Raw genomic sequence first — 288358 nt, 5'->3', positions numbered from 1 at the left:
GAATCTTCACTCTTCACTTCTACTGACCCATTACATTCATATCATTCGCTACCAAAAACTACCTTACACTCTTCTAAGACTTTCCTTTTTATACAATCCCATGGTCCACAGACCATAGGTAGGTCTTTTAAGGCCGACACATCTTACATAAAAGAAGGGTAAAAACCCTTTATTACACTTTACATCTACACGCTTTGTGACCACATCTTGCGAGACTTTACTCTTTATATACAAAAACTTGGGTTTTCAGCCCCAAAACTTGGGCTTTTGCCCCAAAATTGACCTTAGGGGACCCTGTCCCAACACTTGTACAAAGTTGGCCACCCACCCGACTCCTCCCACTTTTAATAGATCTACCCACTACAATTCTTAAAAGTATTTACATCCTAAAGGGATTGAAGGAAGCACTGACTCTAGGAATAATTTTTTGATTAAAGGGTTAGAGGGGTCAATTAAGAGAAAATTTGAGTTATATTAGCATGAAGTGGTATCAGAGTAGGCCTTGTGTCTTCTTCATGAATAGGTGGAATCATGCCACCCATAGTTGATCAAGGTGTTGGGCGAGGCACAAGAGGAGAAATACAAAGGCCAATTTCTAATAGAGAAGTATTGTTGGCGATGCAACGATTAGAGGCAAGGATGGTTGCAATGGAGATTGGTTTGTAGAGAGAACCAGAAGTAGGAGATGTGAGTCCTAAGGAGGAAGAATCTCCAACAGAAGAAGAAGAAATAGAATAACTTGTATAATATAAAGTATTGAAAACAGTTTTAGGATCTGTTATGAAACCCAAACCAGAATTGTCTCCTTATACAAGCAGTATGAATCCAATGGATCTTATCGACTGAATCATATAGATGGATGAATTCTTTGAATATGAAGAAATGGATGAGGAGAAGAAGGTCAAGTTTGTTGTAATTAAGCTAAAGGGTAATTCAACTCCCTAGTGGGATGGCGTACATGTAGAGAGAAGGATAAAAAACAAGTAGAAGATTAAAAGATGAGACAGGATGGTGGTGAAACTCAAAGGTAAAGTTTTGCTTAAATTTATTCATCTTACCTTATTTTAGAGTATGAAAAATCATAGGTAGAGAAAAATAACAGCCAAAGAGTACAAAAAAGAATTTAGAAGGTGAACATCATAGCACGATATGTAGAGGAGTCTACAGAGAAGAAAAAAAAAATATATATATATATGGGCTTAGACTGGACATACAATATGAAATTAGTTTACTGTCACCCAAGACTATAGACACTTTCAAGGCTGAAGAGAAACTTGTAGGGAAGCAAGCTAACAGACTTAAGAGTGATGCTAAAGGAAAAGGGGAAAAAATAAAAAGAGGGAGATCTACTACACCAAGAGATGGAGTTAGTAGGTCAAGCCCACAACGAAAGCAAGAGGGAGAATATAGAGGCTGAAGATCCTTTTCCATAGGATGAGGAAGAGGCAGAGGAAGAGAGGTTCCTTGCTATTTATTTGGAAATCTTGAAAAAATGACATATGATTTCCAAGATAACAAAGAGATAGGCGAAATGAAGGTTGTTCCTACTCCAGTAGAGGAGGAAAAAGTAGAGTTGTAGGAAGTTGAGAATGTGTCAGACACAAGAGAGGCCTTGATGATGATGAAGGTGTTGACTAAGTAGGAGAAAGAAGTTGTTGAGCCAATCCAAAGGAGAGACTTATTCTAAACTATTTATAAAGTTCAAGGGAATTGTTGTAAAGTGGTGATTAACAGTGGAACAATTAACGACCTGATGTCTACAAAGGATGTAGAAAAATTGAATTTGAAGAAGAAAAATCATCCAACACCCTATAAGGTGTCTTGGATGTAGAAAGGGCATCAAATTTTGGTGAATGATCACTGTGATATAGAACTTCAGGTTGGAAGAGACAAGGATAAGATTTTATGTCATGTGATGCCGATGGACATGTGTCATATTTTAATGGCAAACCATGGCAGTTTGAAAGGGGTGTTGTACATTATGGTAAAAGGAATACCTATAAGTTTCAGAAGGATGGAGTTAGTCATAGTTTCCTTCCATTACAAGAAGAAGGGACTTATAAAACCAATGATCCAAAGTCTTTTGTGCTGAGTGACAAATAGTTTTTATAATGGTTGAAGACAAACGAGGTAAATTTTTCTATTATTTGTAAACCTAGAGTAGTTCTTATGTCCACTATTATTTCGGATCTATCTTTAGTGATTTAAGAATTGTTGGAGGAACACCATGGCATTGTGGTGGATTATTTTCCAAGTTAGATACCACCAACAAGAAGTATCATCCATAATATCTATTTGATACCAAGAGCCAACTTTCCAAAAAATGATGCTTATCGTATGACCCCTAGAAGAATGTGAAAGTCAGGAAACGAGTGCAGGAGATATTAGATAAAGGCCTAATTCGGGAAAGTCCCAGTCAATTTTCAGTGCCTACAGTGTTGAGTCCATATAAGGATGGTGGAGGATACATGTGTATAGACACCAAATATTTAAATAAAATAACAATCAAGTATTGTTTTCCTTTACCACGCGTTGATGATTTGCTAGATTACTTAAGTGTTTCCCGTTGGTTTTCAAAAATTAATTTGCAAAGTGGCTACCATCATATCATAATTAATGAGGGAGATGAGTGGAAAACTACCTTTAAAACTAGTGATGGACTGTATGAATGAATGGTTATGCCATTTGGATTGTCCAATGCACCCAATACATTCATGAGTTTTATGAATGAAGTTTTAAAATAATTCATAGGGAATTTTGTAATTTTTTACCTGGATGACATCATAGTTTACAATTAGTCAAAGGAGGAACATATGAGACATTTAAGGTATGCGTTGGAGATACTACATTAGGAAAAACTACTTATAAACTTGAAGAAATCTTACTTTTTAAAGTCAGATCTTGTATATTTATCATTTGTCATTACCAGAGAAGGGTTGAAGATGGATCCAAGAAAGGTAAAGGACATTGTAAAATGGCCCTCCCAAAAATATTTTTGAAGTCAAAACTTTTCATGGTTTGGCAAGTTTTTATAGGAAATTCATCAAGAACTTTAGCAAAATGAGCGCACAAATTATGGAGACAATTAATAAGAATACAAAACCATTTTGGTGCACTTCCATATTTTAATAAGCCTTTCCAAGTGAAAATTGATGCCAGTAATGATAAGATTGGAGCAATACTTAGTCAGTAGGACAAGCCCATTTCTTATTACAGTGAGAAACTAAATGAGGCCAGGAGGAAGTATATAACCTATGACAAGGATTTATATGCAATGGTTCAAGATCTTAGAAATGGAAGCATTATTTGTTGTCTAGGGAATTTATTTTATATACTGATAATCATACCTAGTCTAATATATCACACAAAAACCAAACTGAACCATAAATATGTTAAGTGGGCCAAGTACTTGAATAGTTTTACATTTGTTTTAAAGCACATCGGTGGAAAATCTAATAAAATTGCATATTCTTTGAGAAAGAGACATTTATTATTGTAGGAAAGTCAAATTTAGGTGTTGTGATTTGATTTTATGAAGGAGTTGAATGAGAAGGATGCATATTTGAAGGAATATTTTGAAGCTTGTAAGAACCCAACTCCTCAAAATAAAAGCCCATGGTTTGAATATATGATCCAATATGGTCTTCTCTTTAAGAAAAACCATTTGTGTATTCCCAAGTGTTCCACGAGGGAGAATTTGATTAAGGAAAAATACAATGTAGGCCTTAGGGGACATTCTGGGAAAGATAAGACTTATGATCTGCTGCAAAGACATTATTATTGGCCAAATTTGATTATTATTGTGCAGAAGTTTATAAAGAGATGAATAACTTGTCAATATGCAAAAGGAAGAAGCCAAAAGATTGGATTGTATACCCCATTACCAATCCTAGAAAGGCCTTGGAATTCATGAGTACGGAGTTTGCTTTAGGATTTCCAATAACTCATAAAGGTAATGATTATATCTTTGTGGTTGTAGGTAGATTTTCAAAAATGGGTCATTTTATTCCTTGTGCTAAGACTATTGATGCTAGACACATTACTAATTTTCTCTTTAATTAAGTGGAAAGACTACATGGAATTCCCAAGAGTATTGTTTCATATTAAGATACTAGGTTCTGGTGACATTTCTGGATGACCTTGTGGAAGAAATTTGGCACAAAATTATAGTTTAGCTCAACATATCACCTAAAAACGGATGGCCAGACTGAAGTGGTGAATATAAGTTTGGGAAATATTCTACGTAGTTTGATTGGAGATCACCCTAAACAATGGGATCAAGTTTTTGTTGGAAATAATACTGAGAGTGGGGGTGAATCAGTATTATCAAATTCTTTTCAATATATCTTCCAGATTTATACTTTAATTTATTCTTCAGATATTGATCATTAGTTTGTATGTCATTACCATATAATAATGAGCAAGAATAGGAAAAACAGATAATCACACCAAAGAACACCAGATATAAGGTGGAAACCCAATGTGGGTGAAAACCACTTGCTGCAATATGTCTCTATCTTCTTTCAATTAGAAGCTTCTTTTACAATGATTTTGTACTGGTGCAGTCCTTTACCAGTATGCAGGCTGCAACTTGCTGAGAGCTACAACCCTCTCTCATTTTCCAGTCTCTCCTGGAAGGGAGCTACAACCCCCTTAGCTCTTGTACTAGCTAATCTACTAGTACGTAGGTGCTGACCTACTTCTTTTCTTCCAAGGACCACTTTTCATAAATTTTCAAACTGGATCCATAAACATCAAATAATCATCAAGTACATGTGAATCAACCAATCTCCTTTTACAATCACCCAATAAATTCTCAAAATGCAGTAACCATAACATAAATACTAGTAATCTAAACCCAGAACTCTTCAGCAATAGATGAAAGGCAGCCAACAAATATTTCAAGAAAGGTCCGCAACTTCACCAATAGAAAACTGTGAATATCTGCAGCTCTTCTGTGTCTAAACTGCACAGATCCGCACATGGTCCTTCTTCTGCTCTGCGTACCTCCGCACCTACTCCTTCTGCTACACTGCATACCTCTGCGCAGATCCGCACCTGCACTGTCTGCCTGACAGCGTACCTCCGCACCTGGTCCTTCTGTTCCTCTACGTACCTCCGCACTGTGCCTTTTGCTGCACTGCGTACCTTACACCAGCGCCTTCTGCTTCACTGCGGACCCCCGCACCTGCACCTTCTGCTGCGCTGTGGACCCCCGCACCTGCGATGTGGATCACCTGCGGACCTCTGAATAGAGCCAAATTAACAGTCCTCCAATGTGCCACAGACAGTGAGATCCACAGATCTGATCATGCGCCCGAGAGATCATGACCTATCAATAGATTCACCTTAAATTTCAGCTTGATTTAGATCTAGCTTTTCAAATTGATCACCCAAAATTTCAGATCTTAAGATATTCAAATTTCACAAGTGACTAGCCATGTGATCTCCTTTCCATTTTATAGTCAAGCCCTTATTCACACCATGGGACAAAACCATCGAAAACCAATACAAGGGATCCAAATCAGGGTTCAATAATTTAGATCCTATACCAGGGGCCAAAACCATAGGATCATGAACGTCGGGCTAAAATACCATGGGCCAGACATAAGAATTCCCACATGTGCGCGCTTTCTCTGCATTGGAGTGAGTGGACTGGGGTCCGCACCTTTTTTTCGGATAACCTACGGACATGACCGCACTTGGTGAACGGCGTGCCTACGGGCCCGCACCTTTTGAACGGTGTACCTGCGAACCCCTTATTTTCCATCATTTTGAGAGCCAGAACAGAGATTTGCCACTTGAGTGAGTTGCCATCAAGTACAACACCTGTGCCATAGCACCAAACCTGAATCATAATGCCAACAATCTCCCCCTTTGGACTTGATGGCAACCCCAAGATCCTCAAATTCATTCTCCCCCTTTGACATCAAGGGAAAAGGGTGGACCAAGATATTCTCTTCCTTTGCTGTCCATACTCCCCCTGAGTGCCTGCTGAAATTTCTGAATGAGCTCCCCCTGACTATAGACCAAATCTGCAAAAGAAAAATTCTTCAAGAAGAACCATAATCTACTATACACCATACATGACCTTGACAAGAGAGATAGGGACATATTAGCAGCAATATTCAGATCAGAATCCATGTTTTCCTTTTGTACTTTCTCCTCCAAGATCTTCTACCGTAATGCCAACAATGCATTATTATAAGAATATATGCTCCCCATGAACCTGTGCCATTCGATCTTCGACCAATCCATAACCTAACAAATGTACGCGTATACCCCATATGAAACTCACGTACAACCAACAATCTCTGAAGCAGATGAGATTCAACAACAAGATGATGCATCAACTACCCCCAAATTTTGCCTGAGGTATTCAAAGGTCTCCCTGGGCAATGGTTTGGTGAGTATATCAGCAACTTGTTCCTTAGAAGGAACATACTCCAAGTTGACCTTTTGTTCAAGCACTTGTTCCCGATGAAAATGATATTTGATAGGTATATGCTTGGTCTTTGAATGCATGACTGGGTTCTTTGAAATGCTGATAGCACTTGTATTATCACATAGGATGGAGATAGGTGGTGTACAAGTGATTTGAAAATCTTGCAAGGTCTGCATCATCCAAAGGAGTTGAGTGCAGCAAGATGCAGCAGCCACATATTCCACTTCAGCTATAGATAAAGCAATCGAACTCTGTTTCTTGCTGAACCAAGATACTAATTCGGAACCCATAAAGAATGCACCACCACTTGTGCTCTTCCTATCATCCACGCTTCCGGCCCAATCTGCATTTGTATAAGCATGAAGTGTGAGATCTGTATCTCTTGGATACCATAAGCCATATTTTTGAGTTCCTTGAAGGTACTTGAAGATTCTCTTAACTGCCTGAAGATGAGTTTCCTTGGGATTTGCTTGAAATCTTCCAACTATTCCCACTGCATGCATGATGTCTGGTCAGGTACTTGTCAAATAAAGTAGACTTCCAATCATGGATCTATAGGTTGGTTGATGCACTGCTACTGATTCATCATTTGCACTGAGGCTACATCCTGTAACCATAGGGGTACATACTGGTTTTGAATATTCCATGCCATACTTCTTCAAGATCTGCTTGAGGTATTTGGTTTGAGACAAAAGGATACCGCCTTCATTTTGTTAGATTTGTAGACCAAGAAAATATGTCAGCTCTCCAAGTAATGACATTTCAAATTCTTTCTGCATCACCAAGGCAAAGCTTTGACTCATAGTTTCTTCATTGCTGCCAAATATAATATCATCTACATACACAACAAGTATTAGCAATTTGTCATTTTCAATTTTTATATAAAGATTTCTATCTGTTGATCCCTTTGAAAAGCCTTGTTGATGAAGATATTTGTCCAAACGATAATACCAAGCCCTTGGAGCCTGTTTAAGACCATAAAGAGCCTTTTCTAGTCTGCATACAAGATTTGGATCATTCCCAAGAATGAAACCATCTGGTTGCTTAATGTACCCCTCTTCTTCTAAGTCTCCATTCAGAAAGGCTGATTTCACGTCCATTTGAAATACTTTGAACTTCTGAAAGCTTGAGAGAGCAAGGAACATTCGGATGGCCTCAAGTCTAGCAATGGGAGAAAAAGTTTCTTCAAAGTCTATTCCTTCTTGTTGAGCATACCATTTACAAACAAGTTTGGCCTTGTTTCTAATTACTTCCCCATTTTCATTCAACTTATTTTTGAAGATCCATTTTGTCCCTATGACATTCTTATCTTTTGGTCTAGGAACCAACTCCCAAGTGTTGTTTTTTTCGATCTGCTCAAGTTCTTCATCCATTTCCTTGACCCAACATTCATCTTTGCATGCCTCTCTTACATTTTGTGGTTCAGTGGAGGAGAGTAATGCCAAATAGGTTGAAGCTTCTGCAATTGTTCTTCTTGTTTGTACGCCTGCCTCCTTTTGCCCCAATATTTGAGATTTTGGATGATTCTTTTGAACATACCTGGATGGAGTCTTCTGTTCTATCCTTATCTGTTCCTCTGGTGCCTCTTGAGGTTCTTCTTCATCATCAGTCTGATTTTAAGGATGATCTTCATCCTCTTCGATATTTTCATAATTTACTTGCCTAGGAATGTTTCTTTCTTCATCAACCACTACATAATGCTGTCAACTATTCTTCAAAGTCTTTTGTTGTAACACTTATATGCTTTGCTGTGAGGAGAATAACCAAGGAGAATCCCTTCATCTGCTCTAGGTTCAAACTTGCCAAGATGTTCATCATTATTCTTAATATAACATTTGCTTCCAAAGATTTTGAAATGTTTTACCGAAGGAGTCTCACCATACCAGAGCTCATGAGGAGTTTGAGTGTTGTTCACTCGGACATTTGCTTTGTTGAGAATAACGACCTCAATTAATGATTTAATTCTTAAATAAAAAGAAATGAATTTGAAGTTAATCTTATGTATAAAAATCAAATGATTAATAATAATCCAAAATTTATTAATTTTAATTATATTCAAATATCAAAATCTTTTAATCAATATAAATTAATAAATTAATTTAATTTAATTTGATTTAATCTATTAAATAAAAAGTTTTTAATGAAATTAAAATTTTTAATGAAATTAAAAATTAAATATAAATTTAATGAAATTAAAATTTTTTTTATTGAAATAATAATTTTAATCAAATAAAAATAAAAATTCAATTGGTATGAAAAAATTTAAATAATTTTAGAAATAATAATTTTAATCAAAAAATTTTAATTAAATTTTAATAAAATTTTAAAAGAAATAAGAATTGGAGCTTTGATATTATTAATTAATTTCTTAATCGGATTTTAAAAATTTTAATGAAATTTAATAGAGTCTTATTAATTGATTAAAAACCAAATTTATTTTATTAATTAAAAACAAATTTATTTTATTAATTAAAAAATAAAAAACAAATTTATTTTAATTAAAACAAAAATTTATTAACTAACCAATTTATTAATCAAATAAAAAATAAAAAATAAAATAAATTAATTTAATTAATTAAATAAAAAGAATTAATCAATTAAGATTTATATAGATAAAATTAAAATAAAATTATTATCATTAAGTGTTAGGAATCATGTGTCGGCCAATATAAAATTAGGGTTCTTAGTTTATTTATATCCAGGTTGCTGGCTCTCTTCTCTCAATAATTTCTCATTCATATTCTTTCTGTTTTGTCTTGATGATGGACCCCCTTTGGGGTTTGAAACATTGGCAGAATGAACAAGAAACTGTGGATAATCTGGATCATGAAGCTACAAGTTCCAGATTCATCAAGCATTGCATGAGCCATTTGTTTAACCGTTCTATTCATCCTTTCCACTACTCCATTTTGCTGAGGGGTCCTAGCTGTAGAGAATTCCCTTCTTATTCCATGTTCTTCACAAAAATTGAAAAATTCATTAGAGGTAAATTCCCCACCTCTATCAGACCTGAGGCACTTAATTTTTTGATCTGATTCGTTTTCAACCAAGGCTTTGAAAGATTTGAATTTTTCGAAGGCTTCGCCTTTGTGCTTCATAAGTCCTATCCAAACAATCCTGGAGAAGTCGTCAATGAATAATACAAAGTATTCTTCTCGTCGAGGTGACCTTTTCCTAGATGGTCCACATACATCTGTATGGACTAGTTCAAGAGGCCTGCTAGCTGATCCTTCCTTCTCAGGGAAGTTAGTTCTGGTTTGCTTACCAAACTGACATGATTTGCATATTGTATTGTCTGGAATTCTGATGTCTGGAAGACCACGAACTGCCTGGTATTTGCATGCTTTCCTTATTTGTGAAAAGCTTAGATGCCCCAACCTCCGGTGCCATAACTAGTGTTCATCATTCTTGCTCAAATAGAATTGTTGTTGTCCTTCTTCAAATATGTATAAATTATTTGGAGTTCTTATGCCTTTGATCACTGTTTTTCCTGTATCAAGATCACGAACACTACATCCATTTGATCGAAATATTACCTCAGTTCCTTGATTTCACATCTGACTGACACTCAGTAGATTATGCTTCAAGCCATCAACATACAAAACATTTCCAGCCTTGACTTTCTCTTTCAACTGAACAGTGCCTTTTCCTTTTATGATTGCAGGGGTATCATTTCCAAAGGAAACTTTCTTTCCTTTTTCTAAAGCACTATATGATTGAAGATTTTCTTTATCACCTGTCATATGCTTCAAACATCTGTTGTCGATGTACCATTGATTTTCTTGTCCTTCTGCATATAAAGCTATCCCACATCTTTCTGGTTACGGTTCCTTCATTCTCCATGTTTTGGCATTTGAGGGTTGTTCCTTCTGAGTTGTCTTCTGAAACCTGCTCTTGCATTCAGACTCTTCATGACCGAAGTTATTACAAATAGAACATTCAATTTAACTTTCAAGGGCGGAAAAGTTGTTATAGGTCCTTTTCGTGATTTCAATCATATTTCTTTGTTTTTGAGCTTCTCTAGTCATGATTGTCTTATAGGTAACACATTGAGCTGCTTTGTGACCAAAGTTATGGCAAGAGAAACATTGGCCATTGAAGAAACTCCTATGATTATCAAATCTATCACCCAACCGATTGTAGTTTCTACTGACATCCATTCTTGAGGCAAATTGGGAAGATTTTACTTGTGGCTGGTTGTAGCTTCTGTTTGTCCTTAAGGTAGCTTGCCCTCGATTTTCTTGATAGTCTTTGTTTGTTCTTGAGGTAAACTGTCCCTGATTTACCTGATGATTTCTACTAGGCCTTTGCTCGCTCCTCCTTGCTACATCAAGATAACTTTTGGAGGTGGATGCTTGAGATGCTTCCCCATTATATCCCAGACCTGTCTTGATTAGTGGAGAACACTGCACATTGATAATCTCATCCAGAGTTTCAGACCCTTTAACAAATTTAAGATTAAGAGCTTTTGTTTTCTCAATGTCTTTTCTAAGACTAACAATTTCACATTCCAATTTTTCGTGATGTTTTTCCCTTTCAGCTAGTTGACATTGCAGAGAATCAATAATCACATTTTTCTCTTCTAAACAAATTTTGAGATTAGAAATCTCTTCATAAAGACCTTCTTCATCTATAGCATCCATATAATCATCATCTTCAAAAGCCATTAAAAGTTTATAATTATTACCTCGTTCATCTTCGTCACTATTTGAAAGTCCATCACTATCTTCATGAGTGTAATAGTTTTTCTTATTTGCATTCTGTTTCTTGTTCCATATAACAGGTTCCTTCCCCTTGTCAATCTTATCCTTATGAGGAAATTTGGTAGCATAGTGACCGACTCTTCCACAAGCAAAGCATTTGAAAGGTATCTTACCTCGAAATCGTCCAGCACCCCGTTGAAGGTTTTTGACAAAATTTGATTCTTCTTCTTCTTCTGACACGTGTCCTGACTCATAGTAATCTCCTTTTCCGGAAGCCTTGAAGGCAGCTTCTCTCCTGTCTGATGGTCCTCCTTTCCTCATTTCATAAGCAGTCAGAATTCCGTGCAGCTGTGACATGGTAAGGTTTCGTAGATTCTCCTTTTCTTCTATTGCAGAAACTTTAGACTCAAACCTAGGGGACAAAGATCTTAGAACCTTTTCAACCACAATAGCCTCTTTATTTCTTCACCCAAATTTTTCATACAATTAACAATCTCATCTACACGAAGGAAATAGTTAGCCACACTTTCATCGTTGTGCATTCTGAGATTTTCATACTGAATTCTGAGGGTTTGAAGTTTTGCTCGTTTTACCTGTTCATCTCCTTCATAGCTCAGAACAATCTTGTCCGATATTTCTTTTGCAGATTTATACTGCATAACCTTCACGAATTCTGATTTAGATAGACATCCTAGTAGAGTATTGACAACCTTTGCATTTGTTTCATATTTCTTCTTCTCAGCCGGATCGGTAGGAGTTGCTGATGGAAAAGTGTACCCTGTATCTATGATATCCCAGACTTCTGTACCAAGAGATTGAAGATAGGCAGTAACTCTTACCTTCCAATATATGAAGTTTGTCCCATCAAAAATTGGTGGCATGATAGATGCTTCTCTCTTGTAGTTGCTCATCATGATGGATCTTCCTTCAAGCGATCAAGCTTCTTTAGAAGGACCTGCTCTGATACCAATTGTGGAAATAATACTGAGAGGGGGGGTGAATCAGTATTATCAAATTCTTTTCAACATATGTTCCAGATTTATACTTTAATTTATTCTTCAGATATTGATCATTAGTTTGTATGTCAGTACCATATAATAATGAGAAAGAACAGGAAAAACAGATAATCACAACAAAGAACACCAGATATAAGGTGGAAACCCAATGTGGGTGAAAACCACCCGCTGCAATATGTCTCTACCTTGTTTCAATTATAAACTTCTTTTACAATGATTTTGTACTAGTGCAGTCCTTTACCAGTACGCAGGCTGCAACCTGTTGAGAGCTGCAACCCTCTCTCGTTTTCCAGTCTCTCTTGGAAGGGAGCTACATCCCCCTTAGCGCTTGTACTAGCTAATGTACTAGTACGTAGGTGCTGACCTACTTCTTTTCTTCCAAGGACCACTTTTCATAAATATTCAAACTGGATCCATAAACATCAAATAATCATCAAGTACATGTGAATCAACCAATCTCCTTTTACAATCACCCAATAACTTCTCAGAATACAGTAACCAGAATGGCAATACCAGTAATCTAAACCCAGAACTCTTCAGCAATAGATAAAAGGCAGCCAACAAATATTTCAAGAAAAGTCTGCAACTTCACCAATAGAAAACTGCGAATATCCGCAGCTCTTCTGTGTCTAAACTGCGCAGATCCACACCTGGTCCTTCTTTTGCTCTGCTTACCTCTGCACCTACTCCTTCTGCTGCACTACGTACCTCTGCGCAGATCTTCACCTACACTATCTGCCTGACAGCGTACCTCCACACCTGGTCCTTCTGTTCCTCTGCGTACCACCACACTGTGCCTTCTGTTGCGCTGCGTACCTCGCACTAGCGCCTTCTGCTTCACTGCAGACCCCCGCACCTGTGCCTTCTGTTGCGCTGCAGACCCCCGCACCTACGATGTGGATCGCCTGCAGACCTTTGAATAGAGCCAAATTAATAGTCCTCAAATGTGCCACAGACAGTTAGATCCACAGATCTGATCATGCGCCCGAGAGATCACGACCTATCAATAGGTTCACCTTAAATTTCACCTTGATTTAGATCTAGCTTTTCAAACTGATCACCCAAAATTTCAAATCTTAAGATATTCAAATTTCACAAGTGACTAGCCAAGTGATCTCCTTTCCTTTTTATATTCAAGCCCTTATTCACACCATGGGACAAAACCATCGAAAACCAATACAAGGGATCCAAACTGGGGTTCAATAATTTAGATCCTATACCACGGGCCAGAACCATAGGATCATGAACGTTGGGCTAAAATACCATGGGCCAGACATAAGGATTCCCACGTGTGTGCGCTTTCTCTGCATTAGAGTGAGAGGACTGGGGTCTGCACCTTCTGTTCGGATAACCTGCGGACATGACCGCACTTGGTGAACGGCGTGCTTGCAGGCCCGCACCTTTTGAATGGTCTACCTGCGAACCCCTTATTTTCCATCATTTTGAGAGCCAGAATAGAGATTTGGCACTTGAGTGAGTTGCCATCAAGTACAACACCTGTGCCATAGCGCCAAACCTTAATCATAATGCCAACAGTTAGCCCAAGATGAATATGAATACAATGACACTCCTAATAGAAGCATTGGAAAAATCCCTTTCCAAATTATGTATGGGATAAACCCAAGAGAAGTACATGAGCTTAGAAATTAGGAAGGACAGAATAAAGAAGTGTAGCAGGAGAAGATTTTGCTATAACCATACACTAAATCCATGACCATGTAAAGCATAAACTTCTTGACAATAATATTGAATTTAAAAGTAGAGAAGATCTTAGTAGAAGGGAGAAGAATCTTGAAGTGGAGATTTGGTAATTTCACACTTGAGAATGGAGAGATTCCCGAAGGGAAAGTACAAGAAATTAAATCTTAAGAATATAACACCTTGCAGGATCTTGAAGAAATTCTCTACTAATGCATATGAACTTGAATTGTCACCTGGAGTTGGAATTTCACCAATATTTAATGTAGCATATTTATATAAGTATGAGCCTAAGACAGAACAATGAACAATCAAAGAAACAACCAGTAAATTAGGAAAAGAAGTTTCCAATAGATGAACCTTTGCAGCCTGAAAGGATTTTGGGCAAGAGACTGATCATGAAGACTGGGGACAATGAGTATTTTGAATACTTGGTTAAGTGGAAAAACCTTCCAGTTTCAAATGAAACCTGGATGTCTTCCACACTCATACAAAATAGTGGAAAATATGTTGAAGAACTCATGGATAGGAGTCCATGAAATCATTGTTACTTGGTGTTGGATTAAGGTGGTCCTGACCTAGGTTCAGAGTTAGTTGCACCAACCAACAAATCCCTACACTACTGACCCTTTTGGAATAAACCCGTGTAGCATAGGCTGTAATCTCACCTGAAGCAGTATTGGGGGATACAAGAACCAATTTTCTACATCCAGAGACTAGTGTGATGTCTTTCAGCACCTTAGAGTTTCCTCCACGCAGATCGATAGAATTCTAGGGGTTGTGGCTGTAACTAAGTTAAAGCTGCCTTCATAAATTTGTAAAGGTCCACGATCAGTCTTTTTGGACCTTAAACAGTAAATTTACCTACTTTCGCGCATCAACAAGTAACCCTAGATCGGAGTTCACATAGATCTACTTAATTTGTTAGAAAGCATAAGAGAAATAGATTGCAACTTCACAGAAATAGCTAAGAATTCATTTCGTACATTATTAAGATAGATTCAGTGAATTCATGTAGCATTCAATCATAGTTTCATAAAACATATCATTAATCAGCAACATATAACATAAACAAATGCAATGGAAATACACAGTAATTCTTCAAAAAGATGTCTTTATTAATCTTTCACTAACAGGTTATAGACTCTCTAACCTGCGCACACAACTGCAGGGGTTTGCACATTCAGTTGTGGGCTCTACCCAAGCCTCCTGCGCACTTAGCTGTAGGAGCCTCCCTTTCTCTGTCTAAGCATAGGAAGTAGAGCCTTCCTACCTTAACTCTCACTCAAGACACAAAAACTGTTCAATGTACACCAATCTCCATCCAAAGTTGTTTCTAAGACTCACTAAAAATCAATTATTTATAGCTTCTATAATACAATACCATGGCCCTCGACTCATGGGTGAGTCTTCAAACCAAACAAAAACAAGGGGCTAAATCCCCTTTGACTCTATCCATTGGCATGCTCCACATCCACATTTCATGGGGACTTTAGATATTTTACGAAATTCCTTACAAAAAATTACTAGTTTATTCAATTCTACCCTTGGGGACCCCATCCCAACAATTGGGATTATGATGCAGGGGCATCCATAATTTTCATTGACCAAGTCATCAAAATCATTTACTAAAGGAGTTGGTTCATTAATGAGTGGTTTGTTAGGACAGGTTTTGTTTGGAACATGAGTTGAGTGTCACTATGATATAACTTGACCTGCGAGTGTAATTGTGGAAGTGAGGCCTACAAAGAAGAAGTAAATTGACATCCCTAAGAGACTACAAATCACTTAGAAACCTATCAACCACCCTAGGTGATCATTCCCTGAGCTAGAACTCTTTTTTACTAGGCTTACTTCCTAGCCACACCCTTGGCACACTGTGCATGTGGTTATGAGGCTCCAACAACACCCATAAACCTTCCTACATGTAGTTATGACTGAAAATCCCCTATTCTGGGCATGCAATTGAGAGATCTATGCTAATTTTTTAGGCCAGCCTCCAGACCACTACCCAAAAATACCTGTAACTTTCTAAAATCATAATAATGATGATAACAATTCTAAACAATCAAAGATTGAGCAATATCTTGACCAATACATGCTTAATGAAAGATAAACATCTCGTCAAACATATAGTAAACATGGAAGATACATTTCATGAATGTATATCTGATCATAAACTTCTGAACTTCATCTGAGAATCACCAAGAAGGCTCTATGCCCTCTCTAGCTAGCTGCAACAACACATGTAAGTCCATGCATTCATAAACCATCCAGTAAATTATCAAATCATGAATAATAGACATAGTTATAACACATCATAAAACCATGCATGTAATGAAAATAGAAACTATGAAAAATCAACCATAAGATCACCATAACAATTAGTACAAGTTCTCATAGATCACAATAGGAAAATAAATCATATTAACATATGAAAACACCAACCAAGTCAGGGACTTCCATGTACCACCAAACCATAGATTGGTTGAACCAAAATCTCTCTTTTAGCTAGTCACCCCGCACCATATTCCAAGCATGAATGTGGGATCATATGGGTTAAACCAAAATACAACCAACTAGGGCTTCCGAAGGGAAAACCACCTTAGCCCTAAACCATAGTGATCTCACCTATATGGTCCAGAAATCAGTAACATCAACCAGATTGGTCTCTTCCCAAGCTGTCCAGGGCTCCAAGGATTCCATCTCAACCCATAGCCTCTAGGGACCCAAGCTATTACAGGGATCCAGATAACTACCATCTCAACCCAGAGCCTCTAGGGACCTAACCTGTTCCATGGATTTAGAGATGCTATCCCAACCCACAACCATATGGAATCTAAGAACCATTCAGAAAAATCGAAATGGGGAACCCACTACATCATGACTATCTAGGAAACAGTAAGGCAAGGCTAAAACCACTATCGATCTAGACAAATCTCCATGCCAATAACACCAAGAATAAATAATAAACTAATGCATGTACCATGCATTCAAATCCAGGCAAGCTAAATCACACATTTACATTATTACCTACAATCCACAACTAATTTATGTCCTTACTTGATGTTGTCCAAACTTTCTCTTGCGCTCCCTTGTTTTCCATTACTTGCTTGTCCAAGTTCTTGTTCTCTCTCCTTTGCTACACTTGATAAAAAATTGGGCAAAAGTTGTCAACTATTTCTCATGTGCCTTTTTATCATTGATGTCTCATTTTTCTTCATTTTCCTTCATTTTTCCTCTAACTTCCCTTGGCATGCAAATTTGTGTCTCTTCACCTTCCTCTTCTTCTATTTTCCTTTATTTTCATAATTAAATGCCATTTATTTCCTCTTTGCCTTTTCCAATGCCTTTTCCAATTTCCATAGCCATTATTAAACCATAAGTGATGTTTTCTATAATGTTTTCCCACCATTCAGCTTGGAATACATTTCCCATAACCTTGGTCTTATTTTCTTTACATGGGAAATCAAATAGGGGTTGTTACAGTGTTGATGGTGAACAATTTTCCATCTTTGACGAGTTGTCAGTAGTTTAATATCCACATGAATATTGAATCTTGAATGTACATGTAAGGACTTCCAAGCACCACTCTGCATATGTTAGGGGGAACCACATATAGTTCTACTTTATCAATAAAATCAATATTAAAAGCAAATGCAATTGTGTATTGATTTGTTACCTTCAACTCTGCATCCTTATTTACCCATCCCAATGGATATGGTCTTGGATGATTATGAACTTCCAATGCCAATTTCTTGACCAGCTCTACTACAATGATATTTTCCTGTGATCTTCAGTCAAACAGACCATCAATCCTTATCTTCTTAACCTATATCTTTATATGGAAGGGTTGGTAATTTGTTTCTCTTCCTGTTGCTAAAGGATATATTCAGCTCCTTTTGCACTGAAGAAAAAATAATCTTCTCATCCACATCTGAGTTGCTTTTAACCTAGTTGCTTGAATTGATGGCCATGATATTTTTCTTCTTATTGTCTTTATTTTTGTTCTTTGGGTTTAGTTTTGGATGAAAATTCCGACACTTCTCCTTCGTATGACTATCAATGTTGTAGTAGTTGTAGTGGATGTTAGGATCTTTACACTGGTGTGTTGTGGCTACTATTATTTTATCTTATCCCCCCTTCCCACTTCTTCTTCCCCCTTTATAAAATTCATGTTTCTCCTTTTTCTTTGATATACTTGACTTCCCTTTCTTCGGGCTTATGTTCTCCAGGAATTGTGCATATACACAAGCCTCGTCCACCAATCTCAGCTTAAACAACATCACTTTATTTTGCAGATGGTTGCAGAAACCCCCAAGATACTTAAGGAGTACATCTTTGGGGAGTATGGCCATCTTTCTAAATTTTTGGTGTTCTTCTGTACATTATGTCCCTAATTTTTCCTGAAGTAGTTCCATTGTATCCACTGGTCCTCTACATACCCAATAGGCTAAAAATGAGACTTTATGAGGGTTTTTATGTACTCCCACTTAGTCATTGAATTATATCCCTCCAAACTCAAGGTTTCTGTGTGGATTTCCCACTAGGTTAGGACATGGCCCTCTAAGTTTAGCCACACAAATGAAATCTTTTGTTCCTCCTCTATATGATGAACACTAAAATACACTTCTAGTTGCTACAACCAATGATTTAGCTTCATAGTTTCGACGTCACCTTGGTACGACTTTGATCAGGTGGATATTGGTGGCCACCCGCCTATTCCACCTGGATGCTCGCCATTGCTTCTTTCAATTTTTTAGCTTCCTTAATTGTAGCACAATTTACTATTTTTGGCATTTTTTAAGTACTAAACTTTTGGAGTCGGTTTGAGGCCCTAAACAACATTTTTTTGGAAAATGGGAGAAAATGAGGCTTTAACTTATGTTTGTAACTAAAGTTTGTAGTCCTCTGATAGATCTTTCTAATGAGGCATTGTGCACATCAAACGAAGATCGTATGCCAAAGTCACGACCCTGGGAAGTTGATGTTTAGGGTTTTCCATTGTTTCTTAATAATAAATAGGCCTTTGGGCCTCATTGTAACAGAGTTCAGAGGCATGTAGCCACCACATATGTTCTTAGAGATAAGCTACCATTGCCTGATCTAGTTTATTTCCATTCCATGTGTAAGCATATTTAGTTTAAAGATATTAATGAAATGAAGTGTTATTTCTGCTACAATTATGTATTTATGGTTATATCTGTATTTTGTTGCATTCTTGTTTAAGTTCAGATCAGTGGTATCAGAGTGGTATGATATTTCTCTATTTTTCTATGTATGTTCCCAAAGAGGTTAAGGTATAAGGAGTTAGGGCTCAAATTGGTTGAACCTTTGCAAGGCCAACCTTGCAAACCCTAACGACCTTCCATGTCGGAAGAAAAGAAAGACGAGGAGGCATGAGATCATTTCAAAATATTTCTTGAAGAAGCCCTTAAGCGACAAAGGAACGCAATGATTAACAACTTTTCCCAGATCCTTTGGCGACTACCCATAGGTGAAACTTCTCCTTCCAGCAACCACTATGGAATTGCCACACCATTTAAGGTACAAGTTAACTTTTATATCCGCATATTTGAAGGTCAAATAGATGAATATGTCATGGCTAAATGGTTAAATCTACTAGAAAGATATTTTTTGGTTCATGATTTTTTCAACTGGGAAAAAGATCTTTTTTCACTCCTCAAATCTGACCCCACATCAAGGATTGGTGGGAAACCTACTGTGAGAGTAGGGATGAGAGTGCACCTTCACTATTCTCAACTACACCCACTTGGAATTATTTCTAAGAGGCCATCAAGGAGAAATATTACCCTATCAGGAGCTACAAGGATAAATACATAAAGTGGACCATGCTACGGTAAGGAAGGGACCAAGATGTGTCGAAGTTCACAAATATTTTTCATACGCTTCACACGAAGTTGGGTATCAAGTATTCTAAGCGACATTTTGTACTCAAGTATGATGACTGTCTATACAAGCAGATCCAGGATGAGATGGAGTTTCTGGACATCTCCTCGCTCGATACGGCCTAGTGATACGCTATTAAGACGAGCAGAAATTTAAACAGAAGCAGCGAGGCTTTGCATCTATGAATCTGAAGCAAGGGAAGGGTTCCCCCAAACTGCAAGAAAAGAACAACACTACGAAGATAAAAAAGGACGTCGGAAAATGGTGTGAGTTCCATAAGAGCCACATTCACAAAAAAAGTGAGTGTCAGGCCAAGGAGTTACTGGTGGCCGAGATAAAGGCTTCTGAATCATATGCATGTTCCAACTTTGAGTCAAAACTTGACAAGGGGCATGACAAAGGGAAGCATATTATTCATGCAGAGCCCAGTGCCACCCTTTCCACCACCAAAATCTAGAAGAATGAGCCTGAAGATCTAGAAGAGTGGGAGTACCTCTTCCACTCACAGATGTGGGTGAAGGGTTCTCCACTGCAATTCATTGCCGACAACAGGAGCCAAAAGAGCCTCATTTTGGTAGAGGCCATGAAGCAGTTGGGCCTACCAACCACAAAACACCCACAACCATACACCATCAGGTGGATTCACCAAGGACGAGATCTCTGTGTTAGCCAATAGTGTCCTGAACTTCCAAAGATGTTTTTAGGCCCTAAACAATGTATTTTTTGAAAACAACCAAACTTGAGTGTTTAATTGATGTTTGTAGTTGAAAGTTGTAGCCCTCGGATATATATTTATAATGAGGTATTGTGTGCATCAAACATAGATCATATGACAAATTTGTGACCCCAGGAAGTTGATGTACCAATTTACCTAAACGAGGCCCCAATTTTGGAGCTTCATCTCCCAAGATTAGGTTTTTGGATGTTTAGGGTTTTCCATTGTTTCTCAATAATAAATAGGCCTTTGAGCCTCATTGTAACATAGTTCAGAGACATGTAGCCACCACATCTCTTGTCAGAGATAAGCTACCATTTCTTGAGCTAGTTTATTTCCATTCTCTATGTAATCATATTTCAATTTTTTGATATTAATGAAATGAAGTGTTATCTCTGCTGCAACTCTATATTTATGGTTATATCTATATTTTGTTGCATTTTTTTTAATTTTAGATAATACTTGCTATTGACCTTCACTTCCATTTTGAATAGGGATTGTGAATGACTCATGTCACTAAAACTGGGTTGATATTTTTCAGGTTCTTTCTTTGGCTGATTCTCTGGATCTTCCAATATCCCCTCTAATCTATCCTTTATGTTAGATCCCCCATCTCTCTAAGTATCCTGAACTTATTATTCAGGGCCAACATGAGGAGATTCAAATTATAGCTTACATATGAAACTTGTGCTTCCAACCATGAAAACCTCTCCTTGATAAGGTCTTAATGGTTATTCACAATTAATTGGCCATGATTAGGGTTTTATGACTTTTGGCCCATTCAATCTATATCACTTGAAAATATCCTCAATATACCCAAAGAAACCTTCTCTGATACCAATATGATCAGTAAACTTCCATGGATATTCCACTAGATAGTTTGTCACAACAGATATGATAAAAATATATTTAAAAATATGAAATATACACTATGATTAACACAATATATGACTCGGGAAACCATTTCGAGAGAAAACCTAGCTGGAAGGTGGGGTCACTCTGCTCTCTTTCTTTGAATAGAAAATGGCTATAATTACAAAGAAGTATGGCTTGTGGCCCATGGGATACTACAATGCATAAATCATTTTTGTTTTCTCTATATCCTATTCTTCTCAACTATTTTTTTTCATGTATGGAACAAATGCACTAAAAAAGAATGGAACCTCTTTTCGTCCCAGTGGCTCAATTATAACATAGCCTTATAGCCTACTAGTGGTTAGGTTTGACTATCTCAACTATTAACTAGAGTTATAATATGGAATATGCTAGAGTAGCCCTCATCGTAATCAAATGGCTAATCCCTTTTCCATTAATAATAGGGGTTGATGTGGCATCCTCTCAAATCATGGTGGTGAAAATAGGAAGGTCAACTTCTGAGTGGCATAACTTTTGCATACAGACTCTGATGGAGGCAATTCTTGCGTCTTTGGAAAGGTATATATATGTAGAATATTAAAAAAAATTGCAGTTCTAAAGAAACAAATTTTTACCTCTCCAAAATTCATTTTATGCCTCAAAAGGCTCCTAGAAGGTTTCAAACCCCATTTTGCCAAACTAGGTCCTACTGGTAAAAATGTTCTTGTCAGTTGATTCCTCCACTTTTTCCACTCTAAAATACTAGATATGGATGAAAAATAATATAATGATCCAATTTTGATAAAAACGACATAATTTAAATTTGAAAAGATATTTTTTTACTCTCGCGGAGAGCTCCCTTTCTTGAAAGAAATTCATTTGTGATTTTGAGACTTATTTTAAAGTAGTATGAATCTCATGGATGTTTTCATATGCCATTTAGAATTTGATCAATGAAATTATTTTATAAATTTCTAAATGTCTAGACCATTATGCCTTTATCTTTGTGTATTTTCTTGCTTCAATGATGAATAAAATGGTCATGATTAATTGAAATTAATATATTTATTTTTGTTATGAATTCCTTTCTACCACACTTGGTCCACTCATAGGTGCATGATATCAAGGTATATTATTTATTAGGATATATTGACAATATGGGTGTGGATTGAAATAGGAGTACCACCTCTTTAAAAATGTAGGAGGACCTATATCCAGGCCCTAAGAGGTTGACATTTTTCTTAACAGGACGAAAGATCAACATGTTTGGCAACCATATTGGGGACTCGAATAATATAATTTTCATTTTCTAGGAAATTAATTGTATATACATAGTTCAACCTCATTTTTGCATTGGGTTGAATGAGAAAAGAAGTATCTTGCATTATTTATATCGTTTTTCTTACAAACAACCAGAACAAGAGAAGAGATGGAAATATCTTGGAATATTATACTTTAACAAGAAGAACCTACACCAAAAAATCCATATAAATGACTCTAATAAAGTAAAAGTTAAACTTAAGTGATTCGGGACCTTTCAAGGCCCAATATTAAGAATCCAAATCAGAAAATTATAGATGAGGTTAATACTTCGTCGTATAAACGAGTGTTTATTTTCTCTACCCCTAGGGACAATGAGATGGAAGAAATAAGAGAAGAGAGAAGAAAGGAAAGAAGAGAATGAAAAGAAGTAAGAAACTAGAGGAGAAGAGTTAGAGTAAATCCACTCACCTTGCAAGGCAACAACCCTCACTACGTTTCCAGGTAGTGTTTTCCCCGTGTTTAATGGAGATGATATCATGAATCAGGATAAACACATGGACCAATTTTTGGTGATTTATGATATCCATGGAATTATGCTTGAAGATGTAACGGTAAGAGTGTTTCTTCAAACTTTGGTTAGACCCAGCTATGATTGGTACTTATCCTTACTTGTTGGTTCCATTACTTATTTTGATGATATATAAAATGTCTTCATTGGATGGTATGATAGACCTATAGGATACCATACATTGCTTATCAATTCACACAAATCCATCTTCAAAGAGATGAAAAGATTAGGGACTTTAACCTTAGGTTTTTCAAAACCTACAGGTAATGCCCCAAGAATCTCATTTGAATGAGCCTGTGATTTTTGGAAGTTATATGAATTCCATGCCTTCTAATTTCAAATATATTATAAAATATACCCATATAGAAACTTTGGATGGAGATAAAGCCCAGGAAATGGAAGAAGATATGTTACAAAGAAATGTTGACCCTAAAATTATTATAGGAAAGGACCAAAGGGAGATGTCTTCCCTAAATATTTTAGAAGAAAAAAATCCACTTCCTATTGAAAATTCCAAAGATACCACACTTGGGAGAGGAATTTTTCATGGTCTTCCTCCACATATAAGAAATGATTAGACACTTGAAGAAGCATCTACTTCAAAGGTTAATTCTAAGATTTTCCAATTAAATAGAACAATGAAATAGATGAAGAATGAGATGCTTAGACTTGGAAAAGCCGACGAATAAATGGAATAATAAAAACAACAAGAAACTAGATCATATAAATACGGTCTCAAGAATAAAAATGTTTGTAATACACCATCAAGGGGACCTACACCCCCAAGATACAAGAATCCTAGTGCCCTTACCATAGAAGATCAATAATTTGAGGTAGACCCTCCTTAGACACTAGAAACTATTACTCAACAGAGTACGTATATTCTTAAATCGATGGAAATGGGAGATAATATAATATTATATTTTGAAGAGGAAGAATAACCACAATAAGATGAAGAATTTCTGCAACAAGAGAACATAGTTCAAACTAGAGAAGAATTGAATAAAGAAAAATGTAAGGTTACGATATGTCATCTTGTTAAATATAAAAGGGAAACAATAGTACAAAGGAACATGCCTCAAGGCAAGATCCTTCCATCTCAAGACAAAACTCATGGTGCCATGAGGATGACTTACATTATAATGATGAATTGTATCAACTTAAGAAGTTTTCAATATTCCTCGAAAAAACTAAATTCTTATCAAAGCTCTTAAAAATGAAGAATCCTCTAGTGAAAGAATAAAAGTTGTTGTTACTAATCATCCAAAAGAGAATCCTCTAGTCCAAACCAAGCCACATGGAAAGGTCCCTCCTTTCAATATATTTCTTGAGACTCCATAATTCATGATGCATAATTGTTTGATTGATAGTGGTGCTACCAATGAAATTATACCACTGCATATCATGAACACTGTAGGATTGGATTTCATGAGGAACTTTGAAATAGGTGAAATCATTTGTGCAAGAGAGTCAAGAAAGGTATCTTCTTATGGAGAGATCGTTGATAAACCATAATGCATGTAGATTATGGTAGATTTATGTTCCTCAATAATTACTTGTGAATGTTTGTTGGATTCTTATTAAATTTTATGTTCTTCTTCGTCAAGCAATTTCCAAAATATAAAACATGAAGAACATAAGAAATAAAGAACACAAGAAATCAGGCTCCAAACAAAATAAAATCCTCTTCTTATAGAATTAGATCAAAGTGAGATATCCAAGACCCAGGACCAAGATACAAACTACCACAGAGATCCAAGTCTACCCTCTAATCCATTTTCAAAAAATCAAAGTCAAGAAAAGTCAACTATGGTCAACTTTCTCAATTTTGGTCAATCCCTGAAATATCGCACCCTAAAATTTTGGCCCTATAACAACTCTAAAAAATCATAGTAGATACATGTCAACAGATCATGAAAAAGGTAAGAATTTTTCTATCCTTTGACTTCGCCCTCTTCCTCCTGTGATTTCACTAAATTTTTTTCTTCTTTCTTGCACATAAATCGAATTGGTTGGAAAATTGTGAAGCACAGTCACCAATATATAGTTGTTCGACCATATGAAGAGACACAACTTATGGACTGGCCAACTTGTCCATCGGGAGGGCTGACTTGGTCTTGTGGTGACAAAATTAACTCTTTTGACTCATTTTTTTTCCTCTTCTTTTCTTACAAGTAGTCCAAATGGGACTTTGACTCATGGAAAATTTTCTTATTGACCCAATAAACCTTAAAATCATGAAGAGCATGATTTGAAAAGAAAATAATAATAATAATAATTTCATTTTCTTTTTTTTTTTGTTTTTACATGAAATACATATTGATACAAGTATAATGATAATTATGAAGACTGAACCTAGTTACATTTTTCAACACTCCCTCTTAACTAGGGAGGTATTCATAATGACTCAACAAGATACTAGGATACTCTCAAACTGAAATATTATCATAACAAGAGTTCAGATTGAGAAGCATCATCAAGCATCATCATAACCAACATTGTCAATTAAAAAATAGCAAGGCCTTGACTGACAAGCTCTATATCTCCACTAGATCAAAGCACAATGCTGGGAGGCATACATTTTGACACCAACACTGCCTCCTATTGGCTTGTGGGGACCTAACCCAGGTTCAATGTTAGTTAGCCAAACAAATCCCTACACTATTGGCCCTTTTGGCATCAGCCCATAGATCACAGACCGAAGTCTCGACCAAAGTAGTATGGGGGGATGTTGGAACCAGTTTCCGCACCCTGGGATGGTTGTGATGTTGGTTTATTCCTTCTATCACTGCCTTTGCACATGTCACTTAGTTCTAGGGCTCTTTCTACCTAATCACTTATTCCTCCCTTTGATACCTTCACGAAAGGGTACGACTGACCTTCGCACAGCCCTAACCCTTGATCTAGACACTTTCACACTACTAAGGCAGCGTATTGCATAGATTGTCAAGCTGTATTAAGAATTTTATTGGTCTTCTTAGATACTCACAGTTAGCACTGCGTAAACAGATATTCTTAATTGCGTTTAGTGATCCAACATAATTATATTCATTTGTGCATCACATAAGAATTATAAAGGAAATTCATATATAACATGAAAATATTCATTAATTGGAACAAGACTCAGAAATTGCAGAATACTTCTCTTTATTGATTTCTTCCAGTGATTACAGACTCTATCCACCCTGTGCACACAACTGCAAGGGTCCGCATACTTAGCTGCGGACTTCCACCCTAAGCCTCTGTGCACTCAGTTGCAGAGTCTCTACCTACGCTATGACCCAAAACTTAGACTTCTACTTCAGAGCTACAACTCTCTTACATGATTGATTACTCTAACTACTTAGAGCTTAGCTCTTTTTATACAATCCCATGGTCCACGGACCATGGGTAGATCTCTTACAACTAACTTTACTTTACAAAACTAAGGGTGGACAACTCTTTATGACTTATGACACCTTCACGCTCCGTGACCACAAAATGTGGAGTCTTTACAAGTTTATTACAAAATTTGACCAAAACATGGGATTTTAGCCGCGAAACTGTCCTTTGGGGGATCCCATTCCTAACAGCCACTGAACATAAACATCGTGACTCACCCTCGAGTAACTCGATAGGCATGGAGAACTTTGAGTGAAGCCCTTCTAGCTCAACCCGTATGACCGCAACCTCAGCCATGCACTGAGCTACCACCTACTTCATGTCTTCCACTATCTGCTCGGTCACACCTCCTACGCTGTCAACCTAAAGCTTTTGTTGTGTTGCCTGCAGAGCTGCAAGCTTGCCTTCGATATTTCCTGTCACTGCATAAGCCTCATCTAACCAGGGCTTTAGTCTCGCCTTGATAACTTCTTCCTTGTGCAGCACTACATCCACCTATTCGTTCAGCTGCTTGGCCTCCTGCAGTTTGGCTAGTCTCTGTGTTAGCGCGACAGTTCACGTTGTGCCCTTAACCTCATCGTAGCGATGTTGTAGCTCGCACGCTTCCATCTCTAGCCTCTGTACATTGTGGTCCTCCTGCAAGCTGGTCAAGACCTCAAATGATTGCTTGAACAATTGCGTATAGTCTGCTACTGCATTGTCCACCGCTGCCACTACTTTTGTGACAATGATTGCCCATTGTTCCTTTACTTTCGGTGGAGTTGAAGGCTGGGCCCTCAATTGTAACTCTATATTTTGTAGGTTCAACTCCAACTGAACCCACGGCATCACAGTCTGAGTGTCGTGCACCCCTATGGCCAACTTGTGGATGCGTACCTTGACTGGCTTCTCCTTTGAAATGGCCAACTCTGGGACCATTCAGCATGCCTCCTCAATGACATGCATTATCCGCTTGCCCTTTTTATCCTTCACGGTTTCTTTAGTTGGTGTTATCTTCGGTTTCGGAATTCGCGGTGATTTAGGGACTTCAGAGAGCACCTCGGTAACCTCTGGAGTAGCTGCTTATGCCTCCATCTCAATTTCCAATACTGACTCCTCTCCTTCGGTATCTCCAACTTATGCGGGTGCCGACATGATTTTATGCAAGAACTCTTGTGTTTCCATCAGCAAAGTCTCAAATATTTTAGTAGTGATTAGAAGTTCATAGTGCTCACAATTCATGTGCGCTTGAGAGCTCAAACAACTCAATTCTCAAAATGCCAAGTGTTTTCCACTAGGTAGCCACTTGTAATTTATAGGGCATTTTGAATTCAAATCCAACCATTCCTGCAAAATTCGGTTCATTAATGCCGGATTGGCGGCATATTTTCAAGGATCTGAGCCATAAATTTCATCTTAAATGCCACCCTCCCTGCTCCATTTGGTCATATTTCAACCATCAAATCATGAACAGTGATCTTAACGGTCACTTTCTGGCCAACCTGCACAATTTCTCCCTAGGTAACGCAACTCCCTCCACACTGCCGCGGACCCTGTGACACTTCCTTGCTTCACACCAACCTCCATTCATGTAGCTTCCACATCCAGGTAGTGTAGTTTGTAGTCCCATGCCTACTTTCAGCTGCCTAGAGTGCTAAGACTATGCTACCTTCATATAGTCACATGGTTGTACCACCGTTGTATGGCTTCAACCGACTGCCATTCACCTTTCTTGGCAAGGGATCTCGTTCAACTTGACCGCTATACCGCTCCTCTATCACTAAGATCCTTAATGAAATAAGGCCCTAACCAATGCATCTTGAACTTCCTTGGAAATTTATCAAACTTACTATCATATAACAAAATCAGGTCGTTTACCTTAAAGGTGTGCAGCTTAATATGTCGATCATGCCATTCTTTTTCGCACTGCTTTTGGACCTATTGGTGAAATCTTGCTAGAAATATCTCTTCCTCTAGCTCATCTAGTTGTGCAAGCCTTTCCTCTAGGGCTCCGCGATCCATCATACCATGAGTACCGCTATGCGTAGACTAGGCACAATAGATTCCATAGGCATTACTGCTTCAACACCATAGACAAGCCTAAAGGGGGTTTGTCCAGTCAACTTCTTGCATGTCGTTCGATAAGCCCATAGTACTACAGGTATGCGTAGGTCCCAATCACTTTGCTAAGCATTGCAAACCTTGGTCAGCACATTTTCGAGCACTTTATTGAATGCTTCCACCATGTCGTTAGCCTGCGAGTAATAAGGCGTGCTCTTCTGGTGATACACCTGAAATTCCTCCATTAGCGCACTAATTGTCTCATTCAGAAAGTGCGTACTGCGATCACTCATCAAGACCTTTGGACATCCAAATCATGTCAGTACATACTCAAAGAGAAACTTTGCGGTAGTCACGTTTGTGCAATCATTCACATGTTGTGCCTCTGCCCAACGAGTCAAATACTTTGCTGTAGTGATAATGTACCTTGTTCCCATCTTTCCTTGGGGCTGAATGGCTCCCACAAAATCTATCGCCCATTTCTCAAAGGGTTGCAACATCATTTGTGGAGTCAAAGGCATCTCATCCCTCCGTGATGGCCTGCCATTTCTTTGACACACATCACACACCTTGCAGTACACTTTTGAATCCTGATGGAGGGTTGGCCAACACAACCCTACGCGTAGAATCTTCTGTGCAGTTGCTTTTCCTACTTAATGTCCTCGCGAGGTGACCCCATGAGAATCCGTAAGGATGATGCTTCTTTCAAACTTGGGTACATATCTTTGGAATATCTCATTAGACCCCATTTTGTATATGTGCCTAGCAATGACAGAAAAATCTATCGCGCGCACCACCAATTCCTTCTTCTGTTGGACAATGTATCCTTTTGGGGCAGTTCCCGTCATTAGGAATTATATTATATCCTCAAAATGACCATCCATGATGTGCACTGCAAATAGCTATGTGTCAGGAAATCCCTCCTCCAAATTAGTGGGCTCTTCCCTTGTTTTGATGCGCGACAGATGTTCTGGTCCTGCATTCAGTCATCCAGGCTTCACAATAACCTCAAAATCATATTCCTGGAACAATAAGAGCCACCTACAGATTCTCCTCCCCAACACAGGCTTATTGACCAGGTACTTTAGTGCGGAATGATCTGTTTACATCTTAAAATGGCCTCCCAGCAAGTAGTGTCTAAACTTCTGGAGCACATATACCATAGCTAACCCTTCACGTTTGGTGGTGGAATAGTTCTTCTCTGCCTTAGATAACCTTCTACTTGCAAAATCTATAGGATGGTCCAAGTCTTCTCCACCAGCCTATGTGAGTACTACTCCCAGTGCTATACACGATGCATCAACATGTACATGAAACTCCTCTTCCAGTTCGGGAAGACTAGGATCGGCGCAGTGACCATATTTTATTTCAATACATCCAGGCTCTTTTTACAGTTCTCATTCCAACAGAATGTTACATCCTTCTTCAACAACTTCTCCATGGGCACGTGATTTTGGCATAGCCTTTGATGAACTTTCTGTAATATCCTGTATCTTCTAGGGTGGCATGCAGCCATTTCACACTCCTCGTTGCTTCTAAGTTTAGTATCACCACGATCTTCGCGGGGTCTACCATCAACCCTTGTTTGCAAACCACATGACCCAGCAAGGTCCCAAGGGAACACAAAACAAGCACTTCTTCAGATTGAGTGTGATCTGGTATCTTTGATAGGTATCTAGCATCAGGCGGAGGCTTGCTACATGGCGTTTTACCAGCCCAAACATAGTCCAGTCATCAAAGTATACCTCCAAGAACTTATGAATAAATTCCTTGAACACAGCAACGAATACATGCAACAAAATCATAGGCACATTCTTCAATCCAAACGACATTAGAGTGTACTAGAAACAACCCCACTCATTCGCGAAGTTTATCTTACTCCTATCCTCTGGCGCGATTTTGATCCGGTGGTACCCCGAGAACCCATCAGTGAAGGAATATGCTTCTTGGCCACCTATATTGTCCAACACTTCATCAGTGAATGGAGTCAGGAAAGGATCATGTATGCAAGCATCATTCATCTTTCTGAGATCCACGCATATCCTTATTTCATCCTTTTGCTTCATCTCTTGTACCACCATTGGGCTTACCCAGTCACATTCTTCCACAGGCTCAATAATGCTTACCACGAGCATCTTTTCTAGCTCTAAGCAGACCTTTTCCTTATACTTAGGATTGAGACGGTAAGGCCTTTGCTTAACTGGCTTCGCGTCGGGCTTCAATGTGATCTTCATAACACCTAGATCCTCGATTATCCCTTTTAGATCTATAAACTTGGTAGGGAATAAATCTTGGTATTTGTGGAGAAATTCAGCAACCTTATCCACCATCGTGTCATCCCAGCAATCTCCAATCTTCACAAATTTGGGCTCTACCTCCATACCAATGTTTACCTGTTTCGTTTTCAATGGTGGGGTTATATTAGGGTTCTCAATCTGTAGTCCTTCAACCTCGTGGTGACCTTCTGTTTTAGGGATGTTGATCTTTCACAGATCCTCATCCTCTTCTTCAGTGGTTACATTATAGCATTCTAGTGCATGACTCAGCTGAGTAGCCCATCCAGGATGAATCAGGTCTAAAGGATCCTGCGGTATCCTAAAGATTGTTTCTTTCACCTCTTGTAGCGCCTCATCAATACTGTCAAACCCATCTTCAAAAATGAATTTCATTATGAATCCTTCGTACAGAATATCCCATTCACCTATACCATGGTGAAGCTCTGTTTCCACATACCAGTTCCCCGGAACGACATCCAGGGTGTGACAGAACAAGTGCACCCATTCAAGTTGAGGCTTTTCTCCATAAGCCTGAGCCCATTTGGCTAAGTGCGTGCATGGGTCATCCTGCCAATCATAGTTGTCTATCATTCACACCTTTGGCTTCCGAAAGCAAGTTCTCATCATCTTCGTACATTCACGCCAATCATCAAAGCTTCCCTTATGCATACCCCATCATCTTGCGGGAGTAGCGCACAGTGCCCAGTCCAGTGCCTGGAAGCGCTACTTTTCTGGTACCTCCCTTTCAAATGCATCCAAAAAGAGATCTACATCATTTAGGCCATCATAAGTGGGTATATTCCTTACCTTTGATGATACACAACATAGCGACCTGGTCATCATGTTACAAATTAGTGTAGTTACTTCATGTAACTGATTCTGCTAGCACTCTAATTCTTCATCAGAGTCTGATGTGCAAGAACTCTCATGATCCCATGTAATTCATCCATCCACAGTGGGATTCACCCAATCTTGGTATCGTGGTGTTATATTGTAGATACAATACAAGTCATCATTACTCTCATAATCGCGGACCAGTTCAGTATAGTGTGATCCTTCAGCAAGATTTAGGGGTACTATTACGTGGAGCGATTTCTTCTCAAATATCTTTCGTTTCTTTAGATTGATTACCCCATTCATATCAGTAGCCTAATCAATTCCCAGGAGTGCAAGATAGGGGTTTCTATCATCCACAATTTCTATCACTTCAAAATCAGTCAGCGTGCTTGCACCTTCAATGTCCATAGTCACCCCATGTAGCCACCCCATGGGGATGATATTCTGCTGATTCGCCATTCTTAGCTAAATCGGAGACCATTGCAGTGCGGGTCTCCCCATCCATTCCCAAGTCTTCTTTGGTAGGACATTCACATCTAACCCCAGGTCCAAAATAACCTGATCCATCTCATACTTTCCTATCTGCATGGTTAGTCTCGTATCCCATCCCATCCTAGTTTTATGCTTACCAAGCTTTCGTACTACGCACAGCTCAGCCGAAGTGTTTCTGATGCATCTATTTATGAGCTCCTGTAGCCCCTTCACAACCTTGCTATCATGCAGCAGCTTCATGCAAGTTTCAAAGAGGGTTGTAAGCATAGAAGGATCCATCTCCTGATCAGGTTTATCCTTGCTTCCTGAGGTGGATGCCTTAGCGAAGCTCTTCTTCACCTCCATGAATGTTTCACATGCGCACTCTAAATCGAATTGAGCCTCCTTCACTTTGCGAACCCATGTACTATCTTCTGGTTGTCTCCCCTTATCATCTCCTATTTCTATTCCACTTTTGAGCACTATATTTACGTTTGGATCCTCTTCACATGGCTCAGACCTCATCATTTGTAGGTTCTGAGTCGGCGAAGGTGGTAGCACCCCTTTGTGACATATCCTTTCTATCAGTGTAGGACATTCTTCCATTTCATGATTAAACAAAGTGTAGTACTTGCATCATGGACGTGTTACGTTAGTGCAATCGTGGGAATAGTGTCCTGGTCCTCCGTAATTGTAGCATATCAACTTTCCTCGACCTCTTCCAGGTCCTCCTCTGCCTCGGCCTCATCCACACCCATGAAAGCCTATTTGCACCATCCTCGCGCTCTCATCAGGGGGGCTGCCTTTCAGCCTGAACCCTATAGGCAGGAGTTCTATCCATCATCAATTCATAACTCCTGTAATTACACTCATCATGCCCTACCGACCTACAAAAGTTACAGAATAGTTGTTGTGGTGTCTGTACAAACTTCTGCAACATATGACAATTATTCGTGGCATGTTTTCCTACTACCTGACATATAGCGCACCACAATATAGGCCCCACACTTGGTCTTGCTTGAGCTTCTGGCCTAGGTTTAGAGTTATTTAGTGAAACAAATCCCTACACTACTGGCCCTTTAGGCATCAGCCCGCAGAGTGCGGACTGAAGTCTCACCCGAAGCAGTATGGGGCGATGTTGGAACCAAGTTTCCGCACCCTTGAGATGGATGTGATGTCGGTTTATTCCAACTAGACGTAGCTTCGTGTAGGTCACCTCGTGATCTATTCTAACCTTCCGTACCTCCACGATTTGTTATAATCAGCCTTCGTGCAGCCCTAACCAGGGGTTAAGATGATTCCGCGTTGTTATGGCAGTGAATTGTGCTATTTCCCAAACTACACCGAGTATCTTACTTATCTTATTATCAGAGCTTAGTTATCTTTGTGTAACAGATATTCTTACTTGTGTTCACTTAACCAATACAATTATATACATTCATGCATCATATAAGCATTTAGAAGTGAAATTCATACCCAATATAACAGATGCATAAAACAGGAAATAAAGTTGTGGAATTGATAGAAACTTCTCTTTATTAATACTTCCAACTGATTACAGACTCAACTCACCCTGCGCACTTAGCTGCAGGGGTCTGTGCACTTAGTTGCAGACTACTAGGCCTCTACGCACTCAGTTGCAAAGCCTCTTCCTACACTATGACCCAAAACTAGACTTTACACTTCAGATCTATCTTACATACATCATCATTCCTTAGACATTCTGTGATGCCATAACTGCTTAGAGCTTTGCTCTATTTATACAATCCCACAGTCTATGGACCATGGGTAGATCTTCTACAACCGACATTATGTTATCAAAATAAGGGCGGAAAACACTATGACTCTTTTATAACTATGCACTTTGCGCCCACAAAATGTGGAGTCTTCATTGGAATTACAAACTTGGACCAAAATCTAGGCTCTAAGCCCCAAAACTGCTCTTGCGAGATCCCGCACCTAACATATCTCAAGGGAAAGATTTTTCAACTGCGTATGGATTTGTTGAACCCCCGGATTTGGATCTTGCATCGAGGTTTCATGCAGTGTCATTGCAATCTCCAAGGCCTCCGTTTGAGTCGTTATCTTATGTTGTGACAGTGCAACCCTTAAGTGTGGCAGTAATGAAGCCACAAACCATTCACGATGTTGTCCGTTTGTTATATTCATGTTATCTACACGGATGGTACACTTCAACCTCTGATCGAGTTCCCATGGTGTCTCACCTGGCTGCAACGCAATTTCTTTGAACCCCACAATCGATTGTGCTTTAGATTTAGGCCTATTGAATTATCTATTTAGTGTTGTCCGGATGTCTACTACTCTAGCATTTGGGTTATCATTAGCGTACTTGATATACCAAGTTAGCGCGCGATCCTGCAAAGCACTAACCATTATTGCCTTCTTCATGTTATCATCTCTAACGCCCTAAGCTTCCCATACAACTTTTACAACAAACCAGAATTGGTCCGGGTCCTCATTCCCCAAGCCTTTGAACAAAGACAGCTTCACTGAATTTGCCATACTGAATTGCAGTGGAGGCGGAGGTGGTACAGGTGAAGTCGCAGGTGATGATGGTGAAGTTGGAGGTGGTGTGGGTGGGGGTGGTATTCACGGGAATCCTCGCCTTATTAACTGAATAGCACTTCGTAGCGAAACCTATGCTATTCCCTCTTCGTCACCTCACAGAGGTGAAACCAATGGACTATATTCAAGACCCTTTTTTCCTTCATTTCTGTAAGTTTTTCTGCTTCGTGTAGATCTGAACATCAAGGTAGCTACATAACTCGTTTTTCACACAATATCATTTTAATCTAGGTATTCAAAGATTTCACGTACTTACCTCACGGTCCTTTGAAAAAGTGCCGCTTCGCCTCGCTGTAGCTGACTGAGGTGTGAACTGCAAATTCAGTTACAAATCCTCTTATGACAAAATCGAGCCAATGATCAACAGCACGGACGATATTATCCTTTGATGCTTCCAACCTTCACACTAGCTCTGGGTTCCACACAATAGGACCGTTAAGTTTCCACCTTCCTTGGCTATCTACTAGCTTCGCGACCCACTCGTATAGCTCAATCGAAAAGGAGCAAAAAAAGATCCCGTGGATCTTTGTATATAGGTACCTATCCAACCACTGTTCCTTGGTTAGTCGCAGGTTTCAGTTCTCCTATGCCGCGAATTTGTGGATCTTCCTATCCAAACATTCTCTGATCTCTTTATTAGTTGGATTTTAGTGATACGACATCACACATCTCTTATGCAGATTCCAGTCCTGGCAACAGAACCATTTGTTGTCTTATGGGGGCCTGACCCACGTTCGGCGTTAGTTAGCCAAACAAATCCCTACATTACTGGCCCTTTTGACATTATTTTAGCCTGCAGAGCATGGACTGAAGTCTCACGCGAAGCAGTATGGGGGGATGTTGGAACCAATTTTCTGCACCCTAAGATGGTTGTGATGTCAGTTTATTCCTTCTATCCCTGCCTTAGCACAGGTCACATAGTTCTAGGGCTCTGTCTACCTAACCCCTTATTCCTCCCTTCAATACCTCCGCGAAAGGGTACGGTTGACCTTTGTGCAACCCTAACCCTTGATCTAGACACTTTCGTGCTGCTAAGGCAGCGTATTGCACAGATTGTGAAGTTGTCTTTAAGAATCTTACTGGTCTTCTTAGATACTCATAGTTAGCACCACGTAAATATATATTCTTAATTGCGTTCAGTGATCCAACATAATTATATTCATTCGTGCATCACATAAGCATTATAAAGGAAATTCATACATAACATGACAAGATGCATTAATCAAATCAAGACACAGAAATTGCAGAATACTTCTCTTTATTGATGTCTTCCAGTGATTAGAAACTCTATCCACCTTGCGCACATAGCTGCAGGGGTCTGTGCACTTAGCTGCGGACTTCCACCCTAAGCCTCTATGTACTCAGCTGCAAAGCCTCTGCCTATGCTACAACCCAAAACTTAGACTTCTACTTAAGAGCTACGACTCTTTTACATGATTGATTACTCTAACTACTTAGAGCTTAGCTCTTTTTATACAATCCCATGGTCCATAGACCATGGGTAGATCTCTTACAGCTGACTTTACTTTACAAAACTAAGGGTGGACAACCCTTTATGATGTATGACACCTTCGTGCTTCGTGACCACAAAATGCAGAGTCTTTACAATTTTATTACAAAATTTTACCAAAACATGTTTTTTAGCCCCAAAACTATCCTTTGGGGGATCCCATTCCCAACGCCTCCCAAGGAAAATACCCCCTCTGAATTTCCACTAGGTATGTACTTACAGGACTATTCTTATCTTGGATATCACCCCATCCTCAAAGAATATCGGTCCTTAGGACAAATCATATATTGGATTCCAAATCCTCAAAGAGTATTGGTCCTCAAGGCTACTCTAATCTTTGATACCATTCCTCAAGGAGTATCGGTCCCATACGATTATCCAATCCTCCATTCTCCCTACCGGTGCCTTCAATAGGCTTACAATTATTATTCTTGGTCATAGTGCATGACACATGGAGAATGCGATGTCCTTTGTCACTCCCTCTCAACCAAGGAGGAAATCTTCACTCCCTCTCAAATAGGGAGGAACAACAACAAGCCTAATCTTGTCTCAAAAATACTCATCAAATCATTGACCACCTGTTCTTTCGTGGAGATCTTGTTGTAGTTTCTAGGCTCTGGGATTCAGCCTTCTTGGACCTTTCTTAACTTAGATTTAGCATGTCATTAATTATTTTGTTAAATATCTTATGGAGCTAAAATTCTTCACAGTTGATTGCACAAGCATTCAAATTTTCTTCCTTTGTAACAAGATTCTACTTTCACTCTTTCTAATTATATCAACCTCCAATCATCAATTTTCAATCAATGTGTTCCTCGATCAAATCAATTAGTTATTGCTACAACGATGATCTAAATTGGATCCTAGAAGACTCTCTAAGTTTTCATGAACTCTTTTAAAATATTAAAAGTCTTACAAAGGTCAAGCTTATCGGAGATATCTTCGTAACAATTGCAATTTGTGATCAGTCCAGAGCAACGAGGACCGTCGGTCAAGCGCGCAGACCATCGGCCCATGGTAACGTGTGCTATCGCAAATCAGCAGATGTAGAGGCCATTTCGAGAAACAGGGGTAGTTTCTGATATGCGATTAGCGACAAGTCGCTATATGTGTTGCTAATCGCATGTCGCAGGGCAAACCCCTCAAAGAAGGAAAGGTCGCAAGCCCCCAGACCCAAAAAATTATAAAATGCAACAGATATCATTCTGATTCCGTGAAAGTGGGATTCCACAAAACCATCAAAATATCGGAGAGGCTACGAATAGTAAGTGGTTTCAACCGAGTTTTGCCTGATGCCATACAATGAGTGTCACGCATCTGGTGGGAGAGAGAGAAAACCATTCACATCGGAATGGTAAACATCATGCTACTTAGTCGCCTGATATGAATGCTGACCGTAGGATTTGGAGCCCCTAGATCAACGGTGAAGATGGGTTCTGATGGATGACCAGATTTGACGGGGTCAATAGGTAGAGTTGTATAGGATTTGAAGTCCGATATGGATGATGCATTGGCAGAAGGTCGTGTTTCGCAAGTATTCTTGGAGTTAAATGAAAAAAAAAATTATCGTTTCAAATATGTCCAAGAGAACTGACACTCATTTGTTATGAAATAGGTGGCCACCTCCCTGTGAAGCGTTATACAGTGACTGATTATGCAGGACAGAGGGATTCAAATGGACAGAGGCAGAGGAACCGGAAAGTCGGGAAGTGGAAATGAATAGCCAGGAAGTAGATTGGCTTAAAAGCCACCAACTGACAGGAGCAAGAGGAAGAGAGAGAGCAGTAGGCAGTAAGCTGAAAGTAGAGAGAAGAAGCCGAGTTGACCCACAGAAGCAAAGGCAGCATCGAGCCAGGATTAAGATAGAGACAGAGAGAGTCAAAGAGTCTATGCACTCCAGAGAAGGCTTGAGAGTTTCAAGTACACTCTTCTATAATGCCTGTCATGTATGAGTCTCAGATTGGGCTCATACTACTATGACCAATAGAGGTCGAGAGTTAGTAAGGGGAGTCTATGTACTTCAGAGACTTGGGGGATCCAAGTACAGTCTTCCTGATTTATATCTGTTGTGAGAGACTCAAATTGACCTCACTATTGTAAAATCCCTGCTTTGAAAACATAATAGAGAGGACACCACTGAAGGCTGGACTGGGAGACGTAGCCCAGGAGTATTGGGTGAACACCTTATTAAACTTGTTGTGTTTATATGTGTTTCCTATTATGTTTTCTTTAACTGCTTCATTGCCTGTGTATTTCACAATCATATCGATCCGTTACACAAAATAACATAGGCACATCCATGCACATGAATCTGTAATACTTTATTGTTTGTCTTAGATCAATTACAGATCAAGTGGTATGAGAGATTTAGGTTGCTAAGGTTAGACAGACTTGTGCTGGACTGTTGGTGAATGATAACTAGATCAAAGCTTAAACTAGGAGGAGGAGAATTGGCCAAATTTAATCCAGAAATTGGTAGAGTCTATACTAGGAGGAAAATGTAAGAAGAGATTCCCTTGGAATCAGACCCTCAGTTCATGGACAGTTTCTTGACTATGAGAGCCATGGTAGAGGAAATGTATAGAGGATTTAAGAAAGGTCGAAGTGAAGATTCTTCAACTTCCCAGCATAACAAAGGAGCAGAAGAATCTCTCCTCAATGACCATTCTAAAGGCAAAGGGAAAGAAGAAAAGCTTCCCACACCTCCTAATAGCCCTGAAAATAAAAATAAAACATCTTTGATTAAATTAGATGTTATATTTGATTTGCCAATATATGATGGAGAGTTGAATGCAAAGAAGCTGGATAATTGGATTAGATAGATTGATGTGTATTGCAGGGTGCAAAGCATTGATTCAGACAAAAGTAAGATTCAGCTGGCCAACCTACGCCTTGGAGGAACTTCCTTGGTATGGTGGGAAGGCAGGACACAATCTAACATGAAGAAGCATGGTAAAATTGTTTCTGTCTAGAGTGAAATTGTTTCTGCAATTAAAAAACAATTCTATCCACTAGCTTATATGCAGCAAGCTATGATAAGTTGGCAAACTCTTCGCCAATTGAAAGGGCAAAGTGTACAAAGTTACACCCAAGAATTTAGAAAAAGAGCTTTGATTCTAGGCATTTCTTTATACTCACATGAAACTCTGTTGAAGTATATAGGTGGTCTACATAGTTATTTGAGACATACCATTCTCATGTTTAATCCTACTAGCATAGATGAGGTATATGTTCAGGCTACACATCTAGAGGCTAGGCGCAAGAATGTGAACCCAGAAGTCAGGGGATCATCAAAACCCACTGCAAGCAAGAACAAGGAAAAGAGAAAGCAGAAATGGAAAGAGAGGAAGGAAAATGTTGTACAAAATACCAAACCTTCGTGCACTCACTGCAAGAAGGATGGGCATGATGATGAACACTACTGGATTCTGTATCCAGAGCTGAAACCCAAGAAGTACGATGGCAAAAAGAAGAAGACTGCTACAGCTATTCAAAAGGATTTGGGGTCAGACTCAGGGGATGAAACAACAATCACAGCCACAGGTATAAAAGATAAAAATTCTAAAGCATCTACTAGTAATTTTGCACAAACTATTGATAGTGAAGAAAATGAGAGAAGAAGACATGAGCTTTTTCATATTAGAGTTATTTCCAAGCATCAAAAGATTGATATTTTATTTGATAGTGGTTCACAAGTAAACTTAATTTCTAAAGCAATTGTAAAGAAATTGGGATTACTAACCACACCTCACAAGAAGCCATATCCATTGGGTTGGTTATGTGATAAAACAAAGCTACATGTACTAGACAATGTAAACTTAGGTTTGCCATTGGTTCATCATTTGTAGATGAGGTTGAGTTAGATGTAATTCCCTTGGATATATATGGAATTGTTTTGGGAAGTACTTACTTGTATGATAGAAAAGCAATTTTCTATAGGGCTGAAAACAAGTATCAACTCGTTAAAGATGGAATTGAATATATTGTAAGAGCTCATAAACTCAAGAATAATTATACTCTCATAAACTCAGGGCAGATGAAAAGAATTGTAAAATCATGAAAAAAAAAATTACTGATGGTTGTAAAGGAAAAGAAACCTGATAAAACAAATGTATTTGAAGGCTGTGATGCTAAAAAGCAAGCTGATTTAGAAAAATTTGTTTTAGAATATGATATGATATTTCAAGAACCTAAAGGTCTGCCACCCAAAAAGGAAATAGTACATGATATTAATTTGTAGCAAGATGCTCCATTGCCTAACATCAGAATGTACAGGTTATCTGCTTTAGAGAATGCAGAAATCAAGAAGCAAGTATAGGAGCTGCTCAAGAAAGGGTTCATAAGACCTAGCACATCACCATGTGGGTCTCCAATTGTCTTGGTGAGAAAGAAAGATGGCTCATGGAGAATGTGCATTGATTACCGAGCACTGAATAAGATAACGATCAAAAACCGTTATCCCCTTCTTCGCATAGATGATCTATTAGATCAGTTGAAAGAAGCTATTTACTTTTCCAAGTTGGACTTGCATGGTGGCTATCATCAGGTCATAGTCATAGAGCAAGATGCATGGAACACTGCTTTCAAAACAAAGTAGGGACTCTATGAGTGGTTAGTTATGCCTTTTGGATTAACTAATTCTCCTACTACTTTCATGAGAGTAATGAATGATGTACTAAAGCCTTTTATTGATGATTTTGTCATTGTATATCTAGATGACGTTCTTGTATTTAGTAAGACATGGGAAGAACATTTGAAGCATGTAAAGTAGACTCTAGATGTTTTGAAAAAAGAAAATCTTTATGTTAAGCTATCAAAATGTGAATTTGGAAAAACATCTTTGAATTATTTGGGTCATATTGTAGGGGGTGGTGAATTGAAGATAGATCCCTCTAAAGTTGCAGTCATTGTAAACTGGCTTAAACCCAAATCTGCTACGGAAGTTAGAAGCTTCCTAGGAGTAGCACAGTATTGGAGAAAGTTTATTTCTAACTTTTCCTTGATTGTAGCTCCCTTACATGATTTAACAGGATTCAACAAGGTGTTTCAGTGGGGAGGAAAACAGCAGAAAGCCTTCAACTCCTTAAAACAAAAGATTAGTACAGCACCAGTACTAGCACTGCCCGATCTTCAAAGACCCTTTTAGAATGAAATGGATGCCAGTGACTATGCCAAGGGAGCAGTGTTGATGTAGCATGGTAAACCCATATGTTATCATTATGAGACATTTAATTCTGCAGTAGTTAATTATCCCACATATGATAAAGAATTGTATGCATTAGTACAGAGTGTGAAAAAGTGGAAACATTATCTAATAGGCAAAGAAACAATTATACATACTGATCATCAACCACTTCAATATTTACACTCACAAACTAAGTTGAAGCAATCAAGACACTATAGGTGGATGGGTTTTCTACAACAGCTTCATCTTGTCATCAGATATAAAAAGGGGATACACAATAAAGTTGCAGATATGTTGTCCAGACAAATCATAAATGCATCTACTATACTTAAGCATAATTCAGTATTGCATGAAAGCTACATTGAACAATATGCTCAAGATATAGATTTCAAAGATGTATATGCAACTTTAAGTCATGGCAAACAAGTAGAAGAATTGGATTATCATGTTAAGGACCAACTCTTGCATCATTTTGGAAAGTTATGCATTCCTCAAACTGAAAGAGTAAAGATAATTCGAGAAGCACACACTTCTCTAATATCAGGTCACTTTAGTGTAAGTAAAACAGTTACACAGCTGCAAAGATTTTGTTATTGGCCAAAAATGCATGAAATAGTTTCTAGATATGTAAGAGGGTGTACCATGTGTGCTAAAAGCAAGCCCAACAATAGAAAACTAGGCTTGTACACTCCACTACCAATTCCTTCTCATCCATGGGAAAGTATTGCCATGGGCTTTGTTGGGGGACTGCCTAAATCTAGAAAAGGTCATGACTATTTATATGTCATTGTGGATAGGTTTAGCAAAATGTGTATTTTAATACCTTGTAACAAATAGATTACAGGTGAACAAACAACGAAGTTGCTCTTTCAGCATGTATGGGTTTATTTTGGATTACCCACTTCCAGTGTATCTGATTGAGATTCCTGATTTGTTGGAAAGTTTTGGTCAAGTCTGTGGGAATTGATGGACACCAGACTAAATAAGAGCACAACCTTTCATCCACAAACAGATGGCCAAACAGAGGTGGTCAACAGGACAATGATCCAGTTGCTCAGAGGATATTGCAGCAAGCATCCCAAGCTTTGGGATGAACATTTGTGTTATATGCAACATGCTTACAACCGGGCTAAACATTCTTCTACATAAAGATCTCTTTTTGAGACTTGTTTTGGTTTCATACCAAGGTCTCCCTTGGATTTTGTCTTTAGTAAAGACATAGCAGTTGATGGACACAGTGATGTGGACAAAGCAACCAAGTTCATTAAACAAATATAAGAGATTCACCAGGCAGTACAGGAACAACTGGAAAAGAGCCAAGCCAAGTATAAGGCAAGGCATGATAAGCATCGGACTAAGCATAGTTTCCAAGTTGGTGATCAAGTCTTGCTGTATATCAGCAAAGACAGAATGCAAGGTGAAGGTAAGAAGTTGAAGCCAATAAGGTATGGACCTTTTAGGATGCTTGAGAAAATTGGTGAGAATGCTTTTCGCCTTAATTTTCCAGCTTACATGCACATCTATTTAGTAGTTAATGCAGAAAGCTTGAGACTATTCAAACCTTCATTGATTGAAGATCCCTAAAAGCAAAGTCAATTTCCTTCTATTGATGATCTGTTGCCTGAATATCCTAATGAATTGCAGGAAGACATAGTTCTAGACAAGAAGGTGAGAACTACACGTAGAGGGGATGTTGAGTACCTTAGGATTAGACTCAAAGGTTCAAAACCAAGCAGTGTAAGATGGATAGAATTTGGGCAAGCGAGGAATCTATATCCTCACTTGATTGATGCTTGAAAAAACCAACTTTTGGTGGTCCAAAAGATTTTTCAGTGGGAAGTTTGTGATCCAAATTGGATCCTAGAAGACTCTCTAAGTTTTCATGAACTCTTTAAAAATCATGTCAAGGATTAAAAGTCTTACAAAGGTCAAGCTTATCGGAGATATCCTAGTAATAGTTGCAATTTGTGATTAGTGCGGAGCAACGAGGACCGTCGGTCAAGCGCGTAGACTGTTGGCCCATGGTAACATGTGCTATCACAAATTACCAAATGTAGAGGCCATTTCGAGAAACGGGGGTAGTTTTGATATGCGATTAGCGACAACTCGCTATATGTCTCGCTAATCGCATATCGCAGGGCAAACCCCCCAAAGAAGGAAAGGCCACAAGAACCCAAACCCAAAAAATTATAAAATGCAATAGATATCATTCTGATTCTGTGAAAGCGCGATTCCACAGAATCGAAAGAATATCAGAGGGGCTACGAGCAGTAAGCAGTTTCAACCGAGTTCCACTTGATGCCATACAGCGAGTGCATCGATTCAAATATGTCCAAGAGAACTGACACTCATCCACTATGAAATAGGTGGACACCTTACTGTGAAGTGTTATACAGTGACTAATTATGTAGGACAGAGGGATTCAAACAGATAGAGGCAGGGGAACCGGAAAGCCGAGAAGCGGAAATGAATAGCCACAAAGCAAATTGTCTTAAAAGCCACCAACCGACAAGAGAAAGAGGCAGAGAGAGAGCAGTGGGCAGTAGGCCAAAAGCAGAGAGAAGAAGTTGAGCTGACCTACAGAAACAAAGGCAGCATTGAGCCAAGACTAAGACAGAGACAGAGAGAGTCAGAGAGTCTGTGCACTCTAGAGAAGGCTTCAGAGGTTCAAGCACACTCTTCTATAATGCCTGTCATGTATGAGTCTCATATTGGGCTCATACTACTGTGACCAATAGAGGTCAAGAGTCAGTAAGGAGAGTGAGTCAGTAAGGAGAGTCTGTGTACTCCAGATACTTGGGGGATCCAAGTACATTCTTGCTGATTTATATTTGTTGTGTGAGACTCAAATTGAGCTCACTGTTGTAAAAACTCTACTTTGAAAACATAATAGAGAGGCCACCACTGAAGGCTGGACCAGGAGACGTAGCCCAGGAGTATTGGGTGAACTCCTTATTAAACTTGTTGTGTTTATATGTGTTGCTTGTTATGTTTTCTTTAACTGCTTCATTACCTGTGTATTTCGCAATCTTATCAATCCATTGCACAAAATAACATAGGCACATCCATGCACATGAATATGTAATACCTTATTGTTTGTCTTAGATCAATTACAGATCAAACAATATCAGTACTATTCATATTCATTCTCAAGGATATAGTACTAGGTTAGTCATGTTATCTTTTGGATCAAAAGCTTCTCTAGGTTTTCTACCAATATTCAATTATTATTGTATTCAAACAAGATCTTATAGAGTCAATTTATACCTTTGGCTCCCTATGAAGTCGATATTACTTCTCATTGTCTAGCTTCACATCATATTAGCTCCCAAGCATCAGTAGTATTTACAGTAGCATTAGTACCTATCAATCAAACCAATCAGATTTCCCTCTTTCTAGCTAAGGTAGGTGAACTTCTTACCATTTAACTGACTTTTATTCTTCCTTCTTAATCTTCATGCTTTTCCACATTCTCTCAATTCTTCCATCTACTGATCAAGCATAGATATATCTTGACTTGACCTACAACCTTTATTATAAAAATAAAAAAAGTTAAAGTTCAAAGATAAAATAACAATAATAATAATCAAGCAAATGTAGGGAACTTATCTTTTTGAAGAGAGATATATCCCTCTTAATATTAGATCTGTTCACCAACCTTGTCTCCATATAACCATGATGATATTCTTGTCAAAATCAAGAACTAGGTTATTATTTTTACATAAGAAACAATTAGTAAGGGTTTCTATTCCTACAGTTTTTCCTCTTATTTTAAAATATTTCTATGGTTTACAAACCCTAGATGCCAAAGTCTTCAAGACCTATCACTTACAAACTGCAAAGTTCTATAACCACATTGGAGAATTAGTTGTAAGAACTTAGATTCTTTTAGGTATTTAAGATCTGTCATGTTAGGAAATTTAAATTCCACAAATGTGTAAATAGGTTGGATACAAAACCCTAATGATCCCATTGACAAGCCTTTTTATTCATTTTAATTACAAGACCTAGTATTTACCTCCAATGAACTACTTGGTGTGCTTAACATGTTAGCAACCTCTTGTATGTCATGATATATAATATATATTTATGCAAATTCTTTTACTATATATTAAATGATCACTGCCATGATCTAGAAGACTTAATATTATAAGAAATTGGCATAGATCATGGAATGCACAAAAATTATACTTACCTTTTCCACCTTACCTATGCAATAGAGATATGATCCCTTTTCGAGAGATTGTCATCTTCTTTTAATAGAGGTGTGCTTCAAATATTCAGTCATTTAATACAAACCATATAAATTTATTTCATCCATTTGTAGTGTCCTTCATATTTAGGCTTCAATGAATAAGGAGGCTTCAAGGTTTCATTTATTCTTATATTATGTATAAGAGTCAAGACTTCTTCATGTACAAATGCTTCATAAGACTTCAAATTTCTTGATATGGCCCTTGCTTCTATATGTATTGGTGTATCAAAGATAAGATTGAAAGTTCTTAAATATATATCCAACGTCTCAGTCTATAGATGATGTACATGGTTTTATGTTTCTTTCATATTCAAAAATATTGTCCTCAGAGTAAATTTATTTATGTCTATCACTTACAAGTTTGTTTTAATAATTTAAGTTTAGACTAATGATGGAATTTGTCTTTCTTTTATAAATGAGAAGGATTCTTATGCCACATACTCCCTATACTTTTGAAATCCACCTTATGAAGAGATATACTCACTGCTTCATATACAAATATAGTATACTTTCATATACATTCGTGTCACAAAGTATCATTCCTTAGGTTTTCGCACAGATTTCCACCAAACTCAAATTATTAATAACTCAAAAATTTCAGACGTCTTTGTATCTGGTTGTCATACATTGTCATAGTTCTATTTGTTGTAGTTACATACTCTTCGATGATGCTCGATCTAGGATCACACCTTGTAGACTTGTATTGTAGCTCTTCATAACTCGAACCTTGATCCATTGACCTTTCTACTAAATTCACTAGGATCATAACCACATAGGTGTCATCTGCCATCTTGATTTGTTTCTTCATTTCATATTATGCCACAAGAATCTTAGAGATATGTTTCCAAAGGTGATTATAAGTGCCACAAGATCTGATCCATGTTGGAGAAGTAGTAACAATCATTTTTAGGCCTCTTCATAATTTCTTAGATTGACAACAAGTTTGGGTGCCTTCTACTGATCTCATATGAGTGCCATAGTGAGCACAAGTGTCATATAAGAGTACACAGATTTCATATTGACCAAAAGATGATGACATGAGTGTTTCATAGGAGAAGGTGCCTCTTGATTGAAGATAGAAATAGGCTTCAAGAATTCTTGTTTTCCATAAAATATGCAGACTATCAATCCTCAACCTCCACATACTTGTTTCCTTGTTTTATTGATATGTTTTGAGAAATATTTTCTCTTAACTTGTATAATGAAATTTCCTTAGAAGAGTATCATAGATCTCGGTCTAGGTTGCAAAAGAATAATGTTATATCGTGATAGGAGTTTTCATAAATATTGATGTAGCAAAGTCTTGGGTAGCTTGAATTTAGATACGAAACCTAAATACGTGCCTCTTATAATTTGTATTTATGTTTTAGAATGGTTCATACAACTACATCACAGAGATAAAGTACGCCATAGGAAATTTTGATAGTACCTTTCATAGGATGCCATAGTGATAAACTTCATATACCTTTAATAAGTTTTGATCCTCTAACTGATGAGAATGTCTGCAAGCTTCCAGGAATGTCCTTGAGTGATGACTGCTACAGGGAAAATATTCTTCAGGTCCTTTTCTATAGCCTTTTTTAGAAATAGATATAACCGTTTCATGGAAACAAGAAGAGATATTCATATTTTCTTTCCTTCACCTTAGCTCTGAAATGATGTTGAGAAATCATAACGCATGTAGATTAGGGTATATTTCTCTTCCTTGATAATTACTTGTGAATGTTTGTTGCCTTCTTATTAAAATTTATGTTCTTCTTCATCAAGAAATTACCAAAATACAAAAAATAAAGATCACAAGAAATAAAGAACATAAGAAATTAGCCTCCAAGCTAGGGCAAAAACCCACAAATGGTAAAACCCAAGAAAATCCTCTTCTTATAGAATCAAATCAAAGTGATATATCAAAGACCCAATACCAAGACCAAAAATGCCACAAATTTCAAAGTCAACCCTCCTTTAATCCATTTTCAACAAATCAAAGTCAACAAAAGTTAATGCCAGTCAACTTTCTCAATTTTGGTTAACCCCTGAAATCTCATGCCCCTAAAATTTTGGCCCTATAATAACTTTGAAAAAATGCAGAGATACTCGTACATGTGAAAATATTAGGGAAGAAAAATAATACTTTTTTTTCCTTTGACTTCGCTCTCTTCCTCCTTTGACTTCACTAATTTCTTCTTCTTGCTTGCACATAAATCGAATTTGTTTCCAAAATGTGGAGCACAGTTCCCTATATATAGTTGTTCGACCATATGAAGAGACAACTTATGGGATGGATGACATGTCCAAGAGGAGGGCAGAATTGGTCTTATTGTGACAAAATTGACTCTTTTGACTCAGAATAAAAAAAAAATAATAATAAAAAAAAATTCTTACAAATGGGACTTTGACTCATGAATTTTTTTCTTATTGACTTAATAAACTTGAGAAGCATGAAGAACATGCTTTGAATAGATAATAATAATAATAATAAGTTTATGTTTCTTTCTTTTTTGTTTTTACATGAAAAACATATTGATACAAGTACAATGATAATTATGAAGACCAAACCTAGTTACGTTTTTCAACAGAGATTAAGAATTTTTGCAATGATATAGTGAACTGCTCATATTACAATAGTATTTGCAATTTTGGTGGTTGATTTACCTATTGCATATGGATTTCTTTCATGGAGGGAATGGAGCTTCACTCTTGGGGGATATTTTAGAATGATGGTAGTTGCATGCTGCTCCCAAATCAATACGATCAATTAACAAGAATACCAAGAGAACCCAAGAAACTCGTTTTCTTTGAAAAGATGAAAATTAATGATGGGGTTGAATATATTGACATAGGCCTTGGAAGTTATTCCATTCTCTATTGGCATTATGACACAGGTTTGGATCTATGACACAGGTGTTGTCCTTGATGGCAACTCACTCAGATGACAGATCATAGTTCAGGCTCACAGAATGAAGGAAAAAGAGATATACGTAGGTTCCCCTTGACCAAGCCGCGTATACACGTGGGTTAGCCAACCAAAAGGCGTGTATGCATATACACACACTTTCACGCAAGGAAATGCGCATACATGTTGGAGAATTTGGTTTCGGTCCATGCTATTTGGACCATGGTATTTCGACCCATGGTATTGGTCAAGGTATCCTTTCCAAAGTGTTCACCCCAGGTAATTGGTCCAAGGCATTGCTTCTAAGTGGTTTTGGACCATGGTATTGAGTAAGGCCTAAGACTATAAAAGGAGGAGGAGATCATTATGCAATTACACTCAAGTATTGAATATCTAATGAAGAGCAATATCTAGAATACTGGTCATTGGGTTACGGTGCATAGCTAGATCTGAATCAAGGAGGAACTTGAGCGCTTGAGGAAGGATAAGTTTTATTGATGGGTCAAGATCTTAAGGCTTGAAGAGAAGTATCTTTGTGTGGTTTTGATATTTTATAATTGGTGCATGTCATAATCTGTAAATCTGATGATCTAGGTATAACTGATGTCTGAATAGTTGTAAAGGTTAAATCATCTTTTACAGATCTATACGCAAGTTCAATATAGCAAAGGCGTGTATACACGCTGATTCGGCATTTCAAAACAGCTCATACGCAGGTCTGCCTTTAGATAACAGCATATGAACGCAGGTTTGACACTTTGAAGTAGTGTACGTTTCATAAAAATATGTTTTAGCTACTTCTGGATGTTGTTGCAGTGTTCTGGGTTCTTGATTGGGTTTTGGTTACTGTTATTGTATTCTGGTTACAACATTTAGAAAAGTGATTGTTTGATTCAGTTTTGTTTGGTAAGGAGATTGGTTGATGCAGATATATTTGATGTTTGATTGATGTTATTGATGGATCCAGTCTTAAAATTTATGAAACGTGGTCCTTGGAAGAAAAGAGAAGGTTGTAGCCTTCTGTAGGTTAGCACCTACGTACTAGTAAACACATCAGCTAGTACAAGAGCTAAGGGGGTTGTAGCTCCCTTCCAAGAAAAGTTGGAGAATGAGAGAAGGTTGTAGCCTTTTGTAGGTAGAAGCATGCGTACTGGTATAAGGTTGCACTAGTACAAACTTTGTAAAAAGAAGTTTCTTATTAAAGAAATATAGAGACAATTGCAGCAGGTGGTTTTCACCCACATTGGGTTTCCACCTTATATCTTGTGTTCATTTGTGTGATTGCCTATTCTGTTTGTTGCACCTGATTACTGGTTATATGGTTCTGATACACAGATTAAAGATCAACTAACTAAATTATAAGTTTGCAAGGTATACGCTGGTTGCTCTAAACACAGTTTCGTATACACGCAAGTTTCATTAACAGAAGTAGCATATATAAATTTGTTTATGGAAATGAAAAATTGTTCAATTGCTAATTCGGATTCACCCCCCCCCCCCCCCCCCCAGTATTATTTCCAACAATTGGTATCAGAGCAGGTCCTTCAGAAGAAGCTTGATCGCTTGAAGGAAGATCTATCATCATGGGCAACTACAAAAGAGAGGGATCCATTAGACCACCAATCTTTGATGGGAGCAACTTCGTCTATTGCCAGGTAAGAACCACAGCTTATCTTCAATCTCTTGGAACAGATGTTTTTGAAATCGTGGAAGGAGGATATACTTTTCCATCAGCAATTCCTACAGATACGGCAAGTAAAAAGCAGTATGAAACAAATGCCAAGGCTATCAATACACTATTGGGGAGTCTGTCACAATCAGAATTTGTCAAGGTTGTGCAGCTCAAAATTGCCAAACAAATATGGGACAAGATCGTTCTAAGCTATGAAGGAGACAATCAGGTAAAACGTGCAAAACTACAATCTCTCGGAATTCAATATGAAACTCTCAAAATGCACAATGATGAAAGTATAGCTCATTACTTCCTACGTATAGATGAGATTGTTAATCACATAAAAAACTTGGGTGAAGAGATAAAAGAAGTTACTTTAGTTGAAAAGGTTTTAAGATCCTTATCTTCTAAGTTTGAATCAAAAGTTTCTGCCATAGAAGAAAAGCAGGATCTTCAAAGTATGACTATGACACAGTTGTATGAAATCCTAACTGCTATTGAAATGAGAAAAGGAGGTACATCAGATATGAGAGAAGCTGCATTCAAGGCTTCAGGAAGAGAAGATTGCAATGAATCGGGACACATTTCAGAAGGAGAGGAAGAAGCAAACTTTGTCAAAAACCTTCAACAAGGTTCTGGAAGATTTAGAGGTAAACTACCTTTCAAATGCTTTTCTTATGGAAGAGTCAGTCATTATGCAGCCAAATGTACTCATAAAGATAAGCTTGATAAAGGTAAGGAACCAGCAAAATGGAATAGAAAACAGAATGTAAGTAAGAAGAGCTACTATACACATGAAGATAGTGATGGTTTATCAAATAGTGATGAAGATGAACATGGTAATGACTATAGAATTTTGATGGCTTTTGAAGATGATGATTTCTTGGATGCTTTAGATGAAGATGGTCTCTATGAAGAAATTTCTAAACTTAAAATCTGTTTAGAAGAAAAGAGTATGATTATAGATACTCTAACATTCCAACTTGCTGAAAGGGAAAAACACAATGAAAAATTAGAATGTGAAATTATGGGTCTAAGAAAGGATATTGAGAAAACAAAAGCTCTCAATCTTAGGTTTGCTAAAGGATCAGAAACTTTAGATGAAATTATCAAAGTGCAGCATTCTCCTATGATAAAGATAGGTCTTGGATATACTGAAGAAGCATCTCAAGTACAGAAGCCATCAACCTCTGAAAGTTATCTTGAGGCAACAAGGAGAAGTGAACAGGTTGACAATAGTCAGCAAAGGCATAAAGCAGATCACCAGGTAAATCGGGTTCAATCTACTTCAAGAATGAACTGAAGCTATAACCGACCATAGGTAAATCATTCTTAATTTGCTTCAAGAATGAATGTCAATGGAAACTACAATCATCAAGTCAGTAGATTCGATAATCGCAGGAATTTCTTTAATGGCCAATGTTTTTCATGTCATAACTTTGGACACAATGCTGCTCAATGTGTTGCTTACAAGACCATCATGACTAGAGAAGCACGAAATCAAAGGAATGTGACTGGGATCATGAAAAGGACCTACAATAACTTTTCTGCTCTTGAAAATGAAATAGAATTCTCTATCTGTAACAACCTCGGTCATGAAGATTTTGAATGCAGGAGTAAATTTTGACAAACATCTCAGAAGGAGCAATCTTCATTGGGTCCCAAGACATGGAGAAAGAAGGAATCGCAAACAGAAAGATGTGGAATATTATTCTATGTAGAAGGATAATGATATCAGTGGTATATCGACAGTGGATGCTCAGGACACATGATAGGTGACAAAGAAAAACTTTAGTAATATAATGCCCTAGAAAAGGAAAAGAAGGTCTTTTTTGGAAATGACACTCCTACTGTCATAAAAGGTAAAGGCTCTGTTCTCTTAAAAGAAAAGGTTAAAGCTGGAAATGTTATGTATGTTGATGGTCTTAAGCATAACATATTAAGTGTCAGTCAAATATGTGATCAACGAAATGAAGTAGTATTTCGATCAAATGGATGTGTTGTTCGTGAGCTTGATACAGGAGAAACAGTGATCAAAGGTGTAAGAACTCCAAACAACTTGTACATACTCAAGGGAGGACAACAATAGTGCTATCTAAGCAAAAATGATGAACACTGGCTATGGCACAAAGGACTGGGGCATCTAAGTTTCCCTCAAATAAGAAAAGCACGCAGATGCCAGGCGATTTGTGATCTTCTGGATATCCGCATTCCAGAAAATACAATATGCAAATCATGTCAATTTGGTAAGCAAGCCAGAACACATTTCCCTAAAAAGGAAGGATCAACGAGTAAGCCTCTTGAACTTGTTCACACTGATTTGTGTGGTCCATCTAGGAAAAAGTCACCATGTGTAGAAGAATACTTTATATTGTTCATTGACGACTTTTCCAGAATGTGTTGGATAGGACTTCTAAAGCATAAAGACAAAGCATTCGAAAAGTTCAAAGCCTTCAAAGCTTTGGTTGAAAATGAATCAGATTGCAAAATGAAATGCATCAGATCTGATCGAGGAGGGGAATTTACCTTGGATGAATTCTTCGACTTTTGTGAAGAACATGGAATAAGAGGGAATTCTCTACCACAAGAACTGCTCAGCAAAATGGAGTGGTAGAAAGGATGAACATAACTATTCAACAAATGGCTCATGCTATGCTAGATGAGTCTGGAACCCCTATAACCTTCTGGGGTGAAGCTACATTTGTTGCCATCACTATTCTCAACAAAACAAATGTCCGGGTAAATAGCACTCAAACTCCACATGAAATTTGGTATGGTAAGTCTCCTACTGTAAAATACTTCAAAGTTTTTGGAAGAAAATGTTACATCAAGAGGACTAATGAAAAACTTGGCAAGTTTGAACCTAGAGTAGATGAAGGCATTCTCCTTGGTTACTCTTCCTGAAGTAAAGGATATAAGTGCTATAATAAAAGACTTAGGAAAATTGTTGAAAGTATTGATGTTGTGGTTGATGAAGGAAGCAAAAATCCAAAGCAGGTAAAAACCGAAGATTATGAAGAAGATGAGGACTATCCTTCCACATCAAATCAGACTAATTCTAAAGAAGAAACCAATGAGGCACTAGAAGAACAAATAAGGGTAGAAGAAAAGACTCCATCTAGGTATGTTTAGAAGAATCATCTAGAGACTCAAATTTTGGGGCAGAAAGAGGCAGGTGTGTAGACAAGAAGAACTATTACAGAAGCTTCAAGCTATCTAGCATTGCTTTCCTCTGTCGAACCACAAAATGTAAATGAAGCATGCAAAGATGAATGTTGGGTCAAGGCCATGAATGAAGAACTTGAGCATATTGAAAAGAATAATTCTTGGGAATTGGTTCCTAGACCTAATGATAAGAATGTCATAGGAACCAAATGGATATTCAAAAACAAGCTGAATGAAAATGGAGAAGTTATTAGAAACAAGGCCAGACTTGTTTGTAAAGGGTATGCTCAACAAGAAGGTATAGACTTTGAAGAAACTTTTGCACCTATTGCTAGACTTGAAGCTATAAGGATGTTCCTTACTCTTTCTAGCTTTCAGAAATTCAAAGTATATCAAATGGATGTGAAATCTACCTTTCTTAATGGAGACCTAGAAGAAGAAGTATATAATGAGCAACCAAATGGATTCATCCTTGAAAATGATCCAAAACTTGTATCCAGACTCAGAAAGGCTCTCTATGGTCTAAAAAAAGCTCCAAGGGCCTAGTATTATCATCTTGACAAATACCTTCATCAACAAGGTTTTTCAAAAGGATCAACTAATAGCAATCTATATATAAAAATTGACAATGATAAATTGCTAATACTTGTTTTGTATGTTGATGATATCATTTTTGGTAGTAATGAAGAAGCCATGAGTCAAAACTTTGCTTTGGTAATGCAGAAAGAATTTGAAATGTCCCTACTTGGTGAGCTCACATATTTTCTTGGTTTACAAGTTCAACAAAATAAAGATGGTATTTTTATATCACAAACCAGGTACCTCAAGTAGATCTTGAAGAAATATGGCATGGAAGATACTAAACTAGTATGTAACCCTATGGTAACAGGATGCAGCCTCAGAGCAAATGATGAATCAGCAGTAGTACATCAACCAACCTACAAATCCATGATTGGTAGTCTTCTCTATCTAATAGGTACCCGACCAGACATCATGCATGCAATGGGAATAGTTGGAAGATTCCAAGCAAATCCAAAGGAATCACACCTTCAGGCAGTCAAATGGATTTTCAAATATCTTCAAGGAACACAAAACTTTGGTTTATGGTATCCTAGAGATACAGATCTTACACTTCATGCATATACAGATGCAGATTGGGCAAGAAGTGTGGATGACAGAAAAAGCACTAGTGGTGGTGCATTCTATATGGGTTCCAGATTAGTGTCTTGGTTCAGCAAGAAACAAAGTTTAATTGCATTATCTATAGCTGAAGCAGAATATGTGGTTGTTGCATCTTGTTGCACACAACTCCTTTGGATGATGCAAACATTGCAAGACATTCAGATCACATGTACTCCACCCATCTCCATTCTATGTGATAATACAAGTGTAATCAGTATTTCAGAGAATCTAGTCATGCATTCCAAGACCAAGCACATACCTATCAAATATCATTTTCTCCGAGAACAAGTGCTTGAACAAAAAGTCAAATTGGAGTATGTTCCCTCCAAGGAACAAGTTGCTGATATATTTACCAAAGCACTGCCCAGAGAGACATTTGAATACCTCAGACAGAAGCTAGGAGTGGTTGATGCATCATCTTGCCGTTGATACTTATCTATTTCAGAGAACAGTGGTTGTACGCGAGTTTCATGAAGCGTATCTGCGTACATACACCAGTTTTTATGGATACAACCATGTATATGTTAGTTTGAAGAATATCAGTGGGCTAGACTCAGGATGAAAAGAGTCTGATATGGGTCTGAGAGTGATCATCTGGCACAGGTTCAGGGGGAGCATATACTTCCAATAATGCATTTTCGGCATTATCTTAGAAGATATTGGTACAATTTCACAGTAGTTTTTGATTCAGGTGCAGAGGGAGATTATGGTTGCTGGTCTGGATGGTGATTGATAGATGCAGCTGATGATAATTGCTAATGACTATCATAGTCTTGTTTTAGATATTTTGCCTCTATGTCATGTATATCTTTTATTATCAAGGTCATGTAATGACATATTTTGGTTCCCCACTTTGCCTGGGATGGATGATGTAATGTTCTTGTTTTATCATGTATAAACTTTTGGTGTATCCCCACTTGGTTGGGTGGATGATTCAATCTTGGTATATCCCCACTTTGTTGGGAGATGGATGGATGTATAAGTCTTTGGTGATAGGAAGGTCATTTATGGTGTATAGAGTCATGTTCTTCTTGTAGAACATCTTTTTGTAGACCTTGCTTATAGTTAAGGGGAGCATGAACAACACACTTCAACATATCAGAGAATTCAGCATGTACTCAGGGGGAGCATAACCCTTTTCCCTTGATGACAAAGGGGGAGAGTGACTTGGGGTTGCAATCAAGTCCAAAGGGGGAGATTGTTGGCATTATGACACAGGTTTGGCACTATGACACAGGTGTTGTCCTTGATGGAAACTCACTGAAATGACAAATCACATTTCAGGGACAGAATGAAGGAAAAAGAGATATATGCAGGTTCCCCTTGACCAAGCTATGTATACACACGGGTTAGCTGACCAAAAGGTGCGTATGCAAATACACGCACTTTCACGCAAGGAAAGGCGCATACATGTTGGAGAATTTCATTTTGGTCCATGGTATTTGGACTATGGTATTTTGACCCATGGTATTTATCCAAGGTATCTTGTCTGAAGTGTTGACCCTAGGTAATTGGTCCAAGGTATTGTTTCTATGTGGTTTTAGACCATGGTATTGAGTAAGTCCTAAGATTATAAAAGGACGAGGAGATCATTAGGCAATTACACTCAAGTATTGAATATCTAATGAAGAGCAAGATCTAGAATACTATTCATTAGGTTATGGTGCATAGCTGGATCTGAATCAAGGAGGAACCTGAGCACTTGAAGAAGGATAAGTTCTATTGATGGGTCAAGATCTTAAGGCTTGAAGAGAAGTATCTTTGTGTGGTTTTGATCTTTTATAATTGGCACATATCGTAATCTGTAAATTTGATGATCTGGGTATAACTGATGTCTGAATAGTTGTAAAGGTTAAATCATCTTTTACAGATCTGTACGCAGGTTCAGTATAGCAAAGGTGCATATACACACTGGTTCGACATTTCAAAACAGCGTATACGTAGGTCTACCTTCAGATAACAACGTATGAATGCAGGTTCAACACATTGAAGTAGTGTACGTTTCATAAAATATGTTTTAGCTACTTCTGTTTGCTGTTGCAGTGTTCTGGGTTCTGGATTAGGTTCTGGTTACTGCTACTGTATTCTAGTTACAGCATTCAGAAAACTGATTGTTTGATTCAGTTTTGTTTGGTACAAAGGATATTGGTTGATGCAGATATATTTGATGTTTGATTGATGTTATTGATGGATCCAATCTAAAAATTGATGAAACGTGGTCCTTGGAAGAAAAGAGAAGGTTGTAGCCTTCTGTAGGTTAGCACCTACGTACTAGTAAACACATCAGCTAGTACAAGAGCTAAGGGGGTTGTAGCTCCCTTCCAAGAAAAGCTGGAGAATGAGAGAAGGTTGTAGCCTTTTGTAGGTAGAAGCCTGTGTACTGGTATAAGGTTGCACTAATACAAAATTTGTAAAAAGAAGTTTCTTATTAAAGAAAGATAGAGACAATTGCAGCAGGTGGTTTTCACCCACATTGGGTTTCCACCGTATATCTTGTGTTCATTTGTGTGATTGCCTATTCTATTTATTGCACCTGATTACTAGTTATATGGTTCTGATACACAGATTAAAGATCAACTAACTAAATTATAAGTTTGCAAGGTATACGTTGGTTGCTCTAAACACAGTTATGTATACACACAAGTTTCATTAACAGAAGTAGCATATATAAATCTATTTATGGAAATGAAATATTGTTCAATTGCTAATTCGGATTCACCCCCCCCCTCATATTATTTCCAACAATTGGTATCAGAGCAGGTCCTTCAGAAGAAGCTTGATCGCTTGAAGGAAGATCTATCATCATGGGCAGCTACAAAAGAGAGGGATCCATTAGACCACCAATATTTGATGGGAGAAACTTCGTCTATTGCAAGGTAAGAACCACAGCTTATCTTCAATCTTTTGGAATAGATGTTTTTGAAATCATGGAAGGAGGATATACTTTTCCATCAGCAATTCCTACAGATACGGCAGGTAAAAAGCAGTATGAAACAAATGACAAGGCTGTCAATACACTATTGGGGAGTCCGTCACAATCAGAATTTGTCAAGGTTGTGCAGCTCAAAATCGCCAAACAAATATGGGACAAGATCGTTCTAAGCTATGAAGGAGACAATCAGGTAAAACGTGCAAAACTACAATATCTCAGAAAAGCTGGAGAACGAGAGAAGGTTGTAGCCTTCTGTATGTAGAAGCCTGCGTACTAGTATAAGGCTGCACTAGTGCAAAATTTGTAAAAAGAAGTTTCTTATTAAAGAAATATAGAGACAATTGCAGCAGGTGGTTTTCACCCACATTGGGTTTCCACCTTATATCTTGTGTTGATTTGTGTGATTGCATGTTCTATTTACTGCACCTGATTACTAGTTATGTGGTTCTAATACATAGATTAAAGATCAATTAACTAAATTATAAGTTTGCAAGGTATATGTTGGTTTCTCTAAACATAGTTGCATATACATGCAAGTTTCATTAACAAAAGTAGCGTATATAAATTTGTTTATGGAAATGAAATATTGTTAAATTGCTAATACTGATTCACCCCCCCTCTCAGTATTATTTCCAACATTATCAATAATGTAGATACTGTAAATAATAATGATTAGAATTCATTTTCAAATTCTTGGGAGATGTCCTTTGACGGTGCCACAGTAAACACTAGATTAGGAGGAGGAGTTATTTGGGAAGGACCAAAAGGTGAACATTTTCCAAGTGCCTTTTCTTTGTAATTTGTTTGTACAAATAAATAAGTGGAATATGAAGCATTAATTCAAGGTATATTATTATCCCATCAAAAGGGAATTAGAAATATTTAAGTTATGGGAGACTTTGAATTAATCATCAATCAAGTCGACAAGAAGTGTAATACCGAAAAGGATAGATTGAAAGTTTACATGAAAAGAGTTTTCCATTTGATTGACAAATTTGACTAGTCCTTTGAAATATCATTTATGGAGAAATGTCAAGAATTTGATTCTGCTAATAAATTCGAATTGAAATCAAGAGACACGAATTTCTTATATGATTCTGTGGAAAGAAAAACACATGCAACCCTAAAAACACAAGGAACCCAATGATTTTACAAGGGAACCCAACTGGGAAAAACCCCTTTGCTACTTTGTATTAATTCAAATGAGAAATATGGATCAATTACAACGAAAAATTCAATCTTGAAGCACCACCTACACTGCAATAATGATCTCCTGCTCACTGACCTTCTCTAACCAACACTTAGCCAAAATAGGCCTCAAATTTCCTCCTATTTCCTTATGCAACTCCTGAAGGAATATATCACCTTCTCAATACAAAACTTTGTACGCTCAACTAGTATACAATTGACAATTTCATTGTGCCTTTTCCTCCACTCCAACCACGAAATTTGAATTCCATGCACGACTAGGACTATTTTTAGTAAATTGATTAGTTAATTGAGAGATAAATGAGTTAACAAATGTTATAACTACTCAACTAAACTCCTACTAACTCCACTAAATACTATAACTAAGTTAATTGAGTTTAACTAACAATAACTCCACTAAATTCCAAGATCTTAGCAATCAACTCACGCACAACTCTACTTCTAGCCCACAAACTTGAACTTACTGATTTAACTAGCAGACAAAGCCATGTCACTCCAATTAACTACAATCCAAGTCATCTTGCTAATGTGAACAATCAAATTTCTCCATTTGACTAAGGCAAAAGTCAAATGAAGTCTTTTCTTGCTACATTTTAACATTCCCTCTTAGCAATAAAAGGGTTCTACACCACCCCTACCCTGTTCCTATGGAACTCAAATTTTCCTCTCGACAATTACATTTTCAAAATACTTGCATCTTGCTCCTTTGTGGGAACGTACTGCAACATCATGATTCTCCTCGGCACACAATCTCTCAAGTGATAGTACATGATATCAATGTGCTTGGACATATCATGAAATATTGGTTTTCATAGAGTTTGATACAAATATGATTATCATAGTAAATCATATTAGGATCCATCTCCTGACTGAAAAGACCACCAAGAATTTTCCTCATCCAAATGGCCTCACATACTGCTTGACTAGTAACCATATACTCTCCTTCTACTGAGATGAGTGCTACATATCTTTGTTTCCTTCTATACTAGGAAATAGTTGCTAACCCAACACTAAAGATAGCTCCCAAAGTGCTCTTCCTATCTGATGGAATCCCTACCCAATTTACATTAGTGAAGCCTTGGAGATTCACACCATTATTCCTCTTGTACCATAAACCAAAATCGGTTGTGCCTCTGAGGTATCTAAGCACATGTTTTGCTACTTTCTAGTGAAGCTTGGTAGGCTTAACCATATTAACTAAGCTAATTAACTACAAAACATATGTTAGGCCTTGTGTTCACCAGATATATCAAGGACACCACTAGTTTTTTGTAGATGGTGGAATCTACTACCTCTCTTGTAGAAGCATCCTCCTTCCTCCAGTTGGTAGCTAGAGGAGTTTCCATAGGCTTGCAGTCCTGCATATGGAATCTCTGAAGTATTTCATAGGTATACTTCCCCTGACTCACAAGTAACTCTCCATATCCTTGCCACACCTCCAAACCAAGGAAGTAGTGCATCAAGCCCATGTCCTTCATCTCAAACTCTCTTGCAAGGTCCTCCTTGCAAGACTAGATCAACTTCTCATCCTCTGTCAGTATCAAGTCATCTACATACATGACTAGAATGAACAATTTTCCATGTACCTCAATGTAGTAGATATTGGCATCTGCTTCACTCTTGGTGAAGACCAATCCACGAAGATATGTATCTATCTGGGTGTACCAAGCACATGGTTCTTTCTTGATACCATAAAGGCTTCTCCTAAGTCTACGCACATGTGTCTCCATGTCAAATGTCTCAAACCCATCAGGCTTATCTATGTAAATTTGTTCCTCAACCACTCCATTGAGGAAGGCGACCTTCACATCCATTTGGAGGATCTTCCACCTCATCTGTGCATCAAATTCTAGAATGGTTATGATGGATAAATATATTTCCATAGGGGAAAATATCTCTTCATAATCAACTCCTTCTACTAGTGAGAAGCCTTTCCCCACAAATCTAGCTTTGTACTTCTTGATACTACCATCAGTTGTATGTTTCAATTTGTATGTCCATCTGGAACCAACCATTGACTTGTTCTTTGGTCTTGGCACCACCTCCGATACATTTTCTTCATGATGGATTCATACTCCTCCACCATGGCATCTACCCATATTAGTTGGGCAATTGCCTCCTCAAATGAAGAAGGCTCACAATCAATGAGTTATGTCATGAGTTCTATATAACTGATATATATGTATGGTGATATACTTTTCTTGTGCAAGGATGTAGGACTTCCCACATGCTCCTATGGATGCTGCACCAACCTGTCAACCTCTCTAGTTCTCTTTCTCCCCTCTCTAGAATATTTTGGTTGAGTGGGTGCCCCCACTAGGCCTCCTTTCTGCTCCTCCACATGTGGCTACTTCAAAACATCTTGAGGCTTTGGCTAAGGCTCCTCCTTTGGAGCTAAAAGCTCTTCCTTTGGTGGAACACTCATATATTGCTCTAGAGAGCTTCTCATAGACTTCTCCCCATAAAATCTCACATCTCTCCTCATCATTGTCATCCTGAGTGAGGGAAAATACACCTGCTAGTTATGAGGTGTTTATGTGTTTCCTACAAATATCAACATCTTATCTATAGGCTCCAACATTTTCCTGCTATCCTTAGAGACATGACAATAAATTATAGCTCCAAAAATTTGAAAATGGGAGATATCTGGCTTCCTCCTAGGGAAATCCTCTTTGGGTGTCATTATGCCAAGCACTTTGTGAGGGCTTCGGTTCTACAAATTATTTTTTGTATTGCATGCTTCTACCCACAGGTATAGTGTCATTCCTTGATGATGCAAAACTACTCTTGTAGCCCCTATAACGCTTTAATATTTCCTCTTTTCCACCCCATTTTTCTTTGGGTTGTGGGTGAAATCAGTTCTCTTCTAATACCTTCCATGGCACAAAATTATTTGAAGGCATTAGACACAAATTCTCCTGCATTATCATTTCTCAGGGATTTAATTTTCTGACCAGTCTGAGTTGCAACCAATGCTTTGAATTCAACAATTTTCTCAAACACTTCATCTTTCTTCTTCATAAAATAGATCCATCTCTTGTGGGAAAATTCATCTATAAAAATTACATAATACTTGTGCTTTGCAACTGAGACAGTAGAAAATGGACCACACACATATGAGTGGACTCGCTCCAGAATGGATCTAGCTCTGTAATCTCACCCATGGAAGGAGGATTTGACATATTTTCTAAGAGTGCATTCCATGCAAACATCATGTTGTTTAAGGGTCCATTTTGGAAGTCATGTGGTGATCTACTCCATGATATTCAAAGCTCCATGGTGTTGGTGACCCATGCACCTATGCTAGAGTTCTCCAACATCTCAACTCTGAACATGTTTAGCTTTGCTTCTCAATGAAACACATGCATACACTTATGGTTTGTAGATAGTTTTCACTCTAACACCAATTTTTTTCACTTTTCCAATAACAACATGCTTCATGAAAGATTTCCTTTTACTAAACACCAGATCATATCCTCTGTCCTCCAATACAACTACAAAAATCATTTTTTTCTTCAGCCCAGGTACATACATCACATTTTTCAAGTGAATATGGGAGTCTGAATCCCTCTTAGAGGTGACAATACCAATCCCTTTTCTACTATACCTCCCATCACCTCCAAGTTCAATGTGTAATTGTAAGTCCTTCCCATCTAGGTTGTTGAAGAACTCTTTGCTTCCTGTCATATGAAATGATGCACTAGAACCTAAGTACCATACACTTCCTTGTACAATACTTTCCATGCATGCAATGAGGGTGAAGTCTAATTCAAATTTTGATGTAGAGCATCACCTCCTATTCCTTCTCCAGGATTCTTCCTAGATTTCTTTTGTGAACACTTGGTTGCATCGTGTCCATATTCATGGTAATGAAAACATTCAATTTTTTTGAGGTCCTTCTTCTTGCCATGGTTTTGGCTAGATTGTGCCTTACCTCAGGCCTTCTTGACCTCAGTCTTCTTTCCTTTGCCCGCCAAGGAAATTTTTTCTTCCTCCTCAACTTTGGATGTGACATCATATCTAGTGTTTCTTATGATCTCCTCCTGCACCAAATCAGACCAAAGTATCCATTTACTAAATATTTATAGTTGTTCTAGGATTTCATAGGGCCAAGGAGTGCTAAGCTCACAAGTTTGGATGATGCACATTTTCTCCTACTCCTCCAAGCTCATCTTGAACCTGAGTGAATATGGATAGGTATTGTAGAATGTTTTCATTTTTTTGGTTACGAATTCTCCTAAATTTATTTATCAATGCCAATTTCCTGGCATCACTGTTGCTCTAAAATAGACCTCTGATATTTTTCCACATTGTAAAAGGAGTATCCTTTCCATGCAAGTTCAAAACCACATGATTTGTTACACCCTCTAGAATAATCCTCCTGGATTTTACAGTGTCTTTCTTCCACTGAGAAAGTGCTTGTGCGTATGATGTTATTGATTTTGGAATATTAGTTTTGGTATATTCCCATACTCCATTGTCATACAAGACAACTTCCATATTGTGTTTCCAAGAACAAAAATTCGAGGTTACCTCCAATGCATACTCAAGCCTCAGTCCATTGAAAGACATTTTTCCTCCATTGAAGAGAATCTGCACCAAAAACTCTGCAAATCAAAATTTCTCTAAGAGAAGATCTAGAAAAAGGTTTCTATGTTGTATTTCTGGTGCTCTGATACCATGTAGAAATGGTAAGAAATTTGATTATGCTAATGAATTCGAACTAAAATCAAGAGGCACAAATTTCTTCTACAATTCTACGGAAAGGAAAACAAATAATATAAACACATGCAATAACATGAAACCATCAAAACACAAGTAACACAATGATTTTATAGGGGAACCCAACAAGGAAAAGCCCCTTCGCTACTTTGTATTAATTCAGATGAGAAATATGGATCAATTTCAACTTCACTATTGAAGCACCACCTCCATGCAATATGGAACTCCTACTCACTGATATGCTCTAACCAACATTGAGCCAAAATAGGCCTCAACTTTCATCCTATTTTCTTGCGAAATCCTTGAGGAAATTATCCCCTAAAAAATAGGATAATTCCATATTTCCTAGAGAAAATCTTGAAGGAATAGATCACCTCCTCAATACAAAACTTTGTACACTCAACTATTATATAATTGACAATTACAACATGCCTTTTCCTCCACTCCAACTAGGAAATTCGAATTCCATGATTGATTGTGACTATTTTTAGTAAATTGATCAGTTAACTAGGAGATCAATGAGTTAACAATTATTATAACTACTCAACTGAACTCCTACCAGCTCCACTAAAGACTAGAGCTCAGTTAACTGAGTTTAACTAAAAATAACTCCACTATATTGGTAGATCTTAGCTATCAACTCATGCACAAATCTACTTCTAGACAACGAACTAGAATTTACTAATTTAACTAGGAGATTAATCCATGTCACTCCAACTAACTGCAATCCAAGTCATCTTACTAATGTGGAAAATCAAATTCTCCATTTGACTAAGGCACAAGTCAAATGAATCCTTTTCTTGCTACATTTTAACATTGTATCACAAAGGATATGAAGCATAAAGTTGATACTTTAGCAAACCCTAACTCAAAATTTGATTCCCTTTGAGTTCAGACGTTGTTTTGACCATCTATCCTTGATACTCAAGAGTAATGATAGGTTTTTGACAATAAAGAACACATTCTTCAATTTCTTGTTGATGATCATGATGAAGAGAATAAGGAAAATCTCATTGATAATAAATTGTCAATATCACTCGAATCACTTTTCAATAATATATATATATATATATATAGATATATATATATATATATATATATGTATATGTATATGTATATGATATATATATATATATATATATAAAGGCCTCACCTCACTGAAGAATTATTTGTTAAATGGGTTCAGGAAACCAAAGAGATAAATATAAGAACTCCAGAACATCCTATATGGTTAATCTTGGAGCTAATTTCTTTCAAAGTGAAATTGATTAGTTTTTAGTCTCATTTAAAAGGTTTTAGGATTACATGGGCCCACTGGTGACTAGTAGATATTTTATACTTTGTTATTGACACCCTTGAATCTCACTAGTCTATGAGATAATGGGACTAGGACTAGGGTTTAATGCCCAGTTATATGTTACAATTATTTACAACAGTTCCTTGAAATGTAGTAAAATAAAATTGTATATGATAGATTTGTACAACAAAATCTAAGGAAATTGATTACAAAAGTATAATAAACAGAGAGGAAATAAAATAAACAATTATATATACTATTGTACGTTAGTGAACTGAAATTGAAGTGAAACAAAAATAAATAAATGAGTCACTTTACAGACATATTTTTTTAAATTTATATCCTATCAACCATAAGATAGTATAGGTATGTATTCAAGATCTGACAGAAAAAATTAATAATAAATTTCTACCATAAATATATGAGAAATCTACCCAAAATTAGAAAACATACAATGAAATCATTGGAGAATGCATGCTACAAATATCAATTGTAGAAAACACGAATTTTATTAACAAAATGAGAGTACAACTTTTTGTTTAAGCTAATTTTTATGAAAATCAGGACTATAAATCACTTTAAAATGTATATGATGTAAAAAAATCATTCAATAGACATCATAATGTCAAATAATAAAGCAAGATATAATGTTGGATAACATGGGAGCTTTCTGATAAGACTGGGCAAAAATGTTTTGCAACGATCATACCAATTAGCACTAATATAAAGAAATATTAGACCTTCTAATAATAGTAGTTAATGAAGGAAATAATAACAACCTTAAGAAAAAAACCAAAAATTAGATGAGCTCACTTTACTCTTTCTCACTCCTAAAAGGATTTATGTTGTCAACAAAATAGGTAAGCTCTAGTACTTTAGAAATAATAAATTAGAGGAAAAAATGACAACTTTCAGAATTTATGCATACCTCTCCTCACTAGCATTTTCCATCCATTCTTCCTTGCGTTATGTTTAGTTTCATGCCTCCTGTAAGTAGTTGGAGGGAATTTTTTTTTTTTAACTAATTATGTGTTAAGATAAATGTCTTTTATTTTTATCGAGAGAAGGCATTTAGGAGGGATTAATTTTTAATTAATTTAATTTAATAAAGTAGTTGGGGTCCCCGACTATGTCCATGATCAACGTTCACCTTGTAGCTCCATAATAAACATATTAAATATGACATTTATAATAACACCGCCATCATAATAATCATTCGCATAAAGTGAAGTATCATCCATAAACATGTATGTAATCAAAGCATATAAAACTAATTTGTGCCTCCCGTATGACATCATCATTAAAACATGTACCATGAACATGATACACTGTTATCCCAAAATATACCAATGTCAATGTTTTAAATATTGTAAGTAAAATAAGGTAAAACCCATGTCAACATAGAAAAAATCAAAATAACTTAAGATATTTTCTTGGAACAACCTAATATGAGGGCCCCTTCTCTTATTTTTTATCTCTCTCCTTATGTATTTGGATGCATATCAGTGAATGATATCTACTTGTTCCCTCCTCATTCAACTGTAGGGGTGTCAGAGCTAGTAGGAGATGAGGTGGCTTGGCAAGGAGAGGGCACATGCATAATAGTTGTATGATGTTTTCCTACTACCAACTATGCAGGATAATCAACAAGATTTTGTGCGCAAAGGGATATAGCATGAGATATAGTAGAGGGTATCCAAGGAGGAGCTATGACAAGATGCATAGAGTGATGATAGAAGGTGGGCCAATGAGCAAATATTGAGGTAGGCCTCGCAGGGTTAGCCTCCCATCCATGATTTTGAACTAGCTACTACAAATGAGCTTGAGGTTCAAAGAATTCTATTGTTCTTGGGTGAGTCGAAAGAATATTTTGAGATGTATGTGGCGTAGGAGGAGGGGGGTATTCGAGACACAAATGATTAGTTTGGGTTAACTGGTTAAATTCCTTAGAATCTTTATCAAAATGAATATGGAATATGATATTCATATTTCTACTTTCTCTCTATGTCATATTGGTTCTTTTATTCTCCCCCCTTCTATTTCCCCTTGAATCTCTACTGAAAAAGGCTCATACTATGCTATAATCAAACTAATTTTGTCATGCAACCATCATATACATATCTATATTTATGATCAATAAAACAAGGACAATCTGAAATCATATTTCACACAAATGCTAGAGTACTTGTACACACACACAAGGGAGATATATAGATAAGGGGAATGATATTGTACATGCATGTCGGTAAGATCAATGAGATGAAAACATATAAATGATGTGACAAGAAGAATGAAACATTTCGGAACTGCTAATCAAAACAAAGCATTATAGTGTGCAACAAACATATTTCATAGACATGTAAAGGGAATATATAGACATCACATATTTATGTAAAGGAAACAATAATACTCCATTTTTTTATATTCTTTGATTTATGACAATGATTTCTAGTGTCAATGTAAACAATGAATTATCTATAAGACCAAGTATTCATACGATCAACAAGAATATGAAAAGAGATAATATGGCATGGTATTTCCTTCAATGGAAATTATGAAAGGGACTGAAATGAGATAGAAAAAGGAAATATGATATGGAATGACTTTATTGCATGCATGTACGTATCTTAGGAATTTATTTGGCCATAAATATAGTACAAAACCTTTTTAGCCCTTTATGTGTAATAAATAAATGCTGGGTGAAACAAGAGTAACATAAATTGGTTATAAATTTTAAATAAGACATTGTGAATCGATCCACAAGCATGGGAATAAACCATGACACATGGACCTATGTCATAGGGAAAACTCAACTTTCATTATGAATTTGATTAAGTGGTCAAATATTATTATCTCATTGATATGGGCCTAGAAGCAAATTGAGAAAGAGGCCTAAGAGAAGGCAACAATCACAGAGGGAAATAGACAAGGGGATAGGTATCAAACCCTATATTGCCTCTTTTGAAATATATGAAGCATAACCATCAAGAAATCAAAAATGATGATTTAACCATTGAAGCATTGTGAGAGAAGTCAATAAAAGACAAGTTCAATGTGTGTTAGGAAAGGATGACTGAGCATCAAGACGTGCATATTGAGTGTCACGGATAGAAATATGATATGTTATGACTATGATGTGAGAAAGGTCACATGAATTGGGAGTATATAAAGTCAGCGACAAGTGAAAATGTAATGAGTACCAGCCATATCTGTGTTTCTTTGCATGCTTATGAAACAAGATGAAGGGCCTTTGAAATGAATAAGATTCAGTCATGTATAATGGAACGTGGCCAAATTTCTTAGGTACATGATGAGTTGGGTTTGTTGAACCAATGGAGACATGGAAAACGTTTTTTTTAATGAATTGTAGTAGTTCATAGATGGCCAGAGTTAATTCTTATGCATTTAATTTCCCAAGCGATAAAATTTGGTCAGAAGGTCATGGGCAATAACAAATTTTCTTGAAATCAAATAATGATAGACTGAGCATTAGCTTGTTTTGCAAGTGGGACTTATATGATGGTGTTTATCATGTTGCTTTCAACAAAGCGAACACAAATGAGAAATAGTCTTGATGAGACATAGTTAAGAGGTAGGGCCTATATAATTAATATCTCAGGGAAAGGTGACATGATCAAGAGTCTCTGATTATAGCTGCTGAGATGTGTCCCTTAATAAATTGTGTACTAGTAAATACCTCTTGAAATATGATCTCATGTCATGAGAGTGAGGGGTGAGGAAGTATGTAGTATCTTGTATTTGACAAAAACATTCGCAAGCTCAAACATTTACCACCATAGATGTCAAGTGGGGTGTTTGTGTAAATCTTGGAAAAAGAGTAAATGTATGGAGCAACAACTTGTATCAAGTAGGGGCCTTTTTCTTATGCCATTCAAAATATGTAATTATAACCATGATAGTGAGAGGCCAATAAGAGTAAATTAAATACAATAAACATGGTAGCTTGAGTTGGAAATGATAAAAATTACACTTGACCACATACATGCATGGAAGAGAATGAAATTAAAGGGGAATAATGTGAAGGGTAATTTTGGTGAGGCTTAATTCCAAGCATAAGCTCAATTGATTAAAAAATCCAAAACTTTTCAAAATGGTCACCAAAAATGGAAGCCAAAACCAAAATAATGCCCATATCTATGATAAAAAGGGTTTTTTTTGTCCAAGGATGGTTGTTGTTAGTTCCCTTTAGCCATTGTAGTAACACAAGGAGGAGTTCTAAAAAGGATTTGAGCTCACTCATGCTGAAAGAGGAAGAGAGTATGGAAACCACTATTGTTTAGTTACAACCACGATGTGCACCTAGAGAAACAGAGGGTGTGACAACCCCAATTAATTTACCATTATGTATGCAATGTAGAAATTTTGAAAAAAAATGGGCTGAGTAATGGAAGATGGACTCCAGAGTTTGGGGAGGTTACTTGTTGGGAATAATTTTAAGGTTTCCTTACAATATAAATGGAAGTTGGTACATAGTAGCTAATGCCTACGCAAAAAGGGAAAAATTGTGCTTCAACTGGTAAGTTGTGATGACCACTCATAGCAGCAAACAAAACAACACTTAACAACCTAGGGAGCATGTCGGTAGGTGGCCGATTTTTCATTAGATGACAAGATTTTTCTAGTAGGAGTTATTGTTGGAAGGAGGAAAGAGAGAGAGCAATTGGAACTAATGGGATGATGTAAATGATAGGAAAAAGAAAATGTTGAATTGTTAGAAAAAGTAGCAGTACAATCAGGGAATTCGAACAACTAAGGCCAATATTGATCAAGTGCTCAAAAATTTGCTCAAAATTTAAAGTTATCGGATCAGTGTGGAACCTAAATGACTGCATAGAGCTCGTCATCCTGAATCCGATGCAACTTGCTTTGTGTGAAACGAACCCTGTATGCTCCCATAAACATGTTCTGTTCATTTTCTAAAAGAGGCGAATTTGGAAAAATTATGATAGCCCAGTGACCAGTCTGTATCGCTGAAGTGGTGTTGACTAGGCATGCCTATGTGGTAGGGTGACTGTGAATATGACTAGGGTCCTTCGGCCAATAAGGTGGCACCAAGTGTCAGGATGTTGTTTGGTTCATTGGCGCTGATGTGTTAGTTTCTGGTTGGTGGGTTGGTGGCCAACCACAACTTGCCACGTGGCCCAACCAAAGGCCACGACGTGGCAGCATGGGGGGCCACCAAAATATCTTAAGGGTCCAAACTGGACTCCACAGGGTTCGATCCATGGACCTCATGCCTACCAATATCCACAATCACTAATGCGCTACAATGGTTCTTGTTTAAAGAACCCAACCAATTTATATTTATATCATAAGTGGGGGTGGATATGGGGTGAGGGCCAAGGGCTAGCCCTAGCCCTGGTCACCACACCCAAAAGGTCTAGGGGTGGGACCAGGGGCTAGGACTTAGCCCCAAGTCCCCCAACCTGATATAAATGTGCATACAATCCAAGGTTGGAACCGAGGGTGGAGGAATGGGGGCCCGACTAGCAGGGGAAGATGGTTAAGCCGAGCCCCCAAGCAAGTGGCCCCCATATGACCCATATTTTCAGACTTATGGTGAGAGTGCAAAAATTATTTGTTCCATGATTTGCACTGATTTTTTGCCAATTTGTCATCCTGTTAGTGGAAATTGGGTCAAAATTGTAGGATAGGTGCCGAATTTTGGGGAAATTGAGGTGCAATTAGTAGGAAGACTTGGGGAAAACATCACTTCTTTATTTTTTGACCAATTCAAGAGCAAGAAGAGACTAGATAGGCATTTTTGGGCATTCTGGAGCCATTGGAGTAGGGTTTAGAGTTGTTTGAGCATTGTAATTGTATGTAATCACACTGTTGAGCATAATTGAATAGGGCCAAGCCATTGGAAGTTGGACCAAGGAGACGTAGCCCAGGTGGGGTGAACTCCTTCATCATGTGTTGTTGTGATACTGTTTTGGTGATGTTCATGTCTGTTATATGTTTTTGCTAGGTGTTCTTTTTATGTTAATTTGTTCATAAAATTTACATAAAAACACATCAAAAACTCAAGGTTAAACTTGTATTTACTCCATAAACCTTCAAGCACTTTAACATATTCTGAAGAGGAATTTAGCATAGCAAACACTAATTTTCCCATTTAGATTAAGTTTGGTATTGGAGGTCTTGGTTTTCTTTGTGAAAGGAGGATTTAATAGATTGCAAGTGAATGCGATGCTTACAAGTTTGAAGCTTAAGAGAGGAGAAGGAAAGCTTGTGGTTGAAGGTCCTGAATTTGGGACAAGGAGAAGGAGAGCAAGATTGCCACAATCTCCACCACCAGTTCTACCTCAAATTGCAGTTGAAGCTTCAACAAGCATGTCACATGAAGAAGAGCTTGTAAATATGTCAGAGGATGAGAAGGTTTTCAGGAAAGTTTTCTTTGACATGACAAAGATGGTGAAAGTCCTCTATGAAGAGAGGTATACAAGAGTACAAGGTGAAAGCTCCAAGCCTCCAAAAGGAGAAGGTTCTTTAGGAGGAGGAGGTAATGGAAATGGAGGTAAACCTCCACCATATCCACCATCATCTTCATATCCATCTTCATAGGCATGTTCATCCTCTTCCACTAATACAACCCTTACTCATACTCATCAAAATACCTGAAAAGGATTTGGTAAAACACCCCTGTTAAAACTTGATATTAAATTTGAGCTCCTTATGTATAATGGTAAAGTGAATGTAGAGAAGCTTGAAAATTGGGTTCGTCAATTGGAGGTCTATTGCAGAATTCAAAACCTTCAAAATGATGACAAAAAGTTTCAACTAGCTTCCTTTAGACTGTATGGTGGGGAGCCAAGACACAAGAAGAGATGAAAAAACATGGTAAGATCTCAATCACTAAGCAGGGCTTTGGAGTTGGGGGACTTATTTCTAAGGATCACCTCACGCTGGGCACTACCTGACCTTCCTGAATGTTTCTATCTAGCCCCTGGTTAGATTAGTTCTAGTGCCGTAGGTGTTGTTGTACTTGGCGGGCTTGGTGGAAGAGTTCTAGGCTTCTGTTGACTGGCTCCAGCCCTTCCCTGAGTTTTCTTTCTAGGCTTATGGGTAACGGTTCGTACAGCCACTGTCTGTTGCATGCTCTTGCGATCATCCTATGGCGTGCGTATGACCCTCAAATTGTGAATTGATATAAGAGCGATTAGTATGAAATAGTAATGTGTGGTATGTTCTAGTGTGGTATGCTTGGCTGTTGGCTTGTGGCTGATGGCTTGTGGTGGGCCTGGCTAAAGGGTAAAGGCTTCTGGCTGATTCTTTCTGCTTGGCTTGGCTGGTGATGAAGAAGGCTAAAGGTGAGGCTCAAGGTTCAAGGCATCTGGCTTCTGTTGGACTTGGCATGGCTGGTGATGAAGGCGGAAGGTTGAATGCTTCTGGTGGATGGCTCTTCTTGGCTTCTGTCCCTTCCTTAGCTCATTTCAAGTGTACTTTATTCCACACCTTTGGGGCCCACGAGGTCCGAAAAAGAAAGCCAGTTTTCATAGCATAGGGGTTGGTAACAACTATAGATAGAAAAAAGCATAATGACATATATAACGAGCATCATTCAATCTCTCAAGAATGACTAATGAATCACATCGAATCTGGTATGACACATATCGATGCATTCATTCGTTATATACGTAATTACGCCAACCAACCACTATGACTGATTTGGAAGGGATGGCTGGCTTTCTTTCTAGCTTTCTTTCTGGCTGACTAACTGACTGACAGGAACTTCAATGGCGGAGGTTTTAGCAGAATACACTATTCGTTTTGCCATTTTAGGAGGCGGAGGTTTTGATAAGTAAGAGTTCAAATTCTAGGTCTAGTTTGAGGTTCTAGGGCTGGTTTCAATGAGCTGCTATGGAAGGTAACATCTGCGCACTATTTTGGATTTGTTGCGTACTCACATGCTGCTGATAAAAAAGCAGAATTCTTCCTCTCCCTCATTGATTCGGTCGAGTCCCTCCGGGCCTCTCCTTCGTAACCTCAGTCGAGTCCCTCACCTTTTTAGGGAAGGTGAGCAATAAATCGGGCCTTTGTCGAGAGTTCGGCAAGCTCACCCTACCGGGCCTTGCCTTGGCGGACAATACCTCCGGACCTTCGGATATACTTCTGTTCAATATTTGGGATCTCTTCTCTGAAGTCTGGCTTCCATAAAAGAGGGCTTTAGCTTGAGGGTATCAGTCAAACAGAAAGTAATGTAAGTAGAAAGCCAATCTGATTTCATTGTTGCAATTAAAAGACAGTTTTACCCTCTAGCATATATGAAGAAATCCATCATGAATTGGTAGAACTTTAGACAACTTAAAGGTCAAAATGTGCAAGATTACACCAAATAATTTAGAAGAAGGTCTATAATGTTACATGTAGATTTGCAATGACAAGACACGTTGCTGAATTATATAGGGGGTTTACATAGGTACCTAAGGAATACTATCCTTATTTTTAATCCCACTAGTCTAGATGAGTTTTGTGTGCAAACCACCCATCTAGAAGCAAGAGGGAAAAATATTTTCGAAGAGGGTAGAAAAAATCCATTTAAGGGTAAAGAAAAAGAAAAGGGTTTTGAAGGGAAAGGAAATAAAAATGCATCCATTAAGAAGGAAGGAGAGAAAATAACATGCAAGCATTGTTCCAAGGAGGGTCACGATGAATCTGATTGTTGGAAGCTTCATCTTGAGATGAAACCAAAGAAATTCAACAAGGGAAAGAAAAAGGCAGTTGAAACCATTCAACAAGATTTGGGATCCGATTCTGGTGATGAAACTAAAATCACAACCATTGGGATAAAAGGTAAGGACTCCATTGCTAGCATTAGTACCTCAAATTTACATAATGAAACTCCAAATGAAAATAAGAGGATAGAACTTTTCTACATAAGGGTAATATCAAAACATAGCAAAATTGATACTCTTTTTTATAGTGTCTTTCAAGCCAATATCATCTCTGAAAACATTGTCAAAAGTTTATACTTGGAAACCATTCCACATAATAATCCATATCCATTAGGATGGGTGTGTGAAAATGCATAATTGCAAGTAACTACAAAGTGTAGACTGAAATTGACCATTACTGCAAATTTTAATAAATGAAGTGGAACTTGATGTTGTGCCATTAGACATATGTGGTATAGTTTTGGAAAGCCCATATCTTTATGGTATAAAATCTATCTTCCATAGACATGAAAACAAATACCGTTTGTTCAAAGATGGAGTAGAGTACATTGTAAGAGCCCATAGCAAGAAACTAAATCTTTCACTTGTAAATGCAGGGTAGATGAAAAGACTTGTGAATTCTAGCAAGAATTTTGTGCTTCTAATGATCAAACCCAAGAATTATATTGATAATTAAACTTTTCATGGTTTTGACTCAATATTGAAATCTAAATTGGTTTATGCTGTTAACCAATAGGATGAGATGTTTCAAGAACCGAAAGGATTGCCTCCCAAGAGAGGAATCCAACCTGAAATACACTTGTAGTAAGATTGTCCTCTTCCTAACATTGGCATGTACAGGATGTCAGTGATGGAAAGTACATAAATTAAAAATAAAATTTAAGATTTGTTGGACAAAGGGATCATCAGGCCAAGTTCTTCTCCATGTGGGTCACTTATTGTTTTGGTGCTAAAGAAGGATGGAACATGGTGCATGTGTGTGGACTTTCGTGCATTGAAAAAGATTATGGTAAAGAACCATTACCCACTTCCTAGAATAGATGATTTACTTGATCAATTGAAAGACGAAAAGTATTTTACTAAGTTGGACCCTAGGAGTGGCTACCATCAAATTAGAATTGTTGAAGGAGACATTTGGAAGACAACATTCAAGACAAAACAAGGTTTGCTTGAATGGCTAGTTATGCCTTTTGGTTTATGTAATGCTCCCGCTACCTTCATGTGTGTGATGAATGATGTGTTCAGGACATTTCTTGATGAGTTTGTTATAATCTACTCAGATGACATCTTAATTTTCAGTAAATCTCCTGATGAACATGTCATGCATGTGAGAAAAGTACTTGATGTCCTAAAGAAAGAACAGATGTATTTAAAGATGTCAAAGTGTGAGCCTGGAAAAACTTCTTTAGTTTAGTTGGGTCATATTGTTGGAGGAGGTGAGTTGAAAATAGATCCCTCCAAGGTTGATGTCATTTTGAATTAGCCAAGGCCAAAGATAGTTACCGAGGTAAGAAGTGTTTTGGGAGTAGCCCAATATTGGAGGAAATTTATTGTTAACGTTTCTTCTATAACAGCTCCTTTGCCTGCATTGACTAGTGTGAAAAAGGTTTTTCAAAGGGGAGGCAAACAACAAAAGGCCTTTGATGCATTGAAGGAAAAGATTAGTTCAGCCCTAGTACTTGCTCTTCCAGACTTGAGACGGTCATTTGAGTTCCAGACTGATGCTAAGTGACTATGACATGGGTGTAGTCCTCATGCAACATGGTAAGCCTATCTGTTTTCATTCAGAAACTTTCAATGGTGCAATGATTAATTATCCTACATATGAAAATCAATTGTATGCATTGATGCAAAGTGTGAAAAAGTGGAAACACTAATTGATGGGTAAGGAAACAATCATTCACACTAATCATTAGTCATTGAAATACTTGCAATCTCGATCTAAGTTGTAGCAACCAAGGCACTTCTGATGGATGGGTTTTCTTCAACAATTCCACTTGGTGATAAGGTATAATAAATGTATCTACAATAATTTTGTTGATATGCTTTATAGGCCTATTATTAGTGCAGCTACTTTACTCAAGCATAATTCTGTTTTGCATGAAAGTTATATTGAGTGGTATGCAATGGACAATGACTTTCAGAGAGTCAAGGTAACCAAGTAGAGGAATTGGATTTTTTATTTCATGATAACTTTTTGTGCCATCTTGGTAAGCTTTTTATTCCATAGGGAGAAAGAGCCAACATCATAAGAGGAGCACATACTTCTCTTATCGTTGGTCATTTCAATGTAAGTAAGATGGTGGCACATCTACATAGGTATTATTATTAGCCTTGTATGCTTGAAAGTGTGTCATGTTTTATTAGAGGATTTTCTTTATGTGCAGTCAATAAGCCTAGTAAGAGGAAGTTAGGATTGTACACATCACTTTCGGCACCTTCATGACCATGGGAGAGTGTTTCTATGGATTTTGTAGGAGGTCTTCCATTGTCAAAAAGAGGTCATGATTATTTGTATGTAGTTGTGGATAGGTTCAGCAAAATGTGTATTTTGATGCCATGTAAAAAGAAAATTATAGTTGAACAAACTGCTTAGTTATTCTTTCAGAATGTATGGGTGCATTTTGGATTTCCCACATCCATTGTTAGTGATCGAGATTCTCACTTTGTTGGGAATTTTTGGTCAAGCTTGTGGGGATTCATGGACACAAAATTGAAAAAGAGTACAACATTTCATCCGCAAACAGATGGTCAAACAGAGGTGGTGAACATGACCGTGATACATCTTCTTCGTGGGTATTGCAGCAAGCATCCTAAGTTGTGGGATGAACATATGCACTACATTCAACATGCTTACAACCGGGCCAAGCACTCTTCAACTCAAACATCACCATTTAAATCATGTTTGGGATACTTGCCTAAGTCTCCTTTGGATTTCATTTTTGGAAAGGATGTTGCTATTGATGGTCATAGTGACATAGAAAAGGCATGAAGGTTCATTGAATAAATCTAATTGGTACACCAAAGAGTTCAAGAACAACTGGAAAAGAGCCAATGAAGGTACAAGTCAAGGCACGAAAAGCATCATGTAGATCACAAGTTCCAAGTCGGTGATGAATTTTGGCTTCACATTAGCAAAGAGAGGCTCCAAGGAGAAGGTAAAAAAATTAAACCAATTTGATATGATCCATTCAAAATTCTAGGAAATATTGGTGATAATGAATTCAGGTTGGATTTGCCTTCGTATATGAAAATTTATGTTGTCGTTAATGTGGAAAATTTAAGGTTGTATGAGCCTCCTTTGATTGAAGATCAAGGAGAGAATGTCCAAATTCCTTCCATTGAGGATTTTTCTCCTGAATACCTTGATGAACTATAGCAAGACACCATTCTTGACATAAAAATAAGGTCTTAAAAACGAGGGAGTATGGACTACGTTTGAGTGGGGCTCAAAGGAACAAATCCTTCCAAGGCCAAGTGGATTGAGATTGGAAAGGTGATGGAACTGTACCTTCACCTACTGAACAACTAAAATTGATCTTTTGGGGTTCAAAAGCTATCATTGTGAAGGAGTGATCAGGTGCTCAAAAATCTGCTCAAAATTCAAAGTTGTCAAATTGGCGTGGAACCTGAATGATCGTGTAGTGCTCGTTGTCCTAAATTTGGAACAGCTTGTTTCATGCGAAATGGAATCTGTATTCTCCCAAAAACATGTTTTTCTCATTTTCCAAAACATGTGAATTTGGAAAAATTGTGACAGCCCAGTGAGCAGTCTGTACTACTAACGTGGCGTTGACTAGGCATGCCTACATGGAAAGGTGACTGTGCATATGACTAGGGTCCTTCTTCCAATCAGGTGCCACCAAGTGTCAGGATGTTTTTTGGTTTTTTGGTTCTTATGTGTCAGTTTCTAGTTGGTGGGTTAGTGTCCAACCACAGGCTACCACATGGCCCAACCAGAGGCCGCCATGTGGCAGCATGGGGGACACCAAAATTTGTTAAGGGTCCGAATTGGACTCCGCATGGTTCGATCCATGGACCTCATGCCTACCAATATTTGCAATCATCAACGTGCCACAACAGTTCTTGTTTAAATAACCCCACCAATTTATATTTATATCATAAATGGGGGTATATATGGGGTGAGGGTTGAGGGCTAACCCTGATCGTGGTAACTGCACCCAAAAGGACTAGGGGTGGGACTGGGGCTTAGCCCCGACCCCCCTAGCCTAATATGAATGCACATAAACCCAAGGCTAGAACTGAGGGTGGAGGAACAGGGACCCGGTCGACGGTGATAGGCAGTTAGCCCTAGCCCCCGGGCATGTGGCCCCCATATGACCCATATTTTTAGACTTAAGGCATTAGCAGAAAAATTATCTATTCCATAATTTGCACTGATTTTTCGCCAATTTGTCATTGCATTAGTGGAAATTGGGGCTAAATTGTAGGATAGGTGCCGAATTTTGAGGAAATTTAGGTGCGATTAGCAGGAAGACATGGGGAAAACATAACTTCTTTAGTTTTTGACCAATGTAAGAGCAGGAAGAGGATAGATAAACATTTTTGGGCATTCTGGAGCCATTGGAGTAGGTTTTAGAGTTGTTTGATCATTGTAATTGTATTTAAACATACTTTTGAGCATAATTGAAGTGAGCCAAGCCATTGGAAGCTAGACCAAGGAGATTTAGACCAGGTGGGGTTAACTCCTTCATCATGTGCTATTGTGATATTATTTTTGTGATCTTCATGTCTATTATATATTGTTGTTCAATGTTTTTTTTATGTTAATTTGTTCATAAAATTTACAGGAAAACACATCAAAAACTCATGGTTAAACTTGCAATTTACTGCATAAACCTTTAAGCACATTAAGCTATTCTTAAGAGTAATTTAGCACAACAAACACTAATTTTCCCATTTAAATAAAATATAGTAGGAAAAGGCAAGAGAGGATTCAAACTGTGGGGAAAAAGGACATTCGAGTAACAAGAGAGAAGAACACGAGAGAAAAGAGGAGGACACCGAGGAAGAGAGGAGAGAAATCAAATGGTTAGCAAAATGTAGAAGAGCAAAGAGATGATATTTTTGGTTGGCAAGGGAGTAGGAAGAAATCATTACCAAGTGAGGAATTAGTTTCCTCTCGAGTCCCCAACTAGGCTAGAGGGTGGAGATGGTGTTCCTCAACAATCCTCGATGGTTGGGGTGGAGGAATTATTCCTAGAAAATTCCTAGATGATTTTTGGAAGCTTCCTTGATGTAGCTTGGTTTTATTATGGGTTATGGATTCCCCAAGTTAGGGTGGAACCATAGTGTTGAATTATGAAATGTGGAGACAACTGGTCTCTAGACTCCCTATGCACCTTGGTGACAACAGCTTAGTTGGTGGGTGGAGGTGGAAGGATCTCTAGGGCCCTTGGTTCATTGGGCAGTTGTGTTTATATCCTTGAGAAGAAAGCCCCTCAACCTCTAGAATCTAGCACAGGGGTGACAACTACAAGTGAGAATTGGTTGTAGTTGTCTATGGTTGGGTGGAGAGTCATTGTCCCAGACTCAGTTGCCCATTTGATTTGAAGATATTTTTTCCTCATTGTTTCAATGACAATGCATATGTGTTTATAGTTTATGATGTTCACTGATGCCATTGTTGTATGAAGCATGGTTTTAACTTTATTTCTTACATGAGTTGACTGGTATGTTGTTGATACTATTAAAAGGTGTCGGGATAGAGTGATGAGTTTATGAATTAAGGAGTTGGTTAAATTATAATGCTCAACCAAGCCTATATTTCAACAATGTGTGTGTGTTGGTTACCTTTTTACAATAATCAACATGAAGATCTTTTCATAACGAAAATGGCACACTTCTTGTTTTGTTGGAAGCTCTTACCAACATTGTGCATGTTTTTGTGTGTAAATTATTGAATGAATGATTTCATGAGATGATTAGTTTTACACTAACATCCTGGTTGTATGGATTAACTTAACCGTGAAGGTGCTAAATAGTACCATCTAATGTGATTGCACAATTAATTTCGGATAATAATGCAAAATGATTTATAATCTATTCTAATTACATGTTTTAATTGTTGCATAAGGTTTTACAGAGTTGTTGTGTGCCATTTGTTCCATTTAGGATTTAAGAGAAGGAGGCCTTGTTGCCATCCATTTTAGTTAAATTATTTCATTTGATTAGACACGCATGAGATTTTTATCCTTGTTCATCTATTTGCTCAGCTAATAGGGTTGTTGAGCTAAAGAGAATAGGTTTTTATGCTTTGTTAATGAGTTGTTATAGCTCTCTATACTTTGGAAATAAATGCACTTGAAAATTATATTGATTTGGTGTCATGATTATGATTGATTGTTTCCAAAGTTTGTTCGTGAAAAGAATTATGGATTTAGTAGCCATCAGGTGTTGGGAGCAATTCTTGAAAATCCTAGAAAGTTAGAAGAATCATAACATTGTCAAAGTGTTGGAAACAAGGAAAAGTTTCAGTTAAAAAATCAATTCTTGTGATAGCAGGTTGCAATTAGGGGTGTTTTAAGGTCTAAAATGGACCTCCTAAGGAAATTATAAAATAATAGTGGAAATAATAAAATAAGATTTGATTACATCATCAAATTTTAGAGGGAAAAAAGAAAAAACTAATTTTTCAACTCATATTTTCAACTTATCTCCCTATGGGTTTACTCAAATTTCGAGCAGCAACACTTGTTGGATGTAGAATTTAATTCCTCATCCAAGGTGTTATCACTGTAAAACTTCCTTAAAAAATTTGGACAACTTACATGGTTTCTCAATTCTTGTATCAGTCATGGTCAAGTCATGGTGAAGTCATTTTTATGTTTTAGAGTCTAAGTCATAGGGTTAGAGTCTCATGTCCATTTCCAAATAATGTTTGACAGCCTCATTCCATGTTTTAGAAGTCTTACCAGGTGTTTATAAGTCATATCTCACATCATTTTTGAGAAATTTTGAAAGTAGCTACGAAATCACTGAACTAGGAGTTTTCGTAGCGCACTACGAAACCCCTGTAGCAGCCTGTTTTAGCAGAAAAATTGTTTTTACTAGTTAACTTCCAAAAGCTTTCCTGAGCAGCCGAGAACTTAATTTTGCAAAATGAAAGAGGTTTTTCTTCTTAACATGCTGCACTACATAAACCTCTTTCAGTTTCTTCAATTCCATTCTGAGGTGGGAGAAATTTATGGTTAAACTTGCGCTACGAAACTGCTGAAAGTCAAGCTTTGTCTTCTGGTTTTAGCAGTCTTTTTCAAGATCCGTTTCTGGTTACAAGAAGATTTATTTTGGAATTCTGAGGGAGGTTTCTCTTCATTAACTCTCCAGATACAATAACCTATCTCACTTTATTCATAAGTGTTTTCAGATGGGAGATACTAAGCTTTCATTGAGACCCTACTTTCAGAAAACGGATTTTTCCTGTTTGCCACGTGTTTTTCAAGGACAGTTTCTGGACAGCTGGAGAAATGTTTTAAAAAACCAGGAGAGGTTTTTGTTCTGGACAACATGGGCTACAAAAAATTCCTTCATTTTCGTAAAATGTGTCATGGATGAAGAGATAACGGCTCTGTCCCACGTGCCAATTTTCAAGGATCTAAACCTAAAAACAGGGAAACATGTTCCCTAATTTCTAGGGTTTGTCTTCAGCAGTCAGATGACCACGTGGGAAGCTTCATCAAATTCGAATTCTTGAGGTTGCAAGTTGTCAAATAATGCTTTAAATTCTTAGATAAGGTTGTTGAATCATGATAAGGAGTTACACTCCTAGTTGTATTAGGTCACTAGCACTCCTAGTTAACAGCTAGTTCTAATTAATGGTTTGTTTTATGGTTAGAATAGGTGTCACTGATGGAAAATTCGAATTCTCTTGATGAGAGATGATGGAATCCTAATTGTAAATGCTTTATATAGAGCAAGAGGTCGAACTAGCAAAGGGTTGGAAAATGTTAGAGAAAAAGACTACTTTTGTAAGTGCTATGCAGGGATTGATATATACAGAAGCAGTTCGACTTTTCTGAAGCTGAGATTCTTAGTGTACTTCAGTGAGCTTCATATTTTATCTTTGAAACACTTTACTTCCATAGTCTTAATGCTTATTACTCAGAATTCATGGAGGAACATGCTCTGACTTCCTTTAAGTGTTAAACTATGGTGAATTGAGTTCAGTAATACATGCTTGACTTTACTTCTCAGGATTCATGAGGGATTTTTTATGTTCAGAATATGTGATGTTGTCCTTTTCTTAATTCTTACAGTGGTATGGATGTATAATCACTCAGAATTCACTGAATGTGCTCTGACTTCCTGTATACATTCATAAACTGTGTGGTCCCATATGAGTTTATGTTCTGAATGTTTAAATGCTGAATGCCCTGACTTCCATGTAAGGTTGAGTTCATTGTTATATTGAGGTGTTGTTGACTCAGAATTCATGCCCACATGCTCTGACTCCTATGAACTTCAAGTTGTTGAGACTTTCTTGAATGTGTCACTCTTTCATTGAAGTATATACAAGCCTCAGTTTTATAAGAAGAGCTATTTGTTGTCCTTATCTCTGTCACTGACTCCATAGCCCAATGGTAGCAAGTCTCCATCTTCCAATCTACAAACATATAAAATCCAAACTATAGAGTTAGCCATCTATCCATATCTTTAATCAATATCATTAACCCTTTGAGAAAGCCCTCTCAGGCTAAGGAGGCTAAGCCTTAGCTAAAGATTGGTTTGAAATAGTTACACTGAGATAGTCTGATCAGCAGCCTATCAAGGTCCTATTTTGGTGATAACACAAGGAATAATGAGATGGACCCTGCTACACCAAAAATAAGAAATACATGAAAAACATGATTGCAATCACGTTTTTTCATGTATTTCACATTTTTCGTGTAGCAGGGTCCATCGAAAGTATGGAACATGGGTACTCCTTGGATGAGGAATTAAATTTTTCATCAAATGAGTAGTCCCGCTCAAAATTTGAGTAAACCCTTAGGGAGATAAGTTGAAAACAAGAGTTGAAAAAGTAGTTTTATTATTTTAGTATTTTCTAATCATTTTACTTTTTTACTCCAAAAATAGTGAATCATCCCCCATGGTTGACATCATCATCTTGAATCCTATTGGTTCTTATAAATTTTATTTTGGCTGTACATTTTTCTTAGGAGGCCCATTTTAGACCTCAAAATTCCCCTAATGCAAGGTAGGAGGTCAACGAAAAGGGCTAGTGTTGGGTCCCTATAATACTAGTGATTACCCCATTACTATTGTAGTTATACCCCTTATTAATATTGTTGTGCCCCTATTGCCCCCATATTGTTATTATTGTGCCCCATAGAATTCCTCTGTTGTTATTTTTGTGGCTTTATATTATTATTGTTAGGTCGGCTGGATTATATTGTGACTCCTTAGACTCCTATATATAGAAAGGAGGTTTTGTCATTTGAATCATCCAAGAATTGTTCATTTATGTAATGTAAAGGAGGTTGCCCCCTCAAAGAGGCTGAATTCTAAGGCGTTGATCTATCTTTTCTATCTTTTCTTGAGCTGGTTTCATAACATTTGGTATCAGAGCTTTGGATTCTAGTGTTTCGCTGCTCCAAACAGGTCATCGTGGCATTTTCGCTATAACTTTTTTTTTTTTCTGTGACGTTTCAGAAGTCGCAAAAAAAACCCATTTGAGAAGAAATCGCGCTAAACCTTGGGTCCAAATTTCAAAGCTTTTTGCGCGATATTTGTGGAGATATGATCTGAGGAAGTTGGTCTTTTTGCAGACTCCTGAATTACATTCAAAACAGGTGACCTGGGGAAAATAGTCATAACTTTCTCTCTGGGGATCGGATTGAAATTTCGTACGAAGGTACAGAAAGAGGACGGACTTTAGTTTCTTGTATGCATGTCTCAGATCCAAAGGGCGAAACAGTGACTCGTGGCATGTCGTAAAAGTTCGCTCTACTGAGCTAGTCTATAAGCAAGTCACTGTGGGAGATTTCACATAACTCTTCCTTGGAGAATCCAATTTGGGTCAGACTTTTGGCATTGGAAAGAGGACACAGAGGGCTACTACAACTCACAAATTTAGAACTAGATGATTGGAAAGTATAGGGATACATCAGAGGCAATATCGAGCTCCTACAAGTTGAAAAAAGGTGTGTAGATTTTCTTAAATTTTTGCTTAAGCTTGGTTTGAAAATTTATTTTGAAGGAATTCAAAGGGCATAGTAGAGCATTATTATTGGTAACTGATGCCCCGAGGAAAGAAAATGCAAACACCTAGTAAGGAACCTGAAAGCTCTAGCATGACTCATGAAGAAGAGGAAGAAATGCAACATGATATAACAAATTTACAAGACCAAGTGCAACAACTGTCCCTTGCACAAAAAGGAACAGAATCTAAGATGGATGGTTTAAAGAAAGATGTAGAAGCTAATATGGATGGTTTAAAGAAAGGTGTAGAAGCTAAGATGGACTATTTAAAGAAAGGTGTAGAAGCTAATATGATTGACGTGGAAGCTAAGATGGATGATTTGAAGATAGATTTGAAGACAGACATGGACGAATTGAAGATAAATATGAATAAGTTGCTATAAGAAATGGTCCCTAAGGGTGAAAGGGTACTAAAGGAAACTCATGATGAGAACAAAAGAAATGTTAATCATGATTCCATAGACGCTGATGTTGGATCGAAGACTCACCATATTCCAAAAATCGATATGAGGAAGTTTGATGGCAAGGATCCTGCCACATGGATATTACAGATGGAGCAATTCTTCAATCTCAATAATGTGCAAAACACACAAAAGGTACGTATGGCAACTTTATATTTGGAACCAAATAAATTTGTATGGTATCAATGGCTTTGCTCTTGTAAACCATTTATCACTTGGGCAATTTTTACGGAAGAATTGATAGTTCATTATGAGGATACAAAAAGCAACACTTTTTTTAGCCAATTGATAAGTCTCAAACAAAAGGGTTCAATAATGGAGCACATTGAGCAATTCCAAAAATTGAACATAAGGGTAAAAGATATTCCAGAGGAGCATAGGATTGATGTGTTCATAGGGTCTTTAAAGGATAATATCCAACATGATGTTCGCCTTTGGGAACTTGATTCGTTAGAGAAGGCATTCAGGTTAGCAAGGAAAATGGAAAGCAAAATTATGGCAACCAGGAAGCATACCACTCACAACTATAAAGAGGGAAGTGTTGTTGCCCCTAGTCTTCCACAACCTATAAGGTTGACTCCACAACAATTGGAAGAAAAAAATAGCAAAAGGGCTTTGTTACAGTTGTGATAGCAAATACACTAAAGGTCATAAGTGTGCTGAGAAGAAATTATTCTACATAGATTGTGAAGAGGAAGAAGAAAAGGAGCAAGAAAGGTCAAAATAAGAGGATATACTCTAGGAACAAAGCCAAGATGAAGAACAAATAAATCCGACCATATCTTGTAATGCATTGTCGGGAATTACCACTCCTCAAACCATCAAGATAGAAGGACAAATCAAGAAGAAAAAGGTAATAGTGTTGATTGATTCAAGAAGCACCCACAATTTTATTCATTGTAAGGTAGCAAAAGAATTGAATTTCTTCCTATATCCAGCACCAGAGTGTCAAGTGATGATTGCAAATGGAGGAACAATAAATTGCTCTACAAAGTGCCATAATATCAAGCTATCCATGGGAGAATATGTATTGACTAGCCCAACGCTTTCCATTCCAATGGGAGGTGCTGATGTTGTACTAGGAGTCCAATGGCTATAGTCCCTGGGTACAATAACTTTTAACTTTCAAGAACTTTTCATCAAATTTTCTACAGAAGGAAAGGAAGTTGAATTAAGGGGTATTGCAGGGAAACCAGGAAAGATAATAAGCTCTAATAGTATGACAAAACTTCTAAAAAAGGAGCAAAGAGGTGTAATTGCACAATTATGCTCGCTAGATGTTTCCACATCGGAATCATCTATTTCTCTAGATCTCCAAAAAGCCTTGGACAATCATTCCAAGGTATTTGAGACTCCCAAGGGTCTCCCACCTATGCGTGATCATGATCATGCTATTCATCTGATTCCAGGAAGTGTTCTTCCAAACATCAGGCCGTACAGATATCCCTATGTCCAAAAGAGTGAAATTAAACATATGGTTGCAGAAATGCTAGAGGCTGGTATAACTCAACCAAGTCAAAGTTCTTTCTCTGCTCCAGTAGTATTGGTGCACAAGAAGGGTGGATCATGGCTCATGTGTCCGGATTATAGGGAGCTCAACAAACTCACTATTAAAGATAAGTTCCCCATTCCTGTCATTGATGAATTACTGGATGAATTGCATGGATCAATTTACTTCACCAAGTTGGATCTTCATTCAGGATATCATCAAATCAGAGTGAAGACTGAAGACATTCCGAAAACAAAATTTAGAACTCATGAGGGTCATTATGAATTTTTGGTCATGCCTTTTGGCCTTACCAATGCACCTTCAACATTTCAAGGTTTGATGAATTCAATTTTCAAACCATTCCTTAGAAAATTTGTGTTATTATTTTTTGATGATATACTAATCTACAGCAAGTCTTGGAAGGATCATGTTGAACATGTTGACAAGGTGCTACAACTATTGAAGGAGAAACAATTATATGCAAAAAGATCCAAATGTTTCTTTGGAGTCCAGGAGGTGGAATATTTGGGTCATATTGTATCTCATGAAGGAGTTAAGGTAGACCCTAGCAAAATTAAAGCCATTAAGGAATGGAAAATCCCCACATCCATAAAGCATCTGCGAGGATTTCTCGGGTTGACAGGGTATTATCGCAAGTTTGTTAAGAAATATGGGAGAATAGCAGCACCTCTAACAACATTATTGAAGAAAGATGCATTTTCATGGACTCCGGAAGCAACAAAGGCCTTTGAACATCTTAAAGAGGCAATGTGCCAAGCACCGGTCTTAGCTACACCGGACTTCACAAAAACCTTTATTGTGGAATGCGATGCTTCAGGAAATGGAATTGGTGCTGTTCTAATGCAAGATGAAAGACCCATTGCTTTTGAAAGTCGTCCAATCAAGGGAAAGTTTTTAAGCAAAGCTATTTATGAGAAGGAAGTGTTGGCAATACTCCATGCACTTAAGAAATGGCGACCCTACCTAATGGGTAAACACTTCAAGGTAAAAACGGATCATGATAGCCTTAAATACTTTTTACAAAAAATATTATCCTCTGAAGAGCAACAAAAGTGGGTCACAAAGATGTTGGGTTATGACTTTGAAATCATCTACAAAAAAGGGAAGCAAAATGTGGTGGCAGATGCACTCTCAAGCAAGGATGAGGATGTGGAAGCATTGTTGTGCGTCATTTCTATTATCCAACCAGATTGGATAAACGAAGCAAGGGAGGAATGGAAGAATGACGAAGAAGTGTGGGCACTTATTCGAAAGTTACAACAAGATTCCAGTACGTTTGGTACATTTAGCTGGCAAAATGATTCGTTATGGTACAAAGATCGCTTATACCTCTGTAAGAATTCCCAGCTAAAACAAAAGATTCTTATGGAATTGCACACTTCTCCCTTAGGAGGGCACTCAGGATTTTTAAAAACTTACCACAGGGTTAAGAAGGATTTTTTTTGGGATGGCCTTAAATCAGATATTCAAAAGTTTGTGGTTGAATGTTTGGTTTTCCAACAAAATAAAGTTGAAACAATTAAGACACCGGGTCTATTACAACCTTTATCCATTCCAAGCCAACGTTGGGAGGAGGTTTCAATGGATTTTATCACAGGTTTACCCAAGTCTGAGGAAAAGAGTGTCATCATGGTGGTAGTTGACAAACTTACCAAGTATGCACACTTTTGTGCATTATCACATCCATTTAAAGCCAGTACAGTTTCTACTGCATTTATGGAAACAATTCAAAAGCTACATGGAAACCCAAAGATTATTGTAAGTGACAGAGATCCCATTTTCACTAGAAATTTTTGGACAGAATTATTTTCTTGTCTTGGTACTCAGTTAGCTCATAGCTCATCTTATCATCCTCAATCTGATGGGCAAACTGAGATAGTAAATAAATGTTTGGAAGGATATCTTCCTTGCTTTGTATCTGATAAACAGACACAATGGGTCAAATGGTTGCCTCTGGCTGAATGGTGGTATAACACTTCCTTCCATACAGCAACAAAAATGACCCCATTTATGGCACTTTATGGGTATCAACCACCATCCATCACATCATATTTAAGAGAAAATTCTAAGGTTCAGGCAGTTGAACATCACATCGAACATCAACAACAAGTCCTCCAACTCTTAAAGGATAACCTCATGTTGGCACAGAATAGAATGAAACAACAGGCAGATCAACATCGCAGTGAAAGAAGTTTTGATGTAGGTGATTGGGTATTTCTACGGCTACAACCATATAAGCAAATGTCCCTCAAGCAAGCTAAGAAGGATAATAAATTATCACCAAAGTATTATGGTCCGTACAAGGTGTTGCAAAAGATTGGTACTATGGCATACAAATTGGAGCTTCCTGTAGCTTCTCGATTGCACCTAGTTTTCCATGTTTCATGTTTGAAGAAGGTTATAGGTGACAAGCTCCCAGTTCAAACAATATTGCCAGAACTTGACAAGGAAGGAAAAATTATATTGGAACTGGAAGCAGTCACAGAAACAAGAACTCGACAGCTATGAAATCGTTCAATTTCAGAGTATCTTATCAAGTGGAAGAACTTATCCGCTGAAGATTCCACATGGGAGGATGAGAATTTTATGCAGAAGTATCCAGAACTACTCAAGCGTTGAGGACAACACTTTTTTGAAGGAGAGGGGCATGTTGGGTCCCTATAATACTAGTGATTACCCCATTACTATTGTAGTTATACCCCTTATTAATATTGTTGTGCCCCTATTGCCCCCATATTGTAATTATTGTGCCCCATAGAATCCCTCTATTGTTATTTTTGTGGCTTTATATTATTATTGTTAGGTCGGCTGTATTATATTGTGACTCCTTAGACTCCTATATATAGAAAGGAGGTTTTGTCATTTGAATCATCCAAGAATTGTTCATTTATTTAATGTAAAGGAGGTTGCCCCCTCGAAGAGGCTGAATTCTAAGGCATTGATCTATCTTTTCTATATTTTCTTGAGCTGGTTTCATAACAGCTAGACCTCCGGCGGGATTTTCCACGATCTATAGTGGGCTGACCTAGCAGTCTGTGACCCACAGGTTGGAGGTCGTGGCGGGGGGTTGGGCAGTCGGCTAGGTTAGGGATCAGGACGGCCTTGAACCAATGTATTTACAATGTTAGGAGGAGTTGGGTCAACCCCAGGTTGGGGGCTAGGGGTCGGGCCCTGCATTATGGACAAAATAAATGCATTACAGGTAGAACGTGGTCAACCCTAACCATCCTTAGCTTACGTGCTTACCATGTGGACCTATCCATGGTGGTAGTGCAGGTGCGCTAGGTGCCATGTGGGCCCATAATGGTGGGGTATGGACTTATCACTTTCAATGTTGGCCACTATGGGGCTGCCACATGGTGGTCATGATGATGTGGCAGGGTGGAAATGGTCTATTTTTAAAGGGCCATAAATTTTGATTCGTAAGACGAATTGAAATAGAATTTATATTGTTCGAATCATCTCGATGAGATGAATTGAATGATGTTGTCCATATGAAGTTTTGAGAAAGTTGGAAAAAGTAAAAAAAAAATAGATCCTCTTCCCATAACTATACTTTGGGAGTTCGGCAGCATAGTGACCACCTTCTTCTAACTTTGGTTGGGTTATAGGGTTAGGGGGGTGTGCTACATGTGGTATTAGAGAAACTGATTTCAACACTTGGACTGGATGGACTCTACCATGAGCAAGTGACAACAGGTTCCCATAAGGGAGTCTCATGTTGATTTTTCCAAAATTAATAAGACAAGCATTTAGGTGTTAAAAGTTGATTTGTAATTAAGTGATTGCATGCATGATAAACATGATCACTCTGTGATTTAAATATGTAGCATTTTTCTAACAATTGATGTGTTTTCATTGTTATTGATGAGTTAACAATTTGTGTTGATAGATGTATTTTTCCAGCAATGCATGCATGTACATTGGTGCAAACATGGATTTTTTGTTAGAACTGGCCTTATTATAACAACTCTGCAAAAAACAAGTTCATGGAAAGATTTACTTTCATTTATTTATATTATATGTATCTACCAATTGTGTGTGAATATAAACGCATCACAATCAACAAAATTTAGGGAAACATAAATAAATGAGGATAGAAATAGTGCAATATAGCTCATATTAGTCATAGCATGGATATGAAGAAGCAAGGATGAATGAAGAAGAGAGATCAATTGACCAACACGGGGGGGCTCTCCTGACTGGATGGATACCTTGAGGAGCCTAATGGCAAAGATACGAAGCTTCAAATAAGATAATCAAAGGTTGATAAATGTCCAAGAGAGGCAAGTTGAGGTGAGTGCAATCATACTCCAAAGCCTCTTATATTTACAAAGACAAAGGCAACATGACCAGGGGATTAGTCATAGAGAAAAGAAATCCTTTGGAATAAAAAGAGAAAACAAATGGGTTAGCTGATAGAAGGTCCAAAAAGAAGCACTGGTGGGAAAGTGAAGGAACTGTGAAAGGAAATACCCCATTTAGCACCCTAGAAATAAGAACTAGCACTCAAGGGAATCACTCTAGTAGACATTCTAGTTATGTTACCAAGAGGTATTATCACTATTCTCATCATCATAATCATAAGAGAAAGAGAGAAAAGGAATATATGCCTAAGGAATTTAAGAAGGCCAAACCACCCACATTTGATGGAGAGATGAAGAAATCTAAATATGCAGAAGCATGGTTGCTTGGGATGAACAAATTCTTAAGAATCCATGACTCTTTTGAGAATATGAAGGCAAAGGTAGCCACTTATAGTATGAAAGGAAAAGAAGAAATATGGTGGGAGGATTTGAAGAATGTCAAAGGCATAACTGGAGAGAGGTTGATATGGAGCAAGTTTGAGGGTTTCTTCATAGATAAATATTTATGGGACATATATTATGACAACAAGGAAAATGAATTTTATGAGCTGAAAATGGGACAGCTGTCAAATCAAGAGTACATTACTATATTTTTGGAATATCTAAGATATGTGCCATATATCAAGGATGAGAAGGAAAAATTTCAATGATTTATTAGTGGGTTTCCCATGTCATTTAGAGATTGCATTGAGTTTTATGAACCTCAAACTTTGGAATATTCCATAAAGAAATTAAAACACTGCTATGAACAAGAAAAGCACAGTCCAGAACTTAAAAGCAATTGGAAAGCAAGGATAAGTATTAAAGATAAGAAGAAATGGCGAAAGAAAATTGTGAGCAAGAAGGAATGAATGCACACATCTAGTTCAAGTCAATTTCGACACTAATTTAGTCTCGCTGCTAAAGGTAGTATGCATCAGCTAAAATGAGAGAAACATAGGTCTGAGGGTAAAGATCCATTCGAATGCTAGAATTGTGGGGAAAATCACCTACAGAGGGACTTCCCACACTAGAAAAACTCAGGGCCAAAAATATACAGTGCCTAGGAAGCTCCCACTATGGGTGATGTAGTGCAATGTCTGCCTAGAATCTATGCGACTATCGAAAATCACCAGGAAGACCAGCAGACATCCATAATTAAGATGGAAGGTAAGATGTGTAACCAAATTAGTTCTATCTTAGTTGATCTCAGTTCTAACTATAGTTATATCCGTTCGAAGTTCATGGAAAAATGAAAATTGGCCAAATAATCACACACAGAGTCATGGTTAGTTTAATTAGTGACTGCGACAAAGGGAGGAATCAATCATTAGGTAAAATCGTGTGCATTTGAGCTCAACGACATGCCAAAAACAACACATTTAAATTTGTTTCCATTGGGTGCATACATCATGTTATTAGGAACGCATAAAACCAAATTTGACTGTTTTAAAAGGAAATTGAATGCATGAATGATATTAGAAAAAGAAAATTTTTACAGGGCAAGAAAAAACCAACTTCAGTGAGGTTTCTCACAACCATGCAAGACAAGCGTAGTTTCTGAAAAGGATGCAAACTATTTGTTGTACAAATTTTTAGTGATGGAAAAGTTAATGAAAACACGGAGAACAGGAAGTTGAAGTTCTGAAGAAATAACCAGTGTTTTCAAAATATAGAGATGTGTTTCCAGCTAACATTCAGATACTAACCCCTCACGAAGAAGTTTATTTCTCTCTCGAAACAGTGCCTGGAGAAGCAGCAATGTCCAAGGAACCATAGCAGATGAGTACACTCGAGTTGGTTAAGTTAAAATTATAGATGAAGGATACGCTTGATAAAGGTTACAAATGGCCTAGTGTGTCATTGTGGGGAGCTCCAATATTGTTTGTGAAGAAAAAAGATAGGACACTTTGACTCTGTATTAACTACATGCAATTAAATAAAGTGACCATCAAGAACCTATATTTGTTTCCACAGATTGATGATTTATTTGACCAGCAGAAGGTCACAACAAGTTTCTCCAAGTTATATTTGAGATCACGATATCATCAAGTGTGCATCAAAGAAGAATATATCCATAAAACCACTTTCTAGACAAGATATAGGAAATAAAAGTTTGCAGTGCTACCCTTTGGGCTTACTAATGCCCCAACCACTTTCATGTAATTAATGAACAAGATGCAATGTCCTCACTTGGAAAAAAAGTTATTGTCTTTGTTGATGAAATATTGGTGTACTCAATGATTGAAGAAGACCATGAAAAGCACCTAGCCACATTGTTGGGTGTGGAGCCTGATTATCTTCCTAATTTTTTAGAGGTTTTTGTTTCAACCGCATTGGATCCCTATTCTTAACGGGGAGGTAACATCACCCATTTAATCACATTTCATGCGGGGGGTGATGGAAACTTTTATGAGCTCCTCCCTAGCGGGGGTGTCCCCGAAGCTAAAAATAGATGAAAATTTTCCTTGTAAAATATTGTAATTTTGTAGTCAATCTAGGTTCTTCATTTTACGAATGATTTGACGATAGAAATTATGTTAATTTAGGGTTTTTTGCCTAGAAGAAACCCTCAGTCTATATGAGGGAATTATATTACAGTTGAGTAGTATTATTCTAAGTGAGAAAGAGAGAGGTGACTGTGTGAGAGCAAAGAGGAAATTACAATGGATTTGTTGTAGGTTGTATCTCTTCATTTTGTTGGATAATATAAAAGGAAGGATTGGTTGTTTCTTCATGGATGTAGGCCAAATTGGGTGAACCACATATCTCTGTGTCTCTCTTGTTTTATGCATTGTTGTATTTGTGCTTCTGCAATATTTTGTGTATTGCTCTGTTAATTAATTTGTACCAACTGGTATCAGAGTCGAAGGTTTATTTGGTTGATAAACTCACAAGAGAGAAGGGTTCCTAGTTTGAGTGGGAGAAATGGCATAAGATGGTAGGTTTATGGTCGAGAAATTTAATGGCCAAAACTACCAGTTGTGGAAGATGCAAAGTGAAGATTATCTATATTAGAAATATATGTACCTACCATTGAGCGGAAAATCAAAGAAGTCGACGAGTATGACAGATGCAGAATGAGAGATTATCGACATAAAGGCTCTAGGAAAAATACGGTTGTGTCTGGCAGTGTCAGTGGCATGCAACATTTCAAAAGAAATGAAAACAAAAGGTTTACTGATGACATTGGCCAAACTATATGAAAAACCTTCAGCTTCAAATAAGGTATTTCTTATGAAGCGTCTATTTAATATGAAGATGTCAAAAGATGGATATGTTGATGATCATTTAAATCAATTTAACACAATTACTATTCATTTAAGTTCTATAGGGGTAAATTTTGATGATGAAGTTAGTGCTCTGTTATTTCTGTGCTCATTGCTAGAAAATTGGAATGGAATAGTTATGGCTATTAGTAACTCTATCTCAAGATCTATTACTTTAAAGTTTGATGATGTTGTTGGTGCCATCCTTAGCGAGGAAATGCCTTGACTGCAGAGAGTAGGGAAATAAAAATGGAAAGAGGAAGGAGCCCAAGAAATCATAGTATGTCAAGGAAAGGAATATCTAAATCCAGATTAGGGATAGTGTGCTAGAAAAGTGGGAATAAAGGACACGTGAAGAAAGATTATAAATCTAGGAAGGGAAAAGAAGGAGATGGACAATAAGAGAACAATAATGAAGCGAATGTGATAGGTGATGTGTTGCAATATTCTTTCATTCTTTCATTAGAGAATATTATTGATGCCTGGGTGGTAGATTCAGGGGCCTCATTCCATTCCAGAACTAATAGGAAACATTTTCATGACTATGTTCAAGGATATTTTGGACAAGTTGACCTAGGTGATGGTAAACCCTGTAAAATCGTTGGAATGGGTAAGATTTTTACAAAGAAACAAAATGGAAACCAATGGATATTGAAGGAGGTAAGGAATGTTGTAGATCTGAAGAAAAATATAATTTCAACATGGAAGTTTGGAGGTGAAGGTTGTGTAACTACTTTTACAGACAAAACTTGGAAGGTCACTAAAGGAACCTTGGTAATAGAAAAAGGAGAAAAGGTTGGTACATTGTATTTATGCAGTAGTATTTCTAATTATGTTAATACTTTAACCTACATAGGAGAAAATACAACACTCCGGCATGATGCATCATAGGCTCGAGCACATGAGTGAGAAGGGGATGTAGATTATTCACTCACGAAATTTGTTGTCAGGTTTGAAGCATGTTGATTTGGATTTATGTGAAAATTGTGTTTATTAAAAAAAAAGAGTCATATTTATCAAAGTTGGGAATGAAAAGAAGAGTGAAGAATTAGAGCTTGTGCACATAGATGTATGGGGACTTTCTCAGGTATCATCTCTTGGTGTCTCTCACGTTTATGTTACTTTTATTGATGATGGAACTAGGAAAACTTGGATTTATTGTATTCAAAATAAATCTGATGTATTTGATACTTTCAAGAAATGGAAATCTTTGGTTGAGAATGAGACAGGAAAGAATTTGAAGTGTCTTAGATAAGACAATGGAGGTGAATACTACAAGAAAGAGTTTGATAACTACTATTCAGAGCATGGAATTCCCATAGAGAAGACGATTCAAGGAACACCACAGGAAAATGGTGTGTCAGAAAGGATGAATAAGATAATCATTGAGCGTGCAAGGTGCATGAGATTAGATACAGAATTTCCCTTACAATTTTGGGTAGATGGTGTAGATATTGTTGTTTATCTAATAAATAGAGGGTCTTCAAGTTCCTTGGATGGTCGTATTCCAAAGGATGAATGGACATGTAGAAAGGTAAACTACTCATTTTTAAAGACTTTCAGTTGTGAAACCTTTGTCCACATCAATAAAAAAATAGAACAGAGCTTGAGGAAAAATCAAAGAAATGTACCTTTATTGGATATGGTGTAAATGATTTTGGTTATTGCTTATATGATTATGAAAATCACAAAATAATTAGAAGCAAAGATGTCATATTCAATGAAAATGTATTGTATAAGAATCAGATGCAGAGAAAAAAACAATAAAATGAAAACAAAGAATACACAATTCTTGGTGACATCACAAAAAAAGTAAAGGTGTTTGAAAATCAAAATGATTAACAACCATAACAAAATGCACCTCAAACACCTAAAACTAGTGTTAGAATATCTACCAAGACAAGTATACCCTCTAAACAATACTCTCCTTCATTATATTATGTATTGTTGACTGATTCTAGTGAACCGAAAATGTATAAAGAAGCAATGTAGGTAGAAACTAGGAAGAAGCGGGAGCAAGGTAAGGAAGAAGAGATGGACTCCTTGATGCATAACCAGACTTGGGACTTAGTCAAGTTACCTGTAGGTAAAACAACATTGCTGAATAAATGGGTTTACAGGTTGAAGGAAGAAGATGGAAGTAAACAGATGTATAAGGCTAAACGTGTGGTGAAGGGGTTTTCACAAAAGAAAGGTATAGACTTTGATGAAAATGTTTCTCCTGTTTTAAAAAATCCTTCAATAAAAACTATTTTATGTCTAGTGGTGATCCGAATTGGATCCAAGAAGAGTTATCAAAGAACCATGATTGTATCAAGTCGGGACAAGCTTCAAAGAATTAAGAGCAGTGATCAGAAACACCTCTAAACAATGGCAGTTAGCAGCCAGCATGGAACAACGAGGACCTTGGTCAAAGCGCGCTAACCGAGGCCCATGGAGACTACATAGGAGGCAAAACTAGCCCCTAGGGAGCCTGGATCGGGAAAAGGAGGCAGTTTTTGATGCACTAATTGTGCATCATTGGGCAAAACCCCTGGAGAAGGAGAGGCCCCGAGCGCTCGGTTGCATGGGATCCAGGAAAACCGTGGGGAAAAGCCTAAAATCTAAGGTGGGACCCGCACTCAAAAAAACAATGGTATTTATTGGGGGCACCCTTGGACGATAAGCAGATTAGGTGAAAACAGAGAAATTCCACTCAGTGCCCGATGCGTGGCAAGCGGAGGAGAGAGAAAACTGTTGCTCATCCCATGCTAACGATCAAGCAAGTCAACTGCATGAAATGAGCGAATGGCGTCGGATCTGGGGGCTCCAGATCTAATGGCTGAGATCGTGCCCAATGGGGAAATCAGAATTGACAGGGGATTAAGCCGTGATCTATAAGAATTTTTAGGTCCGATTTGACCTCCAAGTTGGTGGATGACTCATTCCATGATGTAACTGAAAAGCCAAACCGACGAAGCAAGCTGGCACAGTTGGCAGGAGGACAAGTGGCCACTCCATGTGAGCCTGATAATGACGCCAAGATAGGGAACTCCAAGCGAAGCTATAGCAGGCGATCTGATGGAGTTGGAAGGGGAATCAAATAACCATGAGATCAAATGGATTTAAAGCCATGAACATACAAGCAGAAGACACGGAGAGGAAGAACAGAGAAAAGAAGGAAATAAAGGGCAGAGAGAGCAAAACCGAAGAAGATAGTGAAGCAAAAGACAGAGAGAAGACAGAGGGCCAAGCTGACCAAAGGTAGCATCGAGCACCAAAGAGCTTGAGAGATTCAAGCCATCCCTGAGAGGATCTGTCAGGACTAAGCACCACATTGGGCTCCTTCCATTAAAGGCCAGAGGGGTCAAAGAGCTAGTAAGGAACAGAGCCTGTGTACTCTAGTGGCTTGGGGAATCCAAGAACCACCCTGCCAAGAAAATTATGTTTCAGGAGACTCATATTGAGCTCCTTCATTGTAATTCTCTACTTTAAGACACAATAAAATAAGGCCACCATTGAAAGCTAGACCAGAGATGTAGCCCTGTAGGATAGGGTGAACTCCTTATTAAATTCTTATGTTCTTATATTTGCTTACTGTATTTCTCTGTTGTTTTCCATTTCAAGTGTCTATGTATTTGCAATCTAATCGATCTGTTGCCTAAATAATGTAGACACACACCAACCCATGAGTCTGTAATACCTTCATTTAATAAATCTTTAACTGAGATCACTCATAGGGTGATTTTTAGATCAAGTGGTATCAGAGCTTTAGGTTGTAAGGTTAGACAAGCTTGTGTTGGTTTAGCTGTTGGATGCTCACTAGATCAAAGCTCAAATTAGGAGAAGGAGAGTTGGTCGAAACTAATCCTGAAATTGGGAGAGTCTATCCTTGGAAGACAATGTCAGAGGAAGGTTTTGTAGGGCCAGACCCTCAATTCATAGAAATTTTCCTAGCCATAAAGTCCATGGTAGAAGAAATGTATAGGGACTTTAGAAAACATAAGGATGAAGACTCATCAGGCTCTAAACAAGACAAAGAAGAAGATGAGTCTCACTTCCATGACCACTCCAAAGGAAAAGGGAAAGAGGAAAGCTTCCTCACACCTCCTAATAGCCCTATGCATAACAAGAAAGCATCTTTGATCAAGCTAGATGTTAAATTTGATTTGCCTATATATGATGGAGAGTTAAATGCAGAAAAGTTGGACAATTGGATTAGACAAATTGATGTTTATTGCAGAGTACAAAACATCGACTCAGACAAGAGCAAGATTCAGCTGGCAAGCCTATGCCTAGGAGGCACTGCCTTGGTTTGGTGGGAAGGCAGAACCCAAGCTGATATGAAAAGACATGGTAATACTATTTCTGTCTGGAGTGAATTTGTTTCTACAATCAAAAAGCAATTCTATCCATTGGCCTACATGCAACAAGCCATGATGAGTTGGCAAACTCTTCGACAGTTGAAAGGGCAAAGTGTGCAAGGGTACACTCAAGAATTTAGAAAGAAAGCATTGATTCTAGGAATCTCATTAAACTCACCAGAAACTTTGTTGAAGTACATTGGTGGTCTACACAACTATATGAGGCATACCATCCTCATATTTAATCCCACTAGTATAGATGAGGTATCTGTACAAGCTACTCATCTAGAAGCTAGAGGAAAGAATGGAAATCCAGAAGTTGGGGGACCATCCCAACCCACTGCAAGCAAGAGCAAGGAGAAAAGAAAGAAGAAGTGGAAAGCAAGGAAGGCTATCACTGCACAGAAAAGCAAAGCTTCATGAACTCACTGTAAAAAGGATGGGCATGATGATGAGCATTGTTGGATTCTGCATCCAAAGCTAAGACCTAGGAAGTTTGAGGGCAAGAAGAAGAAGACTGTTGTAGCTATTCAAAGGGATTTGGGGTCAGACTCGGGAGATGAAACAACCATTACAGCCACAGGTATAAAAGGTAAGAATTCTGGAGCATCTGCTAGTAATTCTACTCAATCTATTATTGCTGAAGAGAATGAGAGAAAAAGACATGAGCTTTTACATATTCGAGTTGTTTCCAAACATCAAAAGATTTATACTTTGTTTGATAGTGGCTCACAAGTAAATTTAACTTTTGAAGCAATCATAAATAAATTGGGATTAGCAACTACACCTCACAAGAAACCATACCTATTAGGATGGTTGAATGATAAAGCACAACTACAAGTGACTAGACAATGCAAACTCAAGTTTTCTTTTGGGTCAGCATTTGTAGATGAGGTTGAGTTAGACATAATTCCTCTGGATATATATGGAATTGTTTTACGAATTCCTTACTTGTATGATAGAAAAGCTATTTTCTATAGAGCTGAGAACAAGTATCTACTTGTTAAATATGGAATTGAATACTTTGTAAGAGCTCACAAGCTCAAGAATAATTATACTCTCATGAACTCAGGGCAGATGAAAAGAATGATAAATTCATGCAAACAATTCTTACTAATGGTTGTAAAGGAAAAGAAACCTGATAAAACCATTGTATTTGAGGGTTGTAATACTAAACAACAAGCTGATTTAGAAAAGGTTGTTTCAAAGTATGATGTCTTGTTTCAAGAACCTAAAGGTCTGCCACCCAAGAAGGAAATAGTACATGATATTTTTTGCAGCAAGATGTTCCATTGCCTAACATTGGAATGTACAAGTTTTTTGCTTTAGAGAATGTTGAAATCAAGAAGTAGGTGCAGGAGTTGCTCGAGAAGGGGTTCATCAGGCCTAGCACATCACCATGTGGGTCATCAATCATTTTGGTGAGAAAGAAAGATGGCTCATGGAGAATGTTCATTGACTATCGAGCACTAAATAAGATAACAATAAAAAATCGGTATCCCCTTCCTCGCATAGATGATCTTTTAGATCAATTGAAGGAAGTTGTTTATTTCACCAAGCTAGACTTGCACAGTGGATACCATCAGGTCAAAGTTGCAGAACAAGATGCATGGAAGACTTCTTTCAAAACAAAGCAGGGATTGTATGAGTGGCTGGTTATGCCTTTTGGCTTAACTAATGCCCCTGCTACTTTCATGAGATTAATGAATGATGTACTCAGACCATTTCTTGATGATTTTGTTATTGTGTATCTGGATGACATTCTGATTTTTAGTAAAACATGGGAAGAGCACTTAAAGCATGTTAAGCAGACATTAGATGTTTCGAAAAGAGAAAAACTTCATGTTAAACTCTCAAAATGTGAATTTGGCAAAACATCTCTAAATTATTTGGGTCATATAGTAGGGGGTGGTGAATTGAAAATAGATCCCTCTAAAGTGGCAGTCATTGTAAACTAGCCTAAACCCAAGTCTGCTGCAGAGGGGAGAAGCTTCTTAGGAGAAGCACAATATTGGAGGAAGTTCATTTCTAACTTTTCCTCAATTGCAGCTCCTTTACGTGCTTTAATAGGATTGAACAAGGTGTTTCAGTGGGGAGGCAAACATCAAAAAGCCTTCAAATTCTTGAAAGAAAAGATTAGTACAGCACCTGTACTAGCACTGCCTGATTTGCAAAAGACCATTTGAGATCCAAATAGATGCCAGTGACTATGCCATGGGAGTAGTGTTGACCCAGCACGGTAAACCCATATGTTATCATTCTGAGACTTTTAATCCTGCAGTAGTTAACTATCCTACATATGATAAAGAATTGTATGCATTAGTTCAGAGTGTGAAAAAGTGGAAACATTACTTAATGGGCAAAGAGACAGTAATACATAGTGATCATCAACCACTTCAATATCTACACTCCCAAACTAAGTTGCAGCAATCAAGACATTATAGATGGATGGGTTTTCTACAACAAATCCATTTAGTCATCAGATATAAAAAGGGCATACATAATAAAGTTGCAGACATGTTATCTAGACCCATTATAAATGCATCTACTATACTTAAGCATAATTCTGTGCTATATGAAAGCTATATTGAACAGTATGCTCAAGATATAGACTTTAAAGATGTATATGCAACTTTGAGTCAAGGAAAATGGGTAGAAGAATTGGATTACCATGTGAAGGACTTACTCTTATACCATTGTGCGAAACTCTGCATTCCACAAACTGAGAGAGTAAGGATAATTAGAGAAGCACACACTTCTCTAATATCAGGTCACTTTGGGGTAAGTAAAACATTTGCACAGCTGTAAAGATTTTGTTATTGGCCAAAAATGAATGAGACAGTTTCTAGATATGTAAGAGGGTGTACTATGTGTGCTAAAAGCAAGCCCAGCAATAGAAAACTAAGCTTGTACACTCCATTTCCAGTTCCTTCTCACCCTTGGGAAAGTGTTTCCATGGATTTTGTTGGAGAACTGCCTAAATCTAGGAAAGGTCATGATTATCTATATGTTGTTGTGGATAGGTTCAGCAAAATGTGTAATTTTATACCTTGTAATAAACAGATTACAACTAAACAAACTGTAAAACTATTCTTTGAACATGTATGGGTTCATTTTGGATTACCCACTTCTATTGTATCTGATCGAGACACCCGATTTATGGGGAAGTTCTAGTCAAGTCTATGGGAACTAATGGACACCAAACTAAAGAAGAGCACAGCTTTTCATCCACAAATTGATGGCCAAACAGAAGTCGTTAATAGGACAGTGATCCAGTTACTCAGAGGATAATGCAACAAACATCCTAAGCTTTGGGATGAACATTTGTGTTATGTAAAGCATGCTTACAATAGAGAAAAACATTCTTCTACACAGAGATCTCCTTTTGAGACCTGTTTTGGTTTCACACCAAGGTCTCCTTTAGATTTTGTCTTTGGTAAAGATACCACAGTTGAGGGACACAGTGATGTGGACAGGGCAACTAGGTTCATTGAACAAATCCAGGAGATCCACCAGGCAATATAGGAACAGTTGGAAAAGAGCCAAGCCAAATATAAGGCTAGGCATGACAAGCATCGGATGTAGCATAGTTTCCAAGTTGGTGACTAGGTCTGGCTATATATCAGCAAGGACAGGATGCAAGGTGAAGGTAAAAAGATAAAGCCTATCAGGTATGGACCTTTCAAAATACTTGAGAAGATTGGTGAGAATGCTTTTCGCCTTGATCTACCAACTTACATGCACATCTACTCAGTTGTAAATGAAGATTGCTTGAGATTGTTTGAACCCTAACTGATTGAGGATCCTGAAGAGAAAATTCAGTTGCCTTCTGTTGATGACCTGCTACCTGAATATCTTAATGAATTGCAGGAAGACATAGTGTTGGACAGGAAGGTGAGGATGATGCGCAGAGGAGATGTTGAGTACCTCAGAGTAGGGATCAAAGGTTCAAAGCCGAGCAATGCAAAATGAATTGAGATTGGACAAGTGAGAAAACATTACCCTCACTTAGTCGATGCTTGAAACCTAAATTTTGGTGGTCCAAAATCTTTTTCAGGGGGAAGGCCATGATCCAAATTGGATCCAAGAAGAGTTATCAGAGAACCATGACTGTATCAGGTCAGGATAGGCTTCAAAGAATTAAGAGCAACGATCAGAAACACCTCTAAACAATGGCAGTTAGAAGCCAGCATGGAACGACGAGGACCTCAGTCAAAGCGCGCTGACCAAGGCCCATGGAGACTACGGAGGAGGCGAAACTAGCCCCTGGGGATCCCGCATCAGGAAAAGGAGGCAGTTTTTGATGCGTTAATCGCGCATCGCTGGGCAAAACCCCTCGAGAAGGAGAGGCCTCGAGCGCTCGGTCACATGGGAGCCAGGAAAACCGTGGGGAAAAGGTTAAAGGCTAAGGTGGGACCCGCGCTCCAAAAACTGGCAGTATTTATCGGGGGCACCCTTGGGCGGTAAGCAGATTTGGAAAAAATGGAGCAATTCCACTCAGCACTCGATGTGTGGCAAGCGAAGGAGAGAGAAAATTGTTGCTCATCGCGCGCTAATAGTTGAGCAAGTGAACCGCGCGAAATGAGCAAATGGTGTCAGATCTAGGAGCTCCAGATCTAACGACTGAGATCGCGCCTGATGGGGAAACCAAAATTGACAGGGGATTAAGCTGCGATCTATAAGAATTTGAGGTCCGATTTGACCACCAAGGTGGCAGATGACTCATTCCACGACGTAACTGAAAAACTAAACCGATGAAGCAAGCTGGCGTAGTTTGCAGGAGGACAAGTGGCCACTCCCTGTGAGCCTGATGATGATGCCAAGACAAGGAACTCCAAGCAAAGTTGTAGCAGGCGATCCGACGGAGTTGGAAGGGGAATCGAACAACCATGAGATCAAATGGATTTAAATCCATGAACATACAAGTAGAAGACACGGAGAGGAAGAACAGAGAATAGAAGGAAACAAAGGGCAAAGAGAGCAAAAGTGAAGAAGATAATGAAGCAAAAGGCAGAAAGAAGACAGAGGGCCGAGCTGACCAAAGGTAGCATTGAGCACCAGAGAGCTTGAGAGATTCAAGCCATCCCTGAGAGGATCTGTCAAGATTGAGCACCACATTGGGCTCCTTCCATTGAAGGCCAGAGGGGTCTAAGAGCTAGTAAGGAACAGAGTCTGTGCACTCTAGTGGCTTGGGGAATCTAAGAACCACCCTGCCAAGCAAATTCTATTTCAGGAGACTCATATTGAGCTCCTTCATTGTAATTCTCTTCTTTAAGACACAATAAAAGAAGGCCACCACTGAGAGTTGGACCGGAGATGTAGCCCTGGAGGATAGGGTGAACTCCTTAAATTCTTATGTTCTTATATTTGCTTACTGTATTTCTCTGTTGTTTTCCATTTCAAGTGTCTGTGTATTTGCAATCTGATCGATCCGTTGCCTAAATAACATAGACACACACCAACCCATGAGTCTGTAATACCTTCATTTAATAAATCTTTAACTGAGATCACTCATAGGGTGATTTTCAAATCAAGTGGTAGCATAAGATTTGCATCTTGATCATTTAGATGTAAAGACAACCTTTCTCCATGGGGATATGGAGGAAAAAATATATATGCAACAACCAGAAGGGTATGAGGTCAAAGGGAAGAAGAAGTTAGTGTGAAAATTGAAGAAGAGTTTGTATGGCTTAAAACAGGCTCAAAGGCAGTGGTATCTAAAATTTGACTGGTTTATGTCAAAACAAGGTTATACTAGATGTCACTCTGATCACTGTGTTTATCTTAAAAAACAAAATGATAGAAGCTATATTATATTGTTATTGTATGTAGATCACATGCTTGTTGTAGGGTCTAACATGTAGGAAATAAATGTGCTCAAAGGAAAATTGGAAAATTCATTTGCAATGAAGGATTTGGGTGATGCAAAACAAATCCTTAGTATGAGAATAACTAGAGACAAGAAAAATTGCAAAATAATGTTGTCTCAAAGTGAATACATACAAAAGGTGTTGGAAATATTTAATATGAAGAATGAAAAACCAGTTAGTACACCTTTGGCTAGCCATTTCAAACTAAGGAAGGAAATGTGTCCCAAGACTCAAGAAGAGGTGGATTATATGTGTAAAGTTTCATATGCATCAATAGTTGGAAGCTTAATGTATGCAATAGTATGCACAAGGCCTGATATTTCAAATGCAATGGGACTTTTAAGTAGTTATATGAAAAATCTAGGAAAAGAGCATTTGATGGCAGTGAAGTGGATTCTCAAGTATTTGAGAGGTACCACAAATCAAGTATTATGATTTGGTGATTCAAACATTGTTCTATAGGGATACATTGATGCAGATATGGCAGGTGATAGAGATAATAGGAGGAGCACCACAAGGCATGTGTTTAATGTAGGTGGAACAACTATAAGTTGGATTTCATAGTTGCAAAACATTGTTGCACTTTCAACAACGGAAGCAAAGTGTGTTGTTGCTACAAAGGATAGTAAAGAAATGATTTGGTTACAAAGGTTTATGGATGAGCTGGGCAAGAAGCAGGAGATGCGCATGTTATACAGTGACAACCAAAGTGCCATTCATCTTGCAAAGAACTCAACATTTCATTCCCAGGCTAAAAATATACAACTAAAGTACCATTTCATATGGTCAATGTTGGAATATGGACAATTGAAGATGGAAAAGATACACAGTAGCCAAAAAACTATAGATATGTTAACAAAAGTTGTAACCAAGGAGAAACTGAGATCCTACTCAATTTCAATTGGTCTTTAAGTATGATGATGAAGATGAGAAACAACCAAGTCAAAAGTGGAAGCATTGTCCAAAAAGTGAAGTGGCGGTGGAGTTGTTATAATCAATCTCCAAGTATGATATTTTTAGGTGTGGAACTTGATAATCTTCCTGTTTGTTCAGAGGTTTTTGTTTTAGCCGTGTTGGATCCTTGTTCCTAAACGGGTGGAAACGACGTCTATTTCATTGTTATCAAGGGGGTCTAGGGGGGTGACCATAAGTTTTATAAGTCCCCCTGCGTTTCTACCTTTTTAATCGCCATCAGGGGGGTCCAGGGGGGGCAACAATGACTTTTAGGATACCCCACCCTGGCAGGGGTTGGAGGGAAACAAACCCAAAGATAAAAATAGATGAAAAATCACCTTATAAAATATTGTAATTTCCTAGTCAATCTGGTCCATTCATTAAGTGGATGATCTCAAGGTAGAAGTTATGTTAATTTAGAGTATTTTTACCTAAAAGGAAACCCTCAATTTATATGAGAGAATTTTATTGCATTTGAGTAGTATTATTCGGAGTGAGAAAGAGAGAGAACACTGTGTGAGAGCGAAGAGGAAATTACAGTGGATTTATTGTAGGTTATATCTCTTTATTTTGATGGATAATATAAAAGGAAGGGCTCGTTGTTTCTTTGTGGACGTATCCCAAATTGGGTGAGCCACGTATATCTTTGTCTCTCTTGTTTTATGTGTTTCTGTATTTGTGTTTCCACAATATTTTTTGCATTTCATTGTTTCGTTAATTAATTTCTAACATGTAGTACTACAATTGCCGAGGGAACACAAACTCTATGCAAATATTAGTAAGTGTGAATTCTTTCAGTCACATTTAGATTATTTGGTGCATGTTGTCTCCAAGGAGGGGATGTCGGTTGATCGAGAAAATACCAAGGCCATAATGGAGTGGACAACACTAAAAAATGTGAATGAGATTAGATCATTCATGGGATTGGAAGGCTATTATAGAAGGTTCATTAGAAACTTATCCAAGATAAGCCATCCTATCACCTCCTTGTAGACGAAAGGAAACAAATTCGAGTGGATTAATGAAAGTGCAACAAGCTTTGAGAAATTGAAATAGTTCCTCACTAATGCACTAGTATTGAGGATTGCAGATCCAGATAAAGATTTTGTGGTATGTAAAAATTATTGCAAGGAAGGGTTTGATGGAGTCTTAATTCATGAAGGACATGTAGTTTGCTATGAGTCACATAAATTAAATGAGCATGAAGCAAACAATGTGACTCATGATTTGGAGTTAGATTCCACTGTTCATGCATTGAAGATATGGAGGCATTACCTCCTTAGCAGAATGTTCACACTCACGACAAATCATGATGGACTCAAATATTTTTTTGATCAACCTAAGTGTAATACAAGACAAGCTAGGTGGCTAGCTATACTTAGTGAGTTTGACTTTGATATCGAGTACATCAAAGGCAAGGAGAATAGGGTTGTTAATGTACTCATTAGAAGGATTCAATTGAATCACATGGAAACCAAAAGTTCTTATGGATTTGACCTAGTAGAATGAATCAAGCATGCAAGGCAACATGATGAGAAATATCAACAAGTGAAGGAGAAGCTACAACAAGATGGTGAGGATGAGGGATATCGTCTTGCAAATGAGGGTATAATTAGATTCAAGAATATAATCTATGTACCAAAAATGATGGTTTGAAGAAGCTTATGATGAGAGAGTTCCATGAAAAACCATATTCCATCCACCTGAGACACCAAAAGACTCTCATGACCATCAAAAAGTTTCATTATTGGCTAAATTTGAAAAGGGAAGTGGTTGATTTTGTTGCTAAATGTATAAAATATAGTAGGTGAAGGATGAATGTAGAAATCCACCGGGATTATTGTAGCCCCTTCACATTCTGGAATGGAAGTGGGAAGTGATCTCAAGGGATTTCATCATAGGATTGGTCAAGAACTTCTAGGAAATAGGATGCAATTATGGTGGTGATTGATAAGTTGAGAAAGGCGGCTCATTTTGTAGCAGTCAAATGTTCCAACTCAGCTATCTAGGTGGTTGAAATATTCATAAAGGAGATCACGAGGTTTCATAGACTTCCCAAGAATATTATCTCGAATAGAGATGTGTTTGGTAAATAAATCGTCTTTAATTTACTTCATTAAATGTCAACAGGGATTCATGTTCTTGTGAAGTGTATGTGCACTATATATGCTAGGATTTATTCTACAAATTAAGTGATCTAAGAATGTTAATAAGTTTTAAAGATGAATGAATTATTTTTATACAATATTGAGAGAATCAACGCACATGTTCTTTCAATCTAGAGTCCTATCTAAGTTGAGCTTTTGAAAATAAAACATCTTATCTATATTATAGAAATCCACACTTAATTCTAATTATCAAAAGGAAATGCTTCAAAATTGAACATGAAAGAAAATTATTTAACTCTACTGCTGCAGAATTGAACTCATTCTACACTAGTCGCCAAAAAGAAATCTTTAAGCTAATTGGCAAATATGAAAAACCTGACAACGAATTTTAGATTGCAACATAAAAGTTGCTTCAAAAATATAATGAAAATGAAATCTAAGATGTGAAACTTTAGCTCAAGACTGATTACTAATGTGCACATCAACCTCTAAAATGTACCTTGTTTAGCATATTAGAAGTTACATGTAAATGAGGAAATGACATAGAGAAATTGAATTGTATGCTAAAACAACTAAACAATGATATCAAAAATGCATAGAATAAGTAAAATCTTTTTAGTATTTTTGGTCTATGAGTACCATGTAAAAATTACTGTAACAAAAAGAAGATCTATAAGTGAACTTTAAAAGAAATGTTAATGCTAATGATAATGCAAAGTTAAATAAAAAACCTTACAACTCATAGGGGGGCCTCTCTGAGTGCAGGGTTGATCTAACAATCAACGATTCTTCACACATGCATTTAGAAAATAACAAGAACTTATATTAAGAGAACAGAGTATCAATTTGTCCATAAAAGGGTTATAAAATTAATAACAATAATCACCACTATTGTGTTCTTTGTCTCGCTTACTACTATTTATACAAATGATAAAAACGAATTTGAAAATGTTTTATGTTGATAATCTGTAAGAAAATTTGACACCTATGAGGTCGATAACTAAGAGTCCAATCTCTTTATGAATTTCTATTGGAAAAGAAAGCCATAGGAGATTTCATGTTTTAAACACTAAGTGCCTCGCTCGCCTAATTCTCTTCTTCCTGTGTCTAACTGCAACACATAGTTTCCAATTTTGACTTAGCCTTTGACTTCAAGATCTCTAATTTTGCTTAGCTTGCCAAGCAATCTCAGTAGGTGGCTAACCATATGGAAGCCAAATATCATCTTTTGAAAATCTTCTTTCTTATTTTGGAATTTTGCAACCTATCTAACAATGGATTATGCTGCAGAAACATATATTGGTTGCAAAATATGCAAAATTTAGTAATTGCAAGATACTTTTGTCATAATTTCACTAAAAATGGAGAATTTAAATATGGATGATTAATACCTTGTAGGTATTGATCTTGACCTTAATATGTTGATGCTCTTGTAGAAAAATAAAAGAAAGGTGAAATGTATTGGTAAAAAGGATGGTTAAAAAGAGATGTTTCTAGACTTCAACAAGATGCTAAATTCACTTCCAAGTTTTGGAATGAACTGTTGCAGGATTGGGGACAAAATTTCCCTTCAGTACCGCTTAGCATCCTCTGACAGATGGGAAAACAAATAGGAAAAATAGAATCCTCGAAGACATGTTGAGGATGTATGTAATGCACTAACAAAAGAAGCGAGAAGAGTATATTCCACTTGTAGAGTTTGCATACAACACTGGGTACTGAGAGTCTCTAAAGATGAGCCCATTTGAGGCATTGTATGGAAGGATTTGTGATACTCCTATCAGTTGGAGTGATCCAGTGAACAAGGTCCTTATTGGGCCTAATATGCTAAAAGCGATGGAGAAACAGATGTAGATTATTAAGAAAAATTCAAAGGTAGCGTTGGATAGATAGGAAAGCTATGTGGATTAACATAGAAAGCATAAATATTTCCAAGTTTGGGAACATATTTACCTTAGAGTTATATCCATTAAGATTTATTTGAACATTAAGTCGTGTACCAGATGGCACCATGTTTTTTTGGGCCTTTTGAGATACTTGAAAGGATAGGACTAGTGGATTATAGGCTAATCCCTCATGGCTAAGGAAAGGGTAAAAATCTATCCCTAAGGAAAATTAGGTTCAGTGTTGAAACTATACACCCTATCCAATCTAAGGGGGAACCATTGCATATTTCTCATTGGAGCATATTGATTGGCAAGATAGATTTTCCGGAATTAGGGGGTTTTAATTTTCTCATGAGATTCCATTTGTTTTGCATGGCATATTTCATGAGGAGATGTCCATATTTACACCCAGGGTTGAGGCATTGTTGAGAAGGAATTTTATTGCAGGAGTTCCAAGTAATCTTTTTTGGAGACCAAATTTCAGTGAGAACAATTGATTATTTTGACATGGTCATATACTTATTGGAAAATTGAGTTATATTGTGAATTAGCAGAGTCCATGCTATATTTGCAAGTGACCTAATTTTCCATGTTTGTTTGTTTGTTTGTTTGTTTTTTCTTTTTCTTTTTTCTTTTTTTTGCCAGAAAAAAGATTCGCCAATTTCCATTTTTTTTCTAAAAATTATTCGCCCAAATTTTATAGTATAAAACTATTTTACCTTAAAGATCGCCAAAATATAATGGAGACTATATATAAAATCATTAGAAAATTGAATATATTTACAAATATATGACCAAATATTTTAAAGTTTACATATTAGGGACTAGTAAGATTCACCAAGGTTTCTAAACTTTAAGATAAATTTCCATCCTTAAATTTTCCTTGGTGAGGAATTGTATATTACCTAGGTTGAATTTGCAATGGGAGAACAACGCTTATTCTTTAGAGGTTGATATATAACCCGAAGAACTAGTTATACTAAGGACCACATTCATCCAACAAATTCTATGTTATTGGTGTATTGACTGGTGGGAAGATTTGTAGGTTGAAGGCCATATTTACATGGAAAGATGCATGCTAAGTTGTGAGATCAATTCTTGAAGAAAAATGTTGCTAATTCATCAAGATAAGCAACTATATTTATATAATAGCCAAATTTGTTTGAAGGGGTTGTATAACATCTTGTAGGATGATTTCTCCCAGTTGTTGGGAGGATCGATTTCTTCATGTGGATTGATGGGTGGATCCAAATATTTATGTTAACATAATTTGGTGAAGGGTTTGCATAGAGTTTGGAGGACTATATTTATTACAAGCAACATAAATATTCTTTAAATGCTTACAACCCATATCTTTCCATTTTCTAAGTTATTAATCAAATGGGGCGAAGACTCTGATCAGATTGCAATCACTAAAAGGGTCATGAGTACTTGGGATGCTATCATCTATACCAATGCAATACTTGAATATGATTCTGAGAGGGATACAACATTGATAATTTCCCATAAGTTTCATATAGGCACACTACGATGTTCCAAATTGGTCTTGTATTCCAATATTGATGACAATTAATTGGAAAATGTGTTTACTGCTTGTCATTGTCATATGAATAAGATTTTAGACCTACATGTCTTTTACTAGTGATGTTGATATAATAATTTCATGATGATGCTTACAAATAAATTGCATTATGATTGAGATAATTATTATATGCCATCAACCACAATATTACTTGTAAGATTCATGCATAGAAATTATTTTTCAAAATGCTCCAAACATTAGTTAAGGTGTTGTACAAGGCAGACTCATGAACTTAACAATATCTTAATGACTGATTGGTAAAATCCTAGTAAGGGACATTGTTAAGATATGGTATGTTCTATGCTTATAACAGTTTACTTCTTTTTCTTATTATATTCCACCGATTAGCAATCACATGTACATAAAGTAAAGTGCAGATAGAACATTAAACGATTGATAGAAAACAAGCCAAGACAAGAGACACAAGATGTGGCGGCTAGCCAGGGACAAACCCCACAATGTGTGGGGAAACCCTTTGATCAAATCTACTTTTATCTTCAATAATTCAGCAGAGAGAAATAGTACAATAAATCTGATTCATATCAGCAGTAGCAAACCCTAGATCAGTAGCATCAGCATTAGCGGCTTCATTATCAAACTAGGGCATACCATATCTCACAAACCGACAGTCGGATTGACTTCATTCCACCACCAAAAGTTTTGGCTTCCAGAGGAGGTTCAAATGAACCTACATCGCAGTTCAGATGAGGAGATATTCTAGGCCACGCAAGTCAATCTTTACTTCTGCAGTTGCAGCTTTAGTTTCAGCAGTTTCGGGCTTCAAACTAGGGCAGTCGATATCTTGCAAACCGTTCTTCGGATTGACTTCATTCCACCACCAAAAGTTGCGGCTTTCAAAGGAGGTTCAGATGAACCTATAGCGCAGTTCCAAAGAGGAGATCTTCTAGGCCACGCAAGTCAATCTTTAATTCTGCAGTTGCAGCTTCAGTTTCAGTAGTTTCCGGCTTCAAACTAGGGCAGTCGATATCTTGCAAACCGTTCGTCGGATTGACTTCATTCCATCACCAAAAGTTGCGGCTTTCAAAGGAGGTTTAGATGAACCTACAGCACAGTTCCAAAGAGGAGATATTCTAGGCCACGCAATTCAATCTTTACTTCTGCAGTTGCAGCTTCAAATTCAACAGCTTCTGGCTTCACATGTGTGAGAGAGAGAGACCCATTTCAGCGCAGTAGAGAAGAGACTCATATCTGCGCAGTAGAGAGAGAGAGATGTGATGAGATGAGTGAGTCCAAATGAGGAAAAGTCCTCTTATATTTATACACAATGTTGGTGGGTGAATAGATGCGACTGTTGGGCTTCTGAGCCTACATGAGTTGTAGGTCGGCTTGATAATAATTCCATAATCAAAATAAATTCATATCTCCATGAATACTTATCGGAATTGGATGATCTTTATATCAATCCTACACCTCTCGATGAGAGGAATCTAATAAAAATATTATTAGCCATGAATAAGATGACCCACATGAAGTTTTGCCTTGGTTGCCAATTTTAACACTCCCTCTCAACCATGGAGAACTTCATCTGCAATCTGTCTATCGGTCGTTACTATTCATCCATCAAATGCACTGCCTTGTACAGCCTGACCCTTGCCCTGCTCTGCTCTATTTTGCCTGATCTACTTTGTCTTGTTCTGCCCTACACTGATCTGTACTTTTTTGTTCTGTTCTGTTCTGCTCTTGCATTGTTTTGTTCTGCTCTGCTTTTGTCCAAATTATGAAGAAGAAGAAATGATCGAGGATGTATCATACTGACTCAAAGTCAGTCTCAGAGTATGTACCACTGGTTCCAGACCAGTCTCAACCAACCCAAAGTCAGCATCATAGTGAGTACAACTCCAATGGTCCCAGACCAATATCATCCTCCACTAACTCAAAGTCAGTCTCAGAGTATGTACCATTGATCCCATACCAGTCTCAACCAGCCGAATTCAGCGTCATAGTATGGTACAATGCCTACCACTAGTCCCAGACCAGTATCATTGATCCCAGATCAATGGAGGTCATCCTAGCATAGGGAGTACAGTAGTTACAACGATGCATCCATCGGTACTACTATAGTCCCTATCTTCATTTCCCTGCTCATTTATCAAATGAGAGGTACTTCCCATGAGTCCCAGACTGCATGGGTAGGATGCCTTGACAGGAGAACTAATCAATCCTATCCTCACAGGAGAACACATCAATCCTGCTACAATTGCCATGGAGAACACATCAATCCAGGCCTCACAGGAGAACACATCAATCCTGCTACAATTGCCATGGAGAACACATCAATCCAGGCCGCCATGGAGAACACATCAATCTAGGCCTCACAGGAGAACACATCAATCCTGCTACAATCGCCATGGAGAACACATCAATCCAGGCCTCACAGGAGAACTAATCATCCTGCTACACAGGAGAGCGAATCATCCTGTTCCACAAGAGAGCGAATCATCTTGTCCCACAAGAGAGCGAATCATCTTGTTCCAGTGTGCACCACCAGGGGAGGGTGAGTCACCCTGTGGTCGTATGTTGCTCCAGTAATAACCGCAAGCCCTCAGAGCTCCCAGAGCTCAATGTATGCAACATGCAGGACCCTTGTACAAGGGTTTCTTACCGACTCCAAGTCGTTTGGGAAAATCACAGATTAGATCTTTCCTCGGGGCTTTGACAAGGTGTATCAACCTGTACATCATCTTAATGCGATGGAGCCTCCTTGCTCATCAAGTTACCATATCCAAGATGATGTCTATCTGCTGGAGCAATCGACGAATACGGGATTCCTCAATAATCGAATCCCACCTCTAGTTGTTATAGAGAATCACAGTGGTATCCAATGTAAATCCAAACAGCTCACTGAAGAGCTTTCGCAACCAAACTACCTCACAAGAAGCCATGCTAGTAGCAATATACTCTGCTTCGGCGGTGCTCAAAGCCACCGACTTTTGTTTCCTCCTCATCCAGGATATCGAAGTAGATCCCAAGGAGAAACAACACCCGGAAGTGCTCTTATGGTCCTCCACATTGCCTGCCCAGTCAACATCTGTGTATCCAAATAGTCTCACATCTCTGGCAATGTATCTTAACCCATAAGTGATAGTGCCACGAAGATATCTCAGCAGATTCTTGGCACCAATCCAGTGTATGTGGTGGGGTTCAACCATATGCTGGCTCAACGTGTTAACTGCAAAGCATATATCTGGACGGGAGTTCACTAAGAACATTAATGCTCCGACGAGTTGCCGATACTCGGTAGCATTTCGTAAAACAGGTCCAGCAGCACTACCGCTTAACTTCTTGAAGTCAAGCTCCATCGGAGTAGTTACAGGCTTGCAGTCCACCATTCCCAATCTTTCCAATATCTTCACCACATATTTTCCTTGAGATAGAAAAATTTCTCCTGGATTTTGCCATACTTCAAGTCCTAGGAAGTAGTGCATCAGTCCTAGGTCTTTCTTTTCAAATTCAGAGGCTAGCTCCCTCTTACATTTGTGAATGAGAGGGTTTGTACCTGTTAGAAAGAGGTCATCCACATACAACACCAGTATGAGAGGCTTGTCATCTTCAACCTTAAAGTAAAGGTTAGGATCGACTTCACTCCTAGTGAATCCCAGCTTCATCAAGTAGCTATCAATCCTCTCATACCATGCTCGGGGTGCTTGCTTCAGCCCATAGAGAGCTTTCTTCAACCTGCATACATGCGAAGCGGCAAGGGCTATGATTGAGCGGATGGTCGTATATCTGGCAACAGGTGCAAATATCTCATCATAGTCTATACCTTCCTTTTGGGAGAAACCTCGAGCAACAAAACGAGCCTTATACTTTTCCGTGCTTCCATCTGCTGCATGCTTTATCTTGTAAAGCCATTTGGAAGTAACAACAGTCTTGTCTTGGGGTCTGGGAACTACTTCCCAAACATCATTCTTTATGATAGACTCATATTCTTCGGTCATAGCATCCTTCCATACTTGATGCTTGACGGCATCTGAGAATGACGAAGGCTCATTTTGTATGATCGTGCTCATGATGGTCAGGTATCCTTGATACCTATTAGGTTTCTTACTTTCACGAAAGGTTCCTCGAGGTGCAGCATGTCCTTCAGCATCATCAAGTAACCCCTTAAGCCATGAAGGCCTCTTCCTAGAAGAGGAAGGCTCATATGGAGGAGGATCAATCGGATCCATGGGTTCTTCTACATCAGTCATTGATTCATCATCCTTTTCTTTTGGTTCCCTGGTGTCGGCTTCTTGAGAGCTCCTCAAAGTCGGAAGATTGATCACCTTGCTAAGAGCCATATCTTCGTCAAAGGTGACATCATGACTAATTATGACTTCCCTTTGACCGGCTACATAGATTCTATAGCCTTTAGTATTTCCACCATAGCCCACGAAAATTCCCTTCTTTCCAGATGCTCCCAATTTATTTCTTTTCTCTTTCGGCACATGAAAGTATACAGGGCTTCCAAAAATTTTAAAATGAGAAACATCAGGTTTCTTACTGGTGAATTTTTTTTCAGGAGTCTTGGAACCCAATGCTTGATGAGGGCATTGATTTTGTACATATACGGCAGTGTTTGCAGCTTCAGCCCATAGAAACTTCAGAAGTCTTTGATCATGTAGCATGGCCCAAACAACTTCCATCATCGTGTGGTTCTTCCTTCCCACCACACCATTCTGCTCAGGAGTATGTGGTGTAGTAGTCTCCCTCTTAATGCCAACCTCAGGTATGCCTGAGTGAACCAATTGTAATATATCAGAGGTCTTGCTTTGGCTTGAGGGGAATGGTCCCCTTTTGAGCTTTCCTTCAACACATCCTGGACATACACCTTCATTCTCTATTCAGAATTCGGGCATCCCTATCACCATTTGTCTTACACCGAGTATAGCTTTATAATGAAAGGGGGAAAACCTCTAATGCCAAAGTTCGGACTGAAGAGATGTGTCATAAGACATGACACCTAGCAGACTTCCATCGACCTGATATAATGAATCAACACTAAACCCAAGAGTAAAGGCATCTTTAACATTATTTTTCCATATACATACCTTGCCATCAGTGAAGGTTACCTTGTAGCCTTTGTCTTCCATTCCCGAGATGGACACTAGGTTCTTTTTTAGGTCAGGTGCATTTAATACATCCTAGAATTTCTGGCCTTCTTGAATGCTTGTCCTCTTCCTTGATTCCCAGCTCTCCTCTTACCTTTGTTGTTGAATTTTTCATTCCTTTGATTGCCATCAGAGGGATTTTGATCATCGTCCTAGAGTGAGTCCTTTCTATCAGGGCACTCCCTTGCATAGTGACTTGCTTTATCGTAAATGTAACATCGTCATTTTCTTCTAGCCTTAGGTCCAGCCTTTCCTTTTGATTTAGTCCCGGAATTATTTCTTTTCTTTGCATGAAAAGAAAAGGTAGCAGGAGGACCTTTAGGCATGGGCATTTCTTACACTTCTACCCTTGTTTGTTCTTGAATGCATCTAGCCATTAATTCCTCGAAACTAGGAATTACATTATTGTTCAGAAGAGTAGTCCTGAACACATACCATTCAGATGGTAATCCTTCGAGAGTTGTGAGTGCCATTTCTCTGTCAGTAATGGTTTCCCCAATAGATAGGAGATCGTTCTTGATCTCGGTGATTCTTAAGAAGTATGCTTGCATACTTTTATCTTTACCCTTCTTGATTTCCCTCAGCTTATTTCTAAGAAACAAAACTTGATTTGCATCATTAACTTTAAATAAACTCACCAGATTGTTGTAGATTTCCTTGGAGGTGTTTAGATCAGAGATGTAGGCCACCAAGCGCTTGTCGATAGAGTCCCGGATGATCTTCTTTGTTTTGACTTCTCCATTTTTCCATTTGTTCTAGGCAGCAGCAGATGCATTTGATGAAGGCTCAACAATATTGCCTCTTACATGGTCCAGCACTCCTTGATCTTCAAGGGTTAGATCGATAGACATCTTTCATCCGTGATAGTCAGCTTTCTCACGGAGCTTGTCTTCGGCAGGAGAGAGTGTTGAGGACCCCATAGTTCTTTTAGGATAGCCTTGCCAATCTTCTCTTCAATGATTGCTCTTGCTCTTGCTCGGGCTTTGTCTTCACCTCAGCTCTGATACCATGTTAAGATATGGTATGTTCTATGCTTATAACAGTTTACTTCTTTTTCTTATTATATTCCACCGACTAGCAATCACATGTACATAAAGTAAAGTGCAGATAGAACATTAAACGATCGACAGAAAACAAGCCAAGACAAGAGACACAAGATGTGGCGGCTAGCCAGGGACAAACCCCACAATGTGTGGGGAAACCCTTTGATCAAATCTTCCTTTATCTTCAATAATTCAGCAGAGAGAAATAGTACAATAAATCTAATTCATATCAGCAGTAGCAAACCCTAGATCAGTAGCATCAACATTAGCGGCTTCATTATCAAACTAGGGCAGACCATATCTCACAAACCGACAGTCGGATTGACTTCATTCCACCACCAAAAGTTTCGACTTCCAGAGGAGGTTCAGATGAACCTGCAACGCAGTTCAGATGAGGAGATCTTCTAGGCCACGCAAGTCAATCTTTTCTTCTGCAGTTGCAGCTTCAGTTTCAGCAGTTTCTGGCTTCAAACTAGGGCAGTCGATATCTTGCAAACCGTTCGTCGGATTGACTTCATTCCACCACCAAAAGTTGTGGCTTTCAAAGGAGGTTCAGATGAACCTACAGCGCAGTTCCAAAGAGGAGATATTCTAGGCCACGCAAGTCAATCTTTACTTCTTTAGTTGCAGCTTTAGTTTCAGCAGTTTCCGGCTTCAAACTAGGGCTGTCGATATCTTGCAAACCGTTCCTCGGATTGACTTCATTCCACCACCAAAAGTTGCGGCTTTCAAAGGAGGTTCATATGAACCTACAGCGCAGTTCCAAAGAGGAGATCTTCTAGGCCACGCAAGTCAATCTTTACTTCTGCAGTTGCAGCTTCAAATTCAATAGCTTCCGGCTTCACATGTGTGAGAGAGAGAGAGACCCATTTCAGCGCAGTAGAGAAGAGACTCATATCTGCGCAGTAGAGAGAGAGAGATGTGATGAGATGAGTGAGTCCAAATGAGGAAAAGTCCTCTTATATTTATACACAATGTTGGTGGGTGAATAGATGCGACTGTTGGGCTTCTGAGCCTACATGAGTTGTAGGTCGGCTTGATAATAATTCCATAATCAAAATAAATTCATATCTCCATGAATACTTATCGGAATTGGATGATCTTTATATCAATCCTACACCTCTCGATGGAGGAATCTAATAAAAATATTATTAGCCATGAATAAGATGACCCACATGAAGTTTTGCCCTGGTTGCCAATTTTAACAGACATTATAGTGGTATTAGAGCTATGCATCTTGTCAACCTTAAGGGTTAACATTGAAATCCAAATTGTTTGGTTTAGTGACCAACACTCTTTCAAATCAAATAAACTATATGATGGTGGGAAGAATGATGGAAGAAAAGCATTTTAGAGCAAGAGATCAACTTGGATAGTTTTCTCCATCCAAAAATGTCCTTCTGAGCTCATTGTAGGAGGTGAAAAGGAAATTAAAAATGGTGGGACAACCACCTTCTCAATTAAACTTCGTAGCTATGGTTCCAACAACGACTAACTTGGGTGAGTACAAGCTATTGAGGCATAAAGATAAAGAGGTAAGGCTTGTTGTTGCACATTGTCTGAGTGAAGTTTATGATCCAGGTGGATATTTGTATCCACCTTCCTATTCCACTTGGACCCCCACCATTATTTCTTTCAGTTTTTCAGTTTCCTTATTTGTAGCGCAATTTACTATTTTTGGCAGTTTTTCGGGTCCTGAACTTCTAGAGTCGTTTTGAGGCCCTAAATGATGGTTTTTTGGAAAACCAGGACCAACATGGATTGTTGACTAATGTTGTTCATTCAAAAGTTGTAGTCCTCGGATAGATATTTCTTATGAGGTATTGTGCGCGTCGAATGGAGATTGTATGCCAAAGTTACAATCTCAGGAAGTTGATGTACCAGTTTACCCGAACAGGGCCCATAGTTTGGTGCTTCATCTCCTAGGGTTAGGTTTTTGAATGTTTATGGTTTTCCATTTCTTCTCAACAATAAATAGGCCTTCGAGCCTCATTGTAACATAGTTCAAAGACATGTAGCCACCACATCTCTTCTTAGACATAAGCTACCATCACCCGAGCTAGTCTTATTTCCACTTTGTTTGTAAGCATATTTCAGTATTTGATATTAATGAAATGAAGTGTTATTTCTACTGCATCTTTTTATTTACGGTTATATCTATAACTTTTTTCATTCTTGTTTAAATCTGGATCAGGGGTATCAGAGCGGTCTGCTCTTTCTATTTTTTTCTTTGCATGTCCCCAACGAGGTCGGGATATAAGGAGTTAGGGCTCGATCTAGTTGAACCTTTGCAATATCAGCCTCGCAAACCCGAAAAACCACCCATGGGGGAAGAAAAGAAAGATGAGGGGGCAAGAGATCCTATAAAAATATTGCTCGAGGAGGCCCTTGAGAAACAAAGGAACACGATGATTGATAACTTTACCCAGATCCTTAAACGGTTACCCACTGGTGGTGCATCCACATCCAACAGCCACTGTGGAGGCTCCACTCCTTTTAAGGTACAAGTAAACTTTGGCATTCCCATATTTGAGGGCCAAATAGATGATGATGCCGTAAATAAATGGTTAAATATGCTAGAAGGGTATTTTTTTGTTGATGATTTTCTAGTCGACGAAAGATTAGTTTTTCTCTTCTCAAAGTACCCCCCATGTCAAGGACTAGTGGGAAACCTACTGTGAGCCGAAGGATGAAAGTACAACCTCACTATTTTCAGCCACACCCACTTGGAATTCATTCCAGGATGCCATCAAGGAGCAGTACTACCCTGTCAGGAGCTATGAGGATAAATACATAGAGTGGACAATGCTGCAATAGGGAAGGGACCAAGATTTGACATAGTTTACTAATGTTTTTCATACCCTTTGCATGAAGTTAGGTATCAAGGATTATGAGAAACATTTGGTACTCAAGTACTACAGCTTCCTACAAAGGTACAACCAGGATGAGATGGAGTTCCTCGAGATCTCCTTGCTCAGCATGACATACTGATACACCATCAAGATCGAGCAGAAGTTTAAACAGAAGAAGTGAGACATTGGATCTGTGAATTTGAAGCAAGGGAAAGGTGCCCCCAAACTGTAGAAAAAAGGACAAAACCAAGGGGGGGGGTGACCAAGGAAAACTCGCCAAAGCCGCAAGAAAATAACAACACTATGAAGCCAAAGAAGGACACGGGAAAGTGGTGTGAGTTCCATAAGAGCTCCACTCACAACACAAGTGAGTGTTAGGCGAAGCAGTCATTGGTGGCTGAGCTAAAGGCTTTGAAATCAGATTCATGTTTCGACTCTGAGTCAGAACTCGACAAGGGGAATGACAAAGGGAAGTAGATTATCGATGCAGAGCCCAACGCCACTGTTGCCACTGCAAAGATCCAAAAGGAGGAAACCAAAGATCTAGAGGAGGAGGAGCACCTCTTCCACTCCCAGATGTGGGTAAAGGGTTCCCCGCCACAATTCATTGTTGACAGCGGGAACCAAAATAACCTCATTTCAGTAGAGTTCGTGAAGCGTCTAGGCTTACCGACCATAACACACCCACAACCTTACACCATCGGGTGGCTTCACCAAGGATGGGATCTTCACGTGATTCAGCATTGCCACCTTCCATATAGTATAAAACCCTTCACGGATGAGGTATTATGTGACGTTCCTCCCCTTAATGTTTGTGATGTATTATTAGGCCAACCATACTTGTGGAAGTGACATGATGTGTATGAGTCAAGGCATCACGTTATTATTGTTACTTTGGGAAATAAGTTGTACAAAATACCAGAGGTAGCACCTCCTACCACCATCTCTTTGGTTATTGCAAAACAACGTAGTAAGCTCATTTCCAAAACGGGGAAATTTGTTTTCTTGATGATACGCCCTCAGGGAAAGAAGAAGACAGTGGTCATGACCTCTAGACAGGGCCCCTCTACACGACAACAACATATGGATAAGGTCATGGAGGAGTATGAGGACATCTTCACCTACCCCGCAGGGGTTTCTATGCACTGTCAGGTCAAGCACTCCATCGATCTGGCCCTAGGTGTGCCATTGCCCAATGGACCAATATATCAGTGCTCTGTTCTGGAGAATGAAGAAATCAAGAGGCATATTTAGGAGCTATTGTAGAAAGGTCACATCCAGCAGAGTTCATCACCTTGTGGGAGCCCGATTGTGTTGGTACAGAAGAAGGATGGGACTTGGAGACTCTATATTGACTATCGGGTGCCGAAAAAGATCATTGTTTAGAATAGGTACACGATCCCACAGATTAGTGACCTTCTGGACCAACTCAATGGAGAAAAATATTTCAGCAAGATCGACTTGAAGTCTAGATATCACTAGGTATCAATGGAACCCTCTGATGTGTGGAAGACTGCCTTCAAATCCAAGGAGGGCCTTCTCGAATGGTTGGTTATGCCTTTCGGGTTGACGATTCTCCTACAACCTTCATAAGACTGATGGATGACATCTTGCAGCCATTCACCAACTCATTTGTAGTGGTATACTTGGATGACATCCTGATCTTCAGCCAGAGATGGGAAGAGCACCTCCACCACATCTGACAGGTTCTCCAGACACTATGGCAACACAAGTTGTGTGCCAATTTGGAGAAATACACTTTTGGCATGACCCAGGTTCAGTGTCTAGGATACATTATTGATGAAAAAGGGGCTCATGTGGATCCATCCAATATCCAAGTCATTCAAGATTGGTTAGCCCAAACCACTTTGATAGAGCTCCGTAGCTTTCTGGGTCTTGCCAATTTCTACTACAAGTTCATGTTGGGATTCTCTCATATCACTTGGCCTTTGAGTCAAATCACAAAGGGAGGAGAAAAAGAAAAATTCTTTTAGTTTGAATCTCAACAGAAGGCATTTGCAGATTTGAAACATTGCCTCTTCTCTACACCAGTGCTCACATTACCAGACTTGCAACATCCATTTGAGATCGAGACAGATGCCTTTGACTATGCTATTGGGGCAGTCCTTACTCAGTAGGGGCATCCAATGGCATATAATAGTGAGACACTTTCAGACACAATCTGAAAGTATCCCACTTATGACAAAGAAATGCATTCCATTGTGAAGGCATGTTGACAATGGAAGCATTACATTTTGGGGAAGGAAACAGTCATCCACACAGACCACCAACCCCTACAGTTCATACATACACAAGGAAGTTGCAGAATGACCACCATCAAAAGTGGTCCACATACCTGTAACACTTCCATTTGAATATCAAGTATAAGAAGGGTAGCACCGATAATGTTGCAGACTACCTCAACCGACCACTGATCATGGCATTAACCACCATGCTCAACTCTTGTGGGCACAAGACTTCTGATTAGCCACTTATCTACAAAAGCAACCCAGAATTTGGCCACGCATACCAGATGCTCTTGGGGGGTCAGCAAGTTCTAGATTTTCACCTCCAGGATTCCCTGTTATGCCACTTAGGACACCTTTGTGTTCCTTCAAATGAGCGTGCCAAGATGATTTGGGAAGCGCACTACAGTTGGGCCACTAGGCATTTTGGGGTCGAAAAAACAGTGGCAGTAATTCAAAATTATTTCTATTGGCCGAATCTTCGAATTGGAAAGTGCATCAGATCCTACACTACGTGGCCCATTTCCAAACCAACCATCAAGAAGCAAGGACTCTATACTCCATTGCCTACCCCTAGTCGACCTTGGGAATCCATCTCCATGGATTACATGTCGAACCTTCCTTCTACTAAGCATGACAACAATTGTGTTTTTGTAGTCGTCGATAGATTCTCGAACATGGCCATTATGGCGGCCTGCAAGAAGAATATCATAGAAAAAGCCACTACTAAACTCTTCTTTGAACAAGTGTGGGTACACTTTTGGATCCAACAGTCTATCATCTCAGATTGGGACAGTAGGTTCCTCAATATATTTTGGTCCAGTCTCTAGTCGATGCTGGACACCAAGCTCACTAATTTCACAACTTTCCATCCCCAAACAGATGGCCAAACAGAGGTTGTCAGCAAGATGATCATACACATTTTGGGCATGTACAACTCAAAGCATCCATGCACATGGGATGAGAGCCTCCCCTATGTCCAACACAACTATAACCGGGCTCTCCATAGCTTGACTAGCCACAAACCCTTTCAAGTGGCCTTGGATTCCAACCACTATTTCCCATTGATGTGGCTATACCATTTGCAACCACTCAGGCAGAGTCGGATCATGTCCAGTCCGAAGTTGATAAGGCAAAAAAAATTCATTGAGCACATCCAACATATCTGCCAGCAGGTCCACAACATTGTGGAGAAATCAAATTCCAAGTACAAGCAGCGACATGATCAACATCGGGTGCCACACAAGTTTCAAGTGGGCGACAAAGTATGGTTGCATTTTCAAAATGAATGCCTTACTGGAGCCTATCAGAAACTTAGACCACTCCGATATGGTCTTATAATTTTTATAGTATTTCTTGATTACAGTTGATCATTATTATATTTCGGATGTTGTAAATTATTTCTTAAAAAGGTCAAAACCTTGAAAAAAAAAATATGCTTATATGTCATTTTATCCAATGTTTTAGTGACATGCGAAAAAGGCAAAAGGGCGCAATGGGATAAAGTGATTTTATATGTTTTATTCATAGCCTTTATATTAAGTTCGAAAGCAAACAAATGAAAGTGCATATGGATGAATTTATTTTTTCGTATATGGTTAATCGTCATTGTTGTTAGAGCTTCGCAATTCCCCACTGATCTTGATCAACAGATCATATCCTTTTCCGCCCCCCTCCCCCCCGCTCTCCATCCTAGCTTTATCAGTGTGGGGGGGGGTCCGAAAAGGTGGTATTCCCACTAGGTCCCACAGCTACGTGTTCACTCCCCTACATTTCACACCCCCCCCAAGCCAATACCACTTACCACCTTATACCCCCTCTGGAATTTGCCAACCTTCTCCCCCTTTATCACTAGCTCTTCCTATGTGCTCCCCTCCACTCCTATCCCGACACCTGGCCATGTCTGTTACAAAATTAACATTTGACCTCGTTGTTACTCCCACATTGATGATCCTTATTATTCCAACAAGAATGTTGCAACTCCCAAGGCTACCGACTTTAATTATCAACCCGGGGCTGTTACACAGCATTTTGTCATTATCGCTATACTCCCCATCTACGATCCTAGAGGACCTCTACAGTGTACCCGACATGCTTTCCCATCATGAAGAAACTCCCAGTATGTCCCTCTTTATGAACTGAATAATTCCGCTTTGCATCATTTCCCAAGGATCTTCCTTCTATCCCAGTTTAAAAGAGCGACACTACTGACCAGTTTTTTCCTCACGCCGATTTATAGAGGTTAAAACTATCCCTCGCACCAATCAGGGTTACTGAGCCCTTTTCTAGTCATGTTGATCCTCTTTTGAAGTGTTTTTTAAATAAGGAGCTGAAGCTTCCATGTCTAGAAGCTTTGTAACAGAAGTCTTGTAGATGGTTGGGCCGAATAGAGCCGAGGAAATCAGTTCTGGCTCCTTTCGCCTATTAGGATGGAACAACCTCAAGAGATAAGATCTTCTCCCATGATGCTAGAAACCATATCCCATCCATCCAAGCTACATAAAACTCTCTTTTTCCCAAGCAAATGCTAGTTGGAGTTGTGGAGCAAGTTTGAATAATCAGCAAGTCATCTATAGCTTATAGATTCTAGTGTATGTTTGAGCGAGAATAGTGTGATTTTGGTTTGGTTTGAGACTAGAGGGAAAGATGCCTTAAAACTTCCATTGTTAGGGCTATCCATGAAGTGCTAGCAGAAGTGTGGGAACCCAGATACGTTGGAGAGACTAGAAACATCAAGGCACCGGTTGTAATCTCTTTCTAATTTATATAAATGCAACTATTCATTGATTTCCTACATGAAGTGTAATTTTACATCTTTATGGCTTAATGGTCCTTGACCTATTAAGTAGGATGAATACAATATTGTATGCTATGACATTTGTTGTTGTTGTTGTTTGCCTATTTCAGGTTTTAGAAGGAGGAAACAGAAGATAGTTAGAGTGAGGAAGTAGGATCATCACCAAGCAGAATAGAGTTCTAAGAGGTAGGCCCTCTTAATCGATTATATCTTCAAGAGATTTTCCATAGATTGTTTATTCGTGGCTAGACCCACTCTCTCGGGCTAGAGGAATTGTTTGTGTCCGCACTGAGAATTTACCTACACCACAAATTGGTGACTACACTGGGGAGCCAATCCTTCTATTTGATTGATTGTCATTTTATGGTTTTGTGTGAACTTTTCTAGTATCACCATTTCCCCTTAGTGTTCTCTACTTTTCCTGGTTTACTACTTTGAGCCTGAAATTTACAGTGGCAAGTCTAGTCTTAGCCTTTGAAAATTTTATTTTTTTCCTTGAATCCTTGGTTAGTGCATTTATTTCTCTGACAGTCACGTTGATCAACGCGAGTTTCTCAAAAATAGTTGCACCGACCCCCTTTTGATGCGTGTTTTCAATTAGGCAGTGGCGTCAATTCCTATAGGTGAAGATCAGGGTTTACCCTATATCATAGCCAGTGTGTCTTGCCCTTCTAATTTTTGTCTCTTAGCTTGTTTTGACTGTGTTCTCCCTGGCTAGAAAGCTCTTTTAGCTTGGTTTGTATGATTGGTTGATTTGCATTTTCTTCGCTTGGTTTCATGAGTTCTTGAATGGTTTATAACCCTAGGGCATCTAGGTCGTCACCCATTCACTTATTTTCCTGCTCAGAAAGTCATGTCGATAGTCAAATTTTATCCTTGCATTTCATTTGATTGGTCCTTTTGTTTCTTTGATTTCCACTTAACAAGTTTGAAAAGTTTTGTTTAGTGTTTGAGTGTCTCTTTTCGGCATAGATCACATTGCCCATCTTGTTTTTGGTTCAATCTCTACTCCATTAGTTTTGAAAGGAATTCTCTTTTGTGCTTTGTGTTTGCTTGTGATTAATTATATTGCGAGTATTTCATTGAAGTGTTTGTGACAGATTCATTTCTTAATTTCATTGAAAAATACATAATTCTAGTTTGCTAAATCAATATGTTACATTAGTTAGCATCATTGAAGGCTAGAGTTGCATCGTCACTTGCATTAGAAAAGAACTGAATTCTCGTTACTAGTGAAAGGGCTACTTGAAGTGAATTTGATAGGAAAGTTAGGAATTGGAAAAAAAAATTTCATCATTTTGTTTTCAAAAGGTGAAATAGTGAAAAACTCATTTTGCTTTCAATTGCTTGTTTTGTTGCATTTGAGTGTGTTTTCTACTCTCATTAGTGTAGACAATTCATCAAATTGAAAGGATCTTGTCTCATTTATCTACATATAGGTGTTTTTGAGTCACATCGATAAGGCCTAAAAACTGAGACATAATTTCAAGCTAAACTCTAAAATGTACTCAATTAACGTAAGGCACATTTGAAATCTAACGATCACATCTTATAAGGTCTAGTCTAGAGACATGTTCCATTGCCTTAAAACCTAGCAGCTGTCATTCGCTTCGGCACTAGACAGCGCTAGTACAGACTTGTGCTCCCCATAATGTGAAGTATATAAAGGGAGACCCCACTAGGTTGCAATCCTTTATCTATAGGACGCTGAGTCTGCCGCCTTGTAAATGTGATACACCGAACACAACATTCGGGGAGATTGCATGCTCGTACTTCTCTGTCCGCCGGGAGGTATTCTACAGTCCATGGTTACCTGGTAATCCTTTTTACCTAGATTATCCGAAGTAGTCATTTTGATATTTTTGACTCCCTAAATATAAAATATCACCCGAGTGCTTTTCCTTTCGAGTTTGTTTCAAACCGAAAGTGATAGAGTCACCTTTTCTTCTTTCTTGACTCTTAAAACATGAAAGAGCACCAGTTTATTTTTGCGTCTTAAAAAATTGTTTCCCACGATCTTATAACATCCCTGTTAGTCTTTTTTAGAACAAATCATGAGTATACCTTTAAATACATTTTAAATCCCTTGAAATCAATTTGTCTTTTGGTTGTTTGAGACAAGATCATTGTGGTTGAACCAACTCGTTCACCTAGTTCCTCTTCATCTCCTCTGTCTAAAAGATTATCTGAGGAGCCTTTTCTGAAATTGCCACAATCACTTGAGGACCAAGGTGTTGAGCTTGGAATTGTTCTGAGTATTCAACATTTGTCATCTTATCCTCCCCCTTCAGATACTGGGTCACTTTCTGACATTGGCCTGGAATCTCCAGATAACCCTATCTAGACTCCTGAGAGTTCGCCGACTTCTGAAGGTCAGCTTGGATTGGTTATTTCTCCTCCGAATCCTTTGTTAGATAATGTTGTGATATCACCATAGCGTCCATACAGTCCGTATGATCAGCCAGGTATTCCTTTAGAATTATCCCCCCAAACATCTTTGGTAGTCCATCGTCATCTGTTTTCACCCATGGAATCAAAAAGCGAAATCCCAGTCTCCTCTCTGGGTCACTCAGATGTTTCCACTCCATGCACAGTCAAGAAGCAGGAATATCCCTTCCCCGCTGAAGGTTTCCCTTACACGAGAAGCATTTCAACTAGTGTTCATCCTGAGTTACCGTGTAATTACATGACTTTAGCTCAATTGGTTTCAGGCATGCCTACTACCACATCATTGTATCACAACACTATTTGGGCATCTGGTGCTATGCCTACCACAGGCCCATTCATTCAGAACCCGACCCCCAACAGACAATGATTTATGTAGTTACTTTAGTCCCAGTGCAACCCACCATTCCTAATCCTCTTGTTTCGTTGGTCCAAGTAACTTGTCTGGTTCAACCAACGATCTCGAGTCATGTTGATGTCAATTCTTCGATCCCTCTAGTAAGTAGACAGGCTATCCCAATACCTGGGGGCTAGAGTTCGAATGTTTCTATGATGTCTGGCACAACCAATGTGAGTGGCCCACAACCTCACATGGTTGGGATGAACCAACCCTCTTTAAGTGCCATTTCAAATCATTTTGGTCCGTCTGGGTCAAGTCATGTCCAATACCAACAGCCCAATGTTGGTCTATCTGGGTCAAGTTATGTCCAGTACCAACAACCCAATGTTGGTCTGTCTGGGTCAATTCATGTCCAGTACCAACAGCCCAATGTTGGTCCATTTGGGTCAAGTCACGTCCAGTACCACCAGCCCAATATGGCTCAAGGTCAATACCAACCTCCTTATGTTCCATATGGTTCACAAGCGATGGCTAATCCATCATACATCCCTCAATTTGGACCTTATGTCCAACCTGGTCCATCTGACACGTCTGGTGGATATGGCCAGATACAGTTGGGGAACTTTCAAGTTGTCATTCTGGGAACTGTTCAAGTACCTTTGCAGTAGAAAGCACAACTCCTGCAGCAGCAATGGCAACCTTCGTTGTAGCAAGGGCCATCCATGTAGCAGCAAGGGAAACCTTCATTGCAACAGGGGGCCATCCATGTAGTAGCAAGGCCAGATCATGCCACAGTAAGGACAACTGCAACAACCATTGGGGAAACCTTCACAATAGTTGCAACAAACCATGCAACCACAAATGCAGTATGCACCACAATCCTCCTAACCGATGCCTTCGCAAGGTCAACCTTTGCAGCCACAAGGACATCCTTTACAACAACAAGGTCAACCCTTGCAGCCACAAGGTTAACCCGTGTAGCAGCAACCCTTATACTCATATCAATAGGGTCAACCCTTGCAAGGGCAAGGCCAAGGTCAATTCCTGCAGCAGCAAGTGCAGAATCCTTGTGTCTAAGGGAAATAGGTTCAACCTCCTTTTGTCCAAGGACAACAAGTCCAAAATCCTTATGTCCAAGGACAACAAGTGTAGAATCCTTATGTCCAAGGGCAACAGAACCAAAACCCATTCGTCGAGGGGCAATAGGTCCAAAACCCTTATGCTCAAGGACATCAAATGCAAAATCCATATGTCCAAGGTCAGTAGGCTCAATAGCCTTTTAACTAGTATGCTGCTTATCAACAACCTCTGAATGGACAGTTTCAAGGCTTTCAAGGTCAAAATCCTCCCTACATACAAGGTAACCTACAGTGGGGGAAAAATAAAATGCCTTATCGACAAAATCCTCCACTTTGGGGACAAAATCCTTACCCACAGGGATGGGCCCCACTAGTTCGCACCCCTTATCAACCTCAAATGCCTTTCAATGCTCAATTGTCATTCTTGGCTACGCTAGAATTGCCAGATGTGTCTAGACTCATGAATGACCTGATTCTTCATTCACCATACTGGCCTCTAGTTCCATCCAAGATTCCAGGCGATTGTCCAAAGTTTAGAGGAAAAGTGAAAGAGGATCCTTAGGCCCACATGATAACATATCACCTCTGGTGCTCCTCAAATTCCTATGTTGATGATTCCATTCGTCTTCATCTTTTCCAATGAGCTCTTATAGTGGTTGCATCCAAATGGTATATTGAGCTACCCCAGAATACCTATCATGACTTTAACACTCTCATCATGGCCTTTTTCACACATTTCCAGTTGTCGGTTCGCTATGAAGTTGGCACCCATCTGTTAATGTTTCTCAAGCAAGACACTGCGACTCACATCTCCCATCACATCCATGAATGGAGATGTAGGCATCGTCTAATTAAGTTTGAAATTTTTGATCAGTTGTTGACCGAGTGGTTTACCAAATCATTTTTCAACAAAATTGCTGAGGACATTGCTATGGGTGGATGCGTCATTGAGGAACAAGCCATTGCGCGTGCCCAGTATCTAGACCTTGTCTATTCATAGTCTGGCATGTTATATGATGTGTTACCCAATGTGCCCAGACCATTGTCTAATCTAACGACATCTAAGTCTCTGGCTGCCCCTCCTATTGATGGAGTAATTGGTTCAGTGACTCAGACCCCTGTGAAATCTTCTTCCAAATAGAAGTCAGTCTCCAACACTGCTCCCAATGATTCCTCTCGCAATGCATCCGGCCCCGACAAAACCTAAGAGGTTCACGTTGTCTAGTTTACTACAACAGATAAATCCTCTAAAGCTAAGAAGAAAGGCAAAGGCAAGGATAAAGTCGATGCCCCAAAATAGGGTCCTCCTAAATCATCTGTTGGTGATACTTCCCAACAGAAACCTAAGTATCCATGCCTCATCTGTGAGGAGGATCACTATGCTAAGGATTGTCCTAAGTGGTCCAAAGTTAGTCGTTTTCTCAAAGGGACCCCAACTATCCTAAAAGAACCCTTTTGTTCCAGCAAACTCAAATGGTAGACCAACCTCAATCATCCGCTTCCTAAGCTTCACAAGTGTTCATGATGAGTACCCTGATCAACGTGGCTACCAGGTCAAAAGACTATCAAACTCCTACTCCATTAGAAGGGAAAGAGAAGAAGGTACCACTTCTTCTTCCGCCCCATCTAGTTCTGGTCCTCTCCATATAGAGCAACCTAATCCTGATTCTGTCGTTCGACCACCTACTCGAGGTGTGCTTTGAAAGTCCTCATACAATCTCAACGCTCAAGTTGCTCAACATTATAACATTATTGAAGATTTGGCTCAAGCGCCATCAGCTCTATCTGCTCTTGAGGTTCTTCAATGTTTCCCTTCTTAGCAGAAATCATTACTGTCGACTATTGGGGGTCTTGATCTAGCTAACTCTAATCTCCTCTTTTTGACCTGGAAAACCACGTTCCACGTTTACCTCATCAAATTTCCTTTCTCGTTTAGGTAATCATAAATGAGAAAACCATTCATAGGACCCTCATCGATGAAGGTGCTTGTACCTACATCATGTATGTTTCTTTTTGGAAGGTGATTGGTTCTCCTACTCTGAACCAGTCCCCTAACACCCTGTAAGCTTTTGATGGGCGCGATTTGCGACCATTCGGTGTCCTTCCCAACCTTGCCATTATGTTGGAGGAAAAGATGATACATGTCGAAGTAGAGATCGTTGACGCTAATCTCAACTACAATCTTCTACAGACAGAGCTAGACTGATGCCATGCATGTTGTAGCCTCCTCCCTCTTCCGCGTGATTCATTTTCCCCATCAAGGGAAGATAGTCACAGTCGACCAACTGTCCTTCTTTGCCTCTTCCTCCTCGGATGGCAATGTTCCATATGTCAAGCACACCGGTGCTCCTTATGAGAGTGTGGGTGCAGGACTTTTCAAAGATCCTGCCTTGATGGGCATATTTCTGCTCCCACCTCCTCATGTTTCCTTTGTCAACATGATTTCGGTCATGTTTGATCCTTGGGTCATTCCTTCACCAAATCTTTTTGATACATGGAGCGAGGTTATGTCGTTAAGCTCCACTGAAACTAATTACGTGGAATTTGTTTTGGCTTCACCTTCCGTATCCTCTGATCACCCTATTTCAAGTTCATCTCTCGATGTGTCTTCTCATTCCCCATGGCTTAGTTCTAGCCTGACGGTCATGTCTATGTGTCCTGAGAAGTTCTCTTCTCTGCTACCTAGTGACATGTCAGTTTCTCCTACCATTGTCAAGATATTTCAACTGAGGGCACCTTTATCTCTTCATGGATTCAGGTTTTTTCTCCCCCCCCCACCCCGAGTTTTTACCGATTGCCCATTATTGCAATGGGGTTGTCATTTGACTCGTAACCCTCCCTCGCCCAGGGGGCATGGGGGCACAACCTTATATGATTTCTACTCTATTATTTGGCCGAGTCGATTCTTACTCATTGTGTCAATGGTAAAACTTCAGTTTTCATCCATATTGATTAATCACCCGAGTCCGGTAATGGACTCCATCAAAAAGTATTATTCTTAGGTCATATTACATGATTACTTTTGTACAATAGTGTGTTATTAATTTTTGTACAGTGTGGTTTGGTGTGTTATTTTGCAAGAATCTTTCCTGTTTAATATGTTTTTACCTGCTTTGCAGATGTCGGTGTCTCCTACATCGGTTTCGCTAATAGTGCTTGTTGTAGTACCCAGAAGCTGTCATCCGCGGCATGGGCCATTTATGACCCCCATGGTGAGTTGATTGATCTTCAAGGTATATGTCTAGGTCGAATAACTAATAACATCACTAAGTATAGCGTGGTTATTGAATTGTTGTTAGAAGCTATCGCTCTTGGCATCTGGGGATTGGTTATCAACCTTGATTCATAGCTTGTTGTTCTTCAACTTAACGGGCAATATTCCGTCAAAAACCCTCAAATATTGAGAATGTATCTATGTATTCATCCGCGAGAATTTTTTTTTGATTACATTACATATCATCATATTCCTAGACACATGAATACATTAACAGATGCATTAGCTAATTTTGTGCTGGATAGGCATTTGTGAAACATGTAAAAACTCAAAAAACAAAACATTTTTACCATAGTAAGTAAGGAAATACAACATATATATGTGTGTGTGTGTGTGCTGGTAATGTTTGTCATACATCAAAACCCCAAGAAAATAATATGTGTGTTCAAAATACATCAGTGGCTCGCAGGCCTTATACATTTGTGGCTTGCATGCCTAAAAGATGTGGAATGTTAGAGCTATGCACTAAATAGCATGATGCTCATGATAGCATGTAACTGCTTGGGCTATGGGAGTCAATAGTCGGCGGATCCGATCTGACACCCCCACTGTATGCCTTTGGTACTAGAGTGGGCCATCACCCATTCGGGCATACTCTGGGATCCCATGCGTCAAACCCTCAAGATTCTGTGCAATCTCCTCCTCATTTTCACTTCCCTCCTGATAAGGAGTGACATCAAACTGTCGAGAGATGCGCCTAGTGATTGGAGACATCTTGGCAGGGCATTTTGGTCCAACATCTGCATTCATAAAATCAAAATTTCATGAACACATATATCTCAAAAACAATAAAAAACATCAAAAAATAAAAAAAAAAATTTTTACCTCCATCATCAAAATCCTCCCCCTCTAAGAGTGGCATATCCAAATCTCTGTAGCGGTTGGTACCACTGTAAGGCCAATCCTCCACTACAATCAGTTGTCATCATAGCCACGAGAAAAATGTGAGCTTATAGGACATCTATTGGCCCCAGATAATCCCAGGCATTAACTCATTCCAACAAACCATCTGTGGGTCTCGTGGCATTGATGGATCCACCTCACTCAACTAGTATTGGAGCAGTAGAACCCGCTCCAGGAAGAAGGTCACTAGCACAGACCCAAAGAAAAACTACTTCAGGCTTCCCACCTTAGCTTTTGATAGCTAGCACTTCATGTTGATTTTCATAGCTTCTGCCCAGTTAAAGATAGTGGGCATCGTGCAGTTGATAGCATACTGAAACTTCGACTTGTTGGTCTCATGCGGCACTTGGGACCCAACCACTTTGTCGATGGTTAGCAGTAACACTCCCAACATGAGATCCCGAACAATCATAATCTCGATCTTGCCACTTTTTGATTTGAGAGCTTTTGGGAAATGTTCGGCAAGTAGCATGGTCACACTTGCCCCAATTAGCCTCGACCCATATAGATTGACTGGTTCCCCTCTCCAGGACAGTCCTATGATGAAATAAATGTTTGAAGTTTCCAACTCCAGCTCTTGGTCACCAATGATGAAAATTTCCCAATTCACGTCCCAGAGACTGATCAGGTACCGTAGCAACTCGGGTTGAGCCCGTAGACCTGGTGTAAGAAAGAATTTGAGGAGCCCACAGTTCCTTAAAGCCTCCAAGCAATTTGGGTCAACTATTTCTTGAGTTTCAATATCCTCATGCTCACATTCTTTCCAATCCACCATTTTTCATGATTTTTTCCCTACAAAAACCATATAATCAAGTCAATGATCATCTTTGGCTAGAAAAATTTGGATTCAAATGGTCGAATTGAGAAAAAAACATGCAAATTATTTGCTCATGGCACCAGCACGACTGTTTCAAAAACAGTGGCACTGACGACGAAGTTGGCAGTCTTAGCAACCCCCGATTGGCGCGATTCTGTGCCTGGAAATTGCGTCGACCGAGGGCGAATTTTTTTTGCCAAAATCTCTCCATGAAATCCAAAAAATGGATAAAAACAGGTAAAATAAGTATGAAAATGGAGTTTAAGGTCTTGGCTCTTACCTGCAACTAACAGCTCGATAAATGACCTCTCGAATCTCCAGCAATCTGCTTCAGAAAAATTAGGGCACAAGTGGGTAAAAATCTCTTCACACAAAGGTAAAATGGTAAATGGTAAAAAAAATTACTTTTGCCCCATTTTATTCATTTTTTCATGAAATATTAGGGTTTTTTAGTATTTTTTGACCTATTTTTCCTTAGAACTGGATAATGCATTTACCTTTTTGTGTAGCGACAGGTGATAGATTGTCGATGATGGTACTGGAGTCACATTTCAGCTCTTTTCTCGACTCATAAAACTCAAATGAAAAGATCACCGAGTATTTTTCCCTTTTTGACTCGTAAAAGAGAATAAAATGGGGGGTCTTCTTTCAAGCTCTTTTCTGATTCTTTAAACACAAAAATATTGCCAAGCTCCTGTCATTTTGAACTCATTAAACGCTGTGAAATGTTGTGCACCCAGTATACGTTTACCTCTTTTTCGGGTTGGGATGCACTATTTACAAAAAAGGTACTCCTTGACTGAAATGTTCAAGCAGTTCTCTCAAGTATCATTTTTTACCTTTTCGGGCTCGAGAGACACAAATGTATTAAAATGGACCATGTAGAGTTTTCTTTTCCATGTCTTTTTCAAACTCTCTAAACATGAAAAAGATACTGAGTTACCCCTTTTTCGAACTTGTTAAAACATTAAACGACATTACATTCGTCGCCATGATGAACATGAGCTTCTCCTTCTTAGGGCTAATTAAACTTACTAGGTCGGATTTGTCCGAAGGATGAACTTACAATGAAAGCATATGCTATCCCCTTCAAGATTGTGATAAAAAATAATTGGGGTACTTGCTAGAAATGGTGGGGGGAAATTTGGAAATTCTATCAGTCGTGTCGGTAGCTCACTCTTGAACATGACACTTTCTTCTTCGTGTCGGGTTGGGATATCCTCCTTTTCATTTGACCTTCCTGGGTTGGGCCGCTCATTTTTTCCTTCCATTTGATCTCTGCAACATCATCATGACCATTGATCCTATGGATCCAATAGCTGCCAAACTCCGGAATCGTGTCATTGATATGTTCAAGAGTTAGTCCCTCTGCAGTTACACTTACTCCTAATTCTTTGTATCATCTGAAATCATTCACATCCCTTTGTCTCATGTTGATGATGTGGGATACATCATGGCCCTCCTTCGACATGGTCACTTCCTGTCGACTTCAGCTCATTATCCAGGAAGTTGGCTGAGAGACTCCCTTCCAGTACCTTAGAGCTTTCATGCCCTAATGGCAAGTTCTTCGCACTCAACGACAAGTTCACATCATTGGATTTCGATTGGGGGATTTCATGGGTGTTTGACATTAGTTCCTTTATTCACATTCTGTGAACTATGTTGCTAGTACCTTGAGATCCATTGCCATTATTGGTGGTTTCTCTCGCGCTTGTTAACGGTTCACATCATTGACCATAATCAAGTGAATTCCTAGCATGTTCAACTTCAACACATTCATTCACATGTTAGGATTTGTACTTTGATCAGGTTGTTTGGAGCGCAAGACCCTGGGCTAATATTACACAAGTCCAGGTTGCAAGGCGATGTGACATGGTCATGTTAATATACATGTCTCTTTCAGATGGATGGTTGCGACCATACCATGAGTTGTTATATGTGATCCTTCTCATTATTGGATGGTTGCAACCATACCTTGGTTTTGTTATGATCCTTTATACTGGATGGTTGCACCCATGCCTTGGATCCATTTACATGATCATTCTCTGGATGGCTGCATCCATACCACAATTCATGTATCATTATTTAGTATTTTCAGTGATGTATATGTATCTATTCTTGCTTGTAGGTTTTCTGATGATAGACTCTAGTTCCCCGCTTCCACTTGTAAATCATTTCACCCCACTCTAGTTCGGCCTTCACGCTTTAGGGTGCATCTGTTACACAACATTTTTTCACTGTCCCTGTACTCTCCATATATGATCCTGGAGGACCTCTACAGTGTACCCAACATGATTTCTCATCATGAAGAAACTCCTGGTATGTCCCTCTTCATGAGCAGAATAATTCCCCTTTGCATCATTTCCTAAGGATCTTCCTTCTATCCCAGTTTACAAGACCAACGCTATTGACCAATTTTTTCTTTACACCGATTTATAGAGGTTAAAACTAGCCCTTGCGCCGATCGGAGCAACTGAGCCCTTTTCCAGTCATGCCAATCCTCTTTTGGAAGGTTTTTTAAATAAGGAGCCGAAGCTTCCATGTCTAGAAGCTTCGTAAAGGAAGTCTGGTAGATGGTTGGGCCGAATAGAGCCAAGGAAATCAGTTTGGGCTCCTTTCCCCTATTAGGATGGAAAAAACTCAAGAGATAAGACCTTCTCCCATGATGAGAGGAACCATCTCCCATCCATCCAAGCTATATAAACTTCTCTTTTTCCCAAGCAAAAGCTAGTTGGATTTTTGGAGCAAGTTTGAATAATCAGCAAGTCATCTATAGCTTGTAGCTTCTAGTGTATGTTTGAGGGATAATAGTGTGATTTTGGATTGGTTTGAGACTAGAGGGAAAGAGGCCTTAAAAATTCCATTTTTGGGGCTATCTATGAAATGCTAGCAGAAGTGTGGGAACCCAGATACATCGAAGGAGACTAGCAATGTCAAGGCACCGGTTGTAATCTCTTTCTGATTTATATAAATGAAACTATTGATTGATTTCCTACATGAAGTGTCATTTTAAATATTTATGTCTTAATGTTCCTTGACCTATTAAGTAGGTTGAATACAATATTCTATGTTATCACGTTTGTTGTTGTTTTTGTCTGCTTGTTTCAGGTATTCGAAGGAAGGAAACGAAAGATAGCTGGAGTGAGGAAGCAGGATCATCACCAAGCAGAATAGTGTTCTAAGAGGTAGGCCCTCTTAATTGATTTTAGCTTAAGGAGATTTTCCATAGATTATTTGTTTGTGTCTAGACCCGCTCTCTTGGGCTAGAGGAATTGTCTGTGTCCGCACTGAGAATTTACCTGCACCACAGGGGTTCATACAAACTTAAGAGGTATCAACACTATATGTGTGGCATACAATGTATCCTTCCTTTGTTGTCATGATGTAATGGAGTGCATGTACTGACGCCAAATCCTAAACTAATTGCAGAAAATGAAATGTTTGAAATGGAACCTTAACCTGTTGCAAGAAAGAAAGTACAAGGAAATAAACCTATTCTAATTGCATAAAGATCGTGAACTAAATGTAAACGAAACCTAGCTTAACCCTATTTATCACAAGTGATGATTTAAAGTAACTGAGCATGAAATATTATCTAGAGAGTACTAACTACTGTGTGCATGTGTAAACATAAAATAACTCATTTTTTAAAATCTTTTTGCTTTATGAATGCAAATGTTAATCTTTCCTTGATCTTTGGCAGGGGAGACAAGTGTGGAGCAAGAGGGTTAAAATGGTTGTGATGGCATGGAGGTCAAGTAGAGACCTAATTCTAGCTTCAATGATGATATTTCTCAATTCGGGCTCAAAACAGGCTTTTCTACAAGATGCTACAGTGATTTCCTACAGGAGACTACAGTGATTTCCTACAGGATCCCCTGATTTACCACAAGATGTTACAGATTTACTATATGAAATTATAATTCGTCAAATGACCAAGAAAATCAACTCCAAATTGGATGATAAAAATTTTGTTATTAATTAGGATGTCTTGGGTCCCCATTCCAAGTGGAATCATTGAAAAAGACATCTGTTAACCCATGCTAAAAAGTAGAAAAACATTATTAGTCGAAAATATAGAAATTTGAGAACTAGTGAGCTAGTAAATCTAAAAATTTACTAACCTAATCAAGTGCAAATGAAATGGGGTGATTTTTGTTATGAACTAGAATTTTTTTTTGATCTAATGCAAGTGGAACCAACTCGATTGAAGCTCATTAACATGCTCTAAAAAATAGCAGAAATTTATTGTTCTTCGTCACAAAGGAGTTCCAGGAATCTAGATTTGGGAATAAGAAGACTAATCCAAGCAGCTCAATGATTACTATAAACTTCCAAAGCTTTTCCAAAGATAAAATAATTCTTCTGATCTTGCAAAAGAATGTACATCAACCATTTAACTCAATCATACAACAAGAAATCATTGATACTAAATGTAGAAATAGAAACAAATAAAAACAAAAGATGCATGTGAATAAGAGGTGAAAATAAGGAAAGAGAATGATACAAAAGGGCTCTGAGGCTTGTGGGATGGCCAAGCCCAAGGAAACTTAGAGACCTATGGAGGAGAACAAGATTTAGAAGTTGAACATGACACCAATCTTCATTATTTTCATCAATACAATTACATCCCTGCAAGAAAATACAATGGAGCTGCAAAAATATGAGTTCTCTCCACAAGAACACTAATGAAAATCTATCCCTAGAGGAAAATTCGACTTGGTACTTATACAAAATGATTAGGAATCATTCCCCATGAATGGAGGAAGATTTCCCCACCAAAATCCCTTGATTAGTGGATCTGGTCCCCAATACTAGGAATCAACATTAAATGGCAGGGAACACATTCCTAAATTTTCTCAATCGTTGGAGTTCCATAATCTGTTCCATATTTCCATAATATCTTATTGATTTATTATTTATTATTGATTCTCCTGTAGTAGGGAGAAAGTCCCTAAATTATCTCCTCCTCCAAATATTCATAATCTTCCCAATATTCTCATAATATTCCACAAAAATAAATAATATTAGGCAAAAATATCCAATTATTCACAAATCTTCCTAATGAATATATTAAAATTAAAAATACATTATCTAATGCAGAAAGAGAGGTTTAATGTGCTGAAGGATGGTCATAGGCCTTAATTTATCTTTAATTTAGAGGTATGGGCATTAATTTATGTCTAATTTAGACGCCCATCATACCCTCTTCCTGAAAGTGTTACTCATCCTCTGAGCAACTTAGTGACCTTATTATGCCTCATTCATGGCCTTGGTGGCCTCTCTCTTGTGCATTAAGAATCTTAGCTGTAAGTTATGCAAGGACAAGCCCAAAAACATATTTGTGCAAAGAAAAATCATTGTTTTTTTAGACCATTAGCTTGCTTTCTTTCCCTTATTCAAGATGGGTTCTTGAATATTTTTTAGTTTAGCAAGGTCTTCCATATCCTTATCAATCTTCTACTACATTTGGAAACCTTTGAAACCTTCAAAATGTCTTTAGATGAGAACTAGGACATCCTGCAGTAATTCTTGTCAAAACTATAGGAAACCTTGTTAAAACTACAGGAAACCCTTTTTTATCATAAATGATATTCTGAGCCTGTGACAGGCCCTCAACTTGACTACCATGTCTTTTTCCCATTTTTAGGCCTTGGACAAAAGCTAGAAAGAGATTAGAGACCTCTTGGAAAACATATTTTCATCACTATAGTTTGAGTTTTGTTTTGATGGTGAATATCTCATTTCATTTTGTTGCCTTCTTCTTCTCTCTTATGGCCTAGATGACTGTCTAATGGCCTTGGAGTTCTCTGTTTTGATTAGGTCTCTCTTAAGCTTTGCCATGTTGGAGGTTAGCATAATTTTTTCATTTCTTCCTTCTTGTAGCAACATTTTGCCTTCCTGTAGTAGTCATTCCTCCTATTTCAGGGTCTTCTAGCTGTATGAGAGTGATGAGAAATGATGAAGAGGGATTGGATGATGATGCTAGGGCTCAAAGGGAGTAGTGTAGGTTTGTGAAAATGGAGAGGATGCTCTATTCTTTTTCAAGAATGAAGTGGGATGGATGAATGATGAATAAATAGTGAATATGAAGTGGATGGAGGGCTTGGAGTGCTATGGTAATTTGGCCTTTGCAAAAATTTCTTCTTTTAACTGTTGTCCTCATTCTTTGAAGTCAACACCCTTCATAATTTGACTTTCCAATATTGCATGAGTGAAGGAGTGAGCTGCAATTAACTAGTTGAAGGAAACTCAGACTGTTGACTCATCCTTAGTTTATAAAACCTCATCTCTCATGCACTAACAACAAATTTATAACTATAATATGCTCAAGAGAAGAGGTCAAGAATATTGCATACATGTACTTACCTAATGGGCTTCCTGAAGATGTTGTTTGTTGGAGAGTGAAACCATTTCTTGTATTTGCTACATGTGTTTTTCTCTTCTTCTTTTTGTGATGTCGTTCCTTGATGTGCAGGCACTAGATGGTGATGTTGATGAATCCTCAATGTGTTGGTGGGTTCCCTCTTGTTAGATACCCTTGTCATGTTTCTCTGATGGATGTGGAGGATTTTATATGTCTCCTTATCAAATTTAATGGACGAGGAATTTTAGATGAAAATTCTGTGTATACAATTCCCCCAGGCTGCATTCTTTGTCAACACAATAGAAGGTTTTTCTATATTCTTTTCACTTGGAAAAATGTGGGAAAGTTCATCTCCTACCTCATTATCACTTTCTGATAAAGACAACCTTTGTTTCTCCTTTTTAAAACTGTTCACTTCCAATCTTGTAGGTGTTGTTCTGTATCCTATATAATCTCCTGTAGGATCCTGTAGGTTTTCATGGAATCCTATAGGTTTACAGGACAACCTTTTGTAGCCGACTTCTTTTGCCCATATCTCCAAAACGATAGAATTGATTGACCAGAAACTTTGTGAGCATGTTGTCATCATCATTATGCACCTCCCCATAAAAAATTTGGTTAATGGATGCACAAATATCGAGAAAAGCTAAAAATGGCTGAAGGTGATGGTGGTTGATTTCTTAGAAACTGTGCACTGGAATTTGTTAAAATTTCTTGGGCATGTTACCATCATCCATATGCATCTCTCCATGAAACAAAGTTTTAAATGGTCGCATAGATATCAAGAAAATGCAAAAATGGTTGTAGGTGATGGAGGTTGATTTCTCAAAAATTGTGCACTGGAATTTGCTGAAATTGATTGAGAATGTTACCATCATCCATATGCATGTCCCCATGAAGCAACTTGTAAAATAGATGCATGGTTTTCAAGTTATGGAAAAAACAAGTTTATGCTCTATGTATTTTTGTTTCCTGTAGTAAAACAGAGCATCCTGTAGTTTTTTAGGACAACAAGCACATTGAATGGTAAAAGCTTGCGAATGATGGGTGGGTAGTGGAAATATATGAGGGTGATGGATTGGCATGGCCTTGGCTTTGTTGGAGCATTTGAGAAAAGAAGGAGAAAGTCAAAATTTGACTTCTTTTGACTACACTTGACCAATTTTCCTTTTGATACCAACTTGTTCTTGTTGCTTGCAGATGTTGGAGATTACATGCTCAATCAAAGAGATGCAGGGAGCAAGGATTTCTTTTACATGTATGCTTTGTATGCTTTGACATGTACCTGGATTTGAATGATCAAATGCTTTGACTTTGATGATATCAAGTGCAATTGAAGAAGAGAGTGTTGCTAAAACTTAGTGACTGTTTGGAACCAAACCTCAATATAACTTTCATGCCCTTGGGTTGATTGCTTATCTAGATCATTCTTCATGTCTTCCTCTACTGTGACCTTCAAATCTTCCTCTTTTTGTTGATTTTTCTCTTGAATACATGGAGGATTTGATGGTAACCATGAGGGAGCTCTCTCAATCTCTAATTTCGATGTCTGCTCTTTATCAAGTGGAGCCCATGATTCTTTGGTCTTCTCATTTAAATCTTCTTCTTCTGGATGTTGTCCCTCAATGGCATCAAGAGAGCCAATTTTTTGTAATACTCTTCCTGAGCTATGTTGAATCCCATTGAGCTCAAGAGGAGATGTTTGGAAGTGTTGTACCTCAACATTGTAAGTGCTCTGAGCTACTTCAATGTGTGGGTTTGGAAATGGTGGCACGGGTAGTTGAGTGAGAGTGTATATTTGATATGGATGTGGATGGGGTTGTGGTTGTGGTGGAGGTGAATGGTAAAGATAACATGGAATTTTGTATGGAGGATATTGAGGAAAATATTGAGGATATTGTGGATGGCTCCCATAAGTTCCTTGCCAACCTTGTTGCCAAGATTGGTTTTGGGGTTAAGATGACCAATGTTTCCAAGGAAAGGGTGTGTTCCAATTACTTTGAGGTGGATGTGCATAAGCTTGAAATTGTGAATTAGGCTCTCACATCATATCAGGTTGAATAGGATGCCATGGTCCTCTTGGAGCTAAATAACATTGCTACATTGGCAATTGACTTGCTCCATCGTCCCCTTGGTGAACTTCCTTCAACCTTGGTAATGAAGATCAACATTTAACATCATGTTATTCTGCATGGACAACACAAACATCTTTTTTCTCATTTTTTATTCTTAACATTTCTACTTGTTTGGTCAGATTGCTAAGAATATATGTTTTAAAGTCATGAAACAAATTTCCAAGTTTAGCTTGACTTATCAATCTTGATGTTGATTGACTTACTCTTGTCTTTCCTCTTGATATGTGTTTACATGTTTCACAAATTTATTCAAATGATAATTGATATACATCACCTCTACTCATGAGATCAAGAATATCAATCCACTCATCCCTAATTGTTCTAAGTAAGAGGGTTTTTAGTGTGTCGGATCCTAAGTGATGTAGTTTTCCCCTCTTAACATTATACATGAACCTCTTTATTAGATCCTCTAGACTCTCATATTCTCTTTGATTCATTCTAAATATTTCTTCTTTAAGATCATGATCTTTATAATTTTCTATAAATATCTTTTGCATGTCATTCCATGATCTTATTGAATTAGTCCCTAAACTCATAAACCATTTAAGAGCTCTATCATTCAATTTTTCCGGAAACAATCTCAGTTTTTGAGTTTTTAATAAGTAACCATAAGATCTACAAACAATCTCAAATTCAAAGAGAAAGGTTTCCAGATCCTTTGACCTTAGACCATGAAATTTTGGAAGAAAAGATGGAGGGATGTTCTTCATGTGCACACTACCATCAGTATCTTGAATGGGAAATTCGAGAGGATCTTCCTCATAATATCTATCCATTTCTTCTACATTCTTTGCCATCTTCTTCTTCTACCTGCAAAAGTGAGTGGTGATGTGGCTCTTACTACACCACATGATAAAATGGGGGGGTGGGTTGGTGTTGGAGATTTTTTGTGTTTATGATTGCATGAAAAATATAATGAAATGTAGTTTTCTACTTTTGAAATGAAATATTCCTAATGCAATTATTTTTTCTGTTTTTGCAAAAAGTAAAAAAGAAATGAATCAACTAGGGAAGACAACAATTTATACTTTGACACCTCCCCAACAACGACATCAAAAAGTGATGAGACATGGTATTTCAACAAGAATGTTACAACTCCCATGGTTGCCGACTTTAACTATCAACCTAGAGTTCATACAAACTTAAGAGGTACCAGGACTATATGTGCGGCATACAATGTGTCCTTCCTTTGATGTCATGATGTAATGGAGTGCATGTACTGAAGCCAAATCCTAAAATAATTGCAGAAAATGAAATGTTTGAAATGGAACCTTAACCTATTGCAAGAAAGAAAGTACAAGGAAAGAAACCTATTCTAATTGCATAAAGATCGTGAACTAAATGTAAAAGACACGTTGCTTAACCCTATTTATCACATGTGATTATTTAAAATAACTGGGCATGAAATATGATCTAGAGAGTACTAACTGTTGTGTGCATGCGTAAATATCAAAGAACTCATTTTTAAAAATCTTTTTTCTTTATGAATGCAAATGCTTATCTTTCGTTGATCTTTGACAAGGGAGACAAGTGTGGAGTAGGAGGGTTAAAATGGTCTTGATAGCATGGAGGTCAAGTAGAGGCCTAATCCTAGCTTCAATGACTATTTTTCTCAATTCAAGCTCAAACCAGGATTTCCTACAGGGTGCTACAATGATTTCTTACAGGATCCCCTGATTTACTACAGGATGTTACAGATTTACTATACAAAATTATAATTCATCGAATGACCAAACAAATCAATTCCAAATTGGATGGGACAATTTTTTTTTTAACTAGGATGTCTTAGGTCCCCATTCCAAGTGGAATCACTGAAAAATATCTTTGTTAACCCATGCTAAAAAATAGAAAAACATTACTAGTTGAAAGTCTAGAAATTCGAGAACTAATGAGCTAATAAATCTAAAAAATGCCTAACCTAATCAAGTGCAAATGCAATGGGGTGATTTTTTTTATGAAATAGAATGTTTCTGTGATCTAATACAAGTGAAACCAACTCGATTGAAGCTTGTTAGAATGCTCTAAAAAATGGCAGAAATTAACTGTTATTTTCCACAAAGGAGTTATGGAAATCTAGATTTGGGAATAGGAAGACTAATCCAAGCAGCTCAGTGATTACTATGAACTTCCAAAGCTTTTCAAATGATGAAATAATGCTTTTGATCCTGCAAAATAACTTAAATCAACTATTTAACTCAATCCTACAACAAAAAATCATTAATACTAAATGCAGAAATAGAAAGAAATAAAAACAAGAGATGCATGTGAATAAAAAGTGAAAAGAATGAAAGAAATGATACAAAAGGGCTCTGAGGTTCCTGGGATGGCCAAGCCCAAGGAAACTCGGAGACCTATGGAGGAGAACAATATTTAGAAGCTGAACATGACACCAATCTTTATTATTTTCATCAATACAATGGAGCTGCAAAAATATGAGTTCTCTCCACAAGAACACTGATGAAAATCTATCCCTAGAGGCAAATTAAATTTGGTACTTATACAAAATGATTAGGAATTATTCCCCATGAATGGAGGAAGCTTTCTCCACCAAAATCCCTTTCATAGTGGATCTCGTCCCCAATACTAGAAATCAATATTAAATGGCAAGGAACACATTCCTAGATTTTCTCAATCATTGGAGTTCCATAATCTGTGCCATAATTCCATAATATCTTGTTGATTTATTATTTATTATTGATCCTCCTGTAGTAGGGAGCAAGTCCCTAAATTATCTCCTCCTCCAAATCTTCATAATATGCCCAATATTCTCGTAATATTCCACAAACATAAATAATATTAGGTACAAATACCCAATTATTCATAAACCTTCCTAATGAATATATTAAAGTTAAAAATACATTATCTAATGCAGAAAGAGAGGTTTAATGTGCTGAAGGATGGTCATTCCCCTTAATTTATGTTTAATTTAGAGACATGGGCCTTAATTTATGTCTAATTTAGAAATCTCATCACATACCACTCACTGCCTTCCACTTAGACTATTTTCCCCACTCACCTCCATGTCATGTCTCCACATCATCCCCCACCACCATGTCACCTCACGCCTCCACGTCGCATGTATGTTTAATGGTCAAGTAAAACTATGTTTTTCCATATACAGAACAATAATTTTCAAATACGGTTTACAAACAATGGAGAATGAATTTTCAAAATAGGAAAGAGGTATTTTTTGCTAATATCCTTATGCACAAAAACCTCTCTCATTTTTGTCACATCTATTAAGGTTTGGGAGATGCTAATAATTCTTTGAAGGCATAGTTTCCAGAAATTTCCTATTTTAGTCACCTTTTTGCAGAAACTATTGTGGATAATCAAAGATGAATCTTGGGAAACTGGAGAAGTTTTTTGTTCCTCAGATACTCAACTACAAAAACCTCTCTGAGTTTTTTAATAGATATTATGGTTTGGGATATTCGGATGAATATTTGCAGGCATGTTTTCCCGAATTTTTCCTATTTTTAGTCAATGTTTTCAAATGCGGTGTCCAAGCAGGTGGAAATGAATTTTCAAAAGCTGAAAGAAATTTTTGTTGCTAGCATCATCATTTACAAAAATTCTCTCAGTTTTCTAACAGCTAGTATGGTTTGGGAGAAACAAAGGTATTACATGACCCTATTTTTCAGAAATTCGGGAGGAAAAAGCTCAAAGACAGTTAATGACTTGGAGGCCACCTCATCAAATAAGAGTTGCTATCAAATTCGAATTTCTCTTCTTTGTCACTAGCAATCCATAAAGATAGTGCCAAGTAGATTCATTAGTTTTGAATGTCCTATGTTTTAGTTCTATTTGTGTAATACAGTTGGAGATATTTGTAACAAATCTTGATATTTTTTTCAAGATATATTAGTTTAGAATTTGTATATATACTTCATCATTTGAAGTAAGAGATGTTGATTTCCGAATGTAATTTATGCTGCACATTATAATTTTGAAGTAGTGGGGCATCAATAATATAGGGAACTTTTACAGAAATCATGTGGTGTCTTGAATGGTGATGTGTTTCTTATCTCTATCTGTTAAATGTTGTTATTTATTTCCTCTATTTTTGTGAATCTAAATTAATCAACAGAAACTGTGATAAATAGGAATTGTTATAAAAAACGCCCTATTTTGATTGTTTTTAATTTTAATGTTTTCCACTGAAGTTAGAATAAAGAATTCTTAAGTGCTCTTTGTTCTCTACTAAAACCTTACCCTTCTGCTTTTCCACCATCCATTTAAACTCTGAAATGATTCATTTACTGCACCTAGCTTGCCCTGTGAGAACTCCTTTAAAAATTGATGAACAAACTCCAGTTTTAGTTTATAGACTCCATAGCCCAATGGAATTATAACACTCAAATCAACCAAACCAATCAAACAAAACAACAAGTACAACTAGAATTAGCCTAAAATATTCATAAAAACAAAACTAAATTAAATAGAAAGATCCCTCTCTAAAGCTAGCAGGGCTAGATCCCAGCTTCCAAACTGGTTTTGATGTTGTCCAATGTGTTTACTCCCTCAACCTCAAAAATACAGAACGATAATAGTCCTTACACCATTACCAAGGTTGTGGGAGATAATGCATTTGAGCTCAGCATTCCCCCATTCCTTGGCCTGCACCCAGTATTCAATGTGGATTGCCTTTGGACATACTTTCCATCATTACTGGACACATCCAACATTGCAAAACAACTCACACCAATAGAGTTAAATCTAGACTGCATGGAACAAGCTGCAACTAATCAGATCATGGACACGCATATCAAGAACACTCGCCAGCAGAAGATCCAATTGTATCGAGTTGTCAAAGTCAGCCAACTCCTTCACCAGGGCAAGTGGCTCACCAGGGACCATGTTTAGCAAAAGTTTTGTCATCTCTTGGAGGAACTCAATGTAATGGGGACCATTGCTTCCTAAGGGGGGAGGAATGATCCAGGTGGATATTGGTGGCCACCTGCCTATTCCATTTGGATCCCCACCATTGTTTCTTTCAATTTTTTAGTTTCCTTATTTGTAGCACAATTTACTATTTTTGGCAGTTTTTCGGATCCTGAACATTCGAAGTCGTTTTGAGGCCCTAAGCGACATTTTTTTTTGGGAAAACTGGGACCAAATTGGGTCACTCACAAATTTTTTTCATTCAAAATTTGTAGTCCTCGGATAGACCTTTCTAACGAGGTCTTATGCGCATCAAATGGAGATCATATGCCAAAGTTACGCCCCTGGGAAGTTGATGTACCAACTTACCCGAACAGAGCCCCATAGTTTGGCACTTCATCTCCTAGAGTTAGGTTTTCGGATGTTTAGAGTTTTCCATTGCTTCTCAACAATAAATAGCCCTTTGAGCCTCATTGTAACATAGTTCAGAGGCATGTAGCCACCACATCTCTTCTCAGAGATAAGCTACCATAGCCCGAGCTAGTTTTATTTTCATTCTGTTTGTAAGCATATTTCAGTATTTGATATTAATAAAATGAAGTGTTATTTCTACTTCATCTTTGTATTTATGGTTATATCTGTAATTTTTTGCATCCTTGTTTAAATCCGGATCAGTTTAAAGAGTTAAAACTCCTGAATTCTCTTGTAAGGGGAATATAATGTGGGGAATATTTAAACTAATTGTGGGAAGCTTCTAGGGTCTAGATCAAATGGATAGTCCATATTTTGGCAAGAGGGCCAAGATTCTAAAATTAATCGCAGAGGTAAGGTCACATATTATTATCCTTGACTATGGTTATTATGATCTTGTTTTACAACTGTTTCATTATTTCCTTAATGCTATTAGTAAATACCATGAAAAATTCATTCATGAGCACATGAGAATCGACATGGGTAGAATTATTGTCACAATTTTGATGAAAGTGATGTTATTTTCAACCCCACCGTATCTTTATTATTCATTGTCCGAAAACAAACACAGATCACTTCTACAACTTCTTATAACTTGGTACAGGATGTTGCCAAACAATGTAAGGGAAGCTAAACCCTTGCTTGATGAGGAGTTGGTAGGGTTCAAACTAAAGGAGGTGGATGAGCCTTGTGTGGAAATTCAATCTTATATGGCAGTGACAACCCATGAGAAGAACAAATGTATCACTTCACCAATCTCTTCTATAGGACTTTCCAATGAAAGTCACTAGGAACATAATAAGAGATTAAACATCTTAAATAAGACCTTAGAGAAATGAAGGAGAGTCTAACCAAGATGCTCAAACACACCACATTATAGTAGGACAATGAGCTTAAGTACCTTGGAATTAGGTGTGCTAGGACAATTTCCAATCATACCCATGTTGGGAAATATTTAGAGTTTCTAATGAGGCAACAAAAGAAGCCTACTCTAGAGTTGCAGAGAAACCCTTTTTAGGAGTACATAAACTAGGTTGCAGTACCATGAATGCACATAGTGGAGAGGTGAGTTGGTATGAGGAGGAAGGAGCCAACTCTTTTCAATTGTTTTTATGGGTTGAATGATATCATGAGATAGAGCTTCAATATATGAGGATTCCATTTGAAATTAGAGTGGTGTAGCATCAACATGGTGGGAATATTCCTAGTGTTGTCATTTATACATGAGGTCTTTTTTCAGGGGCTGCTAATAATCAAAGAAGATGGAAGACACATTCTATAGGAGGTTATGGACTCTGAAAATAATATCATTCTTATTAATACTTCCTATTTTATAAGTCCATTTCATTAGGAATGGAGAGAGATTATGAATTGGTATCCCACTAAGTTAGTGATGTTTGGAGAGATGCTTCTAGCTAGAGGTATAGTGCATTGACAAGAGCCCTCAGATATTTGGGATGATAGAATCACAAAGGTAAAATGGTATATAGGTCTTGACGGGGTGTCTGAGATTCATTTGATGTATCAATGGTTTCTTAGATTTAGTAAGGGTGCAACATCACGGACACATGATCAAATAGATCTTTTTGCAGAGTGGTGGGGCACACTATCAGATTTAAGGACAACTTAGATGACATTGTTACAAATATTTTATCTAAGAGACTCGCAGCATGTAGAGATTGGGTATTGCACTTGAGGATGGAGCATTTAGAGAATAAGATTACCTTTGAGTTGAGGGATGGACACCTACTGGATGATGGGTATACAGTTGAATATGACATCATCTATTTAGTCCCTCAATCCACACTCAAGGACAAGACTATGAGAGTGGTCAATGCTTGACTATTCGCAGTGCATCCTAAGGATTGCCACATTTACAGTCAGGTCAAAGAGAGTATCTATGGGGAGGGCCTCAAGGGTGTTATGTCAGGTGATGAGATGGAGTGTATGATTTGCCAGCGAGACAAATTGAGACATGATCGTTTGATAGGCTAATTGTAGGACTTTCCTACTCTATATCGGAAATTGGAGAGTGTATCTGTGGACCTTATAATAAGTCTACCAGAGGTGCAAGGTTGTGATTACATTGATAGAGTATTTGACTAGGTGACTGGGTTCATTCGTCCTTTCACATTTCCATCGAAGTATTGGTTTTCCTATGGGGCAAGTTTGTTTGGTAGGGAAGTGTGTAGGCTCCATGAGATGTTTAGGTATACTATTAGCGACTAGGATAGTCGGATATCTAGAGTGGATTGGTAGAATATTTTCAGTTAGGATGGCATTGGTATGAAACAGTTTCAGTGATGGCATGGTAAAGATGCTCTCCATTTGGTGGATTGGGTTCCAAGGGCGTAGATGATTAGTGTAGCAGTGACACCCCCACTAACACATGATGAGATATGCCCTTCATATTTTACGAAGGATGATTATGAGGGATGGTTCACACAATCGTGGATCCCCTTGTGGTCAGATGATACAGTGGCATATTTGGGACCCAAGTATCGGGGATTTATTGAGCATTGGATGGTACAATGGTATGTAGTGACACAATGGTACATTTTGGACCTGAGTATTGATATGCAAGCTATGGCATTGTTTGAGGACAAACAATCTCAAGGAGAGAGGATTGTCATGTCCATTTCATAGTGATCAATACAAGGGAAATGATTGATCTAATTAGACTAATATGTGGTTATGAGAACAAGGTGAATTTTATAAAGTCACATTATTATGTATTTATTTGCCCATGGTATTAGCACCCATGGTATTGGTATCCATGGAATACTTACACATGGTATTTGGATGGTCAAATAATTATTAAAAGGAGTTCAAGATCATTCTTTATGAATTTTGATGGATGATTTCTCTTATTTGATTTTCAACCTTTGTGGGTAAGGAAGAAGTAAAACCTTATCCCTAACCAAAATTGAACTTTGTTGAAACTATACACCCTATCCAATATAAAGAGGAACTACTGCACCTTTCTCATGGGAGCCAATTGCAACTTTTTCTCATTGAAGCCAATTGATTCGTAGGTTAAGTTTGCCAAAAGTTTGGTGTTTTAATTTCCTAAGGAGATTCCATTTGTTTTGACAGGCGTATTTCATGAAAAAATATGCATATTTACACGCATCGCTGAGCCATCATTCAGCGAAAAATTTATTGCAGGGGTTTCAATTAATGTGTTTTGAAAACAACAGTAAGAATGAATTATTTTGACATGGTCACATTCTTTCTGCAAAACCGAGTTATATTGTGAATTGGTGGAGGTCGTGTGCGGTCTAGAAGGAATTGAATAATTCAGTGAGGAACGATACATTCCATGGGTTTGCAACAGGAGAACAATGTTTATTTTTGAGAAATCAATTTATAGCCAGAAAAACGAGTCATATTGAGGATCACGTTCATGCCGTGAAATTCTATTTTTTAGGTGTTTTGATTTGTCGGCCAAATCTGTAGGTTGAAGGGCGAATTTATGTGGCAAGCCGCATGCTAAGCTGTGAGATCAAATCCTGAAGAAAGCCATGGCTAATTCATGAAGGGAAGCAACTATATTTATATAATAGACAAATCTATTGGAAGAGGTTGTATACCAACTTGTAGGCAGATTTCTGTCATTTATTGGGAGGATCGATTTCTTCATGTGGATTTATGGGTAGCTCCAAGTACTTATTTTAACATAATTTAGTGAAGGGTTTGCACAAAGTTTGGAGGTCTGCATCTCTTATAGATAGCAGCAATCTTCTTTAAACGCCTAAAACCCAAATCTTGCAACTTGCCAGGTTTTTAATCAAATGGGGTCCAAGACTCTGATCATAGAGAAATCATTCAAAGGGTCGTGAGTATTCACTATCATCTGTAACAGATTATGAGAGGGCTACATCAATTATAATTTCCCATTTGTTTCCTATAGTCACGCTGCCAGGTTCCAAATTGGTATTGTATGCCAATATTGATGACAACTAATGTTTTTACCCCTTGTTGCTGTCATATGAATAAGATTTTACTCTGTTTTTTACTATTGATGCTGATATGTTAATTGCGTGATAATTCTCATATATTAATTGCGTGATGACTGAGATAATGATTATATTCCATCAACCACAAGATTACTTGTAAGTTTCACGCATAGAAACTGTTTGTCAAAATGCTCCAACCAACGGTTAAGGTGTTGTACAAGGTAGATTGGCAAACTTAGGAATATCTTAATGACTGATTGGTAAAATCCTAGTAAAGGTACATTACGCTGGGAACATTACATTGGGAACATTATTACTGTAGATTACCAACTTGACAAGAGATGACAGATTGCCTATACCATTTGGGAGATTCCATGTAAGTCTTGAACAAGTATAGTTTTTTATTTAAAGTGAACCAAACTACCAAGGTGTAAAAGGATTTCACCACTAAACATTTTTCTTCTTAAATCAAGGATCTTTGGTTGCATACAATTTTTATTCTAGGATGATATTCCACTGAACATCTTGTTACTAGAAAAATTCAAGATCTTCAAGGAATTCCACCCTTCTGCATTATTCAAAGGATTCTGAAAACTTCTTTTAATCAATGAGGTGCCCCACTTCTTGGTTCATCCCGTTGAGTTGAATGGTTAAGGCCAAAAAAGGAGCAATTCTCATTGCAAATCCCTGCTGAAAAGTTCACTATCCTTAGCACCATGAAGTGTCCCGTGTAGTGAACTATCCAAACAGGTTGTCTCATCATAGGTGGAAAAAGATAATGGCTCTACAAGTCTCTACCAATCTATTAAAATGGAAAAATCAACATTCGATTGAAGGGACCCTTAAAAATCCAGAAATTATGCAGGAATACAATTTTCATTTCCTATGGCTGAGAATTTAACATGCCTGTAGCAAGACATCGCTGCAGGCGTTGCATGGGTTTGAAGAGAATTACGGCCATCTACAACTGATCAATTGCAGACAACACAGTCCTTTACGATACAAGCTCTAGATGGATCCTCATAGACATCTAAGTTAAAAAAAATGTTCAGTAAGAATAGTGTAGAAGAGGCCATTTTACTCTACTGGAATTTACTTTAAAATCAGTTATAACCGACTCTAAAAATACAGTCCATCGTACCCCATCCACTGAAGGTGGAATCCACGGATTTGAGATTTGTAAGTATGGTGTCCATCTAGGACAACACATCAACAATGGCATTCATTTTCTTGCTGTAAAATATATACTTTACTCTGTGTTTAACATTTGTGGTATGCACTATATATATCATGCATCAAAATAACTCCTCTCTTGCTGATAGAGATCCCATGTCTGGTAAATACATTGAGGCCAGTGAAGGTTTATTAGTTTGGATTCATGCCTCTCAGATTCATTCAAGTAAATAGATTTAGTACTTTCCCTTCAGGTTTATTCTGAATATACCCCCATTATTGGAATAAAGGAAACCACAGTTCGTTTGGGCATTTTTTTCAAACAATTGAACGATTTCCTGTGTTCTCACATTGTCACAATATCCTGCAATCATGGTAGTCTATGAAAAGAAATTTCATTCTGGCACATAATCAAGCAAATATCATGTTTTATATATTAGACATCGTTGGGCATATCTTTCCCCATTGTATCCCACGAAACAATATTTCGTTCAGGTATTTCAGCAAACAGTTTGTATGCATCCTCTATTTTCCCATCCGTAGGTTAACCAGCAATCATCATAGACCAAGAAACCATATCTCAGCCAGGCATTATATCTAAATCATGTGAGCATAATTCATACATTGATTCTTGGCTACATTCTCCATCCTGGGATTTTCAAGATCGCTCTCATGGTAGTCAATAGTTCCAAATCAGTCCATTTTGAATGTTGATGTCATTCGGAAACCCAATCCCCTTATTTTGCAAAACATCACAAAATACACGCTCTGCAGTGGGGTTCTAACAAATATTGCCATGGAAAACAAGGAGTACCCCACAAGTCATAGAGGTTGCAGGTGAATCAGATGCCATGGAATTGAATGCTTCTCTTCATCCTCCTGGTTTTCTCCTCCTGGTTTTCTAAAAGTTCGGATTACACATCCACACTTATTCCCTAAAATGAGATGATTAAGTCGTGGGGTAACACAATAGGTGAATTTGCAATCATTTGCAATGGAGAAGATAGCAGAGAAAAGTATGAATTGAAGAGGAACGAGCAATGAATGGGGTGCACACCTTCAACCTCATATACTACCCACAACCATCACACAATTCTTGGAGAGACAGTGTGCTACTTTATTTAGAGGTTTCACGAAACAGTTCAATTCAATTTCAATTTCCCTATTGTAATCTCTTGTTTGAAACATGTAAACGCTCTAATCGTGAATAGAAATTGTACTATCTCTTTGGCTTCTCGATGCACTAACAACTTATCCTGAACAGATTCATGATCAAATCTAACTGACTGTCACTAAAAATTCTCTAAATTATTCACACCTAAACTCAAAAAATTGATCCTCCTTGAAATTTAACTGAATCTGAATCTGGAAATATTCACTTTGGAAGCATTTCTTATAGTAACTATGCTTGTCCTTGAGATTGAATTCTCAAAGGATAAGCTAGCATTTCTTCTAACACTTTATATGCGCATCGCCTTGTATGTATTATTTTTCTTTATTAAACTTTTTGTCAACACACTCCTCGCGTTTTGGCTTAGGCAATTTTCCAACCGATTTGTGCAAAGGTCCGTGCTCTTAGATTTCTCACACATTTATAAAACTTGTCGTAGAAAATAAGGGATATGCCCGGGAAAAAGGTGCGGAAAAATATTTTTGTGGTGAAGTTAAGGATGGAGTCACTTATAAGGGAATAGACTATTTAATGGTATTTTCAAAATTGATTGAGCTTTACGTAATTTTGATAGAAAGTTTCACAAGTGGATAAATAATTTTTCTATTTAACATTAGAGTTGATAATGAGTTAAATTTAGTTTAATTATAACTAGCCTAGATCCATCTTAATCCGGATCTATCAAGTATTGAGATGGATCCAATCTCTTGAGGTGCAAATCTCTTTTTTGAGTGCAAAACTTGAAGAAAGGTTTGCACCTCCAGAGATTTGATCCCTCTTGGTGCTTGATAGATCCAAGTTAAGATCGATCTAGATTGATTATATAATATTATATAATATCTATATTTGTATCTATGTGTCTCTTATCCCCTCTCTATATCTCACCTCCGAGACATACTCTCTCTCTCTCTCCACCTCTCTTTCTCTTCCCCTTCTCTCCTCTCTCTCTTCTCTCCCGCTCTCCTCTCTCCTTCACTCTCTCTCCATCACTCTCTTATCACTCCCTCTCTCTCCCACCCCCCCCTCTGGCCCTCCCCCCACCCCATCAGACACACACACACTCTCTCTCCATCTTTGTCACATCTCCCTCCCTCTCGCCCCCTCCACCTCGCTTTCCTTTTCCTTCACTTTGTCATTGCTTGGATCCTTAGTTAAAATAGATCTATTTTGGTTCTTACTAATACTATTTGTATTATATAAATTTCACATTTTTAAATAGAAAAGTATTCTCATTTTTTATTTTATTAAAACCTTAATTTAATTTCTATGGGAATATTTTTAGTAGTCCTTAGGATAGAAGGATTAGATACATCACAAAACTAATTATAATATTTTTCCTTTTAGCTTCAATTAAAAAAATTATAAAATTAAATTAAAATAAACTATTTTTATTATGAAACAAGTTATGGTTTTTTGGCATGTGATATTAATAAGCCATGGTATTGTAACAAAGCCTATTTACAAATTAATAATATGATTACAAATCTTGTTATATTGTTATAAAATATTTTGATTGTGAAGTAAGTTATGTTTTTTGGGCATGTGGTATTGATAAGCCATGGTATTGTAACAAAGCTTATTTACAAGTTAATAATATCCATGGTAAAGTGAGGATAAATATCCATGGTTAAGGATTTTTTGTATTAATAAGTTATGTTTTTCGACATGTGGTTTTGATAAGCGTGGTATTGGCTCATGGTATTGTAACAAAGCCTAATTTTTACAAGTTAATAATATCCATGGTAAAGTGAGGGTGAATATCCATGGTTAAGAATCTTGTCATATTGTTATAAAATATTTTGGTTATGAAATAAGTTATGGTTTTTGGGCATGCAATATTGATAAGCCATAATATTAGCCCATACTATCGTAACAAATCCTAATCACAAGTGAATAACAAAATCAAAATATAACAAATTTAATTTTATTATTTTTATTACTTTAGCTTTTTTTATTAATTGACTCAACATTTAAATGTTTGCACTCATCCCCAATAGCTTTTATGTTAAGTTTAGGTATGTTCTATGCTTAGAGCAATTTATTTAAATTTTCATAGTTAGCTCAATATCTTTTCAAGATTAGCAATCACATCAGCATTAAAATAATACCTTTTCCAGATTAGCAATCACATCAACATTAAAGTAAACTGTAGATAGAACATAAACATAAATCGCAGAAGACATGACAAGACAAGAGGACAAAAGATGTGGTGCTAGCCAGGGACAAACCCCAATGTGGGGAAACCCTTGATCAATTCTTCTTATATGTTTTTCAATAGTTCAACACACAGAGAGAGAGAGAGAGAGAGAGAGATAGTACATTTACAACAAAAGTCAACACTTTGACTTTCTAGATAAGAGAATCGATCATCTCTACATGAGATCAGTTGAAGACATGTTGCTTCAACTGATTCTCCAAGATGACTCCTTCACCTATCACTGTATTGCATCTCGTCAATGCACTGCGCCTCACCGTGCTACACCATGCTACAACATCGTACCATGTTCCTAAGCTGCACCATGCTGCTCCACTGCTAAGTTGTACCTCATCACGCTGTACACAACTTGTTGCTCTAAATCATCATGGTGCACACATCATGTTGCTGCACTAGCTGTCACTGCTTTATGAGATAGGTCATTAACATTCAGCGCTCTTCCTTCACACAGTCAACAATACAAGTCTTAGATTTGGTCAAGCGGATTAGCAAATGTTGCATGTGTCCGAGAAGTGTTTGATTTGAAAGAGAACGCTTATTTGTGTGGTCATAGATTTTATTTAAAGATGACAATAATTATGCTAACAACAAAAATTCTCCTATTTCTTTGTCTTTGGAGGCATTTAGGCACATATTTAAGCTACAAAATCCATATATATGTTTAAATTTTTCAAAAGAAAATAGGTATTTTTGAGTCACATGTAGGTGGCTCAAACATCATTCAAGAGTTCATTTCACCAACTTCAGAGGTTTCTCCCAATCTTTCCTTTCCAGATACTACCTTTTTTAGAAAACTATTTATAGAGTTATTTGGCTCTGTGCATGTCTAATGGGCCAAGAAACTATGCCTAGTGTTCAAAGATCCATTCTCTATGTGCTCTATTATTCATATAAAAAGGTTGTGTATTTGACTGGGATGATCTTATTTCAAATGAATTGGATTTCCAATTAGTGAATTTGTTCAAAAGTAGTAGATTCTTCATGATGGAATATCCTATAATAGACTTCATCTCAAGTCAGGTCTTTTATAACTTACCACATAACCCTAACTTCAATTTTAACAAAGACCCAATGCAGTTTTGGTATCCCATATTGTGGAGATAGGAAGGTACTTCAATCCTTTTGTGTAATTCAAGATAATTTTATAAACAAAGTTATTTGCATGATAACTAAACAAGATGATGATTGAATATTTGGAAAAGTGCACATTTTCCTTTGGGGAAAGGGATACATGAAGAAAGAGGAAATAATATGGTTATTCAAGTTTATGGGTTTCTAAGTAAACCCCTATTGATTCAAATAATTGTTATAGAAAGGTATTTTGTTGCTGAAGTTTACAAGAAATACTATGAATGGAAAGTTAAATTTGAGTAGAGAAAGAAAAATAATTTATTTCTTTTCCATCTATTGTTGGACAACTAACCATGAAGAATGGAAGCCAAATTGCGAAGCTTGCAAATTATTTGCATTGTTTTAATTTAAAAGAAGTTGATGCTTGGTGAGACATTAATCTAGAAGGATTATTTATCACACATCCAGCTATTATTAAATATGAGATATTGTTGACAAGAATTTCAAATGAAAGTGAAAAGAGTAAATGTGCTCTAAGAAATAATAAAATAACCTACAATGAGTACTAGAGAAAATGTTGAAGAAGCGATCATCAACACTGAAACAAAGTACAAGCAAAGAGTAAGAAACCCCTGCATGATCTTCAACTTGCACATACAAAATTGGTTCGACTTCATCTTAGAGTGAAAGAAAATGAAATGATATTTAAAGTGAAAATTTGATTCATGGTCAACTATCAACTAGCAGGGATGATGAGAAACCTCGTCATACATTTATTCCAGAAAAATACACATCATTGAATTAGCCAAATCCAAAAGTCCCTTGAAATATGAAGCAGTGAAGAAGCTATGAATGTAGAAATTGAAAGTGGTTGGCTACCTTATTGGCTCCGTGCTTGTCTGAATGAAGATGAAAAAAATAATGGAGCTAATTTCCAATGAAGCTTCTAGTTTCGATGATCTCTCTGTCACTTTTCAGGATGCAAACTATAACAAGGATAGTAAAACATGGAAAATTAAAAAATTAAAGGTGCATAATGAGAAAGTTATTGATAAAGTAGGAATGGATGCATATGTCTGTAATTATAGCCAACGACCTCATGAGATTCCTTAAAGCTATTAGGAATTCATTTGTAGTATCTATTGAGCAACAAGAAGCAGAGAACCTTGTATTGAAAGAAACAATATAAGGGTTGGAAAATTCTTTAAATCAGGGTCCTTTGTTGATAACTCCACTCGCAATACAAACAATGTAATATGCACTTCCCACTACTAGCACATATCATGGATATGAAAGCTATACAAATCATTAATCAAGTCAAATGTCATATTATCACTAACATATTCCAACGATTAGAAATCATTGAACATGCATGGTAAGAAGTTTCTGATCTACTGCAGTTTGGATAGGAAATCAACCCATTTCTCGTTTTGGTGAGAAATAATATTGATGAAGAAAAATATTTTGTTAACAATGACTTACTTTGTTTTAGTCAAAGACTTGAATTGTTGTCAAATATGGACAAGAATAACAACTTACTTTGTTTTAGTCAAAGGCTTGAATTGTTGTCGGATATGGACAAGAAGAACAAAGAATTTCCAAATGTTAATTGAATGAGGAAAATCAAAGTTGGATGGTCCAAAAGAATAAGTACACTAAAAAACATTATTTCTAAATGTGAAAGTATAAAGAATAGAATAAGTGATTCATTTATAGAGGCGGTGCAAATTGTTTACGATCTAGACGGCCCATGCATCATAGTAAATTATGAATTGATCACAAAAGATATGTTAACATTTGAATTGGATAAGCTAAAAGAGTCAATGGAAAATTAGTATCATGATACAACTAGTTTTACTACGGAAGAAATTAACAAATTTCTAGATAGATTTGTTAGTATTAATGACAAGAAGTATGTCCTAACTACTCAATTAAAAAAAGAGGCCATGGAGATTGAAAAGTAGATATTCAATCAACATGTTAAGATAGAGATTACAATCAATCCAATGAAAGATTTCATTAAAGCTACATTTAAGACATTGGTTTAATAGGTCATGGATGCCGAAGACAACTAATAGTGAATCAGTTAATGTATATGCTTTCACATACTATAAGTGTCCTTATATCTTCACATATTCGTTTTCTATTTACTATATTTACTCAATAGGATTGTTAATTTATTATTGTCACATCGTCTAATTTCTCAATGCATTTCTTTGTTTTCTTTTACAGTTTCCTTTTTCCATATTACCGTTCATGGGAGCCCAATCCTAGTCCCCATTAGGATGAACACATTTACTTTTGTAGAATGTAGGAGTAGATAGTTAAAGCGAATATGCTAGAATAACACAGCGAATGAGCTAATGAACTAAGATATTGGTCATTTTAATTATCTATATAAGTGATTCTCATTGAGAATCATAGTTCTTAATGTTTTTCATAAGATCTTGTATGCATCATTATTATGTGACACTGCTCAAAAACATTAATAAATCATGAGTTACTTATCATAGTTATAATGAATAGTCGAGAATAGATTTGGATTTAGATGTATATTCCTTGAATTGCATTTACTTTAATCATAACTATTATGATTGAAATTTTAAACTCAATATAGTTCTTATTACTGTGATTGTATTTCTTAATGCTAAATACTTATGCTTTGAGGTAGTATATTATGCCATGCATACATATATGCCAATAACACAAAATAGAAATGTAGTTATGAGATTTTTAATTTTTGAGTACTTATGTTTGCTATGAAGCTTGAATAATGTTGATTTTCTTGATATTTTAAATTTGTGTGGACTATGATAGTCCAAGAAAGGTTTTTATTATGCTTTCCCCATACCTCCCTACAATACATAATGGAAGAATTTTCTTGTATTTTGAAATGAAATTCATATATTGATTTTATGCGATTTAGATTTTCATGTATACAAGTTATTGATATAAAACATTTTTATCTTAAGCGAAATAAGAAATTCATGGAAAAGGAACTAATATTGTTCAAAAAAGAAAAGAAAAAATGGAAGAAAGTTTTGTGCGAAAATATTTAATTGTATGAAAAGCTTTCATTGTGTAAACTACACAACCTTTAATGACTTAATTAGTGGTGGAGATTTGTGCATAGATATTTCCTTGTGTGGAGAGATTTCATTGGATGGATAGATTTCATAAACAATGAAAGAAGATTATGTTGCACATATTGTTATCAACACATTCTTCCATAACATGGTAATTCATTGTGCATAGTGAACTCTTTATAGAAAGAATTTTTTTGTCCTCTGCACTCTCTCATGTTAGTGTAAAGTTTTCATAAAGGTGTACCAAAATAATTTACTTAAGTTATAGGTGACTTATAACCCTAACAACAATATGATATCTGAAATTTTCTTTTGGATATACAAAACAAAAATAGGATTGGTATTCTAACCAATCCTGGATTTCTGAGGATAGAGACTGACTGGCCTGAGTAGTAGGTCACGAGAGAAAAAACCCTTCAAAAAGATACGTTATTCAATTAAAATAGCCAATAGCAGCATAATGAAGATCCAATGGAAAAGGAATGATTTTATTTTATTAAGAATAATGAGAATGTAACACCTGGTGAGGAGAATTTATAAACTTGGGTCTATAGATCCCCCTCCATGGGATGGGTCCTTCTTGACCTTGCGCTTTAGCAGTATTCCACTCTCTCTCAATATGTCTATGCAGTGGGAAAAAGAAAACAATGGAGGATTGAACTCAAGTGAGAGATCAAATGTTATAGGACGATAATGGGGATGATGAAAATGGTCATGGTGAAGAATGAGAAAAATACCCTCTATTTATAACAAAATATCGAGATAGATTGAAAATTTGAAAATAATAAAATATTATTGGCTAAATCAAAATCTAGTTGTTGTGATATTTTATTATTATTTTTTGAGAGGGAAAAGAAATTTGAAATGGTCAAATATATTTATTTAGAAAGTGGCTAAAGTAATTAAAAAATAAAAAATGATTTATTAATTACTTTATGGTGATTGAGTCAAATTTGAATTAGAAATCATCTTTAAATAATAATTTAACAATGACATAGTCTAACTTATAAACAAAACAACCTTTTTCATGACATTTTTTCTCGCTAATTTTAATCAAAGTCGGAGAGAGATTTTTAAAATTTTGAGTTTAAATTGTTTGATATGCATAATTCTAGTACCCCAGGGATTTTTCAGGGTGTTGAATCCATTTATGTAATCAAAAATGTATTTTAAACAACAAAAAATCTTGAAATTGTATTGTCAGATTTTGGTGAATTATGGTGAAAAATGTTATTTTGTCTATAAGTTAGACTACACCTTTAACAATTATCTCATGACGAAAATTAGGGAATAATAAATAAATGATGATTTATTTAATTATTCTCATGGGTTTTTTGGATTTTAAAGAAAAATAATTTAAGCAAATGGTTCATTAAATTATTTCCTATGGTAAAAGTGGATTTTACCATGGAAAAACTCATCTTACATGGTGTACTTTGATCAACCTAGTAAGAAATGGCTAGGTGAACATTTTTGGGTGATAACAGAATGCCCCCCAACGTAAGAGTTTTAGGAGAAATTCGTATGACCGAAATACGTTGTAGTTTTCAATTTAACGAGACACTAAAGGGGAGTCATTGAGAGAGCGTGTGTTGAATCAATGCGAGGAAGGACTGAAATTGGAGGGGGAGAGACCTAATTTTTTGATATAAGTCTCCTTTTTATTGGTAAGTACATGATCTCAATCAACTGAGGGAGGTATACCCATACCTGCTGAGAAAACTGAGTATAAATGATAATGGTTTGCCAAACAATGTGGGTCTGAGCAACATAGTACATGATACATGATAAGTTGGCATGAATCAGGCTAGAAAGTGACACAACGATATAATGAGTCCCATATACATAATTTCCTGGAATATAAAGGTTAGGCATGATACAATGAAGTATGTTGATCCTAGTACATGAGACATTGTTATAGGCATATTTGGGCACTGTAACCCCAAAATCATATGTCCATAAACCAAGGGCTCTTTAGTCCCTAAAAGTGTTGTTTCATACCCTAAAGGATCATGGTCAACTGATTACATCATTTCCTAGAAATTCCACCTGAAAAACTACTCAAAACTGGCCAAAACTGGACCATACTGACTGCTCCATGGTCAAGGTGTGATGTATACTAGCTGCTACACTGGCCAGGTGCGATGCATAATGAAAGAGCCTTCTATGGGGTGCGATGAGTGAGAATAGACAAATGGCAGAGATAGTTTACTAAGTGGATGATCATGGAATCTTCCAAAAACTTCTCCTGTGGCACTTGCCTCTCTAAATTAGCCCAAGGATGAGTAAGAGATCAATGAGATCTCCAAGTGGAACCAAGAACTATCACTGGAATGACACTAATCAAAAACCCAGAGCTGACTCGCACCCTTATAAGACATCTATAAATGGATCCCTCATCTGAGAGATCTAGAGGCTGGAATTTTGTAATTTGTAAGGAAGTGTTGTTGGTTTATCTGTGATAAAAGACATTGTATTGTTGGGTGATCTTGCTTTTCATGAGGTGAAGAGGGCTTCTATGCTGGGGGGATGATGCTGGATTAGGCAGCTAGGTTGTAATCCTCTCTTCTACTATTAATAAAGTTCTTTGAGTTTTCCTCCATATAATCATGTATTTGTGAATATTATTGTTTATGAATGCAATTGTATGGTCAATGTGTTTCTGATTTTGCATTGTTTATGATGTTTTAGATAGATATTCTTTGATGGTTTTCTGTTACTTTGACTCTACAGGTACTCTTTGAAGCAGGACAAGTAGGAGAGAAGTGGAAAATTCTATCAAGGGAAAGAGAAATCAAGCAAGGATCCAAGCAGAAGATCCAGGTTGGTCCTCTTTTCTTCCCTCTTATCTATTACACTTAAAGGAAATCTTGAATTGCTTTGATTGTTTGTTTCTAAGGTAGCTACCCATCTTAGTGGGACTAGTAGTTTGAATCGACACTAGTTTTCCCTGAAACAAAATGGCGACTCCGCTGGGAATGAACAGTTTGTTTTGGTTGTTTATTGTTTTCTTTATAAACTACAAACGAAGCTTGAAGTTAGCCAGCTAGCCTTCGAATCGCCTTTGCTATGTGATTGCGAAGTAGATGAATGTTGCTTCAGTTAATCTCCGAGTTGGTTTATGAACTGAACATCTAACTTACATTCTATGTGCCCTTGTGGTAGCTCAATAACCTCATAAGATCATACCCCTATACTTTGTTTTTACTGTCCATCATAACTCAGCCTAAATCACTGAACTTAGTTGCAAATTTTTAGAAAAAACCAAGCTCAGTTTCACTCCCTAGTCCATCGCATTGTCTATAACTGGTAGCTTGTATGCATCACACCTCTCATGTGTTGCAGGTGAGATGCATCCCTGTTTCCCTGTGTTGTAGGTGCAATGATTGAGTGATACTGTTTCTCTGTTTGAAATTTGGTTTTTTCTCCTTGTTTTCAGTTCTATTCAGTGGTTTTGTTGTTCATGATCAGTATCTCATTGCTAAAGCCTCCTTCCTTTACATTATTCAGCCTCCATTGATTAGGATTGGTAAATGTTTTTATGTATTTGTACATCATTTACTGTCCTCCTTTGTCGAAAGTGCTTAATCGAACTGTCGTTTTTTATGCAAAATGTGTCGTAACTGTCATTTTGAGTCAAAAAGAAGAGTGTCGTAAAGTCTTCCTCCTCTAGATTTGAATTGTTAATATTTGAAGTGTCAAAAGAATTTTTCCATTCGAAATTGAAAGTGTCGTTTTAGTCTTCCTTTCGTTTTGAAAAAAAATTGTCGAAATGTCACTTTGAAGAAAATAGTTCAAATCTGTACTTAGTTTTCCTTTTGAGCATTCTCACATTAAGGAAACAAAAAAAGAAATACATGCATTTGCATTTGCATTTAGACTGTGTGCGAAAGATGATTTAGGAAAAGTGCATTTAGTGTGTTCTCTTTTCTCTATGTTGAAAGAATCGTACTCTTCTTTCCTTAGTAGCTAGGATTTTCATTGCTAAAACAAAATAAACGACTATTTATCATTTTAGATTGCATATTTAGGAATTTTACATCTACATCACATGGTGAACCTTGAAAGACAAACTTATAAACAAGATCAACTCTAAATTAAATCTCAATAAACATAAAAACGCTTTGGAACCTAACGCAACACATCAAGAAGTCTAGGTTAGAGACGTGTTCCGGCGTCGTAAAACCTGGTAACTATCATTTTCATCAAAGGTTGGGTGATTCTTCCTCTTTGATACGACAAGTGCCAGTATGGACTTGTGCTCCTTGTACCGTTGAGTATATATCGGGAGACCACAATAGGTTGATACCCATTATCCTTAGGAAGCTGTGTCTGCTGCCCTATTGATCGCAATGCACTGAACACAACATTCAGGAAGATTGACTACCGTACATAAGTCCTTGGTAATTTCTCTATCATTTATCACCAAGGTGTATTTTTCAGTTTTGTGATTGGTTTGGTAATCCCTCTGTCTAGATTTTCAGAGTAGTCACTTTCGTTCCTTTTCGACTCCTTAAAAGAAAAGGTCCATCTGAGCACTTGTCACTTCAGGCTCATTAAAAATCGAAGGTGACTAGAGTCACCTTTAGCTTTTTCTCGACTCTTAAAAATTGAAAAAGCAAAGTTGTGTCAAAGTGTCTTAAAATTTATTTGAATCGGAATAACATTTTCCCCTTTAATTTTGAGTTGATCAAGTAATCCGCAATCATGGAAGAAAGTCAATCAAAACCCCATCATTCGTGAAGACTAGCGAGTCAACCATCTTTGACTCCAGAGATGAAACCATTCCGGGCAAAATGGTCTCGTTTAACTGAGTTCAATTCACCTGATTTATTTGAAACTTGTGTTTCAACATCATCAGAGACTATAGTTACTCCGATTATTTCTGGTACATCTACCTTTACAGAATAAGTTCCATAGTTACAAGAGGACATTAGAACTGATCCTAGTGTAACAGTAGACACTTCTATTCTTGAAACAACTCCATCTAGGGCTGATCCAGAAACTGAAGTTCACTTACCTGAACATCTGGAAGTTGAGTTCTAGAATTCAAAAGGTGTCACCCCTCCAGTATCTGTTATTGCAGAAGCTACACATTCTTTGGCTCCAGAAATATTTTACAGACCTGACGGTCTACCTCTTCCACCTGGATTGATTTCCATAGAAGAGATAGTAGAAGATCTTCCATCCAGTACTCCATTGCATTTTGGAACTAGGATCCACTTATATCCTTCTGATACAGAAGTTAGTTCTTTTAATCATCCTTCATCGCAAGTTCCTGTTGAATCGCTAGGAAATCTTTTGGATAGACTAAATATGTCTGAGAAACCATCAACATCTAGGACTGTGTCAACTGACACGGCTACGGCAGAACTTTGTGCTACCATTCCTCTAATGTTTGCTGGTATACATATGTCCCAGCTAGTTATCAATAGCAAGCTCGAGTCCACTCAGGGACTATTTCGACGACATGGTCTGTTCCTATTTCTTCATCCGGAGTCTCATATGGTATTTCTTATGTTGAAACTCAACAACTTGATCCAATATTTCTTCAAAGTCCGATCTACCCTTTAAGCACTGGATTGCCACCATATGGGGGGCAATATGCCTTTTCATTGTTCCCTCTTGGAGAAAAGCCATATGAGAGTTTACAAAAAAATTCAGGTCAAACTGGAATTACATCCAGTGGTTGGGTACCAATACTGCCTCAACAACCAAGGGTTGTATATTCAATGCAACCAGTCCAACCTGTGTCGAATATTCCCACTACACCTGCTATTGTGACTATATCGCAAGTACAAGCGCTACCTATTGTGTGTCAACCTCAAGTCTCTTAGGTTGCAATACAATAGCCTCTTGTCTCCACGATTCAATCACAACCTCAGGTTAGTGCCTCCTTACCTGGAACGACTCAGGCTCAAATAGGTACTATCACTTTGCATCTTGGTCAATCATCTAGTATTGGACAACAGCAAATGGTCCAACAACCATGGCTGGTACAATATCAACAACCGCAATTCTAGCAATCTTACCAAGGACCTGAGCAACAAGGCTTTGTAAGTAATAGGCAACCACATTTCCAAAACGGTTATCAACAACCATATTATAATGGTTATGCCCATCAACCTTATCAAAGTTACCAGCATGAGATACATTATGTTGGTATGCAAACACCTACTGCTCAGGCGATTCCATCTTATCCTAGGTATGCTTCGCCTAACCTGAATCAATAGTTGCCTTTTGTAGCAACTCTAGAATTACTAGATCTAAACCAGCTGATGAATTATCCAATTGCTTACGCCCCTTGGTGGCCAGCGATTCCTCATAAACTTCCCTCTGATATTCCTAAATTCAATGGAAATCCAAGTGAAGATCCATAGAATCATGTAATGACATTCCATTTGTGGTGCTTATCTAACACCTTGAATGATGATTCGATTAGGCTTCACCTTTTCCAACAAATGCTAACTGGTTCAACAACAAAATGGTATATTGAATTTCCTAGAGCTTCGTTTGATAACTTCAGCTCCCTTGCCACTACCTTTTTAACCCATTTTTAGTTACCCATAAGGTATGAAATGGGGACAAGACTCCTTATCAACTTTAAAAAGATGACAACCACTCACATATTTGATCATATTCATGAGTGGTGGTTTCGTCATCGAATGGAAAAGACGTATGTTCCTAATCAACTTTTAGTTGAATGGTTTATAAAGTCATTATTTCCCTCTATTATAGAGGATGTGGCTAAGGGAGGAGTTGTCACTAAAGAGCAAGTCATTTCTCATGCACAATATTTACACTTGATCTTTACTCAGTCTGGCATGCTCTACGACAAAATTCCTGATGCTTCTAGACCAGAATTTTACGTTCCTCCCCCTCCTAAATCAAAAAAGGACTCTCATGTCGGTGATGGCGTGATCAGTACCACAAGCTTGAAAACCGCAAAGGCTACATCTAGAAAAGCCCATGCAGTTTCTAGTCAAAAAGCAAATGAAGAACCTCTTGCCTCGGGGATTAATGCCATGTCAACCGAAAAGGGAAAAAATCCTAAGCAACCAGGGGGCAAGAAGAAAGGGACAAACCAAAAGAAGAAACAGGAAGATTCGACTCCTGAGAAGTCTTCTGGAAACCCTACTGGATGAAAGAAACCTAATTAGCCATGTTTCGTATGTGATGAGGACCATTACATGAGAGATTGTCCACATCAAGCTGAGGTCACGAAGTTTTTAAAGACTTCAAGTACCTCAGCGATATTGACTGATCCGTTTCCAAACCTAGAAACTAATCTGGTTGCTAGTGATCATGCTTCCCCATCCCAAGTGCTTATGCTATCGATCTCAAAACAACAAAATGATGCTTTGATATCAACAAGGAATAAAAATTATGGAAATCCATAGTCGTCGAACAGCAAGGCTACAGATCAACCCGGTGGTTCGACAACAACTTCACCAGAAGTTGTTCCACCAATCATTCGTGAATTAACAATAAAACTACCTAAGGGAGTAGTACATAAATCGACGTTTAATCCTCCTACTCAAGCAACACAGAATTATAGTATAGTGGAGGATCTGGCCCAATCACCATCTGCTATGTCGACACTTGAAGTACTGCAGAATTTCCCCTCCCAAAAGCAGGCTTTGTTATCAGCGATAGGTGGGATTGTTCCAGCGGATTCCAATCTAGTGGCCTTTAATCATAAAGGATACAAACCTCAGTTACTAGCCCAGTTCGCTTTCCTCATACAGGTAAAAGACCTCAACAAAACTGTTCATCAAACAATCATTGATGAGGGGGCATCTATCTGTATTATGTCAATGAGTTGCTGGAAAACATTAGGCTCTCAACCCTTGTCATGATCACCAATGACATTAAAAGCATTCGATGGAAGAACATACACACCATATGGGATATTAAGTAACTTACAAATCGAACTGGGGGGAAAGAAAATATAAATTGAAGTCGATGTCATTGATGGAAACCTTGACTACAATATCCTACTGGGTAGGTACTAGATTTATGCTATGGCTGTTGTTGTGTAAACATATTTTAGAAAGATTTCATTCCCCTTTCAAGGAAGAATTACAATTATTGACCAACTAACCTTCCTCCCCAACAGTTCGTAAGTTATAGGAAGCATTCCATTGATCCATGGAAGCTCTCAATCGCTTCAAAATATTGGAGTAGGTCTCCTAAAAGACCCTTCCTTAATGGGTACTTTTTCCCTTTCGCCTCTGAGTAATCTGGCAGAAGTGGCCACAGTGGAAACTTGTCACATGATATCTTCTACATCGACAAAGATTAAGAAGAACTCTAAACATTTTGATAATGTAGATCATCACCAGGTGTTGCCCCCAAGCCCTATAAAATTGTTGTAGCAATCGGTTTTTTGGGCATGGGCAGCGAACCCAAATCAACACTCGGCAAGTGTTTGGATAGATAGGTCTCTAGAGTATGGCACCTCTTCCGATCCTTGGTCTCATGTACATTCTACAGATGAAGGAATCATTCAGTCAATGATGATAGGAGAGGCACCATGGGAAGATCACCACCATTGTTCCCAGCTTCAAGATAACAACAAAGATTATTCTAATGACCTTAATAATCCTTCAGTTTTTTATTTTCTATCAAATACTATAAATACGGTGGATTCCAAGTGAAATCTATCCAATATTGAAGAAACTATTGCCATTAATATCTCGACCAAACCTAATGTTGTAGAGAATATTCATGTTGGAAAATCTTGTTCTCCTTCAGAACTGGAAATATATTGTGCTCTCTTTCATGAATTTAGAGATGTCTTTGCATGGTCATATGAAGAAATGCCAGGCATCGACTCAAGTATCGTTGAACATGAAATGAAGATGTATCTAGATGTCAAACCAGTACGACAACGGCTTTGACCGGTTCACCTGAAGAAAGCCACTGCCATTAAGGCAAAAGTTGAAAAATTTTACATGATGGTTTCATTTACCCTGTTCCTCTAACGAATTGGGTATCGAATATTGTTCCTGTGATGAAAAAGCAAGGAACTATTAGAGTGTGCGTCGATTATAGGGATGTAAATCAAGCTTGTCCAAAGGAAAACTACCCTACACCCTTGATCGACAAGATAATTGATGAATGTTCCGAATACGAAGTCTTTTCATTTATGGATGGATTTTCCAGATACAATCAAATCAATATCTACCCATAGGACCAGGCGAAGACTGCATTTATATGTCTATGGGGCACATTCACGTACCGCAAACTACCATTTGGTTTGAAGAACGCAAGGGCAACGTTTCAGAGGGTAATGAACTACGCCTTCCACGACATCAAACACATCGTTCAACTGTATCTCGATGATCTACTGGCTCATTCACGAAAGCAAACTGATCACTCCCAACATTTGAGAGCTATATTTCTATTTTGCCGACACTGCAAGATATGACTCAATCCACACAAGTGTGTGTTTTGTGTTAGTTTTGGTCGGTTACTTGGTTTCGTAGTTTCTAAGGATGGAATTTGACTCAACCCATGTAAGGTTTAGGCAACCATCAACATGCCTCCTCCTTCAAATTTGCTTCAGATTCAAAAACTCCAAGGGAAAGAAAAATTTCTAAGGAGGTTCATTCCAAATTACGCAGAACTTGCTAAAGGTTATACACGTCTTTTGAAAAAAGAAGTACCCTTCAACTGGGATCAGGTTGAACAAGCTTCCTTTGATGCTTTAAAATATTCCATAGTAAAAGCATCATTAATGTACGCTCTTGACTATCAAAAATATTTTAACCTGTATCTCGCCGCTACAGATACAACCATCGCAATGGTTTTAGTACAAGAAGACAATGGAATAGAACATCCATTGTATTATTTAAGACACAACTTAAATGATACAGAAAGCAAGTACTCCTATGTTGAAATGTTGGCTTTAGCAGCTATTCAAGCAGTACAGATATTTCGACACTACATACTCTTTCGCAAAACTACCATTTTGTCAAATTGCAACCCTATGACCTACATTCTATCACATCAATTACTAGGGGGCAAATATTCCAAATGGATAGCCAGTTTGCAAGAGTTTGATCTAGAATTCACCAAATCCAAATCAAAGAAATCTCTAGTCTTCGCAGAGTTACTTTATGACCTCCCATCACTATCCAACAATTTAACATCTAAATCATCAATCATGGATGAAACTCTGTTTCTGATATCATCAAGTGACCTGTGGTACGTAGATATACTAAACTATCTCCAAACCCAAACCTTTAGGCCTAACACCTCTCGCTCAAAACAACGACGTACTCGATACCAAGCAAAAGACTACATGATCGTCGGTGATACACTTTACCATCGTTGTGTCGATACAGTTCTGCGAAGGTGCCTTGCGCATGGGGAGGCTGAAAAAGTCCTGAATGATTGTCATTCAGGCGCATGTGGGGGGCATCTATCTGGTTACTCTACTGCACAAAAGATCCAACGAGCGGGTTACTTCTGGCCCACTATCTTCAAAGATTGCATAATTGCAATCAGAAGTTGCCATGCTTGCCAAATTTTTTATTGCAAAACCAGATTACCACCTGCATCGCTGCATCCAGTAGTTGATGTTGGGCCATTCACTAAATGGGGCATAGATTTCATGACATGTAACCCCACCTCGGCTGGGGGACATGGGTATATCATAGCTGTTGTTGACTATTTTACAAAATGGGCCGAGGCAATGCCTACATTAAACAACAGCAGTGAAATGGCTACTCTTTTCTTTTTCAATCATGTAGTCTCTAGGTTCGGTGTTCCACAAGCTATAGTCACAGATCATGGATCGTATTTTTGCAATCAAATGATGGTTGAATCGACTGCCAAATTAGGACTATCCCACGATAGTTCTACTCCATATTATTCGCAGGCTAATGGATAGGTTGAAGCGACAAACAAAGTCCTTAAGCGCATGCTGCAGAGAATGATTAGAGTCCACAAACAGAATTGGCATTTGATCTTGTACTCAGCTCTGTGGGCATATAGGACTTCGGTGAGAAATGTGACCAGATTTACACCTTTTTAGTTGGTGTATGGTCTAGAAGCTGTCTTGCCAATTCAGTGTGAAATTGCATCTCTCAAGCTCGAAATTGATCTACTTCCTGAAACTTTAGAGGAAGAGGCTTGTTTCTTGGAACTAATCCACTTGGATGAAACCCGTCGTGACATTGTGTTGGCTAACAAAGCACATAAGAAACATGTCAAAGCACAATTTGACAAAAATGTCAAACCTCGTGTCTTCTCAGAAGGTGACCTAGTCTTGCTCTATGATTAGGACTCTGATAAATTGGGAGCAAGTAAGTTCGAACCATTACGGATGGGCCCCTACACTGTTAAACGAGTTTTAGAAAAAGGAGCCTACAAACTGGTAGATTACGATGGAATTCCACTGTCGCAACCTCGAAACAAGTTGTATCTTAAGCAATGCTATGCTTGATCAAGCATAGTAATCTCTTTATATATATGCTTTTGTTACATTTTTGTTTTCGTCAAGAGTTGTCATTTTGGTTAGGTAATCCACTTTGCATTTGTTACAGATGTCAGAATTTTTGGAAACATTCGTTGGGTACGCCGACGGAGCTAGTTGTAGAACGCGGAACCTATCTTCTGCAGCCTGGGCCATCTTTGCTCCAAGCGGCGAGTTAGTGAGTTTCAGAGGGATATGTATTGGTCAATCAATGAATAACATCACTGAGTACATCACGTTGATGGAGCTTCTCTCTGACGGCATTTCACATGGCATATGCCGAGTTTTTGTCAGGCTAGATTCGTAACTCGTCATTCTACAACTTACTGGTGTATATTCAATTCAAAACCCAGCTATCTATCGTATGTTCCTTAGGGTCAGGATTTTGGAAAGGAAGTTTGATTCCATTCAATATCAACACATTTCCAGAAACTTAAACACATTAACTGATTCATTAATGAATTATGTGTTAGACAGATATTTGCAGAATTCGTAAAGAAAATAATTTCATATCAACACTTGCATCTGGATCACTTAACTTAACCAAAATAAACTCCAAAAATAAAAAATATATAATTGTTTATAGTTTCACATAATGTTTTTTGTACAAGGAAAAATCAGTCATGCGACCAAGACACTCAAAAGTAAATGCAAAAAGGCATCCTATACTAATGATGTTGGTGATAACATGTCACAGCCTATGCAATCATACACAAGAGCCTAGTCCATTGACTCGGCATGCCAGTAGTATGGCGCTGTAGCCTCAGAGGTAACTCGTCGGTCCCCACATCTTGAATACCAAGGGTAAGACCCTCGATCTGATCCTGCAATATTTCCATGGTCTCTGCTATGTCTAGATCATGAAGGATAGCCCTCCCTACAGCCTCTCCTGCTAGAATGCTAGCTGCCGCCCTTGGGCGTGCTGTTGGTCGCACTAGCCCAACATCTGAACAATTACATGGGTTCAATTAGTCTTGATAAATTGCAAAATTATTATAAAACTGATAAACAAACATATGGTAAAATCATCTTTACCTATCACACTCCACTGCTCGCCAGCCGGTAACGCCAAATCTGGGTCGCCATGGAAATCCATCCTGACATATGGAAACTTTGCAAAGATCATCTCCTGATGGTTGAACCACTCAAATAAGGCATCAGAGAAAGTAATCTATGGCTGACCAGCATGTCTGGCCATGAGATCAACCCATCTCTACATCCTGGGTTCCCTCGGTGCTAGCAATCCTAGTGAAATGTGTTGAGGTTGCATCAGTGGGATCCTCTCCAAGGAAAAAGTGGTCAAAATGGAACCGTAGCCAAAGTTCTTGGATCTTCCATTCCTTACCTTAGAGAGTTGTTCTTTTATCACTGGAAATACTGCCTCACACCAGTTGAATACTTTTGGTTCTAGGCATTCCAGAGCATATTGCACATAAGATCTGTTTGCCAAATGAAGAGCTACGCTACCAGCAAATCTAGCAAAGGTGAAAAAATGGTCCTCAGAGACTAATCAGTGACATCCCAGATATTGATCTTGCCATCTCTGCTAGGTTGAGTTCCATCTCTACAAAGCTGACAGATATAATCTCTCACCGATTCACCCCCACGGGCGGATCCCGACAATGAAAGAGGGGCACCACACCTCGATAACCCCGTCGAAAAGTAGATATCCTCGACTATCAGTGGAATATATTCACCTCTAATCTTGAATACCTGGTTGATTGTATCCCAAGCATTGAGAAATTCCTGCAACAAACTGATTTGTTGCGTCATGCTAGATATATGGAAGAATTTGAGCAAACCACAATTTCGCAATGCAGTAATAGTACCCTAATCATGTAAGGCAATCATGTCTTCTTCTTCATGTTCACATTCACGCCATGTAACGACCATCTTGATCCAATAAATATCTGAGTCGCAAACAAAAGATGAATCAGGATCCAGATTTGAGCAAAAACAGGCAAAAATTTCATGAAAAATCACAGTGTAAAGTTTCCTTTCTGTGCCCATCGTACCCTGCCAATTAGCAAGGTGAGATGCATACTGACTGGTTAGTGTCTAGCTCAGTATGCATCACACTTTTTGGTGTAGGCCAGGTGCGATGGATAGAGAATAAGTTATTCAAACCCTAGGGGCCCAGAACCAAGGAAAAACTTACTCAAAATCAGAAAAAGATGGAATGAAAATGAAGAGCTCAGGTTTAGCTCCTACCTGGTCCTGACGGTGCGGAGAATAGTCCACCCGATCTCTCGAAATCAGCTGATGAAATTTGAGAGGGAAAACCACTATAGAGCTCCAAAATCCCAAATTGGAAATGAAATGGTAAAAATGAGAGGTAAAACTACTTTTATGTTACTATTCATGTACTTCAAGTAAAATGTTAGTTTTAATTCATTTTTCGGGCATGTATATGTGTATTTCTAATCAATTTGATGGAGCAATTGAGTAGGTTGAACGACCGATGAAAGAATCTAACGTGTTAAATGGTAAACTGAATATCCTTGACCAATATCAAGAGCAATGTTCCTGCAAGGTTCAAGCTCATTAAAAAATAAACCTGCCACTGAGCATAGTTTCTTCCGATTCAAGCTCATTAAAAAATGAATCCACCTTCGGTAAATAACCTTCGTGATTGCCCTATCATTATACTTTTCGAACCTTGGTTGTGTTCCTGCCATCACCTCCATTCATTTGGCCGATCATACACTTCCACCTGATTGTTTACCCTTTTGAGGAATAGCTATGACGAGCGATTTAGATTGCCACCCTCTTCACACTACCATGTTTTGAGAAGTTCCAAACTTGCCTAGAACCAGTTGCTACCTGAAAATGCCACTTGTTCCTAAAAAATGAGTCGCTTTTAAACTCTTTTTAGACTCGTTAAATATAAAAAGATTGTCGAGCCATTGGCCTTTCCAGCTCGTTAAAGTAAAAGGAAACGCCATCCCTCCTGTACATTTTAATCTTTTTGGACCTAAGGGATTATCAAACAAAAAGATCGAGCGCTTGTCTTTTTCGGCTCGTTAAAGCGATCGAAGAGTCATCCCTTTCGTATTATTTTATACTTTTTTCGGGCTTAAGGGATTATGCTATGAAAAAGGACTATTGGATTTTCCTTTTTGTCCCTTTTCAAACTCTCTAAACAAGAAAAGGACCGAGTTATCTTTGTCATTAAACTTGTTGAAAACAATAGCGAAGAACTTGTCCACCCAGACAAGAACGAGTCTCACAGATGCTAGGCTCACTAAAAACATAGCGACAGGTTTTCCCGAAGGGCAAATTTACCAAGTATATGTTATGCTCCTCAAGCTTGACAAAAATAAAGAGGTACTAGTTAGTAATGATTGGAAAAAAAGGGAAGAACACTTGAAGAATTTTATTGGTAGCAGGTCGCTCTTGAACATGACACTTTCACTCCATCACCATGATTGAGTGGGGTCGGGTTATTTCGTTCATCATATCACCATTGGTATTCTGTACCATCCATGGGGTTAATGCTATCAATCCATATCAATTTCACGAACATGTTCAAGAGAAGTCATTCAGAGAATTTACCATCCAGTAAATGCCTCATCCACTGCAATACCTTCACCCTTCATTTTTCATGACCGCCATACCTGAACCTTGTATCATCAGATCATTTTCACCTCCAAAAACTCATTTGCTCCATTTCATGTCGTAGATGTGGGATACATCAAGGCCCTCCTACGATGGGTCACTTATTATCGACATCAGATCATTATCTAGGAAGTTGACTTAGAAACAACCCTTTCAGTGCTTTGAAGCTTACATGCCTCAATGGCAAGTTTCTCACTTCCAACGACATGTTTACATCAATGGCCTTCGACTGAAAGATTTTTCATGGTGTTCGACATCGGCTCATATATTCACACCATGTGAATTGTACTGTAGTACCTTGAGGGTCATTACCATTATCGGTGACTCCTCTCGCGCCTGTTAACAACTTACATTATTGGTTGGTAATCAGGCATTGTCTTTCCATGTTCAACTTCAGAACATCTTTTCACATGGATCGACATGTACATCGGGCAAAGATTGAATGAGTTTGAAGACCTCGGATCTAGTTTCATCCATCCAGGCTATGATATATTCAGAAACATAAAGGCATCAAATGTGCATGGAATCTACACAGATAATCATCTAAGCAAAAGAAGATGACTCTTCATATGAAGAATCACTCTGTCCTATGTACATGAAAATGAGTTTATGAAGCTGAGCATGGGAATGCCCACCTTAGCTAGGTCATGAAAATAATATGATGATGATGTATTGTATTGTATCTTATATAGGTCACCTTCCAGTTTGAATACCTCGGACCCTCATGATAAAGCATTTCACCCGACATCAAAAGATGTACGACCTCATGCTTTAGGGGGCAACTGTTATAGACATATTTGGGCACTGCAAATCCAAACTCATATGTCATAAACCAAGGGCTCTTTAGTGCCTAAAAGTGTTGTTTCATAACCTAAAGGATCATGGTCAACTGATTACATCATTTCCCAGAAATTCGACCTGAGAAACTACTCAAAACTGGCCAAAACTGGACCATACTAACTGTTCCATGGTCAAGGTGCGATGCATACTGGCTGCTACACTAGCCATGTGTGATGCATACTGAAAGAGCCTTCTGTGGGGTGTGATGAGTGAGAATAGACAAATGACAGAGATAGTTTGCTAAGTGGATGATCATGGAATCTTCCAGAAACTTCTCCTGTGACACTTGCCTCTCTGAATTTTCCCAGGAATGAGTAAGAGATTAATGAAAAATCCAAGTGGAATCAAGAACTATCAGTGGAATGACACTAATAAAAAACCTAGAGCTGACTCACACCCTTGCAAGACATCTATAAATGGATCCCTCATCTGAGAGATCTAGAGGCTGGAATTTTGTAGTTTGTAAGGAAGTGTTGTTGGTTTATCTATGAGAAAAGACATCGTATTGTTGGGTGATCTTGCTTTTCATGAGGTGAAGAGGGCTTCTATGCTGGGAGGATGATGCTGTATTAGACAGCCGGGTTGTAATCCTCTCTTCTATTATTAATAAAGTTATTTGAGTTTTCCTCCATATAATTGTGTATTTGTGAATCTTATTGTTTATGAATGCAATTGTATGGTCAATATGTTTCTGATTTTGCATTGTTTATGATGTTTTAGATAGAGATGCTTTGATGCTTTTCTATTACTTTGACTCTACAAGTACTCTTTGAAGTGGGACAAGTAGGAGAGAAGTGACAAATTCTATCAAGGGAAAGAGAAATCAAGCAAGGATCCAAGCAGAAGATCCAGGTTGGTCCTCTTTTCTTCCCTCTTATCTATTACACTTAAAGGAAATCTCGATTTTCTTTGATTGTTTGTTTCTAAGGTAGCTACCCATCTTAGTGGGAATAGTAGTTTGAATCGACACTAGTTTTCCCTGAAATAGACATAATTCCCCCCAAGATGATAGGAGGGGGAGATCACAACTAAAGAAACCATGTTGAATAGGAAAGGGATCTAAAGATATGAATGGACCATCTAAAAGAGAAGCACATTTTGTGGGTTGTTCGATCGATGGGAACCGAACTAGTCAAATCAATGGGACTGCATCTGAGGTCGGACCATAATATCCTATCATATAGGAATTTGGGGGGTTTTCTGAAGGGCCACCCCCTCACGAGGTCTAGAACATCTCACACACACCTAGGAAATATCAATACAATGTGCTAAATCACTTGACCATCAAGTGTATAATTCTTAGTCATGCGATATGAGCTAGAGTCGATCATGTGAGAAATGACCAAGACAAAGGGCAATTATGATTCCCTTTTCTTGATATGAGGCACCAAAAAGTGAACCAAGGTACACTTCCCTCTAGACCACTCTCCTAGAAAAGATGTGTTGAAGTCGATAGAAGAGGGCCCGCCAAAGTTGAGGCAATGAGGATTCCTCACCAAAGGTATGAGGATCATAGTATTGTGATTAATATAGACTAACATTAGGGATGATGATAGAGGAGTTTGGAAACTAATGGACTTATGACTTCCCCTGTCAGAGCATGATATGAAAGGTTGATTGGGTAGTGATAGACAAAATTCTAGACGGGATGGTTAATTACTTAGATGAAAGCTTTTGAAAGACAAGTCAAGATAGTTGGAGGTAAAATGTGAGCAAAATGTGATGAATTGATGCATGAAGGGATGATATATTATGACATGACTCAATTGGACACTAAATAGACTCCATGGATGTAGGCATGACTCATCTCTAATGCTTTGAACAAGGGTGACTCTATGATGCTGCCACATGGGAAAGGCCAACATGGGACCATAAAAGCATGATTAAATAGTGTATACTCATGATGAAACTTGACACATAAGTTGACAAGTCCCAAGGAAAAGTGGTACCAAAGTATAGATGATTGATATGAAGAGATTCAATTTTTTCAGGTGGTATAGTGAGACCTCATCGAAAAAATGGCTTCCTAGTGAAGTTTCAAATTACTAGAAATGAAGAGAGACCTATTATAGAGCTTAGTGAGAAATTTTGAATGCAGTTAATGACTCATCAAACCCAGCTACATTCTTTTTGTAATGGCCAACGAAAAAATTATGGTTTTTCCTATAAAGGGGTTTCTTGCTCCCAAATCCAATTCATTTGCAAATTGAGCTTGTTGGAGAATTTAGAGAGGAGGAGGAGGACATAAATCTTGGAGAGCTCATATCAGATAGGTTGACTGTTGGAATTCAAATCTACAACTTTCAGCTAGGTGGCCTAACCCTACTCATCATTTTCAGTGGATTAGATTTCTAGATTAGGGCTTCATTTAGCCTAGGGAAACACTTACTTTTTTCAATAGTTGCAACACACCTGTTTGGATTTTATCTACGCTCTGGAGCATAGAAAACAACCTAAAAAGTGGACCCGAAATAGTTTTTGTTGGAAACATTATGTCCTAGATGTAAGGGAAAGACTCTGTTGGGGGTCTCCTGAAAGCTAAAGTTGAAGCTGATGAGAGCATGTTGACTTCATCTCATTATCCATGAGCTTGATCTAGGAATCTGTAGCATCTTGGAGCTTGAACCATAGTGGTAGGCTTCCTCATGATCAATAGTGGATATACCTCATTAAATATTGATTATTCAATTCCATGAGTGTTCGACATCAACTTATATATTCACACTTAGTGGACTATGTTAAGTACCTTGTGGTCCATTTTCATCGTTGGTGGGTCTCGTCACATAATTTAATGGTACACATCTATGTTTGTTAATAAGGTGGCTTTTACCATGCTCGAAATCAACACATTTATACACATGATGTAGATTTGTACCGTGGGGTTGTGTAGAAGACTTTCAGTTAGGTGAATTTTACTCTTATATGACACCATTTACAAATTCCATTGGAGTTGTGTATCATTTTATGTACTTTGAGGACTACTTTTGGCTGCTCCTTTTCTATGTGTCCATAGTCCTACTAATGTATACTATGACATAGATCCAAATTAATTTTTCTAGTGTATATGATCTTCTGGTTTGTTGCATGGATCCACTATGTATTTTGCATGGCCATGTCATAGTGTTTTTTTTATGCAACCAACTCACAAAATAGAATAAAGAGATAGATCAACGACTTAAAAAGTAGCCTCTTTGAGGAGGAAACCTCCTTTACATTACACAAATGAACAATTCTTCAATGATTCAAACGACCAAAACCTCCTTTCTATATATAGGAGTCTAAGGGGTCACAATATAATCAAAGATGACATAAAAAAAATAGTATAAGGGCACAACAATAACAAGAGTGTGTTTCTATGGGGCACAATAATAACAATGTGGGGACAATATGGGCACAACAATAACAATAAGGGGCTAAATTGACAATAGTAAGGGGGGAATCACTAGTATTATAGATACTTAAAATGCCCCTGTCCTTAGAAAAAGTGTTTTCCTCAATGTTTGAGTAGTTCTGGATGCCTCTGTATAAAATTCTCATCCTCCCACGTGGAATATTCAGTGGCTAAGTTCTTCCACTTGATGAGATACTCTAAAATTGATCGATTTCATAGTTTTCGAGTTCTTGTTTCTGTGACTACTTTAGGTTCCAATATTATTTTTCCTTCGTCGTCGAGTTTTGGAAATATTGTTTGAACTGGGAGCTTGTCACCTATAACCTTCTTTAAGCATGAAACATGGAAAATTGGGTGCACTCGGGAAGATGCAAGAAGCTCCAATTTGTATGCCATAGTACCAATATTTTGCAATACCTTGTATGGACCATAATACTTTGGTCATAATTTATTATCCTTCTTAGCTTGCTTGAGGGACATTTATTTGTATGGTCGTAGCCATAGAAATACGCAATTACCTACATCAAAACTTCTTTCGTTGCGATGTTGATCTGCATGTTGTTTCATTCTATTCTATGCCAAAGTGAGGTTATCCTTTAAGAGTTGGAGAACCTGTTGTTGATGCTCGATGTGATCTTCCACTGCTTGAAGCTTAGAATTTTCTCTTAAATACGTTGTGATGGAAAGTGGATGATATGCATAAAGTGCCATAAATGGGGTCATTTTTGCTACAGTATGGAAGGAAGTGTTATACCACCATTCATCTAGAGGCAACCACTTGACCCATTTTGTTTGTTTATGATATGTAAACCAACAAGGATATCCTTCTAAAAATTTGCGCACTATCTTATTTTTCCCATTAGATTGAGGATGCTAAGATGAGATATGAGCTAACTGAGTACCAAGAGAAAAAATAATTTTGTCCAAAAATTTCTAGTGAAAATGGGATCTTTGTCACTTCCAATAATCTTTGTGTTTCCATGTAGCTTTTGAATTGTTTCCATAAATGTAGTAGAAATTGTATAGGCATTAAATGGGAGAAATAATGCACAAAAGTGTGCATACTTGGTAAGTCTGTCAAATACCAACACGATGACACTCTTTCCTTTGGAATTGGCTAAACTTGTGATAAAAATCCATTGAAACCTCCTCCCAATGTTGACTTGGAATGGATAAAGGTTGTAACAGACCTGAGGTCTTAATTGTCTCAACATTATTTTGTTGGAAAACCAAACATTCCACCACAAACCTTTGAATATCATATTTAAGGCCATCCCAAAAAAAGTGCTTCTTAACCCTATGGTAAGTTTTTAAAGATCCTGAGTGCCCTCCTAAGGGAGAGGTGTGCAATTCTAGAAGAATATTTTATTTGAGTTGGGAATTCCTACACATGTATAAGTGATATTTGTACAATAACGAATCATATTTCTAGATAAATGTATTAGATTAACTGGGATCTTGCTGCAACTTTTGAATGAGTGCCTACACTTCTTCATCATTCTTCCATTAATCCTTGCTTCTTTTATCTAATATGGTTGGATGATAGAGATGGCACAAAGCAATGATTTCACATCCTCATCCTTTCTTGAGAGTGCATCTACAACAACATTTTTCTTCCCTTTTCTGTAGATGATTCAAAGTCATAACCCAAAATCTTTGTGACCCATTTTTGTTGCTCTTCTGAACATAATCTTTGTTCCAAAAAGCATTTAAAACTATCATGATCCATTTTTACCTTGAATTGTCTTCCCATTAGGTAAGGTCATCATTTCTTAAGTGCATGTAGTATTTCCAACATTTCCTTCTCATAAATAGCTTTGTGTAAATACTATTATTTGATTGGATGACTTTCAAAAGCAACAGGTCTTCCTTCTTGCATTAAAACAATGATAATCCAATCTCCTAAGGCATCACATTCTACAATAAAGGTTTTTGTGAAGTCTGGCATAGTTAAGACCGGTGCTTGGCACATTGCCTCTTTAAGATATTCAAAGGCCTTCGTTTTTTTGGAGTCCAAGAAAATGCATCTTTCTTCAGTAATGTTGTTAGAGGTGCTACTTTTTCCCATAATTCTTAACAAACTTGTGATAATACCCTGTAAACCTAAGAGATCCTCGCAGATGCTTTATGGATGTGGGTATTTTCCATTCCTTAATGGCTTTAATTCTTCTAGGGTCTACCTTAACACCTTCAGGAGATGTAATATGACCCAAATATTCCACCTCTTGTACTCCAAAGAAACATTTGGAGGTTTTTGCATATAATTGTTTCTCCTGCAATAGTTTGAGCACCCTATTAACATGTTGAACATGATCCTTCCAATACTTGTTGTAGATTAGTATATCATAAAAAAATACTAACACAAATTTTCGAAGGAAGGGTTTGAAAATGGAATTCATCAAACCTTGAAATGTAGAAGGTGCATTGGTAAGGCCAAAAGGCATGACCAAAAATTCATAATGACCCTCATGAGTTCTAAATGCTATTTTTGGAATGTCTTTAGTCTTCATTCTAATTTGATGATATCTTGAACAAAGATCCAACTTAGATAAGTAATTTTCTCCATGTAATTCATCCAATAATTCATCAATGACGAGAATGGAAAATTAATATTTAATAGTGAGCTTGTTGATCTCCCTATAATCCGGACAAATGTGCCATCATCCATCCTTTTTGTTCACCAATACTACTAGAGCAAAGAAAGAACCTTGACTAGGTTGAACTATACCAGCCTCTAGCATTTCTGCAACCATACGTTCAACTTCACTCTTTTTGGCATAGGGATATCTGTAAGGCATGATGTTTGGAGGAAAACTTCCTCAAATCAAATGAATAGCATGATCGTGATCATGAATAGGTGGGAGGCCTTTGGGAGTCTCAAACACCTTGGAATGACCGTCCAAGAGTTTTTGGAGATTCAGAGAAATAGATGATTTCAATGTGGGAACTTTTGGTGAACATAATTTTGCAATTACGCCCCGTTTTTCTTTCTTTAGAAGCTTTTTCATGCCATTAGAGTTAATTATCTTTCTTGGTTTCCCTATGATACCCCTTAATTCAACTTCCTTTCCTTCCCAACAAAATTTCATGAAAAGTTATTGAAAATTAAATTTTATCGTACCCAAATATTGTAGCCATTGGACTCTTAGTACAACATCAGCACCACCTATTAGAATAAAAAGCATAGGACTATTCAATACATATTCTGCCATCCATAGCTTGATATTATGGCACTTTCTAGAGAAATTTATGGTTCCTCCATTTGCAACCATCACTTGACACTTCAGTGCTAGATATCGGAAGAAATCCAATTCCTTGGCTATCTTACAATGAAAAAATTATGGGTACTACCTGAATCAATCAACACTATTACCTTTTTCTTCTTGATATGTCCTTCCATCTTGAGAGTTTGAGGAGTAGTAATTCCTACCAATCCATTACAGATTATGGTTGGATTCATTTCTTCTTTCTCTAGGGTTGATTCCTGGTGTATATCCTCTTCTTTTGATGTTTCTTGTTCCTTTTCTTCCTCCTCTTCACAATCTATGTAAACTAATTTCCTCTCAGCACATTTATGAACTTTAATGTATTTTCTATCACAGTTATAACAAAGCCCCTTTGCTCTTTTTTCTTACAATTGTTGTGGTTTCAACCTTGTAGGTTGTGGAAGGTTAGTGTTATAGCTCCAAATCTCACTCTTATGGTTTGTGATGCTGTACTCATGGCCTAGGGAAACCCCTCCTTCCAGACCTGGTTCTAAAATTTAAAAAGCAGTGTTTTATCCCTTATATGTGACATTACCCTGAGTTAAACGCGTGTATACGCGGGTCTGTGTATACCCAACCTGCGTATATGTATTAAAACTCTTAAAAAATATAAAATTCCTTATTTTCGGGCAGAGATCGCGGGTTTTACCTGCTGATCACCTGTTAGTGCCCGTGGCCCAATTGTTCCCAACCAACTCCCAACTAAAAAAATACTTTGGGAGAGGTATAAAAAGACATCAAAGGGAAGGCCTAAAGGAGGAGAGAAGAGAGAGAAAGGTTATTATGCTGAGATTTTTCCCCTGACCAGGTCTGAAGTCCCTTGTGCCTTCTGCACTTCCCCCATTTGTACAGGAAACTCTTGTTTCCTTGTGTGTTGATGTTCATCCATTACTTGTGACATCATGGAGAGACTCATGGAAGGAATTTGTTAGAGGCTTGAGGCTGGAACGGATCCGGAAGGAAGCTTTGCTTGGAGCCTGCTAAAGGTGACTCAGGTGAAAATATTCCTTTTTATGTACTTTATTTGTCTATAATAAAAGAAACACATGTCTTGGTTCCCAAAATGAATCCTCTTTATGTTAATGATATTCATGTTTAGAATTCATATGTAAATGGTTGTTTGGATTTCATAACTAACTACCTTTATTTATAACATGAAGATGGTTTCTTTATAAGGTTTTGTCCATATACTGTTGTGTTCTTTGGAATTGGTTGTTTTGCAGGGCAAAAGAAAAGAAGGGAACTCCAAGAAGGGTTTGGACCCTAAGGGCCTTCTCGAATGTAGGACCTAAGGTACGTACCCTTTACAATAGAATTTGCTTATAATAGCATAATGGCTGTGTGAATGTGTGCTTCTTTGAATAGACAACTTTCAGTCTGCTAGGGTTTCAACCCAAAAATCCCTAGGGGAACATTTCCCTCCATCAGAATTGGCGACTCCACTAGGGAAAACACTCTTGCTGTTTCTAGTTTGGGTGTTTTTCGAGCCAATCAGGGCTTAGCTGCTTGTTTGTTTGTTGTTGCTGTCTGGTCTGTTCTTGAATGTTGGGTCCCTATAATACTAGTGATTACCCCATTACTATTGTAGTTATACCCCTTATTTATATTGTTGTGCCCCTATTACCCCCATATTGTTATTTCTGTGCCCCTTAGAATCCCTCTATTGTTATTTTTGTGGCTTTATATTATTATTGTTAGGTCGGCTGGATTATATTGTGACTCCTTAGACTCCTATATATAGAAAGGAGGTTTTGTCATTTGTATCATCGAAGAATTGTTCATTTATGTAATGTAAAGGAGGTTGCCCCCTCGAAGAGGCTGAATTCTAAGGCGTTGATCTTTCTTTTCTATCTTTTCTTGAGCTGGTTTCATAACATTTGGTATCAGAGCTTTGGATTCTAGGGTTTCGCTGCTCCAAACAGGTCATCGTGGCATTTTCGCTATAACTTTTTTTTGTGACGTTTCAGAAGTCGCAAAAAAAACCCATTTGAGAAGACATCACGCTGAACCTTGGGTCCGAATTTCAGAGCATTTCGCGTGATATTTTCGGAGATATGATCTGAGGAAGTTGGTCTTTTTGCAGACTCCTGAATTACATTCAAAACAGGTGACCTGGGGAAAATCGTCATAACTTTCTTTCTGAGCATCGGATTGAAATTTCGTAAGAAGGTACAGAAAGAGGACGGACTGTAGTTTTCTTGTATATATTTTTCAGAGTCAAAGGTTGGAACAGTGACACGTGGCACTTCATACAAGTTCGCTCTACTGAACTAGTCTATAATCAGGTCACTGCGGGAGATTGTGCATAACTCTTTCTTGGAGAATCCAATTTGGATCAGACTAGTGGCATTGGAAAGAGGACATAGAAGGCTACTACAGATCATAGTTTCAGAACTGGATGATTCGAAATTACAGAGATACATCAGATTCAATATCAGGCTTCTACAAAGTAAAAAAAAGGTGTGTAGTTTTTTTTTTAATTTTTGCATAAGCTTGGTTTGAAGGAATTCAAAGGGCATCGTAAAACATTATTATCGGTAACTGATGCCCCGAGGAAAGAAAATGCAAACACCTAGTAAGGAACCTGAAAGCTCTAGCATGACTCATGAAGAAGAGGAAGAAATGCTACATGATATATCAAAATTACAAGAACAAGTGCAACAAATGTCACGCTCACAAAAGCTAACAGATGCTAAGATAAATGGCGTGGAATCTAAGATAAAGGGCATGGAAGCTAAGATGGATGATCTGAAGACAGATTTGAGGATAGATTTGAAGACAAACATGGCAGATTTGAAGACAGATTTGACAAATTTTCTACAAGAAATACTTACTAATGGTGAAAAGGTTGTAAAGGAAACTCATGATGTGAACAAAAGAAATGTTAATCATGATTCCATAGACTCTAATGTTGGATCGAAGACCACCATATTCCAAAAATCGATATGAGGAAGTTTGATGGCAAGGATCCCGCCACATGGATATTACAGATGGAGCAGTTCTTCGATCTCAATAATGTGCAAAACACACAAAAGGTACGTATGGCAACTTTATATTTGGAACCAAATCAGTTTGTATGGTATCAATGGCTTTGCTCTCGTAAACAATTTATCACTTGGGCAATTTTTACGGAAGAATTGATAGCACATTATGAGGATACAAAAAGCAACACTTTTTTTAGCCAATTGATAAGTCTCAAACAAAAGGGTTCAATAATGGAGCACATTGAGGAGTTCCAAAAATTGAACATAAGGGTAAAAGATATTCCAGAGGAGCATAGGATTGATGTGTTCATAGGGTCTTTAAAGGATAATATCCAACATGATGTGCGCCTTTGGGAACCTGATTCATTAGAGAAGGCATTCAGGTTAGCAAGAAAAATGGAAAGCAAAATTATGGCAACTAGGAAGCATACCATTCACAACTATAAAGACGGAAGTGTTGTTTCCCATAGTCTTCCACAACCTACAAGGTTGACACCACAACAATTGGAAGAAAAAAGAGCAAAAGGGCTTTGTTACAATTGTGATAGCAAATACACAAAAGGTCATAAGTGTGCTGAGAAGAAATTATTCTACATAGATTGTGAAGAGGAAGAAGAAAAGGAGCAAGAAAGGTCAAAAGAAGAGGATATATTCCAGGAACAAAGCCTAGATGAAGAACAAATAAATCCGACCATATCTTGTAATGCATTGGCGGGAATTACCACTCCTCAAACCATCAAGATAGAAGGACAAATCAAGAAGAAAAAGGTAATAGTGTTGATTGATTCAGGAAGCACCCACAATTTTATTCATTGTAGGGTAGCAAAAGAATTGAATTGCTTCCTATATCCAGCACCAGAGTGTCAAGTGATGATTGCAAATGGAGGAACAATAAATTGTTCTGGAAAGTGCCATAATATCAAGCTATCCATGGGAGAATATGTATTGACTAGCCCAATGCTTTCCATTCCAATGGGAGGTGCTGATGTTGTACTAGGAGTCCAATGGCTACAATCCTTGGGTACAATAGCTTTTAATTTTCAAGAACTTTTCATGAAATTTTCTGTGGAAGGAAAGGAAGTTGAATTAAGGGGTATTGCAGGGAAACCAGGAAAGATAATCAGCTCTAATGGCATGACAAAGCTTCTAAAAAAGGAGCAAAGAGGTGTAATTGCACAATTATGTTCGCTAGATGTTTCCACATCGGAATCATCTATTTCTCCAGATCTCCAAAAAGTCCTGGACAATCATTCCAAGGTATTTGAGACTCCCAAAGGTCTCCCACCTATGCGTGATCATGATCATGCTATTCATCTGATTCCAGGAAGTGTTCCTCCAAACATCAGGCCGTACAGATATCCATATGTCCAAAAAAGTGAAATTGAACGTATGGTTGCAGAAATGCTAGAGGCTGGTATAATTCAACCGAGTCAAAGTTCTTTCTCAGCTCCAGTAGTATTGGTGCACAAGAAGGATGGATCATGGCGCATGTGTCCAGATTATAGGGAGCTCAACAAGCTCACTATTAAAGATAAGTTCCCCATTCCTGTCATTGATGAATTACTGGATGAATTGCATGGATCAATTTACTTCACCAAGTTGGATCTTCGTTCGGGATATCATCAAATCAGAATGAAGATTGAAGACATTCCGAAAATGGCATTTAGAACTCATGAGGGTCATTATGAATTTTTGGTCATGCCTTTTGGCCTTACCAATGCACCTTCAACATTTCAAGGTTTGATGAATTCAATTTTCAAACCATTCCTTAGAAAATTTGTGTTAGTATTTTTTGATGATATACTAATCTACAGCAAGTCTTGGAAGGATCATGTTGAACATGTTGACAAGGTGCTACAACTATTGGAGGAGAAACAATTATATGCAAAAAGATCCAAATGTTTCTTTGGAGTCCAGGAGGTGGAATATTTGGGTCATATTGTATCTCATGAAGGAGTTAAGGTAGACCCTAGCAAAATTAAAGCCATTAAGGAATGGAAAATCCCCACATCCATAAAGCATCTGCGAGGATTTCTTGGGTTGACAGGGTATTATCGCAAGTTTGTTAAGAATTATGGGAGAATAGCAGCACCTCTAACAACATTATTGAAGAAAGATTCATTTTCATGGACTCCGGAAGCAACAAAGGCCTTTAAACATCTTAAAGAGGCAATGTGCCAAGCACCGGTCTTAGCTACACCGGACTTCACAAAAACCTTTATTGTGGAATGTGATGCTTCAGGAAATGGAATTGGTGCTGTTCTAATGCAAGATGAAAGACCCATTGCTTTTGAAAGTCGTCCAATCAAGGGAAAGTTTTTAAGCAAAGCTATTTATGAGAAGGAAATGTTGGCAATACTCCATGCACTTAAGAAATGGCGACCCTACCTAATGGGAAGACACTTCAAGGTAAAAACGGATCATGATAGCCTTAAATACTTTTTAGAACAAAGATTATCCTCTGAAGAGCAACAAAAGTGGGTCACAAAGATGTTGGGTTATGACTTTGAAATCATCTACAAAAAAGGGAAGCAAAATGTGGTGGCAGATGCACTCTCAAGAAAGGATGAGGATATGGAAGCATTGTTGTGTGCCATTTCTATTATCCAACCAGATTGGATAAATGAAGCAAAGGAGGAATGGAAGAATGACGAAGAAGTGTGGGCACTTATTCGAAAGCTACAACAAGATTCCAGTACTTCTGATACATTTAGCTGGCAAAATGATTCGTTATGGTACAAAGATCGCTTATACCTCTGTAAGAATTCCCAGCTAAAACAAAAGATTCTTATGGAATTGCACACTTCTCCCTTAGGAGGGCACTCAGGATTTTTAAAAACTTACCACAGGGTTAAGAAGGAATTTTTTTGGGATGGCCTTAAATCAGATATTCAAAAGTTTGTGGCGGAATGTTTGGTTTGCCAACAAAATAAAGTTGAAACAATTAAGACACCGGGTCTATTACAACCTTTATCCATTCCAAGCCAACGTTGGGAGGAGGTTTCAATGGATTTTATCACAGGTTTACCCAAGTCTGAGGGAAAGAGTGTCATCATGGTGGTAGTTGACAGACTTACCAAGTATGCACACTTTTGTGCATTATCACATCCATTTAAAGCCAGTACAGTTTCTACTGCATTTATGGAAACAGTTCAAAAGCTACATGGAAACCCAAAGATTATTGTAAGTGACAGAGATCCCATTTTCACTGGAAATTTTTGGACAGAATTATTTTCTTGTCTTGGTACTCAGTTAGCTCATAGCTCATCTTATCATCCTCAATCTGATGGGCAAACTGAGATAGTAAACAAATGTTTGGAAGGATATCTTCGTTGCTTTGTATCTGATAAACAGACACAATGGGTCAAATGGTTGCCTCTGGCTGAATGGTGGTATAACACTTCCTTCCATACAGCAACAAAAATGACCCCATTTATGGCACTTTATGGGTACCAACCACCATCAATCACATCATATTTAAGAGAAAATTCTAAGGTTCAGGCAGTGGAACATCACATCGAACATCAACAACAAGTCCTCCAACTCTTAAAGGATAACCTCGTGTTGGCACAAAATAGAATGAAACAACAGGCAGATCAACATCGCAGTGAAAGAAGTTTTGATGTAGGTGATTGGGTATTCCTACGGCTACAACCATATAAGCAAATGTCCCTAAAGCAAGCTAAGAAGGATAATAAATTATCACCAAAGTATTATGGTCCGTACAAGGTGTTGGAAAAGATTGGTACTATGGCATACAAATTGGAGCTTCCTGCAGCTTCTCGATTGCACCCAGTTTTCCATGTTTCATGTTTAAAGAAGGTTATAGGCGACAAGCTCCCAGTTCAAACAATATTTCCAGAACTTGACGAGGAAGGAAAAATTATATTGGAACCGGAAGCAGTCACAGAAACAAGAACTCGACAGCTACGAAATCGATCAATTTCAGAGTATCTTATCAAGTGGAAGAACTTATCCGCTGAAGATTCCACATGGGAGGATGAGAATTTTATGCAGAAGTATCCAGAACTGCTCAAGCGTTGAGGACAACACTTTTTTGAAGGAGAGGGGCATGTTGGGTCCCTATAATACTAGTGATTACCCCATTACTATTGTATTTATACCCCTTATTTATATTGTTGTGCCCCTATTACCCCCATATTGTTATTTCTGTGCCCCTTAGAATCCCTCTATTGTTATTTTTGTGGCTGGATTATATTGTTAGGTCGGCTGGATTATATTGTGACTCCTTAGACTCCTATATATAGAAAGGAGGTTTTGTCATTTGTATCATCGAAGAATTGTTCATTTATGTAATGTAAAGGAGGTTGCCCCCTCGAAGAGGCTGAATTCTAAGGCGTTGATCTTTCTTTTCTATCTTTTCTTGAGCTGGTTTCATAACATTGAACTTTAAGTTTTGCCAGTTTCTTCAGTTTGTTTTTTATTTTTCTTGAAACCTTTTATATACGCTGTTTTTCTTAGTTACAGAGGCGTATGTACGCATGTTGCTTTAAGTGAACTTGCGCATACACAGGTTTCCTTAGTTACAGTAGCATATACACGCATTTTGTACATAAGTACAGTCGCATATATCTTGCAATTTTCAAGATTTGTAAATCTTTTTGTCTTTGAAGGTCTGTCTTGTAGTTTGAGTCAGTCTGAAAAAGTCAATTTCGAGTATCAGTTATTTTTTTTACAGCAAGCATCTTGTTCTGAATTCTCTCTGAGTATAAGAAGTATTGGTCTTGTTTTTCGTTGATTGCAAGCGTCATCATTTTTTGCTAAACCACACAAGATTTCTTGCTAGGAATCTTGGCTGCTCTGATTCATCAGGGTAGGAAGATTGATCTCAATCTTTGTGTTAACCTTGCTTTTGGTGACTTTTTGTTTGCTTGACAAAAACCACTTTTTGTGACCATCCACTTCTTTGTTTCATGAAAGTTGTTGATTGACACTTTCTTGGAATTTGTCTTTTTGATCTTTTTGGTTTTCATTGCCAAAGCTTTCATTGATTGTTAAGAGCACTTTTAAGCACATTTATTTTTGTTGAGTTTTCATCCATTGTGTGGTGTCAACTTGCAAAAGTGTTTGATTGCCTATTCTTCAATCACAAGTTTCAGTGTTGTTGAGAGCATTTTTGAAAAGACTCTTTTGTTGTTACTTTTGAAGAAAATCTTTTTGAAAAACTTAGTTTTTCTTTCTTGAACTTGGTTTTCATTTGGTTTCCTTTTAGTGAGTGAAAGTGCTTTATGTTTGTCTTAGAACTTGTTTTTAGTGTTTAGAAGAAATGAATAGTAGCATCTCATATTCCATCTAGACATTTTAAGTGGCAAGATAAAGATTGATAAGCAAGAAACTTTCATTTTTTGTTTTTAGAGTAGTTTTAAATCTTGCATCCGCATATATTTGTTGCATTAGGATAGATTTGCATACCTTTTTATGCATACATAGAGTTTTTAACTTTTGTGAGTGTGAAGCGTGAATTAACGAAAAGAAAAGAAAATTTTGTTTTATTAGAAGTTCCTCTGAACCCTATAGAAATTGCTCTTCATCGAAAAATGAAAAAGTGCATGTGCATGTAGTTAAGTTTTTATTAATTTCTTTTGCGTCAAAAAACACCACTAGTTTCACTTCCATTACCTTGTGACTTAAAGAACAGCCTATTTTAAAATCAAGCACTAACTAAAATTCACTAGAACTTTTTGTTTAAGTCAGTTACACCAACAAGTTTAGGATTTTAGGGCCTTGGATTAGGCGAGTGGAGAGTTAACTCTCCAAGGCCATATAAACGTCAAACGTAGGAGTTTGAATAACGAGAGAAAATCCAATAGTGTTAGGAAGACCAGGAAAGCTCCGGATCTGGGAGTTAAGCACGAGGGTCTGTGAAGACAGGGAAGAGAGATAGCCCCTTTCCTACTTGTCCGAACTTACCTCATGACTGTTCCGCCTAGCTTCTGCGATGAGTTGGTATCCATAGTTGCTACTCCTAGGGATCTACACAGGTGGCTGCAGAGGGGAATCCCGTGGCACCTGAGGTCGACGTTGCATCACTCTCGACAGTACTACTAGAGGGCACCCTTGCGAAGCTTGGGGGCTTGCACCGACGCAGGCTGTTGTTAGGAGGTCAGCGTAACTTCCTCTGATACCTTCGCTGATAGGACTGGGCCCTCATTATCCCAGACTATCTTTGGAAGGCCCCTTATTTCACTTTCTTGTATTTTGGTGTCCGGTCCTAATCACCCGGAGCGGAAATACTTGGAAGTTGTTTGACTGGCTGGTATCTTTAGGGACTTTATAGTGTGTGCTCTGTGCTCTTATTTGGCCTAGCTTTCACTTTTTTGAGTCTTTAGTTAGATCATAACAAAAAATTCAAAGTGGCTGAATGATCTCCTAGACGGTCTCGAAGACTTCATGGTCTTTCACCACCAAGTTTAGAGCCTTCTCCTAGAAGGCGCAGAGGTAATACTACCGGTGGCTTCCGTCCCATGCTGGTTGATGCATCGGGGATTGATCCTCCTCTCAGGGGCATTAGTGTTCAAGCAAGGCCTGGCACTTCTAAACAAGAGAGGGACACTCCAGTACTTTCTCGAGTTCTCTTTCAAGCAGAGAATAACATAGAGGTAGAAAACTCTCAGAGTCGTTAGCGGCTCCGAATTCTCCACTACCATCTAGTCATCCAAATGTATTACAATACGTTGGGACTCCGATGCATAGACCGTCAAGTCCAGGTTACGCTACGCGCTTACCATCGATGACCACTACTGGAAGCATGGCTTCTACAAGTGCTACGACTATGCAAACTCCAACATCAGTGCAAGGGGGAGGAACAATTTCCATCTCCTCTGCTTCCTTGTTTGGATCTTTTGCTAGCACATCTTTAGTTGGGTCTACCTCCATTCCGTCCATGAGTGGAAATGCCCAAACCAATGCTTTTGGTACTGGATTCTTTCCATTTGGCACCCACTCACAGGGTATTCCATCGGTTCCGTTTAGTGCCGCTAAGTCCATGATGGGCGGATCGGCTTCATTCCAGGGTTTTCCTTTCGGAAGTGGTCATATACAACATTCCAACACGACGATAGGATCCATGCCTTTTTCTTTTGTAGGACAAAGCAGTAATCCTTTCCAAGGTTGGACTAACCTCGGGGTCAGTGGCGCGGGAACTGGGAATCCATTTATCGGCCAACATGGGAATAGGCCGTACTCCACGGTTAGTTCCTTTCAAAGTATTCCTCCCCTAGCTTCGGCTTGGAATCCTTATCAGGGGTTATCAACTCCTTACAATCCTTTAGGAGGAAACTTTGCTAGTTATGGAGGTTTTGTGGCCAGAGTTGGTCAAACTCTGAATTTTGCTGGATCAAAAGGCTTGCCTTTTGGTTCAGCCGGTTCTACTGGTTACTTCGGGCAGCCTGGTGCCTCCCAAAATCCAAGACAATCTTATCAGAACTTTGGGAGTTCTGCCCAGTCTGGGTGGAATCCCCAAGGTCCTCCTAGGCTTCCGTTTCTGGCAACGTTGAACTTGCCAGATCTCACTAAGTTAACAAATGACCCAATCAAATACAATCCGTCCTGGCCTCCGGTTCCAACCAAACTCCCTTCGGACATTCCAAAATTCGAAGGGAAGAGTGGTGAGGACCCAGGCGACCATGTAACCACATTCCATTTGTGGTGCTCATCTAACTCCCTTATCGATGACTCGATTAGGTTGAGACTCTTTCAGCGCACCTTGACTGGTAATGCGGCCAAATGGTATATAGAGTTGCCAGGGGGCAGCTTCACATCTTTCGCTGACTTAGCCAATATTTTCTTAAATCATTTCCAGTTGCCTGTCCGCTATGATGCCGGAACTGAACTTCTGGCCACTTTTCGTCAGGATAAGGCAACTCACATTTCTGACCATATTCAGGAATGGAGATGGAGAAAGAGGCTCATTAAAGCCGAAATCCCTCCGGAGTACCGTCTTGAGTGGTTTTTGAAATCTTTACAACCCGAGATCTCCAAGGATGTCTCCATGTATGGGGTCTATTCTGAGGAGCAAGCCATTTTTAGGGCCCAACAATTAGAATTGATCTACTCTCGGTCTGGGATCCTACAAAAATACTTTCCAGATGCTCCTGGGTCTAAGGTTGACGTAGCTAAGTCGAAGCCAGGTCCGCACACGGATGGTATCGTTGGGTCAGTAGACACAACTACCGTGAACTTGTTGAACCAATTGCAGCAGTTGTCCTTACAAACTGCTTCTAACAACCAAGTCACATCGTCTAATCCCCCCGCTTCCCAAACTTCTTCAATTAATGTTGTCCAATCTGATAACCCCAAAAGAAATCAAAATTCCAATGGAAAAAAGAAAGGACGAGGTAAGAAAAAGAACCAGGATGGGAAGCCTGATGCAAATAAGTCCGGAAACAACGCTGGTGGTGGTAGAAATGAGTCTAGAAAGAAAGTTAAGTTTCCATGCAAGTTGTGCAGTGGAGACCATTTAACTCATCTCTGCCCTAAGATTGAAGATGCTCAGTGCTTGTTAGGACAGCAAGGGACTTCTAGTTCTCAGGCTATGTTAACTAACCCTTTTCCCCAAGGGCAGCAACTTCTTGCTGGCACGAGTTCAAATCCTAGTACCTCCACAGGGGGCAACCAGGAAGGGGAAAAATCATCAAATGTTTTCATGATGGGTTCTAACGTCCATGTGACTACTCAATCACATGATTATGGTGAAGCCAAAACTTCCAAGGACAAGACTGTTCCCGGAAATACCGACCTTCATATTGAGTGACCCCCTATTGAGACTATACCACGGATACCGAAAGGTTTCGCTAAATGCGCGACTATTAATCCTAATGCCAGGGCCGCCCAGAATTACTCCATTGTGGAGGATCTGGCTCAGAGTCCGTGCACCATGTTCGCTTTAGAGGTTCTCCAGTCGTGTCCGGCTCAGTGAAGTGCTTTACTTTCCGCGATTGAAGCAGTCGATCCAGCTAATTCTTTAGTGCTCACTTTTGACATGTTAAATGTCAAAAAGTGACTCCCTCATCATATGGCTTTCCAAATAAAGTCTACATACCGGAAAATCAAAATTTTTCATACCGTTATCGATGAAGTAGCTTCCACATGCGTCATGTCGATGTCATGCTGGAAGGCTATTGGATCACCTTCGGCTGTTCCTTCACCCACCGTCTTGACTGCATTTGATGGTCATTCTCATAAGCCGCATGGGATTATCACGACATTTCCTATATGTGTTGGGGGGAAGGTCATCAATATTGAAGTAGAAGTCATAGATGCTAACCTAGACTATAATCTCCTATTAGGAAGGAACTGGGTATACGAAATGGACGCCGTTGTTTCGACTCTGTTTCGTGTCATTTGCTTTCCTCATGAGGGGAAAATCATTAAGCTTGATCAAATGGATTATTGTCTAGTCGATCCTCAAGCAAGATCTGACTCTACAGTGCCTTTAGTGGATAACCCTCGCCCGCCTACTGATAATTTAGGAGTGGGAATGTATTCCTCATTGATGGGTACCTTTGATCTTCCCTCTCTTTTCGCTAAAATCAATGCCATTTCATCATCTAAGGAGTCCCCTCGACAAGAGTTCTTTCGAACTCGTTATTTTTCAGACCCTTGGAACTTGCCTTCACCTACGACCACATTAGTTGAAGGACAAGTAAATGGAATGGCATTCCATATATCTGTAGCTGAGCTTAGATATCAGTCTATCATAGACTCTGCAGACAACCACTCTGCTCCTTTTTCCGAAGAGGAGTTAGATGGCAATGTGGCCCCGGCTTGGAGCCTTGATTCTACCTCTACCTTGGACTGCTTAGATTTAGTTTTAGCTTCTGAAGAAGCAATCCTCGAAGCAATGATGGGTATAGATCGACCTTGCGAAGACTTACACCATCGTTCATACTTTCTTCCTCCATTGCAGGAAGTAGAATCTAGATTCTCCGAGCTCTGTACTAGTGATGTTTGTACGGTGTCAAACCCTTTAGCTCCAGCACACATTCGTGCCAAAGGAAATATGTCGGTAATTTCATAAACGATACCTATAAACATCTCTAGGGACCCTAACGTCATCGAGAATCTCTTCATCGGAATTGAGTGTTCCCCTGAAGAAATTCAAATTTACACCGACCTTTTCAAGGAATTTCGAGATGTATTTGCTTGGTCTTATGAGGAAATGCCTGGCATTGATCCTTCTATAGTTCAGCATGAGATCAAGACATATGAGAACGCCAAACCGGTTCATCAAAGGCTTCGGCCAGTTAACCCTAGGAAAGCGGCAACTATCAAAGCTGAGGTTGAGAAGCTGCTAAAGGCGGGTTTCATATACCCTGTTCCTCTTACTATTTGGGTTTCTAATCCAGTCCATGTGGATAAAAAGCAAGGAACAATCTGAGTATGCATCGATTTTAGGGATTTAAACAAGGCCTGTCTGAAAGATAATTACCCCATGCTATTCATTGATCAGATTATCGACGAGTGTGCGGGTAATGAGATTTTTTCCTTCATGGATGGTTTTTTGGGTTATAATCAAATTTCTACCCGTCCTGAAGATCAACATAAGACAACCTTTATATGTCCCTGGGGTACCTTTGCATATAGAAAGATGCCTTTTGGTCTTAAAAATGCTGGAGCCACTTTTCAGCGGGCCATGTCATATGCTTTCCACGAAATCAAACATGTCATCGAGGCTTACTTGGATGATCTCGCTGCTCATTCTCGAAAGAGAACTGATCACCCTAGTCATTTTCGATTGGTTTTCGAGCGATGCCGTTTTTATAAAATCCGGTTGAATCCCAACAAGTGTGTTTTCGCGGTTACGTTCGGTCGGCTATTAGGGTTCATCGTGTCCAATGAAGGGATTCGGGTTGATCCCTTCAAGGTTGAGGCAATAGTTCAGTTGCCTCCCTCGTCCTTGATTCGACAACTTCAAAGTCTTCAAGGGAAGGCTAATTTCTTAAGACGGTTTATAGAAAACTATGCCAAGATCACTAAAGGGTTCATGCGTTTGCTATGGAAAGGAGTTCCATTTGTGTGGGATGACTTTGCGCAGCGGTTGTTTGATGCTTTGAAAAAGGCATTAGTCTCTGCCCCACTTTTGAGTCCACCGGATTATGGTAGAGACTTCCTTTTATATCTCGCTACAGCAGAATCAACCATTGGTATGGTTCTCGTTCAGGAGGACGATGCTCTCACCGAGCATGTGATTTATTATTTGAGCCGAGGCTTAATAGGTCCTGAACTTCGCTATTCTCCGGTTGAGAAGTTGGCCTTGGCAGCTGTCCATGTTGTCCAGCGGCTCCGTCATTATATCCTGCTATGCAAAACTTTTGTCTTAGCGGCAGTCAATCCATTTCAATTTGTCCTCAGTAGGCGAGTGATTGGGGGCAAATATAATCGATGGATAGTCATTTTTCAAGAATTCGATCTCGAGTTCTTGTCTGCCAAGTCTAAGAAATCCATGGTTTTCACAGAGCTAATTTCTGAGCTACCTTGTGGAGAAGATACTGTTTATGAGGAAAGTTTTCTCGACGAACATTTATTCCTCATCTCTTCACTCGACCCTTGGTATGGAGATATCATTGTCTATCTCCAGACTTCAAAGTTTCCCTCTACTTTCTCCAAGGATGAACGTCGAAAGTTACGTCACCTGGCTAAAAACTATGTTATCATCGATGACACATTATACCGTCAAGGGGTTGATTCAATCCTTCGGCGCTATTTAACCTTAGAGGAAGTAGAGTCAGTGCTCAATGATTGCCACAGTGGAGCTTGAGGTGGTCATCTATCAGGGCTTGCTACAGCCTAGCGCATCTTACGTGCCAACTATTTTTGGCCTTCACTCTTTAAAGACTGTGTGGAAGCGGTCAAACACTATCACCTGTGTCAAATTTTTACTCGGAAAATGCGCGCGCATCCAGCTCCTCTTTTTCCCGTTGTCACCGTCGGTCCCTTTACTAAGTGGGGTATTGATTTTACGACTTGTAATCTGCCTTCAACGGCGAATCACAGGTATATTATCGTGGCTGTAGACTACTTTACAAAGTGGGCTGAGGCCATGCCTACTTATAAGAACTATATTGACACGGCATCATTGTTTCTTTTCAATCAGGTTATCTCAAGATTCGATATCCCGAGAGAGATTGTCACTGACCATGGTAGTCATTTTCAGAATCAACTGATGTCCGAATTGGCTCTCAAATTGGGTTTCCGCCAGGAACATCCGTCTCCTTATTATCCTCAGGCCAATGGACAGGTCGAGGCAGTCAATAAAACTCTTAAGACGATGCTCCAATGGACAATCGATAAAAATCGGTCCAATTGGCACGTTATGTTGTATTCAGCTCTTTGGGCATACCGAACCTCCGTCAAGACGGCTACTGGTTTTACACCTTTTCAGTTGGTTTATGGGATGGAATCTATCTTTCCCGTTGAATGTGAAATTCCATCTCTTAAATTAGCTGTTGAGCTCCTTCCAAAGACTTCGAATCTCGAAGAGCGCCTACTTCACTTGGAACATCTCGATGGGCAGCGTCGAGATGCTACCACGATGAATGAGGCTCATAAGAAAAGGGTTAAAACGCAGTATGATAAATTTGTCCGTCCTCGAGTCTTTTCCGAAGGTGACCTTGTCTTGGTCTCTGACCAAGATAAAGACACCTTGGGGGCAGGAAAATTTAAGCCTATGTGGTACGGTCCTTTCATTATTAAACGAGTTTTAGAAAAAGGATCATATGAGTTAATCGATTTTGAGGGAAACAAGTTGGCAGAGCCCCAAAACTCTAAAGAAGTACTTTGCTTAGTTTTGGCCAGGCAATGACTTCTTTGTAATTTATGTATATTTGTACATATATCATCGAGAATTTTCTGATATCAACACTTTTTGGTTTGCTGTGGCAGGTGTTGATGGATGATTTGGTCTATTTTGGGTTCGCCGATGGTGCTAGTCGGCACACTCGGAATCTCGCTTCCACAGCTTGGGTACTCTATTATCCAACTGGTCAATTGATGGCATCAAGAGGCGTGTGTATCAGTCCTGCTTCAAACAATATGGCCGAGTATACTGCCGTTATTAATTTATTGTCCGAGGCAATCTCTCATGGGATCGACTCGTTGGTAGTGTATCTTGATTCTCAATTGATAGTGTCTCAATTATATAACATTTATCAGGTACGGGATCCATATTTATATCGCCAGTATTTAAGGGTGAGGTTGTTGCAAAGATCATTTACTTATATTAATTATTTGCACATTCCAAGATCTCATAATTGGTTAGCTGATTCTATTGCTAATCAAGCATTAGACTGGCACATCAACCATTCATCACAATAAAATCAAGCATCAAAAAGTCAAACTGTATATATATATATATATCATAAAGCGTCTCGAGTGTACATATGTGTGTCTAAAAATATACAAAATTGGGACTCAAACGCTTATAATCATGTCCGACATATCTAATGCCCCGGCTCAGGATGAGCAGCTAAGTATGTAACTATCGCATTGGCCACACACCGAAAAGTGCGAACCCAGTCACGTGGCATGCCAACCACATGACGTTGCATATCCTCAGGAAGGTCCTCTATGGCAACCATCGGTACTCGGCAGCTCAGTCTCGCCAAGTGTCGCTGGACATTGTTTAGAGTCCGTTCTGTATCAGCAGCTGCCTCTTCAGCTCCTCGTCCGCGCCGTCCATGCCGTGGGAACCCATATGGTTGTACCGGCCCAATGTCTGGAACATGATCATCATATCAATCATTTGAATCTCAACAAAAATATTTTTCAAAATGCATCATTATATTTGAAAAATCCAAAAAAAGTCATAAAATCAAAAAGTTCTTACCAATCTCGCCCCATGCTGCATTTGGTGGTAACACTAGATCAGGATCTCCTCGGAAATCCAGCCCAGCATAGGGGTAGTCATCCACGACGATGATCTGCTGATCTCACCAGGTGAAGAAATCATTGTCGAAGGCAGTCCTTGGGACCTCCCACCCCCCAGACGTTTCATCAGATCGGCCCACCGGCCCATGCGTGGATCGCGTGGGGTGCTGATGGAAACTGCTACTCTGGGGCAGAGTGCGGGAACCTTCTCGAAAAAGAAAGTACACAAGATAGTCCCATATCCAAAGTTCTTGGTCTATCCTGTCCTGATAGAAGTGAGTTGGCTCTTCATGTTAGCCAGGAGAGGAGTACACCAGTCTAACACAGTAGTGAAACAGTCAACTACCACACTCATGATGACCCATGACGCCTGATGCAGAGAGGATGATCCGTTCACTCGATATATGGTGAACAAGATTATCCTAAGTGACAAACTCGCCACATGTGTGATGGAAATCTGGCTCCCAACCTTCTTGGGATGTCTCGGGCAGTATATCTGTACATAGTCCTCTATCGTGAGGCTACTCTGTGTCCTGCCCCGGGAATGTACTACCTCTCCCCTTCGGGAAAGGCCCGTGATAAAATAGTATCCTCCACTTCTACCCTGAGCGACATCTAATCGATCATAAAAGCTTCCTCCTCGACGTCCCAATAATCAATGAGCATCTCAAGCAGACGCGTGTTCGCTTTCATATTTGGCAGTTTGAAAAATTTAAGCAAACCGCATCCCCATAGGGCATCTAATGCTTCTCGACTGTTCATAACTTCATTATCTACCGCTGCGTGCTCTCTTTCACGCCACGTGATAGGCATCCTGAGAAAAAATCGATTTATAACCGTTAGTTTTTGTGTAAAAATGGTTCACGGCGTATACGCGGGTCCTTGTGCACACAGTCGCGTATAGGGCCCGCGTGTATGCGGGTTCAATATTACCAACCTGTGTATACGCTGCGAGGAAATTTTTGAAAAAAGTTCAATGGTGAAACATCAATCAAAAATCTTAAAACATGTCACAATCAATTGCAAGCTAAGTATAAGAGTTACCTGGAGGTCTTTGATTAATTTGAACGGTTGAATCTGGCTGTGGGAAGTTTGCTCCTTTTGCTCCAAATCCTTTGCTCTCAAACTCAAATGGTAAAAATGGTGAGTCCAAAATGCTTTTTATAAGTTTTGAAAATGCAAATTTTTTTCAAAATTTTATTTTGTTTGGCCTCATGTGACTTTTAACTTGGGAGCTTGGAATGTCAAGAATGATTTGTTTTTCAGGACATTTTGGATGTTTTTCAGTTTCGAGACGGTTCCATGACTGCTGACCCTCATGGCAGGTATCGTTTTCTCACTGGCATATAGGTTAGGGACACCATTTTTTCGTTGCATTATGCATACTAGCCTCCATTTGCCAATACATCTGCCATAGGGTCGATCCCATCGTGTTATGGTTCCTAAGCCATCTTCACTCACCGATTCTTTAAATCATGACACGATGGTAGAGCCATCCTTTACATGGGCATCGTAGTTAGCACCTCACTGACATTTGTTTCCCATGCTGCTCCATTAAGTAGGCTCGGAAGTCCTCTGTAGTCCTGCCATGACTTATGCGGTGAAGACTCATTCCTCTTAGCTTCTCCGCTTTGTTCTGGCCTTATACCCTAGAGGCTCCTTTGTGTTGAGTTGTACTATTGCATTGCATGTTGACCACTTGCACCTTTTGGCCTAGAGCTGGCTTCACTTGGACTCGTGTTTAAGCCAACTTTTGACCATGAAGACTGCAAAATCAACCTTGCATACCTTGGACTTCTGCAGCTTGACACACCTTGACCCGTGGAAGGAACACACCTTTGAGTGTCACTAACCAGTTTTCACCTCCCTGCATTGAGCATAGGAACGTTCCATTCCCAGGAACTAGATCATCTGCTTCACCGACACTCGTTCTTTCCACTGTACCATAGCATTCTTTTATTCTTTTTCCAGCTTAAAAAAAAAGGACAAAAAAATTAAATATTCCAAAAAGAGCAGGAACGAGACAACATTTCCATTTATTGTTGGCAGCTAGAGTCATTCGTGTCGCCCTTGAACAAAGCACTTGAAACAAAGTCTCCTCCGCTTGGGTGGGATTTAGTTTGACTTAGGTATGCCATAACCTTGTTATTGAGTCAGTTCTCCCCCGATTGTTTATCTCTTCCAATCATATGGAGGGTTCGTTCGTGCCTCCTGCATGGCGAACTTATACAGAGTCATCATATGCTACCACATAGTCACATTGAGTCGTGCTTTTGTTCAAGGGAAGTTAGCCTGAGTCGGCCTCTCTGCGGTGTCTCTTGACTCATTTTTCAGTCGGCCATCCCTGGTTGTCAGTGTCATGTCTATCATCACATCAGCTATATTGGTCCTTTACTCATGCCGGTTTGAGAAGGTCCCCATTGACTTCTTGCTGACGGATCTTGTCCTTATCGACGACAACATCTTGCTCTGAGGACAAGCCTAGAGCCGCACCCTGGCCCTATTTTCATTATTGATAGGTCACCTTGTGCTTAGCATCGATCAGTATCATGGGTCTTTGACTGAGTGGTTTCCCTTGTGTTCAACATCAGCTTACATTATCACACATTGGGATTCGTGCAGTACCTGGGTTTCCATTTGACCCTATTGGTGGATACCTCACCTCTGTGTCAGCTTTCATTATTGGTTGGTTCAGAGGGTTTTTGTCGTGCGCTAGCCACATCTTGTGTACGCCGGAAACGTACTTCAGTTGGGTTACTACATATTTTTCGTCTGATTCCTTCCACATTATTGGCCTACGGGTTACACTCGTGCTAGATTGATGAAGGATGCCTTAATGCCTTCATTCTAGCGGATCTTTCCCTATCGACTCCGACTCGTTGCTCTGGGGCAAAGATCTAGAGTCCATTTGGCAGTACCTTGGGGTTTGCAGTCATTACTGGTAGATCCTTCGCTATCGATAGTGGGAAACCATCATTATCTCCTAATCGATAGATTCTTATAGGTGTTCGACTCCAGCTCATCTATTCACACTTGTTAGATTGTACTGGGTACCTTGACGCTCATTATCATTATCGGTGAGTAGTCTCGCATTTGTTAACGGTATACATTAATGACCAGTAATCAAACGATTTCTCACATGGTCGACTTCAGATCATTTATTCCCATGGTCTAGAAATGTACCACGGCGGTCGGTGAAGACCTCAGGTTGTATCAGCATTCATTGGTTCACTTGACAGTTGCTCCTGTTGCTGCTAGTTGATACCACTCCACTTTATATGTTGCAGTCAGTCATGGCGACATTCTATATGCTGGCACCTGAGTTTGCAGTGTAGTACCATCCTATTCCATCATGTTCAGTTGGTACCTTTTGGGATCAGTCTTTGATATCAGTGATCCGTTGCATCTTTCAGCATCATTGACAGTCTTATATGTGATATTCAGACATGTACTTGTTCATTATGATCAGATGATCCATTATGTATCTTTAAGTTATTTATACTCGTATACTTAGTGGATCCACTTGTACTTGATATGCAGACATGCTTTACTTTTTCTGAGCATGGGTATGCCTACCTCAGACAGTGTTTCTTTCTGATCTCCTTTGGTGGCTTGGCAGGATGAATTCTGGTGAAGTCCTCCTCGGTTTTTGACAGACTTCCTTTCCATGTACTCGCATAATATATTTCAGCCATCATGTACCCCTTCTGACCTCATATATTAGGGGGCATCTGTTATAGCTCCAAATCTCACTCTTATGGTTTGTGATGCTATACTCATGGCCTAGGGCAACCTCTCCTTCCAGACCTGGTCCTAAAATTTTAAAAATAGTGTTTTATCCCTTATACGCGACATTGCCCTGAGTTAAACGCGTGTATACCCGGGTCTGTGTATACCCAACCCACGTATATGTATTAAAACACTTAAAAAAATATAAAATTCCTTATTTTCGGGCAAAGATCACGGGTTTTACCTGCTGATCACCTGTTAGTGCTCGTGGCCCAACTGTTTCCAACCAACTCCCAACTAAAAAACTAATTTGGGAGAGGTATAAAAAGACATCAAAGGGAAGGCCTAAAGGAGGAGAGAAGAGAGAGAAAGGTTATTATGCTAAGATTTTTCCCCTGACCAAGTCTAAAGTCCCTTGTGCCTTTTGCACTTCCCCCATTTGTACAGGAAACTCTTGTTTCCTTGTGTGTTGATGTTCATCCATTACTTGTGACATCATGGAGAGAGTCATGGAAGGAGTTTGTTAGAGGCTTGAGGCTGGAACGGATCCGGAAGGAAGCTTTGCTTGGAGCCTACTGAAGGTGACTCAGGTGAAAATATTCCTTTTTATGTACTTTATTTGTCTATAATAAAAGAAACACATGTCTTGGTTCCCAAAATGAATCCTCTTTATGTTAATGATATTCATGTTTAGAATTCATATGTAAATGGTTGTTTGGATTTCATAACTAACTACCATTATTTATAACATGAAAATGGTTTCTTTATAAGGTTTTGTCCATATACTACTGTGTTCTTTGGAATTGGTTGTTTCGCAGGGCAAAAGAAAAGAAGGGAACTCCAAGAAGGGTTTGGATCCTAAGGGCCTTCTCAAACATAGGACCTAAGGTACGTACCCTTTACAATAGAATTTTCTTATAATAGCATAATGGCTGTGTGAATGTGTGCTTCTTTGAATAGACAACTTTCAGTCTGCTAGGGTTTCAACCCAAAAGGCCCTAGGGGAACATTTCCCTCCATCAGTTAGGGGCAACAATGCTTCTATCTTTATAATTGTGAGTGGTAGGCTTCCTTGTTGCCATAATTTTTCTTTCAATTTTTCTTGCTAACCTGAATTCATTCTTGTTGGGCATGGGATAGCCCCAAGGCAAGTTTTGGGGCTTAAAGCCCAAGTTTTGACTAAGTCAATTGTAAAGACTCCGCGATTTGTGGGTGCGGAGCGTGAAGTTGTAATAGAGTCATAGAGTTGTCCGCCCTTACTTTTGTAAATGTAGTGTCAATTTAAGTGATATACCCATGGTCCGTGGACCATGGGATTGTATAACTAGAGCGAGGCTCTAAGTGTAAAGAGACATCAAAACAATGATAGAAGGAAATCAATCGAGGAAGTAGTGAGCCTAAGTGTAGAGTCATGTCTTTTGGTCATAGAGTAGGAGAAGGCTTTGCAGCTGAGTGCGCAGAGGCTTAGCTATTTGCAGCTGAGAGCGCAGGGAAGGTTGAGTCTGTAACTATTGGAAGCATTAATAAAGAGAATTTTTACTATATTTCTATGTATCTTTTCCTGTTTTATGCATTGAATTATATTGGGTATGAATTGCAAGTTTACTGTTTAATTACTGCACGAACTTATATAAATGTGTTCAGTAAGTGAATATAATATAAGGTATCTATTTACGTGAAGGTAACTAATTGTTATAAGAAGATAAGTAAGATCCATGATGTGACTTGGGGAAATAGTGCAGATCACCTACTCCAGCAGTGCGAAATCTCCTCAGCCCCTAGTTAGGGTTGCATGAAGGCGAATATAATAGGGCGCGAAGTCCTCATAGGTTAGGGAGGTGTGCGAGGTAACCTGCATGAAGGTATCCACAGTTGGACTAAATCGAACCCTCAGACATCTCAAGGGTGCAAAAACCTGGTTCCAACATCCCCCCATACTGCTTCAGGTGAGACCTTAGTTCGCGCTCCATGGACTGTTGCCGAAAGGGCCAGTAGTACAAGGATTTGTTTGGCTAATTAACTCTGAACCTGCGTCAGGCCACAACAAGCCAACAAATGGTTCCGTTGCCGAGACCAACATATGCATAGAGATGTCTGATGTTGTATCATTGGAATCCAACTAAGAAAGAAATTGAAGGTTGGTTGGACAGGAGAATTCACGAGTTCGTGGCACAGGAGAATAGGAATGCATGACTATCAAAAGAAGAGTGGTTAAACTGCTACCTGTACACAAAGATCCATGAAATTTTCTTCACATGTTTCCCTATTAAGCTGTAGGAGTGGATCGTGAGTTTAGCAGATAGCCAAGGAAAGTGCAAGCTCTATAATCCTATTGTGTGGACCCCAGACTTGGTGCGCATATTGGAAGCATCAAAGGATAAGATCGCATGCACTATTGATCACTAGCTCGATTGAATTATAGGAGGATTCATTACTGATTTTGCGGTAGATACTTCAGTCAGCTATAGTGAGGCAGAGCGATGCTTCCTCAAAGGACTGCGAGGTAAGTACATTAAGTCTCTAAACACTTGGATTAAAATTGTACTGTGTGAAAAGTAGATTATGCGAATACATTGATGTTTGGGGCTACGCAAAGTGGGATAATTTACAGAAACGAAGGTAGTGTAGAACTAGAAACTAGCCCCTTGATTTCACCTCTGCGAGGGGACAAGGAAGAGCTCATGAAGGTCTCACCAAGAAGTGCAATCAATTTGATAAGGCATAGTATTCCATGCATACCACCTCCACCCACACCATCATCAGCTTCACCACCTTCACCCCCATCTTCGCCCATACCACCTCCGCCACCACCACGAGTCAATATGGCAAGCACAATAAAGTTTTTGGCGTTCAAGTGAGTAGGAAATGAAGATTCGGACCAATTTTGGTTCATGATAAAACATGTATGGGAAGTGTAGGGAGTTACATACGATAATATAAACAAAGAAACATTGGTTAGTGCTCACAAGATTGCGTGATGACCTGGTATATTAAGCATTCTAATGACAATCCGAATGTGGGGATCGTGGATATCCAAATTGCACTGAACAAAGAATTTAGCAGGCTGAAGTCAAAGGCGCAGTTGATCATTGGGTTCAAGGAGATCATGATGCTACCAGGCGAGACCCCCTGGGAATTAGATCAGAGACTGAATTGCATAATTCGCAAAGCTAATATGACCTTGACGGATGGGTAGCACCACGAATGGTTTGTAGCATCGCTAATGCCACATTTAAGGGACACACTATCACAACAAAGGTTAACGACTCAGGCAGAGGCCTTGGAGATCAAAATGAGGCTACATGAGACCCCGATGTAAGATCCTAACATGGGAGTTACATAAATCCACGCGTAGTTGAAAAACTTGTGCCTTGAGATGCAGAGTCTAAAACAGGATAGGACAACTCATCGGGATGTGCACGAAGAGGTATGGTGTTTTAAATGTAAGGGTCAGTGTCATGATAAGGACCACTACCTAGTGTTCATGAATTACCTCGCAAGAGGAGGATCGATGTCGTTAAGACCAAAGGGCCAAGCAGGAACTAGCACAGCACCTGCGTTGTGGTGCGTGATTTGTCAAATAGAAGGAAATCACACTACGAAAAACTCCCATCTGTTGCAAAGGTACATGCAGAATTCGCAATAGTTGTTTTGTAATTTCTATAGATCAGTGGGACATGATGAGCACACCTATAGAAGCTATGAGCTGATGATGGATAGGACTCCTACCTACAGAGTTTAAGCTAAAAGGCGGCCCCTTGACCAGAATGTAGGAGTGGCGCGAACTGGATTTCAGGGATGCAGACAAGGCCAAGGTGTAGGAGGACCTGGAAGAGGTCGTCAACAGCTGGTATGTTACAATTGCAAGGGGCCAGGACATTATGCTCATGATTGTACGAATCCAACGCGCCCATCATGCTTGTATTGTACCTTGTTTGACCGTGAGATAGAGGATTGTCCCACACTGATAGTGAGGTTGCGCGACAAGGGAGCGTTCCAACCTCCCCCGACTCAGAACCTACAAATGATGAGATTTGAGCCATGCGAGGAAGACCCTAACGTGAACATTGTGCTCCTTGTAGAAATATGGCAACAAGAATATTCCAATTTAATTTTCCCTTGAATTAAATTGTGAATTAAAATCGAATTTAGTCTTAACAACTACTTGGAAATAATTAATTAATTTATTTTAAATTAATTAGATGGAGGAATTCAAGTTAGAAGTCTTTCTGAAGTCATGCAAGAGTTATCCCTTAAATTATGGAGAAAAGATTGAGTTATATTTGGTTTGTAATTAGTTAACTCAGTTTACTGAGTTAAGTCCAGTTAAATTAGTTCCAAACTATTTGAGGAACTAATAGTGAGTTAACGGTCATTTGATGCATTAATGCACTCAGCTAGTGCTACTCCAGTTAACTAAAGATTCCCTCATCAGAAACTCATGCATGTTTATTCTGAAAAAGACCCAATTGAGATTAATGTTCAAGGATAGTGTACTATCAGTTGGATGTGTTTTCTCATGGAGAAAACTCATGCATGCAGTCAAGGATTCATCCTTGAGGATTGCGCAGTTTTGAAGTTTTTGTTTTTCCACTTGGTAATGGGATAATCATCCACAAGGAACAATGCAAGGAAATAGGAGCTTGGAGGGTAGAGAGGAAGGCTGGAGAGAAGCCAAGAATGCCTATGAGCATCTATGAGGATTGTACTGAGAGTTGGCTAGCTGTGAGAGCTAAGGCTTTGTATAATTCGTATGTATTTCCACCATGTATGATAATACAATAGTGTGGGGTTTTTATCTGAGACTTTCCCCAAAGTATTTTCATGTTTATTGTGCCATTGATTCTTCTTCTTCTCGTTATATTGTTCAGCTCAATCTTTAAGCTTCCGCAAATTGATAATAGAAGTAGGTTATAGTATTCTTTTTTGATTTATATTGCATTATCAGGTTAACCTGTCACAGATTTTCTAAATGGTATCAAAGTTGTGAATAATATACTGAGAAGAGAATTCGAAGTTTGAAGTTCGGGGTTGTAGGTGAAAATCGAATTCATATCATACTTCAAGGTTGGCCAATGGCGTTCTATGGCTTGAGACTCAAGTATGCCTTGGAAGGTAGCTCGAATTACATAGCATGGAAAGATAGAATGGAGGCTGTATTAGAAGACAATGGCTTGAAGGAATTCATTGATCAAGAAATCCCAAAGCCAGCTTCAACTAATCCACAAGAGTTGGCTAAGTGGAAGAAGTGTGTGGCAAAGGTGAGATGAATCATCCTTGAGGGAGTTCGAGACGATATTGTCTCGAGTCTCCATGGGAAAGATAGTCCATTTTCAATGTGGAAGACATTGAAGGACCTCTACCAGAATAGTAGCTACCAGAGGAAATTGGTACTCAAGGATAAGCTTCAAAGAATCAAGATGGAGAAGGGCAATACTATTTCCACATATCTAAACAAGCTCACCACCTGTAGAGATTAGCTTGGCAGTGTGGGAATAACTACTGTCGATGATGATATGGTGAGCCTCGCTCTCCTTGGCCTTCCAAAGAGTTAGAATAGCTACCAAGACTTTGTGAATGGAAGGGAGAAACTGTTAGATTGGGAACGACTGTGGTCGGATCTTATGTAGGAGGAGATTAGGAGGAGCAGACGAGATGGTTCTTCATCTAAGAATGATGATGAAGAAAATATGGCCTTAGCAAGTAAGGCAAGGAAAGGGAAGGGGAAGGCTTCACATTTCAAATCAAATTCTTCTCATGGAGGGAAGAAGGGTGAGATGTCTAAAGTAAGATGCTTTAATTGTCACAAGATGAGACATTATGCAACTAATTTCCCATCAAAGAAGTCCAAGAAGAGATCCTTAGAAGGATCAGAAGGTGAGGCATTAGCCTCTCAGTTTGAAATGGACTTTACCCTCATCGCATGCATGGTTTCATTAATGATGGGTTGTGTCTGGTATCTTGATAGTGGAGAATCATTCCACATGACTGGTGATAAAAATTTATTCAGTGCCTTGGAGGAGAAAGACCTCAAGATGTGCATAGAGATGGGTGACGACAGAAATTATAGTGTTTCAGGAGTGGGCATGGTTGCTTTTCAAAGGGAGCATGGAGCTCCTCTCACCTTGACAGATGTGATGTATGTGCCTGGACTAAAGAAGAAATTGGTATCGGTCACAATGTTGGAGGAAAAAGGCTACGATGTTGTCTTGAGTAAAGGAAAGGCATTCCTAAGACACATAGCCATGGGTTAGACCAAGAGGATAGGGATTCAGGTGAAGAATCTCTATAAACTAGAGATAGATGATTGTGTAGCATTGAGTACGAAAGAAGAATTGGTGCAAAGCCAAGACATTGGCGAGTTGTGGCACAGGTGGATGGGCCATTTGCATCATGGGGTTTTGAAGATAATGAGACAGATATCTACAAGACTTCCCAAAGGTAAACTTGAGAAAGTTGACACATGCAAAGGTTGTACCTTGGGAAAGTACACCAAGTCTTCCTTTCATGATCGAGACAGTCAAGCAGAGGCTATCTTAGAGTGAGTTCATACTGATTTCTGTGGACCATTCTCGACAACGTCCACAGTGAATAAAAGGTATTATGTGACTTTCATTGATGACTATTCTCCTAAATGCTGGATTTATTTCATGCAGAAGAAGGACCAATGTTTCAAAAACTTTTGTGAGTTCAAATTGGTCAAGAAAGAGTTAGGGAAGAAGATCAAGGGCTTGAGAAATGACAATGGTGGATAATATGTATCTCAAGAGTTTACGGACTTTTGTGCAGCGGAAGGAATTAAACAAGAGTTGATGGCACCTCATAACCCATAGCAAGATGGGGTGGCTGAGATGAATAATAGACCTATTGTAGGGGTAGAACGAGAAATGCTACATGACCAAGGCCTACCACTTCACTTGTGGGTTGAGGCATGCAACACAGCGGTCTATTTGCAAAATAGAAGCCCACATCGCATACTTGGGATGAAGACACCAAAGGAAGCTTTCTCCGGTAAGAGACTAGATGTGGGTCACTTCAAGATCTTTGTCTCATCGGTATATTTCCATGTGACAAAGAATGCACGGAGAAGCTTGAGCCAACAGTAGAGTTGGGGATATTTTTGGGGTACACTGATACACCTCACAACTTTCAGGTGTACTTGCCTACGAGTTGGAGGACAATGGTTCGCAGAGATCTCAAGTTTGATGAGCAGAAGGCCATGCGAGTTTCCCTTGAGAGGGAGCTCCAACTATAGGTTGTGGAGGAAATATTGGTTCCTAAGGAGGAGGAGCCTCAGACTGATGCAGAGCAGCCACATGCAGAGGTTCTAGGAATGGAGAGATCCACTCAAGCAGAGTTTTCCAGAGATTGACGAAAGCGCACAAGAGAAGCTGACATATTGTTGGAGGATGCAAGAGAGAATGTGGGAGCATTATCTTCTCAGCACAGACAGAGGAGGTCACCTAAGAGGTACATTGGATACATGGCCCTTACTAGGGAATGCGTTGAGATTGAGCCATCTTCCTTTGAGGAAGCAGTGCAGTAGCCGATTTGGGTTGATGCTATGGTGGAGGAGTATAACTCCATAGTTCGTAACAGTGTTTGGGACATGGTTCCAAGACCATAGAACAAGTTAGTTGTGAGTTCTCGTTGGGTTTAAAAGGTAAAGAAAGGTGTTGATGGTAGTGTGGAGAAGAAGAAGGCAAGATTTGTTGCCCGTGGCTTTTCACAAGTCAAGGAGAATCATGTTGTTGCAATGTATTTCGATAGAGGAGAAAGATGCTGACATTTTGACAAAGGAATTGTCAAAGTGTAAATTCAACTTCCATAGAGACAGGATCGACAGGATCGAGGTGGCAGATAATACCTTTCTTGTTGAGAGCGAGTGTTAAAATATGGCAACAATAATATTCCAATTTAATTTTTCCTTGAAATAAATTGTGAATTAAAATCGAATTTAGTCTTAACAACTACTTGGAAATAATTAATTAATTAATTTTAAATTAATTAGTTTGAGAAATTCAAGTTAGAAGTCTTTCTGAAGTCACACAAGAGTTATCCCTTAAATTAAGGAGATAAGATTGAGTTATATTTGAGTTGTAATTAGTTAACTTAGTTTACTGAGTTAAGTCCAGTTAAATTAGTTTCAAACTGTTTGAGGAACTAATAGTGAGTTAACAGTCAGTTGATGCATTAATGCACTCAACTAGTGCTACTCCAGTTAACTGAAGATTCCCTCATCAGAAACTCATGCATGTCTATTCCGAGAAAGAACTGGTTGAGATTAATGTTCAAGGACTGTGTACTATTAGTTTCATGTGTTTTCTCATGGAGAAAACTCATGCATGCAGTCAAGGATTCATCCTTGACGATTACGCATTTTTGAAGTTTTTGTTTTTCCACTTGGTAATGGGCTAATCATCCACAAGGAACAACGCAAGGAAATAGGAGTTTGGAGGGCAAAGAGGAAGGCCAGAGAGAAGCCAAGATTACTTTTGAAGCATCTGTGAGGATTGTACTGAGCGATGGCTAGCTATGAGAGCTAAGGCTTTGTATAATTCCTATGTATTTCCACCATGTATGATAATATAATAGTGTGGGGTTTTTATCTAAGACATTCCCCAAAGTATTTTCATGTGCATTGTGCCATTGATTCTTCTTCTTTTGGTTATATTGTTCAGCTCGATCTTTAAGCTTCCAAAAATTGATAGTAGAAGTTGGTTATAGTATTCTGCTTTGATTTATATTGCATTATCGAGTTAACCCATCACATATTTTCTACAGTCCGAAGTGGAATTACGACAAGGGATGATAAAGGAAAGCAGCCTGAAGATAGTACTTAGGTTTGTAAGGCTCTAACGAAAGAACCAGAGTTAAATTTGGAGTGCACTAAGGAAACCTTCATGGAAGCTAGGAAGGGCTTCACAGATGCCTCCACTTCAGGAAGCAAAGATAGACCAGAGCTAGAAATGGACCCATCAATGCTCCCAACGTTCCTAGAAACATGCATGAACCTACTGCACGACAACAAGGCTATAAGGGGATTTTAGGAACTTATAAATAGATGCACTGGGACCATGCCAGGAGAACCCTGCAAAGTCAAGAATATTGGAAAGCATGCAATGAGGATGGGAAGAGAAATGAGATTGACCATGCAAATTGGAGAATATGAGATGGACCAAGTGATTTGGATTTAGGATCGGACATGAATGTTCCACCGAAGTAGGCATGGGAGCGCATGGGAAGGCCTACGCTACAATGGTCTCCTACCCAGCTGCGAATGGCAAACCAGACAAAGATCATGTCTATGGGGAGATTGTAGGGAATCACAATGGATATTGAAGGAGCAAGCACGCCAGCAGACTTTGAATTGATAGAGATTGTTGATGATAGTAATCCCTACCTCGCAGTATTAGGAATAGATTGGGCCACTAACATGAATGGGGTGATAAATTTGAAGAAGCGCAAGATGATTTTTGAGAAAAAGTCTCTACGCATAGTCATACCTTTGGACCCTGCAAAAGGATCATGCTACATGGAGCCGATGCGTGACTATGAAATTGATGACGACTTAGATTGCATCTACAGGATAACCACGCAAGAGCAAGATTACGTAAATCCCACTGTGGATGGATGAATCTCATGTGTGAAATCTCCTATACGTCGGATTCGGATGAAGAGACAAAGTGATGGAAGAACCAGTTACACGAGGTAACCACGTTGAACTGCAACATGATGACAAGATCGTTGCATTGCGTATCAATGGAAGTAAGGGATCTGCCTACTTATGATGGGTTAAGTGAGGTAGAAGACTTCCTGAATAGATTTGAAAGAGAGGTGCTGGAACAACAATGTTTCAAGGCTTTGAAATGGGAACTACGCACTACACCCGCAAGGTGGTGGGGTACGCACCAAGGAAGCTTTGAGGACTGGCGCGAATGCAGGAGAATGATGTGCATGCATTTTGGGAAGCCTCAGATGTGTCTAAAAGACAAGTATTACGAATGAAATGATCTACATGCACATCTGTCTAGATGGGTACAGGCATATGCTAAACAACCTGCACTGATGCACATGGACTTTGAGTTTTGGAACATGGTCAATAAGCAGGTGTTGATGAGGAAATTGCGCGAATAGTCCCTCCAGTTGAGACGACGAAGTGTAGAAATAACGAGTGTGGAGAAGGCTACCCACACATAATCCTTTAACAAAGTGTGTGAAACATTGAACAGGGTACATAATGCACAGCGGAGTGATTGGGACTTGCATGTACCAGCAGTTCTATGGGCTTATAGGACAACGTGCAAGAAACTAATGGGGTAGACACCTTCTAGGTTGGCCTATGGAGCAAACACTGTAGGTCTAATCAAGTACAGTATGCCTAATCCGCGCATAGCAACGCCGATAGATATCACAGTTCGTTGAGCCTCGGAAGAAGGAATAGCGCAGCTGGACGAAGAAGAACGCTTGGGACTTGAGGACAAAATATGACAAGGTGATCTTAGGCTCCAAGAACTCATGAAGGAAAGTGCAGTTAAGGGAAAAAGTGCTTCGGTGGAAGTGGAAGTCAAGAAGCTTGAGAAAGAAATAAACAAGGACTTTCTCGATAAGAAAACCAGGGTGATAAAATAGGGTGCGCATGATTACGTTGACGAATTTGGGGACTACCGCCGAGAGTTGATCAATTTGATGCCTTGGATTGAACCATGTATTACTAGAAGGATCACCAATGGTGGCACGATGCAGAGGGTAAAGTGCGCGAGGCAGATAGTAAATATAAAAGGCAGATTTTCTTCAAGAAAAGTGACAGATGACCAATTAGAACCCTATACGGGTGGCGTGGCCACCTCACTAGCCGTGGGAAGTATAGTCTTAGCGCTCCCAACAGTTGAAAGGAGGCGTGGGACTTTAAACTACTCTTCCCGAGAGCTGCGCGATGTTAGTGGTGCACGCAGAAGCAAAGTGTCACAAGGTTCGTGACTGCGCAAGGGGGGCTACACTGCCACATAGGTTGGCTGGAAAGTGACTGTTGTAGTCACTATTCATGATGTGATGCTTGACTTGAGACCAAATGGAGCGACTGACAGGCATTTAAGATGAGATTTATGGGCAATATTTGGGAAAATTTTCCACCAAGGGAGCATTAATGGACTGGATTTGGGGGGAACTGTTGAATTCAAATTCAATAGGTGCTATTAAATACAAAGGGTTGCCCAACAAAGAACACTTGGTCATTTTCAAATTGAGTTGTCATGCACCCCAAGTATTCTGAACTAAGACATGTTTGTCCTGTGGAGAGTATTGGTTGAGCCCCTGATTAAACGATTGAGATTCTAGACGAACAAGATGGTAGCATCTAAAGAAGCCAAGGAAATCATAGAGATGACCGGTGAAGAATCCGCGTAGGCCATGGCCATAGAAGATGCCCCTAAGAGCACCAGGATTGTTGTGGAATTCCCTAAATCACCACGCACACCGAGACAGAAGAAAGACAAACAACCAATGATTCTGGTGCGTGTGTCCCCCCGAAACCCGCTTCGAACTAGATTAAAAGTGGAGGAAAAAGATAAAGTGGTTAACTTGGAAACTGATGAGGAGGAAGAAGATCCAGAGGATATCATAATTGAAGAGGACGACGATGAGGGCATGGAGGAAGAAACCGAGGGTGCGGTCCCTCTAACTAAGCTACTCGAGTATATCCCTCCGCAAAAGGGTAAGGTGAAGGTGCCCAAGGATCTCGATGAGAGCAAGAGCTCTTTGTAGACTCTGCTCCTTTCGGATGATATCATCTTTAAAGGAACACACTTGGGAAGGGTGTCGGGCTTAAAATTCAAAGACTGGGATCTCGCTGACCATGAGAAATTCCCTCACTTAGTGACGTGCACCTCATCAAGCCAAAGAAACACACTACGATGGGAGTCATAGAGTTGGAGCCATGCAAGTGGTTACGCGAAGTCGAAAAGGCAGGGTTGTTGAACCTGCTCTAGGTGTGGCATTACCATCGTGCCCCAGTGAATGTCTTCGTCATCAGGTAGCTGCTCTGCCCAATGCATGGTAGGTTTTTTTCATTGGAGGAGCCCATCCCCATCATGGACCACCTCATCCATCAAGTTACCCAGCTCCCATGTAAAGGCGAAGAACCCGCAGACATTTTGAAGGGGAAGTTTTGGGTGTTCATGGAGATGAACATCAGAATGGGGATTAACCGCAAGCCACGGTTATCACGTACTGTGTATAATAGCTTACAAAGTTTCATAGAGTTTAAAGCAGACTTTCATCACATCTACCTCAAGGTCCGCAAGGACCCTACAAAGAAGTGGAACGAACTGCCTTATATAGCCATAAATGATGTGATCTTCGACATAGTTGAGATGTGGCCACCAAAGTGGTGCACCCTAGACATCTCTGCACTGGAAAAGTTTGCTGCGTAGAAAAAGGAGGAGGAAAAACTGCGCATGGCGTAGTTGGCAGAAAAGAGAAGGAAAGAAGCAGCAACAGCAAAGGTGCAGGAGTCACGGGACGCTGTGCAGACAGTAGCAAAACAGAAAAGGGCCGTAGCAGCACCATAGGAAAAGGTTGTAGCAGCATCACATAAGGTTGTAGAGAAGAAGCGTGAGGGCCAAAAGTCGCCTTCGCCTGAGCAGGAGCAAGAGATGGAAACAGAGGTAGAGGAGGGTAGCACGAACCCCTAAGCAGTGTCAACACAATTGAAGCGCCAATGTACAAGCGAGCAGATGGGACCGCGCAAGAAGGTAAAAGTGTCTAAGTTGTCTATTAACCCGATCACCCTTACTGAGGGGGATATGCATGATATAGAAGAGACGGTGTGTGACGTCACCACAGAGGCCCTCCAGAACTTTTCGGAGGAGAATCAGATTATGTTAGGGGACCTCCAAAAACAGATTCAGGAGTTGTAGGCGCACGCTCCTCAGGCTGGTACCCTCTCGACTATCATCACAGTAGGAACAGTTGTAGCTGATGAAATGCTGTGTGCTCCTACAGCTAACACAATAGTGCTACCAGAAGGGGCACTGGTTACAGCAAATGAGATCGACCAGCCTACGGTTAGTACATTGAAGGGGATAGGGATCAGCAAGGCTGTGATCCCTCAGGAGATGCTCTATGTTCTACAGGATGGGATTACTGCAGAACTACGGGCTAGGGAGAGCCGCGCACTACAGGTGTTGAGTGAACAAAAGATCGACATGGAGCAGTTGAGCTTGCAGTGCGACAAGGTCATGTCTTAGAATAGGCAGATGGTACAGGTAATTGAAGAAGCCTTCCAGATGGTCCCTGAGCTGGCCATCCCAACAGAAGCACCAGCAGAGGCGCACATCGAGATATTAGCAACAGGGGTGCATGAGGCATGAGAAGAAATGGCTAAGCTTCAGCTAGATCTGAACCTTTAGATTACAGAGTTGCGGTTGAAGGCGCGGCCTTCAACTCCTCCAGAGTTAAGGGAACAACGTGCCTACGCAATTACATCAGGGATGGAGGAGATCAACGGTGCAGTAAGGGACTGCACCAGAATGTTGGAAGAATCATTCGAGGTTCTCACAAATTTACAAGAGGACCTGAATATACAGTGCTTAGAAACAGAGGCACGTGAGCTACAACATTAGTACAAAAACATCAAAGGGACCGCACAGACAGTGGCCCACACTCAGAGACTCACACGAATGCAACAAGCCAAAGCGCTTAAAGAGCAAGTAGACATAGCGCGACACAAAGAAGCAATTTTGATGGTGCATGTTCAGCCTTGGATTAATGAGGCCTTTGTAATTATAGAAACAATTGAAGGCAAGCCCGTGCAGATGCAAGGGACACAAGAATAAATACAGGGGAGCAGTTCCGACACCATGGTCTTGGAACAACACATACAAGAGATACAATAGGAAGCCACTCAGTTCGTTTCCGACCTTGCAGCAGTCCGAGCAGAGTTGTGAGGTCTTCGTGCGAAGATCTCTGGACTGACAGAATGACTCAAGGGTGAGTCACGATGTTTGTGTTTGGGGCCTGTTGGCCGTGGGATACCCCCAAGCCAAGTTTTGGGGCTTAAAGCCCAAGTTTTGACAAAGTCCATTGTAAAGACTTCATGATTTGTGGGCGCAGAGTGCGAAGTTGTAATAGAGTCATAGGGTTTTCTGCCCTTACTTTTGTAAATGAAGTGTCAGGTTGAGATATCTACCCATGGTTCGCGGACCATGGGATTGTATAAATAGAGCGAGGCTCTAAGTGTAAAGAGACATCAAAACAATTATAGAATGAAATCAATTAAGGAAGTAGTAAGTCTAAGTGTAGAGTCATGTCTTTTGGTCGTAGAGTAGGAGAAGGCTCTACAGCTGAGTGCGCAGAGGCCTAGTTGCCCTCAACTGAGTGCACAGACCCCTGCAATTGAGTGCATAGGGTAGGTTGAGTTTGTAACTGTTGGAAGCATTAAATAAAGAGAAGTTTTACTATATTTCTATGTATCTTTTCCTATTTTATGCATTGAAGTATATTGGGTATGAATTGCAAGTTTACTATTTAATTACTGCACGAACTTATATAAATGTGCTTAGTAAGTGAATATAATATAAGGTATCTGTTTACGCAAAGATAACTAACTGATTGTTGTGACATTTTTTCCTTCAATATCCATGTCGATAAGCCTTAGTCTTATTCCACCACAATTATCACATTATACTTGGCCCATTTCTTACTTTCGCTTAGTGTTCTTACCTTTCTTGGAGGGGCCACTGTAATGTGTTGTCTTACTTGCCAACCTCTCTATTTCCTTCTAATTAGGGTGGTTTCATTAGCTTGAAACTCATTTCTACCCTTTAAACCACTTTTTCCTCCATGGCAAGCTTCCTTTGTGTCCTTCTCATGCTCGTTAAAAGCTGAGAGTCGTCGAATATCCTTCTATCAATTTTCCGAGGTTGTTAAAATTGAATGAAAAATGAACTATTGAGTTTACTTGCCTTCTCTTTCGAGCTCATTAAAATATGAAGGAGAATAAAAAGAGAAAAGGGAATGGAATTCATTTACTTGAGTTTTTAGTCAAAATGGCAGCATTAGTCACATTGCCCTTTAATATGGTACCTATTTGCATCATTTCCTCACAACTTGGTTTTAGCTTTCTTAGAATCCATACCATTCATATGATCTTGTCTACTCCTCTAAACAGTCACTCTTCTTGTCACTATGGAGCATGCCCCAATGCCTCCTATGTTGTTCCATGATATCATGTTCTGCTCATTATTTAATGTTGCCAAGTCACTTTTGTGTCATGTTTCTATATGTTCAATGGAAGTCTCAGCCTCATCTACAGTCCTTGTTGACCTATTTGTGTCATTCATCACTATATTAGTTGTATATCATGACTTCATCCAATTCACATGATCTCTTGTTTCATTCCACATTGATCGATAGGGGATCTTATCCACTTCAACTCACTATCAAGAAGGTTGATTTAGGAACCCATAGTACCTTGGAGCTTGCAGACCTCAGTGGAAAGATTCCTCACAATTGACAGTGGATTTACCTCTTTAACTGTTGATTGGTTGAGTCCGTGATTGTTCAATGTCAACTCATTTATTCACACTTAATAGATAGTGTTAGGTACCTTGAGGTCCTTCTTGATCATTGGTGGGTCTCCTCTTGTATGTTAACAATATACCTCAATGATTAGCAATAAGGTGGTTTCTACCATGCTCGACATCAACACATCTATTCATGTGATATATATTTGTACCATCGAGGTTTTGTAGAAGACCTTGGGTTAGAGACATTTCACTCTTATATGGCACCATTCCCATGCTGTGTTCGAGTTATGTATCATTTTATGTACTTTGAGGACTACTCTGGGGCACCTCTCTTCTATGTGTCCATCATCCTACTGATGTATATTGTGACATAGATCCACATTGTATTTTCTAGTGGTTTTGATCTTTTGGTTTGTCATAGGGATACACTATGTATTCCCCATGGCCATGTCCTAGTTCATGTCAAAGATCCATAGTGTACAATTATTGGCCATGTTCAATTTCTCTTTATGACTAATTATAGCTATGCTTGAATTGTGGATGATATCAACATGGCTGAGACTTCAACATTTTCATTACTATGATTTAGCTCTTTTATCCTGGTTCCTTGATTTTATTTAGAGTTATTTATTTTTGTAATGTGTTTTGGGTATCAGTTTCTCTTCTGACTTCATGCATTAAGATGTATTCATTATAGCTTATTTTACCCACATTGAGTCAACAAGAGAAACCTTTGACTTGTTGACTGTGTTACATAGATTTTCCTCTTGTTTCTTTTACAATAGAGATGCTACTCCTACACTAACAACCTACAGCTAGACTCTAGTTCATAGTCTATATCTAGAGTTATTAAACATAGGTTTCCCTTTCACAACCTATGTCTTTGCTAAGACTTCTAGCGTTCATCATTCTTGAGGAGATCAACTCAACCTACTTGTCCGTGACTTGGCTAGCGGTCAATTACTATAGAAGTTTCCTAAATTCTCGACTCCCTATGTATCCAGATATATCCTCCCGAAGAATGCAAAGGTCCTACATAATTTGATCATGGGAAGAGGAAAATAGTTAATCAGTATTTGTGAGAGAGCTTTGCCATATTGTTTGACTTCTTAGATACTGCCTCTAAGTGGAGACAAGAATTGGAAGTTGAAGAGGAGGACCATCATGTGAAGGTATATTATGTATTCATTTTGATTGATTAATAAAAGTTGATGATTCCCGCCACATATACTTTTGTGTTTATGCTACTCTTGTTTATGCACTTACGTTTTATATGTGCTAATCTGCCCTACCCAGAAGGCAATATTTTCTTTGTTTGTTAGTGCTTGTGTGCAAGGATTTGGATCATGGTGGCTAGGAGCGAGATCTTCATTTGGGAATGAGTTTCCAACATTAGTTTTAGATCCAATATCCTTCACTAACGACTGTACATCTCTAAGTATTCACACACCTACAAAATCATATAAACTATAAGAAGAAAAAGATATCCATAAAAAAATATCAAGCAATTCTATTTAACATTATTAATAACTTTTTCTTTTAATAAACCCACATAAATTAACTAAATTATATATTTTGAAAAAAAAATGTAAATTTATTTATTTGTAGTCTTTTTCCTTATTCAATAAATTTAAATTAAAATGATTTAATATATGTTGAGTAAATCCCAACCTACCACATAGCCTTATATTTGTAATATGTTATGTTAAGGGGTAGACCGATTTCTCATTCATATGTGGTTTTGAAAATCTTTCATTGAATTTATGTTCTATTTTCTCGCAGCAATTCGCTTTGTGGGTGAGACCTAGGTCGGGACGATTGCCCTATTTCCACTGCGGTTGAGCCCTAGATTGGGATGATTGCCGTAGGGCGGTTTCGTCAATTTTGATTAAAAAAGGTGAAATGCTAACCCCTAACATACGTAATGACAATAATACGTTGCGGAAGAAAATTTGATAAAAAATAGAATATGCCTTACCTAGCAGACACAACGAGAGTGTTTACAGTAATCGAGATCTAGGAAAAGGAGACATGGATGAGTTTGGTTGAACTACGAAATTTTGTTAATCGAGGCCAAATGATATTCTGACCACCAGCTTGGACAGTTCCTTAACTACCTTAACGTACACGCTTGCAGATGAAGAATTTACTCTTCACTAGCACAAGAATTGAGTAAAGCGTGAATAGCGGGATTGTGCCCTGGAATTGCCAAAAGAAAACACTCGGGCAGCCATTTTTGCTCCTTTTTCGCCGCAATTTAGTACCGTCCACGCATCGCACATGCGCTGGTAATAATTCTTTGTATTATAATACCGGTAACCTAAACCTCGGTGCCTGGTGCCAGGGTTGTTCAACTGTCTCGAACCCTGCTCCGTATTGATTTTTTAACGGTAACAAAACCAGGCGTGATAAGGGGCAGAGGTGTATGTTTCTCTCCCCACTGTTATAAATTGAGGCCCATCCCCATTAGTATAGATTTCATTCTCAAATAGCGTCCATTATTATATATTCAACATTCCATGGGTAACTGTCTGCATTCTCCATCAGCTAAACTTTCCTTCATCAAGATGGACAAGAAATGCAAAATGATTAGGGTGAAACTGGTCATGTCAAAGCAGCAGCTAGAGGATTTGTTGTTAGAAAGCAGCTGTATGAACGAAAAATCAGTGCAGCAGCTTCTGCGTGCGGTTCCATCGAGCAGAGGACGGTCTAATTATGAAGAATATGGAGGCAGAAACAACAGCAATTGTGGATGGAGGCCGTCCTTGGAGAGCGTTCCAGAAATGAACTGAATAAACATTTTCTTTATCGCCCTTTTTCAAGCGATTCTACATCGTTCAAGATGAGGTGGTGTACCGAGATTTTATATTTACCCCAATAGGTGTGGTCTATTTCACAGCATGGTTGATTTTCGTTATTTAAAAAATAAAAAAATTATGGATGATTTATATTAATAATTTGAAAATATTAGGTTTTTCAAGTTTTGATGTTTGGAATTGATTTGCAAGTAGTTTTATTCGTTTTCAAAGAAATATCATCCATACACCTATAGTGTAGGAGGATACAAGCAATATGAAAGCAAGTCCAAGCACCAACTAACTTCAACCTGAGTTTTAGTGTTTGTAATGGGTTTACAAATAGTCCCATCAATATTGTTATACACCATTTAACTATTCAAATTATAATTTCGAAATTGTTTGTCTATTTTTATTTTTATTTTAAAAATTCTCAATTAGCCATTAATTCAATTTATATGATAAAAAAAATAAAAATAAAAATAGATAGCGGTTTTCTATTCTATCTTGTAATTAAAACTGGCGACTTCAGACAACACCATATTACATAAATAAAGTTTCCTTCGATTTTAGAGATGCCCATAAATTGTATTTCGTCTTCATACTGGTAAGTGCAATACGTGATATTTCCATTTTGGATTCAGACATTTATGGAGTAACTCACGGTCACGAAGGAAAGGATGTTGATAATATCGATATTGTGAGTGCGCAAACACAGTATATCGCATGTTTCCTCGCCGCACTCGTCGCCATAAATATTGCAATTTCCCATTCGAACTATGCAGACCGTACATTGCGTTATTGTTATATCAGCAAATCATTGACATCCTCCGCGTTTCTGCTAGGGAACGGAACTTGTCAAAAAATATATATATATGTGGGGTTTGTGTGGAATTTAGTTATATGAGAAACTGATTTAATTTTTATTAAGAAAGGTTAGTATTTAAAATAATTTATGGAAATAAAATGTTTAGAATCAATTGAGTTTAACACAATCCAATTTCACACGATCATTCACATATTTCTATGACAAAATTCTATAAATTAGCATGACATAATAAAAATAAATAAATTGTTTATATACACCATAGTGCTTATCAATAGTGTACCAAATATTAAAAGTAATTCTCAACATCTAATATTGTTTTGCATTGACCACATTTATGATTTGTAATGTGACACATTACTAAAATATAACGTCAATTGCAATGATCACATCCATCACTTATAACATGTGATTTTTTTAGTGTTACTTAATGATATTAAGTGGTAAATTTTTCATGTCTATGTATACATAAAAGTAATAATATAAAGATTCAAGATGAATGTAAAGGGAAAAAGAGATTATTTATTTATCAAAGAAGAGGAGGAAGGAAAATATGAGGAGAAATAATCATATATTTCTTATTTTTATTTTATTATTTGTTTTATTTGTTTTAGAGTTATGGAATATGTAAGTTGGATAGTGAAGATATTTATGGAATATATGTGCTGGATGGTGAGAGTAGGAAAATATGAGAAGAAATAATCATATATTTCTTATTTTTATTTTATTATGTGTTTTAGAGTTATGGAATATGTAAGTTGGATAGTGAAGATATTTATGGAATACATGTGCTGGATGGTGAGAGTAGTTGATCTAGCTTTCTTATGAAAATCTAGGTCAGATATAATAATTGTGTGAAATTCTATAAAATATTACATTACTATGGAAATTCAAATCTCCTTCATTCTTATGTACACTTTTCCAATTTCAATTTTAATAGACCACAAATAAACTCATTCGTCTACAATTTTTTCATGGTAAAAAAATGGTTGAAGTTTTGAAAATTGTATTTTCATGTTTTAGAATACAACCCATAAATGACTAGTTCTAATTTTAGGAGAGTAATCCTTTGACATGCCAAAGGAGATGGATGACTAATTCTAACTTTAAGAGAGTAATTCATTGACATGCCAAACTAGATGGATGGTTATAGATGACATAGAGGCTAGGTTGTAAATGCAACCCCCTTTCTTCTATTAATTGATGCTCATGAGATGCCTTAAACTTCAATTATAATTCAATTAGCTTATTGGAGAAAGTAAACAGTAGGATGGCCTTTTTTTCCTACACTGAGAGCACTAGAAGTGATAATACTTTACTAGTTAAACTCCTTATCATAAAAAAAAATGGTATTTTCTGTATATTTAATATGTCCAATTGAACTTATAAGATACCATATGTTATTATTTTTTGTAGGATGTAGAGATTATTTTTGTATAAAGGGTTTCAAATGATGAATCTAAAAGGAAATGGATCTTAAATTCAATATGATATTTAACTCATAGTTATGTATGAATTAAAAACAATCACAAAATTGCATAAAATATATCATTCTAATTTTATAAAATACTAGATTAAAGAAAAATTATTAACTATAATTTATGTTTATTTGTATAGCTTCCATAATTGCTATTTAAATACTAAATATAAGAATTAATTAAAGTATCAATTTATGCATTATGAAATAACTATAATAAAAATTATTAGTTGCAAATGGACAGAGAAATAATCCTTATATATATATAAATATATCTTTGCTCTAGTAGACTTATCTCTATGGTATGAAGTGATTAATTAGAATAAAAATTAAAAATTAAGGTACTGACTTATGTATTATGAAATAATTTTAATAAAGAAAATTGCAATTTGACAAAGCGAAAAAAGATAATCTCCACAATATCTTTACACTTGTGAATTGATACCTATCTATGTGGAATGAAGAGATGAATTATTTTCCCTGTGTGAAGTGATACCTATCTATATGGAATGAGGTGATAAATTAGAGTTTTAATATAAATTTATATTTCAATCAAGAGACAATTTCACATACTAAAATTGATTTCCCTTCTTTTTCCTTGGCACCCATGGTTAGAGATGGATATCCTTTTATACTCATCGTAAAAAAAAAGTATTTGATTAACATGCCAGAGATTTTCATAATTAAAATAGTTAAGAGGGGATTCTCAAGTTTATAAGGGACAATTACCTACCCTGTAGAGTATAGGATGAGAAAGAAAGAAATTCATTTACTATGTTATTGAAGGCAGAATTGTAGATAAATAATAAATTTGTAAATAATATTTTTAAATAATTAATTTAAGATAAATATGAAGAGAAATTGGAACTATTAGAAAATGAAGACAATGGTCACTTCATATTATATTTATATATGGCTCATTTTAATGAAAATCTTCGGATTTATTCATTTATGACTTAACAATCCTATCATAGCCTTGTTGTTTTAGATAAGTCCATGATCTTGCATGGGTTTTTCTATGCATCACTTAGTTGGTTTTTTTGATAACCTTAGCACCCACACTATTCTCATGGTGGCAACACATCAATGAAATTATTGATACTTCTCGTCATTCCTTCGGGGCATCCACAATAGTGTCATTCTATCAACAAACTATTGCACAATGTGACAAAATTAGAGAGAAATGAGACTCTAAGATAATTAACCAATAATATGATTTATCTAAAAAATCATTAACCTGGAAGATGATTGCTTCATTGCTTCATAGAACGCACACAATAGTTTCTTATAGAAAAATATAAGGATAATTTTCCCAAAATATTTAGAGGTGAATTATCTCGATATTACTAATTCTACATAGTCAATTTTAACAACTAAGGCTCACTTTATTGATAACAATAACTAGTAGGAGAGATACAATATTTAACACTCTCCGTTAATTTTTATTATTACAATATTAATATTAACCATTTGCATTATAACCAACAATTCCTCTACGGGTTTACAAAATTTATAACATGATTTCCTATTCTCTAAGTCTCCGCAAGGCTTAAAATACTTGAGATCAATTTAAAAACCATGTTTTGCATGGTACAATTTTCCCTCATGTCTATGCTCTACAAGCTTCTCCAACCTTATGCTCCAAACTTTGTATTATGCATACATTTCCTTCTCCAGTTTTATTTTTACTCTAATATTTTTCTTCAATATTTCTTCATATTCTTCATTTTGTTCTTATTTTTCATCTTCTTGTACATTTATATTAACCTTTGTAACAAAATTTTCATTTCCTTCCATCTTCTCTTCCACTGTTGCAAATCCTTCAACAATTTGGTGATTTCCTTTCTTTTTCCCATTCCTTTTTCAATTGCATTTTTTACATATCCATTTTCACCTTCATCATACTTGGGATTTGTGACCCATTCCTCAACATATTTTATATATACCACATAGTAAAAATCAACATTCATTGCAACTAAATTCCCCTAACATTTTTCCAAGTCACTACAATCACAGTTTCATTTTCTTCTTCAACTCCAACTTCTCTGCCATGATTTGTTTCTCCATCCTGTGAAACATCAACTTTTCCTTCTACAATTTATTCAACAAAATTTCTCTACAATAACTATAATTTCAATGCATGGTTCTTCCACAACTTCTTCAAAAACTTCTTCTGAAGGAAAATTTTAAGGAACCCCCCAAATTTATATGTATAATAAAGGGGTGAATCCACATGGTATATAGAAAAATGTGTAGGCTATTTTTCTTTGATATAATATACATATATAATTTTTTGGTGAATTTTTCACTGAAATATAGAATTTTGCTAAAACTTGGTGAAGTTTTCACTAGGTTAGATGGTATTGCAAATTCTTGGCTAATCTTCTAAAAAAATAGAAAAAATTGTAAAATATTGGTGATTCCTTGATAATGTATAAAAATATATATAATAATAAGAAAAATATTTAGTTAAATTACAATAGACTATTTTTCCATGTTTTTTAAAAGAGAAATCACGAGTAATGTTACTCTAGGTTCTTATTATACACTATTGTAAATCTTTTGGCATGTTTTTATCATGTTTTACCACAAAGGTCTTATCACATCCCAAGGGGAAACTAGTTGGAAAGTCACCCCGAAAGGGGTGTGATGTTGAACTAAAGAAATTATTTTTCTCAAACTTGGCCTTGATGCATCTAGATAACCCAATCATATTTAATGTAACTCATATTTTGTATGCTTCACATGAAAATAAGGTCTACGAATAGCTATATCAAAATCATGAATATTTACATCAAATTATTTTCTTTTCTCATACATCTCTTTTCTAAAAGGTAGATACTTCTCAAATTCCTCGATTTCAAATAAACCAACAACTTTAAAATATGGTTCTTTCTCGTCATATGTAGGTTTTTCACCTAATTTTTGGATCCTAACTATTGTAGTAGTTGTTGAACTTTCTTCTACAGCTGGCAACTCTAATAATGTTGAATTGGTAAACAATTATTTGAAATCACACAAAATGAAAAATGAAAATGAATGGAAGATAAATATGTATTGAAACTTAATTTCCTACACGATGAAAAAAGAAGGAAATTAATAACACAAACTCATTAAAATACTATAGTTGGTGAGTTAAAAAATAGAAACAATAGTCTCTACATGTTCATTACTTGGAAAAATATGTCACAAAAGAATCATCATCAAGGGATTTTTCACTTCAAGAATGGTAATGCACTAACAGTTTATTTTTCTCATGTAATAACATGTGATGCTTTTTTTTTATTGGTATCAAAGTATAATTGCATTGGATGAATGTTAGTCTCATGATAATAGGACTCCTATGATGAACACATAGGATCATAGTGCATAGAGCATTTTTCTTTTTAGTTAACTAAGCAGATCTCATTTTCCTTTCTTACCAAAAAAAAAAGTATTTTCCAAGAAAATATAAAATAAACATAGTAGATTCTAAAAGGTGAAGAATATTTTGTGACACCACAAAGTGAAAGGGAAAAAAAAATCCTTAAATAATCAAATATGTAAAGAAAATAATTTATCTTTTATGGCTAAAATTTCTTGTAATTTCTACATTATTCTTTATATGATTTAAAGATGTTTTCCATTCCTTGGAACCCATTTTCTTCTTTCATGGTTAACTCCTTTCTGTTTCCTTTCTATTCTCTTTTCATTACTAAACTCACTTCATATTTTATTTCTTTCCTTTTCCTTTGATGATGGGCGGAGTGCCCACTCAAATATTGGACATTTCAAATATTAACACATAATTTATTCCAAAAAAAATATCAACAATGTTTGAAAATGTTGATGATGAAATGGCCTATGATAGAAAACCTTGTGAAAAGGATAAATATGATAGGATTCTTGTCAATAGGTTGATTAAGGTATCATGTGAGTTCCCACGAGACATCAACTAATCAAGTAACGTTAGGGATGCTGAAGGAAACTACCCAAGTATGAAAATTAATCATACCAACATATATGACATGAAATTATTGGAGTAAGGATTCCTTTAGGCATACTTTATATATTCATGTATTTGTTTATGATGGAATGCATGTATGATAATGATACCTAGGTGGGATATAATGAAGGAAGAAATTTTTCATATCACAAGATTGTTATAACCCTTTTAATTCAACCATGAATTAGTATCTCATAATTGAGTCACATGATAATGAGTGAATGGGTAACATAACCATGTTATGAATTTATATAACACATGAAAGTGAATGCAAATAGGGCTAATTTGTGAGACCATATTGTTGATGGATATGGAAGGATACAATACTACACAAGTGTCCAATTTTCTTTTTGATTATAGTAGTATTGTAGACATTAACCTTCTTGCAAATAGTGAGGAGTAGTTATAGAGGATAGGGTTACTAAGGTAATATAGAGTAGATAAGGTAAGTTCCTTGTAGTATTCCTAAGGTATAGATGGGAGGTAACTAGATTATGTGTTGAGGTGTTGGATATACCTTCCAACTAATGATGGCAGAATACATTTTATAGAAATGTAGTATTTTGATATCAAGCGACAAAGATAGATTGAGTAGATTTGATCATGAGTATTGGCACATTGGTTTATGGGAATAATATTTAGTTTTATCTTGTAATGGTAGGTATGTTAAGTAACCCATGTACATTGAATCATAGTTCCATTTCATTGAGTGTGATTAACAACTAAAAATGATTGAATTATTAGTTTGTCAATATTATTCTGAGAACACCTCATGGATGGTAGTAAATATTCAAAGAAAGGATTATATGCATATATACTCACTTTTATTTGGTTGATTGAAAATTTTAGATTGTAGGTAGAATGGTCTCAAATACGAAAATGAGTGTAATTTTGTAAGAAATATTAGGTGCTAGAACACACAAGAGCCAAACACTATTAGAAGGAATCTCATACTTATGAAATATGCTATTCTTTATGAATTAGACGTCGAACTTATAAGTTGTATTATCATGAATATACCTATGGTAAATGTATGTGTATGATACATGGTAGATGATGGCTATTGAAGATGGAAACCCTCGAAGAAAGGACATTGTTGAGACAAAGGAACCCTGTGATTGCCACACGTTATATACTAGTAGTGGATGTATAGTGGTAAGTTAGTGCTCTCCTTACATGAGAAATCCATGACAAGATGGATCACCCAAGGGATTTTTTAGTAGAGAATGGGACATCTAAGACTAGAGGCTAAGTGTATCCAGGAGGAGGAAACTTAAAATTTCATGTGGGATTGTGGCTAGAATCTTGTGAGTGAGTTAGAAAGGATAAGGAAATTAATTATTTCCTATGGAAGCCATTATATGGGATATATTCATATCCGTAGAGATAAGTATTAAATAAAAAATACATACATATATTTGAATAGATGCTTACATCATGGAATTGAGAAATCTTGTGCATAAGATAACTGTTCCTTGATAATTGCTATAATATGTATGCTTACTTGATTACTAATGTAGGCATATGTTGGAATGTTGAAGTCTGGTGGCATACCAAGATAGTGAATAGGATGGCACTGCAAATACAACTAAAAAATGAGGAAAATAAGTGTTGTTAATGAGAAGAGAATATTTATTATTATGCTATTCGAATGAGGATATGATAGAATGTCCTAGTATTGAATCTCACTGATTAACTATACTAATTTGTGATTAAATGTTAATTTTTTGTTTAGCATGTATATTTTAATTACCATGCTTTATTTACATCATGAGGAAGAATTTTTATGGTACATTGAATAATGTAAGTATTATCTTTCTTAAATTTAATAAATTAATAGAGCTACCTGACAGAGGAGCACATAAAAAGGGGTTATGATGGCACGAGATAGGAAAGGTTAGAGGGCACTAATGGGTTCTACATGCCGAATAATCGTTAGTTTTCCATTTTTCCTAGATTTAATTTGTTTCCTTCATCACCATGCTCCTTATTAAAAATATATAAACCTTCACTACCAATCATGGAACGCATGTGGTGGCTGTGGAGATGTATACCTTCCATAATTACGAAATCAAGGCGATAAGTACCTTCATAATGGGAATTGTGAGAGGAGTGGTAAAACCTAGATTTTCTCACATTCTCTTTGAAACAAATCATGTCCCCAGAATAAAGGGGAAAATGAGGTCTTGTGGGGTGTTCGGGACTACGTGATTTTTTATTCATTCATTCGTCATTAAACCCCCCACACATGTGGTTGATGGGGATGGAACAAAATCACAATTGGATATAGGAAATTGACTTTAGAGAGGCAATGGTTCTTGTAGTCTTAAATGAAAGTATGTGAATAGTTATAGGGAAGAAGGAATGATTCATTATTGGTCATTATTGGACTAAGACAAGCAACATCATACAACACAATGATCACCTAAATGACATAATTAATTTGTTTTCTAAGGTGAATGGTGGAGGTTATTTCACATTCACATGAATGGTGTGTGACCATTATGAACTCATGCAAATAATATTGAAGAGAGATGCATGGGGCTAGACACAATAGAGAAGGAAAACCATATGGAAGAGAAGTACATTATAAGAGAGAGAAATAGAGGAAGAGGTAAATTCATTCTCTCTTGGTTGATGCTAACATCCATTAAAGTAGTTTTAGAGGTATAAATTCATACTAGGAGGTTTATTAAGGAATGATAGAGACCATTTTGAAGTCATATGATGAAAAACTCAAAAATATGTATAGATTATGAAAATAGATAAGGAAGAGATTCAAATGGTTAGAAGCTAATTCCTTGGAAAAGAAGTGAATTCTAGAGAAGGAGAACATAGAGAGATTCAAAAATTAGGTTGGAAATGGATCCACGAAAGATATCAAGCTATGTGATGGAGAAGCCATGGATAGAATCTAAGGAGGAAAGCATAGAGTGGGTTGAACGACCAAGCAAGGAAGCCATTAAAACTTGAAAAAGGTCAAGAACTAAGTAAATTTTGTTGGAGTTAATGGATAGTATCTAGACCCTCTATGCACACATAGAGGGAGAGCTTAGAGACTCTTGAGGAAATATTCGGTAGATAGGCAAGGTATTCTCCTTTTTCTATGCAAGGAAATAAATGTGTTAGCAAAATAGTTGTGTTGTTCCAAGAAAAAAAATTGGTGGTGAGATAATGGGATAAATAATTTTTTGTCCTAAGATAGAATGATTTCCATAAAAATGTTCTAATTTTTCTTAGTGGTATCGTAGCCTCAATTGGCGTGGCCTAGTATAAAAAGAATAACCAAAATAGAGTGTATGGTTTGGTGGAACATTTATCTACTTAAGTTAGTGTTGGCGTTCAACTTTCAAACATATAAGTTTTCCTTTAGTTTGTTTATTCAATTAATTAATACAATGCACTTTGTTGGATTATTTTAGTATTTGAATGTTGAATGTTTAATATCACTATAGGTTTACTATTTATTCATAATAGGAAATCAATGTTATATGTGGCAATGTAATTCTTGTAAATGGAATTTTATATGATGATACAACATTTTTACTAAGTATCATTATCTATATTTATTTTTGGATGTGAGTGTGTAGTACACATCCATAACATTATAGCTTGTGATGAACATGTTATTTGAATGGATATTTTGGTTATAGGATACCATTTGGGAATAATGAACTGTGGATGGAACATATGCTTTCTTTGCTAATGTTATGCATGAAACTAGAGGTATATATGCCGCCTCGTCTACTTAATCATACTCATTTACCTTTTAATTTTTTTATATTAAAATAATATCTCACTTGTTATGCAACAAACTAGAGGTAAAACAAATATAGACCATTTTTATTAAATTTTTTTTATTAAAGTTAATGTAACGAAAATTTAGATATAAAATATTATTGTGTAGGGGAAAATTCCAAAAGACATAGTTCCTATATACCCCAGGGTTTTGAAAACTAGGTTATCTATGAACATTTTTCATTCTACAAGTGCTTCTTGAGCATTTTAGATAAAAATCCATATGTAAAATGCCTCAAATTCTTATTGAGAGCGATCGCCGTGATTTTTTTGTTTGCATGTATGTTTTCATCTGTGGGATATGATGATCAATTCTTTAATTAGAAACATAATTGCAGTACTTGGAACTAACAACAAATTTGTGCACACATGATCAAATTAGTATACACGTACATGTTTGTGTTGGTTCAGATTGGATTTCAATCTTGCAGAGAGAGTATATAGGATTTTTTCTGGGGAGAAAGAAAATCTTGTAGCTCCAAGGTAAACAGATCTAGAAACCTAGTTGATTTGCAATATATATATATCTATATATATATATATATATATATATATATATATATATATATATATATATATATATATATATATATATATATATATATATATATATATATATATATATATATATATATATATATATATATATATATATATATATATATATATATATATATATATATATAAGAATGTAAAAAATGAGTTCAATGTCTTAAAAAATTACTTGAGAACTTGGATTGTGTAGACTATATAGCTTAAAATTGCAACCCTAGCACATATTTTCTTCATTTAAAACAAAATTGACCAGAAAAATATTCTTAAAAAATGGCCACAATGAGACTACTTAAAATGTTTTACCCATAACACAATTTTTTTTTCAATTTCTTTATAAAATGAATATATAGTTTTTTAAATCATATATAATATATACACATTTAAATATTTTTCTAGAAATATTTTATCTATGGAATATATTTTCCACATTAAAATGAGTTTTCTTATTAATATATTTTTTAATGCATTTCAATATTAATGAACCCTCTATATTAAAATATTTTATTATTAATTATATATTTTTAAATGTTGAATTTTAATTTGATATTAATAGTTAAATAAAATACATATTTTAGTTACTCTTCTTACAACATTGAAATATTTTATTTATGGTTGAGACTAAGATTATAACATGTATATTCATTTTTCGCACACAATAGATTTAATCCCTTATATATATATATATATATATATATATATATATATATATATATATATATATATATATATATATATCTATTGTGTGCAAAAAATGAATGTACATGTTATACTCTTACTCTCAAACATAAATAAAATATTATATATAGATATATATATACATACATACACACACCACGTGTAATTTTTCATTGTTTAAATTATATTTTTGAATGAGTAAAATGGATTCAATGTCTTGAAACTTTACAGTGAAAACAATGACTAAAACATTTGCATGGAATAGATTTAATCCCTCTAGAAACCTAATAGATTTGTAACTTATATATATATATATATATATATATATATATATATATATATATATATGCACACACCACATGTAATTTGTAATGTCTTTAATCTCTTTAAAATGTTAAATCTCTCTCTTCTTCATGGCTACCATATATATCTATAGGATGTCAATGATTGTTGATCTCTATGGGCACCCACTAAAAAAAATTGCACCGCATCTATGCATATAAAATCACTCAAAATATCTTCATCTTCATCTTGCTAATGCAGTTTATTTGAAGTAAATAGTTTCAAATTTATTATTCATTTTCTTAAATTCTCATTTTCATATAACTTTTTTTGTTTCAATCTTGAAAGTTTGGACGAGAGTCTTGGTTTTGATAATACATCTGTTTTAAATATATTTGGTTAATGTTTTTTAATAAGATGTCTTCAGACATGCATTCTATTGTGTTCCATTTGATTTTTCAAACTGCCCAGACTTTGCTATTCTAGGAATAACAACAACTACTTTATCAATTCTTAGTAGAAACAATTTCAGAGATATTTGACTTTTAATAGAGTGTCTTCCAGCAAGAGGTCTTCTGCAGAGTTTTTCAAACTGTCAGCACCTTGGTATTCAAATAGCAACAACTACTTTATAATTTATTCGTAGAAAAGTAATTTACATCAAGTGTACATTGAAGATAAAGGGTCAGTAACAAAATAATCAATATAATTTGGATTGTATTCATTTTGGAACGTAAGGGATTGCCATCTTGGAATAGAGATTTTTTATTTTTTCACGGATGTTGACTTAATGATGGGTGGAAAAATAAAGAATCAAACATCAATTATTTTAATGAGATTGACAATTAAAAAATCTATTATCTAAATAATATTTGAAAATGACAAGTATATATCACAAAATTAATAATTATATATACCAAAAATCCATTAAAACACATACTTAGCTGTACTATTGTATGTTGATTTTCGACTTATTAATTCAAATTTCAACACATTGCAAACAACCCTGTACCACTATTCTCAATATTGACTTCTTAATTCAAATTTTACAAGTTTGCAAATTATGACTAAACAGGTGGAAACTAGAAGATGACAAGAGCAGTGTTCAACCTTTAAATAGACATTTACAAGTTTGCAAATTATGACTAAACAGGTGGAAACTGGAAGATGACAAGACCAGTATTCAACCTTTAAATAGACATGAAAACAAGAGATTTGAATTTTTAAATAAAAATGAATTATTCTTTTGTGACCATTATGGGCAAATGAAAGAAAAAAGGGTTTTTTTACACATAAAGAAAAAGAAAAAAGGGTTTTTTACACATAAAGAAAAAAACATTTTTTACACCAAATGGGGAGGGTGAAATAACTATCATAAATACCTATCCTTGAATATTAGGGCGGATGGAAGATTGTAGCTCCTAATTTCAAGGGCCAAATTTACTTTTTTTACCCTCTCCCTTAAAATAAGGTGGGCTAACCTCCATACCTAATTTTTTTATAAAATAAATTTGAGGCGATTTGTAACAATGTACAATGATACAAAATATTTTCTCCACAATTGCATTAAGGAAGATCTATTATAGCTTATTTTACCCACATTGAGTCAGTAGGATAAATCTTTGCCTTGTTGATCCCCATGGATAGTTTTTCATCTTGCTTTTGTCTCTTTTACAAAGACACTATTCCTAAACTAATGACCCGTGTCTATACTTTAGATCATAATTTATAACCTGAGTTCTTAAACGTAGGTTTCTCCTTCCCAGCCTAAGTCTTTTCTAAGACTTCTAGAGTTTTTCATCCCTAAGGAGATCAACTCAACCTATCTTTCCATGACTTGGCTAGGGGTCAACTATTGTAGAAATTTCCTAACTTCTCGAGCCCCTAGGTGTGTGGATACCTCCTCCAGTAGAATACAAAAACCTTGTATAATCTGATCATCCCAGGAAGAGAAGAGTTAATCAAAATTTGTGAGAGCTTTGCCATATTGTTTGAGTGCTTATATACTACCTCTAAAGATGACTAAGATTGTAAGTTAAAGAGGAAGACCCTCATGTGTGAAGGTATAATATATATTCATTTTGTTTGATTAATAAAATTGATGATTCCCATTCCATATACTTGTTATGTTTATGCTATTATAGTTGATGCAGTCATTCTGCCCTCTAGGAAAGTAATCTTTTCTTTTTTTTAAATGCTTTTGTGTAGGGATTTGCATCAAGATGGCTATAAGCAAAATCTTCATCTAAGAGTGGGTTCTCCACCATCAACTTCAATCCAATAGCCTTCACCAACTTGAAAGAATTTCGAGTGCACATCTCTAGGTATTCACGCACTTACATATATAAATATTATAAAAACAAAATCATATCAACTATGAAAAGAAAAATATATCCAACATATATAAATATTACAAAAACAAAATCATATCAACTATAGAAGAAGAAAAGTATATCCAACGCGATTCTATTTAGCATTATTAATAAAAAAAATTTATCCACCGTCATCAATAAACTAAAATATATATATAAAAACCTAATTTATTTATCTTTAATATTTTCCTCTATTTAATCAAAATATATATATATATATATATATATATATATATATATATATAACAAACTTATTTATCTTTAATATTTTCCTATATTTAATCAATATAAAACTAAAATTAAAATGGATTAATATATTTTGAGTTAATCCCAACCTGCCATATAGCCTTATCTGTGTAACATGCTATGCCAAGGGGTAACGGATTTCGAAAATCTTTCGTTGAATTTATCTTCTATTTTCGTGCAAGAATTTAATCAGTGCTTAAGACCTAGGTTCGGACGATTGACCTACTTCCTCTGCTGTTAAGACCAAGGTAGGACGATTGCAGCTGTAGCATCAATTTTTAGAAAAAGCGAAATGTCAACGCTAACATATATAATGACGATATGCAGACACAATGAGATTGTTTACAGTAATCGAAATATAATCAAAGAGACATGAATGAGTTTGGTAGCCTACGAAGTCATTTTTTAATGGAGGCGAAATGATATTCTGACCACCTGCTTGGACAGTTCCTCAACTACCTTAATGTACATGCATTTCACTGTAAACATTTGACAGAGCCAGATGCTTGCAGATGAAGAATTTACTCCGTAACAAGAATTGAGTAAAGTGTGAGCAGCGAGATTGCGCCTTGGAGTCGCTCATAAAAAAGCCTGGGGCAGCCATTTTTGCTCCTTTTTTCGCCCCAATTTAATAACGTCTACGCATCGCACATTCATTGGATATAATTCTTTGTATTATAGTACCAGCAACCTAAACCTGGATGGCAGGGTGGTTCAACGGTCTAAAGGTAATAAAATCAGGCGTGATAACGGTAAGATATGCCTGTTTGTCTCTTCCCACTGTTACAAATTGTGGCCCATCTTCATTAGTACGGACTTCCTTTTCAAATAGCATCATTCCATGGGCAACTATTTGCAATTTCCATTTTCACTCATGAAGATGGATGAGAAAGAAAAAATCATTAGGCTCAAACGGGTCATGTCAACGCATGTTTTTAGGAAACAACTGTATGAATGAAAAATCAGTGCAACAACTTCTGCATCGGGTTCCATCGAGCAGAGGGCGGTCTAATCATGAAGAATATGGAGGCAGAAACAAGTGCAATTGTGGATGGAGGCCGTCTATGGAGAGCGTTCCATAAATCAACTGAATAACAATTTTATTTATCCCCATTTTTCAGCGATTTCGTGGTGTATGCCGCTTCTATATTTATCTCAATAGGTGTCGTCTCTTTGAGAGTAGAATAGATTTTCCGTTCCTTTAAAAATTATAAGTCATTTCGGTTTAATAATATTCTTCTCCGTCTCATCTAAGAAATACAAGGTTTTCAAAGCATGCCTCCACTTTTTTCTTTGCTTTACAAATTTTCAACATTACAATTTAACTATAAATATTAAAATATTTTTAATTATACAGAAGTTGTTCTTAGGATACCTTTGGTTGGATAGATTTGGCTAATAAAATATGTGTATTTTTTTCTTCTTCTCTCCAAATAAAAATTGACACTGAAACTTCATGGAAATAGCTATTAATTGTTGTCCTTTAAAATTTTCTAAATCCCATCCTAAATGAAAAAATAAAGATTTTAATGTTTGAGATATTTTAATTTTTTATTGGCTTTTAAAATATTTTATCATAAAACTAAGTTTTATTGCGTTTTGAAAAATAAATCTACAAAAATATTATAATAATAATTTACATTGTTTAAAGTTTTCTAAATTTTATTCTAAATAATTAAAGAAAGATTCTAATCTATAAATTTTGAGATATTTTGATTTTTTATTTGGTTTCTAAGATTATTTATTATAAAATTAACTTTTATTGGGTTTTAAAAGATAAATCTATAAAAATATTAGAATAATATATATATATATGTGTGTGTGTGAATTTATAATAAAACCTTTAATATTTATTATACAAAATTTTAATATATATTATTAATACATAGATACTTTTTATTCTTTTATTATGATTAAACTATATTATGATATCTTAAAAGAGAGAATAGAAAGATTTAGCAACAGTGAAAAAAAACGTGAAGATGTGATGGAGGTTCAGCGAAAATGATGCAAAGATGTGATGAAGCTTAACTATAGTGTAAGGAAATATTTAATTCTTGTAGATTAATCATTGGATGTCATATAATCTATCAAATCTTTGACCAAAATCACTGCCATTAGTGTTGCTTTTAACCAAAAATGGCAAATTATGTGGACTTGGATGTTGATTTGAAGCATTCAGGGATTGATAGTTTTATTCACAAGCCCAAGTATGAGATCTCAGATGGTGTGTTTAGGATTTCACATGTACGACCTAGAAATTAGTTGGTGAATTCGAGATTGTCTACTTTAGAAGACAACTCCTATTCCAAAAATATATATATGTAATTGCAGTCACCACATGTGAGATGTGCTACCCATTTCACTTAAGTTTCTTTTTTCCTTCTAGAATGACTTTTATATTATCATGGTTCCCATATTTACAAAACTTAGAACCTAGAAGTTCAAAACTAGAACATAAATGAACTTAACAAGAAAATGATTAATGAATTTAGATTTTTTTCCTCGAAGATTGTCTCTCTTCCCACCTCTGGAAGAGCAACATTCTACTCAAATTCCACTTCCTCTGTTATCATTCTCATTCCTCTTGCTCCAACACTTGACTATACCGAAGGAACTGAGAATGATGTCTTTCTGAATACCAAAAATGCCTTCTTCAATCCTAATAGAAACCCAATTCTTCTCATCATTCATTAAAATATAATAGGTGGAATCCTCTTTGGAGATTTGTATGGCCCTTTCTAACGTCTCTGAGTGGCTTTAGATATCTTTCATATACATATTCTTATCGAGAAGGAATTTTGTTACACTCATATAAACAATTAACAATGCTTGCATTTGGAGTAAGTGGCAATATAATATCCCCAAATCTTCTATTCCGTTGGTGTACCTTTGCACCTTTAGGGGAAATTGTTGGTTCCACTGAAGGTGTTCCTATGATGGGTTTGGCTGGGCAGATTTGACGAATACAATCTGTGCATTTTCGTCCTCCACCCTCGAAATAAAAATTGACACATGACACTGCCACCATCATGGAATTAGCTAGGAAATGTTTTTCCCTTTAAAGTTTTCTAAATCCCATCCTATATGAAAAAGAAAGATTATAATCTCTAAATTGATATTTTGATTTTTGATTGGTTTTTAAATTAATTTATCATAAAATTAAGTTTTATTAGGCTTTGAAAAATAAATCTATAAAAATATTAGAATAATAATTTATTTATTTTTATATTTAATTGTTTTGAAATCAATTTATTGTACAAAATTTAATATTTAATATACAAAATTTTAATATAAATTATTAATATAAAAATATGCTTGACATGTGATGCCGCAATCGTCATGGAATTCGCTAGGAAGTGCCATAAATCCTTTTCTAAATGTAAAAAGAAAGATTCTAATATATAAATCTTGAGATATTTTGATTTCTCACTAGTTTCTACGCTAATTTAGTATAAAATTAAGTTTTATTGGTTTTTAATAAATAAATCTATAAAAGTATTATATGTATTAAATTTAATTTATAATAAAAATTAATATTTATTATACAAAATTTTAATATATATTATTAATATATAAGTATCTTTTACTCTTTTATTATGATATCGTAAAAGAGAGAATGGAAAGATTTAGCAACAATGAAGAACGATGCAAAGATGTGATGGAGCTTCAGCTAGAGTGTAAGGAAATATTTAATTATTGTAGATTAATCATGGAGTAATGTCGCTTTTTTGTCGCCTTCTTTTAATCAATCCGATGGATTGGATGTGGCTGTCATCTATGAAAGCTATAGCCGAAATCAATGCCATTGGTGTTTCTTTTACCGAAAATGGAAAATTATGAGGACTTGGATAGTGATTTGAAGAATTCAAGGATTGATAGTTTTATTCGCAAGCCCAAGCCTTAGATCTCATACAATGTGCTTAGGATTTCACAAGTACAACCTATATATTGGCTGGTGAATTCAAGATTGTCTACTTTAGAAGATAACTCCTATTCCAAAAGCAAATTATGTGATTGTAGTTACCATATGTGAGGTGTGGTACCCATTTTGCTTAATTTTATTTTTTCTTCTAAAAGTACTTTTATATTATCATGGTTGCCATATTTATAAAACTTAAAACCTATAAGTTCAAAACTAACACATAAATGAACTTAACAAGGAAATCATTAATGAAATTTCATTGTTTTTCCTGGAAGAGTGTCTCTATTTCCACCTCTGGAAGAGCATCACTCTACTCCAGTTCCACCTTCTCTGCTGTCATTCCTATTTATCTTTCTCTAACATTGGACTTTACTAAAGGAATTGACAATGATGTCCTTTTAAATACTGAAAATTCCTTCTTCAATCCTAATAACAGCCTAATTCTTCTCATCATTCATTAAAATATAACAGGTGGAGGCCTCTTCAGAGATTTCTATGCCCCTTTCTAACGTCTCTGAGTGGCTTTAGATATATGTCATCTACATATTCTTATTGAGAAGCAATTTGTTTGCACTCATAGAAATGATTACCAAAGCTTTCATTTGGAGTGAGTGGCAAGATAATCTTCGCAAATCTTTTATTTCTTTGGTGTACTTTTGCACCTTTTGTTTTTATTGCTAGTTACACCGAAGGTGTTACTATGATGGGGTTGGTTTGCAAGATTTGGCCAATAAGATCTATGTATTTTTGTCCTCCTCCCTCCAAATAAAAATTGACACATGGCACTACAACCATCGTGGAATTAGCTAGGAAGTGTTTTGTCGTTTCAAGTTTTCTAAATCCCATCCTAAATAAAAAAAGAAGGATTATAATCTCTAAAGATTGAGATAATTTGTTTTTTCATTAGCTTTTAAATTAATTTATCATAAAATTAAGCTGTATTGGGTTCTAAAAATTAAATTTATAAGAATATTAGAATAATAATTTTTTTTTTTTTATATTTAAATGTTTTAAAATCAACTTAGAGTGAAAATTTTAATATTTAGTATACAAAATTTCAATATATATTATTAATATATAAATATTTTTAACATGTGGCACTTCAAGTGTAATGGAATTGGTTGGTAAGTGCCATATCATTTAAATTTTTCTAAATCTTGTCCTAAATGAAAAAAGAAAGATTCTAATCTATAAATTTTGAGATATTTTGATATTTTATTGGTTTCTAAGTTAATTTATTATAAAATAAAGATTTATTGGGTTTTAAAAAATATATCTATAAAAATATTAGAAATATATATATATTTCTAATATTTTTATAGATATACCTTTTAAAACCCAATGAAACTTTATTTTATAATAAATTAACTTAGAAATCATTCATATATATATATATATATATATATATATATATATAGTAAAGTAAATTTATAATAGAAAATTCAATATATAATATTAATATAAAAGTATTTTTATTCTTTTATTATGATAATACTATATTATGATATCGAAAAGAAATAACAAAAAGATTTAGCAACAGGGAAGAACGATCCAAAGATGTGATGGATCTTTAGGTAAAACGACATAAAGACATGATGGAGCTTTAGCTAGAGTGTAAGTAAATATCTAATTATTGTATATTAATCATGGAGTAATGTCGCTTTTGTGTCACCTTCTTTTAATGGATCTGGTGGATTGGATGTGCCTATAATCTATCAAAACTTTGGTCAAAATCAATGCCATTGGTGTTTATTTTACCCCAAAATAGAAAATTATGGGGACTTGGATGGTGATTTGAAGCATTCAAGGATTGATCATTTTATTCTCAAGCCCAAGCTTGAGATCTCAAATGGTGTTCTTAGGATTCCATAGGCACGACCTAGAAATTGGTTGCTGAATTCAAGATTCTCTACTTTAGAAGATAACTCCGATTCCAAAAAAAAATTATGTAATTGCAGTCACCACAGGTGAGATGTGCTACCCATTTCACTTAATGTTTTTTTCTCCTAAAATGACTTTTAGATTATCATGGTTCCCATATTTACAAAATTAGAACCTAGAAGTTCAAAACTATCAAAGAAATTAACTTAACAAGAAAATGATTAAAAAAATTAGATTGTTTCTCTTGGAAGAGTTTCTCTCTTTCCTCCTATGGAAGAACGTCACTCTACTCCAATTCCACCTCGTCTACTTTCATTCCTATTCCTCTTGCTCTGACATTGGAATGCACCGAAGGAACTGACAATGACATCTTTTTGAATACCCAAAATTCCTTCTTCAATCCTAATAGCAACCTAATTCTTCTTATCATTCGTTAAAATCTAACGGGTGAAGTCCTCTTCAAAGATTTGTATGCCCCTTTATAACGTCTCTGAGTGGCATTAGATATCTATCATCTACATATTATTATCGAGAAGCAATTTTGCTGCACTCATAAAAATGATTAACAATGCTTCCGTTTGGAGTGAGAGGCAAGATAATCTTCCCAATTCTTCTATGCCTACGGTGCACTTTTGCACCTTTACGGGAAATTTCTAGTTTACATCATTGTTCTAGTATATATATCTTTATAGAGAAATACAAAACAATAATCGAGATAGCCTATAATCCATATCAAAGAAATAAACGATAATGTTGGATAACACTTTTTTCTCATGTCACTATAACTTGAGATTACAACAACACTATATTACATAAATATGTTTCCTTGAATTTTGGAGATGACCATAAAAGTCTTCATATTTGTAAGTTCCATATGTAATATTTCCATTTTGGATTCAGAATACATAAATTATGGAGCATCTCATGATCAACAAATGAAAGGATGTCAATAATATTAATATCCTAAGTGAGGAAACATAATATCCCTTCATATCACATGTTTCCTTGCCACCATAATATTGAATTTTTCGAATCAAATTCTATTGACCGTACATTGTGTTCTTGTTATACAACAAACCATTGGCATCCTCCACGTTTATGATAGGGAATGCAACTTGTAGAAATCTATATATGTGTGTGAAGTGTAATTTGTGTGTGCCTGAAGTATAATTTGGTTAGTTTATGTGGAATTTAGTCATATAGAATATATTTTGAGTTCTTTTTATGTGGCCCTACTTCACTAGGGATTATAGAATTTTCTTTGCAATTAAAGTGCGTTGACTCTGCATTCATTTACTTTAATATCGTTGCGTTGGAATTGTGGAATTGAAAGATATAGTTAGGAAGCTATTGTTGGTTGCATATTTGGTTGTTGCATCAATGTTTGCACTTCTTCCCTACACTACATAGCTTTCATTGAAATGAAAATAGTAAAGGGAATCATCTTGTTCACCTTTGTCCTTCTATGAATGAAGCCTCAAAAGTGTTGGACAACATTACAACTTCTCAATCTCATCATTTGACTAGTTATAGAAATTTTTCCCCTGATCCTCGACTAGGTGAACAAATGATTGGCCAGAATTCATTTCTAGTCAATCCCAATCTCTGTAAATGTGAATCCCATGAGTCCATTCCTGACCAACCATTTGTTGAGAAAATGGTTGACTTAGTTCCACCTTTATTTGATCATACCTTTCCTGTAGAGAGTGAACTTCATACCGTTGAGGTTCTTCTTGTTTCTTCAGATTCCAATGAATTGGAGGGAAATCCTCTCGTTCCAATGGTACAGGGTGGTGATCCTCCTATTACTAGAACACAAGGGGGTGGTTCTCCCATTCCCATGGCACCTCCTCCAAGTAGTATGGTCACTTCCTTTGATTAGAGTCGATTGGCAAGATATTGTCTTCCTTCTTACATGCCCTTTCAGATCATAGTATAGGCTTATAATATACCCGTACATGGTACAATCATAGATGAAGGCACATCGGTTAGTATTATGTCCTCAACTACTTGGAAATATTTAGTTTCTCCACATATTGTGTCCATTAACCAGAATCTATTGGCTTTTAATGGAGGAACCAGACAACTATTATAGATCCTTCCTAAGTTGCCTATTACTTTGGGAGGAAAAATCGTCTGTATCGATGTGATGGTTGTCAAAGGCCCTTTCTGTTTTAATTTACTCCTTGGACATGACTATGTTTATGTCATGTGATCTCTTGTATCTTCTCTCTTTCATGTCATATTTCGCGCATGAAGGAAGAATTGTGACCATTGATCAACTTTCGTTCGTTGGTCCTAATTAGACTCCCAATCAACCATCTTCCCTAAATGGTCCTTGTATGCAAGTGGCATGAACCCCCCCCCCCCATAGGTTAAGTATGTGGCCACTTGTTCCATGCCCACATCTACTAATGATCTAGTCGGTAATATGGTGCTTCATGTACTGGGGGCATTAGAGCCTAATCTTTCCATTAGATCCTTTGATATGTATCCCTTACATAGTGTTGTTCTACCATATGATGAGAACCTCTTAGAAGACATAGCCTCTTATGGGCCATGATCAATGTGTCTGGAACATAGTTCCTTTTCTTGTGTCACGCTCCATTAAAAATGAAACAAGGTGTCAAATTAGAGGTCCGTGTGTTGTGTCAAGCTCCTTAAAAAATGAAACGAGGTCATGAAAATAGTTATTTTCCTATGTCAAGCTCATTTAAAAATGAAACAAATCCCTTTCAATCAGATTCTTCGATTAGATCTCATAAATTCCTAATCGAGTCTTTCACTTGATCTTGTAAATGAACCTTCATTCGATCCACCTGCTAGTAACCAATAATTTACTAAGGTAAATGAAATGGAGCTTGGGGGCATGTACCTCGAATTGAGTCATTATGATGGGGGAATGAAATATTATTTGAAGCATCTTTTGTCTCCATTTCAAGATTGTGTAAAAATGAAACTACTCTCAAGTATAGTTTCTCCTCATGTTTCAAGCTTGTGAAAAAAAGAAACCAATCTCAGCTAGTTGTCTAAGCGCCACAATGGGCTCTACCTAAAAATGTATTATGCTTAATATTGCATAGATAATTTGTACATTAGTGTGTGTTTCAGGAGTGTGCAGTCTTTTGGTGTGACTTTTTCCATGTTTGTAAACATGTTCTCCCCTACTTACCCCATGTTACACTTGGTTTCCAAATGTCGATGAACCATTTTCCTTATGTCGCTTTCATTGATGGAGCTTGTCGTAGTACACAGAATCTATCTTCCGCTGTGTGGGCACTCTTTGCTCACAATGATGAGTCAGTGAGTTTACAAGGTATATGTTTAGGATGTACAACTAACAATATATCCTAATATAGTGCTCTCATCGAACTATTATTGGAAGCTATTTCTCTTGGCATTAGAGTGTTGGTTGTTAAACATTATTCAAAACTCATTGTATTACAATTAAATAGGAATTATTCTATCAGAAACCCTCATATTTTAAGAATGTATTTTCGTGTTCATCTCTTGGAAAGAAATTTTGATTATATAACATATCAATATATTCCAAGACATCTAAATACATTGACCAATGCATTAGATAATCATGTTTTAGATCGAAATTTGAAACGTATGTAAAGAAGAGAGACACATCATAGTAGGAACATTAGGTACATAAGATAAAACATGTATATATAGATCATCGTATAGAGTTTGTAAAATGTTTTTACATTAAAATTCAAAATTTGTCTTCTGAGGCACATGGATCCTCGAGCCTACATAAGTGCCAAAAATATGACTAGAGACATGTGTATCTAGCAACATGATGCTCATGATAACATTATACAACCCTAAAAACTCGGATAAACAACCGACATAGTCTAGCTCATACTCCCATGGTATGAGGTATGCCTCTGATTCTGAAGTGGAACGTCATCAATAGCAGCATAATCTAAAATGCCTCTAGTCAAGGCATCCAGATTGTGCTCCAAATCCACCAGAGGATCAACTCCCTTGAAATATGGTGCATTCTCAAGCTATTGTACCACCATCCTCGCTATTGGAGAAACTCGTGGAGGCCTCTCTGGTCCCACCTCTGCAAAATATCATAAGTCTCAATATCGGTTCATGGAATTAAAAAGCATAAAAAAATTGAAAACTTAAGAAATATTTCTTTACCTAAGTCATTCCACTGCGTTCCAGGTGGCAGTGGGAGATAAGGATCTCCTCAGAAATCTATCCCAGCATAAGCCCAATCATCCACCATGATGAACTACTAATGTAGCCATACAAAGAATGCGAGTGGAAAGGACATTTGTTTCCCACCTCCATGATGAGGCATCAACTCTCCCCACCGCGCTAAATGTGGATCCCTGGTTCTAGGAGTTTCTACCTTCACTCACTGATATTTGAACAACAAAACACAATCTAGAAAAAACGTCACCAAAATTGAACTATAGCCAATTTTTTTAGCTTGCTTGTCTTTCACTTCATAAGTTGGTCTTTGAGATTGGCTAGTAGCCCTCAACACTAATTAAATATGGTCAGATTGAGGAAATCCACTGCATAATGTAAATGGGATTTTCTTGCCTCATGTAGAGGTTAGACCCCTAGACAATCAATCTATAGAGTAGAGGATTGTTGTCAATGGAATCTCTCTAACATCTTTGATGCCTATCTTCCCACTTTTTGTTTTGTTATAACCTTAGGCACAATGTTTGGCTACTAGTGTATCAGTGCTTTCTCCTCCTAGACGAGCACCTGACAATAGTTTTCATTTTCCTCTCTTGGAAAAACTAGTGATAAAATTTATATTTGCCACTTCCTTTTCTAGCTCTTGATCCCCTATTACAAAAAAATGACGATTTATATCCCACCATCCTACCAATTGTTGTAGTAAATCCAGTTGATATTTGATTTGAGGGGTGTCGAAGAACTTAAGTAATCCACATTTACAGAGAGCCCTTATGCATTTAGGGTCCTGTGATGCCTAATGATATTCCGCTTCATGGACTCTTTATTTCCATTCAATTGTAATATTTTCCTACAAAACATCATTGGAAAATGATTTGATTAAATTCCATGGAGAAAAATCCGCAAAAAAGCTAGTAATTTCTTAGATTTGTTGAATAATTTTCCTATGCGATGCGAACGTGTCTTCTCCTAACTTTTTTCACACTACTAGTGTGCTTGCCCTGTTGAATCCAGGGATGGAAACATGGAACCAATGGGTAAAACCCGTTTTGGCCACCCTTAACCCATTTTTTCTTCAAACACCCCCTAGCTACCTTCTATGGGTTAAATCACTTGAAATTACTACTAGATTGTAGAGGAAGGACAAATCTCTTACCTGTGACAGACGGTTCCCTAAATGGTGCCCTAGATCGACACAATCCTTACCTGAAGATTTGTGGAATTTAGGTCAAAATGTGTTGTCTAATTCACAAAATGACAAATGCTAATTTTATTTTTACTTTTGGAGTTTATATAAAAAAATTTAAAGAAGTTTTATCATTTAGAGCATATTTTTACCTATATTTGTATATTTTTCTCAAACTAAGTAACATTTTTTCAATGTGTAGCGACAGGTTATTACTAATTGGCAAAGGTAATTTATTTTGGATGAACTATCGAGTTCTAGTTTATCACTTTTTTTTACTCATAAAAGCTAAACGAAAAATGAACCCCCTTTGGAGTCATCTTTGAACTCTTTTCTGACTCTCGAAATATGAAAATATTGGCAAACACTTGTCTTTTGGAACTTGTAAAAGTGAATGAAAAGACATCTGCTCAATATAAGTTTAACCCTTTTTTGGACTGAAATAGACTAGTTACGAAAAAGGAATACCTTAGTCAAACATGACTAAGAGGTTCTCTTGAATATTGTTTTCTACCTTTTCAAACTTAAGAGACTCTCTATGAAAAGGGGCATTAGGAGTTTTATTTTTTCCTCTTTTTCAAACTCTTCAAACATGAAAAATATGTTGAATTACCCCTCCGTTAGACTCGTAAAACTAAAACTATGCAGGACTTGTCACTATGATGAGACGGAGATACTCCTTCCAGGGGTTCATTATAAATACTAAGATGGATTCATTCGAAGGATTAACTTATAAAACATGTATATGGTATCCTCTTTAAGCTTGAGATGAAAAATAAATATTTACTTGCTAGAAATAGTGGGGGAAAATGGAAAGAAACATATTCCTGTATTTTATATGAATGGAAATATGTCGCTCTTGAACATAACACTAACTTATATTTCTTGTTGGGTTTGGGGCATCATCACTTTGTCTCTTGGCTTATCGAGTTTTGGAAATCCATTTGCCTCCCATTTGATTATATCCTATTGTCACCATGACCTTTGATCCAATTTTGAGTCGAATGCTGCCAAATTCCAGAGTCGTGTCGCTAATATGTTTAAGAGAAGTCCCACCTGCAAATTCAAGCCACTTATATCCTGTTTGATTTTTTTTATATGAAGCTTGAATCACTCTTGCCAACTTTGTTAAATCCTATGTTTCATGTCGATGATGCGGGAAACATTAGGACCCTCCTTCGAATCACTTCCTTTTGACTCCAACTCATTAATAGGGAAGATGATCTAGGAACTCCCTTTCAGTACCTTGGAGCTTGCATGCCTCAACAACAGGTTCTTCGCATTCAACGATAGGTTCAAATCACTAGCCTTTGATCGAATTATTCTACGAGTGTTCAAATTTAGCTTCATTCTTCACACTCATGGATTATGTTGATGTACCTTAAGAGACATCATCACCATTGGAGGTTTCTCTCGTGCCTGTTAATGGTTTCTACCATGTTCAACTATGACACATCTATTCACATGGTGGGATTCATACTTTGGTTGGATCGACACAGAGATGAAGACCCTGGGTTTCATTTGATAAATCTAGACTACGTGGAGTTATTAAGTATTCATGATTGTAAATGTGATCCTTTCTATTCTAACAGTTGCATCCATCTCGTGGATACATGTATTGTTATATGCCTACTAATATATGTATTGTCATTCATACATACATCAGATATGTCAGATATATTGTATTATGTTTGATTTGCTGGTCTCCTGATGGTGGTTCTCTAAGTCCTTGCCTCTTCTTGTAAAGCACTTCAGCCACCATTTCTCGTTATGACTTCATGTGTCAGGGAGCACCTATTATACAATTTTTTGTCTCACTCCAAGTCTTGTATATTGAAGTGTCACACTTTGTGTCATCAATGCCACAAGTGTCACAAAGTGATGGAAGTTTTCGCAAACAATGTATTCACCATGAAACATGTTTAGAACATCCCTAAATAAAAGGAAGAAATCTTGCCTTGAAAGAATTTTGAAGAGCTTGTCAAAAACCCTTGTTTTCAAGTAGAGCGTGTTTTGCATAACTAATGCCCCACACTATTAACCTTATGTACTACACATGTCTAGCGATGTGAGAACAAATTTTACCAAGCAAGTCTACATTGGTCCTCTTCAAGCAGTTTTTCCCAAAATGGGGGAGATACTTCTCTTATGTTAAGGCTCGAGAACGACGGTGTGGTTTTAGGTGACTAAGGATTGGAACGAGACCTCCCAGTCTTGCTCCTAGATCCTACTTCTATGGATAGCTCCATTGAGATGTGGAACTCCTCCCTCTTTCCATGCATCCCCAACTCCATGTCCTTCCCTATAAATGAATTTCCCGCCATCCACTAATGGTTGCATGTTCATTGGTTGGTTGCCATCCTAAGAGTTGAATTATGCCCAATTGATGCCCATTTGCGAAGGAGAATGGTGTTTGAAGGCTAAGGCTTGGACTTGGAATCTCACTTGAAGGAGGCTTCCAACATCAAGGCTTCGTTGGTTGTAATGCTCCCTTGATCTGTTACATCATTGGTATTAGAAAATGTTATGCTTTACATAGTTTTGTTGCCTCAACTTGATTTTTCTTGTAGGAACTAATCTACACCAGTGAAGGGAAGATTATGATCTTGGAAGCCAAAGATTCAAGGTTGACATCAAGGATATTAGCATCAGAGAGAGGTAGGAGATCTAATCTCCTTTTCATTGACTAGTATGAATTAGGAAAGATTGTATGTAATTATCTTATGTAGTTGCCAAATCCTCCCATAAGACTAGAGGTATATTTTCAATCCACTGAAATGATTTCCTACACAAAAAAATGGTGACTCCACTAGGGAAGTACATAACCCTTCAAAACTCCTTTCCTTTTGTTTTTGGTCTCTTTTCCTAGTTTTGGCCAACCTCTTAGTGATCCATAACTTTGATTGACTGTGGATCCACATTTTGAGTGGTGTGTGGTTTAGAGTGTCAATTCTAGGTATTTATTAAACTTTTTTTGTTTTCTCCTAAGTTTTTCTCACCCAGTGCCCTTTCCCTGAGAAATAGAGCATTATCAGTGTGGATTTCATTATGTAGAGTCACACTTGAAAACCTAGTTTAAACTATTTGCCCGTGTTGGTCCAAAAATAAGATTTTTTAAGGTCTCTGATGAAAGACCTAGAATGTCTTGATCTCTAAAGTCTTTCTCCTACTCTCTGTGTATATAATTTTGACTTATTGTTGTTATATTCTTTGTGGTTTGTAAAATTTTGTTCCATGCTTATGTAGTGAAAACAAACTTTGGTTGAATCTTTAGTTCTTTGGGTAATCAAATTTATTGTTTTGCTACTTGCATGTGTTACTGATTTTTTTCTGATAAGAATTTTTAGTTCTTTTGGAAACCAGAAAGAAATTGCATTTGCATTTGCATTTGTTAAGCCTTCATCTCAAAATTGATCATTACTTCTTGAAATTGCATCAGGTTACATTGTACCAGAAAGGCATTTTTAGGATTGTCATTGAGCATATATACATTTCTTGGTGTTAAAAGCTAATAAGTCCATCTTCATTCAATTGAAAACAAAAAATTCATGGAGGTTAACTTTAGTGAATTAAAATTCATTTAATTTTTTATCATTGCATTAGAATTGTGGAATTGAAAGATCTAGTTAGGAAGCTATTGTTGGTTTCATGTATTTGATTGTTGCATACATTTTTGCACTTCTTCCCTACACTAGATAGATTTCATTCAAATTATAAGAGTCTTTTTGGAATATTAGTTGCATCATAGGTGTGGTCAGGTAACATCAATTTTTGAGCCTTGAAACCGAAACATAATTCGAGATAAACTTTAAAATTCATTGCAATTAACATAAGAAACATTTGTAACATTAATGAAAACATTTATAGGTCTAGGCTAGAGACATGTTTCGAGATCGTTAAACGTAGTAGTTGTCATTTTTTGCTAGCATTGCATCCTAGGGGTGAAATTCCATTCCACATATGTAAGTGTATAGGATTATTCTCCACGTACCTTTGATTATATTAGATGGTGCTCCGTGAGTGAAAAGTATAAAAGAACACTCTCATCAAATGGTTACGCATTAAACACCACTACTATGGATTCCACTCCCACATACCATCAAGTATATTTTGGGAATCCCCTATAGGTTGTTATTCATCCATAGGTAACCAAGTTTGTCACCTTGTATACCTTGATACACTGAACACAACATTCAGGGAGATTAGCTTTCATACATTAATTCCTTGGTTTTCCAAGGTGTATATTGGAGCTCATGGTTGCTTGCTAAACCCTTTTTCTTAGTTACCCCTTTCTTCTGTTTGTATCTTTAATTTCTAAAATCAATTAATTGACCACTAAAAAACATCCTTCTTGTGGTAATGCTTCTTAGTGGGTCTTAGGTTGAGAGTAATGGAAACAGTTCCTAAGTCCACCAATCAAGGGAACCTCTCAGATGGGAATCCTCATTCTTTTCCTTCTTTTGAAAATATTGGTTCTCCTTATATGGTAACGTTGTTCCTTCCTGGATTTACCATTGGTTTTTTAGTTTTGTTATTTTCGATCCTTATAGTTCTAACTATCCAAACTTCTTCTCAATTGGGTTCTCCTAAGTCCTCCACCTTAACAATATCAATGTCTAGTTGATCCTAAACTTGACTCTTTGCCTTTTCGGTTGGTTAGTCTTCTTCCTCTTCATCGGGGGACAACCAAGAAGTCATTATTGTGGATGCAACTAGTATGGAGAAACCTTCCAATTAGCCCTGCAAAGTTAAATTCCCTTGGATGCTTGGTAAGGGTGACCACCTTCTTAGAGACTATCTTGGTATTACCAAGGTGTTAGAAGTGTGGTCTATAGGCTCACATCGACCTTTTTCATCAGACTATCAAGATCATGTTGGTAACAAACCCTCAACTAGTGATAGTAAGGTTCATGGGAAAAAGGGTAAAGTCTAATTTGCTTATAGGTGATGTGAAGGGAATCATCCTATTCAACTTTGTGCTTGTATGGATGAAGCCTCAAAAGTATTGGACAACCTTACATCTTCTCAGCCTTGTCTTCCGACTAGTTATCAAAAGCTTTCCCCTAATCCTCCATTAGTTGACCAAGTGATTGATCATAATTCATCTCTAATCAATCCCACTCTCTCTGAATGTGAATCCCACGAGCCTATTCCGGAAAAACCATTGGTTGAGAAAATTGTGGACTCAATTCTACCTTTATTTGATTGTACCTTTCCCATAGAGAGTGAACTTCATACTGCTCAGGTTCTTCTTGTTTCTTCAGATTCCAATGAGTTGGGGGGGAATCCTCCCATTCCCATGGTACAGGGGGGCGATCCTCACATTCCCATAACACAATCAAGAGTTCTCCCATTCCCATGGCATCCCCTCCAAGTAGTATGGTCACTTCCTTTGATTGGAGTCAATTGGAAGGATATCATCTTCCTTCTTACATGCCCTTTTAGATCATAGTACAGGTTTATAATATACCCATACCTGGCACAATCGTAGATGTAGGCACGTCGGTTGGTATTATGTCCTCAAATACTTGGAAAGATTTAGGTTCTCCATAGCTTGTTCCCATTACTAAGAATCTGGTGGCTTTTAACAGAGGAACTAGTTAATCATTAGGGATCCTTCCTAAGTTTCCTATTCCTTTGGGAGGAAAAATCGTCTATGTTGATGTGATGGTTGTCCAAGGCCCTTTGGATTTTAATTTAATACTTGTTCATGATGATGTTTATGTCATGTGAGCTCTTGTATCTTCCTTCTTTCATGTCATATGCTTCCTGCATGAAGGAATAATTGTGACTACTAATCAACTTTCGTTTCTTTGTCCTAATTTGACTCCTAATCAACCATCTTCCCTAAATGGTCCTTGTATGCAAGTGGTAAAACCCCCACCATAGCTTAATTATGTGGCAACATGTTCCATGCCCACATCTACTGATGTTCTGGTCGGCAACATAGTGCATCATGTACTGGGGGCATTGGAGCCTAATCTTTCCATTAGATCCCTTGATATGTATCTATTTTAGAGTGTTGTTCTCCCATTGTATGAGAATATCTTGGAAGCCATGGCCTCTTATGAGCCATGATCAAGGTGTCTAGAGCACAATTCCTTTTCTTTTGTCAAGCTCCTTTAAAAATGAAATAAGGTGTGAAACAAGAGTTCCTTGTCTTATGTCAACCTCCTTAAAAAATTAAACAAGGTTATCAGCATAGTTATTTTCCCGTGTCAAGCTCATTTAAAAATGAAACAAACCTCCTTACAATTAGAGTCTTTAATTAGATCTCGTAAATTCCCAGTCAAGTCTTTCACTTGATATCATAAATGAACCTTCATTCCATCCACCTCTTAGTAACCAGTAGTTTACTTAGGCAAATGAAATGAATCTTGGGGGGAATTTACCTCGAATTGAGTCATTACATTGTGGGCATGCAATATTTTTCCAAGCATAGTTTGTCTTATATTTCAAGCTTGTGAAAAAATGAAACCAATTTCAATCAGTTGTCTGAACCCCGCAATGGGCGCTAACTGAAAAATTATTATGCTTAATCTTGTGTAGATACTTTTTACATTAGTGTGTGTTTCATTAGTGTGCAATACTTTGGTGTGATTGTTTGCATGTTTGCAAATATATTTTCCCCTTCTTACCCCATGTTCCAATTGGTTTCTAGATGTTGACGAACCCTCTTCTTTATGTCGGTTTCACTAATGGACCTTTTCATAGTACACAGAATCTATCTTCTATTGCATGGGTACTCTTTTCTCCCAATGATGAGTTAGTGAGTTTACAAGGTATATGTTTAGGACGTACAATTACAAATATAGCAAAATATAGTGCAGTCATAGAATTATTGCCAGAAGCTATTTCTCTTGGTATTGGAGTGTTGGTTATTAAACTTGATTCACAACTCATTGTATTACAATTAAACATGAATTATTCCACCAGAAACCCTCGCATTTTAAGAATGTATTTGTGTGTTCATCTCTTGGAAAGAAATTTTGATTACATAACATATCAACATATTCCAAGATATTTAAATACATTAACAGATGCATTAGCTAATCATGTTTTAGATCGAAATTTGTAATGTATGTAAAAAATAAATCCATGGAATAATAAGAACATTCAATACATAAAGTAAAATATGTATATATAGATCATCGCATAGAGTTTGCAAAATGTTTTTACATCAAAATTCAAAATTTTCATTGTAAGACACATGGCTCCTTGAGCCTACATAAGTGTAAAAATAACACTAGAGACATTTCTATCTGAAAACATGATGCTCATGATAACATGATACAACCCTAACAACTCAGCCAAAGAGCTTACACAATCTAGCTAATACTCCCATGGCATGCCTCTGATACTGAAGTGGCACATAATCAATAGTAGCATAATATGGAATTCCTCTAGTCAAGGCCTCCATATTTCACTCCACCTCCACCATAAGATTAGCTCCCTCGACATATGGTGCATCCTCGAGCTATCGTGTCACCCTCCTTAATATTAGAGAAAACCCTGTAGTCTCTCTTGTCCCACATATATAAAATATCACAAGTATCAATCTCGGTTCACATAATTAAAAAACATCAAAAAATTTGAAAAACCTAAAAAATAGTTCTTTACCTGAGTCATTCCACTAGATTGCAGGTGGTAGTGGAAGATGAGGATCTCCTCATAAATCCATTCCATCATAAGCCCAATCATCTAGCATGAATCTAGGTGGAAAGGATATGTGTTTCCCACCTCCATGAAGAGGCATCATCTCTCCCACCAATAGTAAACATAGATCCCTGGAGATCCATGAGTTTCAACCTCCACCCACTGATATCTGAACAGCGGAACACACTCTAGAAAGAACGTCACCAAAATTGGCCCATAGCCAAATTTTTTTAGCTTTCCTATCTTAGACTTGGTAAGCAGGTCTTTGAGATTGGCTAGTAGTCCTTCACACCAATTGAATACGGTCGGATTGAAGCAATCCACTGCATACTAGAAATTGGATTTTCTCACCTCATGTAGAGCTCGTACCCCATCCACTCAAGATATAGTGTAGAGGACTATTCTCAATGAAATCTCTTTGATTTATTTGATGTATATCTTCCCACTTTTTCTTCTCCAAGAACCTTGGCCATAATATTTGGCTATTAGTGTATCATTGTTTTCTCCTCTTGGATGAGCACCTGACAATTGCACCTATTTTCTTCTCTTAGAAAACCAGTGATAAAATATATGTCTGCCACTTCTATCTCTATCTCTTGATCCCCTATTACAAATAGTTGACGGTCTATATCCCACCATCCTAGAAAATACTGTAGTGTGTCCATTTGGGAAATGATCCCAAGGGTGCGGAGGAACTTAAGTAATCCGCATTCATGGAGAGCACTTATGAAGTTAGCGTCTCGTGATTCCTCAGGATATTCCACTTCATGGCTTCTTTCTTTCCATTCAATTGTCATCTTTTCCTATAAAACATCATTGGAAAATGATTTCATTAAATTCCATGGAGAAAAATTCGCAAAAAGATTGGTAATTTATGAGATTTGTTGAATTTTTTTCCTACATGGTGCCAATGCATTTGTTCCTATTTTTTTCGTGCTACCAACACCCTAGCCCTATTGAACCCAGGGCTGGCAGTGTAGACCTGATGGGTAAAATCTACGCCAGCTACCATCGACCCCTTTTTTCTTCAAACGCCCCCTAACTACCTATTATATGGGTTAAATCACTTGAAATTGCTACTAAATTGCATAGGAAGGACAAAGCTCTTGCATGTGACACATAATTCGTTGAATAGTTCCTTGGATCGATCACACTCCTTGCCTAAAGATCAGGGGAATTTAGGTCAAAATGTCCTCTCCAATTCACAAAATGAAAAATGATAATTTTATTTTTACTTTTGGAGTTTATATAAACTTTTTTTAAGTATTTTTACCATTTAGAGCATATTTTTACCTATATTTGTATATTTTTTCTCGAACTAGCTAACTTTTGTCATATGTGTAGTGACAGGTTATTACTAATTGGCGATGTTAATTGATTTTGGATGAACTATCGAGTTCTTTTTATCACTTTTTCAGACTCATAAAAAATAAACGAAAAGGGAACCCCCCTTGGAATCATCTTTAAGCTCTTTTCTGACTCTCTAAATATGAAAATATTGTTGAGCACTTGACTTTTCGAACTTGTAAAAGTAAATGAAGAGATGTTTACTCAGTACAGGTTTAACCCTTTTCCAAACTGAGATTGAATGGTTATGAAAAAGGAATACCTTAGCCAAATGTGGCTAAGAGGTTCTCTTGAGTATTGTTTTCTACCTTTTCAGACTTAAGAGACTATCTACAAAAAGGGACATTTGGAGTTTTATTTTCACCTCTTTTTTAAACTCTATAAACATGAAAAATAGATCGAGTTACCCCTATGTCGGAATCATAAAACTAAAACTATGAATGAGTTGTCACCATGTCGAGATCGAGCTACTCCTTAATATGGCTTGTTATAATTACTAGGATGGATTCATTTGAAGGATGAACTTATACGATAATCATATGGTATCCTATTCAAGATTGAGATTAAAAATAAAGGGGTACTCGCTAAAAATAACGGGGGAAGATGGAAAGAAACATATATCCTATATTTCATATGAAAGGCAGTATGTCCCTCTTGAACATAACACTTATCTATATCTCGTGTTAGGTTTGGGGCATCCTCACTTTGTCACTTGTCTTACCAGGTTTGGGAAATCCATTTACCTCTGATTTGATTATATCCTATTGTCACTGTGACCTCTGATCCTATTTTGAGTAAAATGCTACCAAATTATAGAGTCATGTCGCCGATATGTTCAAGAGAAGTCCCACCTACAAATTGAAACCACTTATATCATGTTTGAATTTTCTTGTATCAATCCTGAATCACTCTTGCCATCTTTGCAAAATCCTATGTTTCATGTCGATGATGTGGGAAACCTTATGGCCTTCCTTTGATGGATCACTTCCTATCGACTCCAACTCATTATCCAGGAAGATGATCTAGGAACTCTGTTTTAGTACGTTGGAGCTTGAATTCCTCATTGATGACATGTTCTTTTCATTTGATGATAGGTTCACATCACTGGCCTTCAATCGAATGATTTTGTGAGTGCTTGAATTTACCTTCATTGTTCACACTTGTGGATTGTGCTATTTTACCTTGAGAACCATCTTCATCATGCACGGTTTCTCTTGTGCCTGTTAAGAAATTACATCGTTGATCGGTAATTAGGTTGTTTTTGCCGTGTTCGAATCTGACACATCTATTCACATTGTGGGATTCGTACTTTGGTTGGATCGAGACAGAGATGAAGACCCTGGGTTTCGTTTCATAAATCTAGGTTGCATGGAGATATTAAGTATTCATGATTGTAAATATGATCCTTTCTATTCGGATGGTTGTGTCCATGCCATGGATCCATGTATCGTTAGATGCCTACTTAGAGATTTATTGTCAGGCATACATAAATCATAGATGTCAGATATATTGTATTATTTTTTATTTGCAGGCCTCCTAATGGTGGTTCTCTAAGTCCTTTCCTTTTCTTGTAAATCACTTCAGCCATCACTTCCCATTTTGACTTCATGCTTTAGGGGGCATCTGTTATACAATAATTTGTAACACTCCGAGTCACATATCCTGAAGTGTCGCACTATGTGTCATCGATGCCACAAGTGTCACATAGTGATGGAAGTTGTCGCAAACAATGTATTCACCATGAAACATGTTTAGAACATACCTGAAGAAAAGGAAGAAACTTTCCTTAAAAGAATTTTGAAGAGCTTGTCAAAGCGCTTTTTTGCAAGCCCAACGTGTTTTGCATAACTAATGTCCCATGCTAGTAACATTTGGCATTAAACATGTATAGCACTGCCAATGAGACTTTTACCTGGAAAATCCACGTTGGTCCTCTTCAGGTAGTTTTTCCCAAAATGGAGGAGAAGCTTCTCTTACTAGAAGGCTCTAGAACGATGACGTGGTTTTAGGTGAATGAAGATTGGAATGAGACCTCCCATTCCTGGTCCTAGATCCTACTTCTATGGATCTCTTCCTTGAGATGTGAAACTCCTCTCTCTTTTCATGGATCCAATAATGGTTCACTATTGGTTGGTTGGTTGCCATTGTAAGAGCTGAATTATGCCCAATCGTTGCCCATTTGCAAAGGAGAAAGGTGTTTTAAGGCTAAGTCTTGGACATGGAATCTCAGTTGAAGGAGGCTTCCGACATAAAGGCTTCACTAGTTGTAATGCTCCCTTTTCATCTATTTATAATACAATATATGTTTTCTTTCCGTAAATGTTTCAATTATTATTTGTTTATTGTAATACTCCTTGGTCTATTACATAATTTGTATTAGAAGATTTTATGCTTTTCATAGTTTTATTGTCTCCACTTGATATTTCTTGTAGACACTCATCTACACCTTTGAAGAGGACACTGTGAGATTGGAAGGAAAAGAGTGAAGGTCGAAATCAAGGGTATTAGCATTAGAGAGGGGTAGGAGATCTATCCTCTGAATTTTCTGGTATGAATTAGGAAGGATTGCATGTATAATTGTCTTATGTAGATGTTAGATCCTCCCATAGGACTAGAGGGATCATTTATGTCCGCATAAAGGATTGTCTGCACAACAAGTTTTCCCAATAGTGGGTTTTTCCCTACTCTCTAACCAATCCTGGTGTCTCTATATGTGCATTATTTTCTTCTATTGTTCCTTTATGATCCATTGCATTTATGGTTATGATATTTTTATTTCTACATTGTTGCATATGATGATGAATAATATGTAAATCTAAATAATGTTATAATGTTATGGGGTGAACTTAATGTGTTAATGAAGAAATGTGATTGTCAAAGCAAAGAAAAATGTAGCCCTATGAAAAATTAACAATTAGCATGATACATAATATCATCATGATCTTAATTTCAATTACCATAATCATCATGTGTATGACCACAATGCATATAACTATAGGTTACTATCAAGGATGACTAATCGATGCATGTGCATATACCACACTGAACAACTAGCATCTATAACGCATGTAACGACAACAATAATAGAATGATAGACATCTACATAACCATAATTATTATAACAAACATTAACCAACATACCTACATGCCAAACATACAAACCTATATGACGCTATTCTCTTACCTCGGGGTCCAATGTTGCAACCTTGCCTTGATGATCTGCATCTCCTGCTCCATCTCAGCCAACATATCAACATCGTAACATACCAACAACATAATCATGACATAAACTACATACAATAACCTCATGGAAAATAAACATAACCATGACAATGCATGCATAAAAACATGCATCTAGCTAGATGGGCTAAACGGGCTAGCCATAACCATATGCAATCCAAGTGTTTGAAACTAGAAGCTTTGGTACCAATCTGTAAGAAAACCTCCCATATCTACCCAGTTTCACTGCCTTGCCAAGATCAAAATGATCTGAGGGCTACTATGACATGGCATGACCTCCTAGATCACATTGAGGAAATTGAGTCAAGAAAATAAAGCCGTATTGACCTTCGTCAAGAGTTACAGGATCCCTAGAAGCTAAACAAACACACTTGGTGCCCAAATGCTGAGTTAAGTTACCTTTTCAATGATCTCGACTCCTAGTTTATTACACAACAAGGCAAGTTGGTGATTGTAAACCTACAGTCAGATTGATTACCCTACCTCCTAGTGACTGCAATCTAGATTTCCCAGTTTTGGGTAGGCGACCCTGAAATTTTTGCCACTTTTTCAGGGCTAGTATCTAGACTTGTACCTAAAACTTGATAGAAATTTACATAATGATGAGTAAGACAAGGAAAAAGCTATTAATACAAAACTTAGCCAAGAAATTGACCTAACAAGGCTTAACCATGATAGAAATTTTTTCAAACACATTGTGAACATGAAATCTATAGGGCATAAACCCATACTGAACATAGGGGTCTCATACATATGTGAGAATTGTCAAGCAGGTCTAATGCCCTATCACCTTAGATAAAATAAAATGTATTACGTAATGCATTCAATTACCATTCATTTACTAATTAAAACCATAACTTGAATATTTCATAAAACCATGATTATAACTAGCATAGAACCCAAATAATAACAATGATAGAAGAACCATCAAAGCCACATAATAGAAAGAAAATTTATTCATAAAATACAAGAGGAAAAGAGCTCTTATTAACATATGGAAAAACAAACCAAGTTAGGGACTTCCACGTACCACCTAACAATTTATTGGTCTGAACCAAATATTTCTTTTAGCTAATCACCCCAATGCCATATTCGAAGCATGAATATGGGACTTACAAAAAAACAACCAGGCTTCCTCACACTTTACTGGAATCCTGCCAAAACTGGTCAAGGGATTCCTATGCCTGAAACAAGTACCTACACAACCAGGCTTTCTTGCAATCCTACCATTACTGGTCAAGGGATTCCTAGGCCCAAACAAAAACATACACTACTAGTATTTACAACAATCTGGCCAAAACCATTCAAGGGATCACTAGGCCCTAAACAATTTTAGATGCTTCTAGATTTATTCACCAATACCTTGAGGAATTTTCTCATCTCCACCCTCAGGATTTGTCACAATCCCGCCACTATTGGTCAAGGGATTCCTAGGCCCTTGGGGATTTTCTTGAGAGCACCTCACCAAGTTCCAAAACCATCCGGCAATCCAAATCTCAAACAATGAAAGAACCTCATCATACCATGGCTATCTGGAAATGGCAAGGCAAAGTCGAAACCACAGTCACGCCTAAAAAAGCACATGCCAATGATACCAAAAGAATGAAATAAACACATGCATGTACCATGCATGCGAAAAAAAACAAGGAAATAATACATGCAACTTGATATCCACAATTAATCTTGCTATAGCTGCTTGATCCAACTCTTCCTTACCCGATCCTTACTTTACTTTTCTTTCTTTTCCTTCCTTTTATTTCCTTTCTCCAATGCTAGAGTGCTCCAACAATGCTCTAAGTGTGCAAGAGTATGCAAGAGAGAGAATAATGATGGAGCTCCAAGCTAAAATTGACAAAACACTCAACTAAAAAAAGCCTAAACTCATAGAATCCATGAACTGGTCCTCATAATCCTTTTCATTATTAAGGCCTCTATTTTCTTCATTTTCCTTAATTCTCCTTCAATTTCCTCCTCACATGAAACCTGTGACCTTTCACCTTCCTTTTCTCCTATTTCCCATTATTTCATAAATAAAATGCCAATAAATGCCTCTTTGGCTTTTCAAATACTTTTCTAATTTCCCTTAGCCACAATAAACCAAATGAGCACCCACTAGGAGGTACTTCTCAATGTTCAGCTTGGAATATGTGTCCCAGGACCTCGGTCTTATAATTTTTACATGGAAATTCAACCAAGGTTTGTTATAGCATACCTATTTTGTCTCGAAATGAGAGCATACCTGAAATGGCTTCTGTTGTTACCTTGATTACTAACTTGTCTACTTGAGAAGATATAATAACTCTTTTATTTGGTAGGTATCTACTCACACAACAAGATACAACTTCCAAGAATTGATATACTTGTGGGACCACTACTAGAATCAAATTTGATTCAGATAGATTATTGCGATCCCCTATCATGTTGAAGGTAATCCATACAAGTTTGATATCCCTTCTCATGTTGTAGGTAGTTAAGGAAGTGTCCCAGACATGGGAATCCTAATCATAAAACATGGGGTCTTTGGATTTCTCAAGCATTAGGATATCACAAGTACTAGGAACTTCGGGTGTTTCCATTTGAAATATGTAATTTGTTGAACATAAGATTTGTTGACTTAGGAGGAGTGACGAAAAGGAAAAAGGTGAGATTTTGAAGTGTGACAAAGAAAACAACCTGTAGTCTATGCATGGCTCAAGGGGATTAGCTAGTGAGGTGGAGGGAAATATATTTAAAATTTGTAAGATGTGAGGTAATTCGAGCTATAATTTGGAAAATTCCGAGGTAAATTCACCTCATGATAATTCTTATAGGATTAATTGAGTAAAACAAAGAGTTTATTTACTAAAAGAAGGATTTCCATAATAAGGTGAGTGCTTCTTGCATTGGTAGGGCTAGGGTTTCCTTTTAAAATTCAAATTCTTCTAAATTCGGCTGAATCAAGGGTTTTAATAGGTGAAATTCATGAGGATGAGGTGAATTAGTGGTTTACCACTATGAATTTTGGCTTAGAGGACGTGGAAGTGGGAAATTTTAGTTCACGAGTGTGAGAATGACTTTGAGGTTGAATAGGACAAAATGACGACCAAATGGGCCCCTCTACCCATTAATAAAAAAATTTGCCATCTGTCAAATATTATTGGGTGGAAATTTTAGGGCTTGCATCATGATGATGTTAGCATGATGAGGGTGGACCCTACAATGTGTTGCTAAGGTGGCACCATGTTGTAGGAATGGGTTGGCTTATGTGGTGGCTTGTTTAGCTAACATAACACAGGGTATGGTGTGGATGGGAGGATCCAACATGGTGTATAGTATGGATGGTTGGCATATGTTGACACCTAATCATCAGGATTGGGTGAATATAATGTAAATAAATAATAAGTAATATGAACAGTCATCAGGAGATGAAGTGAAAAGTCTCTTCCTCATGTATATAATAAAGACCAACCTGAAGGAATGAGATATACGAATCAATTTGTGATGATGAGTTTGTTGCTCATCTTTCATGCATTATTTTATGTTAAGTTTGTAATTCCTCTATGATGTTGATAGACTTCTTTCCAAGCTTCGGCTTCAAGGTTTGAGGACTAGTTGTATATTTATGGTGTGGCTGCTGGCATTGTTGCTAGTAGTGAGAGAATTACTGCTGGTGATCAGCACACCTACGTATGGTGAAAAGTGAATTCTTTTATACCATTCACTTTTGAGAAAAGAATCCGTCCTTTTTTTTTGACAAATTCCAATTACATCCAAATTCAAATTCCAATTGAGTAGTTGATATTCTATCTAGAATACAGTTTTACTCTTTGTATATTAAATAAAATTCTTACCTAAACAAGAAGGAAGAATAAGATTGTATTATTCTGAAGCATATTTTTCCAACAGAAGTATCTTTTACAGTACACAGTTTTTTTTGCAGTACAAGATTTTACAATGCATTCAATCATATCCATTATGGGAATAGTTCTCACTGGCAAGGAGAACTATCCTAAGTGGTCTCGCATAATAAAACATAGTCTCATTTTCAATGATTTGTGGAAAGGAGTGTGTGTTGGAGATAGAGACAAAGAGCCAGAACAACCTACCTCAGATAAAGAGCTCATCATTTCGCAGCATCTGTAAATGAAGAGGTGAGTCGCCATATTTCACCATTTTCAACTACTTTTGAATCCTTACAAAAGTTGAAAGAACTATATGACTCACATTTTGCACTTGAAGTTGTTCAACTAATGATTAAACTCTTCACTCTTGGATTGAAAAATAATGATCCTCTTACTCTTGCATCTGAAGTAAAATCTATAATGCATGATATCAAATCCACTAAGGTTGAATTGGATATTCCTCTTATCGCTTTTCTCAAGGCACTTTATCCTACATACTCCAATTATCTTGAGTCATTGCAAGAAATGGAAATCTCAAAGATATCACCTTTGACTCTCTTGTGAAAAAGTTTGCTGAAAGAGAGAAAGATTTAGGAAAGAAGACAACCCCTGAATCTTCTAAAGAGGTTGTGTGCCTTGCTCATAAAGAAAATAATCCTGCTCAAGATTCTTCCACAGGAAGAGGCGGTTGATGAGGAAGAGGAAGATATTTCAGAGGCAGGGGGGCCAGACACTCTCAAAGAGAAAAGGAAGATTTTCACTACATACACTGCAAAAGAAATGGATCACATGATGCCTTTACATGCAAGTTACCATGGGACAGAATTGAGCAGCAAAGAAACTGCCAGAAAGGTAAAACTGATGATACAAACAAAGGTAAAGCACCTAAATCCTCTCACTATGTTGTGGCACAATGTAATATTGGAGTAAATGAAGATTTATTTAATGCTTCACTTGCTTCTTGGAGAAATGATTGGTTTCTTGATTCAGGAGAAACCTGCCACATGACTCAAAGAAAATATTTTTTTGAAGAATTTACTAACAATGTTGATGGAGAAGTATACTTTGTAGACCAATCAAAAATCAAGCCATCAGGGCTTGGTACAATCAGGCTTAAACTACCTGGTCTTCCAGACTTTCTTCTGCATCATGTTATATATCTCCCATAGCTCAAGAGAAACTTATTGTCCTTGGTCCACATCCACCAGCAAGGTCACTCCATTCATATGTTTAATGGAAAGCTTGAGGTAAGAAAAACATCTAACCACTCACTTGTCGTGAGGGGAATAGAAGAAGAAATGCTTCTCAAGCTGCAAGGAACCTCTGCTCGTGCACAACATTTCTCATACAATTCTCATCATGAAGAAGGTACACTTCCATCAAGTTTATTATGGCATGCTATACTTGGACATTTGAACTATGACAGCCTTCGCTTGTTGAAGAAAAATGGTGTTGCTTGTTTTCCTACAATTCCTAGGAAATTTAAGCAATGTGATGCTTGCATTCTAGGAAAGCATAGCAAACAGTCTTTTCATGATTCACATTCAAGAGCACATAGAAAACTTGAACTCATTCATTCAGATTTATGTGGTCCAATGCATGTTCCTTCTGCAAATGGAAATAAATATATGATGACATTTATTGATGACTACACCAGAATGTGTTGGGTTTATTTATTGAAGAACAAATCTGATGCTTTTCAAACATTCAAGAACTTTCATAAATGGATTGAAAATGATGCACAATCTCATATTGGGTCTATTCACACTGATAATTGAAAAGAATACACATCAAATGAATTTGAAAACTATCTTCACCAACATGGGATCAAACATCAAACAACTGTGCCTTATAATCCCCAACAGAACGATGTAGCTGAAAGAATGAATAGGACAATCTTAAATATGGTACGATCCATGCTCTTCTTAAAAAATGTAAAGATAATGTTTTGGGTTCATGCTATTCTATGTGCTGCATATATAAAGAATAGATGTCCATCTAATGCTATTAGAAACAAGACTCCATATGAAATGTGGTATGGACATGTTCCTTCGGTAAAGCATCTCAGGGTCTTTGGTTCCACCTGTTATGCCTTGATACCAAAGGTACATAGAAATAAACTTAGTGCTAGAAGTTGCAAGCATATCTTCCTGGGGTATTCAAACACCTCCAAAGCATACCGTCCCTATGATGAAGTCAATAAAAAGTTTGTTGTATCTAGAGATGTAATTTTTCTTGAACCATCCAAAACTGACAATGTTGTTGAGTGGCAACTTGATCGCTTGGATAGATTCGCAAAAGAAAAATTATTTCAAGAATTTGATAATCAGATTCCACATCTTGAAGGGGAGATTCCTATACTAGATCAACATGTGGAATCTTCTTCTGAAGAACACTCTCCCCCGCATGAAACTCCAACAACGGATGATGCTTTAAGTGATGTGATTGATAGAATCGGGAGACTCAACCTTGATTCAGTCCAAACTCAATCAACAGAGCAGCCTAGACCATCTAAGAAAGGTCCCCCAAAGTGGCAGACAAAGACACTTGAAAGTGTTCATCCTGATGAGGTTGGAGAGACATGAACTAGAAATTCAAACCGGCAAAATGGAGGTGATGTAGATGACTCTAATTCACCTGTTGATATGGATGTTTCTTATGATTGTGAATTGAACTTGTCTACAGATTTTGAACCAACTTCCTTCAAAGAAGATGCTTCTCACGATGAATGGAAAGAAGCGATGCAAAAGGAGTATGATGCCCTCATAGAAAATGGCACTTGGAAGATGGTTGATCCTCCATTAGGAACCAAACCAATTGGCTGCAAGTGGGTCTATAAGAACAAGTATAAAGCTGATGGCTCACTTGACAAGCACAAAGCTAGGCTTGTGGCAAAAGTTTTTTCACAGAAGGAAGGGGTTGATTATGAGGACACTTTTCCCCCCACATAAAAGTGGGCTACCATCCAGACACTCTTTGCCCTAGTAGCTTAGAATAGTTGGAAAGTTCATCAAATGGATGTAAAAACTGCTTTCTTGAATGGAGATCTAAAAGAGAATGTTTTTATGTCCCAGCCTGAAGGATTTGTTGTGAAAGGACATGAACATAAAGTATGCAAACTTGTGAAGTCCTTGTATGGACTCAAAGAAGCACCGCGAGCCTGGTATGAAAAAATAACTGAGCATCTTCTGAAAATCAATTTCAAACATTATGATCTTGATGATGCAACTTTATTTGTCAAGAAAGTTGGAAAAATAGTTGTATATCTTGTGGTATATGTAGATGATCTTTTGATGACAGGGAACAATGAAAGCTACATTGCATCCATAAAGAAGGAATTGGGGAAAAGTTTTGAAATGACTAATTTGGGCTATGTTCATTACTATCTTGGTATTGAAGTAACCCAACATCCGAAGTCCATATTTCTTTCTCAAAAGAAGTACATTGGAGATCTGTTGGACAGGTTTGGCATGACATAATGCAATCCTCTTATTACTCCAATGGAACAAAACTTAAAGCTCACATCTATTGAAGGAAAAGAATTTGAGGATGTAACAAAGTATAGACAGCTTGTAGGAAGTCTCAACTACCTAACTACTACTAGACCATATATTTCGTTGATGTTGGAATCCTCTCCAGGTTTATGCAAAAGCCTTGCGAGGGACATTGGTCTGTTGCAAAAAGAGTTCTAAGGTACTTGAAGGGAACTCAAGACTTTGGAATCAAGTATACACAAGTGGACGACTTCAGCTTGATTGGATACTCTGATTCAGACTTCGATGGAGACAATGAAACTGTGGTATCTACTTCAGGATATGCTATGAGTCTTGGATCAAGAGCTGTCTTCTGGAGATCACGCAAACAACCAGTTCTAGCAGATTCCACAACAGAAGCAGAATACATGGCAACAGCGGAAGCAACAAAAGAAATTGTGTGGCTCAGGAAAATTATTGAAAATTTGCAGGTAAAACAAGTACAATCAACTACACTCATGATTGATAATACCTCTGCAATAAATTTGGCCAAGAACCCAAAGTTCCATGATCGAAAGAAGCACATCAATACTAAATATCATCTGATTCGACATCATGTTGAGCCCAAAACAATCCATCTCTGTCATTGTTCCACTAATGAGCAAATTGTAGACATCTTCACCAAAGAACTTGGAAGAGAAAAGCTTGAATGATTCAGAATGATGCTTGAACTCACCAACATCCCTTCAAATTAAGGGGGGGAATGTTGACACCTAATCATCAGGATTGGGTGAATATAATGTAAATAAATAATAATTAATAGGAACAGTCATCGGGAGACGAAGTGAACAGTCTCTCCCTCATGTATATAATAAAGACCAACCTGAAGGAATGAGATATACAAATCAATTTGTGTTGAGGAGTTACTACCCGGTCTGAAAACATACATGGAAGGTCATAATGGGGACCACGTGGCTCCATTCAAATGGCTCCGCAACTGGCATTTAAAACTTTTTTCAGAGTTTGGGAGGTGTTGTGCTGTACAACAACCCCCCATTTCATAAAATTTTTATTTTTAGAAAAATAGAATATGAAATGGGTCCCTTTTAGATTAAATTGGTATCAACTTATCATTATTCAAAAGGTTCGAAAAGAAATGAAACATTATAAACCTTTTTGAAAAATCACATAATCAGTCTTATAATAAAGAATGAATAATCTTTTATTATTGTGATAAAGCGATCGCAAGATCGCATATCACAATAACAAAGGATGCATGACATGAGACCCATTGGTTTTCCCCGATGCAACAATGCACAAATGACTATCGGATATCGGGAAGGCAAGCGATCATAACAAAAGGCCCCTCTCTTTGCTCCAATGCGATATCGCTATCGGTGGTCGGGGAATGTAGCATGGATGCATCTAAAGCCCTCATTTAAAAACTCCCGATGCGATGCGATATCGCTATCAGTGATCGGGGATTCCGAAAGGACACCAATATAACAACTTAAGCATTCCCCCTATCACCGATTGAGATGAAGCTAGGCGCATATTTCAAAAAATATTGATAAGGCCGGGATATATTATGGTTATTTAGTATTAAAGGCCTTTCTCTTCCCGATAGTGATTCACTTACGCTCAACCGCCAAAACATCAAAGCCACACTTAAATGAATTATTCAGGCAATAAACGATATGATGAGCATTTAAAGGATTGACAGGTTTAAACGGCCATTTAATGGAACAATAAGGCCAAAATCGCTTCAGAGATTGTATCCGCGGCCACCTTAAGTTAATCCTCCATTATTCATTGATTAATATATCTTGTTCATATTTGGTTTGCGCCACCAATTCTCTGCATTACGTTCATTTTCTCTCTTGTGTAGAGCTCCTCCAAAGCAGCAAATTCAATCCAAATGGGGAAGAAATCTAAGAAAACTGGAACAGCTTCCGCTTCCGCAGTAACGGGACAACACATTACCGATCCAGGACCAAGCAAAAAGGGACTGATCTCAGACACCACATGTCTAGGACTCAGTAAAACTACTTGGCTGAGCATCTACAATCTGATTGAGGCCGAAGAGCCTAAGGTAACAAAAGTGCAAGCCACAGAAGACCTGACCCGGAAGTCTGATGCTACTCTAAAGGATTTAGTCGACTCTTACCTTCATCGGATAGTAGCCGGAGAAAATTCCCCCATATACAGATGTGGCAAGATTGGGAAATTGAAGAAATCCTAATCACAAACAGAACATTTTGAACCATTGACGGGAGAGTGTTCGGCTCGTTTCAACCCGATGATATGAGGCAAATGTACCATTTGGCTGCACCAGAGAAGAAGTACAACAAAGCATTTCTAGAGAAGTTCAGAAATGAAAATGACATTGAGTCAGAACCTATACAGGATTGGAGGCAAAACCCAGCAAAACACAAGCATGAGTCTTCGGGTAAGTACTCTGTCGATTCCTTGTGTTCTCCTTATTGTTATGTCAGAGTAATGATGTGTAGGATTTGGGGGTTACATGATTCCTCAAACTTCACTATAGAGATGGTACCTTTAATGGAAGAAGCATGCAATAGTGAAATAATGGATTGGGAGAATATACTGTCTGATAAGTTAGCAACAGCTGTTCTTGAATTCAGAAACAAATCCTGCATTACTGAAAGGTTCATTCCCCCATTTTACTATAGTGCCTACATCTTGGATACCCTCTGTTTTAATTCCGAATTTCCTGTGTTGGGGTGGAGATGGACTCCATAGGACCCCATGCCCATTCATATATACCATTAGAAGTTGTGGAAAGCCCACTATAAACACCACCTATATCAAGTTTGCAATGGATTTATGTTACCCATTCACTATGCCATTTTTGATAAATCTGCTCCTAAGATTTCCTCACAAGCAGAGATTGACTTGACAGCCATAGGGAGATGGTTCGGAGAAGAAAAATTCACCTATGTAAGAGTTTTCGGCAGCCATGCAAAGCCTCATGTCCTCCCTTTGTATACACCCGACAAACTTTTGGCTCGAGAGGTAGCATATCAGCTTACATCCGAAGGAGTTACACAGACTCTAAGGAATAAAAAGAAGTAGGTTTGGCCTCCTTTTCCTCTAAGGTGTGGTGTTTATGCTCTACATGACTATAAACATGCAGAGAAAGAAGCAGATAAGATTAATGCACTGAATCTTGCCACTCTTCCTAACAAGCGATTTGATCCAAACAAAGTCGCCTACAATGCACTTGAACAGGCAAAACTCACTAAATTTGAACATAAAGATGATGATTTTGATGACCTGTTCTCCTCAGCCAAGTCGCTATTTCAGGTTCAAGCACTAGCCAGGATGAGATATCACGACGACTGGCTAGTTGAATTTAACAGACTTAGAGAGCAGAGGTTGCAAACTCTGCCTCTAGATCTGTTAGCAACGGCCCCGATGACATAGTCAAGCAAGCCTGAACAGTGACTTACCAATGAACCTCCTGCTACATCAGAAATTGCCGGATAAATCCAAACAAAAGAGAAGGAGGAAGTACAGAGGAAAGAGCAAGAGCAGAGCAGCATGGACGTGAATGTCGATGCCCAGATTGACCCGAAGTTGCTCCAAGAATGGCAACAATTTGATTCAACCATAAGCAATCTTGAAAGCTCAAAGGAAGCCGATACATCCAAAGCGGCTGATACACAGGATACAACATCAAAAGAGATTCCAAGTGGAACCAGCAGCCTACCCCCTTCTATAGAAATAGAGATAATTCCCAAAGATCCGTCGGATCAGATCATTTTGCAAGTGGAGGATATACCTCCATTGGATGTCTTTTACAACCCAAAGCATGGGGCTGTAGTAAAGCGACAACGGAAAAGGAGAAGGATTGATCAACCTTCCCTATTTCCTGAACAAACAGTGACAGCCAATGTGGTTTGGAAAGAGGAGTTTGATCCTTCTGATGACCTGACAAAATTGTCCCAATATGCTAGAGCCTATTCGGCGACCACCATGGACAAGGCATCAAAAGTGACTAATCCGTTAAGAGAAAAGGACCAAGAAATTGCCTCGCTACAAGCACGGTTATCGGAGGCACAACAGAAACAGAGCAACTCGAACAACAGTTGTCTACACAGCAACAAATTAATAATCAATTGAATAAAAAACTGTAGGAAGAGAAACAAAGGATTGATTCAAGTTCAATTCAAAAGCAGAAAGAGTTGTCAGAAGCATTGGCAAAATTGAAATCAGTGAATGAAAAGATGGTGAAGTCGAAATATGAGCAAATTGCTCAATTATCAGGCCAAATAGAAAAGTCAAAGAATCTTCCACAGCCTGCCGAGTTCAGAGCAGAAGCACTACAGATTAACAAAGCATTGGTAACACAAATAAGACTATTATGTCATAAAATCACTCAAGCAGAACCCCTATGTGACATAACAACATCAATAATCGATAAATCAGTTGATGCTAGGATAGACTTGGAGCAGGCCGATGAGACCTTGACCAATTTTCTTGAGTCACAAGACACTGATGAGGGACATGTAGCTAATTTGCCAAAAATCTTAGAATCCCATAAAGAGATCCTATTTATGGAATGGCAGTCCCAGTTAATGAAGGCAGAGAGAGCAGTTTCTAGATGCAAATTAACCACAAGTAATTTAGTTGAATTGATTAATGATACTCTCTACTTATCTAATATGATCTCTCAATGTACCCCAGGTAAATTACTATCAGTTAAAACATTGGAGCAGTCATGTTATCAAGAGCTGGAAAAGAATGGGAGATTGATCGTAGGTATTAACAGTTTGACTTGGGACACCTATTGGTTGTTCCTAGTAAAACCATACAGCCAGAGAGCCGCCCTCAAGTTTCTAACAGAGCAATCGGGTGTATCATTCCCGATATACAAGATGCCACCTATGCTGCTCAACTCAATTCTTGTCTCAACCGCCCTCTAGAAGTGGAACCATTGCTAGCAATATGCCAACTCAGGTCGAAAGGAAAACAGCCAGAGTGATAAATCATGCTGTCGACTGCCAGATTGCTATGAGGAAGATAATCCAAATCAAGTTGTACCAATTAAGTAGCATTTTAATTTTATAGTTAGTTAGTTTTAATCAAGTATTTATAGACCCTTTCAATGCATTGGAAAGGGTCGTAAGTTTTTGTATATGACTTAAACCTGAAGTTGCACTACTGCCTTTATTTAAAAGTATTTCTGAGTCGGAAGAAGGAATTCAAATAGCGATTGATGTTGGGAATGATTTGCAGCTCATATGGTACTATTATCTATGTCTGAGTTCATTCTTTTTATGTGAATTGTTGTTTGATCGCTCTTGCTATTATCGGATATATGCATGTGTTTTTAACAGCATTCTTTATACTTTCCACTACTGGATGTTTACAGCATGCTTTTATTTTATCATACATGTATCGGTAATATAAAAGGATAAGTGTAACAATGTTTTGTTAATCACTTTGTTCAACTATTTGAAAAAAAAATCATTAAGTGAATGAATGTCTATGTTTATTGTGTAGAGTCATCTATATGCCTATCGATGAACAGAGATCATCAAGCGTTGCACTTAAAAGAATAGAAGCCTCCCGGGATAGAATAGTCATTTATGTTTTCGCTGTTAGATTAAGTCATCCACTCATTATCATTTATTAGAAAACCGATCACTCATCCATCCCCTTTTATTTTGGGAAATTGGTCCCATTATATCCAGTCGGAGCCACCATCCCAAACGGAAAAGGAGCTGTATTAAGGTTCGGACCGGGTGGTTATCCTGCAATGTTGATACAATGATTTTCGGGGCATCAACAGGAGGCATAGGAGGGAATCATGTGGCCCTCAGTGCACCCCTCAATCATGTTAATTCCTATCCAAGTTAGTGTTGTGGGGTGTTGTGGGCCATTGGATTTCCTAGTGCACTTGCTATTGCATCTGTGCACGTGTAGATTTCCCTACACACCTGCCCAACCATTGTTTTCATGCCTCTATGGCGTAACCTACCCTTTAGTTCCTACACTCCATTACTACCTAGAGGGGTTCTTTCCCCTTATACCTTTGGATTGCACCTTATGAAACAATTTTTCAAAGGCTCTATTATGATTTCCCTTTGGATCTTTGGCTTATTCTAGGCATCTTCTAAATACAAAACCTTGAGGATCAATCTTCCCAGGGTGGTGAATTTTCACACTAAAATTATCTCCATGGAGGTAAACAAGCCCTTGTGACATGTTGAGAACTTACAGTTCTAGTTCCTTGGTTGGGATATAGATTCCTTTCAAAACAACTTCTTTCTCTTCCTTGTAACCTTTATTGAAAATTGAAAAATTACAACATTCAAAGAAAAATTCTTGTACATGAAATTTTTGAACCAAATATTTTTTGTTGTTGACCCAGAGGTACTTAAGCAAATAATTTCTTTACGAACCTTCCATTGATAGGATCCCAAAATAAATAATCATCAAGAGTCTCAAGTTGATAATTTTTTTTTATCTTGTACGTCTTGTACTTGGAATAGTACAATCCATAAATTATCAAAAATCCCATAATTTCCTTTGTTTGTTTATATTGAGTCCCATTTCAACACAAAATCTCTTGTTTGTATATATTGTTCCTTCTCTCTTTTTTCAAAAACAAATTTCTTTTTTGTTGGTAATATTTAGTCATACCTAGGGGTTCTTCTCTTTTTTCTTGAAGCTCAATCAGCTGATACATTCTCTTTTTCATTTGGGTAGTGTCTGGATCCTATTCTTGTAAAAACTTCATTACTAATAGGGTGAGGTTCATGGGAAAAATGGCATCTACACCATACACCAATTGATAAGGGGAAGTGCTAATAACTCTTTCAGTGTTGATTTTTTTTACCCATAATGCGTTTTTGTGGTTAGCATCCCAACTCTTTTTATCTATCTCCATCATCCTTTTGATTATTCTTACAATATTTTTATTTGAGGATTCTACTAGCCTATTTTCTTGGGGATAGTAAGTTGTGGAATGTATCATTTCCATGTAGTCCTGGTAGAATTGTATCATCTTGGATGACATGAAATCCTAGGAATTATACGTGGCCAACTTCTTATGGCACCCAAATCTCGAAATAATGCAATCTAAAAAGAAAAATGATAATCACTTTCTCATCAACCTTCCAAGTCGAAATGGCTTCCACACACTTAGTAAAATAATTAGTGGTTGTGAGGATATACGTGTGTTGGCCACTTTAGTTAGGGTGTATCTCTCCAATGAAATCTAATCCACACTTTTCAAATGGAAATTGAACTTTAATAGGATTTAGAGGTAGAGATTTCAACTTTTAGTTGCCCATGAACACCTAACATTCTGGACTAGAGACAATTTGAAGTCTAAAATGGGCTTCCTAAGGAATATTATAAAATGATAGTAGAAATAATAAAATAAGATTACATTACATCATCAAATTTTAGAGGGAAAACAAAAAAATCAAAATTTAGAGGGAAAAAAGAAAAAATTACTTTTTCAACTCGTATTTCAACTTATCTCCCTATAGTTTTATTCAAATTTCAAGTGAGAGGACCCTTAGGATGTACAATTTAATTCCTCTTCCAAGGAATACCCATGTTGCATACTTTTGGTGGACCCTTCTACACAAAAATGAGAAATACATGAAAAAACACGATTGTAATCACACTTTTCACGTATTTATCATTTTTTTTGTAGTAGGGTCCATCTAAAGTATGAAAAATGGGTACTCCTTATGTTAGCTACCTATACCAATAGGTTTCATATTTCATGATTGGCAAAGAAAATTCCAAATATGCTCTGCTTTGGTGATACAAAGATCCCATATTTCCAAAAGGAGACAAGGTGTGTATATGGCTTCATGTTGATTAAGTTTTGATGGATGGTCCAAAAGCCTAATCTGGATCATGCCATATCTCAATTTTTCTGTTGTAGAATAGAGAAAGAAGTCTGTCCAAACTGTTTAATCTTGGCAGACTAGTAGCTTAGGTAGAGAAGTAAGGTTCCCAACTGCTTAATCTGGGACCTTAGAAGCAATAAGGGTAGTTCTAGATAGAAAATCAAAAAGAAAAAGCCAAAGAAAAGAAAAGGCACATAAGGGTCTGCAAGTCTAAGTGCACCCTCCATGAAGAAACAAAAAATGCTAGGCAAATAGATGGGTAGGCAGATGGGGTTGCAGAAATGTCATTCCTTACAATTCAATGTGTGCTAACCTATTCACAAAGGAATATCAATGGATTGAGAAGGTCTTCTTCTCCATCGTGTTGCAGCAAAATAAAGAAGCATGACTAACTTCCTTTTCCCTTTTTTCACCTTCATTACTAACATCCCTTCATCAGTTGTGTTCATGAAAGAATTTGAGGTTTTATGCTGGTTCTTATCCCTTTGAAAGCCACATTTCTTGTCTAAAAATATTTTTATTTTGATCTACTCCCTAAGCTAAGTTATCTTCACATAAACTTAGTGATTTCACTCCTCATTCACCTTTACCATCCATATTAACCCCTAACTTCTATTATCTAAATCCCCTATGTTACCCTTTCCCTACTATTATAACACTATGGTGTATAAACCCCAAGCATTGTATAAATACCCCTCCCCTGGCATTATAGCCATATGTTCACTATCAGGGATTAAATTGACATCTGGTCAATTTAAGAGCCCTAAGCCTTACCCCTCTTCCCCTTCAGAAGTCATTTAACCCATTAAACCCTTCATTTGCTAAGAAACCTTGTGATGAACCCCTTTTTACCCCTAACCCGCTTCATTTGCAAAATACATACAAAAACCCACTTTTTCCATTTATCCAAAGTCTTAGCGCTATCCGCATTTTTATAAAAAACATTGAAAAAACCATGTAAATTGCCAAAATCCTAAGGTTCCCGCCGGGCGCAAATCTCAAAAGAAATATTATTTTAATCCCGCCCCCCATCCGTATCGTCCGGCCACCTCAACGATCCGTCGACCGTCGGATCGGGCCCTTTTCATCCGACGACCCTCGTGCATTTCGGACCGGCCCCGACGTCCGAAAGATACCGTCCGAAATTTGTTAGAGGGTGACGTCAGGCCTCTGCCACGCATCACCCCCACATCGTATCGGAGGCCCCTCTGACAATTCCACTTCCGTATGGAAGGCGGTGCGATATGAAACCGCTAACCACTTCCGGTTTCGGTAAACTCGACTGCCAGCGTCACTGCCAGCGTCACCGCCAGTGTCACCGCCGCATCGGCGCCCCCGTCTGCCTGTGCTCCACCTGTCTGCCACCTCACCATCCCCGTGGATCTCTCTTATTCCGCCACGTCACCCGATGACGTCATGCTGACGTCATCCGACCTTGACCCCACCTGATGACATCATGCTGACGTCATCCAAAAAAGGCGCCAATGTTCCAAAAAATCCATATTGGCCAAAATTTTGCGTTTTTTGCACTTTTTGCAAAAACGGCTGTCGTTTTCTCTGCATATTTTTCACGTCCAAACTCACGCCAACCTGCTGAATTCGACCTGAAGACCGCTGGCGCGCCATTTCCACCTGCATTCGTGACCATTGTTAACAGTTGCCAAGTATTTATCCCTGTAAATCCCTCCTGCGCCTCGTTTTGTCTGTAAATCACCAAAACTAGCTTAAAACAGTGAAAACACATAATTCACCGGCAAATCCCCTGTGCCTAGTCCCCATTTGCACTGTAAGGTCGAAATTCACCAGCTGAGCTTTATATTACCAGAGTTTTCATAAAACTTACATTCTGTTCGCGCAATCGTGGACTGGTAGCCTAAACTGCACCAAATTGGCCGTGAAAAAGAGTTTAAAACCAGGCATTTGTCTTATCCATACTTTGAGCAGTATTTCAATTGCTGTAATTAACCATTTATTCTCTGTTCATCAGTAATTCACCTTTCTTTTAAAGAAAAACTCTTTAGTGTTGCTCTGCACAGTAACACCAGTTTATAAACAACAGAAATCCTAAAAGTGACCATGGATCCTCCAGTAGCACCTGTAGCCTTGAATGTTACCCCTTTAAATGCCCCTCAGAGAGAATTGGACTGACAACCTCTAGCAGACCTGGATTATCAAATATCAGAGGAAATGCTGATGAAGACCAAGTTCCACATCCACCTGCTAAATGAATTGAAGGCTAAACATGAGAGTGGAACAGATGTATTGGGCATATGGGACTCTTTTCTCCCTATCTTCAAGCTCCCTCAGGTCAACCAGTTTCCTGATTTAATCCATCTATGTGCCGAATGCTATGACCCTACTCAGAGGGCTGTGCTTGACCCTTCAGGCTCAGTTGTTTTCTTTATCACCCTTGAAGCTATCAAAGAGATGCTGAACTTCAAGACTGAGAAGAAATTAGTTCCTTTATCACTAATAGATTTGATAAATCAAGGAGCTAGATTGACAGATGCTCAGGTCACCAAACTCAATCAGCTGTACATTGGCTCTAACTCTGTGAAGTATCCTCCTATTAACCAAGTATACCTCAACCAATTGGGAAAAGATCTTGCAGACATGATTAGTCCCATTTTGGGCTATAATTCAATTGAATTTGTTGATGAAACTGTGCTGGTGATCATGCTCATGTTCACTCCTGGCAAGTCTCCAATCTGCTATGACTATGCCACCTACATCTCTGATAAGATACATGAGCAGTTGATGAACTTGGCAAGAGAAAAGGTGTTCAGATACACCTCTTACATCTACCACTTAATCCTATATTATCAACATGAAAAGTTTTCTTTTGCTGTGAAAAGAGTGGATGCCCAAGGCAATCCAAGGTCAGTGGTCTATTGGTCCTCTGTCTTCCACTGCAGACCTGACTCTCCATATACTTACTGTGAGTTCATAGATCTCTTCATCCACCCAGCCATGTCTCTGATGATGAGCTCACCTCCCCCAAGACTAACTGATGAGATGCAAAGGGTACTTCAGTTGTCTAAATCTTACAGCATTGGGGACTGGTACTTTTACCAGAACCAAACAGTTATAAGGATATATGGGTGTGAGTTGCCCCCATACAGATTTCCCAAATATGTGCCCATGAGATTGTTTGCCCTGGAATACTTCAGGAAATTTGGGAATGCTGATGTGCTACACTTTTCAGGCAGAGGCAAGAAAGCACAACTCAAGGTCAGGAACCAATTAGGCCACTTTATCTACAACAAAAGGGAGGAAGGTTGGCGAGAGGCGGATAGTATGTTAGAATCCCTTGGCTTGCAAACCAGTTTCCTGTGGAAACCTTATGACCCCAATCACTTCATAAGCCTAAGAAGGGTCAAATATAGGCTGGCCAGTTATGACCACGTAAGGATTCCTCATATAGAAAAGTATGCAAATCAAACAAAGTGGAGGAGAGGAACCTTAGAGGAGCCTATCACACAAGAAGAGTTAAATCAAAGAGCACTAAGAAATCTGAAAAAGGTGGCTGACCTAGAGCTTTGTTCACAGGTGTTTACTCTTCCAAGCACTCAAGTGGGAACAACTGCATCTTCCTCCACAGAAAATTAGCAAGCAGCCAAAACTACTGAGCAAACATCTACCAAGGGCAAGGAAAAGGAAATGGAACCAAAACAGCCACCTCTTGAGGAGGTACAATAGCAACAACAATAGGTACAACAGCCACAAGAGGGGCAGCAAGAGACAGAGCAGCCACTACAGCAAGAAAAGGCAGCTGAGGCCCCAACTTTAACTGAGCAACAACCACCACAAATAGTGCCTCCTAGGCAGGAAACAACAGCTGAAGCCTCAATCCTCCAAACCCCACAAAAGGAGGATATAAGTAGAAAGAGGGACAGAGAGACTCCCCTCACAACGACAACAACTCAAGGGGGAAAAGACACAGAATGAATCCCCTTTCAGAAGAGGAAATGCCTATGGGGCAATCTTTGGGCATGGGCCCACCAAGTATGGAGGCCTCAGCAAGTTCCTTCCAGCAGGAACAAGAGAGGATAGTGGGAGGAGAAGTCAGCTCCTCAAGCCAGCAGAGAGAAGGTGAACTGAGCATCAAACAGCAGTTCATTGACATAAAGAGGAGGAATGAGCCAATAAAAATACAACTATATAATCATTTGTTGAAAATGGCTCCCACTAACCAGCAAAGACTGATGTCTGCATATGATGTTAATGAAGGCAAAATGATCATGAGTCACTTCATGCCAACTGCATTGCAACCACAGTCCCCTTCAGACTACTTGAGGACCAATCTTGAGGTCCTTGCCAAGGACATCCACCCAATGGACAAAATCGAATTGCATAAGCAAACGGGTGAGATGGTGTATGCCTCCTTGGCAGATAAGACATTGGATAACTACAGGCTAGAAAATAGCCTAAATAATACAGCTGCCCAACTTGAGTTGGAGAGAGCATCCTTTCAAGCAAAGGACAACAGGATCAGGGCCTTAGAAGATATAATCATAGAGATTTGGCATGATCCCAAGGACATCAAGGGCATACAAGAAATATTGAAATTGAGGGATGCAGACATGGCAGCTTTGAGGAAAAAGATCAAAATCCCAGCAACTATTCACCCTCAAACGGAAGAAGTTGCCCAGCTGAGACATGTTCAAGATGCAACAACTTTGCTGGTTTCTTTATATAAACAGCTGATCCAGACTCAAGAAAAGTTGGGAGAATCAGAGGCTGCACAGGCAGCATTGCAAGAAGCATTACAGCAAAAGGAAGGAGGTCAAACATCTCAGCCTCCTCCAGAAATAATTAACCTTGAGGAATCTCCTCCAACTACTACTCCCCTCACTCAACAAACAGAACAGGCAGCACCTTCTACCTCAGCACCACCACCAACAACAGAGCAGGCCCCAAGCCTGGACATGGAAAATCTGAGAAATGAGATTCAGACCCTGGAAGCCCAAATGGCAGAGCTAAATGAGGCCAGGGAGAGTCTAGCCAAGCTCAATGAAAGATATGATAAATCCAAGCAGACTGTAGCAGAAAAGGGCAGGGAAATAAAGGCCCTTAAGGATAAGATAAAGGAGCTAGAGAAGGAGCTCACACTTGACAAAGTGACAGCTGAGCTCAAGACAGTCTTATGGGCCAACATTGGCCAATCCATAACTGATCAATGGCAATACATTGAGACAATTCATGAGAAAATAGAGCTCATTGGTGAGCTCCAGTATTGTAGCAATAATGCTACAACTCCTGGGGCTTCCTGTCTCTTAATTTTATCAACCCGGTAGTTCGTACAAACTTGGAAGCGGCGGTGCTATATGCACAAGTACTAGCTCTTGTCGCAGCTGTCACTTGGTCAGCTGGCACAAGTCCGCTAGGGCTCAAGCCAACTTCTATAGGCTCTCAGAAGAAGCTTGCTAATTGATGGACGAAAGCTAATCTCAGAGGAAAGCTACTCTACTTGACAAAAATGACTGAAAGCAAATCAAAGCATGTAAACCTAGGAAACCCTAATTTAACTAGTCTAACCTCTATAATGCAAAGAATGTGAATGCAACTTCTACTAATGCTGTCATTACCTCTAATAAGTGCAAATGCATGGATCTAAGCTACTTGCATCATGAAAGACATGTTTTTGTATTTTTTCTTTAAGTGTGTGGAATGATTGTGATTTTGTGCTAACTAGGGTTTGGTTGTGCAGATGGGATGAAGAAGGAAGGAAAGCGTGGGAAAGGTTGGGGAGGCTAGGAGAGGTCCCTAGTGATCCTTAGCATCCATCCACAGAGGTTCCTCACGTTCAGAAGCTCAGCAACCGAGTGAGTGGCCTCCTACAGGATGTCTGCAGGGGATCCTACAGGATACTCTGGTTTCTACAGGATGTCTACAAACGGCTACAGGATGACCTACTGTGAGTGTTTGAAGTGATGGAGGAGTGATGGAATGGTAGGGGGAGATGTGTAAGGTAGGAATAAGGCTGGTGATGGCTCAGAAGTGGAAGAATGGGATAGGGAGTGAGTGTAGGGAGTGGGTTGGTGAATGGAAGGATGGTATCTATGAAAGGTTAAGTAGATGGGGCTATGTGAGTAATAGAAGAGCTGGAGGTTGAATGAGCTGAACAGAGAGTGATTGAGTGGCTTTAGGTGTGGTTGACAAGAGGAGGAAGGTAATGGAGTGGTATGGAGCAGTGCAGATGAAACAAATTGTTTATGAGTGTCACCAAAACGAGAATGCTTCAACCTAAGCTACCTGTGACATAAAATCAATGAACAGCAATATAAATTGTGAAGGAAACTCATGCATGGCAGTGGAATGAAGAAGTAATACTAAATATAAAAGTGCATGAATGGATCTAAGTAATGCCTCAGCCTACTTCCAAACAACTACAACAATTCTAACTGATAAAACCAATCTGTTTGACTTCTACAGGAAATCCAAATCAGCAACTGTTTAACCACTACAGGAAATCTAAATCAGCAGCTATACTCGAATGCATGTAAAGGGAAATGGAAACGAAATGCGAAAGGAAAAATATTGATACAAAGGAAGGAGGCCTGAGCTCTCAGGTTGGGCCCAACCCCGAGAGCTTTAGGCTCCTTTAAAAACTCAAAATCTGATCCAAAACTGCTTGCTTTTATTCATAATCAAAAGTCTAATGTCATGCCAAAACTGGCTTACAAAGAGCGAAAGCCAAATTGACTAACTAGCTGCTACGAAATGACTAACTACTAGCTACCAAAAATGACTACCAACTAGCTAACCAAAATGAGGCCCCAAGCCCTCTTATTTATACAATTTGAGGACCCAACAGTCCTCCTAAAAGTTAGGGACTTGGCTGCCCAAGACTTGTAGTTAACAGCAGTCCTACTTGACTTGCTTGGCTGCCCTTGTGCTCATTGATTTGGTGGCCTTTGAACTCTGAGCTGATGGTGGAGAATTCGAGGTAAGGGCCCATAAATGAGGGGGACACCTTCCTACAAATCCTCTAGCTTGTTCTCCCACGAATTTGGCTGCCAAGTGCTCATTAAGACCTTCCATTTTGTCTCCAAGTTGACCAAAAAGGCTACACAAAGCACCCATTAGACTTGTTGGCATAATGACTAACCAAATTCACTCTATTAACATAAAAATAATCAATAACATGCAATAAACAAATGAGAATGGTGGACTAAGCCAAATTAGGAGGTTGAATGAGCCCAAATAATTGTACATTTTTGGGGCTCATCATCACCCCCCTACTGAAAGTGTTGCTCATCCTCTGAGCAACCAAATCTCTCCCCTTGTCTTTGATGGCCTTGGTGACTTCCTTGGCTAGCATCTCGGCCGATTTCTCCTTTGGCTTCCCGCTTTTCAGACTTTCCTGTAGAAACTGTTCGCTGGCTTCCTGTAGAAACAGTCTCTGTCCTCCTGTAGAAACAGTCCTGTAGCTGAGTTCTGGCTTGGCTGTGGGCGGTTTTCCTTTCAGCTGGGCTGTGGCAGCCTTCATCTTCTCCCCCTTTCTGCTCTTTTTCCTCACTGTTAAAAGGACTGATATCTTTGGCCAAAACTCTTCATTCATTTTTTCAACAATTCAGTTCACCATTTATTCCAACACATATCATGACAACATGTTCTCGTGTCCTTTCATCACTGTCATGAAACCATGCTTCTTTGCTTTGGTTCTTCCCATTGCCTGCTGCTTTTCCTGTTTTATGAGCTGTCCCATATCCATGTTTGAAAGAATGATCTTTGTCATCTATGGAAGTATATGATACAAAATCTTTGCGTCATCTGACCCTTTTTGGGAAATATATTCCTGCTTTTATTCATGGGTTATTTTTCGTAAGAGTATAATTACTAGAAAAACTCAGCAGAAATTAATTACTTTCTTCCTGGTCATCTAGCAAAATTTTGACAACAAAATTGGCAGTCAATTGTTTCATTTATGGCTCTGCATGTGTCTCAAGGAAAATAAGAACTTCATGTCAACAATTTTAGTTATAGACACTGCTGAATTCATTTCTTTATCAACATTCTACTGCTCTGTTTTGAATTCATGATCATATTGCAGAGATGGCATCGTTCCTCAACAATTAATTCTTCCCATGTTCCATATTGGTCCAGGATAAATTCAAATTATTTTGAAGAAAATCTCATACAACTCCTAAGAGATGAAAGAACCTACCAAAGGTATTCTTACTCTTTGATTTCCATATCGTTCAATGAAGCCGGGGGCTTTCTCCAAGAAGGATTCAACTGAATTACTTCAAAATATACAGCTCTGTCCCATAATCAATTCCCTGGTGAAGACTCACCAATGAAGAAGCATAACATTTCAAATCAGAAAATAATGTTCTATTTGGAAAAACTTCGTTATCTCGAGCTCTTTTCCTTGCTTTCATTCAAGTGCTTCTTGTGCTCAAGACTTCGCGCTTTATCCCTGTTTAGCCTGTCCAAACTCTGCCGCGGAGAAGCAATCCATTTTTTCCTGGGCTGTAGTTGTTTTGCAACAACCTTGACTTCATTTCTTCAAGCTTCTCTGCTCTGCTGCACTTTCCTGTAGAAGACCCCACCCGTTTCCTGTAGAAAACGCCTGTAGAGTGCCCCTACGCCTCTGAGCGAGCTTGATATGTGGGATAATTTTGAAAACAGGTAGAAACCAGTGGAGGATGACTAGTTCATCACTTTTGGAATCGGAGGATGCATACTTCAGTCAGGTGCAAATGGACAGCAGGTGGTGTGAGGTTCAGCCGAGCATTTTACATTGCTGCGTGATTCTTGGTGAGGAAGTAAAGTGGTTAGGTGTACGTGGCCACATGCAGACTGTAGTTCTATTTATTAACTGTATGTCTCCTTCTATTTGTTAATCAATTGAACTAGAGTTAAACTTCTGATCACTGTTTTTTTTCTTTTACAATTTTTTTAATTTTTACGTGAGTCCATTGCCCACGTGCACTGCGTGGCTGCCGGCGGAGTTCTGAAGCAGACAATCAGTTGAGCCTTGCTACAGTCGTGGCTTAATCCCTCATCCCATTCGTTTATGCAGTTCCCAATTAAATCTATGCAATAGAAGAATGAGATTACTCACATACCTCGAAGTTGAATGGTTGTCGTGAGCTGTTGTGGCCTATCCTTGCTGCATGCATTGATTTTATGATTGCATGATGGCTTGGCTGCTAATCTTTGATTGTGTTTTTCATGTGCAGGTGTCCTCTGGCCGGATCCAAGCTCCAGACAATTGTTTCCACGTTCAAACCTGCACATTCAAGCTGCTGTTGCTGCATCTTCACCAAACCATAACTTGTTTTCGACATTTCTCCCAAACGCCAAAGCGGATCGAGCTGAAACTTGCTGAGCATGTTTCTATCACCATTATGCATCTCCCATAGCAAATTCATGATCAATGGATGCACAGATTTCGAGAAAAATGGAAAATGGCTGAAGATTTCAGAGGTCGATTTCTCGAAAACCGTGCATCGGAATCGTTTGAAACTGCTTGGGTAGGCTACTATCATCCATGTGCATCTCCCCATGAAACAGGTTTTGAAACGGATGCATGGTTATGGAGAAAATGCAAAAATGGCTGATGGTGATGGAGGCTGATTTCTTGGAAACCGTGCATCAGAATTGCATGAAACTGCTCAGGCATGTTGTCATCAACCTTGTACAATTCCCCATAAAACGGTTTGTCAAATGGATGCATGGTTTTCAAGTTATGGCAAAAACAAATTCTGCTCTATGTGTTTTTGCTTCAAGGCACTTTGCATTTTGGTTGCATGGCATGACAAAATGAATTTTGGCTGTGATGCAGGTGTGGAGATGATGGAGGATGAGTTGGAAGACTGCATGAGGACCTCTGAACCCTTGAGGAAGCTAGCATGTTCGCCAAACCACTTTTTGAAATGTATGCCTAGTTTCCCACAATTTCTACAGGAAGTTCCTGTAGAAGCACAATGAGAAGCAAATGAAGTGGACAAATGATGGAGAAAGGCAAGGGATGGACACACAAGTGCTTGCAGGCCTAATCAACAGATTCCCACCATTGGATTCACTTTTGAAATTGGATTTGGCTCGTCCAAAGTTTCTACAGGATGTTTCCTGTAGAAATTCAAAGCTTTCCTCTAGAAGACACAGTTTTGAGGAAAGAAGCTTAATGGCATGAAAAAATGATGGAAAAGGGGTGAGGAATGGAAACATGGATGTGGGTAGGCCTCATGGACATTTTCCAAGCCTTCAGGTCCTCCTCGGAGATCAATTTGGTTTTTTTGTAAGCTTCCTGTAGAAGATACGAAACTTCCTGTAGAAGGCACAAAAACTCCTTTGTCTTTGATTTGAGTGCTCCTCCTGTCATGAAACGTCCCTCTTGCAACCTGCAATGTCACTGCTGCAACATGAAATGGAGATTAGCTTTATTTTTCTTTTTCTTTTTTCTCTTTTTTTTTGAAAAACAACTAGGGCGCCTCATGGAGGTTTTCACCCTAATTGCCTGCCTTGGGCGCCTCCAAGGGAGGTTTTCACCCAAAGATCTTTTTCTCTTTTCTCTTTTTTTTTCAACCCATTGACCGCCTCATGGAGGTTTTCAATCAATGAGCCAACCTAAGGTGCCTCCGAGGAGGTTTTCACCTTAGATTTCTATTTTCCTTTTTTTTCATTTTTTTCTTTTCTTTTTTCTCTTTTTTTTTTTTTTTCTTTTTTTTTCTACCCTACCCTACTTGAAAAAACAAAATCATTTTCAAGTATAAGAATACTTCCAATGGAGCCATGTGCACATCGAGATTAGAGACAAGATGATGTAAAGGCTCGGAATGCATGCTTTGACAACTATCCAACTTTCAGAGACAACATGATCTGACTTTGAAAGTACAAAACATAGCTGAGGAGGAGAGTACTGCTGCAACTTAGTGACCTTCTGAAACCATATCTCAATATAGCTTTGATATCCTTGGTCATCTTGCTGATTTGGATCATTCTTCATGTCACCTTCTATCATGACCTTCTGATCTTCCTCTTGTTGTTGATTTTTCTCTGGAATACATGGAGGATTTGATGGTAACCATGAGGGAACTCTCTTTATCTTTGATTCTGATCTCTTTTCTTCATCAGGTGCAGCCCTTGGTTCTTTGATCTCCTCTTTTGAATCTTCTTTTGCTGGATGTGATCCTTCAATGCTTTCAAGATGATCTTTTTTTTGCATTACTTTTCCTGAGCTTTGGTGAACATCATTGAGCTCACGAGGAATCATTTGCAAATGTTGTGCCTCAGATTTGCAATGGGGTTGAGCTGCTCCATTGCATGGTTTTGGAAATGGAGGTACGGGTAGCTGAGTGGAGGTGTGAAATTGAGATGGAGATGGATGGCATTGTGGTTGGGTAGGCATTTGGGGTTGCCTTGGTGGAGGAGGAGGCGATGGCTGTGGATGAGCAGGTGGTGGAGGAAAATGAGTGGGATGAGAGTTGTACTGGGGCCTCCACTCCTGATAAGGTGCATTCCACTGAGGCTGTGGCTGAGCATAAGAGTGAAATGAATGAGCAACTGGTTGGGCATAATATGGATCTGTGAAGGAACAAGGAGAATATGACCAAGGAGGAGGTGTAGACCAGGAAGGATGAGCAGGGGGATCCCAAGAAGGAATGAAAGTGGCTTGATAAGGGTCATAATAGGTCTCGGGTATCCCTTGCAGTTCCTGCTGGTAAGATCTAGGTCCATGTGGCCTCCTTTGGTTCATATAATAGAGTGATTCAGTGGCTTCTTTGGCTCTCTGATATGCAGCTTTGATTCTGGGCAAGGAAGGGCACTGATCTGTAGGATGGTATTCTTCACATACAAAACACACTTCTAGGGAGTACATTGGACATTCGTTCCTAGGATGCTTTTTAAGGCACCTAGGACAAAAAATGACCAAAGCCCTCTTGGCTTCTTCTTGCTTCTTTTGGATCCGCAAGGTATCCAGTTGCATGGTAAGAAACTGCCTCATATCTCTCTTGAAATCTTTGATCTGATTTTCAAATTCATCCTTGGACAAGATGTTGCTCTCAACATTTCTGCTTGTAGCCATTTGCTTCAGAGGAATGTTTTCTTCTTCTTCTCCCCTATAGGTTCTTCAGATATGTCTTGATGTCCACCCAGGGGTTCTTTCATCACAGCCATCGAAGAAGAACGTTGGCTGTGTGAAGCAGTGGGGGTGTTGTGCAATCATTTTTCTAACTTATCTCTACTCCTACAAGGCATGAAATAGATTGAACTGCAACTAACTATCTTGCGAAATTGAAATGAAAGCAGGAAAGGACTAATCTATTTTGCTCAAATCAAATTGCAAGAATGAAATGCTAGGCTACGCTTGCGAAATTGAAACACTAATCTTACGCTTGCAGAATTGAAATGCGGAATTGAAAGGCTATTCTAGGAAAGCAGGAAATGCTAATCTATGAAAGCAGGAAATACTAATCTAGGAAAGCAAGAAAGGCTAATCTACTTTTGCATAAATGAAATTGCATAATGGAAATGAAATAAACTACTTAGAAGAAGGTTGTAGTAGAAAATAGAAGAATAGCAACAATCACCAATACTCTGCCGCTTCCCCGGCAACGGCGCCAAAAAGATGGTGAGCTCCAGTATTGTAGCAATAATGCTACAACTCCTGGGGCTTCCTGTCTCTTAATTTTATCAACCCGGTAGTTCGTACAAACTTGGAAGCGGCGGTGCTATATGCACAAGTACTAGCTCTTGTCGCAGTTGTCATTTGGTCAGCTGGCACAAGTCTGCTAGGGCTCAAGCCAACTTCTATAGGCTCTCAAAAGAAGCTTGCTAATTGATGGACGAAAGCTAATCTTAGAGGAAAGCTACTCTACTTGACAAAAATGACTGAAAGCAAATCAAAGCATGTAAACCTAGGAAACCCTAATTTAACTAGTCTAACCTCTATAATGCAAAGAATGTGAATGCAACTTCTACTAATGCTGTCATTACCTCTAATAAGTGCAAATGCATGGATCTAAGCTACTTGCATCATGAAAGACATGTTTTTGTATTTTTTCTTTAAGTGTGTGGAATGATTGTGATTTTGTGCTAACTAGGGTTTGGTTGTGCAGATGGGATGAAGAAGGAAGGAAAGCGTGGGAAAGGTTGGGGAGGCTAGGAGAGGTCCCTAGTGATCCTTAGCATCCATCCACAGAGGTTCCTCACGTTCAGAAGCTCAGCAACCGAGTGAGTGGCCTCCTACAGGATGTCTGCAGGGGATCCTACAGGATACTCTGGTTTCTACAGGATGTCTACAAACGGCTACAGGATGACCTACCGTGAGTGTTTGAAGTGATGGAGGAGTGATGGAATGGTAGGGGGAGATGTGTAAGGTAGGAATAAGGCTGGTGATGGCTCAGAAGTGGAAGAATGGGATAGGGAGTGAGTGTAGGGAGTGGGTTGGTGAATGGAAGGATGGTATCTATGAAAGGTTAAGTAGATGGGGCTATGTGAGTAATAGAAGAGCTGGAGGTTGAATGAGCTGAACAGAGAGTGGCTGAGTGGCTTTAGGTGTGGTTGACAAGACGAGGAAGGTAATGGAGTGGTATGGAGCAGTGCAGATGAAACAAATTGTTTATGAGTGTCACCAAAATGAGAATGCTTCAACCTAAGCTACCTGTGACATAAAATCAATGAACAGCAATATAAATTGTGAAGGAAACTCATGCATGGCAGTGGAATGAAGAAGTAATGCTAAATATAAAAGTGCATGAATGGATCTAAGTAATGCCTCAGCCTACTTCCAAACAACTACAACAATTCTAACTGATAAAACCAATCTGTTTGACTTCTACAGGAAATCCAAATCAGCAACTGTTTAACCACTACAGGAAATCTAAATCAGCAGCTATACTCAAATGCATGTAAAGGGAAATGGAAACGAAATGCGAAAGGAACAATATTGATACAAAGGAAGGAGGCCTGAGCTCTCAGGTTGGGCCCAACCCCGAGAGCTTTAGGCTCCTTTAAAAACTCAAAATCTGATCCAAAACTGCTTGCTTTTATTCATAATCAAAAGTCTAATGTCATGCCAAAACTGGCTTACAAAGAGTGAAAACCAAATTGACTAACTAGCTGCTACGAAATGACTAACTACTAGCTACCAAAAATGACTACCAACTAGCTAACCAAAATGAGGCCCCAAGCCCTCTTATTTATACAATTTGAGGACCCAACAGTCCTCCTAAAAGTTAGGGACTTGGCTGCCCAAGACTTGTAGTTAACAGCAGTCCTACTTGACTTGCTTGGCTGCCCTTGTGCTCATTGATTTGGTGGCCTTTGAACTCCGAGCTGATGGTGGAGAATTCGAGGTAAGGGCCCATAAATGAGGGGAACACCTTCCTACAAATCCTCTAGCTTGTTCTCCCACGAATTTGGCTGCCAAGTGCTCATTAAGACCTTCCATTTTGTCTCCAAGTTGACCAAAAAGGCTACACAAAGCACCCATTAGACTTGTTGGCATAAAGACTAACCAAATTCACTCT

Source organism: Pinus tabuliformis, chromosome J (assembly GCF_031772625.1).
Source record: "Pinus tabuliformis cultivar Carrire ecotype Pingquan chromosome J, CPIR1, whole genome shotgun sequence".
Classification (NCBI taxonomy): domain Eukaryota; kingdom Viridiplantae; phylum Streptophyta; class Pinopsida; order Pinales; family Pinaceae; genus Pinus; species Pinus tabuliformis.
Note: the sequence above shows the minus strand (reverse complement) of the source record.